This window comes from Acinonyx jubatus, chromosome E1 (genome assembly GCF_027475565.1).
Source record: "Acinonyx jubatus isolate Ajub_Pintada_27869175 chromosome E1, VMU_Ajub_asm_v1.0, whole genome shotgun sequence".
NCBI classification, from domain to species: Eukaryota; Metazoa; Chordata; class Mammalia; order Carnivora; family Felidae; genus Acinonyx; species Acinonyx jubatus.
The window spans coordinates 6,579,825-6,868,182 of record NC_069397.1 but is presented as its reverse complement, the minus strand read 5'-3'; the positions used below and the strand labels follow the sequence as shown (position 1 = coordinate 6,868,182).

The window sequence follows — 288,358 nt, the reverse complement described above, 5'->3', positions numbered from 1 at the left end:
TTTTTAATTAAGAGCCACAACTTTTAATGGAAGGCATAATACGCCCATTCATTTCGGGGTACCGGCCGAGGTTTGGTAATCCGGCAGTCAGACTCGGGGGAGAGTAACAGCTTTCGATTCACACCTCAAAGTCTTCTGTTAAAGAATATAACAATAAAGTAAGATCCCTTTAAAACTGGAGTTTGGGAATTTCAACCCAGAGAAAGGACACATTCTGTTTCATTACAGGGGTGCTTGTTACTCTATGCCCACAACAGCACACTCAGTCACCCCTAAGTTTTAATATGCAACTAGGTCATTCTAAATGTACCCTGTGTGTGTGTGTGTGTGCGCATATGTGCGTGTGTGACCTGGTAAATTCCTGCCCGTACTCTGGGGAAGCTGTGCCCTCTGAGAAACAAACCATTACTGTCTCTTTCTCAAACTGGTCCCTTAAATGCTTTTCCTTCTCTAGCTCTTTTATTGAAGCCCCAAATTTCCTGATCTAAGGAGAACTGAGCTATGGACATTTGCATGGCCCTGCAAGGAAATATCAATTGTAACAGCCAGCATTTATTTCTGCCCACCCCACCCCCCTGCCCCCAAGTGCCAGGCTCTGCCATGGGGGCTTCTCAACATCATCTCACTCAATCCTGGCAATAATGAAGTGAATGTCTTGTTACCCCTATTTGCAGATGGGAAGCTTGGAGAGGGTGGGCTGCAGGAGGGTGGGGTGGGGTTGGACTAACGTATCAGATCCATGCCTTTTCCCCTCAAAGAGTGGTGTTAGGTCTTGTTGGGAAGGGAGGACTTAACCACGGAGAAACAGAACCCAGTGAGACGGAAGGGGTCACACAGCATTGCTAAAGAAGTTCCGAGAGGGAACACACCTGATCTGGGGTTTCAGATACAGAGGGATTCCATCTTGACCTTTTAAGGATACTCAGAGTTTCCAAAAATGTGAGCGACAAAGGTTAATCCTGTAAGCCTGGGTTCGCCTTATCTGGTTCTCTTTTCCACCTTCAAAATTTTTTTAGCTATTCTTATGCCACCCAGGTCCCCAAGGACCACATGCTGCCTAGATACCCTATTAAAGTTTCTCAACAACTTCCTTAATACAGATTACCTTTAAAAAAAAAAAAAAAAACCTTAGATTTTTTTTTTTATTTACTTACTTTGAAAAAAAGAAAGTGCAAACTGGGAAGGGGCAGAGAGAGGGGAGAGGGAGAGGGAGGGAGGAGAGAGAAAGAGAGAGAATCCCAAGCAGGCTCCACACAACCAGCATGAAGCCACACGTGGGGCTTGAACTCAGGAACCAAACTCACAAACGGTGAGATGGTGACCAGCGCTGAAATCTAGAGTCGGCCACTTAACCGCCTAAGCCACCCAGGTGCCCCTCCTAAAATGTACTTTTAAAGGAGACATCAGTACCATAACCTGCAAAGGAGAATCATGTAGTCAAAAGTAAACTGCCCAAAACAACATGGGGTGAAAATAAAATCATGCTCTCCAGTCTAAAAATTCGATTTAGGAATAACACTAGGATAAAACTAGAACTGAGGAAAGTCGCTAATTTGTACAAAGACAAAATCAACATGTGTACCTAATAACTCAGTCTTGGTTGGGCGGCTAATGCCAAGCCTGCCCCAGGTTTTCCCGGCTTCCACGCGGCGAGGTTCCAGAAGCCTAGACACAGGGACAGCGGCCGACCACGTGCTTACTCTTGGAAAGTGAGCTCCTCGCTCTTCCCCAAGCCACTGCCCCCAGTAGAGAGCCTGCCGTTCCCAAAGTGGGGGCTGAGGGGCACTTGTTGGATGTGGGGAAAATGCAGCAACAGCAATTCACGGCACCAATGCTTCCCAAAACGCGTAAAGTTTGGTTACACAAGGTGTAAGATACTGATGAGCTGGTAGAGGGCAGGCACAGAAGCAAAGATAATCATATTCGTGGTGACAAGGACATTAGACAAGACGGGGAGGGAGGTGGGACAGTTAGGAACCAAGGGAACGTGCCCCAAGCGATAAACAACACATACCTGGGGGCGCTTTCTACCGGGGTTAAGCTCAAACCGCGACCCTTCCAGGGCAGAAGCGGGATGAGGCCACCCACCAGCCGGACTTAAATTGGAGGAGCCCGGCTCCAAAATCCACCAATGAAAACAGAGGACCGGCTCCAAAAACCACCAATGAGCTGCCTGCATGGCCCGCGGATATCAACCAGTCAGGGCGCAGCGCTTCTGACCAATCAGGATGAGGCCCTTCCAGCCTATCAGGATGAGGCTTTTTTTTCCACCTTCCTCCTTATTAGCATATTGGAAGAAAGCGGGAACGTTGGTAAGCAGAGCGTGCTTTAGGCGGGGAGAGGCCAAGTTTATCCTAGGTTAGTCATGGGTCTCCTTGGAGCTTTGGGCTGTAGCCCCAGTAAGGCCTCGCCTGTGCCTTTGATTTTTGGGTCTGACCTCGTTGCTATCGTTGTGGGGCCCTGGAACTGGACCCTGGCAACATAGGGAGGGAGGAAGGAAGAAAAAGGTCCTGGGAACCATTAGGGTTTTGCTTACGGTTACCACGGATCCTGGCTGTTACAACAGCTCCTGTTCTTAGATAATTTATTAGGAATTTATTTAGGATATACTGTCTTTTTTTTTTTTCTTTTTCAGTGGCTTGTACCCAAAAGATTACTGCCTGGAATATGTCAGACCAATGACATTGAAACCAGATGCTAGAGGAGTAGCAGTTTGAGAGGCAGAGAGAGGGCTGTGCGCTCAGGATAAGAAAACATCCAGTGTCCGGGAGGTCATCCGCAGGGTTTTCCGCAGCATTCCACGAGGCAGACTGAGCCAGGATGGGAATTCTAGGTTCAGTTTGCGAACCAGGGATGATTATCCAGAAAGTTCTCTACAGCCCCAGAGCAAAGGTGGCCAAAAGTGCAGATGAAGCCTTGTCCACGCATGTTCATAGCGCGGTTCACGACAGCAAAAGGCGGCAATGACCCAAGTGTCCATTACGGGAGGGATGAATAAACAAAATGCGATATATCCAAACAATGGCGTATTCTCCAGCCTTAAAGCGTGAAGTGCTTCTAGATGCTATGACTGGAAGAGCCTTGAAGACATTGCTAAGAAGTCAGATACAAAAGGCTCCTTATGATATGAACTATCCGGAATAGTCAGGTCTCCAGGCGCAGAGAGCAGGTAAGGGGCTTCCAGACGACCAGGGAGAGGGTGATGAGGACTGGAAATGGGTGCAGGTTTCTGTTTGGTGATAAAGTTCTGGAACTAGATAGTGTTGCTGGGTCGCACAACATTGTGGGTATACTTAATGTCACTAACTTGCACACTTTGAAAGGGTTAACGGGGGGGGGGGGGGGGGGGCGCCTGGGTGGCTCAGTAGGCTGAGCATCCCACTTCAGCTCAGGTCATGATCTTGCAGTGTGAGTTCGAGCCCCGCGTGGGGCTCTGTGCTGACAGCTCAGAGACGAGCCTGTTTCCGATTCTGCGTCTCCCTCTCTCTCTGCCCCTCCCCCACTCATGCTCTGTCTCTCTGTCAAAAATAAACATTAAAAAAATGTTTTTAAAGGGTTAAGATGATAAATTTTATGTGTCTCTCACCACAATTTTGGGGGGAGGGTTTGGTTTTGTTGAGTTTTTTTTTTTTAAGTAAATTCAAGGTAGTCAACGTATAGTGTAGTATTGGTTTCAGGAATAGAATTTAGTGATTCATCAATTATGTTTGACACGCAGTGCTCATCCCAACAAGTGCCCTCCTTAATGCCCATCCCCCATTTAGCCCATCGGTCTGACCCACCACCCCTCCTCCAGCAACCCTCAGTTTGTTCCCTGTATTTAAGAGTCTCTTATGGTTTGTCTCCCTCTCTGTTCTTATCTTTGCTTCTCTTCATTCATCTGTTTCGTTTCTTAAATTTCACATATGAGTGAAATCATATGATCTTTGTCTCTCTCTGACTTAATTCACTTGGCGTATTACACTCTAGTTCTATCTACATTGCTGCAAATGGCAAGATATCTTTCTTTTTGATGGCTGAGTAATGTTCCATTGTGTGTGTGTGTATATATATATATATATATATATATATACCACATCTTTTTTATCCATTTATCAGTGAATGGACATTTGGGCTCTTTCCATAGTTTGACTATTGTCAGTAGCCCCAATGTTTTTAAATACTAAAAATAATAACAAAAATAGAAAGGAGAACTAAAGTTAGCTATGGCTGAGCTGGAAAGCCCTCTGGAACATGTATGCTATCAGCAGAGGCCACGGTGAAGGGGAATTGGGCTCACCTGCTCTCTAGATAACCAGACAAATCTATTTAGTGCTACAACTAGCCCTTGTTTAAGAAGGTAATCGACTGGGAGCACCTGGGTGGCTCAGTCAGTGGAGTGTCTGACTCTGGATTTTGGCTCAGGTCCTGATCCCAGGGTCGTAGGATCGAGTCCCTTGTTGGGTTCCAGGCTAAGCGTGGAGCCTGGTTAAGATTCTCTCACTCTTTCTCCCTCTAAAAAAAAATTTTTAAGTTACATCATACTGGTGGAGGAGTGAGCTCTAAAAGAATCAGATTTGGGTTCAAATCTTCGCCCTGCCTTTTTTGTGGTATTTGACCTTTGGCAAGATACACTCTTTTGGCCTCCTTTTCCTCATCTGTAAAAATGAAATAACCTACTACCCACCAAGGGGCTTAGGTGATGAGTAGGTGAGATGAGGTGTATAAAATACCTAGCATTACCAAAAAAAAAAATTTTTTTTAAGGGTCTCAATTGAGGACAAGATGAATAAAATTTTCAAATCAGTAGTAGCCTTGAGAGACTGAATATACCGATGGACAATGGCCAGAGTGTCTATAAAAATAGATCTCTGACCCACAACCTGCAGCACCCAGTCCAGAAAACCAGTGACCACCCCCAGGAAGGCAGCCTGCTCTATGTTGGACATGAAGGAAGTCAGACTATCTCTAGAAACCATCCAGGAAGCCAAATGATAACTCCGGTCACAATCAGCCCCAAATGCCCAAGACTTGATTAATGACTGACAGCTTCCCTTTCTGCCACCTCTTCCAATTTAAGACCAAGAAAGAAAACCAAATATGCTTCCCCAGCTAATCACTGAGGATGCCCTGCTCATCTCCAGCTTCTCCACGCCAACAGCGTCCATCGGGGCACACCTGAGCCTTCCCCTTGGTCCCTTGTAAAGCTCTCCCCGCCCCCCCCCCCCCCCCCGGCCTGCCTCTGGGTCTCTGCCAAAACACGGGTGCTGGAGGCTGACTTCCTTGCAAGAGCAAGCTCTGAATAAATGGTCTTTGCTTTACTCATTTGGTTGGTCCTCACTGCCGTCCGTGGTTAGCTTCACGTAGACGTGTGATGTTCTTAGATACCTGAAGGCCATCGGCGTCCTCGCCAGGGACCTCACCCCTCCGCCTCAATTTTACGAGTAAATCCTTGTTTTCAGCACATTCCCCCATGCCTCCCCCCTCTTCAAAGGTAAAGGGTGGGTTTCCAGCCCAAGTCCCACAGTGCCTTCTTGAGAATCCTCTAAAGTAAAAATAAAGAAGTTCAGAAAGCATGACGACTTTAACAATTAAGAGAACAGGAGGGGATCTGCCTTTCTCTGACTTCTTTCACTTAGCATAATACTCTCTAGCTCCATCCGCACCGTTGCATATGGTGAGATTTCATTCTTTTTTACAGCTGAGTAATATTCCATTGTGGGTGTGTGCATGAATGTATACCACTTTATGCATTCATCAGTTGATGGACACGGGCTTTTCATAGTTTGGCTACTATAGATAATGCTGCTATAAACATCAGGGTGCATGCATCCCTTCGAATCAGTATTTTGTATTCTTTTTTTTTTTAGTTTATTTATTTTGAGAGAGACAGAGACAACGCAAGTGGGGAAGGCACAGAGAGAGAAGGAGAGAACAAGAGAGAATCCCAAGCAGGGTCTGCGCTCAAACTCCTGAGCCGTGAGATCATGACCTGAGCTGAAACCAAGAGTTGGGTGCTTAACTGACCGAGCCACCCAGGCGCCCCAGTATTTTTGTATTCTTTGGGTAGAATTGTACCTGGTAGTACAATTAATGCTGGGTCATAGGGTAGTTCTATTTTTGACTTTTTGAGGAATCTCCACGCTGTTTTCCAGAGTGGCTGCCCCAGTTTGCATTCCCACCAACAGTGCAAGAGGGTTCCCCTTTCTCCACATCCTCGCCAACATCTGTTGTTTCCTGAGTTGTTCATTTTAGCCATTCTGACAGGTGTGAGGTGGTATCTCATCATGGTTTTGATTTGTGTTTCCCTGATGATGAGTGGTGGTGAGCATCTTTTCATGTGTCTGTTAGCCCTCTGTATTTCCCCTTTGGAAAAAAGGTGTATTCATGTTTTTTGCCCACTTTTTAACTGGATCGTTAGGGGTATTAAGTTTTAGAAGTTCTTTATATATTTTGGATACTCTTTATCAGACACTCATATGTGGAATTTAAGACACAAAACAGACAAACATAGGAAAATAGAGAGGCAGACCAGAAAACACAGTCTTAACTATAGAGAACTATAGAAAACAGAGAAGGTGGAGGGGAGGTGGGTGGGGGAGGGGAATGAGCTAAATGGGTGATGGGCATTAGAGAGAGCACTTGTTGGGATGAGCACTGGGTGTTGTAAGTGATAAATCCCTAAATTCTACAGCTGAAACTAATATTACCCAGTATGTTAACCGTACTGGAATTTATATAAAATCTTGAAAAGGGGGGCAGGTAAACAAAAGAACAGGAAGGGAAAACCACGAGTTTCAACGAATTTTCAGAAGATGTAGGAGAGGTTTAAGAGTGTTGACAGGTGGACGTGGCAACGAGGGGCAGCAGTGAGGGATTAGAAAGAAGGGGGGCTCCCTAAGTGGGGAAGGGTCATATAAAATGTGAAACCAGGAACCGGGGAAGGGGGTGGCGAGAGGTTCATGCTTGGAGGGTCTGTTGGCACCAGCAGGCCCCAAACCCCACATGCAGAGGGTCTTTGGGCAGCTCATGTTTATCCCCTGGGCAAAACAAATCCTGAACATCTCTTTTTCTAAAGAAACCAAAAGTCCTTGTCAAAAATATTAAATGTAGTCGAAAGCGTCTTTAGAAACATTGGTGTTTAAAATTCCTTTAAGCACCCAAAATCTGCCTCCCTGCCCTGGCAGGGGATGCTAGAATTGCAAATCCCTCAAAAGGGGATTGGATTTTAAGCAAACCCATGTGCATTGTCGGAAATCAGCTCTGTGTGAGTTGGCCTGTTATCCCCAGTCTGGGTCTAAGCTGTTGCTACTTCAAATTCAGTCCAGTCCAGGTATCTGACACAATTTTATACATATATATATGGATATAATTTGTTTAAGTTTATTTTGAGAGAGAGACAGCATGAGTGGGGGAGGGGCAGAGAGAGAGATGGAGACACAATCTGAAGCAGGCTTCAGGCTCCGGGCTGTCAGCACAGAGCCTGGATGTGGGGCTCGAACCTGCCCATCTCAAGATCATGACCCAAAGTGAAGTCAGAGGCTTAACTGACTAAGCCACCCAGGCGCCCCTCCAGCCCCTTTAACTACCAGCTGAGGAATCTAAATTTCAAAGAACTGTTCCCATCCAGAGCCTGGGCTTCCAATCAAGTTTGCTCTCCTACTTAACTGAGACTCTTATTGAGGCAAGGTATACAGGTAAACCAGAAAGCAAGAGTTGTTTATTTTACAAGTACTTTATTATTTTTTATTTAATCTCTACACCCAACATGGGGCTTGAACTCACGAGACCCCGAGGTCAAGAGTCGAGTGTTTAAAGGCTATCTTGAAAGAATTCCATGGTGATGGTTTAAAATGTTATTCTCTTAGGAAACAGGAGACAGACAAACCTCTTCATCTGGTCTGTGGGGAGCTGACTTAGAAACTAGAAGGGCAGGGGGTTTTATGTGGCCTCTGAATGTTCTAAGCCCCCTGCAGGCCTGGGTTTCCCACAGCCTGAGAATCATCTCTTCTAACAGATAGTGCTGTTTCCTTTATGTTTATTTATTCTTTTAATGTTTATTTTTGAGAGAGACAGAGACAGACTATGAGCAGGGGAGGAGCAGAGAGAAAGGGAGACAGAATGCAGAGCGGGCTCCAGGCTCTGAGCTGTCAGCACAGAGCCCGATGCGGGGCTTGAACTCACAAATCACGAGATCATGACCTGAGCTGAAGTCGGACGCTTAACCGACTGAGCCACCCAGGTGCCCCTTTGTGTATATTTTTTTGAAAAAGGTGCCCCTTTTTGTATATTGTGTCAGATTCAGACACAGAATCTGAAGCCGAATCCAGGCTCGGAGCTGTCAGCACAGAGCCCAACGCGGGGCTCAAACTCACCAACCTGGAGATCACATGTAACCTGAGCCGAAGTCGTACTGCTTAACCGACTGAGCCACCCGGGTGCCCCAATAGTGCCATTTCCTGGAGACCCTGATTAAAGCACTGAAGAGCCTACCCGACATCACATGCCTCACCCAGAAGCTAAGTGAACACCTGTAATTTGTTAACAAAATAATTAATGTAACTACCTAAGTTTATAATTTACTCTTTTCAAAAATTAGAGCAAACTCCAGATTATGCTGGTATAAATACTGGTGGTTTCCTGCTGTGCTTTTTCCAGCTGGAGAAAAGGGGAAGCATTACAGCTAACCCGTCAAGTTTCTTCAGTCCATCTGCCTGTCCGTCCATCCTTCCTCTCTTTCTTCCTTTTCCCTTTGCATCCTCTGTCCACATAGGAACAAGAGTGATCTTAAAATGTAAATCAGGGGTGCCTGGGTGGCGCAGTCGGTTAAGCGTCTGACTTCAGCCAGGTCACGATCTCGCGGTCCGTGAGTTCGAGCCCTGCGTCGGGCTCTGGGCTGACAGCTCAGAGCCTGGAGCCTGTTTCCGATTCTGTGTCTCCTTCTCTCTCTGCCCCTCCCCCGTTCATGCTCTATCTCTCTCTGTCCCAAAAATAAATAAACGTTGAAAAAAAAATTTAAAAAAAAATGTAAATCAGATTGGAACACTCCCTCTGTTTAAAATTCTGCAGCGGCTTCCCATTCACTTAGAATAACAGTTCTTTTTCTTTTCTTTTTTTTTTTAAGTTTATTTATTTTGGGAGAGCAAGTGAACAGGGGTGGGGCAGAGAAAAAGGGAGAGAATCCCACCCAGGCTCCACACTGCCAGCACAAAGCCCCATGCGCGGTTCGAACCCACAAAGCCGTGAGATCCTGACCTGAGCTGAAACCAAGCATCGGACACTTAACCCACTGAGCCACCCGGTTCCGCCCTTCACAATGGCCCTGCCTTTTGTGGCTCCCCTTTATCTACTCTCTCTCCCCAGTGGTATCCCTCCCCACTGTCTACCCAGCAGGCTCAGCCCCACTGCTTGCTCACTTGCTGAACTCAACTCCCTTTCCCACCTGTGGAAATAAACGAAGAGCAATCAAATAAGAAGCAAAGGCTATTTGCTCAGTGCTCACGCTTGCAGACGGCGACTTGCTTTACATGAAGCTCTCTTTCTCCAACATTCAAGTCTTGTTCTTTTTCATCTTTCTCATCTCAGACTACACGTTACCTTCTCAGACCTCCTCAGGCCACTCTCTCCAAACTACACCCTTTATTTTACTCTCCACCTTGTCCCCATACTGTTACCATTTTCTCTGTAAGACATGCCAACATTTGTAGTTCTGTCCGTTTATTTTCTTGATATTTTACCCTGATTAGAACTGAAAATGTGCCAGATGATGGGACACCTGGGTGGCTCAGTCAGTTAAGCGGCCCACTTTGGCTCAGGTCATGATCTCACGGTTCATGGGTTCGAGCCCCGCCATTGGGCTCTGTGCTGACAGCTCAGAGCCTGGAGCCTCCTTCAGATTCTATGTCTCCCTCTCACTCTCTGCCCCTCCTCCACTTGTGCTCTTTCTCTCAAAAATAAACAAGTATTAAAACAAATTAAAAAACAACAACAATAAAGTATGCCAGATCAGAAAATATGCCACCCCAACATATACCAATTTGGTATATGGATCAGGTTGAGCTGAAGGCAGTCTGAATCAACAGCTGTAGGAAGGGTTCCTACCTTCTTAAACGTAGTCCCTGTGGGGCCTGAGAAACTTACAAAAGACAAACAGAAAATGTTATTAAACATTTGTTATGAAACATAATGTTTATTAATATTTCCCTGCAGGAATTTACAGGAAACAAATTCAATGAAGTGGTTATGCTCAGGGACTCATACCCTTTTTTTTCCCGACATTTTTTTATTTATATTTATTATACTGGGTTATTGGTTTTTGTTTGTTTTTTTTTTTTAATGTTTATTTCTGAGAGAGAAGGGGTGCAGGTAGGGACAGAGAGAATGGGAGAAAGAGAATCCCAAGCCGGCTCCGTGGTAACAGTGCAGAGCCTGACTTGAGGCTCAAACTCACGAACGGTGAGATCATGCCCTGAGCCAAAATCAAGAGTTGGCTGCTTAACCGGCCTATCCACCTAGGGTGCCGGGTTGTTGGTTCTTGACGTGTCAACAGGAAATAAGATGCTTGATCATGTCCTGGTAAGATAGCTATGAGCTGAGCTGATAGTCCGAGCTGAAGGAGTTATATTGACATCGTTACCGAAACCCAAGTTGGGCTGTTCACCACTCAAAAGCCAATACTGGAGAGACGAGCCAAGTGTTAGTGGGAAAGGAAAAGTTGCAGCAACCTGGGGAGATGGCAAACTGATATCCAGACACTCTCTCTGAGGTTCTGAGTTAGGAGGTTTTTTCTTTTTAGTGTTTATTTTTGAGAGAGAGAGAGCGCGATAGAGAGGATTCGAAACGGGCTCCGCACTGACAGCAACAAGCCCGACACAGGGCTCGAACTCATGAACAGCGAGATCATGACCTGGGTCAACGTCGGACACTTAACTGACTGAGCCACCCAGGCGCCCTAGGAGCAAGGTTTCTAAAGGGGAAATTCATGGTGGGAGGTCACATGCATATCGATGAAAGGGTCAGCGAAACTTAAAATTATTCAGGAGGAAAGTTGAGCTTATGTATTGAGCAAACACATGTATAACTTATACCCCATGTTCACTTTGGGATGGAGACTGAACACCTGAACGAGGCAAAATCCAGTCCCTGATGTCAGGAGTCTACCTTAGAAAAAGGAGGAAGGGGCCAAGTGCATGCTCCAAGAGCTGGTGTGATTTGGCTGGGGTCTTGAGCTCCTTATCTCTGTTAAGGAATGCAGAGCCCTGCTTTTTCATAGGCTGGAACCATATCATTTGACCTTGAGTCCAGTCTTCTGCAGAGACAACAGATTTGCTAGTGGGGTCTGAAAAGACCACAATAGCTGATTAGGGAGAAACAGTTCTCTGACAAATAAGCTTTAATTTTTGTTAGCATTTATTTATTTTTGAGACAGAGACAGAGTGTGAGTGGGGGAGGGGCAGAGAGCGAGGGAGACACAGAATCCGAAGCAGGCTCCAGGCCCTGAGCTGTTAGCACAGAGCCCAACGCAGGGTTCAAAGTCACGATTTGTGAGATTGTGACCTGAGCCGAAGTCAGACACTTAACTGAGCCACCCAGGCACCCCTAACAAATAAGCTTTAAGTGTTTTGCTAGTTTCAACTGCATTAACTCTAGGGGGCCTGGTTTCAATTCCCCTGAGTTATGATCATTCCTCAGTCTTGAGGAATCGGGATGATGACCAACCGCTCTGGCTGTTTCCTTATCTCCTAGTGTAAATTTTGGGTAAAGAGCCCTTCTTGCAAATCTTAGGTGTAAGCAAAATTCCTTTGATGATTAACATTCCTGTGTGCAGGGCTAAGCAGAAGTTTCTAACCTATAGGTCACAGTAGCAAGGGAAATAGAAGCAATACTGAGTTAAACACACTGAGTTTCTTCCCTACTACATTATCAGCTAGCTAGCATTCAGGAGGAATAAGGCTTCGGGGATCTTTCACCAGAGGCTAAGAAGATGCATAGAGAGGGAGTTGGGATGGTAACTTCTTCTTCTTTTTTTTTTTAATGTTTATTTAATTTTGAGAGAGAGAGAGTACCAGCGAGAGAGGGGCAGAGAGGGAGACACAGAATCGAAGCAGGGTCCAGGCTCTGAGCTGTCAGCACAGAGCCTGAAGCAGGGCTCGAACCCTTGAACCATGAGATCATGACCTGAGCCAAAGTTGGACGCTCAACCAACTGAGCCACCCAAGTGCCCCTAGGATGGTACCTCTTACCATACTAGGAAACGGAGGAAAGGATGCCACTGACCTCAGAATGACCATCTCAAGGTACAAAAGGGCACCTGAGGTAAAGAGGTCCCCCTCTACAGCTCACATGCTCAGACTGCTAACATCCGGGTTTCAAATTTATCACTACTGTTGCTCAAAAGCTCACTGACTGAAATAATAACTGGTCCAGGATTCCTCTTTATTCTTTTACTTGGGAAGCAAGGAATTGGCATGATTAGAGACAGAATATCTTCTGGGCAGTAAAGGGCTAGAAAATCTGATCCTGGACCTCCTCCGCGAGACTTCCCACTGGACCGTCCTTACCTGCTTTGATGTGTCGTCTTGCTAGGATACTGTTAGGCGTTCCATGGTGCCTCCCAAAATTCATGTGTTGAAATCTCAACTCCCAGTGCCTTGGAATGTGACCTAATTGGGAATAGGACCTTTATATAGGTACAGAAGTGAATATGAGACCGTCAGGTTGAGTCCTAATCCAAAACAACTTGTGTCCTCATAAGGGGAAATTTGGAAGCAGATATGCGCACGGGAAGAAGACCAGGGGTGCCTGGAGACAGAGACTGGGGCGATGCTTCTAAAATCCAGAGAACACCAAAGATTGCCAACCAACCACCAGAAGCTGTGACAGAAGCAAGGAATAGATTCATCCTCATAGTGCTTGGAAGGAACCGGCCCCCCTGACACCTTGATCTTAAACTTCGAGCCTCCAGAACCGTGAGGCAACAAGACAGTCCATTTCTGTTCATCAAGGCTCCCGCTATGTGGCACTTTCCAACAGCAGCCCTAGCCCACCTAATACAGATACCAAAGCATGGCCATGGGGTCTCTGAGCCACCAGAGCACAGCCTGGCACCTGGCGAATATCCGCAGAGGTTCTATGAATGAATGAACGAATCGCTGAATTAAGAATAGAGGCCCTTTTGTGACACACACCGCAGAATGCCTGTAAGTAATTTGTGGAGGGTATATGATGTCGCCTCCTTTCCTTTGAGAGATGATCTCTTTCCTACCCACTGTGGTCCCAACAGGATGGCAGTCGTGGTACCCACTGCCCTCCCACAGGGACAACTGTGTGACCCAGGCAGGTCAGTCAGGGAACCATCGGCTCTAGGGATTCATTGAGAGCTGGACCTGTGTCTCAATCTGAGCCAGACCGGTACCCGCTAAGATTTATTTCTCTGCTGGAGCTCAGCAAGAGGGTCTGGTTCTTGTCTTGAGGATCTTAATGTGGGAAAGACGGGCAGTCGGTAGCCACCCAATCCGTAGCCATATCCACCCAATCCATAGCCACAGCCATATCCACCCTAAGACAAGGCAACTGGCCAGTGCACGCTGGGAAGCATTGTCCAGGAAGAGAGGGCAGGGAAGAGACGGAGGGAAGATAGATAGAACACTGGGGGCCTCTGGTCTTCATGGGGCCCAGCCCAGATCAGCCACTGCTTCCTGCTGGTAAAAGTCAACAAATCCCCTTTTCCGCTTAGACTAATTTACGTTCCTGTCACTTGCAGGCACAAGTGAATCCTGGGAAATTCAATATCAGGACTTTTAAGAGCAACTGTTCAATAGGCTGTACCTATCTATGACTGTACCTCTCAGTACATCCCCTCAGAGAAACCCAGTTTACCTAAGCTGCTAACTTCTTTTCTTTCCTTCCAAGTATTTTCATTCCACATGTGGTTCAAATGACACAGAAGCAACCCCTGGTCCGGTGCCTCATACTTTTTTCCTACCTTTACTGTCATTTAGCTAACTGTCATTCATGGAGATTCATGCAGATTTGTGGCTGGTGCTAAATGGTTCCAGAAAATGGAAGAAAACCCACAGCCACCCTTCTGTGCCATTCTTCCCATGGAATACCAGCACCTCTTCCAAATATACATGGAAGAATATTGATTTGAAGATGTCCACATGTCTCAAAGTGGCCCTGTTCAAGGAGGACCCACCCACCCCCACCCAGGGCCATCTCAAGAGATAGGGTATGTTGGGGGCACCTGGGTGGCTCAGTTGTTAAGCGTCCGACTTCGGCCCAGGTCATGATCTTGCAGTTCATGGGTTCAAGCCCGGCGTTGGGCTCTGTGCTGACACCTCAGAGTCTGGAACCTGCTTCAGATTCTGTGTCCCTCTCTCTCTGCCGTCCTCCCTCAAGTTTTGTCTCCTCCCCCTCCCTCTTTCCTTCCCTCCCTCCCTCCCCCCCTCTCAAAAATAAATAAACATTATGGGGCACTTCGGTGGCTCAGTGGGTTAAGCATCTGACTTCGGCTCATGTCATGATCTCCTGGTCCATGAGTTTGAGCCCCGCGTTGGGCTCTGTGCTGACAGTTCAGAGCCTGGAGCCTGCTTCGGATTCTGTGTCTCCCTCTCTCTCTGCCCCTCCCCTGCTCATGCTCTCTCTGTCTCTCTCTCTCTCTCTCTCTCTCTCTCAAAAATATTAATTTAAAAAAAAATTAAAAAAAGAGAGGGTGTGTTAGTATTCTGTGCCCCTGTCTCCTGGTCAACCAGGGAAGTTCTTCTGTGAATTACTTTATATATTGGAATATAGTTACTTAATATGAAATGTATTATATTAAAAGAGACTGCTGCAAAAAAAAAAAATTGCTTAAGACCATTTAGGACGGTAGATCCCAAGTAAATATTTATTGCATTTATAAACCAATGGTAGGCACTCAAGAACTGAGGTTGGCATTCCCAGCCCAACATCTGCCCATGCACCAGCAGGCCACTGTGGCAATAGGTGTGACACATGTAGGGATAGAGCAGAGGCTCTGCGCGGTGGTGGCCCAGAGCATGGCGTGCCCAGTGAATCCCAGCTCTGCTAGGGACTCGTTATATGACCTGGGACAACTTAACGCGGGTATCTTGGCTTCCTCAGCTCTCAAATGTGGGATAGAAGTCATGCCTCCTCGTGAGATCATTGTAAAAACACTGAACTCCTCTAAACATAGCAAGTGTTGGCGACAGTACCAGGCACACACAGAACCTGGGGGAATTCCAGAACGTCCAGGGAGGTGGTGGCCAGCCTCTCCTCCTCCACCAAAAGCCACCCCCCTTCCCCCCCCACACAGAATGTGCTGGAAGGAGGACAGTAAGACCAGGGCGCTGGGAAAACCAGAGGGAATGTCCATCACATACACATCTGCGATTGTATAGTGTGGGACAGGGTGACTTATTCTTCTGCACACATTTTCCATTAAAAAGGGGGGAGGGGGGAAAGAAAAAAAAGAAAGAAAGAAAAGCTCCGACCCCATCCAGAGCATCTGTCCCCTGGGTTTTGTGCAGAGAATGGCTAGCAATGACTAATCTAATATCAGAGGTAGCTTGACAGCCAAGGACTTAATTTATGAAGTGTTTAGTACATTCCTGACAAAAATCGGCTCCAAAATATGGACGCGCGTTCGTTCATACCTTATGGTTCCCAGCTGCAGGCCTGCAGCCCTAAACGCTGCTCCTTGAGAGGCTGGTGGAGGCTGTGAGTGGATTTCTAGGAACAGCTCTTTCTTCCGACGGACCAGAGAGCAAGGCTCCCTCCATCGCCCAGGGCTCGGAAGAATGGGGGACACAGCAGCCCCCTGGCTGGGGCAGGAGGAAGCCTGAGGATTGGGTCTCGCCTCTGGGAAGGGGCTCTGAGGCTCACATTCTCTGGAATTCAGCAGCTGACAGTGGAGGGCAAGGGGTCCAGAGGTGATTTATTTCTTCCCCAGTTCGTAGATACAAATGCAAAGACTAGGAATTCACGGGGCGAATTTGTGTAACAAAAGGTGTCAACTCTTTCACCGGAAGGGGGGGAGGAAAAAAAGGTCTGGAAGGCAATTGGGATGGAGCCTTCTACCGGCTGGGGAAGAGGCGGATTTAGTGGGGAAACGCTAGCTTGAGTTTTACCCAAGTGAAAATAACCGTGGAATGTCTGGGGAACGAATGAGTAGATGAATGGATCGTACAAGTTGTTCTTTGCAGGGAGAATGAAGTGCGAAAAGCGTACTCGCCTGGGTTCGGATGAGAATGTATGGATTCTAGGCTTGTGGGTGATGTGACCCTGTTTCGTGACTTGGGTCAAATTATTTGCTTCCCTAAAGCTCTATTCCCTTCACTACAGAATAGAGCAGTGTATCCTTATGACATCAAAGGGTGGCTGCTGCTGAGCTCAAACAAGGTAATGTGTGTGGAAGCACACGGTCAAGGAGAAAGCCAAGCCCAACCATGAAAGGGGGGGCGGGGGGATGGGATGCAGGAAAACGGCGCCATCCTGTGGCCGTGGGAAGTTCTGTGCCAGCTGATTGCAGAGACAGAAGGGCTCAGGGCACAGAAAATACCGCAAACGCTGATCACTCGGGCCAGGGGAACTCAGGACATTCCCAAAGGCGGTGCCAGGTTCAAATAACAGTGGGCCCTAGACCGAGTTTAAGGACATGTAAATGAATAGTTTTAATAATGAAATGCAGTCTGGCACAGAGCAAGTGGGCATCTGAAGTATAAAAACTGCGGATAGATGGTGGAAAGTTTGTCGGGTTGTTATTAAATTCCCCCTTTGTTTTTTATCTAGGTGTTTTGGGAGTTTTGTTTTGTCTTGTTTTGTTTTCCTGACTCCTGATGAAATACTCTTGTGTCCTATTCCCGCCCCCCCTCCGCCCCTGCAGAGGTCTTGGTGGTATTTGAGAATTTATGCAAGGATACAAGAAACATTTAAAACAAGAAAGAAATGGGGCGCTTGGGTGGCTCAGTGGGTTAAGCGTCTGACTTTGGCTCAGGTCATGATCTCACAGTTTGTGGGTTTGAGCCCCGCATCGGGCTCTGTGCTGACAGCTTGGAGCCTGGAGCCTGCTTCAGATTCTGTGTCTCCCTCTCTCTGTGCCCCTCTCTCGCTTGTGCTGTCTCTCAAATAAAAATGTTTAAAGAAATTTTTTTTAAAAGAACAGAAAAGAAAAAAGAAAGAAAATGTCTTAGTTTGGATTCCACCTACATAGAGCCTGAGACAAGGATTTGAGTGTAAGTTATCTGAGAGGTGATTCCAAGAGGCTCCATGAGGATGTGGGGGGAGTGTGACTGGGAAGGAAGAAAAGCCAAATACTTGATTGAGTGTGTGGTCATGGTGAGTAACCAGGTCTCTATCCTCTTGGGGACCTTGGGGACCTTTTATAAGCTGTGCAAAAGGTCCCTCAGAATTGTCCCTTCAAGAGGCAAGAAGGCTGGGCTCCCTAGCTCCTAGAGCAATTTTTCCCTGCTTCAGTGACTGTCCTAAGAGTTCACTCCTTGGTGCTTCTGCTCAGCTCCAGCGCAGGCTAAGAACACTCCAGATAAAACCCAAAGGCAGACAGAGGTGTGGTTACTTGCAGAGCGGGTTCAGGTCTCTAGGCAGGGCGGCAACAGTCTATCACACAAAGAAAAGAATCTGGGGGGAATAGTCTTAAAGTATCAGTGGCCTGGAGAACCTTATACCAACAGCTGAGCCCATCCTCGATTTCAGTGGTTCTTCTCTAGGACGTGAAATTTTGAACTAGGAGCTGTGGTTTGAAATACCCAATAGGTGAGGCTTTCCCCACTTTCAGCCAAGGATATCCTGTATCAGAATCACCTGGAAGGTACCTATGAAGAAGCAATATTCCTGGGCCCACCCCAGTCTTAACCCAAACAGAATGTGGGAGATGAGGCGCATACATTCACAACAAACACTCCAAGTGATCCTGAAAGCCATGACTTTACCATCTTTAGTCAGCTCCCCCGAAACCTCCAGGGGCTCAGCAGTCACCTGGAGTGTCCTCACAGTCGTGGAAGATGGTGTTTGTCCAGAGGCACAACCTCTGTCTGGGACCTAACCCTCGCCAGGAAGCCGGCCAAGGAAGCCACATCCTCCCGGTGGCCCAGGGCACCTTCCACCAGACAGGTGATGATGCCCAGAAACTCTGTTCACACAGCGCCTTCTGACTTAGCACATCCCTCTCAGGGTCTGCCTTCCACCTCTGCGGACCTCGGTCCCTACTCTGCCCCATTCATGGTCTGCTTCCTTTATCCATCTACCCTGGCTTGGCAGGGAAGAGGCCATAGAGATACCCCCCCAGTGGGGAAGGACTTACACCATGTGAAGCAAACACCTGTGATTGGAGTCACTTCAGAGTCCAGAACTCTTTGGGGTTAAAGTCCACCCTCCTGTGCTGAATAAATGCACGAGTCCCTCTGCATTTTCTGTCTTATTCTCTCTTCCTCCTCCTCTCCCCACACTCTCTACCTCGCCTCCCCCATTTCTATAACATCCTGTTTTGGGACTCCCCCTTTCTCTTATTCTTTGTATGGCTCTACTATAGAATTCGATGATCAATTGGTGTGTTAGTCTCATTCAACGTAATTTTATCTTTCCCTAATTTACAAAGTATACAAGACATTTACAAAGACATTCACAAAGTACATAAGACATTTTATTTATCTGGAACAAGTCTACTTTGGGGTCTTAGTTCCGGAAGTGTTTTCTTTTTAATACATGAAATTCTCAATATATTTTCCCCCAGTCACTGGACATTAGTAGGAAAAAAACATTTCTGATTCTGCTACTATGTGAACACACACACACACACACACACACACACACACACACATCAAAATGTGTCAAGGTAGTACCAATCTGGGTTTCAGGTTAAGAAACATGAACTCTTGGTCTACCAACCTGTTTTTGTTGTCGTCATTCACTCCAATTTCATGTTTAACTGAAGATGATTAAGTCAAGAGATCAGATCGAAGGGATTTTTGTCCCAACCCAGAAGAAACTGATGTTGGTTTTAAATTATGTGGGAAGGCAGTGTGGTGGGGGTGTACATAAGGATGAAGCTTTATTCCACATTACAAGCTTAATCTCCTCTGATAGGGACCCCGCACCACGAGGGGAGAATTATCCTTTACTCACGAGATACCGCTGGCCTGGAGTTTGATTTAAGAATGGAACATCATTTTAGAACCGTCTGTTTACAGCCCTTTTTACATAAAAGCCCATAAATTAAGAAGGAGGAAAAGAGGGATCCGGGTGGGGGCGCAAAGGGTGAGTCGCTATGTCTAAAAGGATCAAGGCCTGAGTCTTGGATGATTTACAGCTCGTAAAACAAGAAAAGAACAGAGCAGGGAGGGCTTCAGAAGCCTTGCAGCGGAGGCCTGGGATGTGAGGCAGCTCGGAGTGAAACCAAGGGACTCTTCAGACTACACACGATTCTTCCAAGTCCATCCTCCTGTTCCAGGGCGAGATCAGCGGGTGTGCCTATTTTAGAGATGGGGAAAACTGAAGGTTGAGAAACTACCTGCCGGAGGTCTCCTTGGCATACATTTACGGGCTAAATCTACAACTTAAAACCACCATTGCTTCAGCAGCTAGGTTATAAGAAGCGGTAAAAGGAACTCCTAGAAGCCGGGAGAAGAAGATGGGGGGCCCTGGGAGGTGATATGGCCACTTTGAAAGGGAAGGTGAATTTCCCTGGAACAGCTGGAACACCCCGCCCGCCTTTCCCCCCTCCCCCGCCCAGGCTTCCTCCCCTCCATGCAGAGGTGGCGGTGGGGAGATGGGGAAGAGGGGTTTTCCTGGACATGCAGGCTTTATCTATTTATTTTTATTATTTTTTTAATGTTTATTTATTTGAGAGAAGAGAGCCCAAGCAGGGAAGGGGCTGGGAGAGAGGAGGACAGAGGATCCGAAGCAGGCTACCTGCCGGATGCGGGGCTGGAACTCACAACTGTGAGATCATGACCTGAGCCCAAGTCAGACGCTCAACCGACTGAGCCACCCGGGTTGCCCCTGGACAAGCAGGCTTTAAACGTCTATGACACGAGGCCAGAGAACAGGGGACAGATTCATGGCCTGAAGCTTGTCTCTTCTCAATGATCGGGGGGAAAAGGAAGGGGCGTTTTAGTGTCGGTGCAATTGCCCTCATTTTAATGCCAGCCCCTATCTGCTCATTTCAGCCCTCAACGCCCCCCCCCCCCGAGAACACACACCTGTGCAAGCTCACACTCAGCCATTCACACATCCCAGACACTTTTTTTTTTAAGTTTATTTATTTGGAGAGAGAGACAGCATGAGTAGGGGAGGGGCAGAGAGAGAATCCCCAGCAGGCTCCGCACAGTCAGCACAGAGCCCAATGTGGGGCTCGAACTCACAGAACTGTGAAATCGTGACCTGAGCCAGAACCGAGGGTCAGACGCTCAACCGACTAAGCCACCCAGGCGCCCCAACACTTCCAGGACATTTAAAAGAGGGAAGCGGGGAGACGTAAAATGGCAGTATGGAACTGAGTGTGAGGCCACACTGCCCTCCACGACACTTTGCACAAAGTAGGAAAAGTCACCCTGGGCAGGATCCTGGCTTTGTGGGCAGTACTTTCCAGAGGCCTCTTCCTCTAGGTGAACACAGTCCATGGCAGAGAGCATCAGGTGTCAAGAATAGTGTGGGATGGGGGGCACCTGGGTGGCTCAGTCAGCTGAGCATCCAACTCTCGATTTTGGCCCAGGACACCGTCCCAGGGTTGGAGGTTTGAGTCCTGTGTCGGGCTCCATGCTGGGTATGGGCCTGCTTGGGATTCTCTCTCTCTCTCCCCTCTCTCTCTCTCTCTCAAATAAAAATTAAAAAAAAAAAAAAAAAAAAAAAGAATAGTGTGGGATGAATTTTAACTCACTCCTCTGCCGGCACCTTATGCGATGTGACCTCACACCTTCATCTAAAGACTTGAGCATAATCCTGTTAACGTGGCCTTGTTCTGCTCAACTTCTTTCTGTCTGTCTCCGTTTCCCAAAGGGCCTGGCTGTAACTCGGTCTGAGTATATCCTTGCCTAAAGGCAAGACCGCCCTTGAGCGGTCATTCTTAGCATGCCCTAGACCCTCACCGCATGCAGCCGTTGTGGGGGGTGGGGGGGAGTGTACCACTAAGAGGGAGAGGGGGTTTTCTAACGTTGGAAAGGCATCCTATTTCTGTCTTGCTCCGCCGTGAAATCCTCCAGTGTTTCTTGGGGATGGAAGTTAAGGTCCACACATGTGCATGTGTGTCCACACTAATGGAGAAGCGAATCATTTCCCTTCTTCGTTCAGCAAATCTGTACTGAATCCCTGATATGTAAGTCGTGGGTGGTGATAGGCACTGTGGAAGGAATCAAAGAGCACTTTATCTGTGACCCTAGAGCTGACCTCAGGCTTCGTGTGATCCTGGTATGGAGCAGGCAGAGTTCCCATATCCTAAACCCCAGGGCACCGCCTTTCCTGGCATGAACCCCAAACTTGAAATCCAAGGAGTCCCCAGAGCCCCAAGATCCAGGACGGTGGTTCCCTAGGGCAGCTCTGGACTTGATGAAGACTTCTTTGCCAGCCCCCATTTCCCATCCCGTTAATAACATCCCTGGCGTGAGGTCAAGGACGTGGGGGCAGGGTGAAGGAACCCCACAGCTGTGGGAGGATGTGGGAAGGTTTTCTATGAAGCATCAAAACCTTTCCCAAGCCAGAAATAACACTGTTTTAGGGGCCTTTGCTCTGATGTGGTGACGTGGCTCTGCCTTAGGACAGGGAGAAGCTGTTATTTTCCCCCAAAATTAAATTTAGAGGCATCTCAGGAGCTTCATCCTTCCCCCTCCCCATTGAGGAAAGCTGGGTTTTGTTCAGATCGAATGCACGATGGGAGGGACACCCACGGAGACGCCGGGAATGCTCCTGGTCCCAGTTCAGAAGCCACTTGGCAGGTGCTCCAGCTTCTGAATCACCTTGGGTTTCCTTGGTCCCTGCTCAGCAACCTGAGCCACTCGCCGCCTCCTACCAAGAATCTTGCAAACATTCCAACCCCAATGCTTCAGGAGTCTGTGATTACCTAGTATTTGTGAAACCGACATAGGGTCTTTTGTGCGCACAAAGAGAAACAGACAGAGCCCTTGGATCTACAATTCCTAGGCATTTATCCTAAAGAGAGAATCTAACACGTGTGCAAAGCTGTAGATATAAGAATGTCCACCGCGGTGTTATTTATGGCAGCAAAGAATTGGAAAACCTCAGGACCCAGCAATAAAAGGCTGGTTAACTCAGCATTTCCCAAAATGTGTTCTGTGATATGAATGGGTATGACTGGGGGCTGGGGAGAAGAAGGTTTTGACATTCCCTGGTCACAAATTTTAAAGAAATATCACCTTAAATAAAAAAAGTCACAAAGATTTCTCTAATGTAGATTTTCACTGGCCTTTTAGGCAGCATATATTAAGGACTCAATAAAATCTGGTAAATGGTTGAGCAGAAAATATTTATAGTCAGGGGGAAAAAGCTGTTTGCTTCTTTTTTTTTTTAAGTCATGGAACATTGTGCCTCTCAGTATGGTTTTAATTTATAGAACCTAAAAAGTAGAGGGTATATGTTTATTTCTGTTTTTATTTATTTCCAGCATTTTTTCCAGGAAAAGATTTGACGTGGGTGAGCAGGATTACACCATAGAAAGTTCCTAGAGGTCCAGGGACCCTGCCTCAGGCGCTCTTCAGATTCAGGACTCTAGGCCTGGAGAAGAGGTAAGCAGCAGAATATATTGTCTGTATCCCTGTCCAAAAGCCCCTTCTGTTTCCTATAAAAATGATCAGTTCAGAATGGAAATAAATGTATTTGTTTGGAATCCCAGATCTCAGAATCTTCAACCAGCGCCTACTGACGCTGCAACTTTTCACAGGCGGTACGTGCATCCTAACAAGACGAGGGATATTTATGTTATTTATGACTATAAGCCTTCCTTCCTAGGCTCTTCTCCAGAATTGTGTTCTTCTGGTGAGCCGGGCTCACCATGTGGTTAGAAAGACCTCTTTGTGTTCCTGGCCCAAGACTTAAGTCTAAAAGTAAACATAATATGTGGCAGAATCAAGAGTTTATAAACATCTTAACAGGCTGGAGCAAAAGACCCCAAGCAAAAAATGTTGTTGGCCACAGTAATGCCGGTTAACATTTATTGAGTGCTTTGGGTATACCAGCATCGTTCCAAGTGGCTTTGTGTGGATTGATTCATGATTCTTACACCAATGCCACCAGGTGAGCACCATAGTTATTCCCTATTTGACACCTCGGGAACACTAAAACAGAGAGGTGAACACACAAGTGCACACAGCTAATGATAGAACTACGGGGCGCCTGTTGGCTCAGTGGGTTAAGCTTCCGACTTCAACTCAGGTCATAATCTCACCCTTTCTGAGTTCGAGCCCCACGTCGGGCTCGCTGCTGACAGTGCAGAGCCCGCTTCAAGTCCTCTGTCCCCCTGTTTCTCTGCCCCTCTCCTGCTGACTCTCTCTCTCTCTCTCTCTCTCTCTCTCTCTCAAAAATAAACATTTAAAAAAAATTAATGATAGAACTAAGATTTGCACCCAGCTCTCTGTCTGCAGAATCCACGCACTTACCGGGCGCATGATGCCATCTCTTAACTGACTCTTGATTAATAATCTTAAAAAGCATTTACTAGAAATGTTGTGAATTTATGGTACAAACTGATGAATCTTTATAAAGTGAACACACCTGAGTAGCTATCACCCAGTTCACAAAAGAGAACATTAGCTAGATAGAGTCTAGAAACCTGCCTGAGTATTGCTTTCTGATAATCCCTATTTTGACCATTATTGCCACAAATTACTTTTGCCTGTTTTTGAACTTTATGTATGTGGGATCATAAAGTATATGCTCTTTTTGGTCTGGCTTTCTTCCGCTCATGATCATATCTGTGAGGTTCATCCATGTTTCTCTTCATTTCTGTCTCAAGGAGACAAAATGTTCTTGTACAGCCCATGAGCCAAGAAGGATTTTTATATTTTTAGGGGCTGTAAAAGATTTATTTTATTTTATTTTATTTTATTTTATTTTATTTTATTTTATTTTATTTTATTTTATTTTTAATGTTTATTTATTTTTGAGAGAGAGAGAAAGACAGAACACAAGCAGGGGAGGGGCAGAGAGAGAGGGAGACACAGAATCCAAAGCAGGCTCCAGGCTCCAGGCTCCAAGCTGTCAGCACAGAGCCCGATGCGGGGCTCAAGCCCACAAACCGCGAGATCATGACCTGAACTGAAGTCAGACGCTTAACTGACTGAGCTACCCAGGCTCCCCTGGAAAAGATTTCTAAAGAATAGTATTTGGTGATATGCAAATTATATGAAATTCATATTTCAGTGTTCGTAAGTAAAGTTCTAGAAACATAGCCAGGCTCATTCATTTATGGGTTGTCTGGACTTCCTTTTACAACTGTAACAGCAGAGATAAGTACTTATGACAGAAACAATAAAGCCTAATATGTTTACTATCTGACCCTGTACAGAAAAAGTTTATCGAACTTTGCTGCAGAATGTTTGTGTCCCCCGAATTCCTGTGTTGAAATCCTAATGCCCAATGTGATGCTATTAGGAGGGGGGTGCCTTTGGGAAGTGACAAAGTCATGAGGGTTGAACCTTGTGATGGGATTAGTGCCTTTATAAAAGAGGACCTCTTAGAGCTCCCTCATCCTTCTCACCCTGTGAGGTTAGAGTGAAAATATAGACAACTAGGAAGTGAGCCCTCACCAAAGACCAAATCTTCTAGCCCCATGTTCCTGGACTCCCCAGCCTCCAGAACCATAATAAATGAAGTTCTGTTTATAAGCCACCTGTCTGTGGTATTTTGTTATAGCAGCCTGAGTGTACCAAGACACCTGCTATATAGTGTTGCAAGGTATGAATGAACGATCATTTATTATCTCTTCAAGCATTGATAGGCATCTGGAGTGTTTCCAGTTGGGGGCTATAATAATCGGTGATGTCATGTACTACACTCTTGTACATGTCCTTTGATATATACATGTACACATTTCTATCGCTTTACCTAAATGTGGACATGCTAGGTAAGTGAATAGTTATATGTTCAATTTTATTAGGTACCATCAGTTTTCCAGAGTGAGTGCCCCAATCTACACTGTCATCAGTAACGTATGTGACGACTTTATTATAAATCAGGTGGCTTATAATCAATCATGTGAATCTGTCTCTGAACACTCCATTCCATTTCATTGATCAATGTGCCTATCCTTACATTAGCAAACCACAGTCTTAATCACTATAACCTTTATAGTGTTGTAAAGTTTAAGGATCTCTATTCTTTTCCAACCTTGGCTGTTCTCAGGCCTTTGCATTTCCACGTAAACTTTAGAATTAGCTTGTCAATTTCCACACAAATAAGACCTGCTGGGATTTTGGTGGGGGTTGCATTAACTATATAGATCAGTTTGGGGGCGCCTGAGTGGCTCAGTCAGTTAAGTGTCCAACTTCAGCCCAGATCCTGATCTCACAGTTCATGAGTTTGAGCTCGGCATCAGGCTCTCTGCCGTCAGTGTGGGGCCTACTTCAGATCCTCTGTCCCCATCTCTCTCTGCACCTCCCCCCCACCCCGCTTCTGAACCTACTCTTCCTCTGCACCTCCCCACTCATGCTGTCTGTCTCTCTCTCTCTCCTCTCTCAAAAATAAATTATATAAATGAATAAATAAATAAATAAATAAATAAATAAATGTATAGATAGATCAGTCGGTTTCAAGAAAACAAGATACGGTAACTGCGTTGAATCTTCCAATCCATGAACATGGTATTTCCTTCCACTTACTGTCAGTAATTGTGTGTAGACTTCAATGTAGAAATCTTGAATATTTTTCTTTGGGCATTCCTTAGGTATCTGATGTTTTGACAGTCCTTTGAGCCACGTTTCTTCTTGAATTCTCCAAATTCCAGACCTCTCTGATCATCCCTATCTAGACCTTTTGCACCATAAATTAGTTTTGCCTGTTTTTGAACTTTTAATAAGTAACAGTATGGATGACCCTCACAGATAACAGTGGTGAGTGGAAGAAAGCCAAATCAAAAAGAACATATACTTTGTGTTTCCATTTATATAAAGTTCAAAGTAGCTCTCCTCACTGGCCCTTGACAACCTCTAGAACCTCCTTCTCTACAACTTAGCAGTCCACCTCTTCTGAAATGTCCTCCTTGCTTTTCCCACCTTCTAGGATTCTTATTACATTTGGAATCCAGAAAAAAAAAAAATTCCATCTTCTAGTTGAAATTGTCACAGACCTCTCCAATGCTTCAGTACTGCCCCATGGCCCTCAACTCGTGGTACTTATTATTTGTGTTCCTTATTTACTAGTCAATGATTCCCTGCTATTTGGCCTCTTTTGGGAATAATTCACTACCCAACTTTTGATATTTTGTCTCCCCCAAAGTGCCCATTCACTGAGGATAAACATAAATTCTCTTTCCCTTTTAGTATTCTTTGAGTATCTCCAGAGTAATGCGTTCAGAAGGAACGTAACACTAGCTCCTTATTTGATTGAATCCTAAATTCATTTCCCTGTACATGGTTTCACTGGAGATTGATGCGAACCAGTTATTCATTTCCTATTCTTTCTGTAGTTGATTCATGCATGATACACATAATAATTCATGGGTTTAGAATCGTTTAATGCTTTAAAGCTAAACTTTTCAGTGAATTAAGAGAATCATATTTTTTGTTGTCTTCTTTCTTTCTTGTTGATGAAAGGCATAGGCAGCTAGTTTAAAAAGAGATTTTTAAAAAACTACTTTATCATTTAGCCTTTTTTTTATAGCTTCTAAAGTCCTGCTGAATGATGCCATGAAGTTATACAAGATGCAAATCCGTTATCCATAATTTTCAGTTGTTGACATGCAGGCCCCCCCGTGTGTATTAATAAATCAGTTTTCAAAATGCCAAGCAGCATTTTTTTTTTTGGCTTACAAATGACAATAGTGGCCTGTATGACCCAAATAATTTGTTTCCTCAATTGGAAAATCCTTAGATGTAGCCAAGCTGAAGCAAAAATACAGACAGAAGGAAGAGGGAAATGGCCAGATTACGACTGGAACCCATTTTACTCCCGCATTGGCTTCCATGAATTGGGATTAGGACAAATGATGAGGGGGGGGAAATTAGAAAGATTGAGCTTTTGACAAAGGGGATTTTGTGGAGAGTCTATCCACAGATCATTTGGGGCTTATGTTTTGTTTAAAAAAAAAAAAAAATCACACCACAACAACCAGCCCGATCCCTCAAAATGCTCCCAGCAGCTGGCTCCTAGAGATAAGGCAGAGGTATTTCACAGTCTAATACTAATCATATTTGAGCATTTCAAGTTAGATTGGACTATACTTTTTTTCTCTCTCTCATAATATTTACTTTTAAGTTCAAAGCAAAAACTTGTTATATATATGAAATATCCTCTCAAGTCTAAAATACAAAACAGAGAGAGAAGCAAGGGTGCAGCACAAGGCAGGGGGTAGGAGTCAGAGAAGGCTCGCATCTCTCTCCAGCAGAACCTGGTCGTTCATGTTGGGATTCTTATAAATACCCAGGCTCCCCCAGCTGATACCCGCATGAATGGCTTCACCCAGGGCTGCCAGATCTCTGGGGTGGGGAAATAAAATGCAAAGACTAGTAGTGTCCTAGGATGTTCTAGGATGTCACAAAGGGGAAGACCCAAGGGGGACGAGACACATTTTGAATCATGGTGATCAGCTTTATTTCTTTGCCCTCCAGCTCACACGCTCCCTTCAGTAAGTAATCCTGTAAGCGTGCATACTCTGTACATCATTTCCTCCGACCATCACTGGGAAAGAAACTGTAGTCTATGCTGGAAAGCCTCATTACAATTAGTTTCCTCGTCTTGAAACTGTGTCTTCCCAGTCTTGTTCATGTTATGGGTATCATATGTTTTCCTTCCTGTGCATTAGGCTGGGTATAAGTCAATGGCTTCAAGCTAAAAAGAAATTTCCCTCCTTAAATTACGGGAATCAGAGGATGAAAAAAGCCCTCATCGGCTAATCCACTTTACTGCCACACAGATAAAACGTAATGCCTCTATACCTTCATCCATGGTTTTTCCTTTGGAGTTCTAAAGAGCTTTAACTCCTCTTTCCGCTTATTGAGCTCCTGGTTGTTATTCAAGAACCATACCAATCACTATTTTAGTGAAAATTTCCCTCCTAAATTCCTAGGAACAGAACTGTCTTTCTCCATTGTTCTTTCAGCCTTCTTCATATACCACAATTGTGATACGTGGCAAATAATACAATAATTATAAATCAATTCAATGTCCACTCCTACCAGATGGTTAGCACACGGGAGGAGAACTTTTTTCAGGGACATCTATGCCCCCATAACCTCTAGCTGTGGATGGCACATGGTGGCTACACATTACAACACTGGATAAGTGGATGGGTGTTGGATGGATGGGTTGTTGCTTAGATGGAATTAGAGGAAGATTGGTTTTATTGGTTTTCCATTGTTGGCAGGAAATAGAGCGTGATTCCATTTTTTCAATGTTTGCTGATGGTGTTCAAGCAATACCCCCACACTGTTCCTTTTCTGCCCCACACATGGTCGCCCTGATAAAAATGCCTGGGTGCTCTATCCTTTGGGACTGATGAGAAGATCAAACCATGCACAGGAAACTTCACCTGTCTCTACCCCTAACCACCAGTGAATCTCCACACCAGTCCCCTTTCCCTGCTTCCTCAAGTCATTTTTGGACTTGCTTGGGAATTACTCTGAAAACTCCATTACCTGAGTAACAAACTCTCTGTGTCCTTTTGGTATATGAGACATCATTAGTCTTGACATCTGAACCAAATTTTGATGGGGGATCCACCTTGTCTCTTTGGCTATAACCCGCTGTCACAAATTACCACCAAGTGAATGACTTAAAACACAGATTTATTACTGTAGAGTTCTGTGGGTCAGAGGTCCAACATGGGTCTCACTGATTCAAAATCAAGGCATCAGCAGAGACACATCCCTTTCTGGAGGCTGTGGGAGAAAATCCATTTACTTGCCTTTCCCAATTTCTAGAGTTGGCCCCGATTCCTTGGCTCTCAGTCCTTCCTCCACCTTCAAAGACATCAGTAGAGCATTTCTCTGACCCTGCCTCCATCACCACACCTCTCTCCCTCTGACCACAGCTAGGGAAGGCTTTTCACTTTTGAAGACTCATCTGATTAGGGTGGACTCACCCCAATGATCCAGGATAATCTTCTAATTTCAAGGTCTGTACCCTTAATTAATCATATCTGCAAAGTTCATCTTGTCATGTAACAACTGGTTCTGGAGTTTATGGTATGGACATCTTGAGGGTGGGGGTATGCATTACTCTGCTTGCCCAGAGTAAGCTAAAAGATACACATCCAAATACTTGTCAGTCATTTGCTCCAGCTATGAGGTTGACCTTTACAAAAATAAAGCAAAATTGAGACTGGGAGAATCCGGGTCAACAACAACAAAAGCTCAAAGAAACAGAACCAATAGTGTGGATATATAGAAAGAGATTTATTATGAAGAATTATCAGGCTCATGAGATTATGGAGGCTGAGAAGTCCCGCAATCTGTTGTCTGCAAGCTGGAGACCCAGGAAAGCTGGCGGTGTAATTCAGTCCAAGTCCAAGGGGCTGGGGAACCAAGGGAGCTCGTGCTAGAAATCCCAGTCTGAGGGCAGGAGATGATTGATCTCCTAGCTTATCAGTCTGACAGAAAAAGAGAATTCAGCTTTTCCTCTGCCTCTTTTCAGGCCCTCAGTGGATCGTTCAGTGCCCACCCACATTGGGAAGGGCAATCTTCTTTACTCAGTCTGCCAACTCAAATGCTAATCTCTCCTGGAAACACCTTCACGGACACTTCCAGAAATAATGTTTAGCCAAATATTGGGGCCCACCATTAGCCAGTCAAGTTGACACTAAAATTTAAACCATCACGGGTAACATGATGGAGTTGGGTTTTTATGACTGTGTTACTTTTATGAGCCTCTGTTTCCTGTGACCGACATGTCATGTGAGAGCATTGGAGGGGTTGCGGTCCAGTCTCGCTTGGAAAATTGTTGAGTAATGTTCACATCAAAGGTGCTGCTGGCTTTGGGGGCAACGCGGGCAGCCATGCACGTCTGGTCCATGGGATTCCTACTTGGTAGCAGGCACGGTGTTAGGTAAATAAGCATCGATTGGCTCTGTTCACCTCAGCGGATCCAAGAGATAAGACATTCTAACATGCCAACTTTACAAATGAAGACACAGATTAGAGAAGTTAATTAAGTAAATTGCCCAAGATTACTCATTTACTAAGTGACAGTTCTGGGATCCGAACCAAGCCCCCTGACTCCAAGGAGGATGCTTTTCCCCACATGGCCACAACATCAGAAGACGTTTCGCGCCCTCCGTGGTGCTGGAGAGTGATGAGTTGGGTCTGAGCTCCAAGTCTCAGATAGGGTGTGTTGCCAAGTGGACCTCACAGGGAGACAGGACGTCAAGGTTCTGCCCCATGCTCTGTCACTTTTATTTGTAAGATCTTGGGTTTCATGCTGCATTAATTTTCTGCAGATGAGGCCCTGGGACCTTCACACACCATTGATTTCAAAGCAGAAGGCCATGGTAGCCAGAATGTTTTAGTTCCTTACCACTCCAGGATTCACCTTCCAGAAAAAGATCTCTGCTGTGTACTGAAGGCCCTAAATAGTGTCCTATTTTTTTTATTATTATTTTGTTTAATGTTTATTTTATTTTTGAGAGAGAGAGACAGAGTGCCAGCAGGGATGGGGGCAAAGAGAGAGGGAGACACAGAATCCGAAGAAACAGCCTCCAGGTTCTGAGATGTCAGTACAGAGCTTGACATGGGGCTCGAATTCATGAACCATGAGATCATGACCTGAGCTGAAGTTGGTGCTTAACCAACCTGGGCCACCGAGGTGCCCCAATAGTGTCCTTTTAATTGTGCAATCTCTACTTGTAGAACCGACCAAAAATGAAAGAAAGAAAGAAAGAAAGAAAGAAAGAGAAAGAAAGAAGAGAAAATTGGTTCAGAACAAATCCTCACAGACTTGCAGGGACTCACTGTCTGGTTCAGTAACAGCCAGGAGGTCAACGTGCTGTGTAAGAAAGAGCACCGAGCGGTAACCCGAAACACCTCCTCTCTATCACTCAGTAGCTATGTGCCCTTTAGCAAATCTCTTAGACTCTCTGTGCCTTTGTTGCCTCATCTGTAATATGGGGATAATATTTGCTGTACCTCTTTTTAATATAAAATATAGTACCCTCATCAGTGTGGTAAGAGGTCCACCCAGCCTAGAGACCTGCTGAGAGTCTCAGAAGAGAGAAGAACAAGAACAGAGTGAAAAGTGGGGAGACCACACAAGTTCAAAGAAAGTTAATATCGCCTTTGTTTTTACCTAAAGACAGCAGTTTCTTTCAGTTCCTCATTCTTTTTTTTTTTTTTTTAATGTTTATTTTTGAGACAGAGAGAGACAGAGTGTGAGCGGGGGAAGGACAGAGAGAGAGGGAGACACAGAATCCGAAGCAGGCTCCAGGCTCTGAGCTGTCAGCACAGAGCCTGACGCGGGGCTCAAGCCCGTGAACTGTGAGATCATGACCTGAGCCGAAGTTGGAGGCTTGCTTAACCAACTGAGCCACCAGGCACCCCCTTTAGTTCCTCATTCTGTCCCCAGTCTTTTCCCAGTGAAAGATATATTTATTTTTGTTTTGTTTCAGTAAATGTCATGACAATGAATATCACCAGGGCACAATTGTTACCATTCCCTACCCTGGTGGCCTTGTGAAACCCTCCAAAATGTTTAAACCGTAAGGAGCTATAAAAATGTAAGTCATAGGGGCACCGGGGTGGCCCAGTCGGTTGAGCATCTGACTTCAGCTCAGGTCATGACCTCGGGGTTCGTGAGTTCGAGCCCCACGTCAGGCTCACTGCTCTCAGCCCAGAGCCCACTTCAGATCCTCTGTCCCCCTCTTTCTCTGCCCCTCCCCTGCTCATGCTCTCTCTTTCAAAAATGAATCAACATTTATAAAAAAAAATCTGAGTCATGGCCGTTATTATGATGGTGATTGCTATTGTTTTCATGATTATCACCACCTTCGTCACCATTATTAGAAGCAGAACAACACTGATAGAGTAGAAAGAGGGCTGAGCCAGACACCAAGAAGCCAAGCCCGGCAACGATTGATTGGCGGATCGTGGGCACATCAGCTGACCTCTCTCTGCCAAGTGTTCTCCACCTCCAAGTGGGGAGTCGGACCACATGACGTCTCGTGGTCCCTTTGAGCTCCAGAATTTTAATCCTCAGCATCGAATCATTACTTTTGGCACATGAGGTGGCCCACCTCAAGCGCGGGTTCTCCATCTTGTGGCCTGAATGCCTTTTCCGCCCCGGTTATTTTTAGCTCTGGTGGTCTTTTTGATGGGTTTGCATCCGCAGAGGCACATCCTCGTGGCGGCTGCTGAGCCCGGGCCCCGATGCCTGATTCAAAGAACACGTCAAGAGTGTGCAGATCTCCATAACCACCTTGCTGTTGCCCTGAATGCTTGCCTCCGGAAAGGCCGACAGGGTCCCTCCCAGAGAGTGTGTCCAGAGAACGTCAGCATAATAGGCAAACAGGGGAGGGGGGCGGGGGGTTCGAGTTCTGTGCTCTCTGGTACAGCTGAGATTTCCATCCTGCCCCTCCATGAAGCCCTGGGCCAAGGCTGAAGAATGAGTGGAATGATCCCACCTCACTGCCCCCCTCCTCCTCCGTCTCATGTAATCTCTCAATAGCCCTGGGCAGGTTTATAAATGTTTAGGTGTCATAAAAGTGAATGAGAGACGGAGGGTGCTGGGGGAGAGAGAGAAAGAAGAAAACAGACAACCCGCCTCCACTGTTCCTGGCCACGGCCACCAGACCCGGGCTTTGAGCCCATTTGAAGGGCTCAGTTCAATTTTTCGGGGTTTTCACTGTGTTACCCACACACACAACGAGCCTAAAATCTGCCTTCAAACTCAGCATAAGTGAAAATGTCCTATAGGGTAGAGCCCTGTGGTTCGCCATTAGAGACAATCTCTCGGGTTGATGCTAATCTTTGCTTTTCATCTTTTGGAGCCAGGCGCTCAGGAAGGTACAATTAGTCTTAATTATATTGTTAATCTATAGCTTTCTGTCTACATGGAGAGACTTGGTACACATAGCTCAAATACCTCACTCACATTCATTGAGTTAGTTAAAATGTCAGTTAAGAAACCCGAGGTGGGGCACCTGGGTGGCTCAGTCGGTTAAGCGTCCAACTCCTGATTTCGATTCAGGTCATGATCTCACGGTTCGTGGGTTCGAGCCCCTCATAGGGCTCTGTGCTGACAGTGCAGAGCCTGCTGGAGATTCTCTCCCTCTCTGCCGTCTCTCTCTCTCTCTCTCTCATTCAGAATAAATAAAATTTAAAAAAAAAAGAAATACTAGGAATTGGGTGAAGGTGGTCAAGATGTATACACATCCAGTTATAAATAAATAAGTTCTGGGCATGTAATGTACGACACGATAGCCATAGTTACCAATATTGCATATTTGGAAGTTTCTAGGATAGCAGATCTTCAAAGGGCTCATCCTAAGGGCGATAAAATTGGTTAACTGTGAAGTGATGATGTTAAGTAAACTCACCATAGTGATCATTTCCCAATATACTCATATCAAATCATTATGTTGCATGCCTTAGACAATGTTAAGGGCACCTGCGTGGCTCAGTCGTTGAAGCGGCCAACTTTGGCTTGGGTTTGATCTCATGGTTAATGTGTTCGAGCCCCACATCGGGCTCTCTGCTGTCAGCACAGAGCCTGCTTTGGAGCCTCTGCCCCCCCTCTCTGTGCCCCTCTCCTACTTGCACTCTCTCTCTCTTAAAAAACAATAAACATTTACCAAAGCAACAACAACAACAACAACAAAAAACAACCAAAAAACCTCACACAATGTTATATGTCAATTGTATCTGAATTAAATGGGAGGGAAGAACTGAAAATAAATAAATAAATAAATAAATAAATAAATAAATAAATAAATAAATAAATGCAAATGTAAAAAAAAAAAAAAAACTCCCAAAGATACACTAGAATTACAATACTTCCTTGATTGAACTAGTCTAGCTAATCCCATCCAAAAAAGGAATGTGTCCAGCCTGGGATCATACTCATAAAGAATGTGGTTTGGGGTGCCTGGGTGGTTCAGTCGGTTAAGCGTCCGACTTCGGCTCAGGTCATGATCTCACAGTTCATGGGTTCGAGCCCTGCGTCGGGCTCTGTGCTGACAGCCTGGAGCCTGGAGCCTGGAGCCTGCTTCGGATTCTGTGTCTCCCTCTCTCTCTCTGCCCCTCCCCTGTTTACGTGCACCCACTCTCTCTGTCTCCCTCAAAAATAAATAAACATTAAAAAATTTAAAAAAAAAATGCTGTTTTACATGTATTGGATTTATGTATATGTCATTTCCATTCGTAAGACTCACCACACCATCAAAAGCACGGTTTGGCAAGCCTGATCCAAAGCTGAAGGGGAGGGGGGACCCTCAGGGTAACAGCCCAGCCCTGCACATGTTGAGACCCTAATTGCTACCTGCTCCCGTGTCTGCTTACTGTTTGAAGCCGTCCCTTTTTGAAAGTCTGGGGCTCCCCCTGCCTCCTCTACTTGCCTACTTTTCACCCCGTGTCCCACAAGCCCTCAGCGTGCCCTGGTGGTAGTTCTGTTCCAAACACATCACTGGGACTTTCAGAAGAACAGGCTTAAGTTTCAGCAGAGGATTCATTTCCAGCTCTCACTAGGCTCCGAATCAAGAATCCGGTATATAAGAACTGAGGATTAGTGCCATTCGAGCTAGGGGATGGGGCGATAACCATGGAATTTTTCAAGAGGCTGATTCGGCATGAAACGCTTTGTGCAGATGTAAACGCTGATCGAATTCACATGGTAATGATCCGACTGGCCACTTCTGTTTGCTTGAATCTTCTCAGGGTGCCTCTGGTTCCAGGCAGGGAGACAGGACCGCCTGCCTGCCGCTTGGCACATGAGAAGCCTCGCTCCCTGGATGGCTCCGGGTATAGCCCACTTCTCAGTGATGTTAACCAGAGTTGGCTGCTGGGATCTTAGAGGATCAAAAGGAATTTAAAGAAATTGTACATGAGCCCAGAAGAAAGCCCATCAAATCACTTCCTTGTGTCTGTGGGTTCCACCCACTAATAGCCTGCCAGACCCAAATACCTGAGAAGAAAACAGGGTACCAAGAGGAGAAAGCAGGGGAAACTGACCCCAGAGGACAAATGAATCAACCGCCAAATTCTGGATTCACCGGCAAGTAATAGAGGCCAAGGGGGTATCTCCTTCCTGTGTATATCGTTCGTGTATGAGTGGAGGGACAAAGTTATATAATCTTCTCGTATTGCACTAACTAGTAATCCTCACCAGTGTTTTTAGAAGTCCACCAGCCTAGAAACCCGCTCCAGAGTGAGGTTCTGGGAGGAGAGAAAGACAAGGTGGAAAGAGAAAAACAGAGAGACTGAGAAGAAAACAGGGTACCGAGAGGAGAAAGCAGGGGAAACTGACCCCAGAGGACAAATGAATCAACCGCCAAATTCATTCTGTCTCCAGTCTTCTCTTTACTTTTGTTTTGCTCCAGGAACTACCATGGCAATGACTGTTAATACCAAGACACAATGGTTTCCCTTCTTTACTCTGCGGACCTCATTAAGTCATCCAAGAAAAGCTCTCATTTCTGGACTTTGATCAAATCAACTCCGCTCACAAAGCCCACCTCTTGGCAATTCTGCTTCCCTGGAGAAGAACACACTTCCAAGTGAGTTGAGCAATCATGCTCACAGTGTGCCTCTGTGCCTTTGCGTGACTTATTCCTACCGATCCCGTGTTTGTTCTCTCTTACCCACCCGGTCTCCCGACTCAGCCCCATGTCAGCTCCCGCCCTCTCAACAGCCGGCCTCCTTCCCTTCCCACAAGGGGCTGGCAAGTCCCCTGCTTCCCTTTACAAGCCTGCCTCTCTGGTCTCATAACATGTGTGTATTGTTCCGGTAGAATGATCCTTCACATCCAGTTTTCTCAGCTATGCACGACACAAGGGCAAGACCCCCAACTGATTCACCTTTTGATTACTAGCAACCAGTAAATGATGGTTGAATGAATGATCTTTCACTGGAGGAAGGCCAGTCCCATTCTCTGTCCCATCACAAACCCTGCCCCTGATTCTTTGCTTTCAGTGAGGACAGGTAGTCCATACAGAATGGATGAGGAAAATCATGGTAAACGCAACAGCACTATAATATATGCATGAGTTCGCGCCCTGCATCGGGCTCTGCTGATAGCTCGGAGCCTGGAGGCTGCTTTGGATTCTGTGTCTCCCTCTCTCTCTGACCCTCCCCCGTTCATGCTCTCTCTCTGTCCCAAAAATAAATATTAAAAAAAATTTTTTTTTTTAAATTTTGAAAAAAGAGCTTCACTGCAGGCTCAACCAATGATTGGTAAAGGAGTCGATTGAATGACGGAATAAATGAATGAAAGCAATATGATTGGTTAAAAAAATAATAAAATAAAATACAGTACAATATGATTGAGAGCAAGTTTACAAGATGTTGGGGCAATTTCCCATAACGTCTTCATGTCGTATGTGCTGAATGGGGTACAGATGGTTAATAAACGTTAGTTATCATCACCATCATCATCATCATCATCAACATCATCACGAAGAGTGCCTGGTATTTCTATTTAGCAACGAATCTATTGCCGTCACAGCCTGATGCCCACCATTATGGTTAATATGTGAGGTTCTAGGAGTTCCAGCCAACGGCAATCAGACAACAATAGCCATTGTATGTGCCAGGTACTGGGCTATGTGCTCTACAGGCAAAGTTTTGCTTAATCCTCAGAAGATCCCTGTAAAGTAGGTATCATTATCCCTTTTTATAACCAAGGAATCTGAGCCTCAGAAATTGGGGTAAATTGCAGAAGATTTGAGCAACTAGGTGGTACAGTCGGGATTTACCCCAGGTCTGTCTGTTGCTCTACAAGAAGAAAAAGAAGGAAACAGTCTAAATATTGACATACATTTCTTGCAAAGAAATGACTATCTCTTTGCAAAGCCCAAGATCTCCAACCCACATAAAATAACATAAGATAGCAAGTAAAGGCTAATTATAAAATAAATGCTCGAACATTTTGCCTTGTCTACAGACCCCCAATATTTGGTTCGAAGTAAAGTGCTATCTAAAGATCTCCTTCACAACAATGATAAAAAGATTAAAATATCACATCATGTGCCCCGGTCCAGAAGATGTGATTTCTCATGTGGCTCCCAGCCCAAATCATCCTGCTCTAGAAGCCACAGCCCCTTTGTTATCTTGAGGACAAAAATTTAACCATATTTTTGGCCAAGTGGGAATGAAACTTGTAAGTAATATTCAGGGTCTATATCAAGAAAACAACTGGGGCGCCTGGGCGGCTCAGTCGGTTGAGCGTCTGACTTCGGCTCAGGTCATGATCTCACGGTCCGTGAGTTCGAGCCCCGCGTCGGGCTCTGTGCTGACAGCTCAGAGCCTGGAGCCTGCTTCAGATTCTGTGTCTCCCTCTCTCTCTGACCCTCCGCTGCTCATGCTCTGTCTCTCTCTGTCTCAAAAATAAATAAAAACATTTAAAAAAATTAAAAGAAAAAAGAAAACAACTGAAAAACTTTACTAAGAGACATTCAAAATGAAAATACATTAAAAGATGTACCTTATTTCCAGGGGCACCTGGGTGGCTCAGTCAGTTAAGTGTCCGACTTCAGCTCAGGTCATGATTTCAGGGTTCATGAGTTCGAGCCTCATATCAGTCTCTCTGCTGTCAGGGCAGACAATCCCTTTGGATTTTCTGTCTCCCTCTCTCTCTGACCCTCCCTCACTCTTTCTCTATCTCTGTATCAAAAATAAACATTTAAAAAAAGATGGACCCTATTTATGGATGAGAAGATTTAATATGGATAAAATGTCAATTTTTCACAACTTTAGATTTACCTTGATGATGCCAGTAAAACTCTGACAGGCCTATTTTCTGAAACTTCACAGATTGTTTAAACATTTATATGCGAGAATATGCACAGCAGAAAAGCCAAAAATATTATGGAAAAGAGTTACAAGAAGGGTTTACCACACAAATATTAACATGTAATATACAGGATAATAATTAAAGCAATATGTTACTGGCACCAAATTAGGAAGACAGAGTAATAAAATAGAATGAGAAGTATAAGGGCACCTGGGTGGCTCAGTCGGTTGAGCGATTGACTTCAGCTCAGATCATGATCTTACGGTTCATGAGTTCAAGCCCTGCGTCAGGCTCTGTGCTGACAGCTCAGAGCCTGGAGCCTGCTTCGGATTCTGTGTCTCCCTCTCTGTCTGTGTCTCCCTTCCCCACTCATGCTGTTTCTTTCTCTCTCAAAAATAAATAAACGTTAAAAAAAAAACTATAAAACGCGGTACACGTTTCTATATAATTTTTAGCAAGGCAGAGCTAAAGTGTTTTATCAAGGGCAGAAATCTAAGGAAAAAAAAACAGAGATTCAACCACATGCAATTTTACACTGTTTGTAAGTACAGGAAAAAAATCAAAAACCGAACAACAAACCCAAACAAGCTTTTGTAAGTTATGTGGTAGCAGCTTAATTCCTCCACATGTAAAGATCTTGTATGAATCAATTAGAAACAGATACGCATGCCAGGTAAAAGCTCGGCAAAAGCAAGTCACAAAAGAAATACAAACAGTTGTCAAAGCTGCCAGAAATCTGAGAATTGCATTGCAAAACATCTTTGAGAGGATACTGCTTCAGGGCTCAAAGGGGTAAGAATTTTCTAAACTGTCTGTTCGGTTTGAGTAATGCCCTGCTTGTGAGGGGTATAAAGTTTTTCAGGCTTTCTGGATGTTAATTTTGCTACAGACATGAAAAAGACCTGAAAAGAAGAGTAACTTGCTCTGGAAATATCAGGAAGGAAGTAACCATACATGCAAATAAGCATTTAGCATTTAGAAGGTTCACTGAATCAGGGCATGTGGGTGGCTGTTGGTTAAGCATCCAACTCTTGATTTGGGCTCAGGTCATGATCTCATGGTTCCAGAAAGACAGTGCGTTGACAGCCCTGGGGGCTGCTTAGGATTCTCTCTCTCCCTCTCTGTCTCAGCCCCTCCCCTACACGCACACACGCATACACACACACTATGTCTCTCTAAATAAACAAACATTTAAAAAAAAAAGCTTAAAAAAAAAAAAGTTCACCAAATCATTGTTATGGTCATGACAAACTGGCAATAGTTTGAATCTCGAACTTCAGAGAAATGGCTTTATGTATTTATTTATGGGAAAATGGTTGTAATTAATTAAAAAAATTTTTTTAACATTTATTCGTTTTTAAGAGAGAGAAGAGAGAGTGAACAGGGGAGTTGCAGTGAAAGAGGGAGACAGAATTCAAAGCAGACTCTGGGCTCTGAGCTGTCAGCCCAGAGCCTGACACGGGGCTCAAACTCGCTGACCTCAAGATCATGACCTGAGCCAAAGTCGGACACTCAACCAACTGAGCCACCCAGGAGCCCCGGAAAAATGTTTTGTTTTGTTTAACATTTATTTATAGTTGAGAGACAGAGCATGAGCAGCGAAGGGGCAGAGAGAGAGGGAGACACAGAATTGGAAGCAGGCTCCAGGCTCTGAGCTGTCAGCACAGAGTCCGATGTGGGGCTCAATCCCATGAACTGCGAGACTGTGACCTGAGCCCAAGTCAGAAGCTTTAACTGACTGAGCCACCCAGGCGCCCCTGGAAAAATGGTTTTAAAAAGTGGTTGTACCCACACACGATGAAAGAGTGTGCAAATAGATGGATGGATAAAGAAGATGCAGTGTATGTACATTTCTATATAATATATAAGTGTTCATGTTGGTGAAAACATATATTTAAATATATACATGGAATTATTTTTATATGTTATCTGTAGTGGAATATTACTCAGTCCTAAAAAAGAAGGAGATCTTGTCATTCGTGACAACATGGGTGGATCCAGAGGGCGTGACGCTAAGTGAAATCAATCAGAGAAAGACGATTCCCACGTGGTTTCACTTACATATAGAATGTGAACAACACAACAAAAGTGGAAACAGATCCATAAATACAGAGAACAAACTGGTGGTTGCCAGAAGGGTGGTGGGCAAAATGAGCGAAAGGGAGAGGGAAGTCCAGGCTTGTGGTTATGGAATGAATAAGTATGTCTGGGAGAACATGGTCAGTGGTGTTGCAAATTGCATCGTATGGTGGGTGACAGGTGGTGGGTACGCTTGTGGTGAGCAGAGCATAACGTTAGAGCTGTCCAATCACTATTTGTACACCTGCAACTAATGTGACCTTGTGTGTCAACTGTGTGTTCATCTTACTTTTTGGTTGTTTTTTTTTTTTAATGTTTATTTCTGAGAGAGAGAGACACAGAGCGCAAGCAGGGAGGGGCAGAGAGAGAGGGAGACACAGAATCCGAAGCAGGCTCCAGGCTCCGAGCTGTCAGCACAGAGCCCAATGCGGAGCTTAAACTCACAAATCGTGCAATCAGGACCTGAGCCGAAGTCCAACGCTTAACCGACTGAGCCACCTAGGTGCCCCTGGAATTTGCTCCGATTGTTATCTATCTATGGATATGTCCAGTCATAATACTGGAAAGACACATGCCCAAATGGAGGCAGCAGTCATCCCTGAGATTATAGGTGTCTTCTTCATTTAAATAAATTTGAATGAGTTTTAATATCGGAAGGGGAGTTCTTTGACAACTGACGAGTGCAAAGTGCTGTGAACTGCTTTGAAAACACGGTTGGCGTGAGGGAGGAGTGGTGATGTGGGTCCCTGGTGGGTGTGCCTGGCCACCCAGACTGAGGCGTACTTAATTGGAGGTCCTGTGTTTTCCCCGAGGGCCCCTCCAGATGTCCCTGCCCCATATCCCTGCTCACCGGGGACCACCTCCCCAGAGTCATGGCCCTGGGCTTTGGTCAATGCTACTTGGCCAACAACAGTTTCCTTAACGGATGGGCAGAGAGTAAAGAAAACGTGTGTGAGTGATGGGGAAGGAAGGCTGGAGTTAATAGACGCCACGCCGGCATGGTGGGATCAGCCGCCCTGCTCCCATTCGGCTTGGCTTATCTCATCTGCTGTCAGAGCTTTTCATCACGTCGTGTGTGCCCCAATCCGGGCAGATTTGCTACTCATTATGGCTCCCAGCCCAGCTCTCCGTCCCAGGAGGCAGGCCCAGGCATGCCTTCAGCATGAAAAATTATTTGAGCTGCTGGGCGTTCGGTGTTCTTAAGAACCCCTCTGGAGTTGAGTGCGAGTGAAGGAGTCGGGGCCAGAACAGTTCTGCCAGATGCCCGTACCTGGGGCTCCCCCCACAACTCTTGAGGGCCGTCACATAACACCCCTTTTGTCTTCACGGAGCTCAGCTTCTCCCCGAGACCAGCACAGAATAATCGGGCATGAATACAAGCCTCTCCTCTCTGCTGGCTGTTCATTTATCAGTCCCAGGACTTGACTCTGCTGAGTCCAGCCAGCCCGCCCCACCCTTCCCACCGTATCGAGAATGGACACATCAAAAGAAAATCCGTCCGGCCCCCAGAAATTAAAGTTTGTTGTCTGATTGACCAGGGAGCACAGAGCCCCTGTAGATGTCAGGGCCTGTATTTGTGGATATTTGAGAGCAAATAGCAGCGATCCCTTCTATCTGTGGACTGACTATAAAGCACTCTCACGTACCTCTGGATATCCCAATGACCCTGGGAAAGAGATAGAGGGGCCCCGATTTTAGCTCTTCCCGCCCCCCCCCCCCCCCCGCCGCCATGGCCCTGCTGCTCCATTCAGCTGACAGCAGAAACGTCCTAAGGGACCCAAGCCTGTCCACACCCAAGAACATACAAGGGGGATGCTGAAAGGTTGGTCACCCTCTAGCACTGGGCTCAAAATTTGGCCTTGCTGCTTACTGATTATGTGACCTTAAGAATTTCCCAGCTTCTGTAAATATCAGTTGCCCCAGCTATAAAATATGGATGCGGAAGGCGGGGGGGGCAGGGAGGTGGGAGCACATGGGTGACTCAGTCGGTTAAGCATCCAACTCTTGATTCCGGCTCAAGTCACGATCTCACAGTCCACAGGTTCGGGCCCTGCATCAGGCTCAGCGCTGGCGGTGCGGAGCCTGCTTGGGATTCTCTCGCTCCTGTCTCTCTCTCTCTCTCTGCCCCTCCCCCACTTGCTCTGTCTTTCAAAATAAATAAATAAACTTAAATAAGTAAGTAGGTAAATAAATAAATAAAATGTGGATAAGAAAATCATTGCCCTCGCGGAGCTGTGAAAATCAATCACGTTACACACTACCTGGTCTATGGTAGCACTCCACAAAGGGAAGCTCTGATCATCAGTCTGGCTTTTACAGATACCTAGGAGAAGAAGCCCCTGGAAAATGGCCCGTCTTCCAGAACAGGCACAGGATCTCTGTACCTTGAACCCCCAAGTCACTTGCATAAAAGATGGATAAACCCCCCCATAAGAGAAGGACTGGAGTTTGGCCAACAATGAAGGAAATGGTGGGGAAGTTTTTTCTAGGGTCCCCATCGAGATGGATGGACTGGCCTGAGATCAAGGCTGAGGCCCCGGGATGGGAATGGGACCCAGCGTGCTCAGCGGGGTGTGGGATGCGCAGCGACTGCCCCATCGTAGGGTGCCCTTGGACGGTACCAGCTCTCATTGGGCTCTTGCAGTGAGCCACTCCCTCATCTCTTGGCCTCTGCATGGTGCCCCAAGAACAAGCCTTCAAAACACTCAGTCCCCAAGCTCAGGATTCCTCTTCTTTAATGCAAGCACGTTTGCGAAGGCATCCGTCTAGCTGATCCACATCACCCCCCAATGAGACATCAGTGTTCCAGGGAACTGCCGGCAGCTTGGAGCTCCTGCAGCCTGCGGGGCCCTACCAAAGGCTTTTGTCTCTGACCCAGACCCATCCGTCTCCGACTTGGGTCTTCTGCCAACATCCGGGAAATAGTGATAGGTTAGCCTAGTAGCTGACGAGTAGGATAAACTCCCAGCATCTTTGTAGTTCTTGGCACGGAAACATCGCCTCTGAAACAAAACTTAGCGTTCTGTCATGTTCTGTCTTGAGTGGTTTGCTAATCGTGGGATACTGTACTAGGACAAGACCAACAGACTGCCTCCAAGCCCATAGCCTCTCCCAAATGAAGCTGTCCCGTGAGATAAGCCAGGGGAACTATCCCCACACTTAGTGACAGCTAATTGGACCCGGAGCTGGCCCTTGAAACTGAATTCAGCCAATTTATGAGCTGGTCAGCAGTCTGGGAAGAAGATAGACACAAAAAGATGAGCTGGGTCCCATTCACTGCAGCAGGAAACAGGCAGTTAGCAGGGATAGCTGAGCGGAGATATAATTGTAGCAATGACTGAAGCCAGAGGAAAGCAGCCTCTAGGAGTGAACAAAACCTATAGGGTAGATAAAGGATATGAAGAATCAGGGGGAAGGAATAAACCAGTTAGCAACTAGACAGGAAGTAGTAGACATGTGCCCGCTGAATTTCAGCTCGTGGTAGAATACAGAGCAAAGACTCACGAGCTCCAGCTAAGGAAGTCGACTGAGGCATCTTAGACGCCCATGACTTCCTGCTCTTCTGGAAGCCTCCTTGACTGGGGTTCCATGCTTGTGTCCACTTTTGGTAAGCCCCCACTACTTGAGGTGACTGAATTCCCCCGTAGAACAGTCATGTTTGTACCCATCCCCTTGCATGGTCATTGTTTGCCCAGTAGAGGCATAGTTTGAGGAAAGCTGGGCTGACGCATTTAGGGGCGCTCCCTTGGGATTAGTGTGTCTACCAACTGACACTTGCCTGCATGCCTACCCTGAGGCTCCATTGACAGGGGTCCCCCAAGGAACTAGCACACCCTATAAGCCTTCTAGCCTTTTTTTATCGGTGGTAAACCCTGGACAACCCTTAGATGCAAAGTAATATGGCACCCATTTAAAGTGAAAGAAGCATAATATATCTTTGTGAAAACTGGTTTTCTAAAATTCTTTAAAGTTTATTTATTCATTTATTTATTTAGCGAGAGCGAGCAAGCAGGGGAAGTTTAGAGAGAGAGGGAGAGAGAATCCCAAGCAGGCTCTGCACCATCATCCCAGAGCGAGATGCGGGGCTTGAACTCACGAATCGTGAGACGGTGACCTGAGCCAAAACCAAGAGTTGGACGCTTGACCGACTGAGCCACCCAGGTGCCCCTTTGCAAAAATTGTTTTAAGCCAGTGTTAGAATAGAAATGTGGAAATCATTTCATTAAAATTCTAAGACCTTTCAATACTTGTTTTTCAAGTTAACGTAAATTTGTACCTGTGTGTGTACAATTCTATAAGTAAAGATTTGTGTAGACAACGCTACAGGAATGATATAGGATAATTGTGTCCTCTCACAAAACTCCTTCATGCTGCCCCTCTTAGCAAGTTAGACCCTCACCTCAACCCTACCCATTGGCAACAACTGGTCTTTCATCACATACTTTTGGCTTTTTTGGAATATCATGTAAATAGAATTATATAGCATGTCATTTTTTGAGATTGGCTTCTTTCACTCACCATGAGCCCTTTTAGTTTTATTTATTTGTTTATTTTTAATGTTTATTTATTTTGAGAAAGACAGAGAGCAAGCAGGAGAGGGGCAGAAAGAGAGGGAGAGACAGGGAGAGATAGAGAGGGGGAGAGAGAATCCCAAGCAGGCTCCATGTTATCAGCACAGAGCCCGATGTGGGGCTTGATCCCATGAACTGTGAGATCATGACCTGAGCAGAAATCAAGTCAGATGCTCACCTGACTGAGCCACCCAGGCACCCCATCATGAGGCCTTTTAAATCCACTCATGCCATTGGGCATAGCGACAGCCTGTTCCTTTTACTGCTGGGTAGAATTATTGATGAATGTTCCATGGTTTGTTAATCCATCCGTCTTTCAAGGACCACCTTCCAGGTGCCCCCTGGGCACCTGTTTTCCGCCATCTACGCTGTCCAATCAACTCAAGGAAAAGATTGCCTTGGAGTGTCTGATTTTGGGGGCCACGCTGCCTCCTCCATGGAACTTTCTCTGTGGTGTTCCTTTGCCCAGACACTGCTATTTCCATAGTGAGGGACCATATACTGTACGTACTATTGCACCTTAGGACTGTTTCTTCTCGATTCTATGTGTGTTCCTGTGTACGGGAACCCTATGATGGCTTCTTCTATTTTCATGTTACTTCTCACCTTGCAGATTAAAAAAAAAAAAAAAAAGGACAGTATTGACCCCAAATATTAGCAGCATATGACCCATGGGTTCAGAGCCGCGACAATATTAACTGACTTTTTCTGTTCACGTTCTCTTCTCCCTCATTCCCAAGCTTCTGTCCTACATTTAGCCTCGTACATGACGAACCACATCAGCACGATCTGGTCCAAACCACACGTCACTCCAGGGGAAATTAATAACAGCCTGAAGAAAAATAATAGCATGGCTGAGCAAATAGCTGAGTTTAAAAATAAGTTTTAAGTCATTCCAATTGAGAAAGTCAGTAAACCCGCAGGTGAAATCAGACCCAGGAGGAGTCGGCGAGGAATCAGAGCAAATGATTTTGAGGTCATTTTCTAGAAATGGGAACAAATGTTCCGGGTCAATCATAGTCCAACTCCGTCCATAATGCAGGTAGCATCTGTTGAATATGAAATCCGCCTTTCAATCACCAAAGAGCACAGTAAACATTTCAGGGCTGATGCCATCCCAGGTTGAGATTTCCATTATTTTCTGGACAGCTCGACCCTTATGAGCTAAGCCATTTGCGAGACATGCAGTGTGCTCTTATCTCAATGTCTCCAAAGCCATAAATTTCTCCATGAAGCCCATTCACTCCCACAAATGAGTTGTCAGGAGGCTTGACAGAGTGTGGGGCAAAGTCAAACTTTAATGGACTGACGCATAATTACAAAACAAAACAAAAACAGTTATACGCATTAAACACACCCACAGATTGACAAGGAATGAGCAAAACTCTTCTCCCAAACCCAAACCAGCTCACCAGCATTTTAATTAGGGTTGAATACTTGGGATTAGTATCAGATTTCTCCTTGCAAGGGATCTAGCTTCTGGAGGAGTGAGTCTGTGGTTTACAGAGTGTCCTTCCCACCCTTCACCCCAATCCCAGAAAACCCTCCTTATTTTCATTCACATTATGACAAGGCGGATGGTGAGTAATGTTCCATTCAAAAGCAATGATTGAGACAATCATTGCGTCTGGAGACAAACTACCTGAGTTCAAATCCTAGCTCTGCTACTAACTAGCTAGGTAAACGTGGAGAAGTTACTTACTCTCTCTGGGCCTCAGTTTCCTCAGCCCTACAATAGGGATAATTCTATTTGCCTCATAGGATTGTGGTGAGGTAAGTGAGTTATTCATGTAAGTCACGTAGCTCGGTACCTTCGGTAACTGTTAGCTACGTATCGCCCAGAACTTTCTTTCCTGGTCTTACCATCTTGCATTCAGGTACACCTATGTCTCAAGAGACCGCAAAGAACCATGTTCCACTTAAACAAAGTGTCTCATTGATTTCCCTGTCTGCCCCGTGAAGGCTCAAGGACCCGTACCCCCTAGTAAGAACCCCAATGTATAGCAAGAAAAGAACGCCGTAGGCGAACGGCAGCCTACTGGGTTTGATGATGTTGGTTTTCTCCCAGATGGCTTCAGAAGTGCCATGGCTGGTTTCCGGTCCTGGCCCCCTCCGGAAACATTCTTCGTCCTGCTGGCCGGATACCAGTGTGCTACAACCCCATTTAACCTGACCTTATGCACACTCTATTTTTTAATTAACCTTGGATCAGCAAAGCAATATCTGTTTTCCAAATACAGTCATATTTTATGCAAGCGGTGACAAGCTAATTAAGTTAATTATTGTAACACCTCTCTGTATAATGAAACTAAGGTTGGATGATTCCAGCTGCTTCTCCTTAAAGTGCATCCCAGCGATGATTAAAAAATAATTAATATTTCACCAAAGACAGGAACAAGAAGTTAATTAAAAGACAGAGGCGCAGTCTTAATGAAACATATCCGATTGTGTTCACCACCGCACTCCACAGCCAAATCCCTCCTCAGAAAGCAGACAAACACCGGTGAACATCAGGCCTTTACTTGAGAGCATGTAGAGATCATTAACATCTCCCACTTGCCCCATTCGGCAAGCATTCTAGAAATTTCTCTTTGCCTTTTAACGAGATAAAGGCAACTCTTGTATTTACTTGGGCAAAGTGGGTTGGCCGAAATGAAGTCCAAATTTGAACCAGTAATATGACATTTGTGGGGGGGGGGGGGGAGGAGCTACTTTGTCAAAACTGTCACTTCTCTGATAGTACCACAGAAGCCCCCAGGTGGGTCTCACCTCCATGGGGAAGCTCTCACTAGCACCATTTACATCTAGCTGATTGTCCTAGCTTTAAAAGGGAGAGGTTGAATTAAATGTCATGGTTGAACTCTGACTCCAGCTCCTGGAAATGCTGTCCTTCATGGATCTAAGCTGTCACATGAGAGAGTTTTTGTAAGGTTAAAATGAGGTAGCACGGGTATTATTAAACCTATTTTAGGGGCACCTGAGGGGCTCAGTCGATTAAGCGTCCGACTTCAGCTCAGGTCATGATCTCATAGTTCATGAATTCGAGCCCCGCATGGAGCTCTGTGCTGACAGCTCAGAGCCTGAAGCCTGCTTCGGATTCTGTGTCTCCCTCTCTCTCTGTCCCTCCCCCACTCACACTCTGTCTCTCTCTCTCTCAAAAAATAAATAAACACTAAAAAAAATTTTTTAAATCCCAACATATATTTTCAACTTAGGACAGCAATCAAAATACGACAAAAAACATTCTTATATATCACATTGCATATTCGAGAACTTGATTTTATGTCAAAATAAGTACTTTTCTGTCTTATAAGAAATTTTGGCTGTAGCAAAATTATATTAAAGTATCTTTGTTTCGGGGTGCCTGGTGGTTCAGTCGGTTAAGCATCTGACTTTGGCTCAGGTCATGATCTCACAGCTCGTGGGTTCAAGCCCCATGTCAGGCTCTGAGCTGACAGCTCGGAGCCTGGAGCCTGCTTCAGATTCTGTGTCTCCCTCCCTCTCTGCCCCTATCCTGCTCTCTCTCTCTCTCTCTCTCTCTCTCACTCAAAAATAAATATTAAAACAAAAACAAAACACAACCTAATATATAGACGTGAAATCTCCTACTCTTACAACTTTTCCAGGATTTTGTCGAAGTGACGGTTTCCTCTGAACCTCCAAGTTCACACTGAACTCCAGGTATCCTGATGCCTCATCCAGTGCCTAACCTGCGGTGCCGAGAGAGCGAGCGGTGTATCCAACAAAGTCCCCAGGTTCTTTTCCTAGAAGGAAATCCCTCTGTAGATCTGGTCACAAGATTTGCGAGCCACCCCTGCAGGTAAAGCATCACAGTTATGGGGGGCGGGGGTGGGGGGAGAGGGAGGAGTCTGTCTGCCTGCTTGGCTTAGTTTTGTTTTCCTCTTGCGGGCCGCTCCCCAGCCAAAGGGGAAGCCACTCTAGGAAGGGCCACGTCCCTGAGAAGCAACTTAATGTAGTCAATCCAGATGGGACTTTGCTCCAGTAACACACCCTGTGGCGCTCATCATTAACACCTCATTTGCAGCAAAGTTTTCATGGTCTTCCTCTCAGGAAGCAATTACACACACATGCACCCCTCCTCGCCTCGAAATTGTATCCTGGCTTGGGTGGCCTGGTGTGTGGCCGGGGCACTGAGCAAAACCTGGCGGGAGGGGGTCCCTTTCTCATTTATTTGGAACGGGGGATTTCAGGGCTGGTGTCACGTGAAAGCGAAGACATTTTAGAAAGGCCTTCGGTGCCTGAAGAGGGATGGGTGAGAAGGGACGGGGTGGGAGGGGGTGGGGGGGGAGGCTGTGAGGTGGGGGAAGCCCAGAGATCTAACTGGGAGTCTATAAATCCCGGGCTGAGCTCGGGAGGGTTGGGATGCAAAACAGGATGGCATCCTTAAGGGGATTTCTGCTGCTGTCTCCTAGGGCCGCTTTCCTAGAGAGTCTGTGCTATAAAAGGACCATGAACCCAGAGGAACAGGCCTGCAGGCTGCCCTAGGTGCTGAGAAATCACACGCACTTGTCCTGGGGAAGGAAGCATGCATAGAAAAGAATCTCATGGAGTGCCTGGGTGGCTCCCTCAGTTAAGCCTCCGACTTCGGCTCAGGTCATGATCTCACGGTTCGTGGGTTCGAGCCCCGCGTCGGGCTCTGTGCTGACAGCTCGGAGCCCGGAGCCTGCTTCGGATTCTGTGTCTCCCTCTCTCCCTGCCCCTCCCCCGCTTGTGCCCTCTCTCAAAAATAAATAAATCAACATTAAACAAGCAAACAGACACACAAACAAACAAGAGAGAAAAAGAATCTCATGTCTGTTTAGAGTCAAGACCGGGCGGGCATCTCCTCGTTGCCTTCCCCACGTGGCGACTTTCCGGTGGTCACAGCCGAGAACCTGGAACGTCTCACTTCTCGTTTATGACACTTCTGGGTGGCTGCTGTCTCATCCGAGCTGCCTACAAATGACACGGATGGCGATTATCATCATCCCCATTTTGCAGATGAAGGAACCGAGGCCCCGAGAAGGGAAGTGGCTTATGGCTAAAGTTGTATGGATCCTGAGTGGTTCAAGCATCTTGCTGGAGCCCTAACCTGCAGACGCCCCTCTCCCTTCAGTCACTAACCCTTCCCCTCAAACCCCTAGAACATTGCACCCTCGGAGGCAGAATTCAAGACGTTTAGATCCTTCTGGAACCAACGCTGCTGTGTAGATTTATGCCATTTATTGGAGGTTAAGATAACTGGATCTATCAGGAGGGAAATTAAGGGGACTTGAGAATACACTTTGCCTTTCTTTCTAAAAGAAACCCAAGCCCTCTCTATTCCCCCTAAGCTGCCGCATATGTCAGCTCTCCCCTTTGTGACATTTTAGACTTCCCCTCCCTGCGGTACACGGGAGGGTCCCAATGGTAAGAGTCAATTCAATAAGCATGTGCCAAGTAGGAGAGACTTTAGGGAAGAGCTTGGGTTCTGGGGTCAAACCCCTGGGGTTCGGAACCCAGCTTCTCCATGCAGTACATGGAATTTTGAGCAAGCTACCTCACCTCCCTGGTCCTCAGTGTCCTCATTTGTCAAAGGCAGGTGGTGATGGTACCTGCCTCCAAGGGTCGTGGTGAGCAGGGGGCTCTGTGCGGATAGATGAGATTAGCACATCAATCTGGCACAGAGTGAGAGCTCAGTGTTGGCTCTTACTATTCAATCTCCACAACAGCATTTGAGTTTTGTAATGTTTACTTATTTATTATTTGAGAGAGAGAACAAGGCGGGGAGGGGCAGAGAGAGAGGGAGACACGGAATCCGAAGCAGGTTCCAGGCTCCGAGCCATCAGCACAGAGCCTGATGCAGGGCTTGCTTTGAGAACCACAGGTGTGGAGAAAAGAGCAGGGTCCGGGAACCCCGAACTCCAGGCTGCCCCTTCGTAGACACATGTGTAGTGATGCACCTGAGCTCACGTTTCTTCTTTGGGGAACGTGGTGGAGGCATGAACGGAAGGAGGGTGCGTGGCTGAGTGGTTTGCTTATAGGAAAGTCGGACCTCGCTGTTGGGCCAGGCTGGCCCACATACTTGGCCAACCGGGCACGATGTAGCAGAAGCTATGAGGAGACACTGGTCCCAGTTGGGAGGGAGGCTGCAAGGACAAGGTTAAGTCTGAGCAGTGTCCTAAAGAGTTGAAAGTCATAGTGATGATAACATAAGTGCTTTGAGCCCTTGAGGAACAAACCCTGGGATATTGAATAAGGGCGTGATTATATCAGCTTTGACCCTTCTGGACCTTGAAACAAAGAGTCATGGCAGGGGCACCTGGGTGGCTCAGTCAGTTAAGTGTCCAACTGTTGATATCTGCTCAGGTCATGATACCACAATGAGATCGAGCCCCACATCGGGCTCCGTGCTGAGCCTGCTTAAAATTCTCTCTCTCTTTCTCCCTCCCTCCTTCTGCCCCTCCACCACTCTCTCTCTCTTTCTCTCAAAATACATTTAAAAAAATAAATTAAATTAAATCAAATTAAAGAGTGATGGCAGGTGGCCAAGAAGCACCCATTTCTTCCCACCCACCATCTACATTATAAAGGCTTCCACATTCCCACATTCGGTGGCTCCAGGCGACATTGAGATGGGATTTATAGTCTCTGCAGCAAAACACCAGAAACGTTCTGTCAGCCGAAAGCATTAAAACCACGAGTAACTTCTGTCACCCAAGCTGGTTTGCCGTTGGCACCGTGGTCCATTCGTCTCACTCACTCATTGCTACAATTCAACACTTCACTCGCTTGCCGTTTGCAAATGTTGATGTAAAATGTGGCAGACGTTTCCCGAACAGACCAAAAATCTGACAACCGGCTCCCAGGAGAGTCATTTGACATTGCTCAACGTCCTTGCCCACAACAGAATCCAGGGTCCCACATTCACACCGACTTTCGGTGGTTACAATCCTCCCCTTCATGGACGTTTGCCTGGATCTCGAAGCCACAGAATATGAAGCGATTTGACATCTGGCAGCTCCTGTCAAAAAAATAAGTAAATAAATAAGTAAAAAGCAAAGTTGCAAGCCGGGAAGCACGGGGTGGAAAAGGAGGGGGGGGGGTGGGGGGGGGTGGGTTCAGACACACAAGAGAAGGAACCAGGGTGTTGGCTGCATAAATTCTCAGCTTCCAGAGGGAACCAAGTGAACGCACAGCCTAGAGGTGGCGGGGGATGGGGGGGGGGGGGTTCCTGACCCTGGACTGGGGGAGCCATCCGTCTCACCCCTGGAAGGAGCCCAGACACGAAGGGAAGAAATAACCAGCCTCCGTTTTCCGGCAGGTCTTTTGTTTATAGGCATGGTCAGTTTCCCCAAGGATACTTCCCAAAGTGCAGATAAGCGAGAGGCTCTCGGAATGCCTGTCATTTCCAAAATCCTGGATCCCTGTCTGTTTCCTTCACAGCGACCATAAACCAGATGTCTGCAGGCGGCTACTGGCAGGCTCCTCTGTGTTTCCAGACCCTTCTGGGGCCCTTCCTTCCGCCATCATGGCCCGTCTCCGGTATAACTTCTCCTTCGGTCCTCGGGAAAAGTGAGGCACCTAGGTAAGAACGTTCTGCCTGGTCTGTCCTTGTCTCCTCTCCTTGCCTGTGAACCGCACAACCCACTACATAAAGCAGGAGGCACCAAGCAAAAGCATGCGTGATAGATGCAGGGTTTCCCAAACCCTGACATGCACAGGCATCACTTGGGGCTGTTGTTAAAACACGGATTCTGAGTCGCTGCATTTGGGGTGGGGCCTGAGCTTCTGCTTTGTGGACGAGCCCTCAGATGATGCTGATGCTGCTGGTCTGGACACCGTACTTTGAATAACACAGTTATGGAAGATGGGAGGAAATATTGAAAGCAGAGCGGGAGTGCCCCATTATTCTGAGTCACTGGGACGTGGGGGATGGGAGGTGGTGGAGTTAAATTGTATGAATCTCATCTTAGGGATGGTTTAACGCAAATAGAGTCTACTTGTGTGCTGACTATCCGTGAAATCACGTTCCACCTTCAACTTTCAACGTGGGGGTTCCGACGCTACTTTGTGGCATTCCTTGAATCTATGGGCAGGAGAAAGGCATAATAGGAAATGACTTCTTCACCTGGTGTGGTGGGGTAGAAAGCCCCCAGCTGGTCTTGGGATCAGAAGACTTGGCGTCAGCGTCAGCTTGGACCCATTGCTAGTGGGCACTCTAGCAACGCCTTGTCCTGAATTGCATTTTAATACACCACCCCGTTTTATCATCCTTCTTACGCGGATAATAACGGTGCTTACAGCCAAAGAAGATGTTGTATTACCATTACAGCATTCACATAAAACATGAAGTGATCAAACATCCTGGCTCATTTTCTTAAATATCGTACCAGTGAGATTTACACACGTCTGCTTCCTTCAAGCTCGGCCAGCTTTCCAGATGCACTGTCTCCAGGGCTCGGCCCTTCGGAAAAATGGGCTCTTTGGCCCCACGTGAGTTCCTCTCTCATGTCAAGCCCTTAAGGAAATAATTTTGGAAAGCGTCCTGGCCCACACATCCGAGGGTCCCTCTTTGCTTGTGGGAGATGGTCACATTCTTGGAAATGTTTCGGGAGGACACCACAAAGGGGAACTTGAGGGAGTTAATGTTGGGGACTGGCCCGTCTGAAAGAGAAGCCTGGGGGCGCCTGGGTGGCTCGGTTGGTTAAGCATCCAACTTCAGCTCAGGTCACGATCTCGAGGTCCGTGAGTTCCAGCCCTGCGTCGGGCTCTGTGCTGACTGCTCAGAGCCTGGAGCCTGTTTCAGATTCTGTGTCTCCCTCTCTCTCTGCCCCTCCCCTGTTCATGCTCTGTCTCTGTCTCAAAAATAAATAAACGTTAAAAAAAATTTTTTTTGAAAGAGAAGCCTGTCTTCATGAGGCCGAATTCTGCGCCCTATTTGTATTGCATTGGGATGAGCCATGTTACAGTCCTAAGTCTGTATATTACACAATTACAGAGATGTGATTTTCATTACTAAAGTGCTAGTTGTTATTGTGTTGGCCACGGAGACTCACTCCCCGCAGAGGTTCCTCGAACAGCAATGCTGCAGCGGCCACTGATGCTCTTACTGTGACCTGAGTTTCCAGATCTCAGGGCCACGTTGGTCCTGTGGGTATAGAATCCTGCTGGGGCTCACCGGAAGTCCTCGTAGGCCCCCTAGATTGTTTCTGATTGGGCTTAGCTTCCGGGGGGGGGGGGGGGGGGGCGGAACTGGACTCCTACAAAGCCCAGCCCAAGGAAACAGAATTCTCCCTCCCAGTCATCATTAACCCTTTTCTCGGCAGGCAGCAATTTGCAAATTTAAACCAGATGGGTGACAGTCTTTGCAAGAGGCAGGAAAATGCAATTTTATGGGCTCCACCATGGAAAATGAATAAGGGTGTGTTTCATGCATCGGTCGTGTGTTTCAGGAAATCTGTATTGAGTATTAGGTGAAGTTGGAATTAAGCTGGAGGTTCAGACCCAGTGGGGGAAGAGGTCTTCACCCATCCTGGGTAAAGATGACCGACCCCACTGACCATCCTAACAGCCCTTGGGACCGGGATGTTGCCGGGTCAGACTGGGTAGGTCGCAAATCAAAACTTTGCTTGATAATATCAACTTAATCACTCAGCAACTACGTATTGTGTGCATTCAGTGCAGAAGGGTCAACGGGCTTCGGACAGGGTTAAGCCCCAGAATTTCAGGACAAGGTCAGAGAACGTCACCTTCTCAAACTGCAGGTAATGACGAATAGCACCGCATCGGTGCAATCCGCCACCTGCAGGGCTAAGCCGCCTTTCAGCATCGCCCCTTGCTGATGAGACTGGGGTGTGTTCCCGAAATCTCCACCGAGAATGGAGACCTGTGAGGTCTTCATAGCTGTTCAAAGAGTGAACTTTACGGGCTATAAGGCAGCTCTTTTTGTGAAGCGCTCAGAAATCAGGGGAGGAGCCGCCCTAGCCACGCCCCTGGCAGATAAGCATCTCAAGATCAAAAAGGGCAATTGATCGACCTTGAAGGAAATAACACCCAGAAACAACAAAGGCCCTGTGATGAACTTTGCACTTGGCAAGCCAACTCTCCCTAAGGACTGACAGCAGTCACACCCACCCCCCCCCCCCCCCCCCCCCCCCCCCCCCCGCTCAGCACGGTGCCCACAACGAACTAATAAATTAAAATTCCAGTGGGTGAAACTCGCCTGAATCTGAAGAACAAACCCACACTAATTAGGTCTGAATGTCCCTGGGTAGTTATATAAAACTGAAACTTGAACCCGCGAGGGCCATATTAAAAATCATTCATTCATTCATTCGATGATACGTTCCATGAACTTATATAACAGTGTGGCATTTCTGTCCTGCGTATTCTCTTAGGTATTGGAAATGTCCAGTAAATCTCAATGTTCCTACTTTTTCCCCCCCTTTTGAAGTTTTATTTATTTAAATAATCACTACACCCAATGCCGGGGCTCGAACTCACAACCCGGGGATTAAGAGTCACATGCTTTTCCAACTAAGTCAGCAAGGCACCCCAGCAATGCTCTTTCTCTGAAAAAGCCTCAAGTAGATTACAGTGTTTTATTTATTGATTTTTATTTATTTTTTTTTTTTTTTAACGTTTACTTATTTTTGAGACAGAGAGAGACAGAGCATTTTCTAGAATGACTCACAGGACCAAAAACAGCCTTGATAAAAGTTTATTATCAACGATGTAAATGAACAGCCAGAGGAAAGGCACGTACAGTGGAGGGGGGGGGGCGGGTGGGGACGGGTCCCTATGGCATTGATAAGTGGACCACTCCCACTCTCCCAGTACCTGGATGTGGTTACCAACCTAGCAACTCCCCAAACTTCATTATTCTGAGGGTTTTGTTGGTTGTTGTTGTTGTTGTTGTTGTTTGTTTGTTTTTAACCAAGCATGATTGTTTAAGTCATTTTCCATTGGTGGGGCGCCTGGCTGGCTCAGTCAGTTAAGCATCTGACTTCAGCTCAGGTCATGATCTCGCAGTTCATGAGGTGGAGCCCCGCGTGGAGCTCTGTGCTGACAGCTCAGAGCCTCTGCTTTGGAGTCTGTTCCTCCCTCTCTCTCTGCCCCTCCCCCGCTCTTGCTCTGTCTCTCTCTCTCTCTCTCTCTCTTTCTCAGAAATAAATATTTAAGAAAAATTTTAAATCATTTTCCTTTGGCGATTAACTCAATCTCCAGCCCATCCCCCCTGCAGGCAGTTCAGAGGGTGGGGCTGCAACTGTAACCCTCCTCCCTGTGATTGGTTCCCCCGGCGACCAGGCCCCACCCTGAAGCTATCTGGGGGTCCGCCTGAGAGTCACCTCATTAGCATAAACTCAGCAATGGTTGAAGGGGGCTCCTTGTGAATAACAAAAGACACTCACTCAGGAAATTTCAAGGATTTTAGGAACTGCTGTGCCAGGAACCAGGGGCAAAGACCAGATCTATTTTACATTATATCACGGTTGCACGTAGTAGGGATAAGTGTTTTTTTTGTTTTTTGTTTTTTGTTTTTTTTTGGTGGAAGCTTTGTTCGTGGTTGCACATACGCGTGTTTGTATGTGTCCTTCTACAGGATCTTGATAGAAACGGGATTTCTTACCATGGACTGTTGTGAAAATTTGGAAAGTTCTAGCACTGAGACACACGTGACTCCCAGAGGGCCCTGTCAAACCTGAGTCATCCGCCGCCCTGCTCGAGCTTCAGGGGGGCTGCTCCTGAACATTGCTCTGGTTCTTAATCTCCCCTCTCTGGACGTGTGCTTGCCTGGCTCCTCCTACAACGCGTAGGGTTTGGTTCTTATAATGAATCCTGCATTCTATAATGTGTTAAAAAAAATTTTTTTTAATGTTTATTCATTTTTGAGAGAGAGAGAGAGATCGAGAGCACATCCGGGGGAGGGGCAGAGAGAGAGGAAGACACAGAATCCGAAGCAGGTTCCAGGCTCCGAGTTGTCAGCACAGAGCCCGACATGGGACTCGAACACAGGGACCACGAAATCATGACCAGAGCCAAAGTCAGATGCTTAACTGACTGAGCCACCCAGGCATCCCGCCCACCCCCCCACAACGTGTTTTTAAAGTTTGAAAACACTTTACTAGAAGAATCATATTACACAGTATTTACAATGATTTGTGGCCATGTCTAGAAGTTCCACTAAAACTTGTAAAACAAAGAGGTTCAGAGAAGGAGTGATGTGAACCGTCAGGAAAGGCTCCTTAGAAGCAGTTAACATTGACCGTGGTCTTGAATAACGAGCAACCCACCACCAGTGTTAATGAGAACATTATTCATGACGCTTGTTAAAAACGATAAGGAAGACTTTATTTAAGGGAGACTATCTCGACAGATGTAGGGACCACCTCAGTGGGGGAGAGAGGCTGGGCTCAACTTGGAACACAACAAGAAAAAGTGGGAATTTATAGCCAAGGAGCGCAGCGGGGGTCAGGGGATGAAAAATGACTAGGAGGAAACATCATTGTATTTGATGTTGATATTTTTCATGCACGCAGAGGTCATCTTCTACAAGAAATGGCAATCCACGGCTCCTGGGTGGCTCAGTCGGTTAAGTGCCCGACTTCGGCTCAGGTCATGATCTCACAGTCTGTGGGTTCAAGTCCCGCGTCAGGCTCTGTGCTGACAGCTCAGAGCCTGGATTGGGCTTCAGATTCTGTGTCTCCCTCTCTCTCTGGCCCTCCCCTGCTTGTGTTCTCTCTGTCTCAAAAGTAAATAAACAGTTTTTTAATTAAAAAAAAAAAAAGAAAAGTTCCTTCAATTTCTCAGACTTCACTCATTCTGCCTATTAAGCAGAAAGGCATGAGTGCTGGGTCCTGATATTTTTAGGGAATCAGGTCCAACATCCACACTCCACAGGTGTGGAAACGGAGGCCCAGAAAGATGAAGAGGTGTGCCCCAGGCCATACCTCGTTCTGCCCAGGCAGGGGCAAGAGCAGAGGGGACATTTTGCTTCCCACCCCCCCCCCCCCCCCACCCAGGGCTCCTTCCTTCCCCACTCACCTCTGCCTCTGCCATCTCAGGCTGGGACACCCAGGAAGAGCGGGGAGAGGAATCAGCTATGTCCCCCCAGTGTGCTGCCCAGTTTTCTGCAAACCCAGGACCTCCCTGGTGTACGTGTTCTATCCCAGGGTGCTGAGACATCCCTCTTGCCTATTTCCAAGGGGAACGAGGATCAAACCAGCCTTTTCCTTTCTCCCCCTCCGCCCAAACACCTAGCTCAGGGCAGAGAGGTGACAAAGACAAAACTGATTTCCTCTCCTGAAATTCCATTTTCCCAAGACAGGAGGCACCTGCCCCCTACCTTACCGCATAGCCCAAGTCTTGGGACATTTTTCTGTCATCTAGAAAATTCCACCCAACATCTGTTTTGCAGGACCGGCCTTGCTCAGAACTCAAAGCCCTTTCACGTTTATTTTCCCGCTTTTTCCAACAACATCCTCCAAAGGCAGAGAATGGCAAAGATCGATCTTTTCATTTTGCAAGGTGGACAGGGAAAGGTCCAAACAGAAGAGGGGGAAACAGGGAGTCAGAAGAGAGAAGACAGAAGAAGACTGTAGGTCCAGCCTCTGAAAGCCAACTGCTGCTCCAGTCAGGTTCACAGGAAGCCCTAGTCACCCAAGAATGCCGGAAGCTTCCATGAGCAGCACGGATGGGGGTGGGGAGCTGGATCCCCATCACCCCCAGGAGACTTCACAGAGCACCGTGACTCCTGACGACACATGAAATGCTCTTAGCCAGGCATCCATCTTGTGATGAGGGCGCCATCACTTTGCACGATGGTGCTTTGCTGTGTCAAACAAGTGTCTCAGCAGAAGCTGGGGACCAGAAATGGCAGGTAGACACAGAATCTGAGGTTTCAGAGACTCTTACAATTGAAGGGGTCTTAGCTATTCCTTAGTCAAACTGTAAACGCCATCCCTGTTAAGGAGCACAAAGGACGATGGAGAAGATGTCCCTTAGCACCAATCCATGTGGGTCTTCTGAGCCTCCTCTAGGGCCGTGGCAGATGTGTGGAGAGAAGGGCGCCTGGGTGGCTCAGTCGGTTAAGCCACCTTGATTTCGGTTCAAGTCATGATCTCCCGGTTCGTGGGATCGAGCCCCGCGTGGGGCTCTGCACTGACATTGTGGATGGAGCCTGCTTGGGATTCTCTCTCTCTCCCTCTCTCTCCGCTGCTCCCTGACTCGTGCTCCCTTGCTCGCTCAAAGTAAACAAATAAACTTAAAGAAAAAAAAAAAAGAACTGTGGTAGGGAAATGGGGAGAAAGGCCACTTCGTTACCCTGGATACCATCTGCCATTGTTAAGACCCGATCACACTCCCTGCTCCCCCTCCTTCAAAGGCCAGCTTGTTGTCTTTTGGCTTCTAAGCAGAAAAGCATAAAGTCAAGTGTCCAAAATGAACGGTTGCTGCCCAGAATCCTTCAACTGTTTTCAACATAGCAAAGGGTGGAGTTAGGAGACTTCGACATCATGGAGCTGTGTTTGCTTGTGTGTTTGTTTGGTCAGAGTTCTGTGTGTGAAAGCAGGACTCCAAGAGTTTCTAGGACAGACGGACTGGGGAGGGGCCCGGCTGAGCACCTTCTGCAAAGGATTCCGAGCCGCTGAGGTTTGAGAAACCCATGCTGCAGCCTCGTCTCCCCCTCTGCTGCCCAAGTTACAGGCTCCTTTGAGGCTCTGACTCAGGCCAGAAGCTCTCCCCGGGAAGAATAGGCCAGCACAGACTTTTGCCTACAATTTCGGGGAAGGGGGGAGGGAGGTTCAGAGACCACCGTGAAGCTCATTCTAGAAAAGCCTTAAGGATCCGGATATGCGGCCCGGCCTGCCCATTCTGCCTATAGAACCGTATATCCTTACTGTCCATTCCAGGACTTTGGATCTGGACCCCAGACAAGGTCACAGTGCCTGTCATATTTCATTCGGTTGGCTGGGACCGACAGCAGGTGCTGGAGCCTGGCTGTCATCACAAACCCCACCAGGGCCTCAAGGACAGCACTGCCCTCCCCCCCAATTTAAGGGCTTTCCAGAAGGGGAAGGAGGAGGATGACCATAGGGTTGGCACTCTAAACCTTGTCCTAATGATATCTTTTTGGGCATCAAAACCCAGATTTAAAAAAAATTTTTTTTAATGTTTATTTATTTTTGACAGAGAGAGAGCGAGAGAGAGCATGAGTGGAGGAGGGGCAGAGAGAGAGAGAGGGAGACACAGAATCCCAAGCAGGCTCCGGGCTCTGAGCTGTCAGCACAGAGCCCGACGCGGGGCTAGAAATCACAGACCGCAAGACCATGACCTGAGCAGAAGTCGGACGCTCAACCGACTGAGCCACCCAGGCGCCCCAAAACCCACATTTAAGAAGCGGGGGTGGGGGGGGGAGGGGGCAGGGGAGGGGAGGAGAAAGAAATTTGTCCCTTTGGCTCCAAGGAAAAATAAAGGTTGCACCAACCCACTGTCACCACTAGATGGCGATCATAGAAACAAGGCTCAAAAAGGCCAGGCGTGCCTAGGGGCCCAGATTCGGCTTCCGCGCATCTCTTGTTTTGGCCTCCGGAGTGTGCATAAATATCTCCTGGGAAACCTCACAGAAAAATCTAGATTTCCAGACTCGCTTGAAAACCCATCCCAATGCCACGAGGCAGGCCTGCATCTCTGAAAGCATCAGTCCCCAGGAACGGGGACCGTCACTGGGTTTCCGGTTTGCCTTATCTTCTCTTCGTCCTCCCTGGTCACTGATCCGCTGCACCTGCCTGACCTCTGTAGGGCCACCCCCCATGGCCCGACACCACCTAAGAGGGTGTCGGGTGAAGTGCACAGGTAGTTTTCAGAAAATTGGCGATTCAGAGCAGGAAAATGGAAGTTCAGAATTGCCTGGGTATGTTTTTCTGTTCTAATATTTTACCCTTTACTCTGGCTTTTCTATCTGCGTCCCCGTTTCCCCTCCCATACCCCAAGGTGGGTGAGATGCCCCTGATACGTGCCCTCACAGCACACTGAAGGGCCCTATCATAGGGCTTACCTTATTATGGCCACCCAGAATGTCACCACCCCTGCCATTCATACATAAATTCCTAAGTGGGCATCCACATCCCCGGGGAGGTATTGTTACAGCACCAGACAGCTGGGCCCCACCCCTAAGGGTCTGATTTAGTGGGTCTGGGATGGGGCCTGAGAATCTGCATTTGTACCAAGCGTTTAGGGGGTGCTGATGCTGATGGACTGGGATCCGACGGCGTGTTGAGAATCTCTGCTCTCCGTGAATCTTTTTCAGAATGCCAGCTTCTATAAATACAGATTTTTAACTTTTTAAAAATGTTGTATCTTAGTTTTTGAGAGACAAAGCCCGAGCCAGGGAGGGGCAGAGAGAGAGGGAGACACAGAATCCGAAGCAGGCTCCGGGCTCCGAGCTGTCAGCACAGAGCCTGACGTGGGGCTTGAACCCACGAACCATGAGATCATGACCTGAGTCGAAGTCAGACGCTTAAGCGACAGAGCCACCCAGGCACCCCTTGGATTTTTTTATGTTTATTTATTCATTTGAGAGAGAGAGAGAGTAGTGCAGAGCCTGCTTGAGCTTCTCTCTCTCCGGCTCTCTGCCCCTCCTCCACTCGTGCTCTCTTTCTCTCTCAAAATAAATAAATAAACCTTAAAAAAATAAGACAGATCAGATCAGGATGATGCCATTTGCCAGATACCTCCCACAGCCCTCCCCAAATCGCATGGTAAAGTAAAAGGGTAGCGAGTATTGGGCCAACATTGCCGATCAAGCAAAGCATTCCCACCTTCTGAGCCCGGACGGTAGGGCCTCAGAGTCCTTCTTAACACAACACCCAGAGCCGCGACTCTGAACCAATCTGAGCTGGCGCACGAGGTGCAAACCGCTTTGTGCCTGATTCCCTGGAAAGACTCGGCTTGAAAGAAGATGCCCTTAAAGGAATCGCCGCCCTTCTTAAATCCTGGACCCGAACGCATCAGGGAAGATGGGCAAATCTTCCACCGTGTTCTGGCAGGAAGCAACTGTTCAGCAAACGGAACGTAGAGCATCACCCGAAGGTTCGGTTACCTTTGGGGTTTGGGTCACGGGAAGGCAGTCGGCAAAGGAATTCTGTGGGCAACTAAGTTAAAGTGAAGCCCCCTGAGAACAAAGCCCCAGACGGGTAGGAACACTTCCCCCTCCTGCGCGGCTCAGCTGCAAAACAGATGGAGGGAAAAATGAGGGTACGCTGCCACCAAGTGGTCACGGCTGGTTACAGGCTGCGGCTAAGGAAGTCCCCCAAGCCGATACCCATCTAACGAGCGGATGCCACGGAGAACAAAAACTGTAATTCTTTTATTTCGGTGTCTTCCAGCAAACGGAAACGCGCGCTCCCGTTTCGGTATAGAAAGCGCTTGGAAAAAGTAGCATCCCCACGAAAGAGAGTCGAAATCTTTTAATATCCCAGACCAGAAAGAATGGACGGATTGGGAATTCAACTCAGGCCCCTTGGATCCCATCCAGATGTTCGAGCAGCTGGTCGCACTGAGTCCCCTCCAGTCAATTACTTTTCTTGATGTTTCCAATCAACAGTGTTATATATGTGATGCTATAAAATTTTATATTTAATATTAGCTCATAACTCAGGGTCCTAAACCAGATGTTTTGGGCGAGAGAGACATTGATGACTTATCAGTAGATTGAACCCAGGCCACTGGCTGCTGTCCAGGCATTGCACCAGCTGAGCTGCAAAGCACAGCCGTTGTCACCCATCTCCCTTCAGGTATGGGGGTGGGGTAGGGAGGGAGAAGGAACATGAATACGGACGGAAAGCCGCATTCGAGAAGATCTGTAAGAGGTTTCTTTCCTCTCTTACAAAAACAGAAGCTTGTAGTCGTCTCAAGTAACAACAGTCCGGTATTAGCAGTCCTCTGAACATACGCCCCCAGTTGACTCTCACGAACCAGGTGTGATAATGTCTTTACGTTTCTTTTCTTTTCTTTATGCTAGAGAGAGACAGCGAGCAAGTATGGAGCAAGTATGAGCAGGGGAGGGGCAGAGAGAGAGGGAGAGAGAATCCCAAGCTGGCTCCACGCTGCCAGCGCAGAGCCCCACACGGGGCTCAATCCCACGACCCTGGGATCGTGACCTGAGCCACAATCAGGAGCCGGATGGTTGACTGACTGAGCCCCCCAGGCGCCCCTGTCTTTGCATTTTTAATGGATTTTTCCTCCTTCAGAGATTCCGCCTTGGCTCTTACCCCTGTCCAAGCAGCGGGGGCCACTCATGGAAGGCAGAACGGGGAGCAGAGAACAAAGAAGCCTTCTGGGCTGTGGTTCCAGGATCCCAAAGGAGAGGAGGCATTCCTGTCCCACCATCCCTCTTGAGAAACGTCCTCCAGTCTGTGGCTACGGGCCCAGAATCACGGATGGGTCCCCAAGAAACAGGTTCCGTGGCTGGCTTCCTGGGTCACAGTCCTGGGGAGGCAACAGAGCCCAGAGAGGGGCCAGGGGGATCCCAAAGGAGATAATCCCTGAAAATCAAGCGCTTAGCAGGCTGTTGGGGATACAGCAGGTGGTTGATGAATTGTGGCCATGACTGCGTTTATCACGGTACTAAGTTACATTTCAGATGTCTCGATGATCGTCAAAGCCAAGTGTCCTGTGGGATGCTTCCTCAGCGAGGGACAGTCAGACTGCACAGATGAGTCTCCCCATTTCTAGTTTTCCTCCTCACACCAGACAGGACTACTTTTAATTCAATTTCCTAAAATGAGCCAATCTAAGCCAATATGTGGTTAACTTCATGTGTCAACTTGGTAAGGCCACAGTGCCCAGATATTTAGCCAGACGTTATTCTGGATATTTCTGTAAAGGTATTTTTTAAAATTTTTTTTAACGTTTATTTTTGAGACAGGGAGACAGAGCATGAACGGGGGAGGGTCAGAGAGAGAGGGAGGCACAGAAACTGAAATAGGCTCCAGGCTCTGAGCTGTCAGCACAGAGCCTGACGTGGGGCTCACACTCACGGACCGCGAGATCATGACCTGAGCTGAAGTCAGATGCCAAACCGACTGAGCCACCCAGGCGCCCCTCTGTAAAGGCATTTTTAAGAAAAGATTAAGATTTAGATCAGTAGGCTTCGAGTAAAGCAGATGACTCTCCAGGATGTGGGTGGGCCGTGTCCAATCAGTCGAAAGCCTGCATGGAAAAACACAAACAGACAAACACAAAAACTGAGCATTCCGGAGGAAGAGGGAATTCTGCCAGCAGGAGGCCTTCGGACTCAATTATAATTCTTCTATGTCTCTGGCCCACTGGTTCACCCTGCAGATTTCGAATTTGCCACTTTCAATGATCATGGAAGCCAATTCCTTAAAATAAATCATTCTCTTCCTACACACACACACACACACACACACACACACACACACACACACAGTATTGGTTCTTTGGAGAAGCCTAATACACAGGTGATTCCACAAAATCATCATGGAACCCACGTAAACGGTTTTCCCGTGGGCCGGGCCACCTGCTGGACTGAAAGGCAGAATTCCTGGATGTCTTCTGGTGAAATTCTAGGAGAGTAAATCTCTCTGAAACTCAGTTTCTTCATCCACAAAACCAGGAGACTGGATTCTATCAGGAGAGGCCAATAGATCCAGAGTGCGTGCCATCTGTAATCTACGAGTGGTGGCATATCCTGAAACAGTGTTAAGAAGGATTCTGAGGTAGCAGCCGTGGCAAGGGGGGCCATATGCGAGGATCTCCTGACGGTGTGTGCGGAGTGGGGACCGTGTGGCCACGTGGGGCCCCTCCCCTGTCCTGATGGAGCCCAACCTCTTGGCATTTGCCAGCTTGAATTTGCCCTCTTCACCACATTCTTTCCTTGGGAGGGTCCGTGTTTGACTCGTTTCGATCTGACTCACTGGCGGCTTATTCCCGGGCCCCCTTTTCTGGCTGTCCCTTCTCCGTTTTGGTTTTTCGGCTCTGGGAGTGTTGCCATGTCTCCCGGGTCTGCCGGCTCTGGCCCCATTTTCTCCGCTGCCTGCCGGAGAGACTCTCCCCCCCCCCCCCCAGGAGATCTCAGCGAGCCCCAGGGTTTCAAGGAACATCGGAATGTGAAGGGATCCCAATCTTCTACTGACAACCTTCAACTCTTCTCGAACCCTGGTCACGCGTGCGGTGGTCTGCCGTCTGCCATTGGCAACCCACAGGCAGCACCACGCAAATGGAACTCTCCTCTCTCTGCCTTTCACTGTCCTACCAAAGGCAGGACCATCTGCGCTTACCCAGGCCAAAGCCTTGGAGCTCCCCCTTGATTCCTGAATCTCCTGGATCCCCCGCTCCACCCCTGCGTCCTGTCAGAATCCAGGATGAGACTCCAGTGCAAAGAGGGAGGGAGGTGGGGAAGGAAGGAGGGAGGAAGAAGGAAAGAGAGAGGGGAGGGGGAGGGGGTAACAGAAGGATGCGGGGAGAGACGACTTCGAATCACTACTTGCTCGGTTTCAGCCCTTTACCTCTGCTGCTTCCTATAATCCTTATAGGATTATACAATCCTTCCTATAATCCTTCCTATAATCCTATAATCCCGGGGAGCTGGGTCCAGAGCAGCTACGAAGCTTGCCCCATGTTACCTGGCTGGTCTAGTTCATGCCCAAGACCCAAACTCCGTGGATCCCTGAGGGCACTATGCTGCCTCCAGAGATGCCCAGCTTCGCCCTGGGCCACTCCTGACACCCGGGGCCATCAGCAGCCCCCACACCCGACACACCTGTGTTCCCAGCATCCAGGCTTTTGTGTCCACTCCCTCAGGAGCCTGCTGTAGCGTTTCTCAAACTCCAGCCATGTGAGGAACCCCACTGCCTGGAACAATTACGTCGAAGTCCCTCAGAATGCAGCTGACAACCCCAGCGGGGGGCTAAGAATTAAATAGTAAACCGTGGGGGTGCCCGGGAGGCTCATTCGGTCAAGCGCCCGACTCTTGATTTCAGCTCCAGTCGTGCCCGATCTCATGGTTCGTGAGTTCGAGCCCCGCATCAGGCTCTGCGCTGGGTCAGCACAGAGCCTGCTTGGAATTTGCTCTCTCCCTCTCTCTCTGCTCCTACTCCATTCATGCTCTGTCTCTCTCTGGCTCTCTCTCTCTCTCCCCCTCTCTCTCAAAATAAATAAATAAACTGAAATAGTAAATCCCGGCCCCTTTGGAGATGCAGGCTTGGAGGTGGGCAGCCGTTCCTGAGGCCAGTGGTGATTGTGTTATTCACTTCAGAAGAGCTTTGAAAGGAAAAGAGCCATCTGAAGGATTCGTCTGGAAGTCCCAGGTCCCCCAGAGTAAATCAACCACCTCTCAGGGGTCTGGGGACCCCAGCCTGAGTAACCCTGGCCTTCAGCATCATAACGTTAAACCGCCAGGGCTCCTGATCATCTGACTTTTGCTGGCTTCCAGGCACACCTCCTGGTCCTACTTTATCCTGAATTTAGGCTCCAGTGATGGCTGCTGTTTGGAATGCAAAATAGGGAAGTGGGGGGGGAGCGGTGATGGAGACGGGGAGTCGGGAACCTGGGTTTGCATTCTGGCTCCGTGCCTTTTGTAAACTCCGGCAGGCTAATCCCTTTCTGCCTCAGTTTTCGCCTCTGTGAAATGGGTATAATGATAATAGCACACGCCCAGCAGGCTCGCTTGTGAATGTGGCATGATTTACGCATTTAAATTCACAGAAGCCTGCCGATCACGGAGTTCGCACTCAGTGAACCGTTTCGGGTCGTTCTTCGGATACACTCCCGTCTTCCATGTCTCCAACCTGTTCCCTCGGCTGGAACAGCTTTCCTCATCCTGCCGTTCTGGAAATCTCCTGTTAACTTTTCACAATGCCACGAGTGGCACGTATTCTGTGAGAAGCCACCCCTGACACCACTCTTTTGTCCCCAGAGCGTCCCATCGTTAACACACCCCCTCAAATCGGTTGTTTAATTGTGTACCGGATAGGACTTCCATCAACAGCGACAAAAATCAGCTGTGCGAAAATAACCCTCTTTCTCTCACCTGCATTTGAGCCGCTATGTGGAGTTAGTGGAAAATTCAGGCCCCACAGTGGCAGGATCCCCCGGGGTTTCCCTGGGGCCAAGTCAGGTTCATGTTCCGCTGCTCAGGCTGCCGTAACAAAATACCAAAGGCTGGGGGCGCTCAAACCACAGACACGTATTTGTCACAGTCACCCTGGTGGCCTCATTACACTTAATTTACCCTCTATTTTGAGAGAGACAGAGACAGCACAAGCAGGGGAGGGTCAGGGAGAGAGAGAGGATCCCAAGCAGGTTCTGAGCTGCCAGCACAGAGCCTGACTCCGGGCTCGAACTCACAAAACCATGAAATCATGACGTGAGCCGAAACCAAGAGTTGGACGCTTAAATGACTGAGTCACCCAGGTGCCCCTTCTCTCATTAACTTAAACACCTAACGAAAAGCCGTATCTCCAAATACAGTTGCATCCTGAGGTTACTCAAGGTTAGGGCCTCAGTGTATGAATTTGGGGGGAACACAATTCAGTCCATAATATGGGGTATAGATTAAGCTGACACATTATTAAGGCAAATGGGGGGAGGGGGGGGACTATGTGATTCCCAGTCATCAGGCCACAGGGATTTGGGATTCTCATCATCTAGGTCTGATGACCCATGTGCCCAGAAGCCCCAGGCAGCCATGTCCCCACCCCTCCCCCCACCCCCAGGTCTTACAGCCTTCAGGGGACATTAAAGGTAGCTCACGAGGTGTTTGAAGGGAGAGAGGGGAGACCCAAAAGAAGAGGAAAATATCACGGAACAATGTGCCTTGCTCTGTTGGAAGCATGTAAAATTTACATGGATTGTGGGATGGACAGAAGCATGGGCAGATGATAGATGGTGATAAAGCATGTGTGGCGAATGTTGGTGGCAAGTGTTAACGGTGGGATCGAAGTACTGGGTGGATGGATGGGTGTTCAACGTAGGTTTGAAATCTCAGTATAACTTGGTGGGGCCAAAATATTATGGTTCACGTTTGCCACAAGCTCTTGGTGAATGAAATATGGTGCCTTCCTTCTTACTGGAAACACAAAGGGCTTAGCTCTTGGTATAAGCCCTAAGGACAGGTAGAGGCTGTGGCCCCAGAACGCCCCCTCGTGGCCAGGGCGGGCGTCACACGCCTCAGGACATCTCTGCTGTGACCCGACTCTGCCCTGGGACCAGGTTTCCCCACTCTGACCCTGACACCTGGAGGCAGAGCCCACAGGGCCGGCAGATTGTAGGAGCCACGCAGACGATGTTTCATTAACCACGTGAGAAAGATCTAGAAGGTGTGCTGATAATCAGAAGTCTTAACTGTTCCGCCCAGTGCCAGCTGAGCTCACCTTCTAGGTAAGTGTTAGGACTGGCCTCCCTACACCTGCGAATATTCCGATAAAGCAGAGAGGGAGGTGTTTTACAGCCTCTTGCCCGCCTCTAGGCAAGAGTCTGAATTCCCTCGTTTCAGACTCGGGTTCAGATTTAGCAGCTGGGATCCTATTGAGAGGGGCCCCCGAAGTTCTCCCTTCTAATGTTCAGGGCAGCAGATAAAGGGAGAGCTGGGGTGTGGGTTCTAGGTACAAAGGGGCAGGGGGAGAAGAGGTCAGAGTGAGCTGTTAGGGGCCGAACTGTGCCCCTCAAAATTCATAGGTTGCAACGCCAATCCCCAGGATTTCAAAATGTTTTCAGAGTCTTTAAAGACGTGATTACATTACAATGAGCCCATGATGGTAGGCTGGTGTCCTTATCAGAAGAAATTTGGAGACCCCCAAGAGAGACACCTCGGGAGAAACCAACCCTTACAACCTTGACCTCGGATGTCCAGCTTCCAGATCGGTGAGAAAATAAGTTTCTGTTCAAGCCCCCCAGTCTGTGGTATTCTGTTTTGGTAGCCGGAGCCAATGGACAGTCGGTGGGCCCTCTGTGCCCTCAGCTCTTACGGAGAACCCCACACCCCAAGTCTGGGCACTGTGCCTGATGCTGAGGATAGAAAATGAATAAAGCCTAGGAGGCATTAACTGTGGCCGAGCCTGACGCAGGCTAAGCCAGTTGTTTTTGTTTGAGACTCCTGCTGTGTTAAAATCTAGTGCAGAGCTTTTTTGGGGGGCATCTGGGTGGCTCAGTCAATTAAGCATCCGACTTCGGCTCAGGTCATGATCTCAAGGCTCTTGGGTTCTAGCCCGTGTGGGGCTCTGGGCTGATGGCTCGGAGATTGGAGCCTGTTTCGGATTCTGTGTCTCCCTCTCTCTACTTCTTTCTGTCCCTCTGTGTCTCTCCCTCTCTCTCTGCCCCTCCTCTGCTTGCACTCTTTCAAAAATAAACACTAAAAAAAAAATTAATCCACAGTATAGACGAGGGATCCGCAAACCACCTCTGTGAAGGGCCACGTCGTCAAAGTTCGGGGTCCGTCACTGTCTGTGGTAGGGTCAAAGCAGCCATTGACAACACATAAATAAAGTGTGTGGATATGTTCCAATAAAGCTTTATTTACAAAAACAGATGGTGGGCTGATTTGGCCCCTGGCCTTTTGCTGGTGACCTGTGGTATAGACAGTATAATCCAGTTAGGGCCCACAAGTTTAAAGCTGTACGAAAAGCACCTTCATTCAATCCTACTACGAATGAACCGTGTAACCTCAGGCAGAAATACCAGCAACATTTAAATCCGAGTCCCTCCCTGAATGAGCCTAGGCCAAACCATCTGAATGTTATTGGTTAAGCCTGCAGGCTTTGAAGTCGGTTGTGTAGACAATAAACAAGCTATCAAGCTTCTGAGCCTGTTTCGCCTTCTGTGAAATGGGGGCACAACTGCATCCTAGCAGATTTGTGAGTGGTATTAAATGAGGTAATCCATGCAGAGGCTTAGATTAATAAGCAAAGCCTGGGGTGGGGGAGGGGTTAGCCCCGGAGAATGTAGCTGGGAGGCTAAGCTACGAAATTCCTGCTTGAACCCTTTCCAAGTTCTTAGTGACAGAGAATAGGTAGGTTGAGAAACTGCTGAGGAATTTGAGGGCAATATAAGTTGTCTTTGGAAGACTCTGTGGTTTGTTTCAAAATAACTTGTTTTTTGTTAAAGCTCATTTGTTTTCAGAGGGAGGGGGAGGAAGGGCAGAGAGAGGGAATCCCAAGCAGGCTCCACACTGTCCGTGCAGAGCCCAACTCGGGGCTCGAACTCACAAACGGTGAGGTCATGACTTGAGCCGAAATCAAGAGTTGGACCCGTCACTGACTGAGCCACCCAGGTGCCCCATAACTTAAAAAAAAAATCTGTGGTGTTGTTCCTAGGGGTCTACACCGGGAACACCTGTTAGACCCCAGCGCCGACAAGAACATCGTTGTCCACATTCCCTTCTGACATTTTCCTCTGCTCTGGGGCCACACCCCCATCCCAGCCCCGAAGACACCAGGTTTCTGAGGGTCTTGGTGGTAAGCCTATGTCTGCACACCAGCATCTTGGCACAGTATCTAGAACTTAATATAAGCTCCATGCGTTGATTGAATAAATACATGAATGAATGTATTGTATGGGGAAGGCCCAGCGGGTGCCTGGGGTCCCCAGATTAGGTGTCCCTTGGTCAGATTACGAGAGCTGTGGGAGCTCAGGATTTGCCTCGGCTTTGCGGGTGTGGAAGTTAAGATTTGTGAGGTACACAAGAGAGATTATTGGGGTGAGGGGACTCACTCATGGCAACCATATCTACAAGTGTAGATTCCGGAGACCCAAGTTGTAAATTACACGTTTATATCTAACCAGCTACAGAAATACACCTACACCAGCATTGGCTGGCCACCTTATTCTGCCCCATGGCCACATCTTCATGGGTAAGGAGTTCAGTCGCCTCTGGGGAAGCATGGGCTCTTCCGTTCCAAGTGCCTTTGATACTTCTGTCTCCCTTCCCCTTGAGTCTGGGTGGGTCGGATTGTGACTTGCTTTGACCTCTGAGCCTAATCCTTCGGAAGCCCTGACATTCCACTTTCGCCTTCTTGGGAACTGGCCACCACTGTAAAGAAGCTCACCCTGACTGTCCAAGGAGAATGATTTAGGTGTAGAGTCTCCCTGGAGGTGTACCCTGGCCCGAGACAGGTGAGCGAGGCCAATGGTGGACACTTCTCCATCCATTCAGCTACCATGGCAATCAACACAAGGGACAGAGATGAGCCATCCCCGTTGAGCAAAATGGTAAGCGTTACAATGACTGGAGATGGTTTTCACGCCTCATGAGTTTTGGGTTGTTTGCACACCCAGAAGTGCACGCTTTAAAAGAAAAGAGGTTCAATGCGAGAGGAACTCGTTGGATTATATAAATTGCTGGGATTGCTGAATTTGGAAAGCCCTCTGTCCCTGTTGCCCTGACGTCAGGTTCCTTCTACCCTAGCAAATCTGGAGAGACTCTTCTGTCTGACTCTCTGACTTACACTTTTGAAAGTACCAGTCAGGGGGGACCTGGGTGCCTCGGTCTGCTAGGCATCCGACTTCGGCTCAGGTCATGATCTCACGGTTCATGGGTTCAAGCCCCACATTGGGCTCTGTGCTGACAGCTCAGAGCCTGGAGCCTGCTTCGGATTCTGTGTCTCCCTCTCTCTCTACTTCTTTCCCACTGGCACTCTGTCTCTCTCAAAAATGAAGACATAAAAAAAAAATTTGGAACATCTTCTTGTTCTAAGATCTTTTTTCAAAGTACCAGTCAGACCATCCCATCTGATAACACCCTTGTTGTGGTCTTGATTGAATTTCGAGCCCTGTTCAATTGCAAGGACATAAATTCATTTAAACAACCGGGTTCTTCCTAACTTCCTGCTATTACTTGCCTTCCATAACCCAGGCCCTATCCTAGGAGCTGATGATACAGCAGAGAATGAGACTGACCAAGACCTGTTCTCGGGGGTCATTCCAATATAACCTCCGATTGGGCAAGTTACCTCGGTCTTCATATATTAGGCATAAACCTATGACCCAGAGCATCATTACAGAAAGGCATACCATGCCCTGGAAATGACCTGATAGCCAGCTTTCCCTAACTTTTTCACCCATCTCTTGGGATTTTATACAAATAGATGACCAGTAGGGATTCTTCCGATATTTTTTAAGCTATTGGGATTACCTGACAGATATGAGCCTAGGGAACCAGTAAAAGAGAGCCAAAAATTTACTTTAGTCTGTGGAATTTAACGCTTTCAAAAAAGGATCAAAGTAGTCATCAAAGGAAAAATCAGCATACATTGCACTTGTTAACTTAAAAAAGTTTAATAGTTTATTTTGTCCCCCTTGCCAGGTTTCTTGAGATATAATTGACCTATAATAGTGTGTAACTTTAAGGTGCGCAACAAGATGATGCAAGTATGTATTGCAAAATGATTATCACCATGTAACTAATACCCATCACCTCGCAGTTATCTGTGTGTCTGTGTGTGGTTCTCAGAATTTTTAAGATCTATTCTCTTAGTAACTTTCAAGTATACCGTATTGTTTTCTTTAAAGTTTATTAATCTATTTTGAGAGACACACAGACCGCGCAAGGAGGGGGAGGGTCAGAGAGAGAGGGAGACAGAATCCCAAGCAGGCTCCGTGCTGCCCGTGCAGAACCCGAGACGGGGCTTGAACTCATGAAACTGCGAGATCGTGACCTGAGCCGAAACCAAGAGTTGGACGCTTAACTGACTGAGCCACCCCAGAACTTATTCATCTTGTAACTGAGTCTGTACCCTTTGACTCCCTTCAACCATTTCCTTCACTCCCCCAGCTCCTGGTACCCACCAACCTACTGTTTCTCTGAGTTCAATTCTTTCTAGATTCCATCTATGACGGACATCATACAGTAGGTCTTTCTCTGACGTATTACACTTGGCAGAATGCCCTCAAGGTTCACCCATGGTGTTGCAAATCTTTGTTATGACTGATAATGTTTTACATATTATTAATACATATACTATGTATTGTTACATAAATATCTTATATGCAAACACATATGTAAATTATATATATATGAAGATGTAAGATATATACGTATATATATCTCATTTTCTTTATCCATTCATCCACCAACGGACACCCAAGTTGTCTCCACGTCTTGGCTGTTGTGAATAATGCTGCAGTGAACATGGGGGTGCAGGTATCTCTTCAAGACGACGATTTCCTTTTCTTTAGACGTGTGCCCCGAAGCGGGATGGCTGGATCCTATGGTTCCATTTTTAATTTTTTAAAGGAACCTCCGTACTGTTTTCCCTCGTAGCTGCACCAATTTAAACCCCCACCGACAGTGCACAAGGGCTCATTTTACTTCACGTCCTCACCAACACTTGTCTTTTTGATAAAAACCATTCGGACAGGTGTGAGGTGGTGTCTTGTGGATTTGATCTGCATTTTCCTGACAATTAGTGATGTTTGGCACCTTTTCATGTACTTGTTGGCCATTTTAGGTTTTCCTCGGAAAGAAAAATGATTCCTCTGCCCATTTAAAAAAAATTTTTTTTTATTTGAGAGAGAGCATGCTAGAGCATGCTAGCAGGGAAAAGGGGAAGAGAGGGAGGGAGAGAATCCCAAGTGAATTCTGCTAAGGGGCTTGATCCCACCATCCCTGGGATCATGACCTGACCTGAGCCTAATTGAACCACACCCAGGTGCCCCTTTGCCCGTTTTTAAACTAGATTTTTTTTTTTTTTTTTTTTTTGCTATTGAATTGTAGGCGTTCTTTATGTAGTCTGGATATTAACCCTTTATCAGACACCTGGTTTGCAGATCTTTTCTCTCATTCTGTCTGTTGCCTCTTCATTTTGTTGATTGAGTGTTGTTTCTATTTTGCATGAATTTGGGGGATGGTAGTACCATAATCTTTTCAGAAGTTCAGCCTTCTACAGTAGCAGATCTGCAGTTTTCCTGACCCTCACCAGGAAGGGGACTTCAAGCACAAAATGTATTTTTACACAGTTGTGCCCTAACCTTCCATAGAACCAGCTTCATAATTGCGTGGAGCTCCTGGGTAAATCATCTTGCCCGTTTGAGGGCGCTCCTTGTATCTCTAGTGGCTTTAACTGAGCTCTCTCTCAGGGAGAAATCCTCATTAGCTATGCGAGGGGATAGGAAGTCCTTTTACTGCTTTGCAAAGGGCTGGTCCTGGGACACTTACTCCTGCGAAGTCCCTGCCCAGCATCTCTTTAGCCACCTGTCGTTGGTTCCAATATGTTTTGCGTGGGTTGAAGTACTCTACTTTTTATTTCTGCTGCCATTAACTGAGTGCCTCTTTTGTGTCGGCGCCACTTAAAGTGCTTTCAATATATTATCAGGCGCTTTAATTATAAAAATCTGGCGTAGATTGTTATGCCCAGAATTCGTGATCCCCAAAGACCACTAGGGAGCCGAATCCGATGCAAAAGCAAAAGAGCCTTTATTCGAGCTAGCTCGAGCTCAATCCCCTACCTGCACCAACGCAGCGGTGAGATACCAGGGAGAGAGAGCGAGTTTCAAAAGGACCAAGGTTTTATTGGGGCCTAGGGGCAGTTGGTGACGTAATGGCTGTGGCCTCAGCCCATTGGCTGGGGAAGGGTCCGAGTCCTGTTAGGCAGGTGAGCTACTCAAGGGGAGGAGGCGTGGTCAAGGTGAAGGACACAGAACAAGATGGAGTTGGCCGGCGTAGGCCCGCCCTTTCATAGATAACTGTAACTACCCCCACCCCACTTTACAGATAAGCAAACTGAGGCTCAGACAGGTCGAGATCACCCCATTAACAAACGAACCAAGACCCTCTTGCTCCAGGACTTGTTCTCTTAACCCCTAATGGATTATTCTTGCTTTTCTCCCCCAAAGATAATAAAGCAATCGTTAGGAGCCTGCATTCATTCATGCGAATCACTGGAAATAAAATTAGCGAAGGCGCCTACGCTAACGCTCTCTAGAATTTACCCCCTCACATTTCATCCTAACAACCACCACAACTAAGAACGAACCAAAGTTCCAAGGGCTGACTCGCCTAGCGGGGCACGCCACGACCCGTGGACAAAGGGATCAAGCGCCCCGGGCACCCAACGAAAACTCCCAAGAATGGCTCCTGTGCCAGGTGGCTTTTTCCGGCTCTGCGCTCCAGGAAGTCCCGCCCTAAGCTAAACAGTTTCCGGAAAGAATCGACGCCCGGAAAGCCGGAAAGAGATAGGGGGCGGGGCCGTTCGGGGCGCTCTAGTATGCCCCCACTCTATGGCCGTCCCCAATTGACAAGCCGCGAGGGGCAAGGCTCTTCGCTATTGGACGCGTGGCCTCGCGTAGGTGGGCAGTTCGACGCGCGGCGCTCTGATTGGCTGGGCCCGCCACGCGGGGCGGAGGGGCGGGGCGTGGGGGGCACCAGGAGCCCAGTGACCCGCAGCCTTAGGAGCGCGGGCGGAGGCCGGCGCATGTGGGCTTTTCGCTCGGTGCTGCTGCTGCGGTCCGCGGCCGGGCGCGCCATGTCGCAGGGACCCGCCCGCCGCCAGCGGCCGCCCAAGGACCCGCTGCGGCACCTGCGCACGCGGGAGAAGCGTGGCGCGGCGTGGGAGCCCGGGGGCCCGAACACCGTGTACCTGCAGGTGGTGGCAGCCGGCGGCCGGGACGTGGGCGCGGCGCTCTACGTCTTCTCCGAGTACAACCGGTCAGTGCGCCGCCCCGGAGTCCGGCCGGGCCTAGGCGGCGTCTCCTCGTCGCGTCGCGCCCCGGCCACCCTCGGGGCTGCGGTGTCTCCGCGTCACCCGTGGGGAGTTCCGCTGCTGCAGCCGAGCTTGGCCCCTTGGGGGGTGCGGGGGGTCCCAGATGCCCTACACCCCCACGGCCGTGGGGTTCCCGGGGGACCCTGAGAGCTGCACACTTGGGCAGGAGCGTCCTCTTTCCAACCCTTGGGCCCCGAGCCCCCTCGTGGCACACTTTGGCCGCACGACCTCTCGTGTGCCCCGACACCGGGACCTCATGGTTGGCGTGTGGGGTGGTATCAGGTCTGGTGAGGTGATGGGGGAGAGGACCCATCTCGCTCCAGCACCAGCCTGCTACACAGGCCCCCAGTCCCCTGCTCGCCGCTCCCCTAAGGAGGGTTCGTTCCCAAGCAGCATCTTCACGCCAGAAATGCAGCCCAGGAGCGCAACGTGTGTTTTTCTCGAAGCGAACAGTAAAGCATGTAAAACGGTGGCAGAGCTTTTACAGAGTAGCATCTCCTGAATGTCTTGCGTAACGTGTGTCCTGTAGGTATCTCTTCAACTGTGGAGAAGGCGTCCAGCGACTCATGCAGGAGCACAAGTGAGTCCACCGTGGTGATTGTGGGCCCTGAACGCCGAGGTGACAGACAGGAGTGCTTCTGAAGCAGCACAGAGGGTCCCTGTGTTGCTCAAGTGTTCTGTCTTTCTTAGGTTGAAGGTGGCTCGTTTGGATAACATATTCCTGACCCGAATGCACTGGTGTAATGTTGGGGGGCTGTGTGGTAAGTATATTCTTTCTGAAGTTAGAGGCTGGAGGGAAGTCTGGGATTTTTAGCCTGCCCTGTTCGTTTTTTGTTTGTTCATTTTTGCCCATCTTCTGAGCCCACGGGAGCTGGAGTCTTTTGTCTTTTTTTTTTTTTTTAATGCTTATTTTTGAGAGAGAGAGACAGAACATGAGCAGGGGAAGGGCAGACACACACACACACACACACACACACACACACACACACACACAGAATCAGAAGCAGGCTCCAGGCTCCGAGCTGTCAGCACAGAGCCCGATGCAGGGCTGGAACTCAGAAACCCTGAGATCATGACCTGAGCTGAAGTCGGGCCACCCAGGGGCCCCTGCGCGCTGGAATTCTTTTTATGCTCGCCCTGTCAGCTGCAGCATGAAAAGCTGTGACTCAGAAGGACAGATTTTAACACGCATGCCGCTTCCCAAGCGTTACCATCCACTTCGTTTATCGAGTTGCTGGACTGGAGAAACGTGCCAGTAAACCGGAGGGTGTGGTGGTGATGGCTACAGTCACCTTACACCCCCCAGCAGGCGTCACTGCTGCACGGGGCCCTTGATGACTGAAGCCTGAACGAGGACAAGGAGATAAATAGCTGGTTAAGCGAGGAGTGCGCCCCCTGGTGGCAGCTTCCGGGCACGGTGAGGAGATGGCTGACCTTCCTCCCTTCTTTCCTTCCTTCCTTCCTTCCAGGAATGATTCTCACCTTAAAGGAAACCGGGCTCCCAAAGTGTGTGCTTTCGGGACCTCCACAGCTGGTGAGTCTCTCCTGACTAGCTGTCAAGGCCAACCCCTCCTTTTTTTAACGTGAGTTGCGAGCCGTTTCCGTTTCTGCAAATTCCCCTGTTGCCCTCCGGAGTTAACTGACGGTGGAGTGAACCCTCCGCCTTTCAAGCTAAAGAGGCTGTGTCACCTTGCACAAGTCGCTGTATCTCCTAGAACCTCAGTTTCTGCCTCTGTCAGATGGCTGTGATGTTCCGTAAAGTTGCGAAGGGTTCCGCGAGGTACGCACGTAAAGCGCTAAGCCAGCTCCTTACATGTTCGGTAGCAAGTGCGCGCGCACATTTCAGACCTGTTCGTACCTTCCGACGCAGCCCCTTCACACTGCCGAGAAGTGGTGTGCCCATCGTGATTTCCCAGTTCTTAACATGAAAGGCAGGCAGCCGCCAGGTGCTGTTAATTCTGTCTCCAAAATAGTGCCTCGAATCCATCCATTTGTTTGTCCTCGAGGCCTTCGTGCCGTCTGTCTCCTACCCGTGTTTTCCATGACAGCTTCATACCCGCCACGCGGTGGGGACGCACCCGTAGGCAAGTCACAGCCCGCACAGTGCCGCCCCCGCAGTAGGGCCTGGGAGCGCTGTGGGTCCCGGCTCTGGCCCACCCTTGGCTTCCGTATCCGGGTCCCCACGCTGGAGCTCTGCGGGCCCCTCTTAGCTCTTCCCTGAAGCCCCTTCCCGTCCCAGGGCTTTCCTTCTGAGCCCCCAGAGCCCCGTCGCAAGGACATTTGCTCAGGAGCCTGCCTGATTCTCGGACGGGCCATACACCGGCCCCCGCGTCCCACGGGCTTCTTGCAGACCCTCAGCACGGCTGCCACTCCCCGGGGGTTTGTGCTCTGCCTCGGTTCAGTTTTGTCACCGGATTTTATGTCTCACGAGGGTGGGGAGCGCGTCCCCCGCTCACCGCTGAACCCTTGGCTTCTAGCGTAGAGCGGCCACCGTGTGACTCTTTCTGCAAAGGTGGCTCAGAATACTTACTGGGCTTTTACGTTGACTTCTCTGCAAACTGCCCGTTGCCGTTTGCGCCGCCGGAACTGCTGCTTTCCTTCTTTCTCTTTTGTAGGAAAAATACCTGGAAGCTATCAAAACATTTTCTGGTCCGCTGAAGGGAATAGACCTGGGTACGTTTCTGCCTCTGACTCGTGATCGGCCATTTCTGCCTTCTGTCTGCCCCAGTCTCTCAAAGGAGAAACCATAAAAATTGGACCCCGTGAAACCTTAAAACCCCGTGCTTCATCAACAGGAGATGAATTTTTTAAATCTTGCCTGTTGCGCTTTTCTGCGCGCCCCCTCCTGCCCCCAGGTAGAGGCTAGAGATGCTACTCGGTCCAGCTGGGCTCTGCTGGGAGGCAGGTGGCCTCCTCCTGGGGCGAGGCGGAGCCCACGATGCCAGCAGGGCCCCCGCCCCCCTCCCCCCCCCCCCAGGGGGTCTGCGTCCCTGGTTTGTTAACACTCCTCTTCAAACATCATTTGGTTTTTTTTTTTTTTTTTTTGAAGCTTATTTATTTTTGAGAGAGAGCGAGAAAGCACGAGCAGGGCAAGGGCAGAGAGAGAGAGAGAGAGGGAGACACAGAATCCGAAGCAGGCTCCGGGCTCTGAGCTGTCAGCACAGAGCCCAACTTGGGGCTCTAACTTAACAAACCAGGAGATCAGGACCTGAGCCGAAGTCGGATGCCCAGCCCAGCTTCCCCGGGCGCCCCTGATGCTCATCTTCAGTGGAAACACTAACGTCTTATGTCACATCGGATGGTGGTTCTTACAGCTGAGATGATGCATTCCTTTTGGTGTCACGAGGCCGTGTGTTAACATATGCCTTTTAAATTTGAGAATTGTTGGGGTGCCTGGGTGGCTCAGTCGGTTAAGCATCCGACTTCGGCTCAGGTCATGATCTCACGGTCCATGAGTTTGAGCCCTGCGTCGGGCTCTGTGCTGACAGCTCAGAGCCTGGAGCCTGTTTCAGATTCTGTGTCTCCCTCTCTCTGACCCTCCCCCGTTCATGCTCTCTCTCTGTCTCAAAAATAAATAAACGTTAAAAAAAAATTTAAAAAAATACATTTGAGAAATTTTTTTTTTAAGCAGGTAGTGAGAATACATTTTTTTCATTGAGTGTAGCATTGGCCAATGAAAATACATTGGTGCTTCTTTCTTAAAATTTGTAATTTACTCAGAAATTCTGGTTGTAGTGTAGCTTCCCAGCAGAATCCCAAGGGAAACCATTTGCTTGTGGTTGGTGATCTGGAAGGCTCTTCCTCCCCTAGTGCCTCTGTTCAGTGCAGTCACTGCCCCGTGGTCTTTTTCATACAGCCGTGCGGCCCCACTCGGCACCCGAATACAAGGATGAGACCATGACAGTTTTCCAGATCCCCATATACAGTGAGTACAAAAGCCCTGTTTCCTGGGAGGAGGGAGGCATGTAGGTCCCGGTTAAGGAAAGGGGCGTGCGAAAATAGAAAATGCTCGAGTACTGGCTTTGTGTGCCTGGTTTTGTGTTCTCGATACGATCAGGAAATTTAGTGGAAGAATTGAGATGGTTCCTGCCCTTCAGGAGTTTACAACCTCACCAGACTCCTAACCATCGTGATTGTACTTTGGGACATCATAATCTGCCCTGTCAGTTTTGCACGTTTATCGCTTGGGGTTTATTTGCCACGGATGTAAGCACTCCTTTCATGATGGGATGCTGGAGGGGTTTGCGCTAGGAAGGCGTTGTTTATAAACACTAATACTAATAGAAGTGTTGTGAATAGTTCAGAAGGTCCCGTGAACCTTCGCGAGTCCCAGGGTCGGACGACAAGGTTTTGACTTAGAGACCGTCTGCCTGTCAGGCCCCGCCACGTGTGTCTCATCTGTGGCCAGTCACACCCCAGGCCAGGTTTTGCTGATGGCGAGGAGGACGCAGGGTACTAGGGACGTTCCCTTGACAGCGAGGCCTGCCAGGTGCTCAAGGGACACAGAGGACAGACAGCCCCCCGCAGGGGGCCAGGAAGCCCGGCCCTGGCCTGGACATGCAGCTTGCACGGCCCCTGTGTGTGCGGGAGGGAGGTGGGTGTATGTCTTGAGCAGAGGCAGACATGCTTGGGGCCCAGTGAGACGGCTGGTCGCATCAGAGCCCGCCTTGTCTGGCTCACTCCTGGTCAGATGTCCTCTCTTTCCTGACCCCTCCCGACCCCCCCAGGCCTGATGTGTGTCCCTCTCTATTCCTCCCTTCCTGGCACGTGACCGTTTGCTTTGATGTGAGCTTGTGTGGCCCAAGCTGGCCGGCTGTCCCAGCCCCTAGGGCCGATAAGGAACGTGCAGGGGGGGGAGCGGGCGGGCTTCTGCGAGACAGCGGCCCAGCCGGCCTCTTAGCATGGCGAATTGTTTTACTGGCCTGGAGACTTAACTGGCTGCAAAGTCACGGCCCTCCCACGGCGCTGTCACGGTCGGCCTAGGTCTGTTCGCGGAGGGTGGCGCCGGTGCGTGAACCAGCCTGCTGCCTGCCTGCGTTTCAGTCCGCAGACACTGTTGAGTCCCTGCCGTGGTCAGGGCTCTCGGCTGAGCAGACATGGGAAGGGGATCAAAAGGTCCTGTGGCCCAGAGACCCGGGTGGGTGTGGTGCCTGGTCAGAGACCCGGGTGGGGAGGCACCCAGTCACTGTCATAGGAGGCAGGCTGTTTAGTGGGCACTCCGGTACTGACCCGTATGCACAGCGGGCTCCTGGCCGTGAGCTCACCTCCGTGGCGTGGGGTCTGATTGTTTTCCATGCCAACCAGGCGAGCAGAAGCGTGGAGAACGCCAGCCGTCTCAGAGTCCAGAAAGACTCAGTCCAGGGCAGTCTTCGGATTCTGGATCCACCGAAAACGAGCAGCATCTTGCAGACGGTAATGCTATTTAAACCCAACAGCATGCGGTCTCGAGAATGCTGGCTTCTTTATCTGCTGCCCCGTCCTGCTGCAGGTTGGAATTGTTTTCGTAAGAAGCCTGTGTGTAAAACGAGCGCTTCTCTGTCAGTGTGGGACTTGGCCTGTGGGCAGAGGGTGAAGGTGGCCGTGTGGAGCTCTAGGGCCAGTCCCCGGCCCTGGCTGGGCCCCAAACTGTGTTCCGTGCACCCGGCGGAGAGCAGGCTCCGGCAGATGGGTTCGTACGCAGCCTCTCGCAGCCTTCGTTAACGCGAGGTGATCTTTCACAAGTGCACGAAGCCCATGGGTCCTATCAGTGAGTGGCTCTGCCCCTTTTCCTCCAGAACGACAGGCTGCTGAGAAAGTGAGTCAGAATCCCAGGAGTAGAGGTGTTGGAGGCGTGGGACCACGGCGGGTGCGGCCGATCGTTCCTCTCTCTGCCCTGGTCGGGCCTGCTGCCCCAGAAGGGCTGGCCTGTGCGCCACCCTGGTGTGGATGGCACAGGTGCATCTTCCCTGCAGGCCTTTTACTTTCGAGTTCGTTCGCGTATTCTTACCCTTGTTTATAAAGCACATTACGGCTTTTTCTTCTCCACGTCTGGGTACACTGTCATTTTTTGAAACGTTTCACCAGACATTTCTAGTTTTTCTGGTGGGCAGTTTGCATTTTCTGTTTGCTCCGATCTCGGTGCCAGTGGGACGACATCCAGGTCTGCCGCAGAAAGGATACCAGGGTTTTCTTTGACCCTTGTCTCGTACGGTTGTGTCCGTTCCATTTTGCACGAAGCCAGACTTCGGATGACCATCCACCTGGGAAGCCCGAGAAGGTTCACACTGGCCTTGTTCTGACCACATTCGGTTTTCCTCAGGTGTCGGCCAGAGAAAGCGTGGCAGGGACCCGTCCTTGGTCGTAGCCTTTGTCTGTAAGGTAAGCGCCTCCCCGGTGGGCTTTCAAAAGTGAGCGTGTGTGGTGACCTTCCATCAGTGCTTGTCCTGTGATTCTGAGGTGGCAGCTCCCGAGTCCCCTGTGCCCAGAAGGAGCACAGACCCCCTGTGTCTCCATCTGCCACCTATAATTTTATGTACTTTCAAACGCCCTTCCAGCAACGGAGCCCTTCTGCCTACACGCTGGTTTGTGTTTGGGAACAGTCAGGCGTCTTGCACTTCAGAAATGTGGCTTTGTATTCCTGCAAAGGAATCGGGCCTCCGTTCAGACTCCTTCAGCTCTCTTTTAGTTCAGATGGTTTTACCGTAGCTGTTAAACCACTCGAGCTAGACGCATTTTAATGCCGGCGAGCACTCACTGAGGCCTGTGTCTGCAAATCTGAAGTTGGTCCGATTCTGTGAAAATTTTATGACAATAGAGTATTTTAAAAACCTGACTGATGGCCTATTTTTAGTAGGGCTTTGCATTAAAGTTTTATTAAGTGTAGCGAACACTTTAATCTGTGGTAAAGCTACATGTGTTGACTTTTTGTGGGCTTTCATTGGTTTTTGAGAAGTAATGTTGATTTTAAAATAGGTTTGTAATTTTCATCCAAATTATAACACCAATCAGGGAAAACACTTCTGGAAGGTCAGTAGTAATAGTTATCAGTTGCAGGATCATTGATTGTATTACTTCTGTCAACCTTATTGAAATAATTTTTTTTTAATGTTTATTTATTTTTGAGAGACAGAGTGCAAGCAGGGAAGGGGCAGAGGGAGAGGCAGACACAGAATCTGAAGCAGGCTCCAGGCTCCGAGCTGTCAGCACAGAGCCCGATGGTGGGGCTTGAACTCACTGAATGCGAGATCATGACCTGAGCTGAAGTCAGCTGCTTAACGGACTGAGCCACCCAGGCACCCTGGTCAATTTATTTAAGTAATAGTAGGTTTTATAAGTTAGGTACTATTGTCGATAGGCTTATTACTTGGGTATCTCTGAGTTTTTAGGCAGGAAAATAACTTTTTTTAATGTTTATTTTTGAGAGAGAGCACAAGCAGAGGAGGGGCAGAGAGAGTGGGAGACACAGAATCCGAAGCAGGCTCCAGGCTCTGAGCTGTCAGCACAGAGCCCGATGTGGGGCTCGAACTCCCAAACCGTGAGTTCATGACCTGAGCCGAAGTTGGATGCTGAGCCACCTATGTGCCCCCAATTTTTAAAGTAGGTTTATACGGTAATCTGTAAATTGTATGAGGTCCTTCCCTCCTTTCTCAGTAGAGGCCATGGAGCGTGATGAAGTGTGCCCTGTGTGGTGGGGCCGCCCCCCCACATGTAAACCTGGCCACGGCTGGGCCGCCGTTCCCGAGGCTGTGGGCTATGGCCCCCCCGGCCCTTGTGTCCCCTCCTTTGTTGTTTGCTGCCCGGTCTGGGCCCGGCTGAGGCTTTGGACGGCAGCACAGCTGAGCTGGTGCAGGCTGTGGGAGGTCGAAGGCAAGAGGCCCTACGTGTGAGGGCCTGGGACTCGGGCTGTCCTCCGCTAGGAGAGCATGGGCTTCAGACCGCCGTGTGCCAGCGCGGGGCCTCATGGGATTGCGTTCTGCTTCTCCGCTGCCTGCCACACACTCCGTGCCCTCAGGTGGGCGCATGTCTCTTGTGGGCTGAAGTCAGCTTGGAGTAGAGGGAGGGGTTTTGCCTGCCTTAGTCTGCCAGTCGCTGGTAAATGTTAGGGACATAGTTTCCATCCTGAAGCCCATCAGGGTCTGTGGAGGGAAGGTCACGTTTTCACAGACGATGACGTCTGAGGCCGTCATCTGAGCTCATCATCTTTGTGTTACATGCACTAAAGCTGTAATCCCTCATCTAGGGTAATGTTTGCCGACCTAGAAAATTCTAGAGTCCCAGTAAGACTCAAGGATCCAAATTGTAGGCTTTGCCCTCAGAGTTACTTCCCTTTTAAAGATCTAAGGAAGAAAATGAAAACCAAGTAGAACTTCGTAGTCAAAGATTTATTAAGTTTTTACGCCGTTTCTGACTTTTCATTACTACATATGAAACACGTAGATCCGTAGAGTGAACGTACATGTTTTTTAAGTACAGGAGGGTGACTATCGGGGTTGGGGGCGGGATTTGTTGTTTGTCCTTCTGGCATGGTAAGAGCATGTCGGGCATTTTTCATTACAACTCTTCTCCAGGATGAAAGCAGCTCCCTGTTACGGGTTTGTGAAAACCACAGGGGTAAGATCACTCCCACGTTAGTGCCTGTCACTGCCCTCACGGTTCTGGGTCCTGTAGGGATTTGTGCGATCATTTCTGTTAGACAAGGTTCTGGTCACGCTCTGTTAGCTATTAAATGGTAAGTACGGGATGATCAGACAGAAAGGTGTTTGTTTCTTCTCAAGGACGCTTGAAGGATACTTTTGATTTGGAAATGGATTGCATTTTATTAATCTGTAATAAGTTAACGTCAAAGTCGTTCAGCTTTTAGTCCTAAAGTATTTGAGAATCAGTGACTTCTTCAGGATGTAGCGTGGCATATGGTGTATTTCATTTCAAAGCAATAACCGGACCTGAGTGCTTCATCAAGCGGTAAGAAAGAAACCGAAATTAAAGAGCAAAGCCAGGGGCGCCTGGGCAGCTCAGTGAAGCGTCTGACTTCGGCTCAGGTCATGATCTCGCGGTTCGTGGGTTCGGGCCCCACGTCAGGCTCTGTGCCGACAGCGTGGAGCCTGCTTTGGATCTTCTGTCTCCCTCTGTCTCCGCCCCTCTGCGTCTCACGCTCGCTCTCTCAAAAATAAATTAACATTAAAACACACACACACTAAAAACATAAAACCAGAAAGATGGTTAAAACCCAAGAAAAGTGGTTAAAGCCGAGCTTCCTCCTCCCTCACTGAGATGACGTCTGCGTTCTGTCTGTGGCAGCTGCACGTGAAGAAAGGAAACTTCCTGGTGCTCAAAGCCAAGGAGCTGGGCCTCCCCGTGTGAGTGGCCGGGCGGCCGGGGGTGGGCGGGGGGCCCGTGTCCCCGCAGCGCCTGGCTCACCCGTGGCTGGCCTCCTCTTTTCAGCGGGACGGCTGCCATCGCCCCCATCATCGCTGCTGTCAAGGACGGGAGGAGCGTCACTTACGAGGGCAGGGAGGTGAGGCGCCCGTTTCCGTGATGTGTCTGCAGTCCCCGTGGGGGCCCGAACGTGGGACAGCCGTGCTCTGGCCCGGGCCCCGCAGACAGAGCTCACTTTGAGGGAAGCGTGTCCATGCTGGCCACGTTTGGGTGTAAATGCAGAGCGTCTAGTTAGGGTTGGGGGTCCTCCTCTTCACGGGATGGGTGCTCTCCCTTGTCGGACATACGACAGACCCCCTGAGGGTGGGCTTGGGGCACGCGGCCCAAAGGACCGCCACCGTGCTCTTAACCAGGGTGTTTTCTCTGGCGTCTGAGAATGTCAGAACCAACGGCCACAAACCCGAGTGAACCTTGACTGTCCTGCCCGGCTTCATGGCCACTCTGGGTTTGAAGTGCCCTCTCCAAGTCTGCGTACGTGTAGAGGAGCAGCGCGAGCGGGAAGGGGGCGGGCGGCGATCCTCCCGCTGGTCCGTGCGTGTTCCGTAGGGATTCTGTGCGGTTGGCAGTTCCCTGCATGTCTGCTGAGCTGGGGCTCTGCCCTCGGAGTCATCACCCCGCTGTTTTGCAGATTTTGCCTGAAGAGATCTGTACTCCTCCAGATCCCGGCCTTGCTTTTGTTGTGGTGGAGTGTCCGGACGAAGGATTCATTTGGCCCGTCTGCGAGAACGCCACCTTAAAGAGGTGACGAGGGCCGTCGGGGTGGAGGAGGGCGTCTGCCTGGCCCGTGCTTGCTCCTGGCACGGAGCCGCGTCTGGGAAGCCCGTGCTCCCAGCTCCAAGTGCCGGGGTCAGGCCCCTGCTGGCAGGATGGACCAAGGGACTGCTAGTCAGCGGGCTTTGTGGAGTACGCAAGCGTGTGAGTGAAATTAGGGAAGACTGAGACCCGGAGAGCCCTTGCAGACTAGAAGATCAGCGGTTGGTTGGGGTGCTAGGTCTAGGACAGGTTCTAGAATTGTTTTCAGCCCTTTTTTTCTTTTTCTAAAGTTTATTTATGTTTGAGAGACGTAGTGAGCGTGCGCGTGAGTAGGGAGGGGCAGAGAGGGAGAGAATCCCAAGCAGGCTCTGTGCTGTCAGCACGGAGCCCTCTGCCGGGCTCGATGCCATGCGCCTGAGCCGAAATCAAGAGTCAGATGCTTAACTGAGCCACCCAGGCGCCCCTGGACTATTTGTAGCTCATAAATTGTTCACTTGCCTGCACTGAATCTGTTGAGGCAGGTCTGACGTGTGTGAGAGTCTTGGTCAGGGGTCTGTGTTAAGGGATGGAACCTTAGTCTGGGAACACCTTTTTCCTGATATGCCGGTGGCCTGGGCTCCGTCGTCTCCTGTCGTGCAAAGATGCGGGACCCGTTTTCAGGTCGGCTGTCATCCCGGGTAGCTTTGCCCCACACGCCCGTGCTTTCCTCTTTCTCCCGTCCTTCGTGGTTTCTTCTGCGTGTATTTCTCCTGCTCCTAATTCTGATTTACGTGTTTCACTCAGTCGTTTTATGCTGCTTATCACAGCAGACCTTCTGGGGCAGCTCTAACTCTTTCAGGTTAGTGTGAGAAGCTCTTCCTCAGACCTGCTTTTTCTCCTTGGGCGACTCTGGGTACCCGGCTGGCACAGGCTTTGCGTTTCAGTCATGCCGTGGCGGCAAAGCTACTTGGAGTCCCTGTGAGCTGATTGGTGCGTGCGCTGAGGCAGTGCTGTGAGGTTTAAGCACACGACCCCGTGCGCTCTGTGTGTGTGTGTGTGTGTGTGTTGTCCGTATGTCTGTCTGTGTGCATGCGCGTGCGCGGAAGGGAAGGATAGGTTAAAAATACTGTGTGAATTTTTTTACGGGAACCGGAAGGAAATGCATCAGCATGTTAGAAAGTGACCCTCTCTCTCTGGACAGTGGAATCACAGACCATTGTAACGGCCCATGCCTGTGCCCTGGGTCTACTGGAAGGCGGGCAGTAAGGCAGACCTGGAGGTGCCGAGATTTATGGGGGGAGCTGCTGTGAAAGATGGGGGGTGGGAGCAAGAAGAGGCCTGGAGAACCTCTGTCCTGCTCCATAGGTCCGAGCCCCTGTGGCCGGAGGGGATGGGGATGGTCTCCGGCGCCCGTGGGAAGGCCTGGCGGGCAGCCCCCGAGCCAACCAGAGGAGCCAGCTGGTGCCCTCCCTGTGCTCACCCACCGGGAGAGCAAGCCGAGCGCCACCCCCCCCCCCCCCCCCCACGGCTGCACAGGCACCGCGTGCGAACGTTGTGAGCCTGTATCACTGTCCGAAGCAAAACACCGCTCTCCCCTCCCCCCAGGTACCAGGGAAATGCCGAGGCCCCCGTGGCGCTGGTGGTTCACATGGCCCCGGAGCGTGTGCTTGCGGACTCCAGGTACCAGCAGTGGATGGAGAGGTAGGACCCTGTGCCTTCTGTCTGTCCTCCCCTCCTTCCCCCGGCAGACACCTGTGCCCCGCGTGGGGAACAGCTGGCACTAGGTGGCGCCGTGCGCACACATCCAGCAGCTAGTGGGGTCCCCGCACACTCCGTGTCCCAGTGAGCACCGCCCGCTCTTGATGACCCCGTGGCCGAGTCCTAAAGAAGAGACTGGCCAGTGTAGCGCAGCAGCCTCAGGTCACTGGACACCCAGCATGTGACAGGCAGTGTGCTGGTGCCTCGCTATTTCATCCCGTCCTGCGAGGTGGCCATCTGCCCACGCTCGGGACCGGGAGAAGAGGGCGCTCCATGCCGGCCCAGCTCAGCACCAGGCGGGGCCAAACCAGGTGGTGTCGGAGCTAAGCTCTGAGCGCAGGGTGACGTGGTGGGGTTCCAGCCCCCCAGCCCCCTGTTCATCCAGGCGCCCCCTCCGCTCCTTCCTGGATAGCCGGTTCGTTGTCACCCTCTGTTCCTGGAGGAGGGCCTGAGCCCTAACACACGTGGTCTGTTTTCCTTTTATGGTGCCTTTTCTTCTACCCTGAACTCCATTTTGTTTCCCAGTCCCTATGTAGGCGCCTGACATCTTAGCTTTCTGGTTTCTTCTGGACTCTTTCCAGTCCGCAGAGAGCACTGGACTCCGAGCAGAGCAGTGCGACTTCCTCTCTCTGAGCCCCTCCACCTACCTACGTGCACTGGTGTCGCTGCTGTCCCCGCAGCGGGGTCCCCCCTGCAGGGCACCGTGAACACGCCGTCTCTGCCTTAGGTTCGGGCCCGCCGCCCAGCACCTGGTCCTGAACGAGAGCTGCTCGTCCGTCCACAATCTCCGCAGCCACAAGATCCAGACGCAGCTCAGCCTCATCCACCCCGACATCTTCCCCCCGCTCGCCACCCCCTGCCGCCAGGTAGTGCCCCACACGGTCCCCCAGCCCAGCCCGGCCCCTCGGCTCGGTTTCTCTCCACACAGTGGGGTTTGTCTCTTCCAGGAGGAAGTCCCGGCTTCCCGTGTGCCCACCGTCCGGGGCGAGTGCCTCCTCAAGTATCAGCTGCGTCCTCGGAGGGAGTGGCAGAGGTCAGGACGACTCTGAGCTGATGGAAGGGTCTAGAGCGGGAGCGGCAGGCTCTCCTCGTGAAGGGCCAGGTAGTGAATACTGCAGCCTGTGCAGGCCACGTGGCCTGGTCTCGGGCACTGAACTCTGTCCTTGCTGCAGATGAGCCCCGGACGAGCAGTAAATGAACGGGGGTGGCTGCGTCCCAGAGCAAAGTCACCAGGACACGCGGCTCTGGTTTGGGTCGAGGCGGGAGGGTGAGGCCAGCGACGAAGCTTTTGCAAAGTCTTCCCCATGACGACAGGGACACATACGTGTCCCTTGTTTTACATCAGAGAAGTAACGTGTGTTTGACGGAGAAAATTAGTCACCCGTCATCTCGTCCCCGAGATGAGAGAAATTGATGGTTAACATTCTGTTTTTAAATTGGAACAAGCAGGGAATGTACCTTTTGAAAAGTGTGTATGTGGATCTGTGACCTGACACGTCTTTCTTTTCCTGAGTCATTGCGTGGTCTTTGGTAACCGGATTTCTAATGGCATTGCAGATGGGGTGTTTGTTCATTTTAGACGTTTCTAGTTTTGTGTTGTTCCACTGAGGCATCGAGTGTGTTATAGGCAAGCGTCTGAGGAGAACTCTGTTCCGTCAGGGGGGTTCGCAGGTGTGGGGTTACTGGGTCGGAGGGCACTCGGTGAGCATTAAGTTGCCGGCAGGAAAGCCTCTACCAGTCCAGCCAGTACCGTGGGAAGTGCCTCCCGCCCACACATCTCTCACGTCCAAGTGAATCCCAAGCGAGTTGAAGCTTCCCGTCCACTGTGTTGTGACTGCACGCTGTGTGCTCTTGTGACGAGTGCTCGGGCTTTTTACAGACCGTGCGGTCTTCAGATTTCGGAGCCTGCTGTCAGCCTCTGCACACAAGGCTCATAAAGCTGAGCCCAGCCGGTACCCAGATGCGCCTCATGCCCACGCACGGTGCAAGTCCCGGGCCTCCCGGGTCGGATTCTGGGGAGCCGGGCCCGGCCTCCCTGTGCGAGCGCCCGGTCGGGGTGGGGAGCCGCTGACGGAGGCTTGCCTGTCAGCGTGGCGGGACCAGCCACGTCGCATCGCTGGGGCCTCGCGAGAAACGCATCAGTCAAGGCCTGCGTTTCCACAGGGTTCTTGGGCTCTGAAGACTTGTTACCAGGCGAGCCATTGCTCGTGGGCTGTGCGTGTCCACCAGGGCCGTCTGCTCCTCTCCCCTCCCTTCCTCTGGCTCCCAAGGGACGTCAGGCAACGTCTGGAGATGTTTTTTGTGGTTACAGCCCGGGAGGGCCTGGGGGCTGCCAGTGGCTTCGAGTGGGTGGAGGTCGGGGTGGCGCGCAGGACCCTGCCCCGAATGTCAGTCGTGTTGGGTTCGTGAGACTTTGAGCTGAGATGTCGTGAGGGGCTGAAGCTATTCAGAACTTGCTCTGAGACCCCCCCCCCACCCCCCGACTAGGCTGAGAAGGAAGCGTCCACACGGCAGGAGGACAGGACCGCCCGGGGTCTCAGGCACTTGGCCTTCACTCTTGATGTGAAGGACTTTCTGCGGGTCGCGTCCATAAGTCAATTCCAGACATCCACTCGGGTGTCTGCTTGAGGCCACGCCCGGGCCGGTCGCCTGAGACGGTTTTCTCCCTGCAGGGATGCGGTTATTAACTGCAATCCTGAGGAGTTCATCGCCGAGGCCCTGGAGCTCCCCAACTTCCAGGAAAGTGTGCAGGAATATCGGAAGGCTGTGCAGGACGGCCCGACCCCCGCAGGTGAGCGGAAGACCCCAGAACAGCCTTCCTCTGCTGGCCGCTGGTGTTTTCGGAGCGCTAAGCAGGAGGTCGGCAGGCACCCTCTGACCTGGGCTAGTGACGTCACGCGTGTTCTCTGAGAACACCGGTGCCCGTGCCTGCCGCCTGCCCTCCCGCCAAGACCAGGTGCATCAGAGTGTTTGGTGATGGCACCCGGCCATTCTTTACAAGGCACGTGGCTGTGTGCGGCGGGCCTGGGAGCTCCTGCCGGCCTCCGGAAAGAGCTCTGAACCCTGGCCGAGCCGACTCGGGATCCGGTCCTGGCTTTGCTGAGGATCCACAAGAGATTTGGCCACGACGCCCACCTTGCTGGGTGACACTCGCCATTGTGCCGTCAGCAAGAGCAGTGGGGGGGAGCTTGGTGACCTTTGCTGCAGGAGCTGGTTTTTCTAGGGTGCTTTTCAGCTAATGATAGAAGCGGAGAACGCTGGTCCAGAAAGCGGGTGGGCGTTCATGGGGCCAGATGGCCTTCCACCCAACTGCAGTTTCTGAGGTTTTTGTTTTTGTTTATCTTGGAGAAAGAGCACGAGTGTGCTCTTGGGAGGGGCAGAGAGAAAGGGAGACAGAGGACCCGAAGCGGGCTCTGCGCTGACAGCAGAGGGCCTGATGTGGGGCTCGATCCCATGAACCACAATATCACGACCTGAGCCGGAGTCGGATGCTTGACCCACCGAGCCACGCAGGCACCCCGCCCCCCGCTACAGTTTCTGCATGGAAGTTCACCTGGGCGGGTATAGGGGCTCCTGTCCCCAGAAGTAGCCTTCCCGTCTGTCTGCTTTGGGTTTGTGATTGCATTTCTGGTTTGCGTGTGAAAGATCCACCCGGATCAGGCTCCTGGCCGTGCACGTGGAGCTGGTCAGACTGGCTGACAAGGGGCCTCGGCTTCGGAAGCATCAAGTCTCTCTAGACTCTGGTTCTGGCTCCGCCTCCTCTGGAGAGAGCCTGCGTGCGGTGCGTCCCCTCTGAGCCTGCTTGTGTCCCCTGTAAAGCTCTTGGTGGGAAGAGCTGGATGCCAGGCAGAACCCGCCCCCTGAGGTAAACGATTCACAGCGTAAAGGCCCCTTCCTTTCGTAAAGGACCAGGAGCACTTCTTTCCAAGGAAGGGCCGTGGGATTTATTTGCCCTTCTTCCCAGACAGCTATTGACGCCCAAACAGCCAGTGGAGGGGGGCCTCGCCTCCTGAGGCCCTGCCAGGTGGGATCCGCAGCCCCTCCTGGGAAGCGAGACTTAACGCCCCTCGTGGCTGAGTGCCGGCTCACTTTGGACCCACAGAAATGGGCTTTCTCGTGTGTGTGTTTCCATAGAGAATGGAAGCCAGTATCCAGAAATCATCTTCCTCGGGACGGGGTCTGCCATCCCGATGAAGATTCGGAACGTCAGCGCCACGCTTGTCAACATAAGGTACTGCGTTCCTGGAGGCCCCCCCCCCCCCCAACCCCGTCCGCCGGGCACCGCCCCAACTTCTCAAACAGAACCCCTGCCCCGCCGCCCGGGGCAGATGGAGCGTCCTCTCGGCCAGGGTGCCGGGGAGAGGAGTCGTGGGCGCTGATGCGTGTTGTGATTAACCTCAGTAGCTGGCGCTTCCGCGACTCACCGGGCTTCGTCCCTTGCGCTGTCTGTTGATGAAAATAGCCGGCCCCGCCGTCTGCCGTGTGCTTTGCTGAGAAACCATCTCGCCGAGTTTTCACGTTAACCCTAAGAAGCAATGCCCACCCGTTGCCTTGATCGGTAAACCAACGCTCAGAGAGGCTACTAGTTCCCACCGCCGGTCGCGGCAGCTCCGGAGTGTGAGGCGGTGTCTTCATCGCTGCGCCGTGCTGTCCCCGAGCTGGTGACTGCTGGTGCGTGGAGCGGCCGCCGGGCTGGTGCGCCCGGCTCGTGCTCGGCCCCCGGACTCGGTTCTCTTGGGTCGGGCCGGCGTCCTCGCCCGCAGAGAGGTTAACCCGGGCGCCGGGCCGTGCGTCTGCAGATGCGTCCGTGGAGGAAGTCAGACTGTGAGGGCCCGGGCCCGCTTTGAGACCGTGCGTGCTCGTCTCGGACGCCAGCCGCGTCCAGTGCGCACGGCACGTACGAGGCGCGCCCTGACATCAAGCGTGCGCGCATCTGGGACGGACTCCATAGGACCCCGGAAGAGCAGTCAGGCGGCCAGGCCTCCCTCTGGGGGTTGAGAGGCTCCGTGGAAGGGGCTTCTCCCGAAACCCCCCCGAGTGGCATTGAGCCTGACGCGACTCGTCCGGAGGCGCTTCCGCAACGCGGTCCCTGCCCAGAAGGTCACGTGTCTGTGTGTCTGGGGCTTCTCCCCGGAGCCCGGCCACAGCGCCCCCTGCCGGACGGCCCCTCCCGGAGGAGGACGAAGGCCTGCGGGAGACTGGCCTCTCCCCGGGGGGCAGAGGCTGAGACGGGCCATCGGGATGGAAGCACCCGGGGCCCGACTCCGCGAGCGGCTCCCCGGCAGTAGCGGGGCCGCCGCCGGTCACCCCCCTGCGCCGGCGGTCATTGCCTGTCCTGCCCCTGCCGGGCAGGGGGCGGCCCGGGCTGAGGAGGCCAGGACTGCTCGACCGGAAGCACAGCGGGCGGCTGCCCCGCGTGCGCACCCGTGCCCGGCGCTGGTGTGGCCGCGGGGGCCGTTGCCGGGTTCAGCTCCGATAACCCGAGGGGCCTCCTTGCGAGTAGATGCTTTTGTCCTCCCGTTTCACAAGCCGGGCGCCAGCATCCGCGTGGCCCTGGGTACTGTGTGTGTTCAGGGGTTTCCGTGGCCGGTGGCCGCCTCTGTGCGATGAGCTCTGGCGTCCGGAGTTGCCGTGGCGTTGGGCTCGGCCTCTCAGCGCACGAGAGGTGTGGGAAGGCGTGGGAGGGACGCAGCCGCTCGCCCCGCCTCTTCCGGACGTGGGAGCCCTGCGGGCCCCAGGGGCCTTTCCCGGCCACGTGACCGTCACCCTCGTCCACAGCCCCAACAGGTCCCTCCTCCTGGACTGTGGCGAAGGCACGTTCGGGCAGCTGTGCCGTCACTACGGAGACGAGGTGGACAGGGTCCTGGGCACCCTCGCCGCTGTGTTCGTGTCCCACCTGCACGCGGATCACCACACGGTGAGCGGCGGGGGGACCCCGGCGGAGGGCAGGTGCCGCTCTGGCCCGCGCTACCCACCTTCCTTTCCTGCTGTGCCCAGATGTGCCCAGGGCCTTGGCTCTTCTCTCGCTGGTGCAGTCGCTCCGCTCGGTGCACTGCCTTGGACAAGGTCCCGCTGTCAGCCTTCACCCGGCTTGCCTGCCCTGAGGGGCCCTCCCAGGACCAGTGGGGACCCCAGACCCCTGCCCTGTCCCTGGTCACGCTGCCCACGGATTGTGGCTGATAGGGAGGTGGGAGCGGCTGCAAGAGCAGGACGCCAGAAGCCAGACGAGGCGTGGCGGAGGGGACTCCGGACGTGGCTGACCCGTGTCCCCTTCTCCCCCCTGCAGGGCTTGCTAAATATTCTGCTGCAGAGGGAGCGAGCCCTGGTAAGTGCCGCGCGCACTTTTATTGTCCTTTGAGTTTGGTTGGCTCACCCCTCGGCCACATCTCCTGTCACCCTGAGCTCCCGTCCCTGACTTGGCGCTCCCTCGGGTGTCCTTGCCTCAGGCATCTCTGGGAAGGCCGTGTCACCCTCTGCCCGTGGTCGCCCCGACCCAGCTCAGGGCTTGGCTCCAGCAGTACCACCACCAGTGCCAGCGGATCCTGCACCACGTCAGGTGAGCGTCGGCACCTGCCGCCTTCGGCCGCGGCCCTCGCGAGATGCCGGGACCCCGCAGCCTTCCCCGGGACTGGGCCCCCGGCGGCGGGCGACGGGGTAGGGATGCTTTGACTCCAGGACAGGAACCGTCGACGGTTCCCGCGCGCGCGTGTTGGTGTCCCGCGTTGCATCTCAGCCCAGCCTTTTCGGTTCTGCTCTAGTTCCTAGCTTTCCGCCCGCACTTCTCCATGAAAGCGGCCCAGGGCCCGGCGCGCGAGCAGGGGCGACCCGGGGAGGGAGTCCCTGTGCCTGGGGTCGGTGCCCTCACTGTGGCCTCCTTCGGCCCTCATCCGAGGCCTCGGGGCTTGGTTTGGCTCTTTTTAAATGACAACTCTCTTCTCTTAGTTACTGATTTAAATACTTTAGTTACAATAACGCTTTTGGGGCTTTCTAGCCAGACACTTGTACTTTGAATCACGTTAACATAACATAAGGTAACACCCAGGGGCACCTGGGTGGCCCAGTCGGTTGAGTGACCGGCTCTTGATTTCTGCTCAGGTCATGATCTCCCTGTTCGTGAGAGTAAGCCATGAGTCGGGATCTGTGCTGACAGTGGTAGCCCGCTTGGGATTGTCTCTCTCTCTCTGCCCCTCCCCCACTTGCCCTCCCTTTCTCTCTCAAAATAATTTTTTTTTAATGTTTTTATTTATTTTTGAGACAGAGACGGAGCATGAGCAGGGGAGGGGCAGAGAGAGAGGGAGACACAGAATCTGAAGCAGGCTCAGCCCAACACATGGCTTGAACCCACAAACTGCGAGATCATGACCTGAGCCGAAGTCTGACGCTCAACCGACTGAGCCACCCATTCGCCCCCTCTCTCAAAATAATTTAAAAAACCCATGACATTTGTTTTTTCACGCTTGCGTTAAACTCTTCTGTCTTCTCCCAGCCTGATTCCTGCCAAATGCCTTCAGAAAGGGGCAGAGGTGCCCAGCCCCGAGGTTGAAAGGCTGATTGGTTCGCTGCTGGAAGCGTGTGATCTGGGAGAGGTAAGGGGGCGCCCGCGGGCGGGAGGGTGACGGGGGCACAGCCAGAGGCCGCTCAGCCGCTCCTTCAGTTTCAGACCTGCCTGGTCCGGCACTGCAAGCATGCTTTCGGCTGCGCGCTGGTCCACACGTCCGGCTGGAAGCTGGTCTATTCGGGTGACACCATGCCCTGCGAGGCTCTGGTCCAGATGGGTGAGTGGAGGCGAGTGTGGGCGGGGGAACGGATGGCGGTGTGGACCTGGGACCCAGCGTTTCTCAGGCAGAGGGCTCTGCTCCAGTGTCTGCTGCTTCCTCTCTAGGGAAGGACGCCACCCTCCTGATACACGAGGCCACACTGGAGGACGGCTTGGAGGAGGAGGCCGTGGAAAAGACGCACAGGTAGGGGAGACTGATGAGCCGCTCCCTTCTCCCCGGGGGCACTCGGAGCCACCTCGCGTCAGCCCCAAAGGGAACGACTGTGCTCTCCAGGCACCGTGACACGGGGCCAGCTGGCTTCCCACTAGGCCGTGGGGGCTCCTGCCCTCATTTCTGCAGTGCCGTCTGGTCAGGGCGCTAGCCGGGGTGGGGATCGAGTATTGCGCGTATGGTGGCAGAAACAGAAGCCACAGCAGGGAGCTGCCCGGGGAAGTGCAGGCCCGCCTGGGTCGCGGGCTGCTGCTGTGACAAGACTGTGTACCCCAAGCGAGAAGCCCCCTGCCCGTTCGCTGCCCTCAGGACGGGCGCCCTGACGCCAGCCCAGGCCTGGGCTCCGTTTGGGGGCGTGTGCGAAGAATCCAGCCCTCAGGAAGAGTTTGTAGGCAGTAGGGGCACTGACGGAGGAGCCCCCCCCCCCCCCCCAACCCGGCCTTCCCGGGGCCTGTGTGCGACGGGGTCTCCCTCCGCTGGGCGCCGGCCTCACGTGTGCCCTCTGTCGGCAGCACCACGTCTCAGGCAATCGGCGTGGGTGTGCGGATGAACGCGGGCTTCACCATGCTCACCCACTTCAGCCAGCGCTACGCCAAGGTCCCCCTCTTCAGCCCCGGCTTCAACGAGAAAGTGGGGATCGCCTTTGACCACATGAAGGTCTGTGCATGTGGGTCTTGCACGGGGGGGGGGGGGGTTCTGGGTAGGAGGGGGGTCTGTCCATCCTCCCGCCGTGGCCCGCCCCGGCAGGATGGCAAGGCCGACCTTCTCCGGGGCCTTCGGGCCGGACCGGGGTCTCTGGCCGCTGGAGTCGCTGAGGAGTCAGGCCCGGCCGTCCCCACAGCCGCGTCATCTGCGCCTCGGCACTTGCTGGGGAGTCGGTGTTCTCTCTCGTCAACTGGCCAGGAGGCCAGCCTGGGGCCTCCGGTCCCTCTGAGTGAGGACGGACAGCCTCGCCTTTCCTGACCCCCGTGCGGTTTTGCTCCTTTGGCCACGAGAGGGTTGTCCGGGCCCCTTTCCCTAGAGGGCTTCCTCCTCCCGCGGCCTTGTCCTCCTCCCGCTGGTAGGAAGGCGGGTGGGGGGCGAGCCGGCACCTGCCGCGGCAGAGGGCTCCCTCCGCGCAGCTGACCCTGACGCACGTCCTTGTTCTCCGCTCCCCTCCCAGGTCTGCTTCGGGGACTCCGCCACGGTCTCCAAGCTGATCGCCCCGCTCCAGGCCCTGTTTGCCGGCGACATCGAGGAGATGGAGGGGCGCAGGGAGAAGCGGGGGGTGCGGCTGGCGCGGGCGGCCCTCCTCTCCGGGGAGGTGGGCGGCCTCGAGGATGGGGCGCCCCAGCAGAAACGGGCCCTCCCGGAGCAGCCGCAGAGCCCTCAGAGCAAGAAGGTCAGGGCCCAGTGAAGACCCAGAGCGACCCCGGACTCGGGAGGCTGGCATCCTCCGTGCGGTGGCCCTGGGTCTGCTCCCCTGGGCAGCCCTCTGCGGGGCCCAGCCCGGCCTTGGGACGTGAGGCTGCCGGATGGAAAAACGGACAGGTGGAATTCGGTACAAGCCAATTTTTAAGGAAGTCACGAAAAACGGCGTGCCCATGCCTGCCGCAGCCAATGCGTTCTCTCTGCACACCCGAGGCGAGCCGTGTCCCAGGAACGCCGCGTCGTGGACGTGAGTGTCTGAGTGCCCGAGACTCCAGAAATACCACTTCCAAAGACAGAACCCAGTAAAGATGCCGCGTGGAACCTAAGTGCTTTGCTTCGTCCTCTTAACGCCGCTGAGCAGGCGTCTCCCTGCCCTGCACCCAACCCAGGGTGACCTGGAAGTCAGCTCCGACGACGGCGAGGACCTCGGGAGCCTGTCCCTAGGGAGTGGCCACCCCTCTGTGCCCTGGATTTTGACAGAAGTCAAGCCATGCCGGCTCAGGAAGACGCGGGTCCTCCCACTGTTCGGGGGAGACCCCCTCACCACCCTGGAGTCATGAGAAATCTGACGCCGAGTTGGCTCTCCTGCCCTCCTTGTGGGATTTAACAACGCTGAGGTTAGTGCTTGGAAACCAAGGGAATTTTCAAAGATGAGTCTGGTATTTATTTGTGTCTTCTCCCTCCCAGGAGAACACACAGATTTGAAAGTGAAACCAAGGATGTAGCCTTGCCCAGCCCTGGTCTCAGGTTTCCTCCCGAGGAGGAATGTTCCCGGCAAGTTGATCGTCAAAACAGGAAGATAGGCCACGCTCAGGGATAATAAATCTATTTTAATAACATTACTTTTGACAACTATTTGTACATGTATTTAAAGGTAACTTTCAACCCCTGGGCTCCGTTACAAATTGGGTACTGAACCGTCCTCGCCAGAAGTGAGCAAAGCTGTTTGTTAGCATCAAAAGTGGCAAAATCCCACCAGCGGGGAGGGTTACTTTACACCGTGTGGGGGGGAAAATAAGCATTTGAATTTCTCATTGTACACCTATACATGGGTTTAGTTTGGCTCAAATTCAACAAATATAGATTTCATATATACAAACATTATATCATGTATAGGTAGATCGCATCGATTTTAAACGGATAAAATCGGAACTTTTGAGTTGCATGCAAGACCCGATGCCGTCTCACTCCCTTAATCCCCAAGTGTGACTGGGCTTCCCGTGTCCTCCGGGCCCGCCCCACTGCTGACCGCAGCCCGGGGGGCCGTGCCTCCTGCCCCGCGTCGCCGAGGGCCACCTTCCCTTCCTGCGTGCTGCTCGGGTTCGTGCGATTATTGCTGTTCCCTACGGCCTCCGGGAAGGAGAGGCGACCTGCCGTGGGGGGGGGGGGGTGGGGGTGGGGGGTGGTGGTGGTATGGGGGTAGTTACTGTCGGCGGAGGTTTCTGCGGGGCCGGGGCGCCATCCTCCGCCGTCCAGGGGCCCTCAAGATCAGATTAGAAATTCAGAAGTATAAAACGAGAAGGTAGTGACGGGAGCTTTCGGTCACACGGTAGGGAAAAGCAAAACCCTTAGGAAGGGAAGCAGATTTTGTGTTAAGCCATTGACTTTAAAGCCCACGCGTCAGGGCGGCCGCAGGTTGTACACCGGCTGCCTCCCCCACCCCCCCCCCCCCCCCCGACTTGCGCTGTGGGCGCACGTCGCTGCCACGACTTCTGGATCCCAGAGCCAGTCTGCTGTGGGGGGGGGGGGTCCCCTGTAGTCACCGAGGTGACGGGAGGGCGCCCCCCGAGCTGTCAGAGCCTGGGAGGGCAACCGCGGGTGGCACCAGGCACCCCAACCCTCCCCGCACCCCCAGCCTGCAGCTGCAAACGACCTTTCTGACGCGCAAGCCCGGGGGAGGGGGGGGGGGGGGCTGAAAGTGGATCAAAATAGGCACAAAGTCAAAAGGCAAAGATCAAACAAAAGGCCAAAGTCACCACCCCGGGGAACAAACGAACTCTGCACCTACTCCGGCCACGCAGGCCGGAGGGGACAGTTTGGCGCACGACTCCAGCCTCGCTGGCAGTGACCGCACAGCCGCTCGCTCCGCGAGCCCAGGGGGCGCTCCAGGGTGGGTGGTGGGCGGGGCCTGCGCGGGTCAGAGGGCGGTGCTCTCAGACTCCTCCTCCGAGTCCCTCTTCTCCGTCACCGAGTGTCGCCGCGCGTGCTCCAGGGGGCTCAGGCGGAGCGGCGGCCCGAGCTCTACGTGGATGGAGGGGATGTCAAAGTGGACGAGATCTGCAAGGTGGCAGAAAGAGGGGCGGCTGAGGGGCTGGCGGGGGCCTCCCGCCCACCGCAGGTTCGGGGTGGGCCTGGGTTGCTCTGTTCCTTCCCCCGGAGCCTGTGGGAGCGGAGCACCCCGACCCCTTCCGAAACCCATCCCGCGGGGGCGGGGGGGGGGGGGCGGTTCACGGAAGAGCCCCGCAGCTCCCGGGCCGCGCCCCGCTGACGCCCTCCAGCTCCGTTCTCCGAGGGGAGGTGGCTTTCGGGGCAGGGCTCAGGGACCTCAGGCTGTGGGGACAGACCACCCCCCCCCCTCCCCCCCGTCGGCCCCAGGACAGCTGCTCACCTCCCGGTACGTCCTTACTGCGGGCACTGAAAGATCATGCCTTCTGGGAGCCGATCAGGAAGACTGTGCCCGAGGAAACCGGGCTCAGCATGCGGAACTCGGGGCCTCTGCGGGCCCCAAGCCCAGGCGGTTCCTCAGAGCCGGTAGCTAGGTGCACACGGGAGGTGGTGGACCCAGGGGGTGGCCGGGGGACGGGGCAGAACGAAGGCCCTGGGGGTGCTCCGCCTCCCCTCACCCCCCCCCCCCCCCCCTTAGCCAGCTTCCTTTCTGGCCCCACACAGCCTTGCCTTCAACCTGAGCCTGGAGGACAGGGACGTGTTCCTAGAAGGGGTGGCCCTGGGCCAGCCTCCGGGGTGGGGCAGGGAGGATGAGGGGGGGCTCTTTAGGGTATTTTTTGAAACCAACATTCAGCCCAAGGACAGACAGACATTCGGACGGACAAACATAGAAGCTCTGGGACAAACGTCCTTCTGTTTGTCACCCCACCCCCCAAACGGTCCTCAAAGCGTCCTTCCAGCCCGTCTTCATCCTACTGAGAGGGGGCCCCAGGCTCAGCTCCCCCTGCCTCTGGGGATGCGTCATGGCCCCGCCTGGGGACGTCTACCCTGCAGCCTTCTGTCCAGATTCGAAAGCCCGTCCTGTCACCTTGCGGGTGTGGCTGTGGAATCACAGGCTGGCTGCTGACCCGACTGTTCCCTGAGAGCCCGGAGGGAAGGCAGCCCACTGGCCGGGGGCAGGATGGGGGGGGGGGGGACAGGAGCCCCCACCGACTGCCGGGGAGGGGAGACAGCCTCAGAAGCATCTGTTAGGAGACCCGGAGCGGGGGAGGAGGAGGGCCCAGGACACCCTCGTGCTGTGCCTGTCCCCAGTCTCCACAGGACCAAGGGCCTGGCAGCTTCCACGGAGGGCTGGCCCCCAGGGGGAGAGCCGCCCCTTCTTAGACCAGAACAGCGGCTTTCCTCGCTTTTACTTTTGAGCATCTAGTCCCTGTGGGCAGAGGAGACCGGGCAGAAACCGGGGGGAATGCTCCCCAAACCCTGAGTTAGGAAGGACCAGGCCGGCCGCAGACACTGGGGCGAACAAGCCCAGGCTGAACCCACCGCGGCGGATTCTTCGGGCCTCGCCGGCTGCGTCGGCCCAGAGGACAAGTTAGAGCCCCCGTGGGAAAGTGGGGGTCCTCCAGGGGTCCTCACGGCCATGGGGACCCCATCCCCGCAGCACCGGGCGGGACCCTCACGGGACACCCGCCCGAGCCAAGGCCCACGCTGTCACGCCTGCACTCGTAAACCACAGGGAGAGGGCGCCCGGTGCCTGGGGGTGGGGGTGGGGGCGGAGAAGGTGCGGGGAGCGGCTAAGCCTGCCTGCGGACTTCCTCCCCGGGACCCAGCGCGAAGCCAGCCAGACCCCACGAGGCCAGCGGTCCCCCGAAAGCCAGAGGGGCTCGCGGGCGTCCCCGAGGCCGGGGAGGGCGTGGAGTGGAGCTGCCATGCGGGCGGGTCGGAGCCACATGCAGAGCCGGGCGCGCCGTGGCCCCGGGGGGCCGCTTACCCTGAAATCCCCCTCACGCGCATCCGCAACCGCGGCCCTCCCGTCACACGGCTGCAGGAACACAACGACAGGATTCGGAGAGAGGAATAAACACGATGAGACAAGAACGGGACAAAAAACTACGCCGAGCAGGACAGTCCGTCGGGCCGCGCCCCAAGTGTCACAGAGGAGGCCCGTGCGGACGGACAGGACGACAGCGTGCTGCAAAGAACACGGACACGCCACGGCGTGGGGGCCGCCCCTCAGAGCCTTCCACTGCCCACGTTCGGCCCCCCAATTTGTCCTCTGATGGTGTCACCACCCGTCCGTCTCTGTCCAGGGGCAGCCCAAGCTCCTTCCGCTGCTTCCGGCATCAACGATGCCACCCCGCGTCCCTTCCCTGGGGTGGCTGGAGGAGCGGCCCCTCGGGCCGACTCGGGGTGACCTCGAGCTCCTGGGGTCACCCGGGCCCCCTCCCCTGTGGAGGCATCACCACCGTCAGCTACCAGCAGGAGGCGGCACTCACCGTCGATTTTCAGGGAGGAATTTCCTGTATTTTTTACAAGCCTCGGGGCAGCCGTCAGCGGCTGTACCTCGGACCTTAATCACACCCCAAAATAAAGCCAAAGCACCAGAGGCTGCTCCCCGCAACGTTCCAATCTCCCGACCCGCCCCAACCGCTCGGATCAGACAAGCCCAAGGGCGCTGGACCCCGCAGGCTCGCCCTCCCTCGTGACCCAGGTGGGAAAAAACCTCACTCCTGGGGGAGGGGGGCGGGAACGGGTAAAACTACCATCCCCGTCGGAAATCGCAGGGACCCTGAGACCTAGGACCCCTGACGCGTGCAAGGTATAGTGTGTGGACGCGGTAGGTGCACAGGTCACGTGCACTTGGGTGTGGTGTGTACGCATGTGTAGGAATCTGGTACGTAACGTGGACGCGGACGTGGGGCATGTGTTCGTGTCTGCGCAGGGTCTGCGTGCTGTGCGCGTGAATCCGGGGGATGTGCACGCACACCCCAAGCCGCCTCGGCTTCTGCTCCTTGGGATGGCACAGGAGAGACACGCCCGCGGCCCCGTTCCAGGTCGAGATGCGGCCCGGCGCCCTGCCTGCCTCCCTGACCGAGGAAAACGCTCGAAGGACTTGGGCGGCCGCCGCAGAGAGTCCCTAACGTCACGTGGTCGAGCGCGCCTGAGGAGACGTTTCAAAAATACCCTCTTTCTCCAACCCACAAACGGGTTCTGCTGAATGCGGCATTCGTGATGTCGCGCTTTTACGTTTTCTCTGTTGGGGCGGGGGGCGGGGATAGCTCCATCTTTAATTTTCAAACTTCAAGCAAAACTAAATGGAGCGGTCGTGGGCTCGTCCGACAAGCACCTCAAAGAGCCGGGATGGCGGGGCGGGAATACGCATCTTTCCTGAAACCCACCCTCCCCTGAGCGCGGCTGGAAACGCATTTTTCTAACGAGGCTGGTTTCCTTAAGAGGGAAACACCGCCTCTGGTTCTCGGCCTCCGTTCTCAAGATCGGGGTCTGCAACTGCGCCTGCACGTGGGCTCTGGCCGAGGCAAGCGGCCAGTACACTCACCTGCGCTTACGCGCCGGCTGGTCTGGATCCCAGTCCGGCCCCACCCTCCCCTGAAGCCCCATCCCGAGGACTCGGTGCTCAGCCCCCAGGTTCCGAAGGGAATCCGGAATCGGAACCCCGTGCCGGCAGGGGTTCCACGGGGAGAAATGCCATCGGGAGCGCTTCCCGCGGGACAATCTGGATCTACTGACCTCGTGGCGGGGGAGGGGGGGGCTCCTCGGGCCCCAGCGCAGCTTGTCGACGGACAGTGGCGCCAGTGACCCCGTCCACCGGGCACGGCCAGCTGAGCGCGGAAAAGCATGCGGGCGCCGCGGCTCGGTTACCTGTAGACATGCTCTCCCCGGGGGCCACGCCATCCAGCACGGGGTGCTCCGTGGACTGCGGACTCGGGGCCGGCAGGCTGACCGTAGGAGGCTGAGGGGGCGGCAGCGTGGGTCTCTGTCGGGGCTTGGGGGTGGGCCGAGACTTGGCCGCGGCGCTCGTGAAGCCGGCGGGGGAGGCCAGGGCAGGGGCCGCAGGGGCCGCGGCGGCCGGGGAGAGCTGGCCGGAGGCCAGGGAGTACCCCTGAGGGTAACTCAGTCCGTAGGGCGAGGGGGTGCTCGGGGGCGTGGGGGACAGGCTGAGCGGGGACGGCTGGCCGGCAGACTGGTCAGCCACGGCCCCCGGCTGGCCGAAGGGGACCTTGGGCGGGATGGGTGCCAGCTTCTTGGAAACTGGAAGAGAAAACGCAAGAACATACACACGCGAGGTTGTGACGCGTGCCTGTTGTCGGCCCAGCCTCGCCACCCCCTGGCCTACGCTCCCCCCGCCCTCGCCACCCCGCGCGCAGCCGGTACAGCTTTTAGAGATCCACCCAGAACCGCAAGCTTTCTTGCCTTCCCATCTGCGCTAGTCTCTCCTCCTCCGCCCTGGATCCCTGCCGTGACGCACACGTGGCCCCAGCCAAGCCCGAGAGCGCGCTGCCCACGCACGGCCAGTGGCCGGCTGCCCAGCGTCCTCTCGTGGCTTCCGAGAGGTGACAGGTGTCCAAAGTGCACTGGGAAGGGGGAGTCTGCGACACGGGATCCGACAAGGACGATCAGAGCTCACTTGGAGACACGGGGGACCCTGGAGCTGGGCAGGGGGGCGGGGGCGAGCGTCTGGGGACTTCTGGCTGAACCTGCCCATTGGCTCCCGGCTCCTGGCAGAGCGACCGATGCCCCGGGTCCTCTGGCCGCAGAAGCCCAGCGTCTCTCTCGCCTTCTCTGTCCTTTCCCGGTCCTTCCTCGGAACCCTGTCTACTCGCCTCCCACGTGGTTTTCTCTCGAGAATTGTACCCTCTGGGCAAAGACCACCCTGGCATACTGCCCCAACCCCTCTTTTTATTTACTTGACCGTGCTATGGGATGGCAGATACTTTACAAATTACAGATGAACCGGTAAGAAGGACAAAATCCAGCACTTGGATGACCCCGCTGATGTGCAGACGTTTTGAGAAAGCGATCACTAACTAACGTGGCAGAATCAGGTGAGGGCTGCTGGGGGCAGCGCTGATTCCAGAAGAAACTGCCTTTTAGATGCTCCAGGAGGCACCGAGGACTCTTCTCCCTACCCCCGCTTCCCACCCCCCACCTTGGAACCAAATCTATTCTAATGCGCTCCCCGGGCTCTGCCGGGGTGCGGAGTGGACAGGGACGGTCTCACCAACCTGGGGTCAGGTCCCTACCGCGTCTTACCCACTGCAGTTTATTTCAACCTCCTCCACACAACAGGCAGGGCAGTCTATCCCGCACAGGGTTGTAGTGGTTACACAGCATCATTCATGAGAGCAGCAACCAGGACCCGTAACAAAACCACTGCTCAGCCGGACAGCCCCCGCGAGGACAGCCGGGGCTCTCGACGGCGGAGTGGCTGCTGCTGGACTGACTCGGGTGGGCGGCGAGCGGAGACCCTAGGCACCGAGGCTCGAACACAAGCTGGGGGGAGGGGAGTGCCAGGTGACGGCACCATGTCTGTGATGACACTGACCACTCCTTGGTGGAGACGGGACTGGGCCATGACATAAAGCTGGAGGCACGGTGTGAAAAGACGAAGGGGGCTTAAAAACACACAAAAAAGCTTGGGGCGCCGGGGTGGCTCAGTGGGTTGAGTGTCTGACTCTTGGTTTCGGCTCAGGTCACAGTCTCACGTTCGTGAGTTCAAAGCCCCACGTTGGGCTCTGTGCTGACAACACGGAGCCTGCTTGGGATTCTCTCTCGGCCTCTCTCTCTGTCCCTCCCCTGCTCACACTCCGTCTCTCTCTCAAAAATAAATAAACTTCAAAAACATTTTTTAAAAAATTAAAAAAAAAAACCAAAAAAAGGTTAGGACAAGTACACATTCCGTGCTGCTCCCCATTTATGAAATGTCCCCACAGAGCAGCTCGTTAGCTTCCGGAAAGTCATTCCAGAGAGAATAACTGGGCCTTTTACAGTACGCTCCACGGAAGATTCTGGGTTGGGTGGCTCATGGGTCCGCCTTCCCAAACAGAAACACGGAAGGTCAGGACTCCTGTGGAAACAGTCCCGATTCCCTCGGGAACCTTCCAGAAACAATCTGTGGAACCTTCCAGAAATGATCCCAGGGGTAGGCAGCTGTGCGCCAGTGTCTCTGGCCTCCTGCCGAAGATGCCACATAGCATCTTAAACGATGGTGGTAGGGCCTGGAAGGGTCCTTGAAGACCCGTGCCATCCTGGGCAATGACGTCTACACAGAGGTCTTAGTGTACGAGAACCGATGCCCTGGGTACACTGTTCAAATGAGTCGAAGAAGGAATAAATATGAAGTGGGCCCTCTCAGAGCTGGTTAACTTCCAAAAGCTCTCACGCCGGGCCCAGGGACGTCTCGCTAAGTCCGCGGTTTCTCAATATCCACGCCCGCCGAGGGACACAAGCGTCCAGGCAGTGTCCCAGGCCCGAGACCCACGCGAAGGGTGGCGGTGACGTACCTTTCCGAAGAGTGTGAGGGCTCTGGTCTGGGGGCGGCTGGCTGGGGCTGGCGCCTGGTGGGGCCCCTGGCTGGGTCCCCATACAGGGCGTCCCCTGGCTGGAGCCTGGACTTCCTTTCTGCCCAGATCCAGGAGAAAGCTCCTTGCTTTTCGAAGCGCTGGAATAGAAGCACACAGGATAAGAAAGCCCCTGAACTTGGGCAGGTGCAGCGTCTGCCTGTGGGTCGCAGTCCCGCGTGCTCCTCCGGGCCAGCTCCGGTCTGCCCCACGCCCTTCATGATGCCTTCAGAGATACTCCTGGAGGCCACCGTCCCTTCCTGGGCTCTGGGGGCCTGGGTGCTGCTCCCATCTCCACATCCGTGGCCCCCACTGCCAGCCCCCTCTCCATGCCTGTGCCCTCTGTCCACCAGGAGACCATGAGCATCTCCACTCTATCCTGTGATCGACACGGGGGTTCTTGGACACCCTGACATGGGAACACCTAGCTGCTCTTGGTGTTTCTGTGTCCACGGCATAGCAGGGCCAAGAGGGCTTCCCTGGGTCACTGTGTGACATGGGGGCTCCCTGCGGGGCCTTGTGGCCGTGGCTGTCCGCTGATTTCCCTGACCTCCACCACAGCCCCAAGCCGAGTAGGGCTTCTGGAACCCATCCTGGGGACGAGCGAGTCCCAGCAGGTGGGAGGGTTAACACAGTCCTCGTCTGTGCTTCCAAATGTGGCCAGCTCAAGTCCCAGGCCCCCCGGCTTAGGCGGCGTAAGGGCCAATGGGAGTGAGGGCCTCTGACGTCCCTTGAATTGACAAAGGGACACCTGGGTCACCGTGTCCCAAAGGGGATTCATCCTTCACTGCTGGCTTTCCGCCAGGCATGGTCCTAAGCATCAAGTGCATGTTAAGAGACACCCTACTCCACGCCACAGAATAGGGACAGCAGATATACGGCCAGCTCATCTCTCCGCCCCATCCCCCACTACGCCCTCCAAGGCAGACATTCCTAGTTGATCTCCAGATGTCCCCTCTGCTGGGGTTCCCCACGTGGTGCTCCAGGAGGCCCCTGGCAAACCAGGGTGTAAGCTACCTGCCAGCCGTACAGGAAACCGCCTGGACTCTGATGCCCTCGGGTAGGGTGTGGGGATGGGAACCTGAGTCCTTCACCCTGGCCACCTCTTCCCCACGACAAGAGACAGAGCCTAAATCTATCTCGAGGCCCCAACTATGAGAGCTACAGATATGGCACCCCTTCCCACCGGGGTTCGGTGAGAAGGGCTGGGAGGCAGGGGCCGGGGCTGGGAGAGCAAATGCCAAAGTACAACTGGTTTTCCCCGCGTGAAGGAGTGAACGGAGAACCATGTCCAAGGCCGTGGTAAACTCTCCCCCTTCTCGGGGGGGGGGGGGGTTTCAAACCACACGTGGGTAAGTCCCCTCTCCGCCCCCCAAAAAAGCCATTTCATCCAGAGGGTCTGGAAGGGCAACTCCTTTCTCTGTGCTGTTAACAAAAACAATGAAACCCTCGAGCGCCCTTGGCTCACTCGGGTGAGGCAAGAATCTGTCTTTTATTCTTCCTCAGACCCAACGTCACCAGACACCCAGGTATTCAGGCCAAGTATCTATTCATCCTTCCTTCCACCTCTACCGCCATTAAAACAGTAAAAGAAAACACGAAAGTAGCAAAGAATCTGCTTCTTGGGGGATTCCAGACTCTTCTTCCTTAAGATTGGTAAGACACCTGCCCATGGAATGTAGGGACCAAGCAGCTCACACATCTTTGCCCCGCTCAGCTGATGCACCGCCCCCCCCCCCCCCCCCCCCCAGAAACAAGTCTTTACCTACTTACTAGCCTTGCTGGTTTCTCTCTAGCACAGGTGCAGCTGACCCAGTGGGGAGACGTGGGGTGTAAGGTGGTTACTAGGAGCGCTACATGGAGAAGGCCCAGGGAAGGGCCCGCTCAAGGACACGTTAGTTCTGGGGACACAGGACTCAGCGAGCTGGGGCACAAAGGGGGCGGGAAGCAGAGTCTGGGGTCAGAGTTAATGCCAAGCACATGAGTGGGAGGCCGAGGCTGAGCCTGGCTGGAGAGAGCCGCCAGGCCTGGAGGTTTGGGGGAGGGGGCGTGCTGGGGTGGGGGGGGGGTGCACGGAGAGGCTCGAGCAAGCCAGAGGGAGGAGGGAAGGGCCTGACATCCTGGGGAGGCAGCTGGGGGGGGGGGGTGGCGCGTAATAGGAATCTGGCAACTGGAGGCAACATCATCTGAGCTGCAAATGTCCACAACACAGAAAAAACCAAAAACTCCAATGGAACACCCGTCTGTACCGGAAAGAATCCACGTGGGGGAGAGAAGGAGAGAGGTAGGAGACAAACAGAAACGCTGGTGCCCAAAGGAAAGCGACAGCTGGTTACCCCGAGAGAAAGGGACGGTACGATGTATGGCTGTAGAGAGACAAGAATGGCCTCTTGGTTACTCTGATCCAGCGGGTCATGTCCCCTGCCCGTGAGCGACTCTCAAGGCCACCCAGCTGTGACATTCCGGGACACCTTCAGAGGCTGGGGGAATCCACCTTTGAGGGGCATTTCCTAGAAATGTTGTTTCTACGCCAAACAGTGTTTAGCACCAAGTGTTGCTTCAGGCTCAGTTAGTTAAGTGCCCGACTCTCGGTTTCAGCTTGGGTCATGATCTGGTGGTTCGTGGGTTTGAGCCCCGCATCGGGCTCCATGCTGATAGCGCAGAGCCTGCTTAGGATTCTTTTTCCCTCTCTGCTCCTCCCCTGGTTGCTCTCTCTCTCTCTCTCTCTCCCTCTCTCAAAACAAATAAAATGAAATAAAATAGAGTAAAATAAAATAAAATAAAATAAATAAAAGTTTGGCTTCCCGAAGTCTCCAACAAAATTTTTCCAGCAGCAGCAGCCATGGGGGAACGCTGTGTCCCCTAACAGAACGCAGAGGCATCTGATTTTTCCCAGAACACATGGAAACACCCAGCAAAGCAGTCTTGTGCCATTCCCACTTCTAGGATACCCCTTTCAAGGAAGGGCCAGACGAGGAAGGGCCAAAGTCTCTCTCCCCTGTGACCCCGGGGTGGCCGTCGCTGGGACGGGACTGCCCGAAGAGCATCGATCACACGTTTCCTCCTTGGATGGACCCAGTCCTCCATAAATGCTCACTGCACTGGCGGCGCCCTGAGCTGGTCTGCTTTCTCCCCCCCTGGAAAGAATGGAAACTCCACCCGGCAGCAGGCTGCATGGGCCACCAGGCCCAGGGAGGCCACCCGACTTCCTCTCCAACTTCCCCGATCTGCGCCCGGGAAACTAGGCAGTGAGAACGGTGCAGAGGAGAGAAAGGGAGAAATACTTAAACTCCGTATTTCGAAACCGGACGTATTTACAGCCCAGGAAGCAAGCGGACAGGAGAGCGGGAAGCTTCGATCTCTCACGGATTTTAAGAGCTGCCACCTTGGCCGTCTGCTGGCGGAGGGAGTGGGGGAGGGGGAGGGAATGCTATTCTTGGGAAGCCTGGGCTCGGTCTGAAAATCCGGGGAGCTGGGAATCAGCAGGTGCCGGCGTGACGCGCGAAGCCAAACACGAAGGCTCAGGCACTGGGAAAGTCACAGCAGCCAGAGGCCCCCCCCAGAGCGGGTGCAGCGACCCCCCCCCCCCCGCCCCGCGCAGGCGCGCAGCCAGCCCGCCCCCCCCCTCCCCCGGCTTACCTGGTGCGCTCCACCCCGGGCTGGAGCCCCAAGCCCGACGGCGAAAGCGAGGGGGCCGCCACCGCCGCCGCCACCGCGGGGCCGTCCGGGGGCTGCTCCGGGAGCGGCGAAGGCAGAGGCGCGGCAGCCAGCTCGGCGGGCGGCGCGGGGGGCTGCATGGTGGGCGGGGCGCAGGACGCCTTCCTGCCGGCCGAGGAGCCTCTTCGGGCCACCCAGGACGTGTCCATGACCCGCACGCCCATGCTGGCGAGGGACACAAAGACAGCCGCTTAGCCGCGCGTGACGGGGGTGGGGCTCCCTCCCCCGCGCGGCGGACACATTCAAGCACGTCCGCTGGGAGAACAGCAGCGAAGCCTTAGCGACCCTCCTGGGCGCCCCGGGGAAGCGAGGCCGGGCCGCCGCCGCGCCCCCTGCCGGAGGCTCCGGGGTCCCCCAGCCGCGCGCACCAGCGGCCCCCGGCGCTTCCACCCTCTGCCAAAGCCAGCTGGCCTTAGATCTGCGTGTGGACTCCAAAGCTGTCCCCCAGAGCAGAATGCAGCCTCTCTGGGGGCACTCGCTCCCCCTCCCCCCCCCCCCCCCCAACGAGTGAGAGATGGAGATGAGAAGGGCAGGGAGCAGCATCGCACTAGAACATGGCACTGACCAGCAGGACACATCTAAACGTCCGTCTTTCCTTTTGTCACTTGGGGTCTAGAGCACAGGCCCGAGTCCGGACTCCCGCACTGGCCCCAGGACCCTGGCCCGGCTGCAACCCCTACAGGCCCCAGCCGCTCGTCTCTGCCGCAGGGAAGGGGCTGATCGTGCCTATTGGTCACTCCGGGTTCCGATTCGCTTTTAACCACCGAGCCACAGCTTCCGTTAAAGCCGGCCAAGCACCCAAACACGGCACATTCACCCTCTCACGGAGCTCACTAAGGCATGGCTTGCTTTGTTTTCAGAGATTGAACGTGACCTCGTGGCTACCCGAGAATACCGTACCTTTGGATTTTCCTAAGGCTGCAGGGACAGAAACATACAGATATTAGTGTCAAAAAAACTATGCCTTCCTTTGGACACACAGGTTGCCGGGGTCGGGGTCTGAGAGTGGGGCCTTTACGGTGCCGTGAAATGCTTTCAATTGACTTGGCCTCTCTAGTTCGAGCGACTCTTCTGATTGGGCCAAGGTTGTATCCTACCAAGCTCACAGGTGAATAGAGAGAGAATCTGGAGGGCTGATATTGGTGTGGGTAGGAGTACGGGTTGGGGGGAGAGGGTGTCATAAGGGAGAAGAAAGAAATCGGTGGAAATTGCCATCTGCCGGCTTCCAAGTTACATGGTTTAGAAGGCTATTCATTCTGGGGCGCCTGGGCAGCTCAGTTGGTTAAGCATCTGACTCTTGATTTTGGCTCAGGTCATGATCTCACTGTTCGCGAGTCGAGCCTCCATTGGGCTCTGCGCAGACGGCTCGGAGCCTGCTTGGGATTCTCTCTCTTCCTCTCTCTCTCTGCCCCTCCCCCACTCACGCTTTCTCTCTCTCCCCCCCAAATAAATAAACATTAAAAGAAAAAAAGTTTTAGAAGGCTGTAAGTTCTTTCCGTCGCTCTAGGAGGTAACTGGTACCGTGGTGTGAAGTCAAGACTTTCGCCGTCTAAGCCAAGACCTGATTATTTCCAGTACTAGGGAGACGCAAACATTTGTGCCACGAGAAAACCTTCCAGCCTCCATGTCTGCCGTGTATCTGCACAGGGGGGTGTGGGTATGGGGGTGATCTTGTGCTTACTCTGACCCACCCTGGTCAGAAGCACAGACCTATTACCGTGAATTCTGTCCACCCCGAAAGGGCTTTAACTTTAGACACGAGCACCAACATTAAACAAACAAACAAACAAACAAAAGGTTCAAGTTCCTAGACTGGTTGTTGCAGGTGGGATTTGGGTCCTTGAAGGAAACGTGCCTCAGGATGGAGCAGGGTCAGTAAAAGCAGAGCACACACGAGGATGGGGACAGCTTCCTGACACTTGTCCCTCCATAAGATCCCCGGAGGTCTTTTCGCGTCCCGTGTCGTGGTTACTATTTCTCATCTCCCGTGGAGGGCGCCTGGGGGATTAGGGGGCTGGATACCTGGGTCTCTTTCCAGGACCTACTAGCTTTCAAGTCCTATTGGGTCTGAGGAAGCCCCCGTCTCCCCCCCCAATAAATAAGCACCTTCTCCAGGAGCTCCAGAATCGCTCCTGGAGGCCACTCGAAACTCTAGGACAAGGTCCAGCTGCACACCCTGGTGTTTAAAGGGGACTGCAGGGGAGAAGTATTAGGCTCCAGAAATTATCAGGATGAAAAGGGCAAAAGGCTTAGTCTCAGCAGAGGAAGGGAAATGACAGGGCTTAGCTGTGGCGGTAGGTGAGGGTGACACACAGGCAGGATGGTTGCCACAGCGACCAACGGGGGGGGTGGCTAAGGATGTCTGTCTGCCCATCACCCCATCTTCTTTACCCAGTGCTCTTTTACTTAGAAGGATCTTTCCAGGGGCCCGTGGGTGGCTCAGTTAAATGGATGACTTTGGCTCAAGTCACGATCTCAAGGTTTGTGGGTTCGAGTCCTGCGTCGAGCTGTCAGCAACAGAGCCTGGAGCCTGCTTCGGATTCTGTCTCCCTCTCTCTCTGCCCCTCCCCTGCTCATGCTCTGTCCCTCTCTCAAAAGCAAACATAAAAAAAAAAAAAAAAGATCTTTCCAATTTAGGGGAGGGGGGTGCAGCAGGGCAGGGCATGGGCTTCAGGATCAGGGCTCCTGGGGGATGCCTTCTATTTCCAGGGACATCTTCCAGCATCGGCAACCTCCGATACCAGGCTCCCTGGTGATCTGGTTTGCCAAGTGCAACGGGCTTTAGGGTCTGAATCCCAGCTTTTCTCATTACCGTGTGATATGGGTGAGTTACTTAACGTGTCACGTCCTCTGCTTGTTCTCTGTAAAATGGGAGTGATAATGACCCTGCCCCCTCCTCCTCAGGGTCGTCGAGAACAAGCAGGACACTGTGTACAAACCACGGAGCAGCTACTAAGAAACCAACTAGCAGTGGCCTTGACAATGATGATGCTCTGTCCTTGCAGGTGCCAAGTACAGCCTTTTCTTTCTTAATCTTCATAGAGAACGAAGTAAAGACAGTGAATCCGGCCAGGAGGAGATGGAGATACCATGAAGACCCCACCTGGGTCACGTCACCCGAGTCCACAGGATCTGCCATGAGATCGTTTCCCCCTCCTAACAAAACCCCAGAGATCAGGGTGGGGGGTTCTCTGGTAGGCATAAGAGGAACAAACAAGGAATACAGTCCCTTTTCCCCAGGCTCTGGAGTCTTCCAGGAACCTGGAGAGGTGGGCCCATGTGGGCATCAGAGGGCGGGATGCTGAAAGCCTCCTTGGATGACTGTAGGCGCCAGGAATAGAAAAATAAAGAGGGGATCCTTCACCTCCCTAAGTCTTACTGCCTAGCCCGGGTCGTCAGGGCAGGAAAGAAGGGAAGAAGAGGGGTCGTCTTGGCTGAAGGGTTCTTTGGGAAGCAAAACCTGTGACGGGCAGCGGGGGACTCGGGCAGAGATGGCCACAACACTCCGCCCCACAGAGGCCTTCCACGTCCCGGGCGGGGGGCTGGGGGGGGGACGTCCGGCAACCTTCCTCGGTCCTCGGCCAGTCCATTTTGGCTTCAGTGCATTTTCTCTTGCGGAACCAGCCCGAATGCCCACAGCGGGTGGAGCCAAAAAACCATTTCAGGTGTTCTCAGTGAGATGGAACACCATCCACCCAGTGAGTGGAAAGGAAGGGGTTGGTCAGAGTACCTCATGGACGGAGAAGCGTACCCAGGCACGTCGCTATCTTAAAAACGGCACGACGTCACTCAAAATTCCAGCCTGTGTGCTAAAAGCAGCTAACGCTGGCCACGTACGGAGGATTGTTCTAAACACTTCATAAGCCAAATTTTATTTAATGCTCAAAGCAACTCTCAGGTGGGTGCCTACTATCATTTCCCCATTCTGCGTATCAAGAAACTGAGGCAGTCAGAGATTAGGTGACCTCCCAAGGTCACGGGGCCAGAATTTGAACTTGGAGAGAGCCTGACCCCAAAGCTCACATGCCGCATGTTCAGAGTATGTAAGGCTTCTTCTTCTCCCACAAGGTGGGTGGACGGAGAGAACGGAAAGGTCAGGCCTATAAATGTCTCCTTGGTGCAGGAAAGGAAGTGATGTTCTTGTTTGAAAGCCTGTAACCTGGTAGGCCACACAGGAAAAGCCTAAAAGCCAGAATCTTAAAGATGAAGAGACAAAGGACTGCCTCCGTAGGGGGAGGGAAGGAAAAAACCCAAGTCTGAAAGATGGAAAATCCAGCTGCAAGGACACGTCTACAGGGGTGCCTGGGGGGCTCAGTCGGTTGAGCGTCCGACTCCAGCTCGGGTCATGATCTCACGGTTCGTGGGTTGAAGCCCCATGTCGGGCTCTGTGTCGACAGCTCAGAGCCTGGAGCCTGCTTCCGATTCTGGGTCTCTCTCTCGCTCTCTCTGCCCTTCCCCTGCTCATGCTCTGTCTCTCAAAAATAAACATTAAAAAAAAGTAAAAAGAATAGGTAGATCGTCACGGGTTAGCTGTTGCTTTTTTTTCCCCTCTGCAGGGCAGCTAGCTGCCACGCAGCTCCTGGATCCCTGGTCAGGGACAATCCTAGCCAGAGGTATTAACTAATATATGGCTTTGAAGTATTTTAAGTCTACAGAGATCTGGAAGGTTTTGATTTTTGTTCTAAAGATCAGTTGCATTGGGCAAAAGCCGGCCAAGGTAGAGGAGACAAGAAATGCGTCTGTCATCAGACGGGAGGCCCTGGGGAATCTGGGTGGCTCTCCAGGCATCCACGGAAGACTTGCAAGTTCAAGGAATGTTTAAGATACACTTGGGGGCCAGGAAGCAGTGGCAGGGGCCTTGGGGGTCACCACATGGTGAGTGACAGGAAACCTAAAAATCCGAAGACTTACCCTTGCCTACACGCACCTGGGAAGGCCAGACTCGGGTAATTTCCAGTCCCTCCAGGGATGATCCCTTTTTTAAATACCTAACAACAAAGTTTCGTAACCTCCCCAGTACAAATAAAGGCTGGAGTCATCTGGCCACATTTCTCGGCCCGGGCCTGGGCCAAGAATTTACCTCTCCAAGGTCCATTTGGCCAGTACAAATCCAAAATAGGAGTCAACTTTCCCACTGATACCCAGGATGACTAGGTGAGCTCGTCTGCAGAAGGGTTCAGGTTCTATCGGAAATAAAATGGAACGCACCAGACAGACATCCACGACACATCTTTTGGGGTCGCTGCCTTCGCTGTTCATCCTCCCCTTCAGCGTCTATAGAACACCTGATAGCCGCAATTACAGAAGCAAGGCCCTTGGACCACTAGCTGTGATTATCACGCGACCGCCGACTTCGATTTAATGAATTTGGGAAACAGAGCACGCCACAGCGCCCTCAGGAAGATCTGTGACACATGACAGACTCTAAGAGGTCACACGCTAAACCAACTGGTCTCCGTGTGTTGAATCGTGTGTGTTAGGAGTCCATTAGACCCCAGACTCCCAAGCCAATACGACCAACAGCGGAACCAGTATTCCAGAAAGCACCGTTCACATTGCTCTTGGACCTCCTCAATTAAAGACGCCTATCCCGAGCTGAACATCTAGATGAAGGTCCAGGCGGGTGGGACAAGACCCATCAGAGAGTGGCTGTCACACACAGGCTAAGGATGTGTTGCGCACCAAGCTGAGCTCTAAAGGAGATCACGAGCTCTGGTGGAAAGATCCTCGTAGATTTGTGGGCTGCTGATAGAACACCTCTGACGACCAGACCGCCGTGGGACAAGTGAAATGGCGACAGGCACGTCAGGTTTTAAGACTTGGAGGAGGAGCCACATGTTGGTCTTCTGAGTCGGAAGAGCCAAGGCCACTGGGATTTCTGTGGACAGACTGCTGTCCCGCTGGGACCCAAGAGGCTAGAACTGAGCAGAGGCAGCGGGACAGATGTGCCACCGGCAGGGTTAAGTGAGGAGAGCGTGAGCCAGAGCCAGAAGGCAGTTAACAGACAGCAGGGAACCCGGTGTGTACGGAATGGGCCATGTTGGTACCGGTGAGGTCTCTCAAGTCTATAACAGGCAGTGAGCTGGGAGCAGAGGCAGAGGGGAGTACAAAGGGGGAGGACCATAGCCATCAGAGCGACGTGAGCGAGCAGGGAGGCTCCGCTGTTGACGTCACTTCTCTTCCTGCCTCTGGCCTGTCCACGGGCCTCTCGACCAGCCCAGGTGAGTTTGTGCAGACCCTGCCGATGCATGCATCTGACAAATGCTCAGGGCCCCTGGGTCCCTCCTGACTAATGGGCAAGAGAGTGTAGACACCTTGGCCAACTCTTTAGGCAGGAGGGTTCACATAAACTATCTGATAGGACCAGGGCGCATGGGTGGCTCAGTCGGTTAAGCATCCGACTTTGGCTCTGGACACGATCTCATGGTTCGTGAGTTCGAGCCACGCGTCAGGGCTCTGTGCTGACAGCGTGGAGCCTGCTTGGGAGTCTCTCGCTCTCCTTCTCTCTCTCTCTGTCCCTCCCCCTCTTGTGCTCTCTCTTAAAATAAATAAACTTAAAAAAAATTTTTTTTTCAATTGTATCATTGCCAAGTTCTTTATTCAGAATGGCAAAATCTTTCTGTGGTTCGGTGGTTCTCAGCCCTAGATGCATGTTAGAATCAGCCAGGACACCTTTAAAAAACCACCAATGCCTGAATCCCAGCCCAGGCCAATTAAATCATCCTAGAGGAATGGGGTTGGGGCCTTAGGACAGCAGTATTCTTTTTTTAAAGCATGTTTTAGCTTTTATTGCATAAGAAGCCACCCTCGAAACAAACCAGCTTATTTATCTGGGTCTCAAATCCACACCTTTGGCAGAGTTTGGCAGGTACGGCTTGTATGTTCTACACGGCACTAGCTGAGATGGTCTGGCTTGGTGAGGACACATCCCGAGACGATTCCCTTACTGGGTGCTGGCTGTCAGCTCGGTGCTCAGCTGGGGATGAAGGCGGGGTGGGGGGGGTTCACTTCTCTCCAGTGAGAAGAGTGGAGAGCGCTTGGGCTCCAAGAGTGGCTGCTTGGGCTCCCACACGGCGAGGTACTTGGGTTCCAACAGCGAGTGCTTGGGAGACCCAGGCACAATCAACAGGGCTCTTTCTGACCCTGTTGAAGTTCTGGTAGATCTCTTCCACCACATTCTGTTAGTTAAGTCACGGACGCCAAATCATCGCCAAAGGGAGCGTGGCTAGATTTCAATTCCCAGTGGGAGGAGAACCAAGCACCTGCCGCCATTTTCACCATGACGCACCCGGCACGCATTTGCGGCGAAGGGAGGTGTTAGGGCCCTGTGGCTGCTATAACAAGTACCACAAAGCTGGCAAATGACAGACATCCATTCTCTCGTAGTTCTGGAGGCCAGGAGTCCAGGATCCGTAGGAATGGGCCGAAGCCAAGGTGTCAGCAGGACTTGCTCCCTCTAGAGGCTCCAGGACAGAGGCTACGTCTTGGCTCTTCCAGTATTTGGTGGCACATACTACTTAGCACGTGGCCACATCTTTAGATCTCTCTCTGCTCCATTTCTGCATTTTGCCTTCTCTGTGTGCCTATGTCAAATCTTCCACATTTTAGGACACGTGTGATTGCATTGAGGGCCCGCCCTGATAATCCAGAGTGATCCCCTTAGTTCAAGGTCCTCGTTTTAATCACATCTGCAAAGACGCTTTTCCCAATTAAGGTAATATTTACAGGTTCCGTGGTTCAGGACCTGCTATCTTTGGGCGGGGGGGGGGGGGGTGTCATTATTCTGCCAACCAGAACAATGAAAAAAGGCTGATGTGAGCTCGTAAATCTGCCTCCAGGTCTTACTAAAGACACTCTGTTTTCTAAGTCATCCTGAATCAGAGGCATCAGGACCAAAGCCTGGAGCTGGGATGGGGGTGAACCACCTTGAATAATGTCTGGGACAAGAGAGCCATCAGCCAGAAACACACTGCTGGCACTGAAGGGGAACTCACCATTTCTTCTAAGTATTGGCCAGTTTTTTTTCTTTTCTTTTCTTTTCTTTTCTTTTCTTTTCTTTTCTTTTCTCTCTCTCTCTCTTTTCTTTCTTTTTCTTTCTTTCTTGTCTTTCTTTCCTTCCTTTTTCTTTCTTTCTTTCCTTCCTTTTTCTTTCCTTCTTTCCTCTTTCTTTCCTTCCTTCCTTTTTTTCCTTTCTTTCTTTTCTTTCTTTCTCCTTCCTTCCTTCCTTCCTTCCTTCCTTCCTTCCTTCCTTCCTTCCTTCCTTCCTTCCTTTCAGTAATGGCGTTATTGACATACAATTGGTGGTCTTGTTTTTTAACTTCACCAAAACGCTTTGACAAAATGAGCTTTAATTTATCAGTGTTTCAAGGGGTAGTTTGGAGACTTTAACATGTGTCTCATAGATTTGGGGTGCCTGGGTGGCTCAGTTGGTTAAGCGTCTGACTCTTGATTTTAGCTCAGGTCACGATCTCGCAGTTTGTGAGCTCGAGCCCCGTGTCAGGCTCTGCACTGACAGCAAAGGGCCTGCTTGGGATTCTCTTTCTTTGTCCCTCCCCTGCTCGTGTGCTTTCTCTCTCAAAATAAATGAACATTAAAATAAATAAAACAAAATAAGTGTCTCATAGATTTTAGGAGCTCAGAAATGGGATGAACGTGGAGAATTCCCCTATTACTAAAACAACACAGGGACTCAACTGACGTAAATTCCTTTCTTCTCCCCCAGAACATTTACTCACAACCTTGGGGTTCTAGTTCTGTTAAAGCCAGTTAAGATCTGATCATCTGTAAGCCTACTGAACCTTAAAACACCTGTGCCAGTACCCCATTACCCTAAGCTGGGAAGCCCTCTGCTTAATTTAATGTTTAATACAATTTTTTAAAATATTTGAGAGAAAGAGACAGAGCACAAGCAGGGGGAGGGGCAGAGAGCGGGGGAGACACAGAATGCGAAACAGGTTCCAGGCTCTGAGCTGTTAGCACAGAGCCCAACGTGAGGCTCGAACCCACGAACTGCGAGATGGTGACCTGAGCTGAAGTCGGATGCTTAACTGACTGAGCCACCCAGGCGCCCCAATACAAATTTTACAATTCATAAATGTATCCGTTTAGGGTGCCAAGAGTAATTCGCATAGTGCATCCCCTATACCCTAAAGGTGCCAGTTTCTGGCTTTCAGTCAGAATTGTATGCAGAAGGGGCATTTCATTTACAAAGTTCTCGAATGCCAGAATGTCATCAGAGATGAGGCAGTGGCTTAAAATATCATCATTCAAGGGGCACCTGGGTGGCTCAGTCGGTTAAGCACCAGACTTCGGCTCAGGTCGTGATCTCACTGTTCGTGAGTTCGAGCCCCACATCAGGCTCTGTGCTGGCAGCTCACAGCCTGGAGCCTGCTTCAGATTCTGTGTCTCCCTCTCTCTTTGCCCCTCCCCCGCTTGCACTCTGTCTCTCACTCAAAAAAAAAAAAATGAAAAATAAATAAATAAAATATCATTCAAGCTTCTGCAACTTCCTGTGCATTTTGGGGGCCCGGTGGACTTTGTCCCAAGATTCCATAGTGGTAACTCTCCCATGGATGGCATCTGGATTGCTTTCCATGGGTGCCTGGAACCAGACAGGGTCTGGCAGGGAGGACAGAGCTACACAACTCTGATGGAGAAACACTAGGACCCAAGGAGTTCTCCAGAACCCAGCCAGGTCCAGAATTCACCCTCCGGGGTATATCCCCTCGGCTCAACGAACTTCACAAAGGAATAGTTGCTTCGCCTGAGATTAAAAACAAAATCTGAGGCACCTGCTAATATGCACTTGTCTGTCTCTTCTCTGTCTCTCTGACTTTCTCTTACAATGCAACGATCAGATTCTAAGTATGCTTTTTTTTTTTTTTTTTATAGATTTAAGGAATTTCTCCTACTCCCTGCAGCATCTAAGAATTCCCAGTCTTTCTTTCCCCCTTCGCTGGAGAACAACCAACCACACAGAGCAGGTGATCAAGACACAAGACACAATGCACAGCAAGAGTCTGGTGGGTAAGGAGGTAAGCAGGGATCCTGGCCCCTTCTGAGCATGCCTCTGTCAATCCCACGACACAGGTCTAGGTCCCCGCTCTGAAAACAAGAGGGGCGCGTGGTAAGACGCACGCACCCCTACAGTTCCTGGTTTCCAACCTTCCGTCTGTAGCCCTTCCGGCCAGATGCCTTTCAAGCAAGCGGGCCTTTCTGGCTGCCTCGTGATCTGTCGGGGAGACGGAAGTTGTGACTGCTACGCTTCTGTCATCTGAATTTCTGACATTCCCGTCCAACGCTTTACAGTCCTGGTCCGGCTCAAAGGAGCAGTTGCTGCCTTTGATTTCATGGCGGCAACTTTCCGTTCTTAACCGAAGTTTACTTGACTGACTCCCTGGACCAACGATGCAACCCAATCCTTCTCTGAGACATATTTTCGCGGAGGCCCCCGGCTTGCGGCCGTGCGCGGTCCTCACGGTCGTGGCTGACGCTCACCGTGAATCAGCCATGCTTATTAGAAAACACGTTTATGCCCCTTTTATTTGCTTTGGGGATCCTAGGAGGCAGTTGCACATTATGGAAACTGATTTCACAGCAGCGTGGAGGGGGTCATTCCTATGCAAGTGAAGCGGAAGGCATTGATGAGTCTCCCCCGGGGACTGTGGCATCAGGAGGTATAGGCGTCCATCATAAGAGACGGGAAAAAGTCTTAGAAACTGACAGGTGACACACAGATTGCGTCAGGTTGTAGGTTTTACTCTCGGTCTTAAAGAGACCGAGGCTGGAAACGTAAAAGCGTGCATTCAAGGCGCTGTTCGTGCAGGAACGTTGACAGACAATGCAGGTGAGCAGAGCCATCGTCAACGAGGAACCGTTTAGGATTTGAGAGCTGACGTACGCTGATAAATTTGGAGTCAAAACATAAAGCGTGTTCCCATCTTTTAATTCCCCTTGCTGGCCGACTTTTTTATCCTTCTTTTGATGATAACTAATGAGTATCGATCACAACCCTCATTTCAGAAGGTTGCACTTACCTTTGCCCCTAAAGCCAGGGAAGCGAGCCAAGGGACTCAATCTAAACAGCACAGAGGAAAACCTCAAGCAGGAGGCAACAGCTTGATTGCTACAAATCCCCTAAATTGCTGCCAGAGAGGGTGCCCTGCCTGGCAATCCGGTTCCGTGTTACCTCTCGGCCCCTCCCGGCTCCAACCCCCAACGCTGAGAAAGGCACACTAAGTCATACCCATCCTTTTTGTAAAACTCCAGCATCATATTATCCGTGGCGACGCTGAGGGGCCGGCGGATCTGCTCGGGCTGGCGACGGTCAGTGGGGTCCATGTCTGGGGAGGGCATTGAGCTATAGTTGGCGTTGTGGTTCACGTGTACCGGACTCCCATAATTCCCTGTGATGTTGAACTCTATCTCTGTGGGGAAGAAAGAAATAGGTGTACGTGATCTATGGGTCCGTCACACCCTTCCTGGGCAGGAGAGATATGAGCAGAGATGGGCTCTCATTTACACTTCACCCCTAGAAAACTCTGTCCCGCGGTTCAATGTTAGGTCACCTGTTGATATGAATTCATCTTAACATAATTCATCACATCAGCAGGTGCACACAACTGCTCACCTCTCACATTAATATGATGGGCACTTAATAAAGCAATTTCTATTTGTGATTTAAAAAACAACATGGGGTGCCTGGGTAGCTCAGTCAGTTAAGCATCTGACGTCGACTCAGGTCATGATCTCACGGTTCATGAGTTCAAGCCCCGCCTTGGGCTCTGTGCTGATGGCTCAGAGCCTGGAGCCTGCTTTGGATTCTGTGGCTTATTCTCACTCTGCCCCTCCCTTGTTTGTGTTCTGTCTCTCAAAAATAAATAAGTGTAAAAAAAGATTAAAAAAAAAAAACAAACCCAAACTTAAACAAGGAACAGTTAGGGTATTTTCTGAAAAAGACAAAATCATCCATTTCAAACCTCATGGTTAAAAGTGAAACACCAGGGCACTCTTAATTAAATCAGGAAAAAGGACAATGCCTACAATCACCACTGTTACTTAACGCTGTTGGAGAAGCTGGCCAATGGAATAAGTCAAGAAAATGAAATAAGAGGAAAGATCATTATTTTTAGTGATGATGATGTCTTTCTGGAAAACCAAAGAGAAAAAATTAGGAAGGACTGGAAGCAGAGATTTCACTAAGGTCACTGAGGTGGTGTTGGTGATCAAGTGACATCAGAAATATCCCAAACTTCCCTCGCCATTTCCTATCTGCAACAGAAATGAATCCACTCATCCACAAACTTACAGTGTTATGCCTTAGACTCCTATTCCCTTCTTTCTTTATGCCGATTTCCCACCCTCACTCAACTTGATGTCATTGACAGAACTCTTAGGACATTAGCAGTTAAGAACCTTCACGGTCAAAACACACAAAACCAAGTCAACACCATCAAACTTCTTCCATGTTGATCATCTGAGTGATTACTGCTGATGGACAGAGCACAGAATTATTAACATTCTATCCTCACAGGAGGTAAACTGTTTCCTGTAGCATAGCCAAAGCACATCCTTAATGTTTACTAAACACAAGGTACAGTGTTCTTTTTTTTTCTTTTGAAAACAAACAAATTAGTACAGCAACTGCTCTCTCCCAAAAGCTGTTACCTTCAGAGTTATCCCCTTCTGCTATGCTGCTTTTTGAACATTTATGAGGCATCACCCGAGCGAGCCACCTTTACAGCCTAATTTTGAACCGGATCCAAAAAAGAACCTGATTGCCTTTGAGCCTCACCTTTACATTTTGAGGGCAACTCAAAGGACACACAAAAGGAGTAACAAAAAGATGGCACCCGGGGGGATCGCCGAGCCCTGGATAAAAATTCATGCGCATCTCAGATCTATGCGGCATCTATGAAAGCAGGCGATCTCGCTTTCCTTTCTGCCCCAGCATTTCATAATTCACAGATATGAAGACACCACGGTGTGGATGTGAGACCAGTAAAATCCACAGACACGGTTGGTGCAGGCAATGGACAGCAATTGTTACTTAGCCAAGGATTAGACAGTAAGACACTGACATGACTGTCCACACCCTACCTGAGTGTGTGTGTGTGTGTGTGTGTGTGTGTGCGCGCGCGCGCGCGCGTTTGTGTAGGTGCATTAATAACAAACACTTTTGGTTTCAAAAGTTTCGAGGGGCGCCTAGGTGGCTCAGTCGGTTGAGTGTCTGACTTTTGATTTTGGCTCAGGTTGTGACCTCACGGTTGGTGAGTCTGAGGCCCACGTCGGGCTCTGTGCTGATGGTGTGGAGGCTGCTTGGGATTCCGTGTCTCTCTCCACCCCCTCCCCTGCTCACTACCTCTCTTACAAAATAATTAAAAATAAACTTAAGAATAAAGTCTTGCACCCACAGTAGCACTCTGGTTCTTCCCCACCCCCACACCTCAATGCCGCCACATACCTCCAGGGAAGAACCAGTCTGCATGCTGGATGATGGGTTCGACAATCCCGACAATCTGCAGTGAAACCGTGGTCATCATCTCCGTGATGTTCCTGCCAGCGCAGAGCAGAGGGGGGCAGGGCTGGGTCACCGGCGGGGGCGGGGAGGCACGTCTGGCCCCACAGCCCAGGGCTGGAAGCCTGCAGACCTAGGTCTAAGGGTAGGCTTTCTCTTTGCAAGGGCACTTGACCTTTCTGAGCCTCTCCTTCCCTTCCTCAGAACGGGGTAACCACAAAAGGCCTCCTTACAGGAGACACGTCAATGGATAATATACATAAAACTGTCTGCCTTCCAACTCTGTTCTCTCTTATGAGACGGCCCTCTATCCCCCAGGTCCAGATGCTGGGGATGTGCGCTCTTCGGAGAGAGTCAGGAAGGCCTGGAACAGTTTGCCTGGCCTGGTGCTGACTCAGATTAGCTCAGAGAAGACCCTCACTGCAGACCCGTAGCTCTGAGACCATCATGGAGAAGGAGCTACAGAATTCTGGGTCTCCTCCTGAGTCTGAAACCTGAGCAGGCCAAGAGAGAAATAGAACTTGGCAAATAAATGAGGCCGATGATATGCTGGGGGCCCCGGTTGTGCCCTCTGCCACCCGCCCCATACCTTACCCATTCGCGTGTTCTGCCCTATACTCACCCTTCTGCTTGAGGCCACAGCAAGTTGGGGCCTAACACAATTGCCATGTTGCTGGGAGTCATCTTGTTCACATCTTGATATTCTGATAGCTTGGATAAAAATTTGATCAAGTATCTGAAAGGGAGTCACAAGGGCCAGGTTGAACCAGGGCTCAGCCCCAGCCGTGTTCCCCCAGCACAGGGCAGACACTTCTCTCCCCCGCAGCCCATCTTACCGACAGCCAGACTCATACACCCCGCCTTATAATGAAGACACATCATGGAAGAGGACACGAGAATACTTTACAGACAGACAGACTCATATACCAGGACGCGGCTACCTGTCAACATCTACATCACCTAACCCTGGCCAGAGAAATTCCCCATCTTTCCTTTTGACTCCGTTATCTAGTGACCTAAAGTCCCTCTTGTTCTTCAAACCTCAGTTGCCTGCCACCCTCCCCGTGTGCAGAGGTGAGAAGCAAAGTGTCCAGGTGTCACCGGCAGGGACCTCCACATGCTAGGGGTGGGATTAACCTCAGGGGGGCTTTCAGAGCTAATGGAAAAAGAAATTAAGCATAGGGGCGCCTGGGTGGCTCAGCCGGTTGAACGTCCGACTTCGGCTCAGGTCACGATCTCACGGTTCGTGGGTTCGAGCCCTGCCTCGGGCTCTGTGCTGATGGCTCAGAGCCTGGAGCCTGCTTCGGATTCTGTGTCTCCCTCTCTCTGCCCCTCTCCTGCTCATGCTCTGTCTGTCTCAAAATAAATAAAAAACATTAAAAAAAATTAAAAAAAAAAGAAGTTAAACACAGAGCTAGCACACGAGCCAGGTACTCACTCCTGGAGATGTACCCAAGAGAAATACACCCACACATACGCATTTGTGCACAGGTGTACACAGTATTAAGTCAGCTAAGAAGTGGAGACCACCCAAATGTCCAGCAAGGGAGGACCGGATGAATGAAACGTGGTCTGTCCGTACAACGGAATACTATTCACCCACGAAAAGGAACAGAATACCGACACACGCTACCACATGGATGAACCTTGAGGACACGATGCTACGTGAAAAAAGCCAGACACGAAAGACCTCATGTTGTGCATGTTGCGCAAGCCCACCTAGAGGAAGTTTCCAGAGAGGTACCTCCGCAGAGACAGAGAAGGCAGATTAGCGTTTGCCGGGGGCTGGGCTGGGGGGAGATGGGGAGTGGCTGCTAACGGGAACAGCGGCTGCTAATGGCGGCGATTGAGATGGTCTAAAAACTAGGGGTGATAGCTGTGGGACTCTACAAACACACCAACAACCACGACACTGCACCCACCAAGAGGACACAACAGTATAGGACTTCTATTTCAAGGAACTATTGAAGGAGCCATACGTTAGATCACTCTTGGGATTTTTTTTGTTAATGTTTACTTACTTATTTTGAGAGAGAGAGAGAGAGAGAGACAGAGAGAGACAGAGAGAGAGAGGGAGGGAGGGAAGGCACATGTGAGCAGGGGAGGGGCAGAGGGAGAGAGGGAGAGAGAGAATCCCAAGCAGGCTCTGTGCTGTCAGTGTTGAGCCCAACATGGGGCTCAATCCCACGAACTGTGAGGTCATGAGCTGAGCCAAAATCGAGAGTCGGACGCTCAACCGAGCCACCCAGGCGCCCGTGCTTGTTGTAAAATATACATAAAAAATTACCACCTTGATCATTTTCAAGTGTTAAGTACTTTTGCACTGGAAAGCAATCATCACCACCATCCTCCAGACCTTTTGTGGCTTCCAGAATAGAACCTCTGTCCCCATTGAACGCTAACGTCCCGGCTCCTGTCCCCCTCCCCCAGGCCCTGGCAAACACCCCTTTGCTTTCTGTCCCCGTGAACGTGATGGCTCCAGGTACCACATACATGTGGAATCACACAGTATTGGTCCTTTTGCGTCTGGCTTCTTTCATTTAGCACGAGGTTCTCAAGGTTTATCCATGTAGTAGCACGTGTCAGAATCCCCTTCCTAAAAAGGCTGAATATTGCATTACATGTATATTCTGTTTGTTAGCCATCGATGGACATTTGGGCTGATTTCACCTCTTGGCTATTACGGATAACGCTGTCATGAACATTAGTGTGCGAGCAACGAGTCCCAGCTTTCGAATAATTCATCGGGCACATACAGATATACCCAGACGTGGAACTGTTGGATCGTATGGTAACTCTATGTTTAATTTTTTTAAGGGTCCGCCACACCGTCGGCTCTTGGGATTTTTAACAGGAAGGCGGAAATACTCAGGCAGATGGAGACAGGCACTGACGCTGAAAATCTGCATCTGGGGAAGCACTGAGGAGAGGTGACAGGGCCAGGAGAAGTTGCTGGCAAGCCAAAGGGATAAGGAAGCAGAGAGTGTGAAGGTGCAGAAAAGATCCGCAGAGCGGCGGGAAGTGAAATCGAGGCGTAGCAACAGTGAGAGACGTGTGGAAAATAGCGAAGTGCCAGATCACCGGAGGACGTTCTCCGGTCTCCATCTCCGTGCAGACCAGCTCAAGGACACGTCTGCCAACCAGCTCCATGTTTGGTCAGCTTCCCACAGGTGCACCTGAACACCTACCTTTGCGACAAACCCACAAGATTTTTTTTTTAATTAAAAAAATTATTTTTAATATAATTTGTCGTCAAATTGGCTAACATACAGTGTATAAAGTGTGCTCTTGGCTTTTTTTTTTTTTTTAATGTTTATTTATTTTTGAGAGAGAGAGAGCGGGAGGGGCAGAGAGAGAGGGAGACACAGAATCTGAAGCAGGCTCCAGGCTCTGAGCTGTCAGCACAGAGCCTGATGGGGGGCTCGAACCCACAAACTGTGAGATCACAACCTGAGCCGAAGTTGGACGCTCAACCGAGCCACCCAGGCGCCCCTTTTTAAATTTTTTAAAGTGTTTATTTTTAATTTACACCAAAGTTAGTTAGCCTATAGTGCAATAATGATTTCAGGAGTAGAATCCAATGATTCATCCCCTACATATCACACCCAGTGCTCATCACAAGTGCCCTCCTTAATGCCCCTCCCCCGCTTAGCCCATCCCCCCACCCAATGCCCCACCAGCAACCCTCAGTTTGTTCTCTGTATTTAAGAGTCTCTTATGGTTTGTCCCCTTCCCTGTTTTTTATATTATTTTTGCTCCCCTTCCCTTATGTTCATCTGTTTTGTGTCTTAAATTCCACATATGAGTGAAGCCCTATGATGTTTCTCTTTCTCTGACTGGCTAATTTCGCTTAGCATAATACCCTCTAGTTCCCTCCACGTTGTTGCAACCACAAGATCTTAAAATAGGTTCTGTTAAGCTTTGCTTCTTGCAAATCAAAGAACTGAACTGCCTGAGCCAATGGCCGCCAAAGTCATAGAGTGCCCTTCATTCTGCGTCTTCATTTGCAAAATGGCAGGGTTGTTTGAGGGTGGAAAGAGAGCCTGTGCAGTAACCGTGCCTGGCACCCCATACAAGGCTGTGCATGCTAGTTACCAGGACCATTAGCCGGGAAGCCAAGTGTCTGTGGCCTCAATAACTCTGATCCCGTGTCTCCAGGATCCATCCACTTACCGGATGTTGTTGTGATTGGCCTTGGGCAATTTTTCACAAGCATTCCACAGCGCCTGAAGCCTCTTGTCTTGCTCCTGAATACTGGGAAATAAATGGGAAAGTCACTGGTTGAGCTTGAAGCAATGAAATCTCACTGGCAATCGTATTAACCAGTCATCGTACTATGTGGGTATAAGAAACCAACTATCGGGGCGCCTGGGTGGCTCAGTCGGTTAAGCGTCCAACTTTGTCTCAGGATGTAATCTCGCGGTTCGTGAGTTCGAGCTCCGTGTCGGGCTCTGTGCTGACAGTGTGGAGCCTGCTTGAGATTCCCTCTCTCTCCCTTGATAGATAGGTATTCTTACTGTATTTTATTTTACTTTATCCTATTTTACTTTATATTTTATTTTATTTTACTTTATTTGTAAGCCCTCTGAGAATTAAAAGAAATTGCTTCTAGGACTACAGTTTGTATATGCTTCTCCTGAAAATCTACATCAAGGTTTACATGGTGAGGAAGGCCTTTCTGCTCAAAGAATCTTTTCCCCAAAAAAATTAAAAGGGAAAATGTCAGCAGGGTGAGGGCCCAGCTTTGACCCCTTGGCCTGGGGCCCAAGGCAGGGAGGTCCTCCCACAGATCGTGACCATGGCAAGAAACATGGTTTTCCCTCATTTCAGGCTGAGGAAGAGGTAAGCATTCTCCAAAACACACTTCTACTAGGAAACTGAAGACCAAATGTCCCATTTAGAAACGGAAAGGTTAACAGATCATATTTGGTCGCAAGCTGACCAAAGGCTGGACGAAGAGGGTCGTGTGCAGGGAGGCCGTTAAAGACCCAGCTCCACCCTGCCCGCAATCTGGTGCCCATTACTGAATCTCTATGTGGCCTCACTTTTCCTAATCTGTAAAATGGGTCATGGGAGTACTTTCTGCCCGCAGTTGGCATGAGTGGTTTAAAGGAGCATCTGTACAAAGCGCTCAACAGAGCGTCTGGTTCATCTCAAGCTCTCAGTTCAGCGTCTGAGGGGAGAGGGCAGACGATGCCAAGACCTGGCTAGAACCTGAAGGCCTGGCTGCCTCCCTTCTCTAGCTCATATGTCATCAAGATCACACGTACAGTCAGGAAATAGAAGGGCCAGTTTCCATCGAAGGATACAGTCTCGCTTATCCTCATCCCTAAGACCATGGGGTGGCCCCAGAGAGGCGGCAAGTACCGGACATGAGCACTTGGGTTCCTGAACCGGATCCCATTCCGCCGTTTATTAGATGCCAGGGAACCTGCCCTCATACGTCATACACCTGTTCTTCTACTCGACTTCCTCCTCCATCAGCTGGGGAAAATAGCACAACCCACTTTCGAAGGGTTACTGTGACAAATGAGTTAAAAGCGTATCGTGAGCTTATAACAGCAGCGAGCCCCTCGTAAACACGGGACAGAGATATGGCTCGTGATTAATACTGTCACGGAACTCACGCCCACTCTCCACAGCGAGATGTTTACACATGCCAGATACTCGGCCAGGCTTTTCTGATACACAGTCTCTACTCCACCTTGAAAAAAAAAAAAAAAAAAAAAAAAAAAAAAACAACAAAAAACAAAACCATGGCGCTCTGAAACTTGATTGGAGCCAGCCTTCTAGAACACCACACAGATGAGCCTGGCTTCACCTCTCGGCCAGTGGGTTTTTTTTTTCAGGGCCCAAGGAAGCATAAACATACTCCAGTGATCCTTCTGACAGGCTAAGCTGGCTGTGCTTTGAGACTAAACCCACAACTAGAGAGTTCTAGAAATCATGTCCCTTCTCAAGCATCCAGCAGAGACCAGCCCACTGACCAGAGATTATGTTTTTATATTAGCAATTTTTTTAAAGTTTATTTGTTTATTAGTGGGGGCGGGACAGAGTGAGAGAAGGAGAGAGAATCCCAAGCAGGCTCTGTGCTGTCAGGGTGGAGCCCCATGTGGGGCTCAATCCCACAAACTGTGAGATCATGACCTGAGCCCGAATCAAGAGTTGGACGCTGAATCAACTGATCCTCTGAGGCACCCGTATATTAGCTATTAATGAGCTGTTATTAATATAGATGTAACGATTATAAGAGTCAAGGCTCTGTGACCACTCCTTTGTACTCTTCTCTCCAGAAGGAAGCACTACAATCCAGAACCTTCTATGCATTTACACTTACATGGAGCACTCCTAAAACTGTACTGCTTTGAGTATGTTGTGCTTTTTTTCCTTTTTAAAACAACAGAACATCATACGTGTCCTCGTTAACTTGTTTTATTTCACTGAAGAGTATGTCTTCCTATCTTTTCATGCTAGCAGTGGCTCAAACAGAGCTTTTAAGCACTGCGGAGTATGTTAACAGGGCAGATACACCATAATTTATTTGGCCATGCCCCACATTCCCCACCAATGAGGCTTTACTAACTTCTAGGCTTTCATTATCCCAAATAACACTGTCGTTGGCATCCTTGTTCATGCCTCTTTGGGCACATATTCGAGCATCTCTCCACGATATATACCAAGAAGTGGAGTCGTAAGATCACAGGCTAATAAGCTTTCGTAAGGCATACATAGGCTTTCATAATTTCAGCAGATACTTAAATCAACTCCAACCAACAGCACACTCCAAAAATGTGGCGTACTCACTTGGAAGCCTGAATCCACTCGTCATAGAGTTCAAAGGTCATAAGAGGTTCTGGCAACTCTCGGAGGTAAGATTTCAAAGCTCCTGGACACAAAGACAACATCGGCTAGGAGCCACTTGCCATTGGCACAGACAAGTTCTACCAGCCAGCATCACCCATGTGGGTTACATGTGGGGATGGGTTCCCTGACCCTCATGTGGTTTCCCACGTGCACGGATCGGAGGCTCTGGCATGGCGGTGGGACCTGGGCTTCCAATCACGCTCGCTTCCCCCTTTTATTTCCCACCAACACCTTGTCTTCTCTTGGCACGTTGGGGAGAACTTTCTTCAAGGGGCCCGAGCAACCAGGCTTAAAACCGAGCCTGAGAGGACACATCGAAAGCACGTTGGGAGCCACTGGTTCAAGTGTCATGTGACCACAGGCCCTCCACGCTGATCCCTTCCCCGTGAGCCTCTACAGCCCAAGGGAGCACCTTGCTACGGGGAGGTGGGCGCCCACCTGCAATTGCATGGGGGTCTGCTGAGTACTCCTGCACATCGACCACACAGCAGTCCAGGGCGGCTTTTAGCTTCTTCAACTTGGAGGCAGACGGCGCCACCCGGAAGAGTCCCTGCCGACAGCACAGAGGGTCAGCGCACAGCGCCGTAACTCAAGGGAAGGGCACAAGAGCAAGGCGAACAAACAGGAAGTCTCCCCACTCCCTTCCTCCAAAATCTCCTTGCTGCCTTCTTCCCATCACCATTTTCCAATATGGCAGCTGCCTGCTCTCTGAATGTCTGCTCCTCCTTTAGACGTAAGCAACTCTGGAGCAGGAACTGAGCCTCACCCACTGTTGTGTCCCCAGTGCTTGGATGGGGTGACCCGTCATTCTGGCTTGGTAAGTATTTGTTGAGTTAATGAATCCTGGGCACTCCCCAACTTCTTGTTCTTTTGTATTTAAGATATATTTTGGAGAAGGGATACGTGATCAGACGTGGAAGGCTAGGAAGCTCAACACAAAAAGGTCTATGGAGTGAGTGAGTGTGTGTGTGTGTGTGTGTGTGTGTGTGTGTGTGTGTGTGTGTTTTGGGAGACACAGGGCTCTACTTGAGAGACAAAGTCTATGTCCTCAGGGGACGGGCAAACTAGGGATGGTCTGTGAGGGAGCAATGCCTCCTTTGGTCCCTCCGGGTTTCATTCTTCAAGTTCTGAATCAATGCCCTGTCTTCCAAGTGAACCACTGTGCTCTGTTCAAAAGTGAGCCCTGAAGAGAAAGAGAAGAAGACGGGTGTGCGGAGGGGCGATTACAGGTCAGAGTTAGAAGCGAACCCCCAAGTCACGCATGGGATGAAAAGTTTGGCTTCAGCTTCTCGGCTCCTTACATTCTGTGATGCCACCCCCAGGGGTGAGAAACGGGCTGGCAGAATCGGCCTTTCAACCTTTCATGGCCATGGTTCAGATCTCCAAGTTTTCTTCGGAAGAAAACGTTCCTGGTCTGAAATACTGAGTTTCTGGCCTGCTGAGATCGCTAACTCCCTTCTAAGTAGATATCCGAAGCTCTCTGGCATGTATGCAAGGACTCCATACACGTTTGGACTGGTGCATCAATAAGGCTGCTGTGACCAAGAGCAAGCTACAGCATGTGTTAAAGAAATGGGTTGGATCGTCATAAAACCATGCCCCTACCGTGGAGGAAAACCAATAGCATTTGGTGATGGACAACATCAAAGAGAAGGGAGTAGGGTCGTCAAATAGAAGCCTATAGATTTTTTATTTGGTTCCTTAAAAAAAATTTTTCTTAATGTTTATTTTTGAGAGAAAGAGAGAGAGCATGAGTGGGGGAGGGGCAGAGAGAGAGGGAGACATAGAATCGGAAGCAGGCTCCAGGCTCTAAGCCATCAGCCCAGAGCCCGACGTGGGGCTCGAACTCACAGACTGCAAGATCATGACCTGAGTCGAAGTCGGACGCTTAACCGACTGAGCCACCCAGGTGCCCCAAGCCTCTTTTCTTTTAAAGAGTGAGTGGTGGCCATTTATATCACAACAAATAATGTTTTTGTAGTTCCATAATATATTTTATGTTAAGTCCTGTGTTTTTCTTGATCTCTTGTGTGTGTGTTTTTTAAAATCTGTGTCTATCATTGAATTTTCTTGGCATCTGGAGTGTGTTTTGATAATTTGGAAATGTTATACTTCAAGATATGAACAAATTATTTTTACGTTTTGCACATGATATTTTTAAGTTATGGGTTATACAGAACTATTGCACATTCCCCATCTTTTAGAGAAACGTCCTGAAATATTACAGATGAAATCACAGAACGGTCTGGGATTGGCTTCAAATTATCCAAGGCAGGCGTTGGGGGGCAGGATCGGAGGGAGAGACAAAACGGGACCGTCCATAAGCTGGGTGATGAGGCTCATCATCTTGTCTTTACGTGTTTCAGGTTTTCCATAATTCCAAGAAGTGAAGGGGGGGAAAACAATACAACAACAACCCAGTTTACCTTCCACCGTGAAGCTATGGCTCAGGGACCATACAGACCCCTTCATCTGGTAACCGATAACAGACATGAAAACGGCCAGCACTTAAAACGTGGTTCGTCTGGAATGGCCGGCGTGCGAACATGCCTGGCACAGAAGAGGGGGCCAACGCGCGTCTGAGCATTCACTGGCTTCCTTGTCTTGTGCAGCCCTCAGTTTGCCGCATGGGACCCCGTGCTCGCTTACAGACTTGCAACTGTTCCGAATTAATCAGGTTTTGAACCAGTAAGTTCGAAAGCCACCACGTCCCCTTTTATACTCTGCTCGGAGATAAATGCCTGGCACGCCCTGAATATCGACCGGCTGGTCAGATCAAAGGAAAATGTTGTTGAGACTTCAAAATAAGCCTACAGAAGAAACCAAACGTGAGGGCTGCCTCCCAGGAAATGGTTTACGCAGCAATAAAACGACAGTCGCCGCTTTCCCATAGACGTCTTCACATGTGGCTCTTAAGAAGTGCTTCCTAACGTCTCTATCAATCATGTTTTCAGGCTATGAGAGAGTTGTGATCAAAAAGGCTAAAAGGTCTATTTTTGAAATGGGGGAGCTTATAAAGCAGTGAAAATAAGAGGAGGAGGGGAGGAGGGGGAGGAGGAAGGAAGAGAAGGGGGAGGAGAAAGGGGAGGAGGGGGGGAGGAGGAAGGCGAGGGGGAGGAGGAAGGGGAGGAGGGGAAGGAGGAAGGGGAGGAGGGGGAGGAGGAGAAGGAGGAAGATGAGAAGGAAGAGGAGGAGGAGGAGAAGGAGGGGGGAGGGAGAGGAAGGGGGAGAAGGGGGTTGGAGGAGGGGGAGGAGGAGGGAGAGGAGGAAGAGGAAGGAGAAAGGAGGAGGAAGGGGGAGGAGGAGGGGGAGGAGAAAGGGGGAGGAGGGGGAGGAAGAGAAGGAGGAGGGAGGAGGGGGAAGAGAAAGGGGAGAGTAGGGGGAGGAGAAGGAGGAGGAGGAAGACGAGAAGGAGGAGGAGGGGGGGAGGAGGAGAAGGAGAAGGAGGAAGAGGAGAAGGAAGAGGAGGAAGAGGAAGGGGGAGGGGGAAGAGGCAGGGGGAGGGGGAAGAGGCAGGGGGAGGGGGAAAGGGAGAGTGGGGAGGAGGAGGAAGAGGAGGGAGGAAGAGGAAGGAGGAGGGGGGAGGAGGAGGAAGAGGAGGGAGGAGGAAGAAGGAGGAGGAGGGGGGAGGAAGAGGGGGGAGGAGGAAGGGGGAGGAGGAAGAGGAGGTGAGAGGAGGCAGAGGAGGAGGGGGGAGGAGGAAGAAGGAGCAGGAGGGTGGAGAAGAAGGAGGAGGGTGGAGGAGGAAGGAGGGGGGAGGAGGGAGGAGAGGGAGGAGGGAGGAGGGGGAGGAGGGAGGAGGGGGAGGAGGAAGGAGCAGGAGGGGGGAGGAGGAGGAGGAGCAGGAGGGCGGGAGGAGGAAGGAGGAGGGGGAGGAGGGGGGAGGAGAAGGAGGAGGAGGGTGGAGGAGGATGGAGGACAGGGGGAGGAGGAGGGAGAGGAGGGGGGAGGAGGAGGAGGAGGGGAAGAGGGGAGGAAGAGGAGGAGGGGGAGGAGGGGGGAGGAGGAAGGAGGAGGAGGAGGAGGAGGCAGCAGCCGCAGCATGGCCACGTCCTGCTCAATATGAAGACGGGATCCTGGGGTGTGGCCGGAAGTTCCTCAGGCCAGTGCTATCCACCTCCCACAAGCCTCCTTCCCTCTCTGAAAAGTAAAAGCTTATGGGAGGAAGCAGGACCAGTGTGTGTGCTGGGGAGGGAGGGGGCTGCCCCGTATCGTCACACGTCTGCGTGGCTGGGGGCCAGAGAGAAGGAGATCCTGGAGGCTCGGTCACAGGGAGGAAGACCCCTGCTCAGGTGGGGTCGAGCCGCGCCCAGACCTACCTCCTCCTGCATTCCACATTCCAGCAGCATCGTCACACAGGCCTCAATGGGGAAGGCGATCTCCCGGCCGCTGATCATGAGGTGCTCCTCCAAGGGCTTCCCGAAGGAAGGCTTCTCTACCCAGGCCTCTGAGCGGGGCAAGCGAGAGAGGCCAGTGGGCAGTTAGCGAAGGTCACTTGTGCTCGAATACGTCTGCCCTCCGGTCAGATCTTCCTGACCATCAAACACATGGAGGACCAGTTAGGTCCCCGTTTTTGTGGTTTGGGGATGAGGGAGACAGGACTGGGTGGGGCAGATGGCTGGCTAGCTGTGTCCAGACTGCCCGGCCTGCCTCCATGGGGCACAGCCCCCAACTCGTCTCGTCGTCGTGGGGGCCGTGTGTGTGAGTGCGCCATTAGATCAAGGCACCAGCCTTCGAAGTTCCAGAAGCTCAACCTAATGTGGTTCTGTCGGGGCGCTTGGGCGGCTCAGTCGGTTAAACATCCGACTCTTGATTTCAGCTCAGGTCGTGATCTCAGGTTTGTGGGTTCAAGTCCCACATTAGGCTCTGTGCTGAGAGCATGGAGCCTGCCTGGGATTCTCTCTCTCTGCCCCTTCCCCCCGCTCCCTCGACATAAATACACTTAAAAATTAAAAAAATAAATAAACAGATGTGGCTCTGTTGAGAGAGCGTAAGGTGGGGGCTGGAAGACAGGGACCGGTCTCGGCTCACGAGGCACTCGGGCTCCCCCACCCCCCAGCTCACTCACCCTGCTGTGCCTTTATCTGGGGCAGCACAGCCTGCAGGAGCGTCAGCGACTTCCTGTGGTATTCCGCCTGCACTTCTATTAGCTGAGAAGACACAAGGACAAGGTTATCGCTCGCGGGAGGGTGGGGCGCACAGGAGGCTGGCCCCGGCGGGGTGCCCTGCAAGGAGGCGCGAGTCCCCTGCTCTCTCATCCACCTAATGTGACGGCTGCGGCATGCTTCCCCCACCGAGCCTCGGCAGCAGAGAACTCGCCAGAGGTGGAAATCTCGGGGAGCCGGAGAACCACGAAGGAACAGGGGGACCACCCCAGGCCGGGAGCCTGACACGGAGAGCTAGCCTCCACGGCGACGGGACCTCGCCTGGCACCCCATCCTCCAAGCAAAAGCAGCAAAGGGAGGAAAGTGATAGGAAAACACAAGTGGGAAACGCACTTAGAGATTTGCCTGGAAATTCCGTTTCCCTGGAAGACCGAGCTGTATGCTAGTCTGTATGGATCTTGGTTTCTGTAAGGTGAGTTTATACAGCTTTTTTTTTTTTTTTTTTTTTAGTTTTTTATTTATTTTGAGAGAGACAGAGAGCGCGCGAGCGAGCTGGGGAGGGGCACAGAGAGAGAGAGAGGGAGAGAGAGAGACTATCCCAAGGAGGTTCTGTGTGGTCAGTGCAGAGCCCAACATGGGGCTCGATCCCATGAACTGTGAGATCATGACCTGAGCCGAAACCAAGAGTCAGTCGCTTACCCGACTGAGCCACCCAGGCACCCCTCTGCAAAATGGGTTTGATATGTAAGTGATCAGAAAACGTGTGGCTTGAGACGCCCGGGTGGTTCAGTCGGGTAAGCGACCGACTCTTGGTTTTGGCTCAGGTCGTGGTCTCATGGTTCGTGAGCTCGAGTGCTGTATGAGGCTCCACGTTGACAGCAGGGAGCCTGCTTCGGATATTCTCTCTCCCTCTCCCTCTCTCTCTCTCTCTCTCTCTCTCTCTCTCCCTCTCCATCTGCCCCTCCCCCACTCACTCTCTCTCAAAACAAACTGAAAAAAAGAAAAAAGAAAAGAAAACGTGTGTGGCTTGATGTAGCATCCTCTGTGAGTCCCTTGGTGGTGAAATGGCTTTGGCTCTCGTGATACAACCCCAAAAATCAAATTCTTTCAATTTGCCCACTTTTGACCATCCCACCGCTAAACCAGCGGCTGAAGTGTCCATAAGGGCAGACAAACCCCAGGGAACAACACCATTTCCGAATCCTCACCCCCCCCCCCCACCCCGCCATCGGGTGTGTGTGCGCCAGGGGAAGGGGAGGAAACCGCTCTGTTTAAATGCTCGACGCGGACAGTAGATAACCTTGACCTCCGAGTGAAACCTAAAAACTAACATGAGTTAAAAAAAAAAAAAATCCGAGCACCAGAATAAATGGTCCATAAGTAGGAAGGAGGCAGTCCAAGGTGGCTCTGGAATGTCAAAAAGGTCATTCATTTAAGAAATTTTAAAATATTACCTCCGTACATATACCCGATGGAATAAACTTGTGAACGTGCTGCTATTTTTAAATAAACCGTCCAGGTTGGAAGGAATATGCTTATCAGTGCTTTTTCAGGATGGAAGGGATTCATCTGAATGTCTGGACCACTCGCCGATCACAGCTGTGACCGGCCCTTGCCTCTGCTACTACGCTTCCATCGTAAATGTTCCAGTCCTCTTCCTTCTCCTCTTTACCTTCCTTCCTTATCACCCCATCACTTCCTGGATCATTTAAAGTTTGCATCTTATCCCCCAGAGTTAAAGGCAGGCAAGCTTAACCTGGATTTTTAACTTGGGGTTTTTCTCTCAAGTGTTTTGAATTGTTGCTGGTTTTGTTTCGCTCTGCTTTGTTTTTAAAAAACTATTTTTAACGTTTATTTTTGAGAGAGACAGAGCGCGAACGGGGCAGCGGCAGAGAGAGAGAGAGGGAGACACAGAATCCCAAGCAGGATCCAGGCTCTGAGCTGTCAGCACAGAGCCTGACGTGGGGCTTGAACTCAAGAACTGTGAGATCATGACCTGAGCCGAAGTTGGACGCTTAACCGACTGAGCCACCCAGGCGCCCCTGTTCTGTTTTGTTTTTGACTTGCCTTGCACTTACCCTGGTAAAGAGCCAGGGTCTTAATTATTTGGACCAGATTATTCAAGTATGGGTGACTCAGACCTGTTTCTTAATCTGCTTTCATCGACGAGAGGTCACCTTAATCATCATTTACCTACTTGTCATGGTCTTTGGCCAAGATCGAAATGAAAAACAAATATTTGCTGGGGGGTTATCATCTGCTTCCCAAGCTCCCTGTTTATGATAGACCAGGGCGTCTTAACCTTGGCCCGACGGACATTTGGGATGGAGTCACTCTTTGCTGTGGGAGGCTGTCCTGTGCACTGTAAGATGTTCAGCAGCACTCCTGACCCTAGGTGCACCTCCCCCAATGGTGACAGCCCCAAACGTCTGCAGACATGGCCAGACATCCACTGGAAGAGGGGACAAAATCACCCCTGAGAGCCACTGTTACAGACGACAGAACTGCAATCATCTGCATGGACGGATGGGTTGAGTTTTACTCTTAGGTTTTTAGTGAAATCCATGCAAAGGGAAATAGAAGACAGGATTTATTCACAGACAGAACCATTAAATACCATATTCTTCCCCATAGCGTGTTCCACCATTTGGTTCCACGCCCCTTTCCTTCCTGTCCGCACCCTGCCTCTTGGGACCAAATTTTAAGGGCTCTTACCTTTCTGGACCCTTACCGTTTGAAAGTAGTTTGCATAGTCGATTTCTTTGGCCACAAAACTGTACATGTCCGCCGAGAGCTGGTCCTGCGGGAGGGGAAACGCAGCACTGAGGCCAAACATAAAACAACCGAGCAGCTAACGCGTGAGTCTAGACATCACAGGAAGCCTTCACCGCTGAAGGAAGCAGGAGCCTTCACCACTGTGAAATCCCGTTTTTAATAATTCCTGACACATGGCCAAGTTTTCTCATGGGCGTCCCTGTGTCTCCCAACCAGGACTCCAGAGGATGAGTAAGTGTGAAAAGAACACCTAGGCCGGTAGTCTCCCCGGGGATTGTAACACGTGAGCCAGAGTCCAGAGTCAGGAAGGCTGGTGTGGGGGAGTGATGTGCAAATCACTTCCACACATCTCCGCGGCCGGCACCCCCTCCGAGGACAAGGGGCGCTCCTGCCCTCCCTGAAATGGCCTGCCACTTCCTCTCCCTGATCCCTGAACCGCTCTGCTCTCCTTCATCCTCAACACTGACTGGTTGGTCACCCGCGTCTGGGCGAGAAGTGGAAACACAACAGTTGGGGGGAAGGTGGCTAAGACCGCTGAGCCGGTTCAAAGCAGGGCTGCGGATTCAACATTGGGAAGAGCGCGGGCTCCGCCCACGTCATGCGCAAGTCTCGGGGTGTTGACCGTCCTGCACCATCCAGCTCTCCGCGGGGTCAGGGGGCAGTGGCCTCTTGCTGGATCGGAGTCTGGGGTGCGTTCTCTTTCGAGAGTGGGTCACTTCCATGGAAACGCCCACGGCAAGGGGGCAGTTAATGGTATGTTTTGGGCAGGACTACAGACTCCATCACTGAGCATGTCTGTTAGCCTGTCGTGTCTCTGGACTTGTCTGCCCAAGTCAGGTGGTCTCTAGAGTTCCTCCCAGATCTCTGCAAGAGACAGATCTTTACAAGAGACGCTCAGCTGAGCAGAGAAGAACCTATCACGCGTGAGCTGCGGAAACTATGAGAACAGCCCTAGAAAGCGGATCCAGGTGCTGAATGAAGGAAGGCGAGCCACCACGTGCTTCAGGAAGAGGCTGTTTCATGGACTGCCCCCCCTTTCCACCAAGCATTCTGCACCAACCTCACAACCCTCAGCCCCCCTCCCCCCCAGCTGCCAATTAAGCCAGGCTCAGGGAGAGCACTGGAACATGCGCAGGGATCTGTTTCCTTTTCCAGGACCCTGGACAAGCAGACACTGTTGAAGCGTTCTTGTACCTACAAGGCACAGAGTTAAGAGGGAAATCTGTTCTTTGGAGAGCTTTAAGCACAGATCAGTCAATGCTACACGCGGTCCAGTTTCAAAGGATGAAGAAAGAGGAAAGAAATGAATTAACATTCTGGGCACCTGGGTGGCTCAGTGGGCTAAGTGTCCCTCTTGGGCTCAGGTCATGATCTCACGATCTGTGAGTTCGAGCCCCACATCGGGTCTGTGCTGACGGCTCAGAGCCTGGAGCCTGCTTCGGATTCTGTGTCTCCCTCTCTCTCTGCCCCTCCCCCACTCATTCTGTCTCTGTCTCTCTCTCTCTCTCAAAAATAAATAAACATTAAAAAGATTTTTTTTTTTAACATTTATTTATTTTTGAGACAGAGAGAGACAGAGCATGAACGGGGGAGGGGCAGAGAGAGAGGGAGACACAGAATCCAAAACAGGCTCCAGGCTCCGAGCCATCAGCCCAGAGCCCGATGCGGGGCTCGAACGCACGGACCGCGAGATCGTGACCTGGCTGAAGTCGGACGCTTAACCGACTGCGCCACCCAGGCGCCCCTAAAAAGATTTTTAAAAAGAAATGAATTAACATTCGTGGGGAAGAATCTAGGTGCCAGGCACGACGTCACATGGAGTTCTCATCTAAACATCTTAGGTAAGTGCTGAATTTGGGGGGAGTGGCTACCAAGAAAGAGTTCAAGGATCTCACCTGCCCGTCCTCCACGGTTTTAAATGTGCTTTGCACAGCAGAGGCTTTGGAACTATTTGCTGAATGAGAAATGAAGGTGTGGTAATTTTCCCCATGGGTAAAATGGTTTTTGTTTTTTTAATTTTTTTTATTATTACGTTACTTTATTTTTGAGAGGCAGAGAGAGACAGAGCACAAGTGGGGAGGGGCAGAGAGAGAAGGAGACAGAATCCAAAGCAGGCTCCAGCCTCTGAGCCCGACGTGGGGCTCGAACCCACGAACTGTGAGATCATGACCCGAGCCGAAGTCGGACGCTTGACCGACTGAGCCACCCAGGCGCCCCCAGGTAAAATGGGTTCTAAGCCTCAGCTCCCCCTCACCAGACCTCTCCTACAATGAAAGCCTTTGTGGGACTGCTGAAGCCAGCAGTTTCTAGAGGAACCAATTTAAGCTGCCATGCCTATGGCAGTTTTGGTCAGGAGGCATCCATCACCAGCAGCCGTGAGGGAGGTAGGTCAAGGCAGGGAAAAAACAAAGGGTCGAATGATGAAAATGGCTCAGCACACAGAGGAAAGGCAGGGACCCCTTGAAAGACTAAATGGTACACCTTCGATGACTCAGCATTTGAGCTGTGCCAAAAGATGATGTTGGAAAAGTCAGACAGACCATCTGTGGGCGCCCTCAGGAACACGAAAGGATTTCTTAAAGGTATAATCGGATTACCATCTTACTGAGTTAACAACAGTCCCAAATAAGCCGAATTGTAAGAAAAGAAAGTGAAAACTAAATCCAATTTCCATTTATGTGAATCATGAGCAAATTTCCTTTATAAAGAAAAGAAAAATCAATCATCACCAGAGTTTAACGTGTTTTAAAAATCATTTGTTTTCTGCTTTCGCGATGAATCCACGCTCGGAAAAAACACGGAGTAAATACCCAAGTTCACCTGCAATCCCACCACACAGACAGAGCGCCACAAACACACGTGATGTCTGCTCACATTATATCTATTTTCATCAGTCCCACACTTTGTATGGTTGGTTTACAAAAATGGGACCAGACCATGTTGCAGTTTATTCCCCCCCCCACCCCCCCCAGAGAAACAATCTTTCTAACGGTCACATGACATTTAATGTATGAATGGACCACATATTGAACAGACCAACCAGTCTGTTGCTGGATACTGTGTTTCTAATTTTTCATTACAACACTTGGAAAGCATGTGTTCGTATAGATTTGCACCCGTCTCGATTATTTCCTTAGGATAAATTCTGCAGTTTAAAATTAATTCTGGGTTTGTATTTCCTTATAGTTAAATTTATTTAAAAGAATTTCTTTTTAAGTTTTTATTTACATGGGGGGGGGGGAGGGAGGGAGGGTGAGAGAGAATTCCAAGCAGGTACCACACTGTCAGCACAGAGCCAAATGTGGGGCTTGATCTCATGAACCGTGAGATCATGACCTGAGCCAAAATTAAGAGTTGGACGCTCAACCAACTGAGTCACCCAGGCACCCCGTTCTTATAGTTAAATTAAAAAATATTAGCAAGATTGAGTTGGGATACTAGGGATTTTAGTAAAAAAAAAAAAAAAAAGACACCTAGGCATAGCATAGCATATTCAAACTTCAGAAAATCAAAAACAAAGAAAAAATACTGAAAGAAGCCAGAGGTTAAAAAAGTTTTAGCAGAACACAAGATAAGAATTACATCTGACCTCTCCTCAGAAAACATGCAAAGCCAGAAGAGGGTAGAGTAAAATATTTAAAGTATGGAGAAGAGGGGGAAAAAAAAAAAAGCTCACCAATCTAGAAATCCATACACTGCAAAATTACTTTCAAAAGGGACTTAAAGAGGAGTGCCTGAATGGCTCAGTTGGTTAAGCGCCCAACTTCGGCTCAGGTCATGACCTCACGGCTCATGAGTTTGAGCCCCACATCGGGCTCCGTGCTGACAGCTCAGAGCCTGGAGGCTGCTTAGATTCTACATCTCCCTCTCTCTCTCTGCCCCTCCCCTACTCATGCTCTATCTCTCTCTCTCAAAAATAAGTAAAACATTAAAAAAAAATTTTTTTTTAAAGGGATTTGAAGAAATTTACGGGATTTGTTGCCAGCAGACCTGTCTTATAAGAAATGTGTGAAAAAAAATGTTCTTTAAGACAGAATGAAAAAGGTAAAGGTCAGAAACTCAGACACTCACAAAGAAAGGACGAGCATTAGAGAAGGACTAAGTGAAGATACCATAAAACTTTTATTTTTCTCATGCTTAATCTACAGGATAAATTTGCAAGCAACAATGTATTTACGCATATGTGAACGTATCCATGCATTGAGATAAACACACATGATTGCACGGTGTATGATTACATGGATACAGTCATATAAACACACTTGTGCTTACGAATGCTTACGTACAAGTCAGTGGAAGGAACCAGGGGTATTTTCTCACTGAGACATACTTGCACTATATGGGAAATGCTAAACAGCTCTTCCAAAGTGGACTTGGATGCGTTATAAATATATATTGCAAATGGGCTCCCACTAAAAACGTAAACCCTAAGAAAAGTATAATTAATAGACTGAGAAAGGAGAAAAAGCAAAGCCACCTGAAAGGCTAAAGTGAAGCCTCAAAAGGCAGAAACTCTGAGAGCAAAAATAGTAACAGAGAAGAAGAGAAACAAGTAGAAAACAGGAAGAATTATGGTAGGTATTACCATATTCAATAATCACTTAAACATCAATGGTCTAAACACACCAATTCGAAGATTGTTGGGGCTCAGTCGGTTCAGCCCCTGACTCTTGGATCTTGGCTCAGGTCATGCTCTCACAGTTTGTGGGTTCAAGCCCCGTGTCGGGCTCTTTGCTGACTGCTCGGAGCCTGGAGCCTGCTTCAGATGCTGTGTCTCCCTCTCTCTCTGCCCCTCCGCTGCTCATGCTGTGTCTCTCTCTCTCTCAAAAATAAAGACACATTAAACAAATTTGAAAATAAATATCGGTGAGCAGGGGGACTTGGTCATCCTCTCTGGAAGCAAAAGGGTTGCTGGGCAGGAATGGGGCGGGGGGGGGGAATTACTGGTGCTTTTCTTGATATGTTTTTGTACTTTTTCACTGGTTATGGTAAATTGTATCACTTTTTTAACCCTTGAAGAGGAAACTAACATAGTTTTTGGTAAAAATAACAATTGTAAAAAGGCATGGACCAATGAAGGTATTAGAGTTCTGTTCTGATGTAGTTGGATAGTCTTATCCAGCACCCCCTCGACACCACCGTCTCTTGTGTGTTAAGGTATAATTTTGTAAGAAACAAGATTCTTTAAAAAAAAGGGTTTTTTTAATGTTTTTATTTATTTTTGAGAGAGAGACAGAGCACAAGCAGGGGAGGGACAGAGAGAGAGAGGAGGACAGAGAGAGAGGAGGACAGAGAATCTGAAGCAGGCTCCAGGCTCTGAGCTGTCAGCACAGAGCCTGACGCGGGGCTCGAACTCGTGAACTGCGAGATCGTGACCTGAGCCAAAGTCAGACCCTTAACTGACTGAGCCACCCAGGTGCCCCAAGAAACAAGATTCTTACCTAAGGAACACATTGCCACGTTACGATGGCAAATGAGCTGTACTTACTCACGAGGAGTCCTGGATCTGATGAAGGATTTCAAAGTTTTACTTTGCTGGATTCCATAGCATTGCAGATGGAGAGATCATGAGTCCTTGACAGATTGGCCAGTGTTGCTAATTTCCAGAGAGAAATGCTATCTGACCCTGAACGTCACCTGAATGCAAGGTCAAAGCCACCTGCGCTGTAAAAGGATGCGCCCACGGGCCAGCGGCCGAGACTAGAAAAGGCCACAAAGATCAGAGATGGCTGCATGCAAAGTGGCTATTCTCCGCTAAAAGCGCAGGAGATAAAGACACCTGGTTCCCAGCATACTTCCAGGAACACGACACGCTTGTTCCTTGGATCTAAACCCAAACGGACCTGAGCGCACGTATACAGAAGTGCATAGACTGTTTGTCGGCTCTAAACCCAAATGGACCTGAGCGCACGAGTACAGATGTGCATAGACTGTTCCTCGCACTGAAGCCAAACGGACCTGAGCGCACGCATACAGATGTGCATAAAATGTTCCTTGGACTTAAAGCCAAATGGACCTGAGCGCACGTAGAGAGATTTGCATAGACTGTTTATCGGCTCTAAACCCAAACGGGCCTCAGCGCACGTATACAGACGTGCATAGACTGTTCCCCGGTTCTGAACCCAAACGGACCTGAGCGCATGCATACAGATGTGCATAGACACAGAGCTCCATAAACGGCACATTGCCAATTAACGCCTATCAGCTCCAAGACACCTACTCCTCAGAACGAGACATTCCTCTCTCTTAAACCAGAGGGAACGTCTCTCGTCCATGACTATCTCCTCGGTCAGCATTCCAGCGTCATCATTAACTGTGTCCCGGGAGGCGAGAGACGGATAAAAGGGCTCAGGGAGCATTAAAGGGTGAACCAGAAGCTAAACAATTTAATACCGGCAGTGAGTCAAGGTTCGCCTACGGTCTAGATTCTCGACTGTTCTTTCCAGCCCGGAATCCATCCTGTGGGACTCAGAGCGCCCTACAAACGCTTCGCACGGAGGCCAAGGCCATTTCCTCTTTGCCAGCCACGCAGGAACCCTGTTGATAACCCACCACTGCCACCAACCCCACCCCAGTCTAGGTCACCTCAAAGCCCCAGCTCTTAGGGCTCATCCTGGCTCTGGGGATGCCCGTGGGCAAGCCTGGGGGCGTTCAGGTCAACCAGACCTCACCCTTAGGGTTTTCCTACAACTCCGGTGAAGAATCAGGGACTCCCTGAGGGCTCCCCCATCTGTCCCCGTGAGGAGGAGCAAAGTGGGGGGGGCGCAAAGCCCCAACTCTTAGGGCTCATCATGGCTCTGGGGATGCCCGTGGGCAAGCCTGGGGACGTTCAGGTCAACCAGACCTCACCCTTAGGGTTTTCCTACAACTCCGGTGAAGAATCAGGGACTCCCTGAGGGCTCCCCCATCTGTCCCCGTGAGGAGGAGCAAAGTGGAGGGGGGGGGCACAAAGCCCCAACTCTTAGGGCTCATCCTGGCTCTGGGGATGCCCGTGGGCAAGCCTGGGGACGTTCAGGTCAACCAGACCTCACCCTTAGGGTTTTCCTACAACTCCGGTGAAGAATCAGGGACTCCCTGAGGGCTCCCCCATCTGTCCCGGTGAGGAGGAGCAAAGTGGGGGGGGCGGGTACCCTGCAAATCTCCACTCGGTTGGCGGCCTCGTCCATCTCTTCCCTGAGGGCGTCAGCTTTGGCACCTGCGGGCTGCAAGCTGCCGGACAAACCTAAAGACTTCGACGTCTGCTGCCACCTGGTGGAAAACAGGACAAAAAGAGGAGACGTGTGAGACAGGCCAAGCCCTGGGGTATCACGGGGACACCGAGGGAAGGGCCGGTTAGGGACGTTCCCCAGGAGGCCCCGGGCGGTAGCTGCTGGACACAGAGGATCAGCCGCCCCGTTCGGACAAGGGCGGGCATTCCCCGGATTGTCCCCCACGTTCCCCTGAACACCAGGGATCACACAGGACCACCACCGGTACTTCCTCTGAAGCACAGGGCTGGCTGTCCCTTTCTGGCCCCTGACTGCGCCACGGACTCCGAGTCTGGCAACGCTCAATGACTTGACTGCAGCCGAAAAACCGTGGCGAGCTGAGAGCACGGGCAGTTAAGATCAAAGACGAATCTGAAAGCGAAAGCCTCTGCCAGTCAGCACGGAAAGCTTGCTGTCAACATCGAGAGGCGGCGCTCATGTTTCCTTAAACGTTTCTCTTTTCGCAGACAAGACCCGCCGTTGGAGGCAGGCGCTGGGGGCAGGCTGGGTGGCGAAGCTGCTGCTCTGGCGTTATCAGGGAGATACCCACAAAGCAGCCCCCCCCCCCCAGAAGGAAGGCTCCGATGACCCTAGATGGTAGCAGGTGTCGCGGGGTCAGCAGCGGGTTCCTCGTGTGATCAGGACGTCAGGACAGCCAACACCTGTCTGCAGTCTAACACCGGCCTGAAAACCGGGGTGGGGAGGGGCAGCGAGGGGAAGGGGGCCCTGGTGGGGGTCACTGCCCAGACTGCAGTGCAGCTGTGTTTCAGGGGGGCTCATGGGGCCCAAGCTGCCAGATGTCTCAATTGCCAAGAGAAGCTAGCAACTGTCACAGGAACCCTCCTGATGAAATATGGCAACAGGTTAAATAGTTTCTCTCTCTTTTTTTTTAAGTTTATCTGTTTATTTTGAGAGAGACAGGGAGAGAGACTCCCAAGCAGGCTCTGCACTGTCAGCACAGAGCCTGATGCGGGTCTCGATCTCACAAACCATGAGATAACGACCTGAGCCGAAAGCAAGACTCAGACGCTGAATCAAATGAGCCAACCCGGCACCCCTAAATACTTTTTAAAAATTTATTTATTTATTTTGAGGGGTGGGGCAAGTGGGGGAGGGACAGAGAGAGAGGGAGAGAGAGAGAAAATCCCAAGCAGGCTCCATACTGTTAGCGCGGAGTCTGACGTGGGGCTCGATCTCGCAGACCGTGAGATCACAACCTGAGTGGAAACCAAGAGTTGGATGCTTGACCGACTGAGCCATCCAGGCACCCCTAAATAATTTCTCTCAAACACCATATAGGCCAATAGCATACAGACCAAACTGGACGGCCCTGCAGGTACCATTTGGCTCTCACGCCATCCAACACAAAGGCAAAAGATAACGTGACCCTCACTTTGAGAGTCACAATCTCTTCTTACCCTCAGGACATACAGAGGGGTCCAAGGCTGTGACACAAGAAGAGGAAATAATAGTCATCTTTGCTATTAGCAAAATAACAACAACAACAAAAACAACAACAACAACGGATTCTGTATTCCTTAGAGAAATGCATTCACGGGAAAATTACTTAAAAAGGCTTTGGGACGTCAAGCTGGCTTGAAGGTCCAGAGATGGACACACAGGTCTTGGGAACCATTCCTCACTCAAGAAAAGAATTCAAGGCAAAATTGAAAGGAAATACTCTACTCAAAGATGTTTCAAAATCTAAACTAACATATAAGGATTAATACAAATTCCTGGGGAATTGTTTCTCATAAAATGGTTTGTCCTACAGAAAGGATACATTTAATAGACATCCGGAGGTTTGTTTAAGCATTTGAAACAAAGTATTAAAGTGTTGTGGATGGGGTGCTTGGGTGGCTCAGTTAAGCGACTGACTTCAGCTCAGGTCAGGATCTCACAGTTCGTGAGTTCCAGCCCCGCGTCGGGCTCTGTGCTGACAGCTCAGAGCCCGGAGCCTGCTTCGGATTCTGTGTCTCTCTCTCTCTCTGTTCCTCCCCCGATCTCACTCTCTTTCTCAAAAATAAATTCAGTGTTTAAAAAATTTAACAAAAAATAAAATTTTAAAAATAAAGCGTCGTAGGGCTTGTCAAATAAAATAGGAGACTCCATGGATGTAATTTAGATCACTGATAATGAATAGGGTAGATTATGAGATCAAGCTCTGGGGCGCCTGGCTCGCTCAGTCAGTGGAGCATGTGGCTCTCGTTCTCAGGGTTGTGAGTTCAAGCCCCACCTTGGGCGTGAGCCTACTTAAAAAAAAAAAAAAAAAAAAGAATATATATATATTTATATATATCTCCACCATTTGGCTCATGCTACCTAACGAAAAAATAACTAAGCAACATAGGTGTGAAAAAAATAAGTAAACGAAGTGACTGCAGACATGGATTTTTATGGCTTCAAAGATCTGGATTAGATTAAAAAATAAAACAATTGTACTTAAATGGGTGTATTAAAATGAGGACATTTTCCTAGGTTACCTTTCTTTTCTTCCTTATTTCCTTCTATTTTCCCCATAAATTCTACCCCTTGGCCCACATCTTGGTAATTTATTTATTTGTTCCTCTGAGTGTGTAATTTTTTTTTATTTTTTAATTATTTTTTTTTTTAGAGAGAGAACATGTGCGAGCAGGGAAGAGGAGGAGACAGAGAGAAGGAGAGAGAGAGAGAGAAGGAGGGAGGAAGGGAGGGAGGGAGGGAGGGAATCTTAAGCAGGCTCCACACTCAGTGCAGAGATCCTGGTGCAGGGCTCGAACTCACGAACCGTGAGATCATAACCTGACCCAAGATCAAGAATCAGATGCTCGGGGCACCTGGGTGGCTCAGTCGGTTGAGAGGCCGACTTCGGCTCGGGTCATGATCTCACGGTCTGTGAGTTCGAGCCCCGCGTCGGGCTCTGTGCTGACAGCTCAGAGCCTGGAGCCTGTTTCAGATTCTGTGTCTCCCTCTCTCTGACCCTCCCCCGTTCATGCTCTGTCTCTGTCTCAAAAATAAATAAACGTTAAAAAAAAAAAAAAAAAAAGAATCAGATGCTCAACCAACTGAGCCAACCAGGCACCCCCCACATCTTGGTAGGTAAAAATCCTACTCTTTCCCCTCCTTTTATAGGGAATTTTATTCGTAATAGATAAATCACCTATTTTGAGATCACAAAGTAGTGATAAGATGTGGAATGAGACTGTGGAAATAAAGAATAAAATGACAAGGAAAACACAGAAACGTGTATGGACAGTAATCTGCCGGGGAAAGAGACCTTAACCGTGAATTTCAAGGTACGGTCGTCTTGCCAGCCACCTGTTCTATAAATAAACTCAAGAACTGTCCTGCTTTGTCAAGAGAAGAAAACAGGGATTCTTGACCAAGAAGCGTGAGCTTTAAAATTTGCAGAGCAGAAAGGTCTGCTGGGACACCATCGTTCGCTGGGAAAGATGTCATCACTATACAATCTGGGGGAGGTGGAGACAGAATACCGGCTGGCTTTCATGAAGGGGAGAGGAGAGAAACGGGCCAGAAATAAGGGTATGAGATTTTAAGGATCAGGAGGAGGGTCAAGAGGGCAAATGCAGAAGTTCAAAGCAACTGGAAGTCAAGAGGAAGACTTTTCAGAACGGGAATGTTCCTGTAATGGGACATTTATTATTTCCTCCGGCCAGTCTCCCCCTTTCCTGTGTCACTGTCATCCTCTGCTTTGTGAGGCCCTGCCCCACTCCTGCTTCGATGTGTGGGCCCCAGAGAGCAGCCAGTTTGGCATGGCCCTCACCGTGAGCGGTCCAGATGAGGGTCCCTGATGCAAACCAACCCCGTGCCCCCACCCTTCATCACTGTGACCAACTGACAGGCCAAGAAAGTGGCATGTAAGCAAAGTCCGGACAAACGAGCCTCTCCTTTGTACTTCTAGAACTAGAAAGGGTCAAGGGTCATGCTGAAGAGACATGAGCCTAGAGGACCATGAAGACAATGGACGGAAGAGGCCCGTATGTGGAGAGCACAGGTGACAGATGAAGAACAGCTTTTGCCCTCTCTTCCAGAGGTACTTAAATCGGCCACAGCTCCAGAATTCACTTCTAATTAGCCACTTCCTTACTTCCATGAGCTACTCAGGATCCTTCCCCAAACTCTCCTGCTTTATTTCTATTAGTTTATCTGCTTCTGAAGAAGGCAGGTGTCTTAATCTGCTCAGGATGCCATGATAATATGCCACACACCTGGGAGCTTGAACAACAGGAATTGGTTTTCTCCTAGTTCTGAAGACTGCAAGTCCCAGGTCAAGGCTCTGGCAAGGTTTGGGTTTGGGGAGGGCTCTGTTGCTGGTTGGCAGAGAGCTGCCTCCTCACTCCTCAGCACACAGCCCTTCCTCTGAGCATGGAGGGAGAAAGAAATCTCTCTTCCTCTTCTTATAAGGCCACCAACCCTACTGGATTAAGGCCCTCCCCTTACGACCTGACTTCACCTTAATTACTTCAGAAAGGCCCTATCTCCAAAGACAGTAGGGATTAGTGCTTCGACATATGGATTTGGGGAGGGAAAACACAATTTAGTCCACAGTGGGACCCAGAAGCATCAATTCAGCAGAAATATGACGTGTTCTGGACTCAGAAGGGTTGATATTAGATACATGCCCAGAAAAAAAATGAGGCAGACTTTGGAAAGGAATGGGGCTCCTTCTGTAACCATTGTCCAACCAAACCTATCACAGAAAAGACATTTGTATAACATTCAGTTCAATTCAATTCAGTTCAGTTCAATTCAATTCAGTTCCATTCAGTTCAGTTCAGTTCAATTCAATTCAGTTCAATTCAATTCGCATCTTTAATCCAGCGTAAAGCTTCCTTGAGTTTTTCCTCCATCCTCCTTATCTACAATCTTTTACTCAGCTTTGGTCTTCTCTGAGGATATGAAGGCTTATCAAATTGGCTTTTGAAACAGATAAACCAGATATACTCGGATAGAGGTAAAGACACACCTCGAATTCGAATTAAACACTGGAAAAATGAGGTGGATTTGACACTACTCACCCTAGTTGTAGTAGAATTCAAAGATCTAGTCACAATGATCAAGAGCGTGTGTCCACCTGGGACATGCTGCACAGTGGAGAGCGTAACTCATGAAGGACCAAACAAACAAGACTAAAGAAAGGTCTAATAATCAGAAGAAGGACATCACAAAGAACAGAAGTGCAAACTGACCACACGGGGAGGCTGGGAGGGGTGGAGATCAGGGCAGGGAGAACCCAACTGTTCCAGAAGAGCGGCTGGTGATCTTGCTACTGAACATTTGGTCTTACTCTCACTGCTGCCTCTCGGGATGCAGTCCTCATGTGGGCTGACGAGCCAGGGGTCAGGGAAAAGGCAGAAGTTGGGGGTGGGCTGGCTTCTGAAACAACGAGGGTTGTGAAGGGTCTCAGCTGAAGTTCAGAGGCATAAAGATTTGGATAGGGGAGGCAGCGATTTCCTCCCCGAATCCCAGCATATAAGAGATGACGGGCTGGAAATGTGCAAGAGTTCATTAGATGGCAGAGTTCATTAAATCATGGAAAGCAGGTTCCTAACGATGCTTCTCTATGGTTTCAGAATCTTTACGCCACTTGGTGTCACCATCAAAAACACACCATGTGACCACATGGACCATGACTGCCCACGCACTCCCCATCTCATAAGGAGAGTGAACAAAAATACGAATGTAGAGACAGCAACTGCGAGCCCCTGATGCTACTAGCATCCGGCCCCCCAACCAGAAGCTCCGTGTTGGAAATTCAGGTTTCCCTTACAGAAGCAGAGAGAAGCCCTCTGAGCTAAGAACCAGGTCCCCACAGAAGGAAATCACTCTACAAACCCAGGAGCAAGGCATCTACCAGTGGGACCAACAGCATGTGTTTCCTCCTCCTGTGTGACTCCCACATGTGGGTCTTGAATGCTGACGTCATGGGAGCATCTGTATGTGACCCAGGCATGTAGTCGTGAGCGATGCCAAATGAATACTCCCCATACAACCTGCTCGGTTTCCTCCACATACGCTAAGGAGAGAGCCTCAGGGGGCGCCTGGGTGGCTCTGTTGGTGAAGCATCCAACTCTTGATTTCGGCTCAGGCCATGATCTCACGGTGCGTGAGATCCAGCCCTGCGTCAGGCTCCGCGCTAACAGTATGGGGCCTGCTTGGGATTCTCTCTCTCCCTCCCTCTCTCTGCCCCTCCCCTGCTCATGCTCTCTCTCTCTCTCTCAAAATATATACGTAAACTTTGGGGGGGGGGGAAGGAGAGAGCCTCAGATCCGGGTCAGAATAGCTCTGACAACCTTTCTGTTCCTCTTCCTTCTTAACAGAAGAAGAGTGTCAGCATCACCACCTTCCGTAGGCAACGGGATTTAACAGCACTGGCTTTGCTTTTGTCCGGGTCACTTTCAGGGTGTAGCCAGTACATATACAGCAGGGGCTACCACGTTTCGGTTTCTGGGAGCGCTCCACAATGTTTCTAACAGATTCATTGGGAAGAAGTGAATCAACTTTTTACCAGATGTGTGGCTCCAGATGCCCCCAAAACCGTTCAGGTGGACTGGGAGTCTGGGAAACACAAAATTAGCTAAAGAAATCTTTGTTGTCTCTGTTGATACGACCCGTTCTATTTCTGGTCTTGGGGGACTGGCGTACATTTCCTATTGGTCCGGATGCAGAATTCCAGGGTCTGAACCAGTTACCGCAGCTGCCTCCTTTTGTAAAGCAGTTGCAAAGTGTTAAAAAAAAAAAAAAAAAAAGGGATAAACGTGATCTCATTGGACACTGAAAACAATCCTCAAGTCAACCCACAAGTGGCGTTATTACCCGTGGGCAGGTGAGGGCACTGGAGTTCGGGGGGCAGGTGGACTGAGTAACCTAACCAGGTGGCCTGGATCTGGGAACCTCACCAGAGATTCCTGGTTCAGGATTCTATATTGCATCTCTTGGCCCAAGCAGATCCGTCTATTCTGGGTTTGTTTTTGTTTCTTTTTCTCAGGAAAATCAAAAAAGAGCTGTGCAGGTGATTAAAACTGACCGCCCAAAGGGCCTAGAGTCGAACCAAAATGTGCCTTCCGCATTCGTATTCGTGAACCTACATTCCTTCGAGGTGTGAGCTTGGGCGCACACACCAGTGCAAGGATTAGAAAGGTGGATACGCGCCATTGGGACAAAAGGAGGCCAGAGTCAATGGTGGCATCTCGGAGCCTCTGGAGCTCTGCTGTAACAGGCGCTTTCTGGGGGCTTCTGGGAGACAGTGCCGGAGGAGAACAGCACAGTGGGAATGGTGCTTCCCTCATAATAGTCTTGGGTTCACAACACGGCTACAGAGGGGACAGCTGCACCACTGGCCCCTTCTACCCCAGCCACACTGCCTTCGTGCGGTACCCTGGATATGGCAGCCTGACTCCCCACCTCAGGACCTCTGCACGTGCTCTTCCTGCTGTGATGAATCCTTCTGCACCCAATCTCTGCATGGCTACCTCGTCATTTGTGTCCCAGATCAAGTGTCACCTCCTCCAAAAAAGCCTCCTCTGTTTTACCCTACCTAATGTTGTTGCCTTCCTTTCTCCATCATTCTCTCTCAAAATTGCACTGTGCTATCTTCTTCTTTTTTCTTTTATTAATTTTGAGAGACTGAGACAGAGAGAGCGTGTGCATGAGCAAGGAGAGGGACAGAGAGAGAGAGAGAATCCCAAGCAGGCTCCGCACCGTCAACACAGAGCCCAACATGGGGCTCGATCTCACGAACTGTGAGATCACGACCCGAGCTGAAACCCAGAGTCGGATGTTTCACCGACCGAGCTCCCCAGGCATCCCAAGTGCCATCTTCTTTATATGACTCACGGCTGCCCGAAATCACCACATGTTCACTCCTCATCTAGGGTTTCTGTCTCCCACACTAGACTTCAGCCCCCAAGAGAGCAGGGACCCCATGTCTCTGACTCATGACTCTTATTGCCAGTGCCTGGCACATTGCGAGTGTTCGGAAAAACTTAGTCAATGAAAACATACTCAACATGCAAACCCCTACACGCAAAGCCCTACACGCCACCCCCCTCAAATATGATCACTATTCCTTCCAAGAAGCAAAAATGAAAGCGGAGAAACTCTACCTTGTTCGTGACGAATCCATATCCAACACCAACTTTGCTAAATGTTTCCTCTGCTTCTGAATATTTGGGATTTCCACCTGTGGTTACAGAAGGTAAGAGACATAGTCAAACTGAAGTTCCAGACAAATTCTTTTAGTTTTTAAGATATATATATTTTTAAAAATTTTTTAATGTTATTTTGAGAGAGAGAGAGAGAGAGAGAACGAACCAGCAGGTGTGGGGCAGAGAGAGAGGGAGACACAGAATCCGTAGCAGGCTCCAGGCTCCAAGCTGTCAGCACAGAGCCCGACACGGGGCTCGAACTCACGGACCGCAAGATCATGACCTGAGCTGGAGTTGGATGCTTAACCGACTGAGCCACCTGGGAGCCCCAAGTTGCAGATAAATTCTTAAAGAACCACGGACAGCCAGCCATCCAACAAGTGTGGTGGAGGGCTCCCAAGCCTTATTTCCGGATGAAACCTTTGATTCTTGATCCTGAGTTGACCTCTGCTCTTTTTTTCACCGGACACCTGCCAGGCCCCCCATCACCCAGACCCTGTAGGGGTTCTGCTCTGCTCTGCTCACTGATGCCTGGCCTCATTCTTGTTCCTACCTCAGCCAGCAAAAAAAAAAAGGGGGCTCAATCCCAGCTCTGTCCTCCACACCAGGGTCACAAGTGGAGAGCAAAGCAGAAAGAGTGGACACATGGACCTAATTCAAAACAGACAGCAGGCGGATGACGGAGACAAGTCTCAGGAGACCTGAGATCCGATGAGGATTGCAATCAGGACATATTTTTATAGAAATTCAGTAAGAAGTTTTTCCAAAATAAAGACCAAATAAACACAGCCATGGCTTTGCTCGGCTACAGCAAGTTCTTCCGTAGTGGGTGTATGTGGATGCTCTTTTTCTATTTTTATTTCTAAAAAAATGACTTCTCTCAACATCCCGGGGTGTGGGATTTGGGGTCCAGGCTTAGCCAAAGTGGGACAGGAAGTGAGAATTTCGAAGGGAAAATTGGCTGTACATTGAAACCAGCATCATCTCAGGCTATGGTTTTTATAGAGAAGGGAGAAACGGGAAGAAGATCTTCTGAGCAGGGATGACTGACGTATGGGGGCTAATAACTCCTGGCAGGTAAGAGAAGATGTGGCCCTGGGCTCCCAGAGTCATCACTGCCCCCAGAAGCAAAGTTGGAGGGTCACAGGGACATCTGGGTGGTGTTAAGTGAGCCTCAGCATCCAGGTCAAACACATCCCTTGGGTTTCAGTCAGGCTTTGCCTGGGACCCCAAACCACCTTTATGAAGAGAGAAGGGCCTCTCACGCATGCTGTTGGTTGAGCAATGGCCTCTAACCGGATGGTATCTGGGAAGTCTAGAGCTGATCTCTGTCAAACCACCATATATAGGATTTTCTCCTTGAATACTTTTAGGCACCCAAGTATTTATTTGCCCATATATTCTGTCACAGAAATTGCATCGGGAGATGTGGAGGTGCTGGGGGCAGTCCGGGAAGGAAACCAGACGTGGTCTGGAGCAATGCTAATCCAATATGGTAGCGTCTAGCTCCTGGTGGCTACATCATTTTAAATTCTCAGGAACACAACAATAGCCAAACTGTGGAAAGAGCCTAAATGTCCATCAACTGATGAATGGATAAAGAAATTGTGGTTTATATACACAATGGAATACTATGTGGCAATGAGAAAGAACGAAATATGGCCCTTTGTAGCAACGTGGATGGAACTGGAGAGTGTGATGCTAAGTGAAATAAGCCATACAGAGAAAGACAGATACCATATGTTTTCACGCTTATGTGGATCCTGAGAAACTTAACAGAAACCCACGGGGGAGGGGAAGGAAAAAAAAAAGGTTAGAGAGGGAGGGAGCCAAAACATAAGAGACTCGGGGTGCCTGGGTGGCTCAGTCGGTTAAGCGTCCGACTTCGGCTCAGGTCACGATCTCGCGGTCCGTGAGTTCGAGCCCCGCGTTGGGCTCTGTGCTGACAGCTCGGAGCCTGGAGCCTGTTTCAGATTCTGTGTCTCCCTCTCTCTCTGCCCCTCCCCCGTTCATGCTCTGTCTCTGTCTCAAAAATAAATAAACGTTAAAAAAAAAAAACATAAGACACTCTTAAAAACTGAGAACAAACTGACGGTTGATGGGGGGTGGGGGGAGGTGAGGGTGGGTGATGGGCATTGAGGAGGGCACCTGTTGGGATGAGCACTGGGTGTTGTAAGGAAACCAATGTGACAATAAATTTCATCTTAAAAAAAAAATTAAAAGAAATTCTCAGGAGCAAAAATTAAGCAAAATTAAAAACTGAATTCCTCAGTCACACTAACCACATTTCAAGAGCTCAATGGCCATGGGTAGCTACTGGAGAACAAACTGTGCAGATGTAAAGCATTTACATCACTGCAGGCAGCCGGGCAGGATGGTACCCAGGGAGGTTTTACAGGACCAACTAGAGGCAATCGGGGGGAGGTCCGGGGTTCAAGGCAAATACAACCCCCAAGCGTTTCCTTTCTTACTTGACACACAATTTTACTTGGTGGAAGCCAGCAAAATCGTCACAGAGACCTCAAGGTGCCTTTGTAATAAAATCGTTTTTATTTAGCACCCTTTAAAATCCAGGGATGAAGGAGATTAAGAGCACACTTATTAATGTTTGTTTATTTTTGAGAGAGACAAAATGTGAATGGAGGAGGGGCCGAGAGAGAGGGGGAGACACAGAATCCGAAGTGGGATCCAGGCTCTGAGCTGTCAGCACAGAGCCCGACACGGGGTTCGAACCCACGAACCGCGAGATCATGACCTGAGCTAAAGTCGGACGCTCAACCGACTGAGCCACCCAGGCATCCCAAGAGCACACTTATTGTGAGGCACACTGAGTAACGTACAGAATTGTTGAATCAGTATGTTGTACAGCTGAGGCTAATATAACACTGTGTGTTAACCACACTGGAATTCATGCAAATAAACTAAACTAAAATGAATAAAATAAAATAAAAAAATAAATAAAACAAAAATTAAAAAAAATAAATTAAAATAAAATAAATGAAGAAAATAAAAGTAAAATAAAAAACAAAATAAAATAAGATAAATAAAATAATATAAAAGAAAAGAAAAAATAAAATGAGTGAAATAAAAATAAAATAAAATAAATGAATAAAATAAGTAAAATAAAATGAATAAAATAAAATAAAAAATAGAATAAAAAATAAAATAAAACGAAAATAAAATAAAAATAAATTAAAATAAAAAAGAATAAAATAATAAAATAAAATAAATAAAATAAAAATAAGGTAAATAAATAAAAGAAAAAATAAAATGAATAAAATAAGTACAATAAAATAAAATAAATGAATAAAATGAATAAAGTACAATAAAAATAATCAAATCAAATCAAATAAATCCATGTACACATAACCTGTGAGCCCCTACAGAGTCTCCTTCTGAGGAAGGGCTGCCTTCATTTCAGTGAAGACTAGAGATAGGTGGAGGGCAGGGACAGTATAGCAGTGTAGACCCTGGTGGGGAAGGAGGTACAGTGCCAGCTTTATTCCCTTCCCCAGAGGAACGCCGACAGAGACGAGTATGAGCAGGAGACAGAGCTGACAAACAGTGGACGGGGCTGTCATACCAGGGAATCCTGACCACGCGGACAGGCAGTAATCATCGTGGTGAAAAACAGTCTCACAGCGCGGGCGGCCTCATCCCCGCTGCTTACCTCGGCCAGCAAAAACAGGGGCTCAATCACGTCTCTCTCCACCTGCAACTCAAAGTGGATCAGCTCTTGAGCCAGCTTGTCCTCGGTCTCTCCACAGAGTTTCAGCATCTTCCTGCAACAGGAGGGGGAAGCCAGGCTGAAAACCCCAGAAGGCAAGAGGTCACCTGCAACCACCATCCTCCTCTCAAGGCTGGGTAAGCTTTCAGGGGATGGTGTTCCTACACTGGCTGGTTCCCCTGCTACAACACTGACCAACGTGCTCCGTTCATTTGCATTTCTGAAATTTTCAGGGCTTTTTTTTTTTAACATTTATTTTTTTGGGAAGGGGCAAGCAGGAGAGGGGCAGAGAGAGAGGGACAGGGGATCCAAAGAGGGGTCTGCGCTGACGGGCTGACAGCAGTGAGCCCGATATGAGGCTTGAACTCATGAATCATGAGCTCATGAAATCATGACCTGAGCCGAAGTCAGACGCTCAACCGACTGAGCCACCTAGGCGCCCCTGAAATTTTCAGTTTTTTAAAATGATGCTAAGTACCTACCGTGTGCCTGGAGTAAAGGGAACATGTAGGGAAATATAAGAGAGGTGTGGGGAGCACAGACTCATGCATGCTGAATGCACACTCCTCTAAGACCCAGATGCTTCTATCTGCCCGGAGCACTGGAAAACCAGCTATAACTGATACACGAACAAACCAACATCTTTAAACACATTCCAAAAGCTTCAATTGCAAGAGGCTCTTAGAGACAGAAAACCCCTTCTCTTAAGCCGTGACAACTTACCTTTGTAGAGAATGAACAATTATCCAGTGGAAAGTTGGAATGGAAAAAGCGTTACAAAAGTGTGTTCGCAGTGAGCAAATAACAGAAGACCTGAATGAGTAGAAAGCTATATACCATATTCCTAGATGAGACGATACGTTATTTCAAGGATGTTAATGCCCCCTGAATGGGTATACAGACAGTCCTCCTTTTGCATGGTACCGTGCTAACTGAAACTCACGCAAAAAGTTTTTACAAATCAATAAAAGTATAAGAAGAGACCACTGTTACTTTTCAGTTAGTATGTATCTATGTTTCCTGTTATGTTTACACTTTAATGACACATAAGCGGTCACATACAATACATGATACCAATGCCCCACCTGAACGACAAGTTCACATCAGGGGGCGTCTGGGTGGCTCAGTTGATTAAGCATCTGACTTAGGCTCAGGTCATGATCTCAAGGTTCATGGGTTTGAGCCCCATGTGGGGCTCTGTCCTGATGGCTCGGAGCCTGGAACCTGCTTCGGATTCTGTCTCCCTCTCTCTCTCTCTCTGCCCCTCCCCCACTCACACTGTCTCTGTCTCTCTGTGTCTCTCTCAAAAATAAACATTAAAAAAAAGAAACAAGTTCACAGCAATGGTTTTAGGCTGAACCTATCTGCTGCTTGCTTTTTTCATGCATCATCATCTTTGGGGCTTATGTGTCTCGATATCCACAGAATTAAGTCATTCTGGTGTATGTACTTTCACTCCACCATTTATTAACCCTTCCCATAATCAACACTGCCATTCCGTCCAGAGCTGCAGGACATATGTGCATGGTCTCTGTTTGCATGTGAGAATTTTTCTGTGCAAAGGAGAGGAGATACACATCCCCTTAACCTTACTAGATACCTGCTTTTTAAAGTGAGAATGCTAACTTCTCTCTCGCCAGTGCAAATAGGAGTTCCCAACGTTCCACGCTCTCTCCAACCCTCGGTACCAGTAAGGCATTTAATTTCTGCCAAACTGGTGGGTGCAAAACATTACCCCCTCCTGGCTTTAATTCGCATTCCTTGGCTCCCGGAGAGACTGAAGATCTTTCCGTGTTTGGGGCCATTCAGGATTTCCTGTTCCACGATGTGCTTGTTCATGTTCTTTGATTATTTGTGTACCCGGATCTATTTATTTCATTTTATTTGTAGGAGTTCCTTATATATACTTAAAAATACGTGTGTGGAGGCAGAGTGGATTCACATTCTATTTCATATCTGCTGCAAATGGCAACTTCCAGGTCGTGGGCTTAGGATCATTGTTTTCTTCTTCTAATGGTATCTTTGACCTACTTTGTCTGTTACTTACCTCTATGCTCCTGATGCTACTTTGTTGTTGAATTGTAACCACTGGCTATTAACTGCCAACTGTGGAAAGTGAATATTTAGCTACCTTTACACCTGACCTCCCTGCACGTATTTAGAGACCTTTAGAATTTGCACTATATTTTTGACCCCATGTGTTTGATTCAGAGTCGTATATTGCGATCACTGGTCTTTGCTGTGTATGTGTCCTCTCTGTGAAGTTAATAATCGCCTTGTTTCGGTTTGCGTGTTTATTTCTCTACAGACCTGCTCGAACCCCAAACCCTCCACCACGAACTACTTTCTGTCTTAAGAAACTGAATCACGCTGGATGTGAATGAATTTCAACTTCTCGAATTCTTCTCTCCCGGACCCGCGTCAACCTGGATTGAGTTTTCCTTCAATCCTTGGGCATGGCCATCTTCCCGCATACTTTCTTCCCCATTACCTGGGATTCTCCCTCCCTCTATCCTGTGCTGGACAGACCTTATTTCCCACGTCCTCTGTCTATACCTCTTTCTCGGTCACTCCCTCACTGTCGAGCACGTCTTGCTGAAGCAGCTTGAGAGAGTGTGTGGGAAGTCAATTAAAAAAAAAAATTTTAATGTTTATTCATTTTTAAGAGAGAGAGAGAGAGAGACAGAGACGGTGCATGAGCAGGGGAGGAGCAGAGACAGAGGGAGACACAGAATCTGAAGTGGGATCCAGGCTCTGAGCTGTCAGCACAGAGCCTGATGTGGGGCCCGAACCCTGAACTGTGAGCTCACAACCTGAGCCAAAGTCGGATGCTTAACCGACTGAGCCGCCCAGGCGCCCCTTGGGAAGGCAATTGTTGAGACCCTGTGTGCTACAACATTCTCCTCTATTACCCTGAGTGTTGACTGACAGTGAGGCAGGATACTGAATTCTACACTGATCATCAGACGCCTTCAGAAATTTGAAGGCATTCCACAGTAATTAACTTCTGTTTCCACTGTTGATCTTGGCAAATCTGGAAGCATTCAGATTTCTGAGACTTTGTCTATGACATTTTTTTTTTTCCTCCAGAAGGTTGTAGAATCTTTTCACTTGTCACTCGGTCCTCACTAGTGGTGAGCCTGGCATTGGTTCAACTTTTTCTATTGTACCAGGAGCTCCGTGGGCCCTTTCAATAGAACAGCTCATGCCCTTCGGTTCTGGAAAACTCTCTCGGATTCCTTTCTTACTACTACTATTACTGCTAGGATTATTTCTTCCTCTCCTTTTCTCTGAAGTCCTGCTATTCTGGCCTAAAACCTCCTGGATTCACCTGCCAATCTTCCAACTTTTCTATTTTCCACATCATGGTCATGTTTTTCTAGTCTCTGAATTTCTTCCACTTTATCTTCTAAACCTACCACTGAAAAAAAAGTTGTACGTTTTGTTTCCATGAGCTTGCTTTTGATCTCAGAGTATTTTTCCATAAGTTTTTTTTTTTTTAAGTTTATTTATGAGACAGAGAGAGCGAGCACGAGCAGGGAAGGAGCAGAGAAAGAGGGAGAGAGAAGGAATCCCAAGCAGGTTCTACGCTGCCAGCTCAGAGCCCAATGCAAGGCTGGAACTCTTGAACCTGCAAAATCATGACCTGAACCAAAACCAAGCTTATGGAACCCCCATAAGCATTTTTTTTTATTTTTTTGAATGCTTGTTTATTTTTGAGAGAGAAAGACAGAGCATGAGCGGGGGAGGGGCAGAGAGAGGGGGAGACACAGAATCCAAAGCAGGCTCCAGGCTCCGAGCTGTCAGCACAGAGCCCAACGCAGGGCTCGAACCCATGAACCGTGAGATCATGACCTGAGTGGAAGTCGGACGCTCAACCGACTAAGCCACCCAGGTGCCCTGCCCTCCCCCCCTTTTTTTAAATTGACACTCTGGGCTGTTGTGTGTTTTTTTAAAATACTTTTTTTTTTTATTGAGATATAACTGACAAACATCCTTTTATTTCACGGACGCATTATTTTCTCTGATCACATGACAACGTTATGTGAAGCATTTTCCTGAAAGTATCTCCTCCTGACGTGGTATCTATTTCTCCCCAGTTACATTCCCTGCCCCCACCCCCAATTGTTTTGGTATATAGGTTTCAGGTCAGACTTCCCTCCAATGTCTGGAGATCTGGGACGCCTGTCTATATTTAAGAGTGGAGCCTTGGGGGCGCCTGGGTGGCTCAGTTGTTTAAGCGTCCAACTTCAGCTCAGGTCATGATCTCGTGGTTTGTGAGTTCAAGCCCCACATCGGGCTCTGTGCTGACAGCTTGGAGCCTGCTTCAGATTCTTTGTCTCCCTTGCTCTCTGCCCCTCCCCCCTGCTCACGCTCTCTCTCTCTCTCTCTCACAAATAAACATGAAAAAAAAAAAAAAGAGTGGAGACTCAAAGCTGGGAGTACGTGAAGAAAGCCTATCGGCTTTGAGATCGTCTGTAGGATGGTCGAGCCGGGTCATATTAATTGGAGCAGTGTCCCCTCCAATATCTTTGATCTTTAGTCCATTCCTGTTGGGCTGGTCACATTTGCCAGGCTCTTGTTACTTTCCTGCCTAAAGAGCACGGGCCTAGGGAGGCTTGCAGAGGTCAGGGGAAAGAGACATGAAGAGTCTCAGCATCCAGTATTCATCAGTCACTTTAACGCCTGAGACCCTTACATGGTGCCCGCAGTCGGGGGACACTCTGCTTTACCCCCTCCAGAGAACAAAGCTGCAGACTCTTCTGCTGGGGTTGGGCACAAGGGGATGAGAGTCTCCCAGGGCTGTGGATAAGGGCTGCATGTGAACCGTCCAAGTGGTACCCGACTAGCTTTTCATGCGCATGCCTAACTGCAATCCCTCGCCATTCTAGAGGTCCCGAGGGCCAGCAACCCTGAACCAGTGAGCATTTCGGGACGTAAGGGATGTGGCTCTCTGCAGAGCCTACTTCTGGCTCCGGAGTCCCCTTTCTGAGACCCGCTAATACCGGGTCAGTTACCAGTACCATCCAGAACCTTTACAGCTTTCGCCAACTCTTGTTTTCTTTCCTGGCTTTCAGGCCTTTCCAGGTTTATTAGATGGTTGTGCTCAGTCTGTCATGTTTACCTGAGTGTCCCTCATCACCTGACCTTCAATCTACCTGTGTCACTATGTTTTGGGCAAGTCTCTGAAACGGCGTGGGTGTCTTATCCACCTGCGACTCTCCAGATTATGAGCAGTCGAGGTTATTTCGTCCTTTACAACTAGAGATACAGACCCAGTAAGTGCTCTCAATTTCACCTGCTGTTTGCCCTTTATTATGCTTTTCTCTTGGGTGCTGCTCGTGTAGCCCCTCCTAGGGGGTGTTTTCTATTTTATCGGTTTCCCTTTACATCCTTTCACTAGTTTACAGGTTTTCCATCCTATTCCCTGTGTGGTGGCTCATTTTTCCAACATGCACACTATACACGGAAATGTGATACCTTTAAGAAAACACTTCTTGGGGCACCTGGGTGGCGCAGTCGGTTAAGCGTCCGACTTCAGCCAGGTCACGATCTCGCGGTCCGTGAGTTCGAGCCCCGCGTCGGGCTCTGGGCTGATGGCTCAGAGCCTGGCGCCTGTTTCCGATTCTGTGTCTCCCTCTCTCTCTGCCCTCCCCCGTTCATGCTCTGTCTCTCTCTCTGTCCCAAAAATAAATAAACGTTGGAAAAAAAAAAAAAGAAAAGAAAACACTTCTTAACGTTTATTTTTGAGAGAGAGCAGAGCGCAAGCAGGGAAAGGGCAGAGAGAGAGGGAGGCACAGAATCTGAAGCAGGCTCCAGGCTCCGAGATGTCAGCACAGAGCCCGATGACGGGCTCCAACTCACGAGCTGTGAGATCATGACTGGAGCCGAAGCTGGATGCCTAATCAACTGAGCCCCCCAGGCCCTCCTCCCCCTGCTTTTTAAAATTCCCTATGTTGCACCTTTCATCTCTGTGACTGGTTTTGTAACTGGAAGCCTGGCCCTCGCACCCCTCCCCTCTGGCCACCATGAGTGTGTTCTCTATATTTATAGGTCTGTTTCTGCTTTGTTTGTTTGTTTTTGAGTCCACATGTAAATGAAATCATATAGTATTTGTCTTTCTCGGTCTGATTTATTTCACTTAGCATAAAACCCTTTAGGTCCATCCATGATCACAAGCGGCAACATCTTACTTTTTTACGGCTTAGTAATATTCCATCACATATAAATACACACACACACACACACCACTTGGGCTGCTTCCGAATACTTGCTATAGTACACAATGCTACAACAAACACAGGAGTGCATACACACTTGTGAATTCGGGTTTTTGTTTTCTTTGGGTGAATACCCAATAGCACGACTACTGGGCCATAGAGTAGCTCTATTTCTAACTTTTGGAGGAACCTCCATCCTGTTTTCCAAAGTGGCACCAGTTTGCATTCCCACCCACAGCGCACAAGGCTTCTTTCCCCCCCCCCCCCGCCCCCGCATCCTCGCCAATAGCTTGCCTCACGTTTTTAAATCATATTAAGTACGATTTGAATTTTTAAAAGTCCTATTTGCTTTTTCTTTGATTCTATTCTCTCTCTCCCTCTCTTTTTTTTTTTCCATATCACTTGATTCTTTTGTTAAGGACTATTTTGTCTTTACATGTTAATTGACATACATAATATAATCAACGTATAACGGTATATTAGCTCTAGGTGCATGACACAATGATTCCATATTTGTATATATTGTGCAAAGAGCATGAGAAGTCTAGTTAACATGTGTCACCACACATAGTTCCAAAAACACTTTTCTTTAAAAATATGGAATGTTTCACCCACCTGTGTGTGTGTTACCCGTTTCTGGGGGCCATGTTAATGTCTACTGTTCTGATTTGGGGGCACGTGCTGCTAAAGCCTGCACTGTCCCTAATTTTTCAGCTTCATGTTAAGAACAGTTGCTTCATATCGACATTATGATTTCCTATTTTCCCTATTATCCTACCATTTTTTAGTTCCTAGGGACCCGATTCTCCTGCTGACGGTGCCTGCTGATTCTCCCTCACGATTCTATTTTTAGTTTGTTTTCATTGTGAGCTCCAAATCAGCCAGGGCTGTTCTCGGAATCCTATAATTTTTGACATCTGACATGGAGAGCTTTCCCATTTGCTTCCGCTGGAGCCCTGGGGGTTTCAACTGTCCTTCCACAGTGTCGTGTGCTTAGTATGCTAATTTTCTCCCCCAGGGAAGTTGCCTCACCGCACAGAAAAGATGACTTCGATCCCTGGGCTTTTTGCATTTTTCTCACTGGCAAACCCTTTCTTCTTCGCACCCAAGCCCCAGCCAGACTTTCAGGTGTCCTCAGTGCATCCCTGAGAAGTTCTGGTGCCCTTTTCAGGGATGGGGACTTATGCAGATTTGGTACAAACCCACACATGGTGTCACTTACCCGAGAAGCGTGTCATCTCCCAGGATAGCTGACCCCTCCATCAAACACTGAGCCAGTGTTGTCAAAGGCAACTTTTTCTGAAAAGAACAACAACAACAACGACGATGATGTTGTAATGAAAACCACTCCAACAGCCACCTGCCTACTCTAAAACAGCAGAAAGTCAAATTCCTGCCTCAATGCTGTGTTAGTTAAGATACAAACCGACCTTAAAATATGTTTAAAACCTAAACACTCATAGCATACAAGGACGGATTAGACACAGACAGGTCAAAACTCAGAAAATCAAAACTGAAATAAAGGTGCCATTTAGGGGGCACCTGGATAGCTCGGTCGGTTGAGCATCTGACTCTGGCTCGGGTCATGATCTCACAGCTCGTGAGTTCGAGCCCCACGTCGGGTTCTGTGCTGATGGCTCAGAGCCTGGAGCCTGCTTTGGATTCTGTGTTTCCCTCTCTCTCTGACCCTCCCCTGCTCATGCTCTGTCTCTCTCTTTCTCTCTCTCAAAAATGAATAAGCGTTAAAAAAAATTTTTTTTAAGAGATTTAAAAAAAAAATGTGCCAATTTGGAAAATAAGCCTACAGTTAACAGACTGCATTTTATTTTTTATTTTTATTTAAAAAAAATTTTTTTTTAACGTTTATTTATTTTTGAGACAGAGAGAGACAGAGCATGAACGGGGGAGGGTCAGAGAAAGAAGGAGACACAGAATCTGAAACAGGCTCCAGGCTCTGAGCCGTCAGCACAGAGCCCGGCGCGGGGCTCAAACTCAGGGACTGAGTGATTGTGACCTGAGCTGAAGTCGGACGCTTAGCTGACTGAGCCACCCAGATGCCCCCAGACTGCATTTTAAAATACAATGAGATAGGGGCGCCTGGGTGGCTCAGTCGGTTAATCATCCAAGTCTTGATTTCGGCTCATATCACGTCATGGTTGTGAGTTAGAGCCCTGCGTTGGGCTGAGCGTTGAGCCTGGAGCCTGCTTGGGATTCTCTCTCTCTGCCCCTCCCCTGCTCGCTTTCTCTAAAAAATGAAAATAAAGTGGAATAACAGCAAGAAAAAAAAAAAAAAGACAAGATTTGAAACTTATGTTAACAATGACTTGAACAATGCTTTAAGTTCCAAAGGTCAGTACCACTGCTCCATTTTATAAACGAGGCAGCTTATGGTCGAGAGAGAGAGAGGGAGGGAGGGAGGGAGGGGGAGGGAGAGAGAAAAGTGTTCACATACAGTGACAATGAGAAGAAAGTAAGCATAAAAACAAAGGCACCCTCCAAAGAAGACAGAAAATGCCTCTGAACATATGAAAGACGCTTGACGTCATCAGTTACGAAGGAAATCTGCATCAGAGCCGACGCTTGACGTCATCAGTTACGAAGGAAATCTGCATCAGAGCCACAAAGAGATACTACTTCATACCCACTAGCATGGCAAGGGCAACGATAACAACCAGAAAGAAAGTATCGGGGAGCAGGCGGAGCCTTGGTCAACAGGTAGAGAAATGCTGAGCTTCATGAAGCAGGGCTGGTGGAAATGCAAAATGGGGCAGCGCTTCTGCGGAGCGTGGCAACATTTCAATAAACGACACAAAATTACCATACGGCCTGGCGATTCTACTCAATTCCACTCAGAGTAATTGAAAGCAGATGGTCAAAAGAAACACACCACATGTGCGTGCATGAGAACGGCAGCGCCATTCGCAACAGCCGAAAGGCGCAAACAGCTTGATCGTCCACCACCTGACGCAGGGATCGATAAAAAGCGGTATAATCAGACAAGGGAATATTATTCAGCCATAAAAAGGAACGAAGTGCTGACATAAGCTGCGGGGGAACCTCGAAAACGTTATGCTAAGTGAAATGAGCCAGACGCGGGGCATGTATCGTAAGAGTCTATTTAAATGAAATATCCAACTTTGGCAAACCCACAGTAGGGTAGCACGACCCATTCCCTCCTTACTAGTAAGTGACCAGCTCTCTCCTTGCTGAGCCTGAACCATCCAACACACACAGACAACAACAAGCTGGGAACTGCCAACACCATGGTGCCTGGGGGTGGGGGGGGGGCAGGCGGGGGGCTCAGTCGGTTGAGCAGCTGACTCTTGATTTCAGCTCAGGTCACGATCCCAGGGTCGTGAGATCGAGCCCCGCCTCGGGCTCCATACTGAGCATGCAGCCTGCTTGAGATTCTACCTTCCCTTTCTTTACCTCCCCTGCCCCTTTCCAAAATAAATAAGCAAATAAATAACCAGCAGCATATCCTCAGATCTTCTGGCCCACAGGGTAGCACACACAGTGTAGGAATACACACAGCCCAGAGCCTCCTGTGTTAGTTGCTACACAAAGAGCTTGGCTACCATCACTCAACTTGTATTCTCGTGCAGAGAAACAAATAGTAAATGCACAAAACGTGACAGGGATCATTTCAAATAGTTGGAAGTGGTAGGGAGAGCAGAAATCAGGACAATGGGGAGTGGGATGTGGTGACGTGTGCAGCCGTGATACGGGAAGACCTTTCAGAAGGGGTGGCATTTAAGATGCAACCCACGTGGGAGAGAGAGTCAGCCATGCCTCAAAGAGACTTGAGAAAGAATAGCCCAGGTAGAGGGAACTGCATGTGCAAAGGCCCTGAGGTGGGACCAATATGGCTGCCCTAAGGTCCCCACCAAGGCCAGTGCAGCTGGGGCATAGTGAGTGAGTGACAAGGAGTGGGTAGAGCATAAGGCAGAGGCCAGATCGTAGAGGGCCTTCTCCCCCAGAAGCAGGCACCGAGGTCTCATTCTGAGGGCGTCTGACGACCCTCGGAGGATTTAAGAGCGTGATCGGATTAAAATGACTCAATCCATAGGGCTCCTGGGTGGCTCAGTCAGCTGAGCACCTCTTTTTTTTTTTTTTAATTTTTTTTTTTTAATATTTATTTATTTTTGAGACAGAGGGAGACAGAACATGAGTTGGGGAGGGGCATAGAGAGAGGGAGACACAGAATCTGAAACAGGCTCCGGGCTCTGAGCTATCAGCACAGAGCCCGCTGTGGGGCTCGAACCCACGAACCATGAGATCATGACCTGAGCCGAAGTCGGACGCTTAACTGACTGAGCCACCCAGGCGCCCTGTGCACCTAACTCTTGATTTTGGCTCAGGTCATGATTCCGGGGTCGTGGGGTCGAGCCCTGAGTTGGGCTCTGCCCTGAACACAGAGCCTCCTTAACATTCTCTCTCTTTCTCTTCCCTGCTTTCTCTCTAAAAACATAAGTTAAAAAATAATTAAACTGAACTAAACTAACTCAATCCTGAGACAGACAAATCCAAATGGCTTGTAAGTGGGATCAAGCAGGAAAACAAGTTTTTAGGGCTCCATCCACTTGAATTTACGGATCTGAACACCCCCAGGAAATCTGCATACTCTAATGTGTCCCCAGGGAAGACATGGGGAGGCAGGTCAAGCCCCAAGAGTGATCTGGAAGTTCATGTGGGTCCTGAGGTAAATCCAGGGAGAGAGAGCCCAAGACACGTGTGTGGATAAGGCCTTCCTTGGGTCTAACATGTATCCCTCTCCCTGCGCTTAGACACGTCCATTCCAGTGGGGTCAGACGCCTTCCATGCAGGGGACAAAATCATTACTCGTCACTTCAAATAAAATGGGACATTCTTCTTGGTAAAAACTAGACTGGGCAACTCAGTATTAACACATCCAAACTTAAACATCACCTTCTAGTTGTCCTACAAGGCTGTGGTGTAGAAATTTCAGGAGACTTAAGAAAAGGTGCAGCAAACAATACATTATGAGGAAATGTATTTCCACATCACTTTTTTTTTTTTAATTGTGTTTAACATCTATTTATTTTTGAGAGACAGAGACAGAGCGTGAGTGGGGGAGGGGCAGAGAGAGAGAAAGTCACAGATTCTAAAGCAGGCTCCAGGCTCCGAGCTGTCAGCACAGATCCCGATGCGGGCTCGAACTCAGACTGTGAGATCCTGACCTGAGCCGAAGTCGGATGCTTAACCAACAGAGCCACCTGGGTGCCCCCCCCCCCCCACCAACATCACCTTTTATAAAAGTTATTTAAAGCACATTTTAAAAAAGTGTCTAAGGTAGTTAGAGAAGAAAAGAGTGAAGCAGGTATAATACATGCTCACAGAGGCACCAGGAGTTATGGTCTTGTTCTTTTTTTTTAACGTTCATTTATTTTTGAGAGATTGAGAGAGAGCGTGAGCGAGGAAGGGGAAGAGAGAGAGAGAGAGACAGAGAGAGAGGGAGACATGAATCTGAAGCAGGCTCCAGGCTCTGAGCCATCAGCACAGAGCCTGATGCAGGGCTCGAACCCACGACCCTGAGATCATGACCTGAGCCGAAGTTGGACGCTCAACCAACTGAGCCACCCAGGAGCCCCTGGTTTTGTTTTTAATCAGGAGTGATTCTGCCCTCTGTTCTCATGGGAGGTTTGGCAATGCACAAAGATACTCTCACTTATCACAACATGGCGGACACTTCTGGCGTCTAATGGATAGAGGCCAGGGATTCTGCTCAATATCCTACCACGCACAGGACAGCACCCCCGCCCCTCCGTCGAAATAAAGAATTACTCGGCCCAAAACATCAAGAGTGCTGAGGCTGAGAAACCTGGTTTAAAGAGAAAGGTCTTCAATACGTAAAGTCCTAAAATATCCCAATAATCAACCAGCAGAGATGCTCTGTCTTGAATGCAGACAGAACAATCATAGTATCGATCTCTTCTGGTTTGTGTTGAGCACCTCAAGTCCCATGACCCCCGGCTTTAGGGCAGGACCTCAGCTGTTCAGAATCCTTCTTTGAAATGTGACAAGGAAGAAAGCTAAGAGAGACGGTGCCTGTATCAGACTATAGAGGTCTTCTAATAGCCAGGAGGTTGACATCCGCTGAAGAAACATACCTACTGGCTGATGACTCAAGTTTTTCTAACTATAGACAAAGATTAGTTCAATTAGCCCCATCAGAGGGTCTCAGTGAGCAAGAAACTGTGCCTGTGGGTGGCCAGAGGCACAAGGGTCAAGACCAACATAATAAAAACAGCCACTGATGATCATGAAGCTAACCAGTCTCGGGGAAGGATGGTGGGGACAGCCAAACATCTTTTCTGCAAAATGCAGACTAGAAAAACCAGCCTGAAGTGTAGGGCTTTGGGTCCTGCTCTTGTGCGAGGGAAGCAACATAAGTTTCCAGCCATTCCTGGTCACTTAACACCCTCACTAATGCCTCTGAGATGCTTTCAGGTGGCAGAGAGGGTAGTAGTCAGTGACAAAGTATCACACAGTGACAGGGACTCCTGTTTCAATGGCCCTTTCATTCTTAAGATTTTTAATGGGGAGAATGACCTTCCTCTCTCTCTCTCTTGTCCTTGGTCATATCTAGCTAGCTAGCTAGCTATTGGAGGAGGTCACCGAGAGGATGGGACTGCTGACTGACCCGTGCACTGGACCCAGGCAATCGGGAGGTTCCTCGCCCACTCCCCTGTCCTTGGAACATTCTATCCACCTGCCTCGTTCAACCAGCAAGCTGCCTTAAGGACACAGCCCTGGGAGAGTAAAGTAAGGTGCTGTTGAGACCATCTGGACAGTCTACGCGACCAAACCCTAGTTGAGGTCTCTTTATGAACTTTTAAGATTTGGAGAGGGGGAGGGGATCTGTTGGTCTTATGACCACCCAAGACAAACCACATGAATAAGCTTCCTTATTAAACCTGCCACCTACTTAACCTGGAGCGGTCTGTCTGCCTCTTCCTTTGGTCTCTGCTTGCCCTCTGTGTACAAGGGCCAGTTTACTGGACTTACAGTAAACTGAACAGGAACAGGAAATACATGGGCATGGCGCATGAAGTCACCAGAAGGGCTACACCAACCAGTGCATCTGTGACTCTTGCCACCAGACAGCCAGTGACAGGGACCAGACTTTTGTGTACCCTTCCACAAAGATTCTAAGTGGATCCATTATACTCACGTGTGTCTGTTCTTAGTGGCTCTATTTTCCCCCACAAATGTTGTCATACAACATACACGACTCTCCGCCTTGCTCTCTGCTTGGTGTGGAGATACCGTGTGCCCCGTTTCCCATGGTGACACACACAGCTGGCCCATTCTTTCTTTCTGTTTCTAACGGATACATAGATCACTGAACGAAGACGACAACATTTATTTAAACAAGTCCTCTACTGGGGCACCTGGCTGGCTTAGTTGGTTGAGTGTCCGACTTCAGCTCAGGTCATGATCTCATGGTTCGTGGGTTTGAGCCCCTTGTCGGGCTCTGTGCAGACAGCTCAGAGCCTGGAGCCTGCTTCGGATTCTGTGTCTCCCTCTCTCTCGGCATCTCCCCTACTCTCGTTCCATCTCTCTCTTTCAAAAAATAAAGAAACATTACAAAAAACTAAAATAAACTTCCCCCCAATTCTAGAGGATTGATAGAACCTTAAGAATTAAGGTTAGGGAAGCCACAATGTTCCAGGGTCTGGAAGTCATCAAATCGACTTTTCTGAGATGACTGTTCCCTCTAAAATTATCTCAGGAACAATCAACACACTTTGTAGAATGACTAAGAGACAAAAAGTCTAATCCTAATATCCACTCTGTTTCCCCAACATACACACCCGTACCTCTAGTCCTGAAAACTGCTGATTCCAAGCCCAGGCAACTCCCGAGTTCACTCCCCAAAAGACACAGCCCAGACGGGCTGCTCAGGGCTCAGTAGTTGTCAATGGTCATTTCAGCTGAACGGTGGGGCCCCAATAATGGCAGTGGGTTACACCTCTTGAATATTTACTTACGTTAAGCACTGTGCTAGGCATTCCTGCGCATTACCTCACTGAGCTCTCAAACAACGTTATTGGGTAGAAAATCGTTACTGTTCTTACCAAATGAAGAAGGCAAGAGATATACAAAGCTAACTGACTTGTCCAAGGTCAGGTATAATCAGGAAACAGCGGACCTGGGCTTCAAGCTCAGGTGGTCAGCTTCCAGAGCTTAAGATCATGATGCTAACTTGCTTCTGGAGAGAAAAGGAAAGATTCAAACTGGCTTGCTGACATATCAGGCGGGTCCTGTGCCTAAAATACTCCTGGGCCATCCATTCATGACACAGATGTATTTTTAGCATTGCCTACCCTACGGCGGGCCCTGTTCTAGGCATTAAAAACGCGGTCGTGATGGATGGGCAAGATCCCTGCTCCTGTGGAACTCATGTATCCGTGGAGGGGAACGATCTTAAGGATTTCAGATAATCATATTACACACGATGAAGGAAATAAAATGAGGTGATGTGATTGGGGGAGGAAGGGAACGAACACATTAGGTGCTGAGAACCCTAATTAGGAGCTGAGAATCGAAAAATAAAAAAGTTGCGGGCACGCCCGTGTTCTGCAACAGGTCAGTGCCGTTGGGACAATGAAGACAGCGGGCGGGAACAAGAGCTGAGCTCAGAGATGCAGGGGAAGGCGTATCATTAGGGCCCAAGGGTCAGGGTGAGGAGCTCAAATGTTATTCTCCAATGGGAATCTTTGGGTGGGACTGAAGCAGGACGGTGGCATCGTCTGATCTCTGTTGTAGACAGTGGATTATAACGGGGATGGGTTTGGAGTGGAGAGTGGGGGACCCGTCGGGAACAGCTATGTTCAGGCCAGAGATGATGCCTGCCCGCATGGACGAGGGTGGCAAATGCTGAAGCACGTGGAAATTGTCTGAAGGAAGACAGTGGGCCCTCCCGAAAGTCTGGGTGTGGAAAGAGAAAAATAAAGGGTAATGTCTAGGAGTCAAGGAGGTGGTTTTCCTGTACCATTCTTGACTGTTCCACCTTTCTTTGCTAGATCCTCCTCCAGTGAGGGCTTAAAATGTTGCAGGTCCTGGGGCTCTTGACTCAAGGCCATCTATCTCCTTAAGTGATCTCATCAAATCTTATGGAGTCTAGAGTCGCTCGAGCCAGAGAGACCCCGAAAGCCCTCTTCACTCTTCAAACCCCCATGTCCATTCAAGACCCGGATGCTCTACATGGTGTATCTACCACATCCGCCAATTTCTCTCCATTTCCCCTGATCCTGGTGTATCTCCCAAAGATCGCCGCCATATTTCTCTCTCTTACTTCCACCACAGCCCCTGCCCCACACAACTGGGGCCCCTGCCCCATATGCCCCGCCATAGCCACCGCCCCGTTTTTCACGCAACTGCCAATAAATCAGACCATGCTGCTCCTGATTAAAGCACTGGCTCCCCACTGCTCTTAGAGATCAAGTCCAAATCCTTACCATGCCTACACAGTGAGATGGGGTCCCCGCTGTCCCATTTCCTGCCTCTCCCCTTGTCATCATCCATACTCTACGACCCCCTCGTGTTTCTCGAAAATGCCCCCGACTCCTTGCTGTCTCTGAAAACTCTGCACATGTCATCCCCTGTCCTACAGGCACCTTGACCTCTTTTGGTGCCACTACCTTCTGCTGTCCTTAAAGGCCACTTCCTCACAGAAACCCTCTACTACTTAATTCCTAGTGACGCCTAATTACTGACTCCATGGAATGGCTGCTTCCCTGCAAGACTGTGAGCCTCCAGAGAACAGGGATCTTGCTGGGTTTGCTCAGCACGCGGCATTAAGTGTGGCTTCACGTGGCAGACATGGCCCTTTCCAAGTATTTAGTGATTAAGGTGGAGAAGGGCTCCTCCTAACAGTGTGCTTGTTGAATGGGAATGCCCTACAGAAGAAGACAAGGACGGTGAAAAACCAATCATGTTCATTATACTGACGGTCTCAGAAACCAATGAATTAACCAGCTATTGGCCTGGACTAAAGGAAGCAAAATGGCAACCTGATTCGTATCTTCTCTAGTCTCCATCCCACATAAGGAATCTGGTTTAGCTCAGTACCCACTGAATAATCCTGCTCGGGTCACTGAGACAGTGCCAACCAAACTCCACTTCTCTGTCTGCTTCCGTGTGACAGCCAGCCCCGGCTTTCAGGTATACAGTAAGGCTGGAGTGTTGGAAACTACTAAACTGCTAAGAACTAATGAGCTTGGGGGCGCCTGGGTGGCTCAGTTGGTTGAGCAGTCCGACTTCGGCTCAGGTCATGATCTTGCAGCTCGTGAGTTCGAGCCCTGCGTCGGGCTCTGTGCCGACAGCTTGGAGCCTGGAGCCTGCTTCGGATTCTGGGTCTCCCTTTCTCTCTCTGCCCTTCCCCTACTTGCTCTTGTTCTGTCTCAAAAAAACAAAACAAAACAAACAAAAAACAAAAAAACCCACAACTAGTGAGCTTGTTTAAAAACAAGCGCCAAATAAGGGGGTGCCTGGGTGGCCCAGTCAGTTAAGCGTCCGACTCTTTGTTTCAGCTCAGATCATGATCTCACAGTCGTGAGATCAAGCCCTGCATCAGGCTCTGTGATGACAGCATGGAGCCTTCTTGGGATTTCCTCTCTGTTTGCCCCTCCCCCGCTCTCCCAAAATAAATGAACGTTAAAAAAAAAAAAAAGTGACCAGTAGCAACAAACTGCCATGGGCTCCAATAAAAAGCTGTGCACCTTCCAGGATAAAGTCCCTTCCCATCCTGAGACTCTAGGACTCCACCTCTCATTTCCGCTGGCCTTATTCCCCAAGGACCATCTCTTGACCCTCTCTCTCCCTCTCCCTCTCCCTCTCTTTTTACAGAAGTATAGATGACAGACGATGTTACGTTAGTTTCAGATGCATAATGTAGTGATTCGACACCCCTATACCCATGCACGTTATCTATGCGCACTGTCACCGTTGTATGGTATTACCACACCACTGACTATTCCCCAGGCTGTCGTCCCTGTGACTTATTCATCCCATAACTGGAAGCCTGGACCTCCCTCTGCCCTCCACCCCTTTCACCCATCCCCCTACTGCCTACCCTCTGGCCTCCATCAGTCTGTTCTCTGTATTTACATCTCCCTCTCTGAACACCTACCTTCCTCATTTGGTGTTAGCTCATTACTTTCTTCACTCCCAATCTTCCCCATTTTCTTCTATTTTTTTTTTAAGTTTCTCACTTAAAATTTTTTTTAATGTTTTATTTTTTGAGAGACAGAGAGAGACAGAGCGTGAGCAGGGGAGGGGCAGACAGAAAGGGAAACATAGAATCCAAAGTGGGCTCCAGGCTCTGAGCTGTCAGCACAGAGCCTGATGTGGGGCTCGAACCCATGAACACAAGATCATGACCTGAGCTAAAGTCGGACGCTGAACTGACTGAACTACCCAGGCACCCCCCTCTTTAAAAAAAAAATTTTTTTTTAAATGTTTTATTTTATTTTTTGAGAGACACAGAGCATGAGCAGGGGAGGGGCACAGAGAAAGGGAGACACGGTTAAGGTTCTCACTTGTAATCCCTTTTTCTTTTTGCCTGTTCCTTGGATCTTGACACATCTCCTGACCTAATAATCTCAGAGAAATGAGCACATATTTCAGTATGAGGCAATTAACAAGTACCATGGCTCCTATTAAACCCCTGGATGTGTTACTTCAGAAAAAAAACTGGAAAAATGGATTTGAGTCACGGCCTTGGACATTTTTTTCTGGCCGGTCTGAGGCTGTTCAATATTTAAAATAGCTCTCTGACTTTCTCTCCTACCAGATCATATATTTGGTCCCAGGAGGACGCGAGAAGACTGATCAGCTCAAGAAATGAATGACCAAATCAGATGCTTGAAATTTATGCTGTGGAATCACTGACCTATGCGTATTTGAGCAATGCCCCCGTATTGAGCACAGACTTCCTCCAGGTCGACCAGAGGGGTGTCCAATTTGTACAGTGATCACTGTAATCCTCAGGGCCTGACAACAGCCACTGTGTGCCCCCCCCCACCCCCGCCAACAGCAGCCCCATCACCTGTGTCCCAGCTAGCGAATCATGGCCAGCCAAGGCAACACCATTTCTCCCCAACACGTAGTCCCCTCCTTAGCCTCCCTTGCAGCTAGGGCAACATAAAATAAATTATTTTGGGAAAGGCTTTTCTCTTCCCCGATAAAAACAAAACAGAAACAAGCATGCAAAGATAGTTGATCTTCTATACCACCCTCACGTGTTCTGCCTCTGATGGGGTTAACATGAAGATGTGATGCCTGGAGCCACAGCAGCCACGTTACAACTACTAGGAGGGACAAGAACATCGCAGACATGCTGGCCCAAAGCTGATGAATATACCTCGGGACCCACTACCTCAGACATCTCATTAAGTGATAAGTAAGATCCTTTATGCAAAAGTCACAATCAGTGTGTTAACTATGTCTTGTATTTGCTATAATCTGAGGCTTTGACATCTGGTGCCTTGATGACCCTGGGGGGACCACCTCTGCCAGGGTTAGCTGATTTTTTTTTTTAATGTTTATTTATTTTTTGAGAGAGACAGACAGAGCACAAGTGAGGGAGGGGCAGAGAGAAAGGGAGACACGGAATCTGAAGCAAGCTCCAGGCTCTGAGCTGTCAGCACAGAACCCGACAGGGGCTTGGACTCATGAACAGCCAGATCATGACCTGAGTTTCAAGTCAGACACTTAATCGACTGAGCCACCCAGGCGCCCCCATTATCATTTTTTTTTAATGTTTATTTTTGAGAGACAGAGAGAGAGGCAGGCAGAGTACAAGCAGGGAAGAGGCAGAGAGAGAAGGAGACACAGAATCCAAAGCAGGCTCCAGGCTCTGAGCTGTCAGCACAGAGCCCGATGTGGGGCTCGAACCTATGAACCATGAGATCATGACCCGAGCTAAAATCGGATGCTCAACCAACTGAGCCACCCTCAGTTATTTATTTTTGAGAGAGAGAATGAGTGCAAGCAGGAAAGGGGCAGAGAGAGGGGGTCAGAGGTTCTGACGTGAGCTCTGTGCAGACAGCAGTGAGACCAACACGGGGCTCTAACCCACGAACTGTGAGATGAGACAAAGTTGGATGCTCAACTGACTGAGCCACCCAGGAGTCACGGGTTAGCCAGTTCTCAGAGACAGTCAACAATTCACCCTTGACTGTGCCTTTCAAATGAAAACCAACCAACCCACAGTTTGCACCGCAACGCGTTCGTTTATGGGGTTCTCATTGTCCAATCCACCATCCACCTGCCCTAACCACCTCAGAGCCAGGTACCAGACATTAGAGATGGCCCCGTGCCCCAGAGCCTGCTGAAGTTACTCAATCCGGCCAATTCTAAGCCTCTTTATCCTGCCTCAACTATTCCTTCCAAGGGAAAGCACGATCAACTCTTGCATGCATTTGCTGCTCTCTGTCCTGTCTGACCCTGGTGTTTCCCCGTGTGGCCCTCCGTGACATAGTGTCTCCCTCCCCCATCAAACTTATCTTTTCAATGCCAATGATCCCCTAACCTGGTGGCCTCTCCCTATCTTAAATTTCCTATTAATATATTTTAGAACACGTGGGGAGCCAAATGCCTCCTAACTGATACAGTTTGCAAAGACCCTCAGTCCAATTAAAACCCTACAGGTCTAGGCAATTTTATCTTATCCCAGGGGAGAAAAAAAAAAAAAAGGTCTAGCAAGAATCAACCTACCAACACCAAAGGCCACTTTCAAACCCCTAGTGGTAACATTTGGATGCTACTCCTGAGCTTGAGTGGGGTAGGGGCAGAGACACAGAGGGAGACACAGAATGTGAAGCAGGCTCTAGGCTCTGAGCTGTCAGCACAGAGCCCGACACGGGGCTCGAACTCACGAACCTTGAGATCATGACCTCAGCCGAAGTCGGACACTTAACTGACTGAGCTGCCTAGGCGCCCCTGCAGACTCTCCCTTTAGACAGTTCGGGTGCCCCTTGCTAAAACACTGGATACACACAGAATTACTTCCACAGATATTTCCCAAACCCTGTGAATATTGTCTTTCTTTCTATCACACATAAGTGATTCCTTCTGGGAATGTTAAGAAAGAAGCCACGAGCACTGGGAAGAAGATGGAATGATTGACAGGGAACGTTCTAGAATGGCAGCATGAGACGGGATGGAGCATCCGGACACATCGCGTGACAGTCACTCAACATGAGCCCGCTTAAGCTGGGGGTGGGAGGCTCAGGAAGACCCCTGGGAAGCAGAGGTCAACAGTAACTGCATGCCAGAGACAGAAAGACACCAAGCATGTTGACCATAAACTCAAGGAGGATCAAAACCTCCTAGATGGCAGAGTCCTTGAAATAAAGCCAATGGAACCTCTAAGAATTTGTTTTAATCTCTGGTGGAGTTGGGGGTGGGGAGGAGGTCAGGAGGGAAGCCAGAGACGACTGGTTCCAGCAAGGACTATTCAACAGGATCGCAACAGGCAATGCCTCTTGTTACTAACGCAGCTTACACACAAAGACATTAGGATACCTTCATTCGTCAGGCTCTCTTTCAAGGTTTCATTAACCTTTATTAACCTTTCGGTAGCCTTCCCTTACAGGGAAGGGGTGCCCGGGTGGCTCAGTTGGTTAAGCCTCCAACTCTTGGTTTCGGTTCAGGTTATGATATCACGGTTTCAGGAGTTCGAAACCCGCGTCGGGCTCTGTGCTGGCAGCACGGGGCCTGCTTGGGATTCCCTCTTTCTCCCTCTTTCTGCCTCTTCCCCATTCGCACTGTCTCTGTCTCTCTCAAAATAAATACACTTTAAAAATAAACAAATAAAATGAAGTTTTCATTATAGGGAAAATAATTTTCACAACGGTCTTTACAGGTGCCCTAGGGGGGATTTTTTTCCATGGGATCCTAAATACTCTGGAGGCACAGGGAGGCTGTAAGTGAGACAAAGCAGAGAGAAGACAGCTTAGAGCTTCCCTAACCGTGGAATCCCAAGCACACCCTGGTTGCTCCCGTCTGGGGAGAACAAAGAGAGGGACAGAGGGACAGGGTCTTGCCTGCTGAGGGTGGAGGAAGATGCCTTGGGCAGGGTTCAAGGGCAGGGAGGGGTGGGAAGGGGCTGCCACACGGCAGAAACACAGGACACGTCAACCCTCAGACACAGAAATGGCCGTAGAAACACAGCGTAACCAAACATGGCCCCAGGAGCGGGACCCCTGTCCTCCGATGGCCAGGTTTAAGCTGCCGGGGTGGTGCGGTCAGGGTGTGGGGGGTACTTACAGAGCGCTTGTCAGCCTCGGCCCCTTGCTGGCCCTGGAGACATGCGGTGAGCTTCTTGTGCGTGCTGTGGGAGACTTGTTTCACCAGCTCCAGGCGTTTCTCCACCTGCACACAGAGCAGCGGGCGGGGTTACCAGGTGAGGGCAAGGTCAGGAGAAGCAGGGCCATCCATCTGGGCAACCGCGGGAGAAGAGCCTACCCCGTGTCTGTGCAGAGACAAGCACTGCTGGGGATTCAACACCCAACGCTGGAGAACCAGAGCTGGGGGGAGGGAGGGACAATCACAGACGAGGAGACTCTGTGACCCCGCAGTGAAATGACAGCCAGGTCTCCTGAAAAGTCTTACCTAAACCGGTATTTAAAGTAATATATAGGGGTGCCTGGGTGGCTCAGTCGGTTGAGCCTCCGACTTTAGCTCAGGTCATGAGTTCAAGCCCTGCATCGGGCTCTGTGCTGATGGCTCAGAGCCTGGAGCCTGCTTTGGATTCTGTGTCTCCCTCTCTTTCTGTCCCTCCCTCCCCTGCTCACACTCTGTCTCTGTCTCTCTCTCTCTCTCAAAAAAAAAAAAAAAAAAAAAAAAAAAACCTAAAAAAAACCCCACGTAAATAAACATTAAAAAAAATAAAGTAATATCATAAAGGGAAAGAAGCTGTATCTAAACAGACTGCATGAGGAGCAGTGTAAGCGGTTTAAACGGGCACTGGGAACGACTCAGTTTTAACGGGAAGATATATTTCATGTCTATATGCTAAGGGGCCTGTGACAACCTTACCTGAAGAAGGTCTTCACTCAGAACTTCAGTCTTTTCTGCCCTAAAGAGAAAATTGAGAAATATATCAGTGAAGAAAAAAAAAAAGAAAAAATTAAGAACACAGTCTCGTACTTATTCCCCACTTCCTCTGCTCATGGTGAGACTAGAAGAACACACATTATTAGCGGACATTTCTAGCAAGAGAAAATACAGACCATACTGGCATTTACTGGGAACCTTAAATACTCTGGCAAGTAAGATCCTCTGAAGAGTCTATTACCATCTCGACCCGGGATGAAGGACAGCAAAACCATTTCTGCTGTTCCAGACATCTTTTTTTTTTTTTTTTTAAGTAACAGAATTAAGCATGTTCCCCAACTTGTACCCCATGGCCTCCCCCAAACAAGCAAGTAAAAGTAACAGAAATCTGACCAGGGATCAATAAACAGCAAACAAGGAGAAAACATGGATTCCTAGTGATAAACTCAAATGCCACCATTCAGATCTGGCAACCAAGCGTTAGGCGCCCCTGCCAGAAAGTGGGGGTGGGGGAGCTTGAACCCGAGATGAACACATCTGGAGAAAGAACCTGGACACGGGCCGAAGTGCCCCCAACCTCTTAACAACCCCTGCACCACATCAGGGGAGAATGCAAATCTTATATGGCGCAAAGCATTCCTAATTTATTGTCTAGAGAATCTCAGAGATAAGGTTCGGTCAGTGATTTCTCTCCCGTGGGCGTGTTCTCTGTCATCTTGTCTCTCTGGGGGTCACTCTCTCCCTCTCACACGCACACATACAAACTGCAAATTCCCATGAAAACAGATGATCAACACTCAAGGTACAGAGGAAGAAAACACAATATATGGAGAGCCTGAAGAACTTCAACGACCAGAATTCTCAAAGATGGCAACATATGTATGAAATACTGAAGAACTAATGATACACTGAAACATTAGTGCCAGGACTTTCACTCCTGGGGAGACGGAGGGAACACATTTCACCTATTTCCTGTCACTAACTAAAAGCAAAACCTTGGGGCTTTCCGTATAAAACAGAAGACTTTGCAAGGCGGACAGAACGTAGACTGGCTAGTGACCACCAGACCCAACGAACGGCATGGTGTGAAATATGGGACTTCTGCCACACATATTCCACACTTGAAGCTGGGAACAGAAATACCAGTGAGTGCAGACATAAAAAGTCCAACAAAAGCCAGGTCCCTGTAGCCCGGGGATCAGGAAGGCAGCAGCCTAGCAAGATAGAAAATGTTCATAGATAACGACTGCTCACTCCAGCCAAATGCTACAGAAGAAAAAACCGTTGTCCTACCCCATCCACACCAGCCAACACTGGGAAGGGCACCTAGCCTTTCACCCTTGCCTGGCTATAACAAAGCACCCAATCCTCCCCTTCCTCTCGGCCAGTGTAGCATCAGAGACGTTTGAGTATGGAGCTGGGACATTTGTCACTGCTCAGCTATAACAATGGAAACCATATGAGCGGTCCACACATCCACCCTCACCTTGTGTTGACAAAGCCTCTGTCTCCTCCTCTGGGAACGCGGTGTAACGGGAGGCCCAGGGGAGTCGAGACTTTCACCATCATCCGGCAGTAACAAAACCACCCTCTGGATGGCAACAATGGAAGCCTAGTGGGGAGCAATAATGAGCCACTCCCAGCCAGGGCGGTATCAGTGAAGGCCTAATGGGGAGCCAGAATTCCCACTCTCACCCAGCAGTAATGAGAGGCATCACCCTCTTGGGGGTGTGGGAACCAGTGACGGCCAAGGGGGGAACCAGGACTTCTATTTCCACCTGGCAGTAACAAAGCAGAATTCTCCCTTCCCTTGCTAGAATGAGATCAGAGGAAGTCAGCTAAAAGAGAAAGTTTAAATAAAACCCAGAATCTCATCATATAAGACAATAGTCAAGTATCAATAAAAAATTGCTTATCCTATCAAGAACCAGAAAGATCCCAAGTTGAATGAAGGCAATCAATAAATGCCAAGAGCAGGATGACGGAGACGTTTGAATTATCTGACAAAGACTTCAAAGCATTCGCCAAGAAAATGCTTTGATAAGCATTTATGAACGTGCTTGAAATGAATAAAAAAAAATAGAAAGTCTCAGAACAGAAGATATAAACAAGAAGAAAATGAAAATTTTAAAGTTGAAAACTGTAATAATCTAAGTTAAAAATCCTGGTAGATGGGGAGGGGGTGCCTTGATGGCTCACTCGTTTGGGGGTCTGACTTTGGCTCAGGTCAGGATCTCATGTTTTGTGGGTTCGAGCCCCGTGTCGGGCTCTGTGCTGACAGCTCGGAGCCTGGAGCCTGTTTCTGATTCTGTGTCTCCCTCTCTCTCTGTATTCTGTCTCTCTCAAAAATAACCGCCCCCCCCCCCCCAAAAAATCCTGGTGGATGGGTTCAACTGTCGAATGGAGAAAGCAGAGGAAAAATCTGTGAACTGCAAGAAAGCACAAGAGAAATTTCCCAGTCTAAACAACAGAACAAAGATAGAACAAACAACCCAAACCAAAGCATTAGGGACCTGTGGAACTATAGTGGAAGATTAAATGTTTATGTCATCAGAGTCCCAGAAGAGGGAAAAGAAGGGGGCTGAAAAAATACCCAAAGGTATAATGGCTGAAAACTGCCCCAATTTGGCAAAAGATGTAATATTCAAGAAGCTGAGCACATACAAACAGGACAAACACAAGGAAGTCCTCACCAAGACTCACAGTCAAATTTCTGAAAACGAAAGACAAAGAAGGACTCGACAACAGTGAGACAAAAATGATACCTTACTAATGGAGGGGAAACAACTCAAATTCCAGAAGATTTCTGATGAGAGACTACAGAGGACAGAGGGATGTGGTACACCATTTTCCAAGTACTGAAAGAAAATAACTAACCTACAATCCAATTAAAATATCCTTTAGGAATGGAAAAACATCAGGACGTTCTCAGATAAAAGAAAACTAACAAAACGCGTCATCAGCAGGCTCGTCTTAAAGAACTGCTAAGGGAAGTTCTAAACAAAGAAAAAGAAATGGTAAAAGAAATAACCTTCAAGTATCAGGAACGAAAAAAGAACCTGGTGGTCAAAAATAGTAAATAAAATAGTCTTCTTTCTCCCCTTGAGTTTCCTATATTAATGGTTGAAGCAAAAAATTTATTAACATTGTGTATGTGGCTCTATATGTATGTAAAGGAAATATTTAATACAATGATACTTTATTTGGAAGAGGGTAAAGGGACATAGAGGGAAGTAAAGGTTCTAGATTTCACTGAAACTGGTAAAATAAAGATACTAGTATGCTGTGATAAGCTATGTATATGTAATAACCAGAGCCACGGCTAAAAAAGCTACATAAGAAGATACACTCAAACACGTTATAGAGAAATCAAAATGTAACCTAACCCAGAAGGAAAGACAAAACAAAACAATGAAAAAGAGAAAAACCAAACATAAAATAAAAAATAGTGGACGTAAGCCCTAAACCAGCCATACTTATGTTAAATGTAAATGGTGTAAATATACCAGTTAATAGAGATTGGCAGAGTAGGTTAAAAATGTTGTCCAAGAGAATCTCACTTCAAAGGATTATTTTCTTTTTTAACGTTTATTCATTTTTGAGAGACAGAGTGCAAGTAGGGGAGGGGTAGAGAGAAAGACACAGAATCTGAAGCAGGCTCCAGGCTCTGAGCTGTCAGCAGAGTCCCACATGGAGCTCGAACTTGGGAAGGTGAGATCATGACCTGAGTCGAATGAGAATCTCACTTCAAATACAATTATATAAGTAGGTTGAAAGTAAAATTGTAGAAAAATATACTACATAAACATAAGTCAAAAGCAAGCAGGAGTACCCATATTAACATATGAAGTAGGCTTCTAAGACAGAGAAAATGACTAGCGACAGAAAGGAGAATCATATATTCATAAAAGATCAATCGAATAGGAAGACATAGCAATCCCAAGTGTGTATGAACTAAACAACAATACTGCAAAATACATAAAGCAGAAACTTATAGAACTAAAAGGACACATAGACAAGTCCACATTCGTAACTGGAGACATCAATACTTCCTCTCTCAATTATTGATAGACCAACTAGATATACAAAATTAGGAAGAATAAGTAAGGACACAATAACTCCATTAACCAATAGATTCTAACTGACATTTATAGAACACTGCATTCAACATCAGCAGACACATACTTTTTCCAGGGCTCATGGGACATACACAACATACAACATCTGGGGTCATAAAACAAACCTCAATTAACTTGAAATAAATGAAATCATAGACAATGCATTATCCAACCACAGAAGATGTCAAAATAGAAATCAGTAACAGAAAGATAAGAAGAAAATATTGGAAAGTTCAAATACTTGGACACTAAATGAAACACCTCTAAATAATCCATGGGCCAAAGAGAAAGCCTCAAAAGAAATAAATAAAAAATACTGACCTGAATAAAAATGAAAATACCATGTATCAAAATGTTGGATGCAGCCAAAGCAGTGCTAAAGAGGGAAACTGGTAGCACTAAAATCCACACATTAGAAAAAGAAACATTCTCAAATTAAAATATAAGTTCCTACTGCAACACCTATAAAAAGTGAGTTAAAATAAACCCAAAGGAAGGACATCATAAAGATAAGGGCAGAAATGAGTGAATTTAAAACAAAAAAATAATAATAGAGAAAAATCAATGAAAGAAAGATCTGGTCCTTTAAAAAACTAAGGACAATTGAAATACACTGTAGCATGACTGAAAAGAAAGAAAAAGACAAATCACCAATAGTAGGAGTGAAACAGGAAATATCACTACAGAACACTGTAAATTTCAAAATGTCTTTGCACAACCTTACACATGTAAATTTGACAACTTATATATGATGGACTAATTATTCAAAAAAAAAAGTTACTATAATATACCCAATAGGAATAGACAATCTTAATAGTCTGTAACTAGTAGGAATTTGAACTTCTACGATTAACTACCTCCCACCCCGCAAAATCTTCACAAAATAATTCTACCAAATGTTTAAAGAAGAATTGACACCAATTCTATACAATGTCTTACAGAATATAGAAGAGGAGGGAATACTTCCCAATTCATTTTATGAAGCGAATATTCTTTTGATACCAAAGCTAGACAAAAAACAGTAAAAATAAATAAATAAATAAAATTAAAAGTAAGATAACCGTAGACTAATATTCCCCATGAATATAGATGTACAAATCCTTAAGAAAAGATTACCAAAAGAATTCAATAATATATAAAAATAATTATTTACTATGACCAAGGTGGGTTTGTTCCAGGGATTTGAAAATCAATCAGTGTAATCCATCATCTCAAATACAGACTGAAGGAGAAAAACCGGATCATATCAATAGATGTAGAAAAAGCATATGCAATTCAATTCAAAACCCATTCTTGGTGAAAACTCTCAGAAAGCTAACAATAGAAGGGAATGTCCTCAACTTAAATAACATGTGTAAAACAAAACAAAACAAACCAAAACAAAAACAATATCCTACAGTTAACATTATAGTTAGTGGTGAAAGATGAGATGCTTGACTTCCAAAAACCAAGAACAAGGCCAGTATGTCTGTACTTGACATTCATTCAACATAGTGCTACGCGTCTGAGTCAGTGCAGTAAGGCCAGAAAAGTAAACATAAACCAAAGAGATCTGAAAGGAACAAATTAAAATATCCCTATTTACAGATGACATTATTGTCTATGTAGAAAATGCCAAAAAACCTACAGTGTGCGAGCAGGGGAGGGAGGGAGAGAGAATCTTCCGCTCAGCATGGAGCCTGACGCAGAACTTGATCCCACAACCCTGGGATCACGCCCTGAGCCGAAATCAAGAGTCAGATGCTCAATCGACAGAGCCACGCAGGTGCCCCTCCAATGGGAATTTTTTAAGGTGATGGGTTGCCCCGTATCCTGTTTGTGCTGGTGGTCACACAAATCCATGTGTGTTAAAACTCAAAGAACCATAACGAAAACATAAGGTTTACTTTGTGCAAATTTTTAAAGTAAAAAAATAATTTTTTAAAAGAAAATCGAGATAATAGACAATAGCAGAAGTCAATGAGGGAGGATGAGGTGAATGAGGGAGGGGAGTTAAGTATTCTCAGCTCCTGGGGGCGCCTGGGTGGCTCAGTTGGTTGAGTGTCTGCCTTTGGCTCAGGTCATGATCTCGGGGTTCCTGAGAGTCCCACATCCAGCTTTTTGCTGTCTTCGTGGAGCCCCCTTGGGATCTTCTGTCCTCTCTCTCTGCCCCTCCCTCACTTGTGCCTGCATGCACCCTCTCTCCCCACCCTCCTCTCTGTCCCTCCCAGGTTGGCACTCTCTTTGTCTCTCTCTCAAAAATAAACATTTTTAAAAAAGGCCTAAACACGCCAGTTAAACACTAAACATGTTCAGCATAAAAATAAATAATAATAAAGAGAATTAGCATAGAGCTAGATTTTTAAAAACTAAGAACTGTATCTAAAACATAAACAATCAGGAAGATTAAAGAGAAAAACAGGGAAAAAAAACATACCAGACTATTTCTAATTAACATTATAATAATGTTGGCCAAAATAGACTTTGAGGCAAAAAATAAATAAAATAAAAATAAAAATAAAAATAAAAATAAAATAAAATAAAATACAGAAAAAACAAAAAACGACATTAAAAGGGGGAGAGGATTGCAATATAATGATAAAAGTCTACCTCATCTAGGGGCTATGAGAATTTGAAACTTGGATGTACCTGTTTAGAATCACAAAGTATATAAATCAAAACTGACAGAACGTCAGGGAAGCCTTTAAAAAATGTACCATAATTGATATGTCAGCATTTCCCTTTTAATTAATGAGAGGTAGGCAGAAAAAAAGTTAACCAAGATACAGAGGATTTGAAAAACCTAAGTCAACACGATTTATTTGACAAACATACATGGAACCCTGAATATCATCACTATAGAATATAAATTCTTCTCATGCACACAAGAATTCATTTCCAAAAATTAACCACTTATTAGCCTATAAAGCTCTTCTCGATCAACCCCAAAGAAACAGATGCCTTGCAGATGATGTTTTCTGACCCCGGTGCAATTTAGTTTGAAATCATTCACTAAAAAGTTAAAATTAAAAAACAACAACAACAAAGCAAGATTTGGAAACTTCAAAACAATTCTAAATAGCTCATAGGTCAAAATGAAGGTGTTAGAATTTTTTAAATATTTGGAATTGAAAAACAATTAAAATACTGCGTATCAACTTGTCAGCAAAGTGATACTTTAAAAAAAATACAGAAACTTGGGACGCTGGGATGGCTCAGTCAGTCAAGCGTACTACTCTTGATTTCGGCTGAGATCATGATCTCGAGGTTTGTGATACCGTAGAGATGAAAACAATAAATGAAAGTGATGAACAGTTTTATTTGAAAACAGACAAAATGGCCAAATAGCTAGAAAAATAAAGCAAGCACAAAGTGACTCAAGGATAAATAGGATGCCAGGGGCGCCTGGGTGGCTCAGTCGGTTAAGAGTGCAAATTTGGCTCAGGTCATGATCTCGCTATTCCTGAGTTCGAACCTCGAGGTGGGCTCTGTGCTGACAGCTCAGAGCCTGGAGCCTGCTTCGGATTCTGTGTCTCCCTGTCTCTCTCTCTGCCCCTTCTCTACTCACACTGTGTCTCTCTCTCTCTCTCTCAAAAATAATAAACATTAAAAAAAAGAATTAATTGGATGCCTGAATAGTCCTATAAACATTTAAAAAACATTAAAGCAGCAATTAAATATCTTTCCACGAGGGAAAAAGAGGACCAAGGTGTTTAGCAAGAAAATTTCCAAGAAATGCTTCTTTCCAAACTTGCAAACTTCAAAAGAATAAAAAAAGAAGCTACACCCGCAGCTCATTCTAAGAGACAAATATATAACGTGTTACAAAAACTACACAAAGGTGTGCAAAGAAAATCAATCATAGACTGGTTCTGTATATTAACAATGATGCAAATACCCTAAACAAAATTAATTAGCACATTATGAGCAAATCAGATAAATTGCTAGACTGCATGAGTGGTTTTTGTGGGTTTTTAAGACTTTACTTTTGTGGTTTTTTTAATGTTTGTTTATTTTTGAGAGAAAGAGAGCGCACTTGTGAGCGGGGGAGGGGCAGAGAGAGGGACACAGAGGATCTGAAGCGGGCTCCAGGCTCCGAGCTATCAGCACAGAACCCAACATGGGGCTCAGACTCACAAACCATGAGATCATGACCTGAGCTGAAGTCGGACGCTTAACCGACTGAGCCACCCAGGCTCTTCTAAGATTTTAAGTAATCTCTATACCCATCATGGGGCTCGAACTCACAACCCCAAGATCAAGATTTACATGCTCCATTGACTGAGTCAGCTACTTGTCCCAGGAGTGCTTTAACACTAGAAATCTGCAAGTGTAATTCTTCACGCTGACAGGTTAAATGATAAACCATGACTATCTCCGGCAATGCAGACAAAATATTTAATAAAATTCAATGCCTATTCAGGAAAAAATTTTAAAAATGTTAAGGAAAATCCTTATGTATTTCCAAACATACCTATAAAACATTATTCTTAATGGGAACATGTTAAAAATATTCCCTTTGAAGTCAAGAATAAGACAAAAATGCCCACTATCGCTTTCTACCCAGCTTATAAGTAAGCAACTAAAATAGAAGATTTAAAAACTAAAGAGAAAGAACCTAAACTAATATAACCTATAGAAGTTATAGAAAATAACTGGGGTGCCTGGATGGCTCAGTCAGTTATGCGTCTGACTTCAGCTCAAGTCATGATCTCACAATTCGTGGGTTTGAGCCCCCCAGCAGGCTCTGTGCTGACAGCTTAGATAGAGCCTGGAGCCTGCTTCAGATTCTGTGTCTCCCTCTCTCTTTGCTCCTCCTTGGGTCGTACTCTGTCTCTCAAAAATGAAAATGTTAAAAAAAATAAGTTATTTAAAATAATCTAAGTTTCCAATGATAGCTGGCTATAAAAGCAATATAACAAAATCAATATAGTCAGCAAATACTAAGAAAAACTAATTTTAAAAAATCATTTAACATGGAACAAATATAGAATACATTTAATAAGAGACTGGCAATAGCTTATAGAGAAAGAATTAGTAAAAGACATTAAAAAGACAAATGGAGAGACATACTATATTTATGGAAAGAATTAATTTTGTAAAGATATCAGTTCTCTTTATGCCGATGCAACCCTAATAAAAAAGTTTCAATATTAACTTAAAACTGAGTTAATGAGCTAAATCTTAAACTTATAAGGAATGCAAGATGTAAGAAAAAAACACGAATATCTGCAGGAAGAATAAGTTGGAGGAACTTCACTTCCAGACGCTGAAACTTACTCAAGTCAGAGTAATTAAGATAGTATTGATTCTATCAGTGTTCACACTGAACATGAGAACAGAAGACAATGTTGGGGAACAGACTCACACACACAAAATGATAGATAGAGGTGTTATCCCAGATTGTGGAAAAGGGGTGTTATTCAATATGTAGTGCTGGGTCAACTGCATATCCCCCACCCCCTGCAAAAAAAAGAAAGAAAAGAAAAGAGAGTTCTACCCAACATTATGCATAAACGCCAAGTCCCAAAGAATTAAAGACTTAAAAGGCAAGACGTTAAAACTTCTGGGAAAACACATATGGCATATCTTGTATTTCTGACCATGGAATGACACTTTGAGAAAAAAAGATCAGCCATAAAAGAAAAGAATAATAAATATATTTACATGAAAACTAACTTGTTACAGTAGATGAGAAAAATATCTAAAAAGAAAGTCAGAAAATGGAGAAAGATATATGTAAAAAAGTATGTAACTGCTGAAGTATTAAAATTCAGGTTGTATCAGGAACTCCCAAAAGTCAATTAAAAAAAAAAATAAATCACCTCTACAGTATAACAGGCTGAAGACTGGCACTGCTTAAATGAGAAAATTCTAATGATTAACAAATATATAAAAACACGGCCAACCTCGTTAGGAACCAGGACTATGCAAATGAAACCTACAAAGAGATATCATTCTATATCTACCAGTTTGATGAAAATGCATGTCTGACAATTCCAAATAGTGATGATATGGAGGAATGAGAATCTCTACAAAGCACTACGGTAAGTATAAATTGTTAACAGCATTGTAGAAAACCATGTGTCATTATCTTGTACATTTAAGGCTGAAACTCAGTACCCAAACATCTTTTAACAAAACAGTACAGAATGTTTACTCTCTTTATGTCTGATGCGCTCTAATATTTTCTAGTATGCTCACTAAATCGATTCCATTATCACTAATGAGTTGGAACCTGCATTCCAAAACAAACACTATCCTACAGAAACCCCTGCACATTTACCAGGAGACATTTATAAAACATTCCTGGCAGTTTTTTTGTTTGTGTGAGATTTTTTTTTTTTTTTTGCAAAATAAAAATTTAAAAATGAGGGGAAAAAAATTCCATCAAAAAGAGAATAAAGATATACCCAAAATAATACAATACCTAGGAATAAACATAACCAAAGAGGCGAAAGATCTGTACTCTGAAAACTATAAAAAAGAAAGTGATGAAAGAAATTGCAGGTGACATAAAGAAATGGAAGAACATTCCATGCTCATGGATTGGGAGAACAAATATTGTTTAAATGTCTATACCACCCAAAGCAATCTACATATTTCATGCAATCCCTATCAAAACACCAACAGCAGGGTGTCTGGGTGGCTCAGTTGGTTAAGCGTCTAACTCTTGATTTGGGCTCTGGTCATGATCTCATGGTTTGGGGGTTTGAGCCCTGCGTTGGGCTCTGTGCTGACAGCACGAGACTGCTTGGGATTCTCTCTCTTTACCCTCCTTCTCGCTCTGTCCCTCTCGCGCTTACGTGCATGCTCTCTCTCTCAAAATAAACTTAAAATACCAACAGCACATTGTGCAGGACCACAAAAGTCCTTGAGTAGCTAAAGAAATCTTGAAAAAGAAAAGAAAAGCTGGAGGCATCACAATTCCAGACTTCGAGTTATATTTCAAAGCTGTAGGAATCAAAACAGTATGGTCCTGGCACAAAGACACATAGGTCAATGGAGGAGAATAGAAAATAACCAGAATAAACCCACAATTATATGGTCAACTAATCATTGGCAAAGTAGGAAAGACTACTGAACAGAAAAACACACAGTCTCTTCAACAAATGGTACTGGGAAAACTGGACAGCAACATGCAGAAGAATGGAACAAGTCCACTTTCTTACACCATGCACAAAAACAAATTCGAAATGGATGAAAGACCTAAATGTGAGTCATGAACCATAAAAATCCTAAAGGAGAACACAGGCAATAACTTGTTTGACGTTGGTTGCAGAGACTTCTTTGAAGATATGTCTCCTGAGGCAAAGGACACAAAAGCAAAAATAAACTGTCAGGACTTAATAAAAATAAAAATCTTCTACACAGCGAAGGAAAACAGTCAACAAAACTAAAAGGCAACCTGTGGAATGGGAGAAGATATTTGCAAATGCCATATCTGTTAGAGTTAGTATCCAAAATATATAAGGAACTTATAAAACTCAACTCCCCCAAAGCAAATAATCCAATTAAAAGATGGGCAGAAGACATGAACAGACATTTCTCCAAAAGCATACAGATGGGCCAAGAGACACATGAAAAGATGCTCATCATCCCACATCCTCAGGGAAAATACAAATCAAAACCACCATGAGATACCACCTCACACCGGCCAAAGTCAACACCACAAGAAACAACAGGTGTTGGCGAGGATGTGGAGAAAAAGGAACCCTCGTGCACTGTCGGTGGGAAGGCAAAATGGTGCAGCCACTGCAGAAAACAGTAAGGAGGGCCCTCAAAAAGTTAAAGACAGAATGATGTTATGATCCAGCAATCTCACTACTGGGTGTCAAATACACGAATACTAACTCAAAGGGGAACAATGCCCTCCTATGTTTATAGCGGCATTATTTGTAACAGCCATGATACGGAAGCAGCCCAGGTGTCTATCGACTGACGAATGGATAAAGAAGTCATATGGAAGATTAGTCAGCCTTAAAAAAGGAATGAAATCATGCTATTTGCAACAACATGGATGGAGCGAGTATAACACTAAGCGAAATAAGCCGGTCAGTGAAAGACATGTGATTTCGCTCATATGGGGCATTTAAGAAACAAAACAAATGAGCAAAGGGGGGAAAAAAAAGAGAGAGAAATCAAGAAGCAGATCCTTCATTAAAGAGAACAAACCGATGGGTCCCAGAGGGGAGGTGGGGAGGGGTTAAATAGGTGATGGGGCGATTAAGGAGTATGCTTATTGAAATGAGTACCAGGTGATGTGCACAAGTGTTGAAGCAATATACTGTGCACCTGAAATTAATATAACCCTGTGTGTTAACTAACTGGAATTAAAATTAAAACTTAAGAGAGAATAAAGAAATTGGGATATAGCCACATAATGACATATCATACAGTAATAATTAGTGAAATAAAATTTACCCCAAATAAGGGATGATTCTTGGAGGTACAATGTTGAATGGGGGAAATAACTAACAGCAAGATTACTTAAATGATACCATTCGCATAGAGCTCAAAACCAAACATCACTCAACAACATATTGTTAAGGGATAAATACAGATGTAGTAAAATGGGAAGAACCCAAGACTGTAATCACAAAATTTCAAGTAGTGGTTCTCTCCAGGAAAACAAGGGACATTGGATTTGGAGGGATACACAGGTGACTTCAGCATAATTGATAGTGATTTGGTTCTAAATTTTTTTGATGTTTATTTTTATTTTTGAGAGAGAGAGAGAGTGCGCACAAGCATAAGCAGGGGGTGGGCAGACAGAGAGGGAGACACAGAATCTGAAGCAGGCTCCAGGCTCCGAGCCATCAGCACAGAGCCCGATGGAGGGCTGGAACTCACGAACCATGAGATCATGACCTGAGCCGAGACCGGACGCTTAACTGAGCCACCCACGTGTCCTGGTCATGATTTGGTTCTAAATGTGTGCAGTAGGTTCATGGCTCTCTTAATGTTTCAGAACATATAAGAATATAGGTAATCTATGTATTAAATAGTAGATAATGAAACAAAATAACAAAAACCAAGCATTAAGTATTAAGCATATTCTTCTATAAATGATTACCACAATCCCACAAGACTAAAAACAAACAAAAATAATTATGCCCATTGATTCTCTATATTCTGGTTAAAAAATAACAATGCATACACACACACACACCATATATATCATATACCATATATATAAACCATATATATAACATAGCATATACCACATATAAACAATATATATAATACACACATAAAATATGCATGTTATTATACAGATATACAAATATAAGTTTTATGTATATGAACATTTTCTTTAAACTTTTTACTACTTTTTGCTTGAAAGAAAGAGCTGAGTTTCAGGGCATCTGGACAGCTAGCTATGGCAATTACCCACACATCAACTACATGAAAACTAAAATAACCAATAAGAAACATTGTACCTACACGGCTGATAAGAAAGCAACAAACCCTGGTCCTCTGAAGGAAAGTATCTTGTGCTGGAGACAAATTCTGCTCAAGTCTGCCCTTAAAAATTTGGGGCCAGGCGCACCTGGGTGGCTCAGTCGGTTGAGAGTGACTCTGGCTCAGGTCAGTTCATGAGTTTGAGCCCCGTGTCGGGCTCTGTGCTGACAGGTCAGAGCCTGGAGCCTGCTTCGGATTCTGTGTCTCCCTCTCTCTCTGCCCCTCCCCTGCTCGTGCTCTGTCTCTGTTCTGTCTCTCAAAAATAAATAAACGTTAATTTTTTTTTTTAATTTGGGGCCATAAAAGTTATTTATGACGATCAAAAGCATTTAAGAACATTCTGGAATATGTTTTATTGAAAGACTCATCGATATTGAGTTGGAAGGAGCAAGGAAGGTCACTTAGCCCAATTTTCCACTCCTCTGAGACTTCCATCCATCACTCCAGAAGCATTTCAAGAGAGCATTAAAGACTGACCAATGGAAGGTAATCTTCCAGGAAGGGAGGTGGGCTAACGGGTGATGCTATTTTTAGGAAGCCTGGTATTCTGGGCCTCATCTTTGTAAATGAAAGACAGAACATCATCCATTATCAAGACAATGAACACTACCATTTTCAGGGGATGAGTCACTCCACAGGATGACAAGCACTCTGTAGGTGACATCTGGGTACAAGTTACCTCTTATTTTTTTACATCAACAGACTACAGCAAAACAGAACCCTGGCAAACTGGTCTAAAAATTGTGCATTGTTCTACTTATGAGCTTCAGAAGAACAACACCACCCACAAAAAATCTTGATTGCCATTGTACGTGAGCTTGTTCGGTCACGGTGGCATTTCTCAAAATGTGTTCCCATGCAAAAAACAGACTCATAAGACACTGAAGTGGACAATTAAGGAAAACATTGAACACTATATTCTCCATTAATGGAGTCTTATTAAAATATTAAAGGTTCTGAGAAGGCCTGCAGTAAATGAAATACTTTAATGTGAGCTAGCCCATCATTTCCCAACTGCATAAAACATATGAAAATATGCATCACACCAAGTAACCAGTACCTCCTGGTGCCAAACATACTTTAGGAAATGTGGAACAGCCTCTGTCACTCCCTTTCTATTTGCACAGTCCCAGGCTTAGCCCTGTAGGGCTCCACCCTGAACTACCACCAGATGCTCAAAACTGACGTCTACACCTCCACCATCCTAACCTCTCATTCGTCATCCGCGCTGTCCTTAGACATCCTTCCCCAAATGCCTCCCTGGCTCCCTCTTGCCTGATGCCTACGAGGTGTTCTGATAAGTGCTCCAGCCATAAGCAATGTGTTACTGTTTCAAAATGTACCCAGGAAAGGGGCACCTGGGAGGCTCAGCTGATTAAGCCTCCCACTCTTATTTTTTACTGTTTTATTTTTGAGAGAGTGCAAGTGGGGGAGGGACATAGGGAGGGGGACAGAGGATCCTAAGCGGGCTCTGTGCTGACAGCAGCAAGCCTCATGCAGGGGCTTGAACTCATGAACCCAGGAGATCATGACCTGAGCTAACCTCAGACACTCAAGCGACTGAACTACCCAGGCAGGTTCCCCTGAACGTCCGACTCTTGATCTCAGCTCAGGTCTTGATCCCAGGGTCAAAAGAATAAATAAATAAATATAGGGCTGCCTGGGTGGCTCAGTCAGTTTAAGCGTCTAACTCTTGATTTAGACTCAGGTCATGATCTCACAGTTCACGGGATGGAGCCCTGCGTCGGCATCTGGGCTGACAGTGCAGAGCCTGCTTGGGATTCCCTCTCTCCCTCTCTCTCTGCCCCTCCCCTGCTTGCTATCTCTAGAAATGAGAGGGGGCCTCGGTGGGTCGGCGAGGCTGCAGGTGCCACAGCATCAAGAATACAGAAAATACATCAGGGTTCCCGAGTGGCTCAGGTCATGATCTCGCGGTTCATGATTTGACCCCCACGTCGGGCTCTGGGCCGACAGCTCGGAGCCTGGAGCCCGCTTCGGATTCTGTGTCTCCCTCTCTCTCTGCCCCTCCCCAGCTAGTACTCTGTCTCTGTCTGTCTCCCTCTCTCTCTGTCCCTCCGCTGCTCATGCTCTGTCTCTCTCTCTCAAAAATACACATTACAAAAAATTAAAAAAAAAAAAAAAGATTCTGGGTCTCCCTCTGTCTCTGCCCCTCCCCCGCTCACGCTCTGTCTCTGTCTCTCAAAAAATTAATAAATGTTAAAAAGAGTTTAAGTAAAATAACATTAAAAAAAAAACACCACAGAAAATAGAATTCATCCAGGCACTCATTCCTTAAAACCTAGAAAGTCTTATTATACCCATTTTTTTAAATGAGAAAATGAGGTTACTGTAAATTGTCACCGCCTTAGTATAACATGCCACAGGGTGGGCCCCAGACCTACAGCAGCGGCATCGCTTTGAAACTTCTTAGAAATATACATTCTCCAGCGCCTGCACGGAAATTCTGGGAGCAAGGTCCGGCAATCTGTGCTTTAAGTAGCCCCCCCTCCCAGATGATTCTGAAACACGTTGAGAAACACTGGTGTATGGAAGAAATCAAAAATCCCTGCTTGGGAAAACCTCACTCTGACTCCCCAGACTGATCTCTTCAAGGCTCTCTAAGCTGCCCCCATCTTCTACACCCCCTGCCCTGCCTTCGGTCACTCCCCTCCCCTCCCCTCCCCTGCCAGATGAGATCCAGGCTCCAGGCACACCTAAGTTTCCCTTGTTCAAGGACAAGCCCCATGAGGACTCAGCACCCCCTGCACCAGCACAGTACCCAGACCCTGCAGGAACGGGTGTGTCCTATCGCACGGTATTCCTGTGAAGGCTTTCAGCAGCTGAAATGGGGTAAAGGGAAGCAGCATGAATTTACGTGGGAAAAATGTTCCAGCCATTCCCAGACCCAAGAAATAACCTCTCTCGAACTTTTCTCAAACCGTAGGACACATCTTGCCAACAGAGGCACAAAATAAATCGAGAGAGGGGCACCTGGGTGGCTCAGTGCTCAGAGCATCCGACTTCGACTCAGGTCTTACCGAGAGTTTGAGCCCCGCATCAGGCTTGCTGCCCTTGGCACGGAGCCCCCACTTCGGATCCCCTGCCCCCCCCCCCCCGCCCCTCGCCAACTTGCGCTCTCTCAAAAATAAATAAAACATGGGGCGCCTGGGTGGCTCGGTAGGTTAAGCGTCCGACTTCGGCTCAGGTCATGATCTCCCGGTCCGTGAGGTTCGAGCCCCGCGTCGGGCTCTGTGCTGACAGCTCAGAGCCTGTGGCCTGTTTCAGATTCTGTGTCTCCCTCTCTCTCTGCCCCTCCCCTGTTCATGCTCTGTCTCTCTCTGTCTCAAAAATAAATAAACGTTAAAAAAATAAATAAATAAATAAAACATTAAAATAAATAAATAAAAACACATAAATCGAGAGAAAGCACAGAGGGCCACAGACGGGAGTTCAAAGGTATGGCAGCTTGATGATGAGAAGCTGAGTTCCTGGGAGGGAGCCTGGCGGGGTCACTCTCGCTGCCTGGGGTGCGTGTTGCCTCTGTTAATGGTTTGCTGCAAAACAAAAGCTGGGTGCTACTTTCTTTTTTTACCTTTTTTTTCATAAATGCAAAAGTGATGTTTGGATTTCTTTCAGTTAGCGAAGATAGGTATTCATGGAGGTCTTTTGTAAGAGCAGAGTGGCACAATGAGAATTTTCAAAGAGCAGGGGACGCCTGCACTCTCTAAATGCCTATTAAAAAGAGTGCCTGGGGCGCCCGGGGGGCTCAGTTGGTTGAGCATCTGACTTCAGCTCAGGTCATGATCTCTCGGTTCGTGGGTTTGAGCCTCAACACTGGGCTCACTGCTGGCTGAGCAGCGCCTGCTTTGGATCCTCTGTCCCCTTCTCTCTCTTTCCCTCCCCGGCTCGTGCTCTCTTTCTCCCTTTCAAAAATAAACAAACATTAAAAAAAATAATAATAAAATAAAGTGCAACCTTGATACAATTGGGCACAAATGCTTTTTCTCACTGTCTTGCCCCGTTTTCCTCATTACGGTAGAGGAACCATTCTGTTACATGGTTCTCCTAAAACCACTATCCACCACTGCCTTCTTTGCTGCCTCCCACCATAGAAGGAAGAAAGTCAATACTGTCCCCAAAGTCCCCTGAAATTAGAAGTACCCATCAGACTTGGTCCCAGGTTGCGAGACAAAAGCAGAAGTGTGCTACAGGGTCATCCAGAAAAGCTCTGCTTTCCTGCTAAAAACCAACAGGACACAGCTGTTGAGCTCATCGCTTCTTCCTGTTTTGAACGCAGATAGATGGCCAGTGCGGTGGCAGCCATTCTGTAACCAAGAAGGAATGGCAAAGAGAAATGACAAGACATCGGTCCTGACATCACTGAGTCACTGATCCAGCTACCGTTCCAACTAACCACCACTTACGCACGGACTTATTTCTGACAGAAATAAACTCTGTCCAAAGCCATCTTACGTGGATTCTCTGTTACGATAGCTCAATATAATCCTAGCTTGCTTACTACGCTGGCAGTGGAGGATCTCATCCTACGAGTAATTTTACCCTGAGTAAAAGTATAATTATTTGTTATTCCTGAAATTGCCCATGGTTCTCTAGTCTAAAAATCTTTAGGGCCATTGTTAACTTTTCCCCAAAGGTCTTCACAGAATGCCTAGCTGTACCAGGATACACACCAAAGGAAAAGGGGCTGATGTTGGTGAGAAAGAATTTGACGGGTGGCACTAATAAGCATTGAGGGCTGGGTGGGATCTGTCAGGCAGAAACACGGGAGAAGGTCCAAAACGGCTGAGCAACCCCCAAAGACATTCTCCTAGCAGCAATAAAGGGCTATAATATAGAGGATTTGGGGTGGGGGGCGCCTGGGTGGCTTGAACATCCCACTTTGGCTCAGGTCATGGTCTCACGGTTCATGGGTTCGAGCCCTGCATCGGGCTCTGTGCGGACAGCTCAGAACCTGGAGCCTGCTTCGGATTCTGTGTCTCCCTCGTTCTCTGCCCCTCTCCCACTTGTGTGCGTTCTCTCTCTCTCTCTCTCTCTCTCTCTCTCTCTCTCTGTTTCTCTTTCTCTCTCAAGAAAAAACATTAAAAAATTAAAATAAAAAATAAATTTAAAATAGAGGATTAGATCAAGGAGAGGAAAGCTCCCCCTTAGGAATTAAGGACCGAGAGAAATGGGGAGAAAACAAGTGACAAAGTTATTCCAAAACTGGGACAAATCTATGTTTTCAAACCAGCACGACAGCTGCATTCTGGTGAGGCACAGAGAATGCTTACAGGAAGAACCGAAAAAGCATGATTAACTGGCTTCTTAGGAGACCGTCAGGAAGAAAAAGACACCTATAAACGAAAAATAGAGTAGTGTGCAAAAGAAGACTCAGAACACAGGAAAAACCGCTGATAGTAAATTATAATACAAGTTGCCCAGGGGTGGGGAGGGGAAGATAGGGGGGAAATAAAAAGGGAAATGGGAAATTTTTATTTTAAGATTTTAAGTCAACTCTACACCCAACCTGGGGCTCGAACCCACAACCTTGAGATCGAGAGTTGTATGCTCCACCACCTGAGCCAGCCAGGAGCCCCGAATGAGAAATTATTTTAAAAGAGAGACAGATTTTCCTAGAACTGAAAAGGCACTCAAATCCTTAAACTACAAGGGTCTGAGCTGTGAGCCACAGACTGGAAATGAAGAAGAAATTGTAAAGAGCTGGCAGAGGGGCGCCTGGGTGGCTCAGTCAGTTAAGTGTCCAACTTCGGAGGACCCACTTCAGCAAAATCAGGATAAGACAGGAGCCCGGTAAGACACGAGAGAGTTAAAGCGGACAGCAGCAGGTGCCAAGTCCCGGAGGCCAGCCCTGCAAGAGGCTAAGAAAGCAGTAAATCCACGTCAGAATTCGGTAGCCTCCAACGTGAAGAGAACACTCAAAATAACAGAGGGGACGAGTGAGTTGGAATGTTTGAAAGCGTAGGATTCTCCCATTAGGAAAAAGGGACAAAAGGTAATTCATACAGTTCCGGGGGGGGGGGGTGGGAAATGCCCAAGAAAGATAGGATTCAAATATGAATCAAAGTACAATGAGGCACGGATTGAAGAACGGATAGAATGTAAGAAAAGTGATGGCTCTATCCCCCCTCCATGTGAACAGGTGTCTCCACAGGGGACCCGAAGAGCAGGAAATGTAACTGACGGTAGTATCTGGTTCTGCAATCAACAACATTTCAGTAAGTAGCCATAAAAGAAGCACTTAATTGACTTTTGAACTTGTAGAATCGACCTATGGACAATGCATCCAAGACCTAATGACGAGGAGCCCAGGAGAGAAAGAAACGTAGAAAAGGGGGGGGAGGAGAGGGAAGGGGGGGAGGGGAGGGGAGGGAAGGACAGTACGAGAAAGAAGCAAACAGTAGATAGAAGCTAGGATTGGAGAGGGAGAGGTGAATTAATGCTCCCTAAAGCCTGTCAAGGGAAACGGGACCATCCGTGGCCGAGAGGCTTGAATAGAGCAAGAAAAATGGTGTTACGTGGACTTAAAAATTGGGTACAGAGAGGAACGTGGGTGACAGAATCCAGCAGGCCTGCTCTCCCCGACGGGAAGTAATGGTGTGTAACATGTGTGTATGTGGGTATGAGCAAGAACTATCAATATAAGCCTTTGTTTAGGGATGTAGGAGGCAAACCACCGGAGGAACTAAAAACAGAAGCCATTAAAGGCAATTGCCTCCAGAGAACAGGGCTGAGAGTGGCACCATGGTGGGAGGGCTGGTACCTTTCCATTGTAAGTCCTTCTCTACAACTTGGTTTTTTAAAACCGCATTCATCTACTATTATTTGTGTTTTAAGGACCGGGACCCTAGAAAATAGGCATGCCCGTCCACAGAATCATTAAACGGTATAATTTGGCAATATGCATTAAAAGCCTAAAAATGTAGAAAACCGTCCTCAAAGTTAACTGAAATGGAGGAACTCATCCTAAAGAAACAACGGAAGGTGTAGACAGAGGTTTAACTCTAAGAAAGGTCATCAGGGCAATGTTTATGGAGGTCTACATTTCGACTTCATCTTTTGTCTCCAGCCCTTTGCTTTTATGGACATAGTGGGGGGGGGGGGTGGGAAATCTAGATTCCCCACCCCCCTCCAAATCCAAAGGGGATTGTTTAAATACATGGACTTCCATGTGAGTATTAAAAATGAGAACAGGGGCTCCTGGGTGGCTCAGTTAGTTAAGCATCCGACCCTTGATTTTGGCTCAGGTCATGATCTCAGGGTTGTAGGATCGAGCCCCACATCGGGGGCAGAGACTGCTTGAGAGTTTCTCACTCTCTGCCCCTCCCTGGCTTGCACTGGCTCTATCTCAAATTAAAAAAAAAAAAAAAAATTCTTTAAATGAGGACATACACCATGGGAATCTACCCCCAAAACCAAGAACACACTGTGCTCACTGTATATCAGCTAATTTGACAATATATTTTTTAAAAATGACGTATGTTGACATGTAAAGTTACTGAACATACACTAAGGGAAAAAGGCTACAAGCCAATGTGTGCAGTAAAAAGTTACATGTATGGATATGCAGAGGGAAAAAACATATATGTCAAAATGTTAGTAGTCAGTTCCTCAGCTTTGCTCCTGGTGTTTTCAACCGTCTAACTCCTCTAGGATGCACAGAGTAAGTATTATAAAACGCATCACAAAGGTAGTTGCCAGGGGGCAGGGAGTGAAAGGGTGGGCTAGTGTTTCATGGGGGTAGAGGCTCAGTGTTTGCAAGATAAAGGGTGAATAGATGGGGTGAGGATACCATACCAGCGTGAATGGACAACGCTGCTGGATTCCATATTTGAAAATGGCTAAGATGGTAAATTTCATGTTGTGTGAATTTACCGCAATTAAAAAAATAAAAACTCTTTTAAGGCAGTGAAAGTACTTATTACAATGCTGCATGATATTATACGGATGGATAGGTATCATTAGACATGTGTCCAAGCCCATGGAATATACAACATCAAGTTGTTTCTAAGGTAAACTATGGACTTTGGGCGATTAGAATGTGTCAATGTAGGTTCATCCTCGGTAAAAAAAAAAAAAAAAAAAAAAAAAAAAAAAAAAAAAGGTACCATTTTGCTGAGTGATGCTGAGAATGGGGGAGGCTATGCCTGTGTGGGGGCAGGGGGTTTGCAGGAAATTCTATGCCTCTCTCTCAGCTTTGTTACAAATCTAAAACTGCTCTAAAAAGAAAAGCCTTTAAAAATTAACATAAATGTGGGGCGCCTGGGTGGCGCAGTCGGTTAAGCGTCCGACTTTCAGCCAGGTCACGATCTCGCGGTCCATGAGTTCGAGCCCCGCGTCGGGCTCTGGGCTGATGGCTCAGAGCCTGGAGCCTGTTTCCGACTCTGTGTCTCCCTCTCTCTCTGCCCCTCCCCACTCATGCTCTGTCTCTCTCTCAAAAATAAACGTTAAAAAAAAATTTTTTTTAAAGGGGGAATTTTCCTGCTGCTCCCAAGATATCCAGGCATTATTTTTTTTTAAGTTTATTTATGTTGACAGAGAGAGAATGCATGTGCATTGAAGCACAAGCAGGGGAGGGGCAGAGAGAGGGAGAGAATCCCAAGCAGGTGCCATGCTGACAGTTCAGAGCCCCACACGGGGTTCAATCCCACAACGGTGCCGCGGAATCACAACCTGAGCCGATATCAAGAGTCGGATGCTCAACCGACTGAGCCACCCCGGCGTCCCTCCAGGCATTATTTTTAAATTTTTAATCCAAGCCCTACCAATTCTACATTACTTCCTTTCAGTCCTTCCAAGAATATCAGCCTTTCCCAAGGGCACTTTTGAGCCCCAAGATTACTACTCCCTTCTCAACAAACAAGGCATTTCAACCTCGAATGTCTTAAGTCTTTAAACATGACTGTCTTGTATCCCGTCAATAACTGCATGCTCCATTAGGGTAACAGCATGTATACGATATATAAAGTTACGTACAATTATATATTCTAATATTATTTAATACTAGTTAACTTTAATAATATATGATACTTATATTTTTATGCATCTCAATGAGTTATTTCAAATGTCTTTTTTGATTTCTCAATCTCTCACAATTCATCGTACATGGACCAGGGTTGCAAAGAATAGGTTTCCCCATGATTTCAGAAGTGGCTTTGGGGTGTGAATACAGCGGCCTTGGTGTCACCTGATCTCTGCGTGCGTTACGGGCTACAGTGTGTTCCCCCTCCCACATTCACGTGTTGAAGGTCCCAATCGCCTGTCCCTAAGAGTGTGGGAGTATTGGGGGACAAGGTCTCTACAGAGGTGATAACCTTAAGATCAAGTCACTAGTGGCCCTTATCCAACACAACCTGTGTCCTCATGACAAGAGTTTAGGACACAGGCACACACAGCGGGAAGACCTTATGAAGACACAGGGAGAAGGTGGTGACAGTCTGCAAGCCAAGGAGGGAGGCCTCCAAGGAAAACCAGACCTGCAGGCTCTTGGAGCTTAGACGTCCAGTCTCCAGAGTCACGGGGAAAGGACCGTCTGCTGTTTAAGCTCCCAGTCGGTGGCACTTTGTCCCGGCAGCCCCCACTCATCACACATCTTCCACCTGAACCTTCTCTTTGTCACTGTGAATTCCGAGAGTTTGGGGACTTTTATGGGTTCAAGGTGGGTTAGAACATGACCTAGGGGCGGCAGAATTGAGTAAACAGTGTGACGTACGCAAATCACTTTACCCTCTGTCAGAGACCACAGCAGTATTCTGCTCTGGTGGCTGACGGAGCAGGGCGTGATGTGGAAACAGGAGAAAGGCTTCCTGAGGGCAAATGGATTCCAAGCCCTCCTTTAGAGCGTTTTTCTTGATACCTGTCATTGCAGAAAGGTTCACTGGGGTGGCATTTAAAGTGTGATTCTCTCTGAAGTTAAGGACAAGACTCAATGTCTTGCCAAGGTCTTTTTCTGGTCTGTGGTTCTGGGCACGGTTTTAAAAATAAACTCTTGATCCAGTCCAACGGAAAGTGGCTCACAAGTATAGGTCTCCAAGGCCCAAGCCTGTGACACTGAGGATGGCCAAATATCCCGGGCACAGTTCCTGTGTGATGTGCAAGCTTTACCCAGGTTCGGAGACAATTCGCTATGGCCACAAACATGGACTTACTCTTCCCTGGCCTCCTGCCCTTGGCATTTTTTGGCAGGCAGGGCTATGGGAGAGCAATGAACCATTATTTTGCTAAGAAGGGGGCTCTTCCCTGACTACCTGCATGGGAAGGGAGAAGAGCCCCCCTTTAGGCAACACGTTGGTGTCCCTGCTTGCCGGGTCCTTCCTCACCCCCTACGACCCCTTCGGGCAACTGCTCTGTTCAATCCTTCTTATAACTATTACCTGTCCTGTTTCCTAGTGGGTGGGAGGTGCCCATTTTACATCACTCCCCCCACTTCCTATAATCCTACATTCTTTCTCAAGTGTGACCCCATCCCCAAGCCACATGGGAAGGCTTCGAGGTGAAGGTGCAGCCATAAATGACCTTAGGCAGACCAGGGTCCAGGCTGACGTTGTGGGGTGCAGAGCAAGGGTAAGGATGAGGCTCCTGGGTTAGAGTTCACGGAGAAAACTTTTCCAGGCAAAGTGATCCAAACCTATGTTTGCCCAGGGTCAAGCATATCAAGGTAGATAATGAGATACAGATCTTTTCTGCAAGCCTTCTCCCTGATGGAGGGCAACTACCCGGGGGAGGAGAGGAGAACCCCAATTCAATTCATAAAGGAACTTCTGTATCTGTAAAATCATAATTGAACCTATTTTCCTCAATTAACACATCAGAAGATAATTATGACCCCTTCACCAACCTGTTTTACTTCCTCACTCTCCTCCCGTGATCTGTGAAAGGAAACATTTAGAACACGTTTTCTTTTCCAATCACCCTCTCCTCTTGTCAGACCCCACCCGTTCCCGAGTTTGGTGGAGATTTGACTTTAGGCTACCGTTAGATTCTCCCCTTACCATCTGTCTATTCTGTTGCAAGAATTATGACTTGACGCGCACTATAGATTCCTGGTAAAACTGATCTCAACGGTTTAGGCTAAGCTATACACTCATCACAAGATCACTGCTCACCACTCTTTCCTACCCTCTTGTCCTCCAGTGTCTAGAGACCTCTATTGGATTTGCCATTTTGCCAGCCATCTTCCACAGCTAAGTTACATGGATAGTAAACTCTGAGGCCGCCATGCCCTTAACAGGCAGTAAGTTACAACGGGGAGCCTGGATGGCTCAGTCAGCTGAGCGTCCAACTCTTGATTTTGGCTCAGGTCATGATCTCATGGTCATGGGACTGAGCCCCATGTCGGGCTCCATGCCAAGCATGGAGCCTACTTGAGATTTTCTCTCTCTCTTGCCTTCTCCCGCTTATGCAAGCACAATCTCTCTCAAATAAATAAATTACATACATATAAACTCCAAGGCCTTCGTGTGTTAATCTTGAAAATGAGTGGTGATTGGACTTGATAAAAGATTTCTGATCACAGCCTTTTTGTCCCAAAGAGTCTACTGACACTGCCCTGTGGTCTTTCTTCTACCTTCTAGAGCTGCTAAGTAGTCTGGTATCAGTTTAATTCTTTTGGTTCTGCCTGTCCAGAGAAGTAAAACTTTCTCTTCATCCACAACATTCTAAAGCTCCACCAGAAATGCCTAGACACGTAGCTTGAAATATTCATTGATCCTGTCTGACTTCTCAGCTCAGAGAACTGTTCTCCTACTGTTGTTTAACTACTGGTCCTCTTCTTTGTGGTCCCCTTTTCTCCTTTAAGTGTTTATGTTAGGTCTGGGATCTAATCTCCAAGTTTCTTATCTTTTCCCTCAGAGGTTTTTTAGCCTCGAAATGTCTTCATTCTGTGGGATGAGGTGTCTGTTACTCTTGACCTTCCAGAACAGTAATTAATGTTCTTGGCAGTGACTATATTTTTAGTACATCTGGGGGGGGGGGGGAGTTTATAATGTGGAAACAATGCTTTAGTTCCATAAAGTCTTTTATTTTTTTGTGGGTTTTGTGTTTGTTTGTTTGTTTGTTTTGTGGGACTTTTGTTTTTTGTTTTGTACACTGTACTCATGTTTCCTCGAGAGGCCATTGCATTAAAGTCCTCTTCTGTCTCTTTATTCAGTTCTATTTCAACAGGAGCTGTATTTTTTCTTTTTCTTTTTAATTTTTTTAAATGTTTTATTTATTTTTGAGACAGAGAGAGACAGAGCATGAGCAGGGGAGGGGCAGAGAGAGAGGGAGACACAGAATCTGAAACAGGCTGTCAGCCCAGAGCCCACTGCGGGGCTCAAACTCATGAACTGCGAGATCATGACCTGAGCCGAAGTCGGACGCTCAACCAACTGAGCCACCCAGGCTCCCCAGGAGCTGTATTTTAAACTGAGGGCAGCACTGCCTCCCATCCCTGGATATCCTAAGTAAGCTCTTGCCTTCAGACACAACCTTTGAAGTTCTGCCACTAACAGCAGATGTAGTTTTCAAAATGGAGGTGTTTCCAATCTTGTATGCCCTGCCAGTGCCTTTCCACTGCTCTGTCGGGAGGTGAAATTTATTTCTGCCCTCTAGAATGAAATTGGGGGAGCCTTTATGACCTTCTCCGTAAATAAAACGTGACAGAAATGACATCCCAGGCCAGGGCATAGGGATGCTCAGTCCTATAGCCCTGCCACCATACCGTGAGGAAACCAAAGTCACACAGAGCGGCCTCGTGTGGGTGTGTGGCCAACAGCTCCAGCAAAGGTCCCAGTTGATGGCCAGCACATACCTACAGGCAGGAGAGTAAGTGAGCCTTCAGAGGATACCGGCCTCAGCATTTAAACCATTGTGGCCAATGTCAAGTGCAACAGAAATGCGCTATCCCCCTCTGAGCCCTGACCAAATAGCAAATCCAAGTGAAAATAAATGCCATTGTGACTTTAAGCAACTAGTCTGGGGGCGGTTTGTTATACCGCATTAGATAATCAAACTAGCCCTCATTTTATTTGTTCACCACACAATTCCAGAGAAGAAAGGAGGGACATGCCCTCAGACCAACTCCTCCCCAGAATCCTCCAGAATTTATACTTTGATGCGGATTTTTCACAGTTCCCGAGGATCTGGGTGTTGTCTCCGGATCTCTGCTTGGTCTCAGGGATGGCTCTGAGAAGATTCTAGAACCATCTACTTCTTTGGCACTGCAATGACTGTCAGTGAGACGTGAAATGGAAGGAAACTGGCAAAATACAATAGTTTTCTTTGCTAAAAATACACTTAGCAAAAGAAGACATGCTAAATGTTATGTCAGTTCTCAGGCTGAGACTCAAATATCTGGAGTTATCTCAGCGAGGGACACTAGATTTCACAAACTTGGGGGAATTCATTTAACTAGGTCAAGGAATTATAGAAATGTGGTATAATGGGATTAGCGATCAGAAGTCCTTGTTTTCTCCAGGCTGTTTCAGAGCTGTTCATTCCCTGGCGAAGCTTCTTAGCTTCTCTGGGTCTCATTCCCTCAGTTCCTAAGTGAGGAAACTGGGCTGAAAGGCCTTTCAAAGGATTCCGCCAGCTGGGCCATTCTGCAGACGTTTAATGAATATTCATAATGTAGACACCAAGAACATACTGTCCACCCAACCCCATCATTTCAGAGATGGAAGAACTAAGGAGAACCTGAGATGTTAAGAGGCAAGTGAGAGATAAGGATCCAGGGGAGAGGAAGAGACAGAATTCTCACCCCTGGAACAAGGGAAACTCTGCTTGTGGGAGACCAGTCCAGATGTTCCCAACAGAAAGCTGTACCCTGTGATCAGAAGAGCAATGAAAGGGGCGCCTGGGTGGCTCAGTCGGTTGAGCGTCCGACTTCGGCTCAGGTCATGATCTCGCAGTGGGTGAGTTCGACTCCCGCATCGGGCTCTGTGCTGATGGCTCGGAGCCTGGAGCCTGCTTTGGATTCTGTGTCTCTCTCTCTCTCTCTCTCTCTCTCTCTGCCCCTCCCCCTCGCTCATGTTCTCTCTGTCAAAAATAAGTAAACATTAAAAAAAAATCTAAAGAAGAGCAATGAAAGAGGGACCTACTTGTGGCCCACTTGTGTGGAGAGACTACCAGAGAGGAGTCGAGGGGCGATGTTTGGGCCCTGGGTGCTAACTCAAAATGTGCACAGGAAAGCAATCTGGAAGCTGTAAGTGATGATGGCAAGGTCAACTTGTGGGTCTGACCCGATGTGATGAGGCAGTAGGTTCATGCCAGGAAGAGATGGGGGGCGGGGGGGCATCAATCCTCTTACTGGGACTTGGGATGAGCTCTTGCATTATTTTCCTGGGACTTTCCTAACAAAGTATCACAGCAGACAAGGGCGTCTTCAACAACAGCAAGTTATGGCTTCCCAGTTCTGGAGGCCAGAAAGCTGAAATTACGGGGTAGGCAGGGTGGGCTCCTTCTCGGGGCCGTGAGGGAGGCTCTCTCCTAGCTTCTGGTCACCTCAGACGTTCCGGGGCTGCTAGATGGCATTCTCCCTGTGTCTACACATCGTTTTCCCTCTACGCAGGCATGTCTGACTGCGTCCCAAATCTCCCCCCTGTACAAGGATGCACACACAAGGCACAGAGGATCAAGGCATGGCTGAATGGCATCATCTCAACTGGACCGCATGCAAAGGCTCTGTTTCTAAGTAAGGTCACATCTGGGGGTGCCTGGGTGGCTCAGTGGGTTAAGCGTCCGACTTTGGCTAAGATCATGATCTCATAGCTCATGAACTCAAGCCCCACGTTGGGGTCTGTGCTGACAGCTCGGAGCCTGGAGCCTGCTTCGGATTCTGTGTCTCCCTCTGTCTCTCTCTCTGCCCCTCCTCTGCTTGGTCACTGTCTCTCAAAAATAAACAAACATTTGAGGCACCTGGGTGGCAGTTGGTTGGGCATCTGACTCCGGCTCAGGTCATGATCTCGCAGTCCGTGAGTTCAAGCCCCATGTGGGGCTCTGCGCTGACAGCTCAGAGCCTGGAGCCTGCTTCACACATTCTGCCTCCTCTCTCTCTGCCCCTCCCCTGCTTGCACTCTGTCTCTCTCTCAAAAATAAAATAAAAACATTAAAAAAAAAAAAGAAAAAGAAAGAAACATTAAAAAAAAAATTTAAATCTAAGTAAGGTCATATTCCCAGGTACAGGGTCGGGGCAGGGAGGCGGTCAGGATTTCAACACCTTCTGGGTGGGGCCATGACTCAATCCATAGGACCTCCCTGTCTTTGGTGTTTTGTATTGTATTGTTTTTTTTTTTTTTTAAGTGTATTTATTTTGAGAGGAACAGAGCAAGCGCTGGAGGGGAAGACAGAAGCAGAGAGAAAGAATCCCCAGCAGGCTCCACACAGTCAGCACAGAGCCCGATGCGGGGTTCAAACTCATGAAACCATGAGATCATGACTTGAGCTGAAATCAAGACTCAGACGCTCACTGACTGACCCACCCAGGCACCCTTTTGGTGTTCTTTTTTTTAGTTCCTCCCGATGTGCCCCTCTCTGCTTCTTCCAAAGTAAAACCCAGAAGGCCAGGAACAGGGGCCTGGCGGGACTATTTTATTTAGTTTTTAATTTTTTTAACATTTATTTATTTTTGAGAGAGAGACAGACAGACAGAATCTGAAGCAGGCTCCAGGCTCTGAGCTGTCAGCACAGGGGCCGACGCCGGGCTCGAACTCGTGAACCGCAAGATCATGACATGAGCCGAAATTGGACGCTCACCCGACTGAGCCACCTGGGCACCCCTGGAAGGATTATTTCAGTCTGATCCAAAAGGCCCTACACATACTGGCAGGGTCCCAGCCGATGACTCACACACCTCGCCAGCAACCGGCTGGCTCTCCCAGTCTACCCTCTCGGGCACCTGTAGAGATGGTGAGTAGGGGGCTCTGCTCGGGGGATCTGGGAGTCCCATCACCACGAATGGAGGGCAGGGCAGGGAAAGGACAAGGAATGAGATACGGCAGCCGTGCACACATTTTCTCTCTTCGGCTGACCCGGGTGTTTTTAGAATCGCAGACTTGGTTGGAAGTTTCCATTCATAAGATCCCTGTGCCCACACACTGTGGGCTAATACATAGCCAAAGGCTTACTACAGACTTGGCATCAGACTTACTCCTGTTCCTCCTTCCAGGCTGGAGTAAGCACGGCGTCTCAAAATACAGAGAAGCGAGAACCCACAGGGTCCCAAGCACAGGTGGCAACAGGGGTGACAAGGGCAATCAGAATACACAGTGGCAAACCCCAACCCGCTAATGGCGGCTGAGTGCATGGTGCTTATCAGGGACCCTGGTGTCCCCAAACCGGATCTGCCCGGAAGTGGACACAATCTTTCAGCAACATCTGATGATACGTGCTGAATAAATTTACAAGTTCCCTTTGGTGCAGGGCAGGATATAACCAAATAAATAACAAGTAAAGTTTAGCAGAGAAGGCGTCCTGTTATAGGAGAAAAAAAAAAAGGGTATGAGTCATTTCCTAGAAAAGGCAACTAGGGGTGCCGGGGTGGCTCGGTCGGGTAAGCGTCTGACTTCAGCTCAGGTCATGATCTTGTAGTTTGTGAGTTCGAGCCTGGCATCGGGCTCTGTGCGGATAGCTCAGAGCCTGGAGCCTGCTTTGGATTCTGTGTCTCCCTTTCTCTCTGTCGCTTCCCTGCTTATACTCTGTCTCTCTCTGTCTCCAAAAATAAATATTAAAAAAAAAAAAAAAGAATAGAAGTCCACTCTTACTAAGGGAAAAAACACTCAAAGAGCAGACACATAACGGCAAGTATCTGTCAGCCACCTGTCTCAGTCCATTTGGGCTGCTCTAACAAAACAGCACACACTTGGGTAGCTTATAAACAACAGAAATTCATTCCTCACGGTTCTGGAGACTGGCAAGTCAAAGACCAACGCACCAGCCAATTCGGTGTCTGGGGGGAACCTGCTTCCTGGTTCACAGACAGCCATCTTCCGGCTGTGTCCCCACCTGGTGGGAGGGGCTAGGGAGCTCCTCTGGGATCTCTTTTATAAGGGCACTGATCCCATTCATGAGGGCTTTGCCCTTATGCCCTAATCACCTCCCAAAGCCCCCTTTCCCCCACCGCGCGCCCCGCCACCTCCAAAGACCATCATGCTGAGGTTAGGATTTAACATATACATTTGGGAGAGGACACAAATATTTAGTCTACGGCACCATCAACGTATGCGGAGAGGGGCCAACCTACTGTATCTTATCTGGCCTTTCGTCAACTCCAATACCTCCTGGTCCCCAGTGTCCATGCATCTGGCTTTTTGACAAACTATTACTTCCTAACGCTGGAGTCTGAACATTAATAATAAATATTTAATCTGTCCTGAATCGTAGGTTCTCCAAGTCAGCAGTTAATGAACCCAAGTGCTCTATTTAGGGTCTGGCCAACGCAGGCACCAGCAAATGGATGAAACTTCCTTTTCGGATGGGGGCTGGATTCACATTTAATTAAGCGCCTGAGTCCCATCTAAGGTGACTTTTGGTATTTCAAGATAGTTCATTCCTTGCCCCTTCAAAACACTGGGGAGCGATACCGAAAATACCACATAAAACATTTGATCCTTTGGGGGCTTAAGAGGTTATCCTTTTAGACGTCATCAGCCACTCAGGACTTCGCAGGAAGGATTTAATCTCGTCCTTGTAAGAACAAGCTTCCAGGGGAAGGGGCAGGAAGTGGATTATTAGGGGCTGGGAAAAGAGGACACCCCTCTCAGGTTCAGAAATGGTGCTGTCGCTAATTAACAGCATGACACTGAGGTTCAAAAAAGGCAACTTTATATATATATTTACAAATAAATATATATGTGTGTATATATATATGTATATATATACATATGTGTGTGTGTGTGTGTATATATATATATATATATATATAATCTGGCAAGAGATGGGGAAAGGAGATTTTTCTTAAAAAAGGTGTATTCATTATTATACTTCTAATGATAGGTTATATTCAGAATACACATTACAGAAAGTCAATCTCCAAATCTGGGGAAGGCACAGGGATCCACAGAAAAGGCAGAGAAAGGATCATCTCAGGCAGTGTCCTTACTCATAAAAACCACCAAAAGAGGGGTGCCTGGGTGGCTCAGTTGGTTAAGTGACTGACTTTGGCTCAGGTCACATGGTCTCACGGCTTGTGAGTTCGAGCCCCACGTCAGGCTCTGTGAGGGCAGCTCAGAGCCTGGAGCCTGCTTTGGATTCTGTGTCTCCTTCTCTCTCTGCCCCTCCCCCACTCATTAATTCATTCTCTCTCTCTCTCTCTCTCCCCCTTCCTCCCTCCCTCAAAACTAAATAAACATTAAAAAATAAAATAAAACCACCAAAAGAAACATTCATCAAGCCCTCACAAGTACCCTGCGGTGTGTTAAAACTTGACCTTCATGAAACCTTCACAACAACCCCTGACGTCAGGACTATTAATAACATCATTCTGTTGATGGGGAAATTGAGGTTTTGCGAGTTTTACACAACTCGTCCAAGGTCACCAAGCTTAGAGAGGCAGATGATGAACCCACTCTGAGCTCAAAGCTCACTGGCAGAACGTCCACATTATCATAGCTTTTTAAGAACTTCAGAAATGCTGGCAATCCCCAGTGTCTTCCACAGAAACTTCTACTGTGGAAGACAGTGAGAACAGAATGCAAAAATAAACCTCACCTACTTCACAGTTGCTTAAAGCTAGCTTTTGGTATATTGCTATATATAGTCTGACTGCTGTTTAAAAAACAGAAAATCATAGCTCTCAGGGGACCTATGAGGAAACAGAGAGGAAGGAACTTTAGTTGCCATGCCCAAAGTCTTCTGGCCTCATTTACCCTAAAATCTCTGGAAGCAGCCACCCCACAGACAATGCGACAACTCCCATCGCTGTAGCCAGAACTGAGCGGGGGCAGTGGTGGTGATGAAGCTATCAGGACTAAGTGGGTTTTCTTGGGATTTTAAGACAGGAGAGGACAGCTAGCTGGAGCTGGACCTGTCAGGCTTCAATGGTCTATATGTAGAGAAACTCCCAGAAACAGAAGTGGTGAGGGCAGAGGGCAGGATAACATGGCCGATGTGGCCTCTTGGCTCCCAATGGCAGCTCATCTCTTGCGGCCATGACACCTAGCTAATCCCCGAACGTGCCTGATGCTGGCGACTTACAATGAACGAACTCCCCTTTCCTGAATGCAGCTTCTGGGTTGTCTTGTTTTGTTTTGCCTTTTGCAATACAGAGCTTTGCCCAGACATTAACACAAGTAGGTGCTTTTTAACCCACACACCCTACCCCGTGCATTTCAAAGCCTTATAGCCACGCTCCATTATTTCTTTTAATTGTTTTAATGTTTGTTTATTTTTGAGAGAGAGAGAGAGAGAGAGAGAGAGAAAAAGAGTGCGCGCGCGCGCACAAGGCGGGAGGGGCAGAGTTGGGGGAGACACAGAATCCAAACCAGGCTCCAGGCTCCGAGCTGTCAGCACAGAGTCCAACGTGGGGCTCGAACCCATGAACTGGGAGATGATGACCTGGGCTGAAGTCGGATGCCTAACTGACTGAGCCACCCAGGCGCCCCCATTATTTTTATTCGTGGTTCTGTGTTGTAGCTGTGGCTTTCATTTAGTGCCCAGGCTCTGCTAGATAATTCATCTCACAAGTATCTCTCCAGTCTTCAGCATCAATGGGCCACTTAATTGAGCTTCTGTAGACACACAGACCCCTAATTATAGACAAATTTGAATAAGCAGTCCAAATATGTATGGGAATTTAGAAAATATAAAATCGGATCGGTCAATTGTTTAATCAATGGTGTTGGAACAATTTTATCCATTTGGATGCATTCCATTACTTAGACTACACAGAAAAATAAATATCAACTGGAATAAATAATTCGTTGCAAAAAAAAAAAATGACGAAACCAAGGGCAAAAAAGAAATGAAGGCAATGTTCAATCAGAGTGAGAAAGGTCTTCCTCGGCACGATTCCAAATTCAGAAAGCATGATATAAGAAGGTTTCGTGACACAAATTTCTTAAACTGCTACAGGAGAAGAGACATGACAATAAATGACAAATGACAGACTCGAAGAAAATATTTGCGATATACGAAATAAATGACCGATTCCTCTTTGCAAAGGTTTCCGGGGCATTTATAAAGCACAAGGTGAAATGTGAAAGACCCTTCTCCCCGTCTACCCCTAGCCCGAACCTCTCCTTGGGAGGAATCTGTGAAATCTACCCTTCCTGTCCCTTACCTATATACTATGCACACATACACACATGTGAGCTCAAGGATATACTTTTTCTTTTCTATGTAACTGGGTTCTTACTGTCTGCACTGTTGTGTGACTTGCTGTTTCCCACATAACACGTCCTAGAGACCCTTCTGTGTGTCTACACACATGGTCGACCCAACTTTCATCAGCCGCGTTAAAATTATTTCATCACGTGGTAGAAATAAATCATCAGTATCTCTTTGACCCTTCTCCAATGCACAGACATTTCCAATGCTTCCGGGTTTTCATAGTATCAATGATCCTCACCATCACTTGTCCCTTCACCTCTGTGCATAGGTCTCATAATACTGTCAAATGGAGAAAAGGTTACAAATCTATATATGACATTACCCTGATTTAGTTTTAAAGACAACTACACATATACGTACGGAGAAAACCAATGAGAATAAACACACCAAAACTATTGTTAGCAGATACAGCTTGGCAATTGCACGGAGTGACATGTTTCCCTCATACTCTTGGGGTTTTTTTTAATTTTTTCAATGTTTATTTATTATTTTTGAGAGACAGAGAGAGAGAGCACACGCAGGGAAGGGGCAGAGAGAGGGGGGGAGGGAGATACAGAATCTGAAGCAGGAGCCAGGCTCTGAGCTGTCACTGCAGAGCCCAACGCGGGGCTCGAACCCGTGAACTGAGAGATCATGACCTGAGCCGAAGTCAGACACTTAACTGACCAAGCCACCCAGGCGTTCCACTTGGGGCTTATAATTTTCGTACAATGAACACTATACTTTAATCATCAGGAAAAAAAAAAGTTTTGGTAGGAGTTAGTAAATTCTGAATGGTGCCATAAAGACATCACTCTCGGTTTCTAACAATGATCTCAATCATTCAGATGCCTCTCCCACTTAACTTCTGGGTTCGCGTGCACACTTACACATCTTGTAAGAACCAAGAACCGAAGAGCTCTGATGGAATGTCTGGTATTTGGTGCACCTGTCACGGTAGGAAGTCAAACGTAGGAAGCAAGGCTCCTCCCTCAAGTGGGGATTGAGGAGGCTGTGGTCTTGGGGCAAAGTCAGTGATCAAAGCTGGGGTCCCAGAAAGACCACAAGGGAGGTCCAAGAGTTAGCTGTGGTACCTGAAAAAGGCTCTATAAGCATTCTCGAAATTGGTCCCCTAGGAACCACTGTCCCTCACCCCAAAGGATAATGATTTACCAGGAAGTAGTCCTACTGGGTAAGCTGGTGGAGACCTTAAAGCTACTACATCAATCAGACAGACATAACTAAATGGACAACAGACTGTTCACTTTTGGGGTTCGTATACTTGTTCCATCAGACTGCCTTCCAACACCGCTCCACCTCTAACCTCGGAACTTCCCTGCCCTCCCTCCTGCTCCTCTAGAAATATCTAGTAGCTTGCCTCCTTGGTCTATCCCAGGCTTTGTAGATAACAGAGCATGCTCACAGCCTGGGACAGTACCAATGACAACAGGTAATGATGATGCCCTTGCATCCTTGGTCAATGAAGCAAGATGGCGGTCAAGGCATGTAAAACATTGAGCCTAGCAACTGAATGACAGCTTCAGGAGGTGTGGCCTGTCGGTGACAGTTTTTACAAAGGTCATCCTGCTGGAGTGTGATGTGGCCAGAGAACAAAAGGCAGGGAAGCCCAGATGGGGCTTCTGCAAGCAGGCAGGGCCTCATTTGGACAAGGAAATGAGGACCTAGGAGTCCTGAGATCCCAGGCTTACCGAACACCCCTCTGTGCACCGTCCTGGGGTGTCCCATTACCTTCAAATCCCTTCACCGATGCCTGCCTCCCCAACTTCCAGCTCGTTAGCTCTCCCCTACCAGTCCCCCTGCCATTAGCTCCCTAAATTCCCATTCAGGGATGCCGCACGCTTTGGGGAAAGAGAACACTGCGGGTCAGAGCGCTACAAACACACGCTGATTCCCGGCTCACAAGGAGCCAGCAGGGCCCAGTCTCCTTGCTTGCTGATGCTGCAAAAGCTGTTTAAAACCTCTGCCTGCGTCCTCCCTTGCCACTCTCCATCTGGACAGGGGCCATCTGGTAAAGGCTCCCGCCTGCCTGCCCACGAGCACCAGGGTACACTGCATTTACTTCCAAATCTAGCCTCTTGCCCTTGCCGCACCCAGAGGAAAAGAGACCTTGCCTCCTCCCCACCCTGCCCCTTGACTGACGCCAGGCCATGGGCAGCCCAAGGAGCAGCAGAGGGCAGCATGGCCTGGGGGAGACTGAGACACGATCAGGACAGAGCAGAGGCAATCAGTGATAAAAGGAGTGAGAAGTCAGGGTTGGGGGGGGGCGGGTAGTGGCATGAGGGGAGTGGGAACGCATAGGGAATTGGGGTAAGAGGTGGGTGAGAAGCCAGCGGGCAAACCCACAGGGAGAGGAGGGAGGAAGGCAGAGGGTAGCATGCGCTGGCAGTTGATGTCAGGAACCAGGAAATCTGCAGCTACGTAGGAGAACAGGTTTGCAACAAAGTGGCCTCGGTGACAGAGGACACGGAGGAAACGCTTGGCTCACCACCTCTACGGGGAGGATTCTGCAGACAGCGGATTCGGGTAATTAACACCTGACTGCCGCTAGGGGTTGCAGGTCAAACCCAAAACAATTCCTGACATGACATCCTTCTCTTGCCCTGCTGTCTTCCCTGCTCCTCCCAGCCCTCCTCACGTGTGTATTTCTGTCTTGCTTCGGCCAAGCTCTTCTCGTGGATGGCTCACCTCTACTTCCTGGGCATTCATTCGGATCCCTTTCCTCCAGTCTATGTTTTGTCCCCTCCCATCCCCTGATAGATCTGACAGGAGCCCAGCCCTGGGCAATCAATCCACTGCTCATTTTAGACAGACTCTCTGGTGCGTAATACTGCAACACTCTTTTTTGTTTAAAAACAACAACAACAACAAAAAAACAAAAACAAAACCAAAAACCTACCTGACCAGGGCATCTGGGTGGCTCAGTAGGTTAAGCATCCAACTCTTGATTTCGGTTCAGGTCATGATCTCATGGTTCGTGATGTGGAGCCCCACATCGGGCTCCGTGCTGACAGCACAGAGCCTGCTTGGGATTCTCTCTCTCTACCCCTCCCCTGCTCACGATCTCTCTCTCCCTCAAAATAAATAAATAAACATGAAAAAAAATTTTTTAATCTACCTGCCCATGAATCAGTGCCCATTTCTCTCAAAAATGAAAAACATTAGAAGGAAATCAAACAGAATTAAAAAAAAATAGAGACATGTATTACTTATAAATGTATATATAAATGCATATAAGTGCATTAATTATACATATTTATATTTATAGAAATATAAAAGCAAACGAGACTATAGGCAATAACAGAATCCACCAAAGCTAATACGGATTCTTTGAAACAACATAAAACAGACAAATCGCTCAGAAAAACTAAGAAAAACTGAGTAAAGGCAGAAATGACCAACATTATGAATGAAAAAGAGTTGTTTAAAAGAAATTTCTAGGGGCGCCTGAGTGGCTCAGTGGGTTAAGCGTCTGACTTCAGCTCAGGTCATGATCTCACAGTTCTGGGTTCGAGCCCCGCATCGGGCTCTGTGCTGATGGCTCAGAGCCTGGAGCCTGCTTTGGATTCTGTGTCTCCCTCTCTCTCTGCCCCTCCCCTGCTCATGCTCTCTCTCTCTCTCCCTCAAAAATAAACATTAGAAAAGAAATTAAAAAAAAAAGAAATTTCTGGAAACACATAAATTACTCAACCTGCCAAAAGAAAATCTTCAAAAGCAAAGACTTAGCAGTGAGGTAAATTTAATCACTACCCCCTGCATCATCACTGCTCCCGAAAACAAAGCGACACAATTCACCCACTTCAGATGGTGTTGCAGGCGAGCTGAACACCCAGTGAAGGCGTGAAGGCGTAGGTAATTGCAATCTTATCTACTCCAACTACTCCCAAGAACAGGGATGGGGGGTGGGGGGCAGGGGGGCTCCCAACTCATTTCTATGCCCTTGAAACCAGAATCACGTAAAGAAAGCGCAGGAAATGGAGAGAAGCTCACTGCGAGGACCACAGATTTCCAGCAAGAGACGCTGCCCCTGCACTAAAAGATTTTAGTCCCCTGGGGGCACCTGGGCGACTCAGTCAGTTGAGCGTTGAGCATCCGATTTCAGCTCAGGTCACGAAGACCTCACGGTTCCTGGGTTGGAGTCCTGTGTCAGGCTTTGTGCCGATGGCACAGAGCCTGCTTAGGATTCTCTCTCTCTCTCTCTCTCTCTCTCTCTCTCTCTCTCTCTCTCTCCCTCTCTCTCTCTCTCCCTCTCTCTCTCCCTCTCTCTCTCCCCCCCCTTACCCGTTTTCTCTCTCTCTCTCTCTCTCTCTCTCTCTCTCTCCCTCCCTCTCTCTCTCTCTCTCCCTCTCTCTCTCCCTCTCTCTCTCCCCCCCTTACCCGTTTTCTCTCTCTCTCTCTCTCTCTCTCTCTCTCTCTCAAAAATAAATACATAAAAAAGTTATAGTCCCCAACCTCCGTCTGACTTAGATGGCCATGGCCCCTACTTTGGCTGGACAAGATGTAGTCAAATGCACACACAACTTGATTTCTGGGAAGTTTTCTCCAATAGATGGCATCTATTGATAAAGTCGTTCCCTGCTTCTATTTCGAACATAACAATGACAGCCTAGGTGGGGGAACAGGTCTGTGATGAAACTTGTAGGTCCCTCATGACCAGGGGTAGCCTTCCTACCTGCCAGACTTCTCTGTACATGAAAAACAAGCTTCTGCCTTTGTCAAGGCTCCATTTAAAAAAAATTTTTTTAATGTTTATTTATTTTTGAGAGAGAAAGAACGTGAGTGGGAGAGGAGCAAAGAGAGAGGGAGACACAGAATCCAAAGCAGGCTCCAGGCTCTGAGCCGTCAGCACAGAGCCCGACGTGGGGCTCGAACTCACAAACTGTGAGATCATGACCTGAGCCGAAGTTGGATGCTTAACCAACTGAGCCACCCAGATGCCCCAAGGCTCCCATTTGGTTCACAGTTATACCATCAAGGACTTTTCTGTTATAAGCAACCCAAGCTAATTCCAATGGCTGGAACTTGGGCCAAGTGAGCAGGAGGGACCCAGAGAGAGGCAACAACGAAGCTACCAGCCTTGACCATAAGCAAGGAAGAGCCCTGAAGAGGCAGGACCTGAGGAATCCAGGCTTTCTGGTCGCGGTGCTGATAAAGCTGTTCAGAGTCACATTATGTGGATGTTTGAGCACAGAAGCAAGACGGCTGAGAGGGACGCCGTGGGTCATCTCACCCACCCCTCGCACGTTACTGCCAGAGCAGAGAGGAAATGACCCCCCAAGTTGATACATCAATACCATTCTGATTCCAATTCCAGTGTGTGTGTGTGTGTGTGTGTGCGCGCGTGTGTGTGTGCGCGCGCGTGTGTGTGTGTGTGCGTGCGCGTGTGTGTGCATGTGCGCACGTGTGTGTCTGGTTTTTCCTGACACCACCAAGCAATTCTCTCCAACACCAGTTGGGGGTCTTACATTTCAACTCAATTCTGATGCTACCTGGAGAGAGCATCAGGTCCCACAGATTAAGTCCCATAAGATGGCACGCCCCCAACTTCAGAGGCCAATTCAAGTCCAAGCTGTCACTTGCAATTCTGACCGACCTGCCGCCTAAGGTTCCCATGAGCCTCTCCTCAGGCTCCATTAATTTGCTAGAGGGACTCACGGAACTTAGAGACATTTTACTTACTGGATTACAGGTTTAAAGGTTGTAACTCAGGAACAAGGAGGTAGAAGAGATTCCTAGGACAAAGTCAGGGGAAAAAAAAGCTCAGAGCTCGAAAAGTCTGACTGTATCACCTTCTCAGTACCTCCAGAAGCTCTGTGAACCCAATCATTTTGGGTTTTTGAGGAGGCTTCACTATACAGGCATGGCTGATTAATCACTGGTCATGGGCAATTGACTCGACCTCCAGCCCTCTCCTCTTCCCAGAGGTCACGGTCAGGGGGGTGGGGGGAGACTGAAAGTTCTGACACTCCAATCACATGATTGGTCACCCTGGCAACCAGCCCCCATCCTTTGGGGCTTTCAAAAAGTCACCTCATTGGGGCACCTGGGTGTTCAGTCAATTGAGCATCTGACTCTTGATTTTGGCTCAGGTCATGATCTCAAGGTTCATGAGTTCAAGCCCTGCATCAGGCTCTGCACTGGCAGTGCAGAGCCTACTTGGGATTCTCTCTCTCCCTCTCTGTTTGCCCCCCCCCAATAAATAAACATTTACAATAAAATAAAAAGGGGTGCCTGGCTGGCTTAGTTGGTTAAGCGTCCGACTTCAGCCCAGGTCATGATCCTGTGCTTCGTGGGTTGGACCCCAGCATCAGGCTCTGTGCTAACAGCTCGGACCCTGCAGCCTGCTTCAGATTCTGTGTCTCGTTCTCTCTCTGCCCCTCCCCTGCTTGCACTCTGTCCCCCAGAAATAAGTAAACATTTTAAAAAGTTTTTAAATAATAAAATAGAAAGATGATCATAAGGTGTTTATTAAAAAAGTCATCTCCTCAACATAAAGTCAGATGTGGTGGAAAAGGGTTTGTGATGAATACCAAAACCTTTGTTGCTCCTGTCACTTGCTAAAGTCCAAGGGTTTTAGGAGTTCTATGCCAAACATGGGGACAAAAACCAGATACAGATTTCTCATCACAAATCAAAATATCACAACTGTTCAAGGACAGGGTGGGGAACAAAATCTAGGTCTTCTGAGTTTCATCTAGGTTCCAGACCATCATTTACATGCACGATTCTCAGTGGTTACAAGATGCTTCTGTATTTAGCCAAACTGTCATTCATTCACTATAAACCTAGGGAGCACCTCCTCTGGATCAGGAAGTGACCCAGGTCTTAGGGACACAGCAGAGCCAACTCTTTGGAGTCTTGGCACTTTGTGGTGACCCAGGTAGACGAGGATCAGTGCTGATGTCTCCAGCCAGACAACAAGGTGGTGGTGAGGCTGGGTATGCTGGGGCGGGGCAGGTGAAGGAAGGTGATACAGTATGGAGCCCATGGGCTCTCTCTCTCTCCTTCTCCCCAGGGTGATGTGTAAACCAGCCGACGGTGATCTTTAGAGCCCAAGAAAGCCCCTCATGTTCTCCTGACTCTGTCCATGGCCACAGGGGCTCAGAGAAAGACAGTTTCACCCACTACATACAACAGGGCAAAGGATCCCTATGGGCCAATGACATGGAGTAAGGCTATTATAATTTCTAAAACATTTTGCTCTGCTCCGTACTTATTTTAAAGTTAGAGCTCCTTCATCTGTAACACACGCAGTGAAAAGCCACTGGCTACACAAAATTCTGTCACTGTGAGAGCCTGACTTCATCCAGGCTCCTTATCAGCCAGCTCTGGGTTGGGTCTTGGGCCATTTACTCCATTCACCTAGGACTTTATGTCCTCATCTGTAAAATGGAGCTGGCTGGAACACGTTCTTCTGAGTTTTCTCGACTCTAAAATTTGATCCTTTTACATTTATATTTGATTTATCCCTTGACGAGGCATTACATGTCGGTGACATTCAACTTTGGCAATGCTTCCCAATGTCTACCCTAGCAGGGAAAGGGCGTCTGGTGCCTTGAACCGCAGCCTAAGGAAAATCTGAATGCTCTTTTACGGGCAATTCTTTTTCAGTCTTGGAGAAAATGAACATTTCAGTGATAGACAAACTGAATCATCGCAAGATCAGTCACGCAAACGAACGCTTCCTGGACAGCCGTGTCATACTCTGTCATGCACCATCAAATACTGCCTAAGAAAAGGCAAGCAAAGCTATAAATGAAAAAAAGGTTGCATTTCTTTTGTAACAAACACCATCCTACTTTTGGACCTGGTGGGGATAAATATTCAAGAAAGCCAACAATTAGCAAATACTGTTTGACTTTATCGTCAGAACCTTTTGGAGTCTGGGTTTGGGCAATCTCACTGAGCACATGGAGGGCTAAGTGGGGTCAGACACAGCCAAGGTGAAAACACTAGAGACTAATGATAAAACAGAACACAAAGCAGAGGGAAAGACTGGGTTACGTGTCTTACGTCAGAAGAGATCAGGTTCCAGGTAGCAACCAGGACTCAAACCAGCATCAGACCGTCAGAATGAGGTTAACAAGCCAAGGTTACAAACAGCACAGAAAGCATCAAGCACTGTCCCACAGACAGACTCACAGATAGGTACAGGGTCAGGCTGGAAAGGCAGGGGACAGAACAGAGAGGAAGGGCACACAGGCAGATTCAATGCTGGGTTATACAGCCCGGTTCACCCCGATGCTTTCAAATAGACTCTGAAAAGCCCACACCCACACATACCCACACACACCCTTCAGGAAAAGATCTCAGACATGAAGACCCTTGAAAGTATTCATTCTAACATAAAAGATGCATTAAGGGGCGACTAGGTGGCTCAGTCGGTTAAGCGTCCGACTTCAGCTCAGGTCATGATCTCTCGGTTGGTGGGTTCGAGCCCCGCGTCGGGCTCTGTGCTGACCGCTCAGAGCCTGGAGCCTGTTTCAGATTCTGTGTCTCCCTCTCTCTCTGACCCTCCCCATTCATGCTCTGTCTCAAAAATAAATAAACATTAAAAAAAAATTAAAAAAAAAAGATGCATTAAAGTTTTTAAGTCTGTTCATTTAGGTTGAGAGAGAGAGAGAGAGAGAGAGAGAAAGCATGAGTTGGGGAGGGGCAGAAAGAAAGAGAAAGAGAGAGAATCCCAAGCAGGCTCTGTGCGGTCAGTACAGAGCCCGACGCAGGGCTCGAACTCATGAACCGTGAGATCATGACCTCAACCCAAACCAAGATTCAGACGCTTACCTGACTGAGCCACCCAGGTGCCCCAAAAGATGCATTGTTAATGATCTCTGCACCTAGATTCTGAATACTCATTTCTGGGCTAGAATCTGCATGCTGAACTCTAGTCATCATTTAATCTAATACACATGTATGTTCTAAGAACATATAACGCCGTCCAAAAGAGATGTTCTCTGCCCTCAAGGACCTTAACATCTGGTAGAGATGACGAAGCAAATCAGGAACTGCAGAAGCATGTTAAGTATAGGTTTCATGAACATTTACAGAGAGCTTGGTAACCAATTTCCAGAAGGATCTTCTGATGGGGGTTGGGGGGGGAAACCTCTAGCTTTGGCATCAATTACAGGAAAAATGTATTAGCAGGAATACTTGAAGGATACTCATATTTCCTACCCAATCAACCAATTTAATAAAAAGTGCAAAATGACCGGGTTGATGCTGACGTGCTCTAAGCACCACACCGTGTTTCCAGGCAGGAGTAACAAATCCTTTCCAAAGCTTGAAATCTACACCACATATGGCAGTAAAGGAAGTCCCGGAGAGACGGCAACTTGAAAAGTGGCTCTTGTGCCCTTTGATTCAAAGTTATTATTACTATCCTATTCGACAGAAGGATATCCAGGCTCTCCTTCGCAAAAAGCATGAAAGCAGTTATCACATTTTCCACTCTTAGAGTTCGTATCTTCGCATCTTCCATGGCATCCTAGTCTCGTAAGTAGCAGATAATAAGAAACAGACTGCTACCTGTCTTTAGTCAAGATCACGTTCTAAGTGATACCCTATACGGCTTGTTTGATCACCTCAATGTCACTCATAGCTATATAATGCACACGCGTCTGCTATAATGCAGCATGTGTTCTGAAAAACCAGGCAGCATGAAACACAGCACAGTAAAAGTACGGTTCTAGGAAAAATGGGGTTGGGGGGAGCCTAGTCTATGCTGTCACCAGAGCATTAACATAACCAGCAGCAACCCTAAAAAAGACACTAGCAGAGGGGAGCCTGGGTGGCTCAGTTAAGCATCTGACTTCGGCTCAGGTCATGATCTCATGGTTTGTGAATTCGAGTCCCACCTCGGGCTCTATGCTGACAGCTCAGAGCCTGGACCCTGCTTTAGATTCTGTCTCCCTCTCTCTCTGCCCCTCCCCTGCTCATAAGCGGGGTCTCTTTCTCTCTCTCTCTCTCAAAAATAAACACTCATTAAAAAATTAAAAAAAAAGATACTAGTAGAGTTGCAAAGCATTACCAACCCCAAATTATCATTTAAAAAAAAATACAGATTAGGTCTTTAACACACACACACACACACACACACACACACACACACAGTGACGTAGCTTGAAGAAGGGGTAGGGGAGGACTTAGCCCACTAAGTTATGGAGAAAAGAGCTAAATGCACAAAGATCAAGGAGGTCACCCTCTGCCCCACAGTGCTCCCACCCAAGCCCTTCCAAGACAAATCACTTGGCCCAGGCCAGCCAAGGAAAAAGAATGGGTATCATGACTGGCTGCTTACTCCTCTTTGCCTACGTATGGTCCTGCCGTGTCAGTTTCTCTTGTGTTCAGCTCCAATTACTTGGTATAAGATAATGTTAACATCCTGGGGAAACTGTCTTTGAAACAAAGTGTCTTTTGAAACACGTTGGACAGACAGCTTTCTTCCCTTTACCACTTGTGATCTGTTAGCATTTTTATAGTTATGGCCACACATACTTTGTAGCAAATCAGTTTGTACTGTTATCCCTAATTATTTTACATATAGACATGCAGATACATAAAGATACAGATACATATATATAAAGATATACACACACACACACATATATATATACATATACACACATATAAAGATATAGAGATATGTGCACATCAAGAACTTTATGTATCAAATTAGATCGATCAAACTGGGGTGCATTATACCAAGCTAAAGACAGATTGTAAAAGATGTAGTTTGGGGCAACTGGGTGGCTCAGTCCGTTGACTGTCTGACTTCGCCTCAGGTCATGATCTCATGGTTCGTGGCTTCGAGCCCTGCGTCGGGCTCTGTGCTGACAGCTTGGAGCCTGGAACCTGCTTCGGATTCTGTGTCTCCCTTTCTCTCTGCCCCTCCCCTGCTCACACTCTGTCTCTATCTCGAAAATAAATAAACATTTAAAAAAAAAAGATGTCGTTTGGAAAGGGCTCAGGTACAATTAACAGCGTTATCACTTCAATGATTGTCATCAGCACCGGGTCGCTTAGTGGGTTAACCTGAAACAACCTAAAAGTGCCACAAGAAAGATTTCTCAGCTCCACCGTGGCACCATCAAGGTTTTCCCCTGAATGACGGATCATTTTAAACTGCTTTGCAGCAGGAGTCAACATTGTGAGTGACAGGCAGTCAAAATGAATTTCAACCACCTTGTGAAAGCAACTGAGGAAACAAGTAATAAAAGTCTTCCCCAGCTGAAATCACTTTAAGTACGCTGTGATCTAGTCTTTTCATTAATTCCAATTCTGTCTCTTTTACTCATATATTCAGCTCCAAGAACGGCATTATGAGAGATGCTCTGGCATTTGAAGATGTCTCAGGTTGTCAGGGTAACTAGAACCACTGCAAAAATAATCTTCATTACTCCTCTTTGAGAGCTGTTGGTCCAGCCTCAGATAATTTTGTTTCAAAAGTGTTCTTCTGTAGGGGACTGGATTGATGCATTGTTACATAGCAATGTAAGGAATGTAAGTGTGAGGAAATACCACATAGTCATAAAGAAGTTCAACGTATTCACGTGGGCTAGCATATGTAAGTATGTATAATACATACGCACAAATGCAGACAGCATGTATCTATGTTTTTCAAAAGGGGGGAGAGTACACACACACACACACAGATGTATCAAGCTCAGTGTCCTAAGTACAGTTAAAAGTAGTTAACTGTTGCCTCCAGGAAGGGGGATCTGAGAGTTACAGAGTTGGGGAAATGTTACACTTTTAATTTGCACTATTAAAAAAAAAAGTTACCACGTATTTGTTTCACAATTTAAAGATAAAAGCAAAGATTTTAATTTCAAGCTAAGTGGATCTAAGTCTGCATTCTTCCGTGTCCTCTTTAAAAAAATTTTTTTTAAATGTTTGTTTATTTTTGAGAGAGAGCATGAGAGAGGGAGGGGCAGAGACTGAGACACAGAATCCGAAGCAGGCTCCAGGCTCTGAGCTGTCAGCACAGGAGCCCAAAGTGGGGATTAAACCCACGAACCTCGAGATCATGACCTGAGCTGAAGTCGGACACTTAACTGACTGAGTCACCCAGGCACCCCTCCAGTGTCCTTAAATTGATCTATTTGCTAGCTAAATATGTTCCCTAGAAAACACTCTTCTTCCTGTATCATATCCCTAAAAACAGGGTGGAAAAAAAATGAGTTTGGAAAGAAGGGCAAACGTTTTCACTAATCTATTTTCATTTATTATTTATTTATATTTTTATTTTTTGAGAGAGAGTATGCACAAGCAAGGGAGGGGCGGGGGGAGGGGGAGGGGGGAGAGAGAGAGAGAGAGAGAGAGACAGACAGACAGACAGAATGAGAATCTTAAGCAGGTTCCACATTCAATAGGGAGCCCCACATGGGGCTTCACCCCAGGACCCCAGGATCATGACCTGAGCTGAATTCAAGAGTTGGACACTCAACTGACTGAGCCTGCCAGGTGCCCCACTAAATCTATGTTGAAATATGTTTTTGTAAATAGATTTTTTAAAATCCAGGAACCCTGTCTTCCACTTGTTTCTTATGACCCTCTGAAACTTAGATTTTCCCTAACATACAGGGACTAGCTCAATACTCTACAGAGTGAGCATTCCATTGACACTTGGTGCATTGAAAGGAGAGCGTCTATGAATTACTGAGTTAAGTTGTGTGTGTGCTGGTGGGAGCAGAGAGCCTAAATATCTGTAAGGGCAGCTGTTATTACAGTTACATTAGGAATAAAAATGTCACAGGGCGCTTGGGTGGCTCCGTTCATTATGTGTCCAACTTTGGCTCAGGTCATGATCTCATGGCTCGTGAGTTTGAGCCCCAGGTCAGGCTTGGTGCTGGCAGCTCAAAGCCTGGAGCCTGCTTCGGATTCTGTGTCTCCCTCTCTCTCTGCTCCTCCCCCCCCCCCCCCCCACTTAAAACTAAACATTAAAAAAAAATTGGGGCGCCTGAGTGGCTCAGTCAGTTAAGCGTCTGACCTCAGTTCAGGTCATGATCTCACAGTCTGTGAGTTTGAGCCCCGCATCGGGCTCGGTGCTGACAGCTCAGAGCCTGGAGCCTGCTTCAGATTCTGTGTCTCTCTCTCTGCCCCTCCCCCACTCACACTCTGTCTCTCTCTCCTTCAAAAATAAATAAAGATTAAAAAATTTTTTTTTCTAAAGGAATAAAAAAATCACAAATGGAGGGATACTTAACCACTTCCGGCCTTTCCAGAGAAGGATAAATATCCTGTGACTCAGCAGGAGAGTTCCATGAAGCATTAACCCACCTAATAAACACTTGAGTCAATTATTTCTCAATAGACTGGGGAAAAAGTACTCAGTGAGAGCTTACTATGTGCAAAGGTTTAGAGGCATGGAACATAAAGTGAAGAATAAGGCAATGTCCTTGTCCTTATGGGTTTACATTCTAGCAAAGACCCAGGTGATTAAAAAACAAAACAAAACAAATACCCAAGAATGTCATGACCTGACAAATGCCATAAAGAACACGATACTGGTTAATAGGATAAGCCTCAGGAAAAAGGGGTGGCAGGGAGGACATTTTTTTAGGTGGCAATCTTCTGGAGACCCTACAGGATTCAGAATTAAAGAGAAGCTCTGAATTCTGAGGACAGAGAGAACTCAGAATGAAGAAGCAAATCTGAGCCCAGGTCTGTGAAAAGGTGGCCGTCACCTTAGTTTTATTGGATTCTTGGCAAATCTTATAAAAGCATGTATCAATTCTGCTTCTGGGAATGGTGTGGTTATTTCCTATCAGACCAACCTTCCCATCTATAGTTACAGATAACTATAAACCCTTGGCAAAACAGTCCCTTGAAAGATGACCCACAGGCAAGCAAAATTTGAAAGTTCAACGCTTGAAAGAAGGAAATGGAACCAGGGAAGTTTCTCATTTTATAGTTTTTGCCTAAAGACAGGCCACAACCTACATCACAAGGGGCAGCTAACACTTGACAGAAATTGTCAGTGCTGTTGCCCTGAAGAACCACAGAAGAGTTCAAGGCACTCCAGTGGCTGAAAGGTGCGGGGTGGGGGGATCACAGAATCACAGCAGGGTATCCCCAAATCTGCATTCAAACCTTCCACATTTCTGGCTGACTCCTGAACTATGCATTCATAGAGCAGACTCCAAAGGGCCCAGCTACGACTAAATACACTAAATAGAAATTTCAACTACTGCCCACGGAGGGAAGACAGAATTTTGAGTCTGAATTCAGTCAAGAATGCCTACAAAAAAGTAACCGACACTCAATGGGAGAATGTAACAGCATCCACAGTTCCTAGACTATGTCCTTCACAACATCCAGGATAATAATCAAAATTACTAGACCTAAGAAACAGGAAACCACAGCTCCAGAGAAACGTTAAACAATTGAGATTGACCAAGAAGGTAATTGAATGCTGGAATAAGCAGGTAAGAATTTTAAGGACTATTATAGCCACGTTCAAAGACATAAAAGAAAAAGTCCTTCAAATGAATGAACAGATAGCAAATATCAACAGAACACAAGAGCTGTGGCAGATGGCCATGAGTCTGAAAAGTGCTGGCAGACTGTGATACTGTGGTTTATAATAAGAAATACGTATCTTGCCTTCCTCCTAAAACCCATCCTAATCTCCTAAAGGAGGAGAGCAAAGAAGGTGTCTTTTGTCATGTTCATTGGGTGACTTCAGGACCCCATCTCAAAAGAAGGTTGGTTGTCATGGGAACCAACCACGTGATTAGGGGATTGGAACTTTCAGACCTATGCCCCAAAGTCCGGAGAGGGCCAATGGCCAATGATTTAATCAACCTTGCCTATGTAATAAAGCCTCCATAAAAACCCAAAGGGATGGGGTTTTCTTCATTGGCGAATGCATAGAAATTTGAGCAAAGTGTCATACTCAGAGCACAGCTCTGAGCCTTTTCTCACATCCCTTATCTTGTGTATCTCTCCCACCTGGCTGTTCCTGAGTCATTTCCTTTTAAAATAAACCAGTAATCTAATAAGGAGAATGCTTCTCTGAGTTCTGTGGGCTGCTCTAGCAAATTAATGGAGCGTGAGGAGGGAGGTCATGGGAACCTCCACTCTGTAGCTGGTCTGTCAGAGGTACAGGAGACCATCTGGACGTGTGGCTGTCATCTTAAGTATGGGGCCAGGAGGCAGTCTTGTGGGACTGAGCCCTCCACCTGTGGGATCTGACCCCATCTCCAGGTAGCCGGAGTCAATTAGAATTGAGTTGTAGGACACCCTACTGGTGTCATTCAAGTTGTGTGTGTGACAGCAGTGTGGGAGGAATGGAGAAACACACCGGAGAAACCAGAGGAGCTCCAGAAAGGCAGCAAGGAGCAGGTGGCAAGGCACAGGAAGGCAGGAAGAGACATCAGCGTTAGGAAAAGGTCAGAAGACTTCAAGACCGGCCAAGTCCCAGGAGAACCTCCCATCCGCCACACCAAGCAGAAGAGACATTCGGGCAGAAGACACACACAACAGCAGTTACTCAAACACGGCTTCCATGGCGGGCAGTTGCTGAAAACTCGGGGCTGAGATCAGACGGAAGGGCTGGATGAATGGGATAAACAGCAAATTCCCCCCTCCTGACCTCCGCACAGAACTGCTGCTCCAGCAGAGTCTCAGAGTTGCGAGTGCCCTCTGCCCTTCTGCATCTAGGGGTGATGCAGTGATCAGATACCTGGGTGGCCTGTGGGACGGTGTGTGCTCCCTGAAGTGCTAAATGGGCTGTATCTACACAGCACGTCACCCTGCGCTGTCACACTCCGAGGGTTTGCTGTACGTCAATTCCCACCTGCTGTTACGTTTGGGACACCTATTTTCCGAAACGTGTTCTGAGGCCTTGCTGTGTTTCTGTTCTCAGGGATGGACATTCAGGGTTTGGTCAGCATCACGCGACACCCACATCGGCTAAGCCAGTGGATCTCGATGTGTGGTGCGTGAGCAGCACCTGGAAACGTGTTACGAATACAATTTTGGGGGTCCACCTTTAGACCTACTGAATCAAACTCTGGACATAGAAGCTGGAGAACGAATGAACACAGAACCAGTGTTCTCAACCCTGGCAGCATATTTGAATCACCTGGGGAATCTTTAAAAACTCCAGTAAGCAGGCTGCAGCTCCTATCAAGAACGTCAAGGGGCGCCTGGGTGGCTCAGTCGGTTGAGCATCCGATCTGGGCTCAGATCATGATCTCAAGGTTCGTGAGTTCGAGCCTGGCATCGAGCTCGCTGCTGTCAGCCTATCAGCGCAGAACCCGCTTCCGATTCTCTGTCCCCCTCTCTCTGCCCCTCCCCTGCTTGCACTCTCCCCAAAATAAATAAATATCAAAAAAAAAAAAAAAAGAGCATCGGAACTTTGGGGATCAGATCTGGGCATGAGTAGCAGCAGCTCACGCTGAACGCCATGGCTGCACCACGATCTATATTCTCTTAACCCCAGAGACCATGCAGAATTATTCTATTTCCCCAGAGTGGTTATGCTGTTTCAAACTTCCTTGGGTTGTTCACTCTAGTCCCTTTACCTTGGATGCTCTTTCTCCAACACGTTCATATAATCGCACCTGTTTGGAAGTTTTGCATAAGAACAAGTTTTTGAACCTTGTATTTTTTAAGAAGCTTCCTCTCCCACCCCCCCCAAAATCACATAAACTTCACACCTTTGAAACAAAAAGTGAACATGCCTCAATGGGCTTCGTTTTACAAATGAAAAAGATGCAGCTCAGAGAGGTTAAGCGGCATATGCCCAGGATCCCGGGAGCTAAGACGGAGAAATGAAAAGGGCTCAAAGGGTGTCCCTGCAAAGACCCCATTTTGAAGAAGAGCCTAAAAGTCACTGGCGATCCCACTTTCCTAGTGCTGCGCCCTCCCTCTCGAGGTAAATTCCCTCTGTCGTGTGCTGGCACCGAGCTCTGCTTTCCTATGTACAAGCCAGACAGCAGGGGCCCAGAACCTGTCTCTGTGCGGACTGGAAAGGGCACCCCTTCCTCAAGTACACTATTTTAAGGTTACTGGGTATTGCACGGTCTGAAGACTTCCTCCTGGAGGGGGCTCCCGGAGCTCCAGTGGGCAGCAGCCGCAGACGAACACATAGACGTGTCCACACTGCTCCACCTACTCACGGGTCCCTCAGCTGCCGGAGGGAGCACACGCCAGCCACCGTGCACACACACGCACGTTGAGGGTACTATGCCAGGTCACAGTCCGTGACAATGACAAGTGACCAGGGGACCAGTCAGGTCAGGGTATACTGCGGGCATCAGCGGGTTGACACGGATGGGGCTTCACCCGCAGTTCCATGACTCCGCTAAGAACCCAGGATTCACCACCTGTGTCCTCTGGAGTCAATTTATGTCCCTGCTGTGAACAGGTATTCCCGCAAGGGCAGCACCTGGGGTTGGCAGAACCTGGAGTCCCCTTCACAGTGGCCCTGAATAGAATCCCTCATCTGCCCCAGTCACAACCCACATGAGCCATCCCAGAACCACTTCTTGCTCACCCTACTTTGCTCTCACAGGCTACCCACACTTCGTTCCCATCAGACGGAAGGAGGAGAGGTGCCTGGGATGCAAGGTGGTACCCCAAGAAACTGGGGGTCAAAGGAAACAACTAAATAACTGCTGGGATGAGTCCCCAACTGGTGACAAACCTAAGTCCCTTCCTTGACCCCGGTTCCCTAGATCAGCAGAGGCCCACCAACGGGCCTGTGGGTCATTGGATGTGCAACGAATTTGCCGTTCTTTTTACGTTGAAGGTGTAAACAGACTCACCCTGTGCACACTTCCGGGCTGAAGAAGTAAGGGGCACTGGCATCAGGCTACACAAAGAGGTTATTAAAACACATCAGATCACACTGGGATACAGAATAAAATGTGTTTATGATTAAACTCTGTGATGACAAAAAAAAAATCACGATACTGAAAATCTAAATCACGGAAGGGACTAAGAGACCACGGTGTAATGACTGCCCCCACAGCAAATGACACGAAGGCCAAATTTATGCTGCGTTTCCATAAAGAACAATGAAGGTGTGTTTTTGCTAATGCAAACCCAATAACTGGAATGAGATGTATCTTGAGTTTCTGCAATTGTTTAGGAAGCAAAAAAATAAAAACAAATTTTTGCCACTGAGAAAATAAATATTTGAGAGTGAATAGTGGTTATGTCTTGTCTTTTTTAGGTGAGTTCTGATCTGGGCCACGGGACGAATAAAGTTAAGCGTGTTATTTACCCCTACGAGTGAGGGCTTCACCGGTTTTATTTCTGGGTTAACATCTTAACCGTATTTGGAAATAAACATGACCTGTGTGAAGATGAGGTCTAATCTGGAAACAGAAGAGGAGTCGGGAAGAAAGCAAAACGTAATATCCTTCCAGTGGGAAGTATGGAATTCTCCATTCTTTAACAACCACCAAAAAAAAAAAAAAAAAAAAAAAAAAAAAAAACAACCAAAAAAACATTTTAAGCCCAGGGAGATTGGTGAAATACCTCTAGTCAATCTTTATAGCCTTCTGCTCATCTGGTTTTAAAGACTCAGAAGTGGACTGTAGTCCAGCCAAGAATCTGCAAATAATCCCCAGCAAGTTCAAGCATAGAAATAAAAGGTGTGTGGGACCAAGTCTCAGCGGATTAAACCACTGCACTTAATTTTGTTGAGCAAATTGGATTTCACTACTACTAGTAAAGCTCACAGGATGTGGTCAAGAAGGACCCAGAAGGTGACTGAGGAGAAAGCCCACCCGCTTTTGAGGACCAGGAGGCACTCAAGGAGCACAGGATACACAGAAGCAGGACAGCAGTCCTTAATTTTGAGACAGGAAGATCACCACCTTCATAAAGGTGAGCCCCTGGGAAGAAGTAAGAGGCTCTGGGCCAGACCATGACAAATGGCCAATCTTTAACTGATGAGTCAGCTTGTCAACTGCTAAATAAACAGCCTAGCTGCAGATCTCTTCTTTGCTGTGGTCACCCCACTAGTAAAATTTTCATAGAATATAATCAAAGAAGGCTTGGTGGCGAGGGTGTAAGGTAAGGAACCTAGTACAGGTAAAACTAGTTTTAAAAGTTGGGGCTGGACTGGCTGTTGGTGAGAACGAAAATTGGTGCAGCCACTCTGGAAAACAGTGTGGAGGTTCCTCAAAAAATTAAAAATATACCTACCCTATGACCCAGCAATCGCATCCCTAGGTATTTATCCAAAGGATACAAAAATGCTGATTTGAGGGGGCACACGCACCCCAATGTTTACAGCAGCACTATCGACAACAGCCAAAGTATGGAAAGAGCCCAAATGTCCATTGACTGATGAATGGATTAAGAAGATGTGGTATATATCTACCATGAAATACTACCCGGAGATGAAAAAGAATGAAATCTTGCCATTTGCAACAACGTGGATGGAACCAGAGGGTATTGTGCTAAGCGAAATGAGTCAGTCAGAGAAAGATCTCATATGATTTCACTCATATGTGGAATCTGAGAAACTTAACAGATGAACATAGGGGAGGGGAAAGGAAGGAAAAATAAGATACAAACAGAGAGGGAGGCAACCCATAAGAGACTCAAAGTCAACAAAGTCAGGCACTAAGGAGGGCATTCTTCTGGATAGGCACTGGATGTCATATGTATGAGATGAATCACTGGGTTCTACTCCTGAAGCCAAGACTACACCGTAAGTTAACTAACTTGAGAATAAAAAAATAAAAATAAATGAATAAATAATAAAGTAAAAATTAATACCAAAAAAAAAAAAAAAACCCAAAGACTTGGAGCTGGAACAGAAAGGGAGGGCTTGGGGGGAGGGGTTTCCCAAATCCCCCCTGCACCCAAACTTCCGATTTGGAAGGAGTTCTCCTAGTGAGGCTACCTCACTTCCAATGTCTCCACCCCTCCCCACAAACACAGGACTAATTCACTTTAAAATACAGAGCGCTAGGGTACTTTCTGAATGCAGAGGCCCCCGATTTCAGGTGCAGGAAGGACATAATAGCCAAAGATGAATCTATGCAAAAGTCAAGTGGACCCCTTGGAAAACACAAGAAATTGCCAAAGAAAAAAGCAGCATCTGAAACAGTCACACCTTTTCTTAACTTTTGGAGGTACGTTCTTTCAGACTTTCAATACTTAACAGGGATTTTCAACACGACTGTGAACATACATACCGACACAAACAGACTTCTTCCCTCACTTAATAATATTTTCTGGGGAAACACATCTCACCAGGTCTTGAGGTAATGCTAGGCGTTATTCTTAAATACGACATGCAAAAGAATTGTTTTTTAATAAATTTTTTTCAAATACAATGTTTATATTTTTTTATAAAATGTCACTCAAATGTTTACTATGATGAGCAAATGAACAACAACAAAACACCTCACTGATGTATCAAAGCGAGACAGAAGGGGAGGAACAGAGTAACCTGTTCAAAAGTGTCAAAAGCGGGTATCCAGGGACACCTGGGTGGCTCAGTCGGTTAAGCATCCGACTTCAGCTCAGGTCACGATCTTGCAGTTCATGGGTTCGAGCTCTGCATCGGGCTCTGTGCTGATGGCTCAGAGCCTGGAGCCTGCTTCGGATTCTGTGTCTCCCTCTCTCTCTGCCCCTCCTCAGCTTGGACTCTGTCTCTCTCTCTCAAAAATGAGGTATGGACCTTATTTTTAAGGTACCCATAAGGTGATGGACAAGTGGGAAAGTCTGTGAGCAAGAGGAAGATTCGGGAGAAGTGAAAAGGTGAGTTCTGAATGGAGCATGTTAATCATCTTCAAATATGCAATTGTGAATCGGATTTACTCAAACCATCCACAAATAGGGGCATGGCCGTCATAGCACAGTACCATAAACCATTCCCCCCCCCCCACTCCTACCTTCCAGACACGCCCTCTATATAAAATAAGGTCTTTTTCCAGTTACCACCCATGCTAGTGAGACCATCATCCCATGCACCTCCTCGTACTGTCGACAGACTCAACATCTGCTCTTGCCAAAACCATCTACATTCATCACCTCTACCATCTGCCCACATCTATAGGCCTAGTGACCTGATTTTTTTTTTTTTTTTAATGCAATTAGCCTCCCATAACTTATGCTTCCTCTTCCCAGGCTCCCTCCTAAAGACCATTGCTTCCTTTTCTAAATTCCTACAAGTCCACTCATTCATTTGTCCCAGCATCTTGCTTGGGATTAGAGTAAGGCCCACCACCCCCCCGCCCCAACTATACATTTTTTAAAGAACTACCCTCTTCTCTTTGGAAGGAAACAAAGGGGTGCCTGGGTGACTCAGTCAGCTGAGCATCTGACTTGGGCTCAGGTCATGATCTTAGGGTTAGTGGGTTTGAGTCCTGCATCAGGTTCACTGCTGTGAGCCTGTCAGCACACAGCCTACTTCAGATGCTCTGTCCCCCTCTCCCCCCAAAATAAAACATTTTTTAAAATGTCTAGAAGAAGAAGAAAAAAAAGGACTAACTAGCATGACTTTGTTCCAACTCTGTGTCTTCAAGCATTTTCTGCCCTTATCAACAAGTTATTAAAAGTCACCAGTCACTCCCACGTCTGGGTATCTACCCGAAAGAATTTGAAAAAAGGATCTTGAAGGGACTTTTGCACACCCAAGTTCATGGCAGCACCGTGCACGACAGCCAAGAAGTGGGAGCAGCCCAAGTGTCCCTCAACGGATGAACAGATCAACAGAATATGGCGTTTACAGAAACAGAATTTTTATTCAACCTTGAAAAAAAAGAAACTCCTGTCACCTGCTCCAACATGGATGGGCTCTGAGGGCATCATGTGGAGTGAGACGCTAGGCCCAACACAGTGCGACAAATGCTGCTAGTGAGATCCATGCAGACAGAGAGAACGGCGGTTACCAAGAGTGGGCGGGAGAGGGAAATGAAAAGCTGTTTAATGGGAAGAGTTCCAGTTCTGCAGGATGAAAATACTCTGCAGATCTCTTGCAGAATAATGTTGGAATGCTTAGTTCTCTTGAGCTACAGGCTTAACAACGGTTAAGATGGCAGGGGGCGGTGCCTGGCTGGCTCAGTCGGGAGAGCACAGGACTTGGGGTCGTGAGTTCAAGCCCCATGTTGGGTGTGGAGCCTACGTGTAACAATAAATAAATAAATAAATATTAAAAAAGGGCTAAGATGTTGAATTACAGGTTTTACAATTAAAAAAAAATTTTTTTTTCTAAATTATTTAAAGAAAATGTACCAGGGTGTCTGGGTGGTTCAGACAGTTAAGCATCCGATTTCGGCTCAAGTCATGATCTCATGGTTTGTGGGTTCGAGCCCTGGCTCGGACTCTATGCTGACAGCTCAGAGCCTGGAGCCTGTTTCAGATTCTGTGTCTCCCACTCTCTCTCTGCCCCTCCCCCGCTCATGCCCGATCGCTCTCTCTCTCTCTCTTTCAAAAAAAAGTAAACATTAAAAAAAAAATTTTTTTTAAATAAAAGTAAAGAAAAACTTACCAGCCAATGTTTGGCAACCGGACCAGGACAGGTAACAATGGTAGAAATGAGGTAAGTTTCTCTTACAAAATCTGAGGCTTTCCCTTCAAATCACTAAAGGTCATTGTACCCTTTTAAGTCAGAAGATCACTCTTTTCAGGAGATCAGAGCAAAGAGTAATAGAGAAGTCTCGTTTTCTCCTTTTTTACTCACCAACACATATCATCCATTCCAAGGAGTCAGCTTATCCTTTCTCCTCTTCCTCATGAAACTCAGAAACTGACACTTCCTCCTATCTTTCATCCTGTCTGAACATGACCAAAAGGATCCTACACATACACATGTGCCTTTTATTTTTTTCTTGGTCTTAAGGGCTTGAGTAATCCTATACTCGACCGGGCTTTGGGTTGCCAACTAAAATTCATACTAACACCATTTGGCCATTTACACGCTAGTTGAAAATGTTTTCTCCCGGCTTGAGATGTCCTTTCTAAATTAGACTCGTCAAAAGACTGGACCCTGAAGCCACCAGGGTTTGTTTGGAATGTTCTCTTTCCTCCGGGTGACACTGAATCTCTTGTCTTATACAAGATTATCTGGGATGAGGAAAAATACATTTGGTTTTGGAAACCAGTCAGGGTGGCTAAAATGAACAAATCAGGAGACTATAGATGCTGGCGAGGATGTGGAGAAACGGGAACCCTCTTACACTATTGGTGGGAATGCAAACTGGTGCAGCCGCTCTGGAAAACGGTGGGGGTTCCTCAAAAAGTTAAAACGAGATCTACCCTCTGACCCAGCAATAGCACTGCTAGGAATTTACCCTAGGGATACAGGAGTGCTGATGCATAGGGAGGGGCACTTGTACCCCAATGTTTATAGCAGCACTTTCAACAATAGCCAAATTATGGAAAGAGCCTAAATGTCCATCAACTGATGAATGGATAAAGAAATTGTGGTTTATATACACAATGGAATACTACATGGCAATGAGAAAGAATGAAATATGGCCTTTGGTAGCAACGTGGATGGAACTGGAGAGTGTTATGCTAAGTGAAGTAAGTCACACAGAGACAGATACCATATGTTTTCACTCTTATGTGGATCCTGAGAAACTTAACAGAAGACCATGGGGGAGGGGAAGGAAAAAAAAAAAAAAGGTTAGAGAGGGAGGAAGCCAAAACATAAGAGACTCTTAAAAACTGAGAACAAACTGAGGGTTGATGGGGGGTGGGAGGGAGGGGAGGGTGGGTGAGGGGTATTGAGCAGGGCACCTATTGGGATGAGCACGGGGTATTGTATGAAAACCAATTTGACAATAAATTTCATATTAAAAATAAATACATAAAGGGACACAAGTAAACAAACAAAAAAAGAAACCAGTGATTAAGATCTGTCCATATCACTTTCCTTGGGTAACAGTAAAGAATGTGGAAATTTAAATAAATGTATAACAATAATTTGGAAATAAAGGAAGAAGGAATAATAGCAGGAGGCAAGCAGGCAGCCGGGCTCTGGCTGCTGAGCTGGGTCACTGGGTGACTTCGAGATGTTACCCTGAATCTGTAGAAGAAGATGCCACCCTCCACCTCACGAGAGGTGCTGAGCAATGAAAGAAGGGAAGGGATGGCGTGAATTCAGGATCACGTCTGGAATACAGAAAGCGCTCGGTAAATAATTCCTAAGACAGCCAACAGGAATAAACCTCCAAGAGGGCTCTACGAGATTTGGCAGGTGAATGAAAAACCAAAGACGGCAATGCAACACGTTTCAAGAAAACTAAGTGCAAAGTTAGAAGATGTGTCCCCGGACGAAATCCAGGTTATCCTCACCTCTCTGCTCTCATATATGGGATGATGTCCCTTTAAACCACCTAACCCAACCCCTTTCTGAGAGCGGGCAGTTGCTAAGTGTTGCCGAGGGATATGGGCTAAGCTGGTGCGGAAATTAATCACTGTGTGTAAATGAAGCAAAACACCAGATGAGAGCTGTCTGGAATAGCTCCCTATCAAAACAAAACACAACCCCCCCTCCCCAAATGAACATATCTCACAGATTTTTATTTGTTTAGCCGTTGAAGGAAAAAAACTTACTGGGCACCTAACCTGACTCCCCCATTTTACAGAAGGGAAGTCTAGAACCCCCAGCAGCACAATGACTTGCCCAAGGTGCCAAGGCAATTAGTGACTAGCTGGACCTAGAAGCCAATCTGACCACACCTTCCTGATGCCTCACGGTCACAGCAGAAAAGGAAGATAACACAGACTGGGGGTGGGAGGGGGGAATCCCAGATGGTGACAAGAAGCATGAGGCATTAGATTTCGAACAATCCGAAAGTGTAGATTTAACAATCTGAGAAATCTGTCTTCCCCTGCTTCTCCCCTGAATCTAAAAGGGACACACACAGCTGAGAGGCTGAGCCCAGACTATCAGAGAACCAGGGATGAACACAGGAAGCAGGCGTCTTGTCACCAGCACCGGAGAGCATATGGGATGATCTTCTCAGCAAAACATCGAAAGACAAGAAATAAGTTCCTTGGCCTAAGAGAATTTAGCAATCAGCAAAAAGACTCGTAGTTCAGCTCGGGGAGCCTGGGTGCCTCAGGAGGTTACATGTCCAACTTCGGTTCAGGTCATGATCTCAGTTTGTGAGTTTGAGCCCCGCGTTGGGCTCTGTGCTGACAGCTCAGAGCCTGGAGCCTGCTTCGGATTCTGTGTCTCCCTCTCTTTCTGCCCCTCCCCCACTCGTGTTCTGTCTCTCTTAAAAAATAAACACGTATGTAAAAGACTCCTAGCCGTTTTTGACAAAGAAGGAAAGCATTTGATTAAATATTTGAGAAAAGATTTCACTCTCCTGGCAACCCAAACGCCCCAGGGCTTCTACAAGCAGTACTTCTTTGCTGCCACACAGTGGTAGAAATGCTAAATTGCAGGGCAAGTTCTTAATTGAAAGCTGTTGTATTTGATTTTATTCACTTATTCTAATATTTACTGAGTGCCAACTATGTTACTCTTTTAGACACTATGATACATCAGTGAACAAAACACCAAGATTTCTACCTCGGAGGGCCTTACATTACAGTGGGGGATAGAAAAAATTAAACTTAATGTATATGCACAGTACAGAGGTGATGGGTGCCATGGGGAAAAAATAAAGCAGGATACGTAGGGAAGACTGTGAATGCTGAAGCCCTGTGACTGCAGTTTTAAATAGGGCAGGAAAGTAACATTTGAACAAAGATTTACTATAGGTAACAAAAATGCTTGTGGGTATGATGCAGAAAAATATTCAGAGGAGAGAAAACACGTAGTGCAAAAGCCTAAGGTGAGAATGTTTGGTGTGATCATAACAAGGAAAAGGTTATTCTGACCATAGGTGAGTATGATATAACCAAATGATCACCATCAACAATTATAATAAAATTTATTTATTATTTATTATTATAATACATTTATTATAATAAACTCAAAGCACTATGCTTGAGGCTTAAAATGCAGGTTTGGGGGAGAGGCCCAAGGAAGGCTCCTTAGACACTTATGTACATGGGGGTAAATAATTACACAACATAGCCAGTGCTAAGGGTCAAAGAGTGAAACAGACTATAAATGCTACAGGAAGCCAAAAATAGGGCTGCTGAAAGGCTGGGAGCATCAGAAAGGGTGATGGAAGTACTCTGGTCCTTGGAGGATGAGGGGGAGATAAAAAGAGAAAAAGGAAGTCACTAGATAAAGGACAGCAACAGGAAACATACAGAGAAATAGGCACAACACACCAGCTTTATTAGATAGAAAAACAGTCAAGGTTAGGTTAGACAGGTAGTTTGCACCTGTGAAAATGAACAAAGGAAACCTCATTTAAAATGGGAGTCAGGAAGCCCTGAATTGGGAGCTCTCTTACATCACCACCTGCTACTGTTTGCAGACTTCAGCAGGAAGAAGGCTTTCCCAAAAAGGAGGAAGCTTAAGACCCTGAAAGCAGAAGGAAGAGTTCCTCCTTGCCCAGCAACTCCCAGCCAATGAGAACCATTGCCACCCAGCCAATGAGAACCACCGTGACCCAGCCAATGAGAACCATTGCCACCCAGCCAATGAGAACCACCGTGACCCAGCCAATGAGAACCACCGTGACCCAGCCAATGAGAACCACCGTGACCCAGCCAATGAGAACCATTGCCACCCAGCCAATGAGAACCACCGTGACCCAGCCAATGAGAACCACCGTGACCCAGCCAGTCATAAGTCTCCTGCCAGCAATTCTCCCTCTCCTCCAAAGGCCTTTTATCCCAAGCCTGCTTGGAATTTTCTCTCTTCACCCCTCCCCTGCTCCCTCCCTCCCTCTCTCTCAAAAACAAGTAAACGTTTACAAAAAATATTCAAATCAATATCTGAAAAGTGGTGATGTATATAAAACCAAATAGGACCTAGAGTACAATTCATGTAAATTAAAATACCCCAAAACGACATCACACAGCTTATAAGAACATATAGACATGAAAGACAATACATTCAAACTCTTTCTACAGAGAAAGAGCAGAGGGGGATTCAATAAATAATAGAAAATAGGCTTCGGCAGACCAAAGATGCTATATGCCATGATCAGAAAGGTTAGAGTAACTTAATCCTCTGTATTGAAAGTCCAATAAAGCCAGGAAATAGTTTGGATTATCTGGTATATAAGGAGGACCACCAAATGAGTTCCAAAGTAGTGACTGAGTGTCAGGTGTTGGGGAGAAGAAAGTGTACTCAAGCTAATGCTTAGGAAGATTCGTGTAGCATTGATGGCTACAGCAGGTGAAGCTGGGAGAGTATCGTGGTAGAAACAACCACTAATAAATCTATTATTATGCACGAGCCCATGAGGGCTTGCTGGAAGAAATGGAAAAATAAAAGCATCCATTTTGAGGGATCCTATTTTCCTGAAAGAATCAAGAGAATCTTGTAATTGAATGGGAACACTGGGGGTGGAAAAGTCAAGGATGACTCCAAGCATGCTTGTCTCGGTGTCTGGCACCAACGACAGAAATAGAAAACTCTGGAGATGGGGCCAGAATAACTTTGGGTTTAGAAACAGAAAATTCAGCACAATGTGCCTCTGTAGTCAAAATGGCCAATAAAACTGAAGAGCACTGGGAAATAAAAATGCAATTACCTCCTCAAATAAAAGTCATGGTCCAGTTACACTGGGGCAAAGTTGGCTCTGGTTACTATACCCAAGAAAACAGGAAAAAGTTGCAAAGGGGAAGACTGGAGAAGAGCAAACCAGATAATTAAGTCAAGTGGCTGGTAAGGTTTCCTTATGAGACTCCTTAAGAGCTTGTAAAGAAACAAGCTAAGAGGGACTAAATGAATTATAAAGCAAATTTGTCAAAAATTACAGATATTTCTTGTATCAAAAGTTAGCAACACGATATTTTAGAATGAACGCAGAGAATGACTCCAAAGAACAGTGTGCATGTGGCCATGAAGTGCGTTACCCACATTGGTGTTGGCTGCAGGCAGAAAATCTAGAAATCCAACACTCCCGAATCCATCCAATCAATATTTATTGAGAGCCTTCTACAGATCATACAATGTTGGGCTAAGACAGACATGGTCCCTTTGATGGCTAATTTTATGTCAACTTGGCTAGGCTATGGTACCCAGTTTTGGGTCAAACGTCAGTCGAGATGCTGCTGGGAAGGTATTTTTTAGATGTGAATAAAATCTGCATCAGTAGACTTTAAGTAAAGCAGACTACCCTCTGTCTTGGTCCACGTGGGCTGCTTGAACAAAATACCATAGACTGGGTGGCCTATAAACAAGAGAGATTTATTTCTCACAGTTCTGGAGGCTAGAAGTTCCAGAGCAAGGTATCAGCAGATGCCACGTCTGGGGAGGGCCCACTTCCTGGTTCCCAGATGCTGTCTTTTTGCTGTGTCCTCATGTGCCAGGAGAGGAGAGGCATCTCTCTGGGGTCTCTCTTATAAGAGCAATAATCCTGTTCATGATGGCCCCACCGTCACCTCCAGTCACTTCCCAGTGATTCCACCTCCAAATGCCATCACATCGGGGAATAGGTTTCAACACATGAATTTTGGGAGAACACAAACATTCAGCTTACAGCACTCTCCATAATGTGGGTAGGCCTCTTCCAATCAGTTAAAGGTCTTTAGAGAAAAGACTGAGGTCTCCTGAGGAAGAATGAAATGTTCTGCCTCCAGACTGCCTTCAGACGTGAGACTGAAACATCAACTATCCCCTGGGTCTCCAGCCTGCTGGCCCGCCCTACAGATTTCGGACTTGTCAGATCCCACAACCACGTGAGCCAGTTCCTTAAAATAAATCTCTCTCTTGTCTACATACATATATATCATTGATTCTGTTTCTCTGCAGAGCTCTGATGGAAACAATCCTTCGTGTCATAAAAAGACACTAATCCAATTACTCTATAGATAAGTATATCTTTGGAAACTAGGGTAAGTCTACAAAAAAGAAATCTGGTTCTACAAGAACATATAATAAGAGAATTTGACCTAAACTGGAGTTGAGTGCTATGGGAAATCTTCACCAAAAATGACACTTCAGCCAAGATTCTGGAACAATAGGAGATGCGTGGGCAACAGTAGTCAGGGTAGCAGAGAGCAGCGCAAGCAGAAGTTAGAGCAGTGCAGAAGCAAAAAGAGGGAGGTAGGGGGCACCTGGATGGCTCAGTCAGTTGAGCATCCAACTCTAAATTTCAATTTTGACTTAGATCATCATGAGCCCAGGGTCATGGGATCAAGCCCTGTGTCAGGCTCTGTGTGGAGCCTACTTACAACACTCACTCACTCTCTCTTTCTCTTTCTCTCTCTCTCTCTCTCTGCCCCTATCCCCTGCTTGGTCTAAAATAAAAAAAAAAAAAAAAAAAAGGGAGGGAGGTAGGAAAGGAGGTTTCAGAGGTTCTTCAAGTCCAGACTGTGGAGAACTTTATATGGACCTTATAGGAGGTTCCATATGTTCCAAACATATTGAAATTTTTAGTCATTACCTTCAGAGTGATGTGAAAGCACTTAAAAAAAAAAAAAAATTAGCCTGCATTTTGAAAACTACTAAAGCTACTGTAGAAGAAACAGTGGAAGGAGACCAGAATGCATAATGGTGAATTGGAAAGAAAATGTCGTGCTTAACATATGAATGTCTGTGTTCCCACAAAATTCTTATGTGGAAATCCTAACTCTCAAAGATGGTAGTATTAGCAGGTGGAGCCTCTGGGAAGTGATCTCGTCCTGAGGGCAGAGCCTTCATGAATGAGATTAATGTTCTTCTAAGAGAGGCTTCAGAGAGGTCCTCAGCTCCTTCTACCATGTGTGGACCAGCAAGATGGTGCCACCTATGAACCAGGAAGAGGGTTCTCACAGGAACCTGACCACACTGGTACCTCCATCTTGGGACTTCCAGCCTCCAGAACTGTAAGAAATAAATTTCTGTTGTTTATACACCACCCAGTCTATGGCATTTTATTATAGTACCCCCAACTACTAAGACAGGTGGAGTCAAGGTATCTGACCAATCCAACTGGACAGATGGTGATGGAAGACAGTACAATAGGGAAGCTTGTGTAGAAGGTCATGAATTAGGCCTTGGAAGTATTGATTATGAGGTACCTTTGAATATTTCACTGAAGACTTCAAGACCCCAGGACTTCTTTTCTGGATATTAGCCTCATAAGAGGTTTCCACTCTTGCCTCTCTATTGTTTATTCTGCACACAGCAGGAAGAGTCATCTTGGAAAAATGTCAGTAAAATCTTATTATTCCTTTGCTCACAATTCAAATTCTTTTCCATGGCTTAGAAAGTCTTGTGGATCCACTATTTGCAGTTCGAAGAAGACTTATGAGAAGTAAGTGTGAGTCATCTGCACAGAATGATCACTGAAGCCAAGGGCATGAAGGAAATTGCATAGGGAGAGATTATAGAACGATCTATGAGGAAATCCATTATTTCCTGCAATGGAGACAGATAAGGAGTGGCCAGAAATACAGGAAGAGCCCCAGCAGAATATGGTATCATTGAAGTCAAGGGGGAGAAAACAGCCTTTCAAGACAAAGTGATCAACAATACCAAATGCTCCTAAAGAAATGAATAATAAAGACTCAAAGATGTCCAATGAATTTAGCAATGTGGAACCTGCTGTCCTTTTGGTACCTTAAAGAGTTCAGGCAGAATGGTTTGGGGAAGGAATAAGGACAGAAGCCAGATAAGGTGGGATATAGAATGCGTGTGAGGTGAAGAAATGGAGGCAATGAACACAAACAAGTCATTCCAAAAAGTTTGGAGAGGAGAGGGAAGTGGGGGTTGGGGAGTGTCAAGGGAGGTTTGTTGCTGAGATGGAAGGAACCAAACATGTTCAATTGTTGATGGAACCAATTACGTGAAAGAGTGGTTGAATGTACAGGAGAGACAAGGGATCCCTGCTGGCATGAGAAGGTTCAGGAGGAGATATGACCCAGAGCACAGATGGAAGCATAGGAAGAAAAGAGAAATAAGGATACTTCCTCCATTAGAACATGGAGGAAGAGAGAAATGGTTACAGATGTGGGTGGTCTTTGACCTCACAGTGGAAAATAAGGTTCTCCCATCCATTTAACAGAGCTTCAACTCTCTCTAGGAAGTAGGTGAGGGTGGCCATGAGAGAAAGTGCCAGGAGGCAGACATTTAAGGCAGTAGAAAAATACTACTGTTTTGTAAAATGAAAACACAAAATTATCTGACAAACGGAAGGAGTCAAAAGCAGTGACGGGGGCCCATTTGAGTTGGGTGGTAAAGAACTCACAGTGGTACCAACCTGCTTTGTTGAGTCACTTCCTCCAACAGGGTTCACCTCCTCAGGTGCAGGTACAAAGATCACAGGAAGTACTTCAAGAGGATTTGATGGTCAAGTTGAAGAAAAGTATTAAGGGAACGTGGGACTCTGAAGATTCATTTTATCATAAAGACTATGATGCCCTCCCAAGAAACAACCTGTGGGTGATGGTCACTGTCAAGAGAGACTGCCAGACAGAACAGTTCTCTAGATTATAGAAGAGATTATAGCATATAAATTATACACTAAGTTCTATAGTGTAAGTTCATAGATTTTAGGAAGGCAGATTTCTACTTAAAAGACTGTGTGAATCAAAGGAGATAGAGAGCCAAATCTAGCTGTGCAGGGCAGCAGATACTGTTATGAATCAACCGTGGTCCATTCGTTGCAGCTGATGAACCTATATTGACACACCATTAGCATCCAAAGTCCATAGTTTACATTAAGATTCATTCTTGGTGCAGTATATTCTATGAGTTTGGACAAGGGTCCAACTCAATGATGACATATATCCATCATTATAGTAACATATAGCATTCTTTCACTGCCCTAAAAATCCTCTGTGCCCTGCCTATTCATCCCTCCTCCTCCTCCAAATCCCTACCAACCAATGATCTTTTTACTGTCTCCATAGTTTTGCCTTTTCCAGAACATCCTATAGTTGGAATCGTACACTATGCAGACTTTTCAGATTGGCTTCTTTCACTTTTTGGCTATTCTAATGGTTGTGTAGTGGTATCTTACTGTTCTTTAATTTACATTTCCCTAATGACCTATGGAGTGAAGCATCTTGTCATATGCTCATTTGCCATCTATATATCTACTTTGGTGAGGTGTAAGATCTTTGGTCCCATTCTTTAGCTGGGTTGTTTTCCTATTGTTGAGTTTTAAGAGTTCTTTATATATTTTGGATAACAGTCCTTTATCAAGTGTGTCTTTTGCAAATATTTTCTCCCAGTCTATGGCTTGTTTTCTCTTTCTCTTGACATCATGAAGACAATAAAAATGGGAACTTGCATTTTGTCAAAATTAAAAACTTCTGTTCATCGAAGGACATTAAGAGGGTGGAAAAAGCAAACAACTAGTGGAATGCGTTGTTAATAATGTAAACAAAGGACTTCTATCCAAGATATATAAAGGACCCCTACAAATCAATAATGAAGAGACACAGAATCTAAGTATGGGCAAAAGATTATATAGACATTACACATTGTCAGGAGAATTTCTGTAGCACAGAAAATTTTACTTTTCATGAAGCCCAGCTTATCAATTATTTCCTTCATGAATCATGTCTTTAGTTTTATATCTAGGCTTGCCACACTCAAGGTCATCCAGGTTTTCTCTGTTATCTTCTAGTAGTTTTACAGCTTCACCACCTTATTCTTGTGTTCTCATGATAATGGCAGGCACAAGAGTTTAATAATCCATTTCCCAGGTCATAACGTAAGTCTTAATGAAATAGTCTCCACCTCCCATAATCAGTAACTTTTTTCTTTTATTTTTAGTGGACGATTTTAAAATGTGTTACAAAATATTGAGTAGTTACAAAAGAATTATTTAAAACCTGTAAAAGATGGGTAAACTGCAACAGAATCACAGTCCAGAAACAGACCCACATTTACTGTCAACTGACTGTGACAGACAGATTAGTGTAATACAGTGGGGGGGAAGGATGGGCTGTTCAATAAAATGGTGCTAGAGAAACTGGGTACTCATTTGGAAAAGAAGATAAAATTGGTCCCTATGTTAAAATACACTCAAATATTTATTTAAGGTGGATTACAGACCTAAACGTGAAAGGTAAATAATTAGTCTCTAGAAGAAAATACTGAAGAATATTTTGTCTCGGGGATAGTCAATGATTTCTTCAATAGGATACAAAACTACTAACTATAAAAGAAAACATGATAACGTGCACTTTGCCAAAATTAAGAACTTCTATTCATCAAAAGACATCAAGAACGTAGAAAAAGAACAGCAACTGGCAGAACGTTAATAATACAATTAACAAAAGATTTCTATCCAAAATATATAAAGAGACCCCACAAATCAATAAAGAAGAGACACAGAATTCAATTTAAGTATGGGCAAAAGATTATGCTGGCATTTCACAAAAGAAGATATGTGAATGCTCCAATAAGCTCATGAAAAGGTTTTGGCATCTTTTGTTGGTAGGAAAATGCAAATTAAACCCAGAATGAAATTCCTCTACACACCCACTGAGTGACAAAAATCAAAAGGAGTGGCAATACCAAGTGTTGATGTAGGTAACAGCGCAACTGGAATCGTATATAACTGGTGGGTATAAAATGATACAAACACTTTGGAAAAATGTTTGACAGTTTTTTTTAATACAACTGACCAAGAATTATACTTGTGGGTATGTATCCCAAGAAACAAAGGCATATGTTCCCAAAAAGACTTCTCTAAGAATTTTCAGGGCATATATTTTCAGAAAAGCCAAAAACTGGAAACAATCCAAATGTCTACCAGTAGGTGAATAAATAAACAAATTATGGGTATATTTGAGCAATGGAATACTAAAAAGGAAGATACATACAACATGGATGAATCTCAAAAACAGTATATTGAAAGAGGCCAGACACAAAAGAAGACCTGTTACAAGAGAACTGACACGACTAGACTGAGTCTTGCAAACTGGAATACAATCATTGTTCTGTAGTTTTCAGCATGTAGAGCCCGCATGTTTTGTGGGATTTATCTAAAGTATGTTTTCTAAATTTCATTTCCAATTATTCACTGCAAGTATATAAAAATACAACTGACTTCTGTATGTTCACTTTGCAGCGTGAGACTTTGATAAGTGCACTTACGAGTTGTAAGAGCTTCCTCATAGATTCCTCAGTATTTTACCCATAGGTAATCATGTCATCTACAAATGGGGCAATTTTATTTATTCCTTTCCCATCTGTTTATCCTTTATTTATTTTTCTTGCCTTATTGCACTGACTAGGCTCACTAGTATGAGAATGAATAGAAGTGAAAGAGAACATCTCTGCAATAGTTCCAATCTTAAAAGAAAAGCATGTGATTTAATATGATATTAGCTGTAGGTTTTCCTTATATACCATTTATCAGATTCAAGTTCCTAATATTTCTAGTTTGAGAATACACTTAACCATGAATAGATTTTAAATTTTGTCATATGCTTTTGCTGTATCAGTTGATATGAGCATTTGTTTTTTTTCTTCTGAATTTAATGGGGGAGATCACCTTGATTTGTGAAAGTTGGACCAATCATATATTCCTGAGATAAAGCCCACTTGGTCATAGTGTATTATTCTTTTGATATATATTGCTGTATTTCATTTATTGATTTGAGGATTTTTGTATCTACATTGAAGAGGGCTGTGGTCTGTAGTTTTCTTGTAATGACTCTGGTTTGGTTATCAGTGTAATGCTGAATCTCTCACTAGCTAGGTGGGAAGCATTCTGTCTATTTTCTGAAAGAAATTGTGTAGAACTGATGTTATTTCTTTAAATGTTTTGCAGAATTCACCAGTGAAACCATCTGGACCTGCAGTTTTGTTTTTGGAAAGAATTCAATTTCTTTATAGATGTAAGACTATTCCAGTTTATGTGTCTCTTTGGTGAAATTTGGTAATTTGTAGCTTTCAAAGAACTAGTACAGTTTAAGTTGTCCAAAGTATGTGCAGAGTTGTTTTTAATCCTTTTAATAACTTGTCAAGTCTGTAGTTATAGCCTCTCTTTTATTCCTGATAGTGGTCAACTGTGTCTTATTCTTTTTCCTTAGTTTTGTTAGGTCAACTTTATTGATCTTTTCTGAGCATCAGCTTTTGGTTTCGGTTATCCTCTCTACTGATATGCTGGTATCTCATTGATTACCATTCACCTCTTTACTACTTCTTTCTGTTTGATTCGGTTTTTATTTTGTACTTCTTTTTTTTATCTTAAGGTAAGAGCTTAGATTGCTGATTAGAGACTGATTAGAGACTCTTCTTTTCTAATGTAAGCATTTAATGCTATTAATGTCCCTCTAAGCTTTAGCTGCATCCCACAGATTTTGATATGTTGTATTTTCATATTCATTCAAAATATTTTTAAATATCCCACAAAATTTCCTCTTTAGCTTATGGATTGTCTTTAAGGGTATTAACATTGGAACTTTCTAGTTACCTTTCTGTTACTGTTTCTAGTTGAAATCAATTATGATCAGAGAACATACTTTGTAAGATTTCAAATTTTTTAATATAATATTTATTTTATGACCCAGGTTTGGTTGACGGTGGTGTTTCAGGGACACTTGAAAAGAATATGCATCCTCTCGTTAATGGGTGGAGCGCAACAAATATTTATCAGTTAGTTTATAGTGTTACATGGTTCTTCTATAGAATCTTCTATAGAATCTTCTATAGAATCTTGTTAATTTGTTATCTACTAATTCTATCAACTGAGAGTGGAATGTTGAAGTTCCCATGGAACTACGAATTTGTCTCTTTTCAACTCTCTTATCACTTCTTGCTGCACATTTTTTTTAATGTTTATTTATTTTTGAGAGAGAGGCAGAGTACAAGCGGGGGAGAGAGCAGAGAGAGAAGCAGAGAGAGAAGGAGACACAGAATATGAAGCAGGCTCCAGGCTCTGAGCTGTCAGCACAGAGCCCAAAGCGGGGCTCAAACCCACAGACCGTGAGATCATGACCTGAGCCAAAATCAGATGCTTAACCGACTGAGCCACCCAGGCGCCCCATTTTGTTGCACATTTTGAACCTCTATTCTCAGGTGCATACACATTTAGGTTTATTATGTCTTCTTTGAGAAACTGAACCTTTTATCATTAGGTACAGTCTTCCTGTATTCCTGTAATTTTCCCTGATCTGAAGTCTACTGCACCTGATATTAATATATTCACTTCTTTCTTTTGAATGGAACGGCCTTGATAAACTCTTATTATTATTTTCAGGGTTTTGGGTTTTCTACATAGACAATCATATCTGAAAATATTTATACTTTAGAGCTTCTTTCCAATTTTCCTGGCTTATTATCATATTCAGAGACTTGTTATGACTTCTTTATTCTTAGAATGGCAGGGACAGATATGTGTCATTGCTACTCTAATATAATCTCTCATCACATTCTACTCAGATTAACTTAAAACTTCCTCCTCTTTTAGACTAAACGCTTATGCAGCAGTTTCAGCAAAGGGCTGTAGGGTTACTTTTATACCTTTTCAACTGGAAAAGGTTGTGCTCCTTGCTCAAATGCACAGCTTTAAGATGAATAAAATAGCAACAATGACAAAGAAAACCCAGCCAACCAAATCTGCCTAAAAATCCTGAGGCTCAACCAGGTTTGCTTCTATTCTCTCGGCTGGCCTCCTTCATTCTAGGCTGCCCCTTTTCAATCTACCCATACACAGCAGCTAAAGTGCTATTCCAAAACAACCACACTATTAACCTCACTCCTTTTCAACCACCTGCCATCGCTCCTCTTTGTCTAACAGACCACCTCTCACCCAATGGACTCTGCTTCCCCAGCTCCCCAACACGGGTCTCCCCCAGCACCTGACCTTTCATCAAGCTTCACGACACACACTCCCTTCTAAGAAGCCCTCCACTCCCACTTGCTGTGCAAATACAACATCTATTCCCACGTGTGTATGCTGGGTCCCCTTCCTACAGACTGTCTGCTCTTCTCTTTATTTAACTCTGAACTACTCTCGAAGTCTCCCTTTCAAGTTCCACCTCCTCCACGAAGCTTCTCAAGCAACAAGAGGAGAGGAAAGAGAATTTCAGAACGTTGGTGGTGTTATTTGTATCGGGCCTGTGGCCAGTTCGCGACTTGGCAGTGCCTGGATTCAACTGGGTTCTGGTTGCCAAACTCGGGCAAATCTCTTACCTTCTCTTGACTAGTTCACACTCCTATAAAATGGAGTCATGGGGGTGGGGGTGCCTGGGTGGCTCAGTTAAGCGTCCGTTCTTTATTTTTTAATGTTTATTCATTTTTTTTGAGGGGGTGGCGGCAGAGAGAGAGGGAGACACAGAATCCGAAGCAGGTTCCAGGCTCCGAGCTGTCAGCACAGAGCCCAACGCGGGGCTCAAACCCTTGAGCTGTGAGATCATGACCTGAGCTGAAGTCCGACGCTTAACTGACTGAGTCACCCAGGCGCCCCTAGCTTCAGACTCTTGATTTTGGCTCAGGGTGTGACCCTAGGTCATGGGGGTCATGATTTCACAATTGTAGGACTGAGCCCCACATCGGGCTCTATACTGACAGTGTGGAGCCTGCTTGGGATTCTCTCTCTGCCCCCCTCTCTCTCTCTCTCTCTCTCTGCCCCTCCCCTGTTTGTGTGCTGTCTCTTTCTCTCAAAATAAATTTTTAAAAGATTAAAAAAGATTTAAAAAATGGAGTCATAGGGGCTCTAACTGCATGAGTTTACACATTTATTATCGTCTTCGTGATCATTCTATCCTCCCACCCAAAATCTTTCTGACCTTTTAGTCAGCACCTCTTGGCTGCACGCTACATTCTCTGGTTCACTATTCTCGCTGTTTCTACCCCCACCAGGACTATTTCTGCATTTTTCTCAATACTGAACACAATAAACATTTACTGAATATGAGAGGAAACTGCTTATTTCTCTCACAGGATAGGTATAAGGGGGTTTGTTTGCAAGGAAATACAACAGGCACATTCTCAATGCCTCAAGGATAACCACTAAGGGGGCAATGTTTCTCTCTCTTCTATTATATTCCACAGCATCCAAGGAGACAGAGGACAATCAAGAAAGGCAGGGTGACAATCTTCTTTAAAAACATCAAAGAACAGACCACAGCAGAGTCCTTTATCCTCATTTCCCATTAAACCAGGAGATGCATAGTAAGGGCAGGTGGGAGGGGTCTTGTGAGAAATGGAACCAGGTTTCCAATGCAGTGGGGGTGGGTGGGGTGGGCAAGGAAGTTGAATGGCTTTCTCACAATGATCTGACCCTGACAAACAGTTAACCATGATTCAGAATATCTACCACTTTAAGATCTGTAGAAGGTAAAGAAGGTTTAAAAAAAAAAAAGATAAAGAAGAAATCAGAAGTGAAAATATGGAAAGAGCAGGACATAAAGGAACAGAGAAAACAAGAAGGGTACCTGGCAGGAAGAGGGGACCAGACGGAAATGAAGAACCAACTAATACATACTCGTATTTATATTTTGAGCTCCTCTGTCTTTCAGCCCAGCCTCTGTATCTGCTCAAGGCACAGAAAAGTTCCAAAACAATCTTGGTGGGTTTATGTACAATGACGGGATTGGCTGTGTGGCTTGGCGTGACCCCCACCACCAAGAGAGGTTGTACCAGAAATCTGAAAGACCCCAATGAGGTTGTGTCCTGTACAAATATTAGGCTTATGAAAAAGAGCATTAAAAGCCAGACCAATACTACCTAGATAATTACTCTTTCAGCCAGCAATAAAAAGACCCAATGCAATCAGGAACCCTGATAGGGAAAACAGCAACCATTCTTGTGAATATTGCAAAGAAGTTCCCAAAACCTGACCCCAAAGAGCTGAGGTCTTGGGGCTAGGGAGCCACGGACAGGAGTGATGGGAATGAGTGAGTCCCATTCCACAAGGACACCCGCATTCAGCGGGGCCAGGAGAATTGGCAGCTTCTCTGCGGCTTTCTGGGGCACGCTTGCCCACGGGCGGGTCTCGGTGGAGGGGAAACCACCTTCCCGCGACTATGCTTTTGTGCCCCCCTGAACTGTGACTGATGGTTCCTGGGAGAAATGCGATCTCCCTCTGTCTCCTGTTCCCAAGTTACCAAGGGGCACTGTCGGCAAGTTTTTAACATTCTCCCAAGATGTTGTGTGCATTTACCAGCACGGTGACTACGAGTGTTTGGGAGCCTATCATTTACCATACACTAAAACCTGACGTCGAATACCGCACGCAGGGTTCCTTCCGCATCCTATTCCTTGCCCTCACCAGTGTATCATAGAGATGGTTGCATATCGGTGCAATTCGATTTTTTTTTAAATATTTATTTGTGAGTGAGTGAGTGAGTGAGAGAGAGCGCATGAGCAGAGGAGGGGCAGGAAGGGAGGGAGAGAGAGAATGAGAGAGAGCAAATCTCAAGCAGGCCCCACACTCAGCATGGCGCCTAATGTGGGGTTCGATCCCACAACCATGAAATCATGACCACAACCAAAGTCCAGAGTTGGATGCTTAACAACTGAGCCACCCAGGCACCCCAGGGCACTTCTATTCGATTCACCTACTGTTCCATATGTGCATGTCTCTTACTCTAATGTGAAGAATAAATTCTATATGCATCCAGATTAATATCTTGGATTTGCACGTCCCCTTGGCTGTAGTGCACTTCACTATCTTAAATGTTCGTTTATATTTTTCCCTCCTTTCCATCCGTCAGAATTCCATGCTTCCTTCCAGGGTCCAACTTACATCACCTTTTGCTCCTTGACACCTGATATGCAACTAAAGCCCTAAGTGACTGTCCTATCATTCTGACATTTCATTCCATCTTAGGGTATTAGTAAAAAAACAGCCTCTGGGGCACCTGGATGGCTCAGCCAGTTAAGTGTCCGGCTTCAGTTCAGGTCATGATCTCGTGGTTCATGAGTTTGAGCCCCGCATCAGGCTCTGTGCTGACAGCTCAGAGCCTGGAGCCTGCTTCGGATTCTGTGTCTCCTTCTCTCTCTGCCCCTCCCTCCCTCCCCCCCCCCCTCAAAAATAAATAAACATTTAAAAAAATACAAAAAAAATTAAAAATAAAAAAACAACCTCCAACATCTACAGTGTGCTCCTGTCTTAATTTTCCCTACTGGAATACAAGCCCCTTGAGGGCAAGGTTATCGGACGGACTTACCTCTGTCTGCCTCATGACCCCCATGCCACTGCACTTGGCACAAAGCAAACAGAAAAAAAATACTGTTTGTGAGATGGGAAATGTGTGCCTTGTAGGTGGTGTGGGTTGAACTGCCCACACCCCGTCCAGAAGATATGATAAAGTCTTTTTTTATTTTTTTTAACTTTTTTTTTTTTTTTTTTGAGACAGAGAGAGACAGAGCATGAATGGGGGAGGGGCAGAGAGAGAGGGAGACACAGAATCGGAAGCAGGCTTCAGGCTCTGAGCCATCAGCCCAGAGCCCAATGCGGGGCTCGCACTCAAGGACCGCGAGATTGTGACCTGAGCTGAAGTCAGACGCTTAACCGACTGAGCCACCCAGGTGCCCCTGATGAAGTCTTAACCAAAGGAACCTCAGAACGTGCCCTCATCTAGAAATCAGGTTGTTGCGGGTGTAGTTACAATGAAGTTGTACTGGAGTAGGTGGACCTTAGAGCAATATGACTGGTGTCCTTATAAGTAGGAAGAGACACAAAGGGAGAAGGACATGTGGTTACAGAGGCAGAGAATGGAAGGATGGGTCTACCAGCCAAGGATCACCAAGGACTACTGGTACCAGCAGAAGCTAAAAGAAAGCCCTGACACCATTCTCTGATGCCAACCAGATGTCCTACAATTCAATTCCACTCTGATACTAACTCCCCAGGGTTGGCACACACCCCACAAGTTAAGGACACAGCACTTCCCAACACGGCCCCTACCTCACATGCCAGCCACATGTTTTGAGTGTCCCCAAACCATCCATAATCCTGCCCAGCTGTCTACAAATTCAGGGCTTCCCATGACCCTGTCAGGTCCCAAGAAAGCACTATACTTAGGAGTAGAACTTTATGTGTGTGGATTAAGATTCAGCTCAGAACCACCACACGAAAGACATGCACAGGGCAAGGTCTGGGGTGGGCTGGGGAGAAACATCCAGCTTCCATGAGCTCTCCTCATGGAATCCAGATGCTCTTCCAACACATTGGATGCCCTTCCAATATATTGCCCTTCCCCAACTAGGAAGCTCTACTGGGTTTCAACACCCAGAGTTTTTATATGGGATTTCATTCTGTAGGCATGACGCAGTAAGCCATGGGCAGCAGCACTGAACCCTGGCTCCCCTTGCCTCCCTGGAGGTTGGGCTGGCTTCAAGGGCCAACCCTTTAATCATGTGGTTGGTCTTTCTGGTGACTAGCTCCCATCCCAAAGCTGTGTAGGGAGTCACCTCATTAGCATAAGAAAGCATAACTATCACTCAAAAAATTCCAAGGATTTTTGGGTCTTTGTGCCAAGAACTAAGGAACCAAGAGGAGATCTTCTTATTACACCACAGCAAGGAACAGATTCTCCCACAGAGCCTTCAGAGAGAGCGTGGCCCTGCCCACACCTTGGTTTTGTCCTCCTGGCCTCTGGAACAGTGAGAGAATCCTGTGGGGTTGTTTTAAGCCACTCGCTTCGTGCTAATGTGTTACAGAAGCTGCAGGAAACTAACACAGTGGGTGGAGAAAGGCTTTCCCCTCCGGGTAACACTCCACCTTAAAACGGGCTCTTCTTACCCCATTTCCAAGCTTCAGTTCTACCCGCCTGCTGCTGATCCCCAGCTCCATCACCCCCCCAGACCTCTCTCCCAAGCTCCAGCCCCTCATCCCCACTGCCTACTGACTCCCACGTGCCTTTCTCCCAGGCTCCTTCTCAGTGACTGGCACCCACATCCACTTTGCCCAAACCCAAACCTCAGCAGCTTTCTCTCCTGCTGCCCCCCCAAGTTCTACCAAGGCCCCCTGACTCAACGTCTTAAGTATCTCTGGAAGCTCTGCAGCTCTTGCCTCGTCACGCCCACAGATCTGATCCAGACCCTCATTGTCTCAACTGGATTGCCAGCTAGTCTCCTAATCAGCAGTATCATCTCCTAGCTAGTCTCTCGGCACCAGGCTTGCTCCCCTCCATTCAGGTCTCCACTCTGCACCCAGACCGGTCATTCTAAAACCCAAATCTGACCTTGCGACTCCTCTGTTCAAAGGAGTAACAGCAGTATCTTACACCTACTGAGGGTTCGCTCTGTCCCAGACACTATTTTAAGTACTAGATTGTATTAACTCATTTAAAACAATATCATAGGGGCGCCTGCGTGGCTTAGTCGGTTAAGCATCCAACTTTGGCTCAGGTCATGATCTCGTAGTTCGTGGGTTCAAGCCCTGCGTTGGGCTCTGTGCTGACAGCTCAGAGCCTGGAGCCTGCTTTGGATTCTGTGTGTCCCTCTTTCTCTGTCCCTCCCCTGCTCACACACTTTCTCTCTCTCTCAAAACTAAACGAACATTAAAAAAATAAAAATAAAAATAATCCAAATCTACTGAATCATGTCTTACAAGGAGGGTCACTAGAAAGTTTGCCCAGGTTTGTACCTGCCGCTCTGACCCTATGAATTCTGTAATCACTCTCAGGATGTCCTTGTTTGGGCAAGACGGTCATCCTATTTACAAGCCTCATCCCTACTCCCAGGGACATTCCTAACACAGAGAGCTTACTTTTACTTCCTTCAAGGAGCCGCACTCTATACCCCTTGCTGTTGATCCACATCGTTTCCACTTGCCTTATCCTAAAAGTGTCTCTCCGTTCAGGGGGCAGCTTGCGGGACTTCCTCCCAAACCCCACTCCAGCCAAATCCAGTTATGTTTTCATTGTTACCATCAACAGCTCACTTATCATCCAAGCGAATTGTGATGGCTTGTTTATTTGCTCTCCTAGTCCCGCTCATGCTTCTAGCAGAAGATCTGGCACATGTCAGGTACAGTGGGCACCTGACTCCCCTTTAGGAAGGAAGAACTTATTCCCTAGCTACTAGAACACATCCAGAGGACTACCCTCAGCTGTCTACCCCTTGGCATCGCTTTGGTTAAAGGTCTGTCTTCCAGGGAAGGCCCAATTCCAAGGTCTGATCAACACAGAGAGGAGCTCAGTTTCTTCTCCCCAACTCAGCACAACTCTGAAGATACACCCAAGCTCCAGCAGGAAACATGGAACCAGCTGAGGCCTTTGCTGGGACATCACAGCTTAACTTCTCTCTCTGCCTAGTCCTCCTCCTTTTTTAAAATTTTCTTTATGTTTATTTTTGAGAGAGAGCACAAGGGGGGAGGAGCAGAGAGAGAGGGAGACACAGAATCCGAAGCAGGCTCCAGGCTCTGAGCTGTCAACTCAGAGCCCGACATGGAGCTGGAACTCACAAACCACGAGATCATGACCTGAGCCCCCCAGGAGCCCCATAGTTCTACTTCCTTTTAGTCCTTGCCATAGGTCCTGATGCTAAGAGCACTTCCTAATAAACATTCTGCATGTTATTTTCGGGATCTGGTTCCCAAGGACCCAATCAGTGACAGGTGCTCAATAGACATCTGTTGGATGAATGGTTTCTTTACTAAGTTGTCACATCTTACACCTTCCTCCTGGCATGAATGACTATGCAGTGGCATAGGTATGGGGTCACAGGTCATTACGGGTCATAGGTCTGAGCCCATATCTACTCTCTAGTCATAATTAGAGAATCATACTTTCAGATTGAAGGCAATATGCTAGGAACCAATCCTAAAGCCGTGTCATATTTTTGCCAGTGTAATAAAATCTTGGGAGATCGTCAAGGCAAGATTACAAGCCCACAGCTACCCACTGAGCATGGGAAACCTTGACTGTGTGGCAATTAAAAGAAAAAAAATCCGTCATGACTGACTTCCTGTTTGAGCCATGCCTACAGCCTCATTACCACCACCTTGATGAGGACTGGCCCCCGCTGTTTGTGAAGCACCGTGGACAACAACACAGGGCACAGAGGAGTCAGCCCCGCTCCCTGTAGATAAAAAACCAACAGCAGAAGCAACCAGAGATCAAAGCAGGGTAACAAGAGGGATAAAGAAGGACAAGCACGGCACCGTGGACCCACAAAGGAAGGAGGTCAACACCGTCAAGAGGCGGATCTCAACTGAGCTACAAGAGCGTGAACGAGACAGGGCTGCCTGGGTGGTTCAGTTGGTTGGGCATCTGACTTCGGCTCAGGTCATGATCTCATGGCTCATGGGTTCGAGCCCCGCATTGGGCTCTGTGCTGACAGCTTAGAGACTAGAGCCCGTTTGGATTTTGTGTCTCCTTCTCTCTCTGCCCCTCCCCTGCTTGTGCGCTGTCTCCCTCTCAAAAATAAATAGACATTGAAATAAATGAATGAGGGGCGCCTGGGTGGCTCAGTGGGTTGAGCGTCCGGCTTCGGCTCAGGTCATGATCTCGCGGTCCGTGAGTTCGAGCCCCGCGTCGGGCTCTGTGCTGACAGCTGGGAGCCTGGAGCCTGCTTCCGATTCTGTGTCTCCCTCTCTCTCTGCCCCCTCCCCTGCTCATGCTCTGTCTCTCTCTCTCTGTCAAAAATAAATAAAACATTTAAAAAAAAAATTTTAAATAAATGAATGAAGGAGTGTGAAAGTGACAAACGGTTCTAGAGTCCCTTCCATATTCCAGATACTGTGCTGGGGCATCTCCAGGCCACCAGACTAAAAGATTACAATAGACCTACGCAAAACAATACACCACGTTTTCTACATTGATATGAACCAGGGCTCTGGAATCCAAGAAAAACAGTTCTGATAAACAGAAAGGGGAGGAAAAGGCTGGATCAAAGGTAAAGATGTGGCCAAAGTAGGATTCAAACTTTACAGACAAACGTTCCCCATGACAGCATTCAACAGACTCTAATTTAAGGCACAGACGTTCCACGGGAGATGGTTTCCATAGTCAAAATGGTGGGTTGAGCGAGCGCCAGTGGGCACTTCTGTCTACCCAGAATGCTTTGCTCCTTCTCCCTTGTGAACAGAAGTCTGATTTTGTCCAGGTATCAGTCCCTCCCCGTGAAGGTCTCCAGACTTAGAGCTTCCCCACCCCAACTCCAGAAAGGTTCTTAATGGCCCTAAGCCAGTCACCATAATCCTGCCTCCCCTGCCTGTGACTAGTTCAAAGACTCAGGCTGGAGAGGCGCCTGGGTGGCTCGGTTGGTGGGGTGTCAGACTTCAGCTCAGGTCATGATCTTACAGTTCGTGGGTTCGAGTCCTGCATCAGGTTCTGTGCTGACAGTTCAGAGCCTGAAGCCTGCCTTAGATACTGTGGCTCCCTCTCTCTCCCCCTCCCCGGCTCATGCTCTATCTCAAAAATAAATATTAAAAAAAAAAATAAAAAACAAAGCAACAAAGACTTGGGCTAGAGCCCAGTCAGAATCCCTTCCCTCCGACATGGGTTAACGGTCAACAACAAAGCATGTTGTTTTAATGGTCAATGGCAAACATGTGAATGAATGGGCTCAGACTGGAGGAAAGGACTCTGATTCCATCACTGGAACCATGTGGGCTGTTCCTCTTAGCCCATGTGAGCTGCTCTAACAGAACACCATATAGACTGAGTGGCTTATAAACACCAGGAATGTATTTCTCGGTTCTGGAGGCTGCAGTCCAAGATCAAGGGGCCAGCTGATCCCACAAGGGTCCACTTTCTGGATCATCATGGTGCCTTTGTATTCTAACTCGGGGTGGAAGGGACAAAGGAGCTTTCTGGGGCCCCTTTTATAGGGGTGCTAATCCCATTCATAAGGCTCCACCCTCATGACCTAATCACTTCCCAAAGGCCCCACCTCCCAGTACCATCACCTCGGGGATCAGGAGTTCAAGGCAGGAGCTGTGGGGATTGTGGGAGAGGGGCGGACGCGGACATTCAGACCATAGCACCTCCCCTGCCTCCCGTTTGGTTTACGAGCAAGGAAGCAAAGACCTTCAGTTGTATTCTGACCAGGAAAAAGGCCAATCTGAGGAAGACGCCGATGCAAAGCTGAAGGCACAGCAAAGGAAAATGGAAGGTAAGGCAGCAGGTCCCCTAATCACAAGGCATCTGGACTCTCCCGACCTCTGGACACCCTGTCACTTGAAATAAAGTTACCTTATTGTTTAGGCCACGCTGAGTGGACATCTGCTGCTAAAATTCAAAGCATTCTAAGTGATACAAACGGCCAATGGTTTTCCTTACTGCAGGACTTCTCAAAGCCTTAAATACAAACGTGGACCGTACATTTGTGAGATGAATCTGCAGTGGTCTGTCACTTTTCCCACAGTCCTAGCACCACCCCCCCCCACCCCAGAACAAAACCTGATAAAGAAGGAAAAGGACATTCTTCTGTCCATGAATTTAAAAATATAGTCTGGCCAGTGCTGCAGGAAGTCGGAGAGAGGAGATCGAAGGCAAGAATACAAACAGGAGGCCACCGCAAGAGTCAAGGGCGGAGACACAGACTATAATTAAGACTCGGAAATGAAAAAGAAGACATGGGTAAATTTAATTCAGTGACAGATTCAGAGTAACTGACTGGAGACGCAGGGGCGGAAGACGGTTTCTCTGAACACCAGGGGTCATGTTCTCTAGATCACGGTAACTTGGCAGACCTCTGGCACTCATGAAGACTACAGGACGGTCACCATCTTGCCATGCTAAACGGCCATCACCCCTTCCTGGTCTTTTGAGAACAAGCCTTTGATGTTCCTTTGGGGAACAGCCTCTGCCCACACTGCGGTCTTTGGACATGAACTCCAGACAGCTTCCTACCCTCCCTCCCACTGCCCGGAAGGGATGGTCAGGTCACGTGATGCACACCAAACCAAGTGAACTCTGTTCTGTGATAGCATCACTGGAGGGATTCAATGAGGTGGCCTCTGAAGAGGCTGTCCTGTTGTCCTGCTCCAGGGGCACTACCAGGTCACTCCGATTCTATGCACCACGCCCATCCTTCCCAATCTCCTCTTCTGCTTAGATTGGCCGGACTCCACTTCTGGGGCTGCAGCCAGAGAACCCCAAGCTGTCATGGGGAACCACCAGCTCCTCGGCCTCCCCGGTCATGGAGACCGAGTATCAAAATGTTCTGTGTCTTCACAGTGAGCAACCGTGCAAGGCTACCGGCATATCGCTCCTAAGGGCAGACTATTTTATTCTATAAAATGAGATCTGACCTCATGTCCTTTCCAGAGCATAAAGATAAGAAGTTTCCCATGTTTGAAACCAAGGCTCGAGAGAACGTCAAACATATTTATTTAGACCTTCCAGGACCCTGAACTTAAAACATCGTTATGAGAAATTCCAGCTACATTTTACCTTTGCTCCCTTTTGAGCCCTGAGAGGGTTTTATATACATATACATCTATATCTATCTATTTTAAATATATTAATATATTTTATTACATAAATACAAACACATAAGTATATATTGAGTATATGAAGATAATATTGAATAATATTTAACATTTATTATTTAACAGTAACATTTAAATATATTTAAAGGGGCCCCCGGGTGGCTCAGTCAGTTGAGCGTCCGACTTTGGCTCAGGTCATGATCTCACAGTTCATGAGTTCAAGCCCCATATTGGGCTCTCTGCCATCAGCACAGAGCCCGCTTCAGATCCTCTGTACCCCCTCTGTCTCTGCCCCTCCCATGCTTGCACTCTCTCTCTCTGTCAAAAAATAAACAAACATTAGAACACATGTTTAAAGAACTTGGAACTCTTAAACAGAACAAGCAGCAAGAACCCAAATCATTCATAATCCTGCCCAGAGATAAATACCACACGCTAACCCTTCCAGTCTTTCCTATGCAATTCTTTTCTAACCCTGTACAATCTCCTCTGTATGGACTTCTGTATCCTGTTTTCTTAAACACTTCTCTTGAGCCCTTCAATTCTTTTAAATGTTATAGAAATAGAGATTGTTAGAGTCATAGATGCCACAATGAATCAATCATTCCACTAATATTAGATGTGTTTTCCACCTTCTCCCCTACTGCACAGTCACTCAAGTACAGTCGTAAAGAACATCCGTGTCCCAGCCAGCGAGTCTGGGAGCAAATCTCGGCTGCCGCCCTTTGCAACGGCGCACCTGCTCTGAGGCTCGGGTAGAAAATGAGGAAACTCTACAACATACACCAGGGGTCGTGAGGATTCAGCCGGGCTGTCTGCAAAGCACCCTACGAGTGCGTGTCACGGGACACGCTCGGTAAAGAGCAGTCACGACAGTGACTCACGAGTGAGTATACACATTAGGTCTGCGATCACAACAACATGCACCAGGAGTCGGAGCTAAAAGTTCTGTCTGCTTCTCATATTCCTGTTTCTTAAGGTCTCTTTGCTTAATGTGTGATGCAGGAGTCTCTAAGGGCTTCTGCAGATATCCAAGATGCTTTCTTTCAACATCGTGCACAGAGCTAAAAAAATAAAATAAAACAAAACGAAACAAGATAAAATAAAATAAAATAAAATAAAAATGAAATAAAATAAAAAAATTAAAATAAAAATAAAAATAAATAAAATAAAATAAAAAATAAAATAAAACAAAACAAAATAAAACAAAATAAGATAAAATAATAAAATAAAATGAAATAAAATAAAAAATAAAATAAAATAAAAATATAATAAAAAAATAAATAAATAAAATAAAACACTCTCAAATGGTGCTCTCTTACCCTTTCTCTGAAACTGCAGTGAGGACACACAGAGAAGAATTTTCTATTGGCAGACATTTCACTGTATGCTCTTTGTGGTTAAGGCTGCATGCACGATACCCATTACCTTAAATGAATGTGACATTTTTTAGTTTCATTCCACTCAAGAGCAGTTAATGAGCACTTGCAAACCCACCTAATCTGAAGTATCCACCGATGGGGAGAGCCGACCAGAGGAAGTATTTGCCTGTGCTTGACCTACTTAGGAACCCAGCTCCAGTCTGGCTCTGCCCTTTGTTTGGTCGGCCACTTCTAGCCTCCGTTCCCCACCTGTAAAACAGGGCTACAAAGAACACCCTCTTCATACAGACGTCGCAATGAGTCCATAAAAATAATGCCTATGAAGTACATAGCCTGGCTCTTGGCTACAGGTGACATAGCTGTGGCTTTTGTGGTTCTGCCCTTTCTGGGTCCATGAAGGATTAGCCTTTGCCTGCCCCACTTCAAGTGAGGTGCGGCCAGGTGATTTACTTCGGCCAATGAAGTGTGAGTAGAAATGACGCATGTCACTTCCAGAAGAAAACACGAGGAGCCATGTCATTTCCTGCCTCCGCCATCAGACAGGCAGGTGTGGAACAGAGCTATGGCAGCCTGGGTGCTTGGGAGGACTACGCCCAGTGCCTACCAGCCACCGAGACTTGGAGGGCTTCTGTCACAGCAGCATAACCTAGAACACTCTAAGTCATACGGTAACTATAAGTCCTGATGGTTTTACATGAATGAGACCATGAGTATTACTGGTGTTTCAAGATCATTTCACCTGTGTGACTAAACAGAAAAACTGGGTTTGATTTGGGACCATAAGACAAATGGTTATGAAGTTCAGGCTGTAATTTTCAGGCACTCAGGCCTCTAAATAAGATCAAAACAAGGGCCTCCCATCAAAAAGACTTGCAGCACAGCAAGGGTTAGTGGTAATACCCACAATTTATTGAGTGCTTTTTATTCCTCAGGGGTTATGCTAAGGGTATTATATTTGTTATCTTATTTAACCCTGGCAACAATCCCATAAAGTCGGTGACATTCCAGTGTGGCAAGATGAGAGGGAATTTCCGTTCTCCTCATTAATCTTTTCCCCATTGTAGGAGGGACTTAAAAAATACACACACACACACACACACACACACACACTCACACACACACACGCAAAACAAATCTTGGCATGAGAAATAGGAAGGGAAACATCATTACTGGGCATCGGTAAGGGAAAACTTTGTTACCCTAAAGATGCCCCCCTCTGATGGATCTGTTTCCTATAAAGGACTCTGACAATGTACAGCCACCCCCTCATGGTGGAGAGAAAGAATGACCTTCTCATGGGGGCACAATTGTGGAGGGGGGCAGGGCAGGCAGAGGGGACCGTGTGGAACAGGGGAACACGCAGGACTTCAAAGATGGGCAGTGGGAGAGAAGAGAGATTATACTTCTGGTTATGCAGCAGCGGTAGACGTCCCATCTCCTGTCATACCCCTGGGGGGACTTTGTGACAAGCTCTGCCCAATGAAATATGAGCATAGGTGCCATTTGTAAATGCCAGGCCCAGGCATTTAAGAGCAAGGATGGCATTTCTGCGCTCTCTCTTCACCTTCAGCAGTGACTGAAAGCCACATGTTGAGATGAAGGAGGCGGGGGAGGGGGGAGGGGGGTGGGGGGAAGGGGGAAGGAATCAGACCACATCCCTGAATCACACATGATGGAAAGCTGTCCTTGGAAGTCCCCAGACCCCCTTCACGTTTCACATGAGCTTAAAATAACCTTTGGCTATATTTAGCCACTGAGGTGCCAGAAGTCACACGTGACCATAGCAGAGCCTGACCTACTGGAATACAACACGGAGGACTAGAGACTAGTCAAAGAACACAATCAGCCCAAGGAAATCAAGAAGGAAAAAAATACTTAAAAAAGCAAAACTTATTACAAGCAGAAAAAAGAAAACACCAATCAAGAGCTAAAGAGAAAGACATTTTTTTTATTTAAAAAAAATTTTTTTTAATTTTTAATGTTTTTATTTTTGAGACAGAGAGCGACAGAGCATGAGCAGGGGAGGGGCAGAGAGAGAGGGAGGCACAGAATCCGAAGCAGGCTCCAAGCTCGGAGCTGTCAGCACAGAGCCTGACGTGGGGCTCGAACTCACGGACGGTGAGATCGTGACCTGAGCCGAGGCCGGACGCTTAAGCGACTGAGCCACCCAGGCACCCCCAAAAACATTTTTTGGTACATTTATTTATTTTTGAGAAAGAGAGAGAGACAAAGCACAAGTGGGGCAGGGGCAGAGAGAGAGGAGACACAGAATCCAAAGCAGGCTCCAGGCTCTGAGCTGTCAGCACAGAGCCCGACACAGGGCTTGAACTCACAAACCGTGAGATCAGGACATGAGCCTAGGTTGGACACTTAACCGACTGAGCCACCCAGGCACCCCGAGAAAGAAATTTTTTTAAGAAAAGAATAGATTAAACCTAAGAGGTGATTCTACAGGATGTGGAGGAAAGCAAACCCTCTGGCAAAGCTAGTTAGGTGAAAAAAAGAAAAAGAAATGCAAATTAGGATGATAAAGGAGATACAATTCTATACTCAGAAAAGATCCTATTAAATTTTAAAATCACAGTGAAATGAATGCCTTCCTATAAACTATGTTACTAAAAATGACCCAGGAAAAGACAGAAAACATCAATAGTCCAACGAAGAAATTGGGAAAACTGTCAAAGAACTATCTCCAAAAAATGTCCTGGAAAAGTTGTTTCCAACCTTCAAAGAACATGTAATTCCTTAACCTCACCACTGCACAGAAAAAGAATGCAGTGGGCAATTCATTGTACAATGTTATCAAAATTTGGCAGGGTTAGCCAAAGAAAAAAAAACTCGATGCTCTCATTTATGAATAGTGAATGCCAAAATCCTAAAACAACAAATTAAATAAATTAAATCTACCAGTAAATTAAATGTAGTATTTGTAAAAAAAAAACAAAACAAAACAAATTAAAGTCAAATAAGAGTGACTGCAGGAAGGCACAGGAAGGCACAGAAAGGTCAATATTAGAAAACAGTAGGGGGTCAAATTCATAAAACACAAGGTCCTCATGGGTAGGTACCCTGTCACTGGTGTATTCCCAGTGAAAAGAATGAAAACAATGTCTGGGACATAGTAAGTGCTCAATAAATATTTACATCATAAATTATCAAGTGAATACACTAGTTAAAAGGGAAAAGATATGATGATCTTTAAAGACCCTGAGAATATAGTTAATCAAATTTAACTTTGGCACCAAAGAAAAACCCAAAGTAACATCATAAAATCATGTAATAGGTAATGTGATTGAAAAACAAGATCTCTTGAACCAGCTGTCATGCATTTCCAAGGAAGACAGTAAGGAGATATGGAAGCCCACTTACTGCTCCAGTATCTTAACACTGTTCTAGAAGTCCTAGACAACGCAATTACACAAAAAAATAAAATAAATACGAATACTGGAGAAGAAGAGGCAAAATGATTATTTGCAGAAAATATGCATGTCTACCTAGAAAGTTCAATAGCCTCAATTTTTGTAAAAAGTGTTTAAAAGCGGGGTGCCTGGGGGCACCTGGGTGGCTCAGTCGGTTAAGTGTCTGACTTGGGCTCAGGTCATGATCTCACGGCATGTGGGTTTGAGCCCCATGTCAGGTTCTGTGCTGAGAAATCGGAGGCTGGAGCCTGCTTGGATTCTGTGTCTCCCTCTCTCTCTGACCCTCCCCCACTCACACGTGTGTGTGTGTGTGTGTGTGTGTGTGTGTGTGTGTGTGTGCGCGCGCGCGCGCGCGCACTCTCTCTCTTAAAAGTAAATAAACATTAAATAAATAAAATTTAAAAAGCGGGGCACCTGGGTGGCTCAGTTGGTTAAGCATCCGACTCTTGATTTGGGCTCATGTCATGATCTCATGGTTGGTGAGACCAAGCCCCATATCGGGCTCCGTGCTGTCAGCTCGCTCGCGCTCTCTCTCTCTCTCCCTCCCCCCCCCACTTGCTCACACCTTCTCTCAAGATACATAAACTTAAAAGTATTTAAAAATAAGGAGATATGTTTATGACGGTGGTGGTTACGCTAATTACAAAAAAAAAAATCAGTAACTTTTTTACTCTCCACCAAAAAAGAGGAAAAAAATAGACCTTAACAAAAGATTCCCAGCATTAAGTCAAGAGTAATGACAATGACAAATTACCTAAAAACAAAAGCAAAATTCTGCAGGACTTAAACGAACAAAACTATTTCATAGGATCGTAAAGAGACTTGAACAGGCGTATCCTATTGCCAGATAGGAAGAAGTCTCATCATACTCACTGGTGTAAAACTGTCAGTCTCCCCCATCTTAATAAAAAACGCTGAGAAAAAAAAATAAACAGACAAGCAAAGTCAGGGAAATATAAGCAATTCTATTTTATAAGGGAGTAATTGGTAGATTAGCTGAGGTGAAGGCACCACAAGACAGGCAAAGCTGTTGAGGTGTTTTTCTTTTTTAATGTTTATATATTTTTGAGAGACAGAGACAGAGCATAAGCGGGGGAGGGGCAGAGAGAGAGGGAGACACCGAATCTGAAGCCGGCTCCAGGCTCTGAGCTGTCAGCACAGACCCGACACGGGGCTTGAACTCACAGAACCATGGGATCGTGACCTGACCGAGGTCGGATGCTTAAGCGACTGAGCCACCCAGGTGCCCCAAAGCTGTTGATTTCTAAATGCCAAGCCGAGGAGTTGCCCTGGATGAAGCTGAGATTTGGGAACCAGACCAACTCCATAGCTCCTCCCACCCAAAGCATGGGACAGCAACCCACAGCTGCTCCCCTGGGCAGGTGAGGCTATCTTTCATTCCTGCCAACTGACAGGTAAAGAGAACAAATTAGAAAGCCTGGAAATAGATCCAAGTAGATGAAATTTTTTAGTACATGATGACATTTCAATACAGTGGGATTGAATTACATTATTCATTTTGATAGTAGGGTAACTACTTACTTAAAAAAAAAAAAAAACTAAATGTGACACCTAAGTCATGTCATGCACCAAAATTAATGACTGATGAATTTAAAATCTGATGGTAGGGGCCCCTGGGTGACTCAGTAGGTTAAGCGTCCGACTTCGGCTCGGGTCATGATCTTGCGGTCTGTGAGTTCCAGCCCTGCGTCAGGCTCTGTGCTGACAGCTCAGAACCCGGAGCCTGCTTCAGATTCGGTGTCTCCCTCTTTCTCTCACCCTCCCCTGCTTGCACTCTGTCTCTCTCTCAAAAATAAATAAACATTGAAAAAAATTTTTTAAATAATAAAATAAAATCTGATGGTAAAATTAAATTATGTAAATGGCAATGAAAATGTAGAAATATTTGTCATCTCAGGCTGGGAAAAACATCCCTCATCATAATATTTAAGCACAAACCGTAAATTGATAGACTTAAGATTACAAAATACTATAAAAGACATCAAACAAAATACAAAAGGCCAAAAAAACTATAGGGGTATACGTGTGGCATATGACAAAGCGCATACATGCTTAATATGTTAAAAATTACCTAAAAAATAAAAAAAACCAGTTATGACGTGACTTAAGAAAAATGGGGCAAAGACCTATGCAGGCAATTCAGAAAAGGTGAGAAATATCGAGTCAACTTAAACAAATGCTCTATCTCACTGAAGTTAAAAGAGAAGCAAAGAGGGCTAGGGAGAAGAAATTGGCAATTCTACCGAGAATGTACATATAATATGCGTGTATGTTTTTATATATAAAATATATACTCATGGGGTCTTAAAAACTCACATACTCTTTCACCCAGAAATTTCCCTTCTAAGACTTCATCCTAGGAAAGTGAGCCAGTGAAAAGTATTTGCTATGTGATTAGCAAAAGGAAATTGGTTGACCATAATGGAATATTACATACCCTTGAAAAATTATACTGTAGTTTGTTGACACGAGATGATATTCAAGATGTAATACACGGGGGGCGGGGAGAAGCAGGTTGCAAAACAGTGTATACACCATATGATCTCTATCTCTTTTTTAAGAACATATATTTGCCTATTAAAAACTTAGAAAATTATATCCAAAATATTAAATGTAGTCCCCAGGTAGTGAGATTACTGACCACTGTTTTGTTTTACGTTTTGCCCATCTATAAGTTTATAACTTTCCTACCATAAACAAATAGCATTTATATAACCAAAAAGAAAGTTAAAAAAAGTAAATTGAATTCTGTGGGAAAATAAACATTTACTCTAAAAATAAACTCTAAAGTTGGAAACCGAAAGCAAAAACATCTGCTTCGCGGACAGAAAGGATAGTTTTAAATTGCTAGATGGCCACACGCTTCCCAGAGCCAGTGGGGTTCCGGGTACCAGCTTACTCCGATGCCCAGTGCCCCACAGGAGAGCCCCTTTCTCTCCTGCCTACACCTGACACTGAGCGCAAGCACGATTTCATTACTGGCTGTCGTTATCAATATAGCCTTTGAAATGAACTGTTCTGGGTTATCAATGAGAGGGATTGCCTACTAATCCCCTCCAAAAAGAACAACCATAAATTACTGCTTTATTCATAGGGCTACTGACCCACTTTTCCTAGAGGGGAAAAAAAAAAGTGGTCCCTATCACCCATCATGAAAACCACTAATGAATATTGATATATTTCTTCAGCGGAGGTAAAGCGGGAAGGAAAGTCATTAATTGCCGGTGAACAGTCCCTCACAATGACTTGCAGGTCTGGGATAACAGCATCCTCCAGGAAACCCAGGCAGCCTCACACAGACTGCCGAGAACAGCCCGGCAGAAGGCTGAGAGGCAGCAGATCTGCACAGTAAGGAGCTCAGAAGACACGGGCAGAGAATATTCCTTCCAGATTTGCTAGCGTGCTCTGCAAGTGGGGAGTACGTTCTGTTATCTCGCATATGCACACCAGAGCAGGTGGCAAGGCATGGGCTTCCACGGAACTCCGACGGACAACTTCGCTCTGAGACCGAATCAATGCACACGGTGCTCCTTGTGGGGACAGGTTTGGGTCTGCCCGACCCTGCTGGGTTAACAGGAAGACGCGGCAGGGCCTGCGTCCATCTACTGGGTCCAACTCACAGGAGATCATAGGTGGGGAATGGAGCGGTCTGATGACTAATTTAGAATGGCTTCTGACTTTCTCCCTGATGTCCTATTGATCGGGTCACGGCTCTCAGGAGGCCTGCTGATGGGCAAGGCCGTGTCTCAAAGAGAAACCTTCAAGGAAAAGATCCTCACTGGCTTGGCTGTTTTTGACCTAGAGGCTCTCTCTGCATCCTCAGCATCTATCTGGGTACCAGTGGCTGCTGCAGTCATATTCTGAGAGCTGCACAGCGGCAAAGGGACTCAGCCAGGCCGTGCACCAGAAACCAAGTCCACTCGGGGCTGCGTGCCGAGCAGTCTAGAAACGGAAAAGTGGGGCTCTGTAGACAAAGCTCTGTCTTCCCCTCCCAGCTCGTAGCCTCCCAAACCGAATAAGCCAACCCGACAGCCCTGAACTTCCAAGCCTCCCCCCCAACACTTCCTAGCCCCTCGCCTACTCCCAGTCACCGTGAACGTCACCCGTCAACGCACCACGCACAGGAGCACAGCGCCCATTCGTTGCCACCACTGGACAATGGCTGTCAAAATCTAAAAAGCCCTTCATGCTTCTTAGGACAATGAACCTCATCAACCATTTGCTCAGCACTGGATGTGAGCCAGCCTCCCTTCGCCCTTCTCACAGTTCTGAGCTGGGCGCCACTGGGACCCTCACGGTGCAGACCGGAGGCGGAAGAGGTGGGGGGGGAAATTTCCTCCTCCCCAGATCAAGGTGCCGGTTCTACTTCCATCGTCTCTCGCTGTGGGTGCATCTCTAAATTCCCGCTCACGGCTTTATTCCTCCTGACACAAACCAGCACCACCTCCAAGAAAAACGCTGGATGCCGTTCAGGGTGCCTCTCACCCCAGCAGCCAACAGATGCTCTCGAAGGTACAAACTGGCGTATAAATCAGGCAAGAACGAATTCCCCCCTTAAACCTCGTTCTGTCTTAACAAAGCCCAGCAGCGATGCTGTACCCAGTCTTCAAGGCACCCACTCCATCACAGTATGAAAGAGGCACCGTGTCAGGAGTCACTCGGGCCTTGGAACTACTTTGCGTGACTTCCCCGGCCAGGACACCTGGACCTTTTGCTCGCTCATTGATCCGGTTCTCAAAGAATTTTGGAGAACCTACTACCTGCTAGGCATTAGGGTCCCTGCCCACAACGAACTTGAAGTCTAGAGGGAAAAATAAACGAGCAAAGATAAAAACTGCGATACGATGTCACCACAGCATGCCTTTAGAATACAGATTCCAAGGGGTGCCTGGGTGGCTCTGTCGGTTAAGCGACCGACTCGGGCTCAGGTCGTGATCTGACAGTTCTTGAGTTTGAGCCCCGCGTTGGGCTCTGTGCTGATGGCTCGGAGCCTGGAGCCTGCTTCCGATTCTCTCTCTCTGCCCCTCCCTGCTTGTGTGCTCTCTCTCTCTCGAAAATAAACATTAAAAAAAAAAAAAAATACAGATTCCAAGAGGACAGAGATTTTGTTTACTCCACACTCTAAGGTTTCCTGAACCACAGCAGGGCCCGGCACTTAGCAGACACTCAATACATGTTTACTGAGGGAAGAAAGAAATGAGTGAATGTATGAGTGCGTGCCATAGTACAGGTAACCCAGTAATGGCCGCAGCATTTGCCCAAAGATGCTTGTAGCTACACTTCACTTGGCATGTCCTAGTGCTGAGCGCAGTGTCAGGCACACGGGGGTCCAGCCTTGCGGGGCCAGGGAAGGCTTCCCAAAGGACGGAGGAGGGAAAGGAAGGCACTGAAAGGAGAAAATTCAAAGCAGAAAGAACCCATGCAGAAACGAAACAAGCAGCTGCGGGAAGAGAGTCGTCTCTCTTCCCGGTTAAATGCGATCGGTGGATTTTATAAATTCTTCACAGTTGCTGATGCCCTCTGCACTCAGGTGTGAGCACTTCGAGAGAAAATACTAGTAACTCCACAGAGGACGTTTAAGTACGGCAACTCCTAAGTCGCGAAGGAGACTCATCCAGTCCCTAACTCTTCTGTGTTCAGAAGATCTCCAGAACCCGTAATTTTACCGAAGGCGAGGGGGTAAAGAGCTGCGAGGAGGAATAACCCTCAAACTTGTTGCTGGTCTTCCCTCAAACACAGGAAAGCCGTCTCTTCCCAGACACGCAAGGACGAGAAGCCAGCGTCTCACCAGAGCAACTGCATAAATCGATCCACCAATTCCAAACATTCAATCCTGTGGCTTCTACAGACTCCAGAAATTAAGAAGCGGTGTTAGGATCCCGCACCTCACTGCTTTCTCAATAAGACAAAGTAAATGCTGCCTCTTTGATTTATCGGGGTGGACCCTACGGTACACGGTTTTCATCTTGTCAATACAGTGAACGAAGATCGGGTTCAACAGACCAAGCATGGGAAGACAGAGAGGAATCAAGTCGGTAAGGGCCGATAGGCCCCTGGAAAGATCTGCGATGCTAATGCAATGAGATGCCACTGGAAACTCTTAAACAGTCAAGCGTCACGAACGGACTTTGGCTTTAAAAAGTTCACTCTAAATGTCACCAAAAGGGGGGCGCCTGGGTGGCTCAGTCGGTTGAGCATCGCACTCTTGAGCTCCGCTCAGGTCATGATCTCAACATCCGAGGGAGAGCCTTTCGGCGTAGAGCCCGCTTGGTATTCTCTCTCCCCCTCTCCCACTGCTCCTTCCTCACTCTGCTCGCTCTCTCAAAATGAACTTAAAAATAAATAAAAATGAATGTCACCAAAAGGGATACCTATCAGTGAGACACAGTGGTGGACCGGCCTTCACTTTCCCTGGTGCGTAACATAGAGGGTGCCATCTGACAGACAGACAGCATTCATTCACATGCTGGGATCCACCAAAGTCCCAACAGACGGGTGGAAAGTACCTCTTGGTGACCAGCTGCTTGGACTTCTGAGAATGCGCTTTCTTAAATAAGTAAGATCAGTCACCGGTTCTGAAACCCAACTCCCCGTGTTCCTTTGTCATTCCCTCTGTGGATGAGGGTAAAAAAAAAAAAAAAAAAAAAAAAAAAGGTTTTATGCCCAAGGTTCACAAATCTTACCACTCTGAGACAAGTCCTGCAAAGAGGCAGAAGAGATGGTTGGTTTCCAGGGCGCCAGGGAGGAAGCCTAAACACCTTGCTTACATTCCCATTCGAGCCCTGAGCTGAAACCCCAACACCAAGTGAGTCGAGCAATCCAAGTCTACGGCCAGGAGCCTCCTGATCGCTTAGGTGGTCTGTCGGGATGCCTGATGCCAGCCCACAGAGGGAGGCAGAAATCCAGATATCAAAGACAGGTCAGCTGGACTATCATTTGCTCAACGACCTATACGGGAAAACACGGTCTCAGTGTCCAACATATCAAAAGGCAGCCCACGTGAGGCTATATCTGTGGCGATACCATGCCAGAAATCTGGGCTAATCTGACTCTGCTATTCATAAATTCCCCCTCATGTTAAAGCACATGTGTTTGGGAAAGGGAAATGAATCCAAGGCAATTTTAGACATTGTTACTTGGAAACCATCTGGAGTCCCTGAAAACGTAAGAAGCCACCGCATCCCCTGCCCTCAGATGCCCACCGTAATTGGGGCAGTATGCTCACCTGGGAGTTTAGGGTCCCCTCTTGCCCAGGGATACCCCCACCCCCACCCTACCAGATGCCAGTTCAGGCTCCACTTCCCACCCAAGAAAGGTATTTGGTTTCCCGGTAAACCTAGTGGAGAGCCCTCGATGTGTTTGCACTTGAACTGCACCCGAGGCTGGGTTCTCTGCTTTCCACTTGGCTTTACGGCTGCACACCTGAATTCCTGTGCCACGGCGGCCAGGACGAGGTCCACGAAAACCCCCCTCAGCCTCACAACCCCCGTGTTCACAGCACGTCTAGCTTTGGAAGCGACCCACCAGAATCCTTATGTAACGGTTAATAGATGTTGGCACCCTGCAGAGCGGCTCCCGGAGACACTAGCCCAGATGTAGCCCATTTCACCGCGATGACAGCAGGCTGGGTCCTGCAGCTTTCCCCGGCCTGGCTCTCCCCGACTGTGGGGCCTCTCGGTTCCCTTCCCCTACCTGGCTGTGATCCTCTGCTTATCTCATCTTCCAGAGGAGTTGGACCTCCCTTTCTGCAGCCTCCCTCCCTCCACTGAAATCGGTCTTAGGACCCAGCCCACAGCAGCGCCATTCCAGCAGCACCTTCCCTGCCCCCCTCTCCGCTCACCCCTCCGGAGCCCCGTCTCCAACACCTATCGCCTTAAGAAACCCGGCCGATAAAGAGATCCAGAATCTCGTACAGTCATAGTCCCAGAAAACAAACGCGGCAGGAGGGGCGGGCTCAAGCTCTGCCAAGCCGAAGACCAGGCCCCACACTTGCCCTGGACCCCCGAGAAGCCTGAACTCGGCGCAGGGGAGGGAATCTTCGGAGAAGCCACTGCGGGTCGGCTGCCTCCAGCACAATCAGAGCAAACACCTGTTTCCAGGAAGCCAGGCGGCCAGGGGCGAAGGAGGGAGTCCCGGGGAAAGGCAGGGAGGACGGGGTGAAGGGGCAGCTGGGGACGCAGGTAAAGGATGCGTCACACCTCGCGCTTGGCAACCGGAGCCGGGGCGCAGCGGGCAGAGCCCCCGAAGGGCTCCGGGGGCGGGGGAGTTCCGAGAGGAGGGGTCGCGCCCGCGCGCGGTCCCGCAGGGGCCGGAGCAGGGGGAAGGCGCGGCGGGGAGCGGAGGCAGCGAGGTCGCGAGGCCGGGCGGGCTCCATCACCTGCGCGCCCCGGCGGCTGCAGCCTCGCGGGCGCGCACCGGGGGAACCTACCTGCCCACCGTCTGGTTGGCCAGCTGGCGCATGCGATTGAACTGCTTCTTCATCGTGGCCCCGCTGCCGCGCTGGCCGGGGAGCTGGGGCGAGGACGGAGCAGCCCGGAGCCCGCCGCAGGTTACATGGCTCCCGCGCGGAGCCTCCCGGGCGACGGCGGCGGCACTGCGGAGCCTCCGGGAGCCGTCTGGCCCGCGCGCGGCTGCCTCCCCAGGGCACAGCCGCCTACTCCTCCGCCCGCCGCGGCGCCCGCTGCCGCATCCTCCTCACGCGCGCCGCCGCGCCTGCATGCTGACGCCCGCGGCCGCCCTCGGCGCCCGCCAGGTCCGCCCGGCCGCCTGCCCCCCAGCCCCTCTCCGGCGCGGGGACCCGGGAGGCTCCGCAGGCTCCTGGCCGGCTGGCCGGGTGGTCCCCGCTGCGCCTGTGCGGCGGACGCCGTGCATTCTGGGACTTGTAGTCCTGCCCCCGCTGCCCACCTTGCCGCGTGCAAAGTTTTGCAAGGACGGAGGCGCGCGGAGGTGGAGGCCGGTCACGTCGCCGGGCGGGGTCCGGGAGGGGGGGGGGCGGGGGGATGGGGTTGCGCTGTGGCACCCCAGGAAGGGAAAGGTTTCGCGGCTTTAAAAATAGCAAAAGTGGAACCAGGACTCCAACAGCAGATAAGGAAAGCGAGCATCTGCCTTTCATTGTATTCTAAGTGAATGTGAGGCATTGCTGTTTTGAATTCACGGGAAGAAGATTTAGGCCGGCGGGTACGTGGCTCATAATATTGCGTCAGGCCACCTGGTAGTTGTTGAGGTGCACAATTAAGCTTGGGGCCCGGGGCTCGGCCCTGCAGGGCAGGCGTCACAGAAGTTTCATCCTTGATTTTCACCACACCGAGTAAGTAACCAGAAGCCCAGATAGAGGAAGGGTAGGATCATCGGAGCATCGTGTCTACGCCAGCGGCTTGACTGGGGCGACTTCCTTGCGTGGCTTACATCCCAGCCTCGTAGCCGTTCCCATTTCCCTTCCACCTCCAGGGGACCAAGGGGCAACAGCTGTGGCAGGCCTGGAGGGTGCTCCACAACACTCCTCCATTAGGATCAGTTGACTCTTTGAAAAGGGATTGTGACTTTCTGCAGGCTCCGTGCTTCAGAACAGATAGGTGATTCCAAATCGGTTTTTCTCATCACCTGTCAGGTAAGACTAGTATTGTTGGCTGGTAGGGGCTTTGGATCAGACACGAGTTCGTATGTTAGAATTCCAAAACCCAATTATATAACCTTTGGAAAAAATTACACAACCTCTCCAAGCCGCCGTGTTCTCCTCTCTAATAGACCTTTAATATTGCCCAGCAGATAAGCAAAGATAACTCTCTGCTAAATTACCAATAATTAAATAACATATAAATTTCTATGTCATACATTCGTTGCCTACCACTATGATTACACTTTGCACAATAGAGCAAAATGCTCTTCCGAAATAGAATGACGAATCTGATCAATGAGAGAACTTCTTTGAGATGGTATATTTTGCATATGTTGATTATAGATGCAAGATGGCCTAAATATGGTTCTAAGTGTCTTGCTGGGCAGCTGAACAAAAGATGGTTTGAGGCAAGTCTTGGCTGAATGAACATGAAATCTTTAATTAATTGTGAATTTAGCCTCCGCTTACTAGGTCAGGCAACTCCAGCCAATTAATAAGGGAAGGCATGATTTGCTCTTAACCAACTGGGCTCTGCATATAAAGTCAATATAGTTTTTATAGAAACTGCAATTATTTCCACTTTGTGATATTTTTAAAAGCCAGGGGGTAGCCTGGTTTTTATATGTATACATAACAGAGAGGCATTAAGGTCACTGTATGACTTTTTTTTTTTAAGTGTTTTATTTATTTTGAGAGAGACAGAGACAGTGCACGTGGGGGAGGGGCAGAGAGAATCCCAAGCAGCCTCCACACTGCCATCCCAGAGCCCGATGCGGGGCTTGAACCCATGAAGACGTGAGATCGTGACCTGAGCCAAAACCAAGCATCCAGCGCTTAGCCGACTGAGCCACCCAGGTGCCCCCACTGTATGACTTTTAGCAACGCTGTCTCTGCTCTAACATCTAGAACTGCAATGTCCGATAAATGCAGTCGCCATCAACTGCATTTGGGTATTGAAATTTAAGTTAATTAAAATTAAATGAAATTAAAAATTTAGCTCCTCAGGGGCACCTGGGTGGCTCAGTCGGTTAAGCGTCTGACTTCGGCCCAGGTCATGATCTCGCGGTTCGCGAGTTCCAGCCCCGCGTGGGGCTCTGTGCTGTCAGCACGGAGCCTACTTGGGATCCTCTGTCCTCCCCCTCTCTCTGGCCCTCCCCCACTTGCTCTCTCTGTCTCTCTCTGTCTCTCTCTCAAAACTAAATAAACATTAAAAATTGAGCTCCTCAGGGGCGCCTGGGTGGCTCAGTCGGTTAAGTGTCCGACTTCGGCTCAGGTCATGATCTCGCAGTCCGTGGGTTCGAGCCCCGCGTCGGGCTCTGTGCTGATGGCTCAGAGCCTGGAGCCTGTTCCAGATTCTGTGTCTCCGTCTCTCTCTGACTCTTCCCCGTTCATGCTCTGTCTCTCTCTGTCTCAAAAATAAATAAACGTTAAAAAAAAAAATTGAGCTCCTCAGTCCTTCTAGCCACATTGTGAGTGCCTAATAACCACATGGGCTATACTGGACAGTGCAGATATAGAACATTCCTAATCATCTCAGAAAGTTCTATTGGACATCCCTAGTATCAGGGAACTCCGGTAGACAATTCCAATATCACGCCAGTCTCGGTCTTCAATCTGGAGATACTTCCATTCGAAAAGGGAACTTTCTACTTCTCCACAGACACAGCCTACCCTGCTAGCGTGCATTTTATTAACTGATGGCTTCTTCACATATTTCCTGTTCTCCCATGTGGTTCTCCTCCATTTGGGAAGCAGCTCGTGTTTTTCTGCTTCCTACCCAGGGAAGGGATGGCAGTGCGGAATAAAAAAGAGAAAGGGGGGTATCAGGTCTCCTCATCTGATCTTTCAAAGCACGCTTCAGAAACACACGTGAGAACAGACTTTCTAAAGAAAAGCGTTTTGAGTTTGAAGAATACAGGCGTTGGAACTTTAGTGGTCTGTACCAAATATGGTACAGTTTGAAGAACACACTATCCTGCTTCTTCTAGATAAAGTACGCGCTGGCTCTGAGGTGTTGAAGATGACGATAGGGCCGTAGAAGGGGACGGAGGGAGAGGAAAAGTAGATGATGCTCGGACAGATTTGATTATTGTTCAAATTTTCATTGCCTGTACCTATGAAGGGGGATTATATTTGACCTTCCCAGTGAGGTCAAGATTGAAAGTAAATAAACATTTTTTTAAAGGCGGGGGGCACCTGGGTGGCTCAGTCAGTTAACTGTCGGACTTCAGCTCAGGTCATGATCTCATGGTTCATGAGTTCGAGCCCTGTGTCGGGCTCTGTGCTGACAGCTTGGAGCCTGGAGCCTGCTTGGGATTCTGTGTCTCCCTCCCTCTCTGCCCCACCCCTGCTTGCATACTTTCTCTCTCAAAAATAAATAAACATTAAAAAAATATCGATCATGAAATTCTCTTTGGACATAAAATATGCATGGAGTGATTTACGCCACTTCTGAGCAGATTTGTAAGAGTCATTTTGTAATCCCCACCTCCTCCTTTTTTCACGCTGCTGGAAGACCAGCTATGACCCAGTTAAGGGCTGCTGTGGATCAGAGTCCTAGCCAGCTGGCTGGAGTGAAAAATAATACCTGTTTTGTAAGTTACAGGGTCTGGGGATCATTTGTTACTGCAGCACAATCCAGCGTAAGCTGACTACTACAGATGGTCTCTCTAAGGAAGATTACTTGCTCCTGGCTCCTTCCTGTGGTCACAAAAAACTTCAGAGGGGTGCTGGCAGGTTGGAGGCAGCTATATCACAGAGGGGGAATGCACCTTCTATGCACCACTTCTTAGGTGAACCTAGCAGTGGCTAAGTTCACGGAGACCCTGTGCCTTTTAAGGCAGAGGAGCAGTAAAGATGTCTACATAGAGTGCCTGGGTACCCAAACCACAGTCCTGTGGTGGCAGCAGAGTTCTCTGCACCAAGCCACGTGCAACGATTTGTTGAATGTGTGCTGCGAGGGTGTACAAAAGTACCCGAAGGTGCTGGGTGTTTCTTCTGTTGGGATCGAAGATGACAAGAAGGCTGCGATGGCCAAGATGTGAAGGACAAAAGCCCTGAATGATCTGACATTAAATTCAAAAAAATAGACTAAAAGATCTAAACTAAGAATAGACTTAAAATTAAGTTCATTTGCAGGAGGAGGGGGGAAGGGGGAGGGGGGGAGGAAGAAGAAAAGTAGAGGAGGAGGAGGAGAAAGAAGAAATGAGATTCTGTTACTTATATGCTCAACTTTGATCTATGGAAGGATTCCACTTCCTGCTTCATATTGATTTTAAGTTCGGTCACATGACTTGCTTTGCCCAACCACATATGGGCTTCTCACTTGCTTCAACAACGTTGTAGTACTATTTAACTGAGATATGTTTTCTTTGAAATCTGACATGCCACTTAGGAGGCTCTGAATTAGAGGGGTTTTAGCATCTACAATCTGAATCCAAACATTTGCTGGAGTTTGCCCTGCCCAACATGGGCATCAGCAGAGATACAGGGTTATTTAAACATAATTTAATGTTTTTCAACATTTATTTATTTTTGAGAGAGAGATACAGAGCATGAGCGGGGGAGGGGCAGAGAGAGAGGGAGACAGAATCTGAAGCAGACTCCAGGCTCCGAGCTGTCAGCACAGAGCCCGACGTGGGGCTTGAATCCACGAACCGTGAGACCATGACCTGAGCCGAAGTCGGACACTTAACCAACTGAGCCACCCAGGCGCCCCTAAACATAATTTTAAATAAAGTTAAATAAAATTAGAACTTCAGTTCCTCAATTACACTAGCCACATTTTGTTTTAAGTTTATTTATTTATTTTGAGAGAGAGAAAGAGAAAGAGCACAAGTCGGGGAGGGGCAGAGAGAGAGAGAGAGAGAGAGAGAATCCCAAGCAGGCTCCACATTGTCAGCACAGAGCCCAATGCAGGGCTCGAACTCACGAACTGTGAGAGCATGACCTGAGCCAAAGTCTGATGCTCAATGGACTGAACCACCCAGGTTCCCCCCGGCCATATTTCTAATAACCAAAGACCCCAAGCGTCTAGTGCCTACCATATTCGTGTAAAATAGAACATCTCCATCGCCACAATAAATCTTTTGGAGAGCGCTAATCTGTAGAATGGAATTCAAAATACAGAATCCAGCAGAACAGAGAAAACCGAGCAAGATGTGACATGCTCAGCATAAGTATGGCCAGTCATTTTACTTGGTCTCTCCAAGCCACTCTCATCACCTACTATATGGGGGGGGGGGGGGGGTTGGTTATAGAATAGAATCTCTGAGCCATAAATTTGGGGAGCCAGTGAACTGACCGAACTATTTGCTCAATGCATTGCTTTTGACCTGGGTGTGCCTAACATTCAAAATAACATTCAGTGCTACACTATAAATGAAAGATATTGTGTATCCTTTTCAGATTCCGATCACCTTTCTCTCTGCAGGTATAAAATTTACACCACTGAAACATACCTAGTCTAAAGACTCTTTTAGGGGCGCCTGGGTGGCTCAGTCAGTTAAGCGTCCAACTTCGGCTTAGGTCATGTTCTCGCACTCTGTGAGTTCGAGCCCCACGTCGGGCTCTGTGCTGACAGCTCAGAGCCTGGAGCCTGTTTCAGATTCTGTGTCTCCCTCTCTCTCTGACCCTACCCCATTCATGCTCTGTCTCTCCCTGTCTCAAAAATAAATAAACATAAAAAAAAAAAAGACTCTTTTAAACAAGGTGATAGATGTTCCTATCTTTGTGAGGGAACCACATCCAATTTTTCAGCTCCCCTTGGATCTATACCTTTGCCAAAGCCTAATGACGGGCGGGGGTGTATGTCTCTACCTAGTAACTTTGGACTTGACAGTGTGACCGCTTTGGCCAATGGCATGTGGGTTAAAGGGACATGCACCATACCTCCAGCCTTTGCATTGAGGAGCTTTATACATTTCCCTCTCGTCCTCTTCACCTCTTCCGCCTAAGAAGAATTTCACCCAGGAGCCCATTGTCCCTCTCACCTTGGGCTCTACAACAAACAGGTGTGGAGCAAGCTTGATGCAGACCACAGCTGAAATTAAAGACGTAATTGATAAATCCACTTTAGGGAGGGTTATTTTAAAAGATGGATGAAGTGAATAGATCTAAAGAAAGGGGAAAAGAAGAAAAACAGATGGCCTTGAGACTGAGAAAAAGGATTTAATCACACGTGCAAAACTAAATACATAAAAATTAGGGGAGACTACCTCTGAAATTTTATGTTTACTTATTTTAAAATACGCTCTGTTTTCACTAGGGAAACATCACTTGCTTGAGATGGTTCAAAGGTGGGTGGCAAGAATGAAGGTCGCCTGGGTGGCTCAGTCTGTTAAGCCTCCAACTCTTGATTTCAGCTCGTGTCATGATCTCAAGGTTTGTGAGTTCAAATTCATAGTGTCAGACTCTGAGCTGATAGTGTGGAACCTACTTAGGATTTTGTCTCCCTCTCTCTCTTCCTGTCCCCTCCCCCACTTCCTCTCTCTCTCTCTCTCTCTCTCTCTCTCTTTCAAAATAAATAAAAATAAACTTAAAAAGTTGGGGGGGGGAGGGTTGGCAAGAATGAGTAGACCAAGAACCCTGAAAAAATTGGAAACATTGTCACAGAGAAACACTCCCCAAAGTAATCAGGTCCAGATAGCTTTATGGGGAGCTCTTTAAAAGATTCGAGGAACAGATTAATTCCTCTGCTATTTAAAGTGTTCCAGAACACAGAAATAGAATGAAGGCAACCCAATTCATTTTATGAAATTGGCTTAACCCTGTTACCAAACCTGATGAAGATAGCACAAACACAAAAACAACACATCAACTTCACTTATAAAAATGGATATAAAAATTATGAATAAAATTAATTCACTAATAAAATGTTAATGAACAAGATCTGACAGTATATGTGTGTATGTATAAAGGCACATACATTTTAATGGTATTTGGTGAAGAATAAATAATTCAGATAAAAAGTGAACACCATGCATATTCTTGCCAACCAAGATAACATTATAAATTTATAAATATACTTCAAAAATGGAATCACGCTTGTTAGGACATATGTCCTGTCCTCTCTTCTGTTATTCCAAATAGCTCTGCAATTAACACATTGGTGCCTAAAACTATACACATACCTATTTCTTTAAGATCAAAATGAAAGAATTTCTGCACTATATCTTTAAGCTTCTTATTGTATTGCCAAATTATTCCTCTAGATAAAAAAAAAAAATGAAAACATTTTGCAGACCCACCTCTTGTGCATAAATTTTCCATATTCCCCACACCCTGACCTACACTATTACCATTGTTAATAATCTTGCCAGATGAGTAGATGAGAAATAGCATTCTAGTTCCGTTTGGATTTGCATGTTTAAAAATCACATTGAAACAGTTTGCCAGCATGTTTCTTGGCTGTTTCGTTTTTCTTCTTCAGTTGACTGCTGACCTCGTCATGTCCCCAGCCCACTTTTCTGCAATGGGGTTCCATATTTTCTTACTGATTTTTAAAAGCTTGTTAGTTATATTAATTATATTAATACTGCTGTGTCTATGGCAAAGGTTTTCTCCAGTTTGGCCTTTCCCTCCTAAGATCTCTAATGCTGACTTTTCTCTTCCAGGAATTTTATATTTTTAATGTGGTCAAATCCATCAATCTCTTCCTTTATGTTTTAATGCCTTTGATTTATTGCTTAGGAAATCTCCCCTAGCACCAAACAATAGAAATACTCAACTGTATTTTCACCAAAAACTTTCATGTGTTAATTCCCTTTATTTATACTAAATTTTGAATTCAACATTCGGGACCACAATGTTACCTAAAGCCAGGAGATTTCGACTGATTTCTTTGTCCAGTGTCATTTTGAAATAACTCATCAAAGGTAATGGAGAAATTCTATGTTACTCATGGAAATAGAGAAAGTTTCCACGGACAGTTTTGGCAGAGAACAGCATGGGTGATTTTTGAGTGAGGGGAGCACTGGCCAGGCAGAATTTACTATTCTTTGGGGGCGGGGGTGGAAATAAATGAAGATGCACACCATCTCTTCTGGACCACCTCCCCCACCATCTCAGCCACCAAATCTGGACCTACCAGACCTCTCTACCTCAAGTTCCACATATGCATGAAAACATACAATATCTGTCCTTCTCTGACTGACTGATTTCACTTAGCATCACACTCTCCAGTTCCATCCACGTTGCTACAAAAAGGCCAGATTTCATTCTTTCTCATTGCCACGTAGTATTCCATTGTGTATATAAACCACAATTTCTTTATCCATTCATCAGTTGATGGACATTCAGGCTCTTTCCATAATTTGGCTACTGTTGAAAGCGCTGCTATAAACATTGGGGTACAAGTGCCCCTATGCATCAGCACTCCTGTATCCCTTGGGTAAATTCCTACCAGTGCTATTGCTGGATCATAGGGTAGGTCTATTTTTAACTTTTTGAGGGACCTCCACTCTGTTTTCCAGAGCGGCTACACCAGTTTGCATTCCCACCAACAGGATCAGCAGACATTTTGTATGTGATATGTATTATATACCATATTCTCATAATACCTAACTTTTTCTTTTCCTCTTGGTATTTCTAGGCTATACTGTTGGCGAGGTTTGTTTTCAGCCTGTTGTAAATCTGCAAAATACATTTCCAATATATTTCCCGAAAAATATTCACGTATAAGTGGATCTGCACAGTTCAAACCCGCGGTGTTCAAGGGTCAACTGTCACTCAGCATATATTATCTTATTTAATCCTTAAAGGAACTCTGGGATGAGGGTTTATTTGTTCGTTTTCCCAAGTAGGCTCTACCACCGATATGGAGCTCGAACTCACAACCCTGAGATGAAGAGTAGCAGACCCTGCCAGCCAGGCACCCCTGAGATGAGGGTTTTAGGATGTCCATCAAGTAAGTCCAAGCTCAGAGGGTTTAGGCGAATAGCCGTTAAGTGTCACAATTGGGATTCAAACGCAGGTTTGTCTAGTTCAAACACCTGTGTTCTAATTGCAGGCTATTTAACCTCTATGAAACAGGGAAGCTAATCTGAGAATTCTGAGAAATGCCCCCCATTGAATAAGTAGGAAGTAAGGCAATATAGGATTTGGGGGGTTGTTTTTGTTTGTTTGTTGTTTCTGGGGTTTTTTTGGGGGGGTTGGGGTTTTGTTTTCATTTTTGTTTTGGAGAGTGAGCGAGGAAAGGGCAGAGAGAGGGAGAGACAGGATCTCAAGCATGGTCCTCACTGTCAGCACAGAGCCCAATGGAGGGCTCGAACCCACAAACTGTGAGATCATGACCTAAGCCGATATCAAGAGTCGGACACAGGGGCGCCTGGGTGGCTCAGTCAGTTAAGCGGCCGACTTCGGCTCAGGTCATGATCTCGCGGTCCGTGACTTCGAGCCCCTCGTCGGGCTCTGTGCTGACAGCTCAGAGTCTGGACCCTGTTTCAGATTCTGTGTCTCCCTCTCTCTGACCCTCCCCCGTTAATGCTCTGTCTCTCTCTGTCTCAAAAATAAATAAACGTTAAAAAAAAAAAAGAGTCGGACACTTAACTGACTGAGCCACCCAGGCGCCCCAAGGGCAATATAGTTTTAAAGTCCAATTTGTATGCCTGGTAAGAACTGAGAGAACATCGCTTTGATATGACAGGAGTGGGTTGCCATGAAAAAGAGCCTCATTAAACAAGAAAGAGTTCTTGGATAAAGAAATCCATGACTCTCAAGTTAATTAACTGCAACAGAGGCAGGAAATAGCAGACTGGATACTGCCCCCAAATTGAATGGGTGCATTAAAAGACAGACTAGAAGCAGGCTCTCAAAATTCCGAGGAAAAAGTAGGTAACTCAATGAAATGAAGGGGAAAAGGAAAAAAAAACCCACAAAAACATGGAATCTTTTTTCAGGACATTCAAAAAATATGTCATAGAATTTCCACAGCAGATGATGAAGAAATAACATTAAAAATGCTAGAAAAACATTTTGCAGGGCTGAAGGAAGGCTCTGGTCAAAATTAAAATAATTCACTAAGTGCCAGAAAATGTTACTGTTGGGGAGTGGGTGTGTGTGGGGGAACCCTACACATATCCTGGTAAAAACTTCTGAATTTCAAAATTAAGTACTGTGTTGTATATTTGAAAGTTGCTAACATAAATCTTAAAAGTTCGCATCACAAGAAAAAAAATTATAACTACGTATGGAGTGAGTGTAATTAGACTTTCTTGGTGACCATATTGCAATATTTAAATATAGCATTATGTATATCATTATATATACATATATCAATATATACATAATCATTATTTTGCAAGTCTGAAACCAGTATCATGTTTTATGTCAATTACATGTCAATTAAAAAAACAAAACAGTGGGGGCGCCTGGGTGGCGCAGTCGGTTAAGCGTCTGACTTCAGCCAGGTCACGATCTCGTGGTCCGTGAGTTCGAGCCCCGCGTCAGGCTCTGGGCTGACGGCTCAGAGCCTGGAGCCTGTTTCCGATTCTGTGTCTCCCTCTCTCTCTGCCCCTCCCCCGTTCATGCTCTGTCTCTCTCTGTCCCAAAATAAATAAATAAACGTTGAAAAAAAAATTAAAACAAAACAAAACAAAACAGTGGGGTGCCTGGGTCGCTTGGTCGGTGAAGCCTCTGACTTCAGCTCAGGTCATAATCTCATGGTTTGAGAGTTCGAGCCCCGCGTCGGGCTCTGTGCTGACAGCTTGGAGCCTGGAGCCTGCTGCCGTCTGATTCTGTGTCTCCCTCTCTCTCTGCCCCTCCTTGCTTGTGCTCACTCTTTCTCAAAAATAAATAAACACTAAAAAATTAAAAAAAAAACAACAACGAAAAACCCAAACCAAAAACAGCAACAAAAGAAAGATACAAATGTATATAAGTACTCTTCAGAGAGAAAAGAGGGTTGTCCCCAAAGAGAAGAGAATCTGATTCTCTTGGTACATGCAACACTCAATGCTAATAAGATGTTCAGCCACATTTCCAGAGCTCCGATGGAAATAGGTTGTGACTCAGGTGCAACTCAAAAAGTCTACGTCTGGTCCAAAATTCACAAACAAGGGCGAAAGAAAGTTATTTCTAAACACGTCATGACTGGAAAAGGTTTATCAGACACTTTATTACTAAAAAATCGGTCTTTCCAAAAGAGACGAAAAAAATCGAAATAAAGAGCAAGACGGAACAACGTCTACGTGACCTTGGCGTCGACAATGGTTTCTTAAACATGACTCTAAAAGCTCTCACCTTCAAGACAATACTGGTGAATGGGGGTACCTCACGATTAGGGACTTTGGTCTATCAGAAGACACCATGAAGAGAAAGAAAAAGCCATCCTCAGGGTGCGAGAAGTTATCTCCAATGTACAAAACAGTCAAAGGACTCAACTCTGGATCATATAAAGGATCCTACAGTCCAACAGAGAAAAGGCAGAAAACCCAAAAGAAAAATGGATGACAGACCAGAATGGCTAAAGTCGAAAAAGACTGGTAGAACCAAGATGCCGAACAACTGGAACTCATGTATTTCGGACAGAGGGGGATCAGCACGAGCACTTTGGAAACTGTTTTCGCATTACTGGGTAAACCTCAGCAGAATGCACACCCCATCACCTGTCGACAGTGTCACGTGTTCTACAGAAATGCGTACCTGTTTGCAACAAAAGGCATGAGCCAGAATGTCCATATCAGAGAGCAACATTTTTAATGGCCCCCAATTGGAAACTATCGAAATGTCCATCAACAGGAGAGCAGGTAGGGGGTCCTGGCTGGCTAAGTTGGTTGAGCGTCCAACTCTTAATTTCAGCTCAGGTCATGATCCTGTGGTCGTGGGATCGAGCCCCACATCAGGCTCCACGCTGAGCATGGAGACTGCTTAAGATTCTTTCTCTGTCTCTAAAATGACAAAAAAAGGGGTGCCTGGGTGGCTCAGTTAAGCGTCTGACTTCAGCTCAGGTCTGATCTCACCGTTCCTGAGTTCGAGCCCCGCGTCGGGCTCTGTGCTGACAGCTCGGAGCCTGGAGCCTGCTTCAGATTCTGTGAGCAGATAAATAAAAGGTGATAAATTCATACAGTGGAATACCATACGGCAAGGAAAATGCGTGCATTGTTGCTGCACCTGATAGTGGGTGAAGACACGGATGAATCTCACAAAAAAACCTGAGCAGAAAAACATGGCATCCGGAAGAGTATATTCTATTTGATTCCATTTACATAAAGTTAGAAACAGGCAAACAAACTGATGGTAATAGAAGTCGGAGGGTAGGTACCTATGCAGGGCAGGAAGATATGCTAAAAGGTGATAAGACTGGTGGCCTGGCCCCTGCATCATGTCAACTGAACATTTGGGGGTAAATGAAAGTGGATGGACATTCTAGGTCCTTCAGGTGGCTTATAGTTAAGGTGACCATAGTCCTGGTTTGCCTGGGACAGTCTTAGATGCTGGTTGTCTTGGCCTTCCGTTGACTATAGCATTTGTCCTGAGCAAAAGTGTTCTGATCTAGATGATAAATTATATCACCTAGTGATGATAAAGATGATCTAGATGATAAATTATATCACCACCACTGGATGCTGTCCTTGCCAGACCTGTTCCCTTGGGAAGTGTCAGTGCGAACCCTTATCAGTTTGCTGTGCAGCAGAAACACAGAGGGCTTGAGTCCGGCTTGAGGCTTGGAAGGAGAACAAGAACACAGGATCCAGCATGCCCATCTAGAGGGCCACGTTACTCAGAACAGCAGCTCCCCAGGCTGGAGAAGTCTGAGCTGACTTTGGCCTGGAGGTCCCTTGTCTGAGCATGAGACCAAGGAAGCAAGACCACACTTCCCGAGGGGCCCCTCGGGCTGATAGCGGTAATAAATGGAAAGTTCCTGGACTTCCCACTCAGCAGTTGTGGCTCTAACTCCCTGGCCTGGAGGGTGGGAAGCGCAAAGATGCAACTCAAAACAACCCGTCTTCGTGGATATAGGATTCTCTAGTCCCAAAGAATATGCACTTGTGTTCCATTTTTACAACAAAAGCCAGGAACAGTGGGTCCTTCTTTCCATTACTGGATGCAAGGGCATTTCTTGACTTCTGGAGGTGATGTGGGCTTTGGGATGATACAGGGGACTTCGTATAATCTAGGCATGTGTGGAATCAAAGTTTCCACTTTGAGCTAGAACGGGAGGCCGTTACCTGTCTCCACTTTTTGTGATGATTAATTTTGTGTGTCGATTTTTTTTCTTTTTTAGGTTGGCTTCACACCCTGCACAGAACCCAAGGGAGGGCCTGAACTCACAACCCTGAGATCAAGACCTGAGCTGAGATCGAAAGTCAGACACTTAACTGACTGAAGAAAGCCAGGTGCCCTTAATTTTTTGTGTCAATTTGACTGGATGAAGGGATACACCCACGTAGCTGGTGAAACATTATTTCTGGGTACGTCTGTGAGGGTGTTTCTGGAAAAGGTTGCCTTTGATTCAGTAGACGGAGTAGAGGAGCCATACTCACCAGTGTGGGTGGGTGTTATCCAATTTGTTGAAGGCCTGGAACAGAACAAAAAGTAGAGGAAGGGTGAATTCTCTCTCTCTTCTCGAGCTGGGACATCCCTCTTCTCTGCTCTTGTACATCGGAACTCCTGGATCTCAGGCCTTTGGACTCTGGGGTTTGTATCACCAGCTCCCCCGGTGTCAGGCTTTCAGACTTAGTCTGAATTACATTTCCTGGGTTTCCTGGTTTCCCAGCTAGCAGACAGCATATAATGGTATATTTCAACCTCCCTAATTGCGTGAGCCAATTCCCAAAATAAATCTCTGTATCTCTATATCATCTATATGGATGCCATACATTTGTATATCCCAATAGATCTATAAATATATGTCTTTATAGATACATCCATATTTTATAGAGATATCTACATAGATCTCTATCTTTAGTTCACTATCTCTATATCTATCTATCTATCATCTATCTATCTATCTACTTACCTACCTATAATCCTATTGGTTCTCTTTGTCTGGAAAATCATGACCAATACAGTATTGGAACAACACTGTGTTAGTCAATACCGAATTTTATTAGCTCATGTCTAGTTTCTGAGCCTCACCTCTTTGTCTCCAATCTGAATTTATTATCCTTATTTGGCTGGAGGCACCTACCCCTCTGCTGTCTCTACTTCCACTGCCGGGCTACTGATGTTGTTAATGGAAAGTCCCCCCCATCATGCAGTGGGGAGGATCTCCAGCCTGGTCTCCCAGCTTTGTCCTAGGCATCCTTCTAGGGGTCCTGATCAGCTCTCTCTTCCATTTTCTACTGCTCTTCAATTGACCTTTCTCTATTTTTACTAAACTTCTACCCCATTCTTCTTCTCCCCAACAGATGAACATTGTCTCTTCATCTCATTTCAAAGTATAAAATGGAAGCCACCATTTGACAACTTCCCTCGGTGTCCTACCACGCCTGTCAACACACCCCCATCTCCGCCCACCCTCCTCTTTCTCTCCTGTCCCAAAAGACATTTCTCCCCTCTTCTCGAAGGCAACTCAACCTCAATACCATTCTCCACCACCTTCCCTCTTGGGTATACTACCTATTTCTCATTAGCTTTTAAATTAGCTCAAATATCTATCCTCTTGAAAATAAGTCCTTCAAATTTTTGACTGTCTGCCATGGCCATGTGTGTCTTCTTCCCCACATTGTCATACTTCTTGAAATGCATGCCTGGATTCTTTGTCTCCACCTCCTCACTTCCTTTTATTCCTCAGTCTACACCCCTGCCCCCACGATGCTCTCACCTTGGTTAACAACCGCCTCCTTATTACAAAATCAAGCAACAG

General features: G+C 48.0%; 2 protein-coding genes and 1 long non-coding RNA gene across 11 annotated transcripts; 2 read left to right on the top strand and 1 right to left on the bottom strand.

Annotated features, from left to right (window-relative positions):
* The first annotated feature begins 2,299 nt into the window (after positions 1 to 2,299).
* LOC128313468 (uncharacterized) lies at positions 2,300 to 22,893 on the top strand. The gene is made up of 3 exons (XR_008294231.1): positions 2,300 to 2,358; positions 2,636 to 3,169; positions 22,622 to 22,893. It is a non-coding gene; the product is annotated as an uncharacterized LOC128313468 (long non-coding RNA).
* Positions 22,894 to 75,082: 52,189 nt separating this feature from the next.
* Positions 75,083 to 97,580, top strand: ELAC2 (elaC ribonuclease Z 2). Of its 5 annotated transcripts, XR_008294377.1 has the most exons (25): positions 75,084 to 75,381; positions 75,966 to 76,016; positions 76,127 to 76,197; positions 76,906 to 76,970; positions 78,052 to 78,109; positions 79,293 to 79,361; positions 80,741 to 80,848; positions 81,735 to 81,793; positions 84,686 to 84,771; positions 84,857 to 84,929; positions 85,479 to 85,591; positions 87,188 to 87,283; positions 88,068 to 88,206; positions 88,288 to 88,373; positions 90,013 to 90,131; positions 91,475 to 91,571; positions 93,119 to 93,257; positions 93,627 to 93,665; positions 93,787 to 93,896; positions 94,827 to 94,926; positions 94,995 to 95,115; positions 95,223 to 95,301; positions 95,841 to 95,985; positions 96,491 to 97,355; positions 97,426 to 97,580. XR_008294377.1 is itself a non-coding variant. In XM_027047802.2 (24 exons), exons 1-24 carry the CDS (start codon positions 75,149 to 75,151, stop codon positions 96,722 to 96,724), a joined length of 2,463 nt encoding a protein of 820 aa, XP_026903603.2. In that variant the 5' UTR covers positions 75,084 to 75,148; the 3' UTR covers positions 96,725 to 97,580. The 5 variants fall into 5 exon arrangements, 4 of the variants coding, with proteins under 4 accessions (XP_053068608.1, XP_026903603.2, XP_053068607.1 ...); XM_027047802.2 differs by having other exon boundaries at positions 84,713 to 84,771; positions 96,491 to 97,580; XM_053212632.1 differs by having other exon boundaries at positions 96,491 to 97,580.
* ARHGAP44 (Rho GTPase activating protein 44) lies at positions 97,549 to 273,775 on the bottom strand. Of its 5 annotated transcripts, XM_027047642.2 has the most exons (22): positions 273,364 to 273,775; positions 178,873 to 178,912; positions 178,102 to 178,206; positions 164,024 to 164,100; positions 156,524 to 156,635; positions 152,812 to 152,888; positions 144,590 to 144,707; positions 137,416 to 137,484; positions 134,648 to 134,729; positions 133,899 to 134,026; positions 130,018 to 130,129; positions 129,520 to 129,601; positions 126,889 to 126,969; positions 123,338 to 123,451; positions 122,662 to 122,753; positions 120,445 to 120,625; positions 110,100 to 110,117; positions 109,122 to 109,364; positions 105,426 to 105,583; positions 102,784 to 103,173; positions 100,895 to 100,945; positions 98,876 to 99,015 (listed from the first exon to the last, which is right to left on the bottom strand). In XM_027047642.2, the coding sequence occupies exons 1-21, from the start codon at positions 273,414 to 273,416 to the stop codon at positions 100,938 to 100,940; spliced, it is 2,340 nt and encodes a 779-aa protein (XP_026903443.2). In that variant the 5' UTR covers positions 273,417 to 273,775; the 3' UTR covers positions 98,876 to 99,015; positions 100,895 to 100,937. The 5 variants fall into 5 exon arrangements, with proteins under 5 accessions (XP_026903447.2, XP_026903442.2, XP_026903445.2 ...); XM_027047646.2 differs by lacking the exon at positions 100,895 to 100,945 and having other exon boundaries at positions 97,549 to 99,015; positions 273,364 to 273,774; XM_027047641.2 differs by lacking the exons at positions 100,895 to 100,945; positions 110,100 to 110,117 and having other exon boundaries at positions 97,549 to 99,015; positions 273,364 to 273,773.
* Positions 273,776 to 288,358: the final 14,583 nt, after the last annotated feature.

Coding starts and splice junctions, on each gene's coding strand:
- ARHGAP44 (XM_027047646.2), bottom strand. CDS start 273,416: ATGAAGAAGCAGTTCAATCGCATGCGCCAGCTGGCCAACCAGACGGTG. Junction 178,913..273,363: donor GCCAACCAGACGGTGGGCAG/GTAGGTTCCCCC, acceptor TTTTCTCTTTAG/GGCAGAAAAGACTGAAGTTC. Junction 144,708..152,811: donor ATGGATTCGTCACGAACAAG/GTAGAGTTTCTC, acceptor GTTTTCCACCAG/GTGGCAGCAGACGTCGAAGT.
- ELAC2 (XM_053212632.1), top strand. CDS start 75,149: ATGTGGGCTTTTCGCTCGGTGCTGCTGCTGCGGTCCGCGGCCGGGCGC. Junction 80,849..81,734: donor CGAGCAGCATCTTGCAGACG/GTAATGCTATTT, acceptor GGTTTTCCTCAG/GTGTCGGCCAGAGAAAGCGT. Junction 88,207..88,287: donor TCGCCACCCCCTGCCGCCAG/GTAGTGCCCCAC, acceptor TGTCTCTTCCAG/GAGGAAGTCCCGGCTTCCCG.